This window comes from Catharus ustulatus, chromosome 21, assembly GCF_009819885.2.
Source record: "Catharus ustulatus isolate bCatUst1 chromosome 21, bCatUst1.pri.v2, whole genome shotgun sequence".
NCBI classification, from domain to species: Eukaryota; Metazoa; Chordata; class Aves; order Passeriformes; family Turdidae; genus Catharus; species Catharus ustulatus.
Window position 1 is genome coordinate 4,751,346 of NC_046241.1, and position 272,610 is coordinate 5,023,955.

Below are 272,610 nucleotides of genomic sequence, written 5' to 3' on the forward strand. Positions count from 1 at the left end.
CGAGTTTCCTGGTGGCCAGACCCCTCATGGAGCCTCCAGCAGGACACAGGGAGGACATAATTTGGGCATTGCCCTAGTGATACCTTCTTGCTGTGACAAATAAAGAAGGAAACAGTGATATCAGCACGACTGGCTTTGCACCCAGTAATTATCACTGTCCTTGATAAAGGCATACCAAAAAAGGTGCTGTGGCTGTCCATGAATAATGTAGCAGCTATGGAATATAAGTTTTCTGTTTGAAGTTCATTAGAGAACCAAGGTCTGCACTGAGGTGCCAGTGTCTCCTTCAGTATCTCTGGAAATGCCATAAGACACCTTTGATGTGTCAGCAGAGTAGTTTGGGGTGATTCTGGGAAACAGAAGTCACAGCAGGGTGGATTCAGTCAGTCATGGCCTGGTTCTGTGCTCCACCACCACCAATAAAACCCTAAGATCATCTACTGATTAAAAAGAGAAAGTCAAATATCTGTGCAAGTGCAGGTCCAGGCCTTGAAAGCCCCACAAGGCATAAAACACTCCTGGTTTGTGTTTCTGTTTGACACACAGTTTAAAACATGGAAAAGCTTCCCAGCTGGGGGTGCTGCCCTAACTTAAACCAGTCATCCCATTTTGGAGCTTTTGCAGAATTTTTACAGCTTCAGAAAATGTAGAACTTTGCAGTGAAGCACAGTGAGGGTGGCACTGAGCAGTGTAGGGACAGGAGATGTGTCAGGGTCTGAGCAGGGGAGGCACCTCAGGCACCACAAAAGCATCACCCACATCCCCCAGGGGAGACCACCCTGCAGGGCAAAGCTGCTGCAGCCAGCAAGGTCAGGGCTGTGGGGCAAGGAGATGGCCAAAGCCCAATTCCCCTGTGCCAGCCTCACAGCAGACAGCTGGGTGTTGAAGCAGATCCAGGAGGGTAATAAATAAAACATCAAAAAGACATTACTCAGGTTGAGCCAAGTGAAACACACAGGTTTCTAAACAGCAAATTAAAGTGCTGCATTTCCCCTTCCCTTATTACAAAAACTAAGGTTTTCACCTGGAAATTTCTTAGTATGCAGAAGCTGCATCTTCCTATTAAAAAAAAAAAAAAAAAGGTAGAAATCCAGAAATCCAAACTCAAGCATTTCTAAAAGGAAATTTCAGTAAGTTGATAACAATTTAATTAACATGGATTGACCAGGACACCTACACAATTCAGTCAATGAGGAAACCAATGTCTTTTTGACAGTGCTATTTGCAGGAGGGCTGGGCACTGCAAACCAGTCCTTGGATTCTTAAGCAATCTTAAGGACAGCTGAATTTCATTATTTTTGTTTTTTTGGAGAGGAAGAAGGAAGACTTATTTGTTTCTCCTGTGCCAAATAAAGGACTCAGTAAACTGTGAAAGAGGAGGCCAAAGAGCAGTGAAGATCTGCTTTGACCACCACAGGCCTGAAATTTTCTGAGCAATGTTGGGAAAGCAGTATACTGAGAGGCCACTTGTCCACCTCCCCAGCAGCTTTGTTGGCTTTGTTGGCACCTATTCCTCTGGGTCAAGATGACAAAAAAAAAAAAAAAAAAAAAAAAAAGGAGGAAGCAAATAATAGGGTTGAGTTCACCTCTTCAGCTCCATCCCTTGATGATTGTTTATTTATCCCAAGTCCCTCTCTGTTATCGACCCTCATCTTCTGCTGGGTTTAAAACAAGCAGACAAGCACCCAGCATCACAATTAATTCTGAGGACAATTTATCAGCAATTGCAATGCAACTGTTGGTGTTTTGCAAAGCCATCACTGCTCCTGATGTGCATGGCCAGTCCTTCCTGCAGTGGAACTCAGCAGCAGGTAGCTGGTGTAGGTGTGGACTCTGCTCGTGTAAAGCAGCACCACTCCACCACAAATCCCTGTTTGCCCTGCTCATTGCTGGCTGCACATGATGAATTGTGCTCCTAACCCATCACTGGGGAGGTGGAGTGGAGGAAAGAGGGAGGAGGAAGGTTCAGAAGAAGGGCAGAGTTGTGAATTACAACACCAAGGTGATTTTTACCCTTTATTGTTCGGCGCATTTGCCATGGACACAGGTTATTATTATTTGGGTCTTTGTTTGCCTTCAAACCCAATCACAAATGACTGGGTGTTGTATCACAGTACCAAGTGTTCACACCTGATAAATCCTGCTTGGCTGGAGTACCTGGCTCAGCTGAAAGCCTTCCAGCACGCTGGGATTACTCAGAGTCCCTTCCCTGACCAACCATTTCTGCAGGACCAGAGGAAATACTGGGGACACAAGAAGTGGCTGATTTCCACTCCCATCAACACAGGCACAGAGAGAGCTCTGGATTCTCCAGCATTTTTTCCCAGCATTGTCAGTCTTCATGGAGAGAGGGAAGATGTTTTTCCCTCCACTGTACCACACTCATGTGTACACAATCAACACAGAAACACCCAGAGATGCCTGCAGACTGACCTGTATTCCCAGTACATCAAGTGCACACCAGCATGATAAACAGATTTTTGACTTTCAGTCTGTATCACACAGTGAGTATTGTAGAACAACACCACATTGCCCAGGAGGTGCAGGTTCTCAGTAGGAGATCACCATTAATATGATCACCATATGTTTCTGCCTTCCCCAAAGACCTGTGTCTTAAATCCCCCTGCATACTACAAAGAATTGAGTAATGCTCATAGGTGTGGTGCTTATGTGCCCTGAAAAATCATCAGGATCCCAGGGGCAGATTCATACCTAAGTGCTGTAACACCTGAAAAGGCAAGTGCTTGAAAAAAACAGACTTAAGTGATAAAGTGATAAAGCTCTGTCCCTTCTGTGGTGCCACCTCCTCCCACACTCTGCTGTGGAGGGCTGAACATTACTTTTGCAGGTTTTGGGCAGGATCAATCTTTTGGGCTCATTCCTGAGCTTTCTCCAAAGTTGTCTTGTTTCCTATTTTACAAGACTGAGGCACAGTTTCCAAAAAGAAACAAGTTGTGCTTGTGTACACCCCACGTGCATGTTGGCTCTCAGCTCTTTCCTCATCCCTGCCAATAAACATGCAGCACAGAAACCCTGTACAGCTCCAGGCAGCACAGCAGATCCTCATCCCAGCCCTGCAAAAAGCAGAGGTTTGAAGGGTTTATAATCATTTTGTTGGGGCTGCAGGTGGCTGGGCATATACAGAGTTATAGACAATGTGGACAGTCCTTGCAATCATCCCAGCTCATGGCACAGAGCTTCTCATGGCATGCACAGATAAATCTTAAGCATTAATCACAATACTCCTGTGTGCAAGGGGAGTGGGGATAAAACCTCTGTGCACCTGCCTGTTCATGCTCTTCATGGTCTTCAGACAGAAACACAAAATAAACGCATGCAGACTCTAATGATAAATAAACACAGGAATATGGAACATTTCCCACATATTTGCAGCAGACAGCAGCTTATGTGTGTAATAAAGTCCACCACACGTAGGATCCTAATTGCTTTTGTGAAGCCAGGTGCCTGCAGACTCCACATTTACATAAAATATCCAGATCACACGAGCTCTTCCTGTCCATAACTCTCCTGATCCCCTTTGTGGAATGCTGGGCTGCATGAAGAGCTCTTATAGAGCAGAGCTGATATTGCCAAGCAAATTGAAGACATGGCTTTGCAAGATGTTTAAAATCTAGCAAATTTGTACATGACATGCAACTCTCCAGAGCACTGGTAGGGAAAAAGATCAGATTTTCTTCCAGACACAGAATTTTGGGATGGGTAGGCAGAGAGTTATTTCAAGAATAATCAGCTGCAAATGATCAGTTTAAGGTATTTTAAATCTCTGGGTCACAAGGAAGGTGAATACTTCCATGTGCCACAGGTGAGGAGCTTGGATTGGGATTCAGGTTGCAGAAGGGGTTTTTCAGACTGAACAGACAGGCACTGGGGAGAAAAGCTACTTCAGTCACCACTTTTATCAAGCTTAAAGGAAGGGTGGGCAGAGGGAAGAAGGAAGCCTCTGTGATCACAGCTTGTAAGACAGAAAGGGGAGAACCATCACATTAGGTGGTTTCTGGGACCAAAATGGAGAAAACCTGAACTTGCAGTGGTTGGTCCCCTCTGCCCCATGCTGAGGAAGAGCAGGGAGTGTGGACACCCCAATTCCTCTGCAATCCTGCCTCTGGCTGAGTGCCCTGCACAGGCAGCAGGAACCTTCCCCCAGCTCTCACTCACCCCAATCCCACTTCATCAATAGCATTACCTTGCAGCAGGGAACCCCTCATTTCCTCCTAAAAGCCCTGGTATCATGTTTTTGGCACTCTCACAAATGCTTTTTTGGCATGATAGCACCACTCCACAATATCCTTGTAGTAAGGGCTTATTCAAACAAACAGCGTGGAGAAAACCTACCCCTCTCTTATTTCCTTTTGTAGCTGCACATTGCTTTGTCCTTGCCCACTGTGGGCATACCCATGGATTGAGTTTTAATTTTCCCTTTATTTTCTTTAGGTTTTCATTTGTTTGACTCGTGTCAGATTGACCAAGGAGCGATTGAGTTCCCAGCATGGCGTGGAATACTCAGCAGTGTTTTATCCTTTCACTTAAGGATCAAATGCAATTGCTGGGGCACTGAAAAAGTGGGGAAGGATTTAATGGATACTAACAACACTTGCAGCTAGCAGTGGGTCCTGGTGGCAAAATAATCCAGATGCCAAAAATACAGAAACCCAAAGGGCGTTATGAGATGCCAGTGGGGTTTGCTGTACCTGTCTTAACCTGTGCCAGAGGAAAAGACATCAGAGTTTCAAGGCTTTCATGGATTCCCACGGGGATCAGAAAGTAATTTCTTTCAAAGCATTGCACAATTAGTCCAGTGAAAAATGGCTTGGGGGTGGAGGTCATTTTCCACTAACTCATCACAGACTGGGCACTGGGAAAGGCAGGCAGCAGTGAAAATGCACTGGGTGATCCCAGGAGAAAAGACAAATCCTCTGCTCCCACTTAATGCAGGGCAGAAGTTCTCCTTGTAGCTCCCCCAAGGAGAGGGGAACTCAGCACAAATTCCACATGTATTCACATTCTGTAATTGATGAGCTCACTGAGTTCCCAGCAAAGGAGCTCCTTCCAGCCATTTCCTTTCTTGACATGTAATTGTTTGTTTAAAACCATAAAATGCAAGCCCAGAGGGAGCCTGAGAGTTTGACCTGCTGTGGCCTGGGTAAGAGATCCAGGGTCAGAGTGGGCACATCCCTGCTCTGCAGTGCTGGCCCCTCCCAAAAGCTCTGCTGAGCTCCCCCTTGCTGGGGCAGCTCCTCACTAAATATCTCCTGCTCTGTGAGACACGTGGAGCATTTGGACTGAAATCAATCCTCAGGACACACAATCTGCACGCACAAAAACACATTTCTGGGCTCACTGCCTTAGGGATGAGAGTGATGCAGGAGAGAGCAGCTTCCCTCAGGAAAAGGCAAGAATATCTGACAGGTCCAGGAGGGTGAGATGTGCTGTTTGCTTTGGCCCTAATCCCACAAAGCCAGAGAGGTGTGTTAGCTTTCCTACAGCAAATACTGCCACCACAGCTTATCTTGCTCCTTATCCCTGCTCTGCAAAGCAGCTTGACCCTCTTTGCATTGGTGCTGAACCTCGCAGTGCTGCCTTAGGATTTCAGCTTTAAATTTTTGTATATCTGTAACCCTGCAATTCTTCAGTGTGTAACTCTAAACTCCACACACAGTGTGAGCTGCTGCTCTCCCATTTGGGGTGGACACAACAATTCCCTCCAGGCCCTGAAAGATGGAAACAAAAGTGAATTGGGGGGAGCAAACTTGAGGTAAATGACACTACCTGAAGCTGTAATTGGAAGATGAACCCCCAATATGCAAATGGACCAAACTTATAAAAGTGCAAAAAACCATGAACCATTGTCGATTTTTGGGTGTAGCCCCTGGGGGGCTTCATCTGCCTGAAATGGCCCTTCAATAAATAGAACTGCTTCATTTTTTCTGGCTCTTTTTGGGTAGCTGGAAGGCAGCAGCACACCTGGCTGCAGAATGCTGCACCTGAGGCAAAGCCCCGTGTGCTGTGTGCAGTGCTTAGAGCTGTGCTGTGTGTGTGGATAGCTGGGTATCAGCGAGGTGTATGGCTGTGTAATTATACTGCAATTAAATTTAATAGCTCTGCTAACAGCTCAAATGCAGGACAGTTTGTCTAAGAATTTTTCTACTGGGATTATTAACCTTTTGATGGCTTCACATATCTATTTACATTAATATGCTGTCCCTAAAATTATATTTACATTTCATCCAGAATCACAAAATCACAGAGTCATTTAGGCTGGAGAAGACCTCCAAGATCATCGAGCCCAACCTTTAACTCCTCACAACACTGCCCACCAGACCATGGCACTAAGAGCCATGTCCAGTTGTTTCCTGAGTACTTCCAAGGATGGTGACACCAATGTTCCCTGGGCAGCCCCTTCCAATCTTTAAGCACCTTTTCAGTGAAGAAATTCTCCCTGATGTCCAACCTGAACCTCCCCTGGTGCAGCTTGGGGCCATTTCCTCTTGTCCTGTTGCTCACTGCCTGGGAAAAGAGGAGAATTGAGAATTCCATCTCAAGGTCCAGGTTTGGGGTAAACCTGTGTGCTGAAAGAGCCACCAGCTGCAGGAGCATTAACAGGAACCCAGATTCCATGAAACAAGAAGTTCTCCTCTCCAGACCATTCATTAAATCTCCAGGTAGGTTCTCCAGGGACACAGAGGAAAACATCTCAAGTCCAAGGCTCAAACTTCCACAGAGCTTAGGGTACTGTGAATTTGCACTCTCTCCCTTGTGCAGTTTTCAGGACTCTATTGATTTCTTCATGTTAACCTTTTGAACTGTGGAAGGTCTATGCTTAGGCATTGTCATTTCTCTCTATTTATAGAGTGGAATTATTTCTGGTTTGCAGATTGGAATCTGTTTAAGCTTTCAGTGTGATTTATAAAGGCCTATCTCTCCTACCACACCAGGTTTTGTTTTTCTGCTTTAACTTGTTTCCAGCCTCATAATGATTTTTAATCAGACAACAATTAATGATGCAAATAAGAAGAATGGACACTGAGGAATTGCTGCATCTACTGCATTACAGTTATTTGGATTTCGATAACTCTGTTCTTTTTTTTTTCCTTATATCATTTGAAGGCATGTTACCACAGATATGTTTAACAGTCAGTGTGGAGAAGCACAGCCAGTGGACATGGGATGGTGCTGATGCCTCAGGATTTTAGCTTTTCTATTTTTCAAATCCTATACTCCATTAGTGCATAGCTCTAAACTCCATATAGAGTGAGTTCACTCTCTTCATATTTTGGTCAGACAAAACAATCCCTCTGGACCTGAAATTCAGGATACCCTCTACCTCAGGCCTTGAAAAGTGAAAACAAAAGTGAGCTGGAGAGGAGCAAACTGAGGGAATGTGACTTCATTACCTGAAGCTGTAATTGGAGGATTAACCCCTGATATGTAAATGGACCAAATTTATAATTATCTGAAAAACTCATGACTGTTGTTCATCTTGGGTGTAGCTCCTCTCAGAGAGCTTTGGCTGCCTAAGGTGCATCTATTGAAGGCCTTTAATAAATTCCCACTTTATTCTCTCAACTCTAGTCTCTGTTCTAGGGAGCTCCTCCAAGGCAGCAGTGCAGCAGCAGAGCTCTGTGCTAGAAGATAGAATGAAGCTTTTTATGAAAGTGTTTACTGGCAATGAAAGGTATTAACCTTGCCCCTGTCACTGCATGACAGGGGACAAGGGGACAAGGGGACAAGGGGACAAGGGGACACGGGGACAAGGGGACAAGGGGACAAGGGTCAGGCCTTTGGCTACAAGAAGCCTTCAAGCTGCTGACACCCTTTGTAATCAAATATGAAAAAACAATACAAGCTTTGGCACATTTATACTGAAAAAAAGAGGAATTAGAAATCATCTCTTCACCTTAAGCCAGATATTAGTTTCCCTTTCATGGTCCTTAGTGTGACAGTTTTTAGAGAACATCAGGATCTGCTGGATGCCTCCTTGTAGAGGGATTGCATCTTCCAAGCCATTCCTTAGCAAATGACTGTCCCAGTGTGTGGCAGGCTCTTTAGTCCTTTCATTAATGCAAACTGGGATGGGGAGCACCTGCAACACTGTAGGTTGTACAACCAGTCTGGTGATTTATGCTCTAAGTGCTTTAACAGTTCCCCAGTGAGCAGGGGGAACTGGAAGGTATTTTCAGTCTCTGTGTTTGAGGCAAACCAAAGAAATACCATGCTATTTCTCTTTGAGTGCTTTTTCTAATTGAAGTGGAGTTTTTGGAGGCTTTTCTCCCCACCACCATCTATAAAATGCAGTTTTCCATGAAACATGTAATGATGCGTCAATAAATCACTCAGCAAAATAAATATGCAGATCTTTTAGTCATGAATGTTGCCAGAAATAAACCTTTTGTAATTGATAATTAATGTCCCCAGGATCAATATCTGGCAGAAGAACCTATAGAGAGAGTCTAAATCATCTATGACTACTCAGGAATGACTGATGCTTTAAAAACAAGTCTGAGTACCTGCCAAGGGTATAAATTCCAGGGTTTGGAATGGGATCTGCTGGTGGCAGTCACCAGCCTGTTGGTGTTCCATGAGCACTGGCACATCCCTTGATGCTGTGGAGGCAGACACAGAGGGTAAAGTGCTCCTGCAGCTTGGGACTGCATCACACAAAATTCAGAGAGGCCATCAGCACTCCTGGAGGTGCCATAACTGAAATAATGAAGGCACAAAACCACTGGGAGAGGGTGCAGGGATGGGTGTTTGGGATCTATTCCTGCATGTGTGGGATTGATTGCATTCACCCAAGCAGTGCCTGCTGCAGAGAGAGCAGGCTCCTTGTTAAACTGTGAATCCAGGGGCAGGGGGCATGATGTACAGAGCAGGCAAAATAACCCAACCCTCCATTCAGGCTTTAAACCTTTAAACAAAGCCAGACCTCACTGCTGTGATGATCCTGCCCAGGATGGATTTCCATCCTGTGTGTGTGGACATAGATGTCCATGTCCATTATATGTCACCTCCACACTGATCCACATGCAGTAACCAAAAGGACAAATGTAAACACACAAAAAAATTCAGGCAGCTCAAGTCATGTGCTGAGAGACATGGTTATCATAAAAAGACCAATAAGAAAGTGTAGAAGGATGTTTGACTGCTGGAATGACTCTTGTTTCCCTTTCATTATTCTTAATAAAAGGAGATGGTTCCAAAAAATTGTGTTTCCTTGGTTATTTTTCCCAGGAGATGGTTTATAAAACACAGAATATATAACACACTGTGTTGCAAGAAAATACCTTATTAAATGAAGATAGTTAGAAAGAGAGAGTAATACAAATGAATGGTAATATTTTTCCCTTTTACACTTAGTAAAAAGTGCAATAGTTCTTTATATGGATTTAATATCAGTTGCCCTATGAGTGGTGAGAAAAATAATCTCACAGCCATGGTGTATTCAGGAATGTTTTAAATACTTGCACTGGATCATTAGCAACCAAAAAGATCCTGCAAGAACTTTGAGTAGGCAGCAGTAAGACATCAGTTGTGACACCTGGTAGTGAATAGAAGGAATTTCTTCTTCTAGTTGTCCAAAGATGCAAGTCTCCAGGAAATCATGTAAGGCCATGGCTAATGCTGGTATCTGTGCATGAGCCATTGATTTCTGGCATTTAAGGGCCAAGTTCAGCAAGGTGCTTCTACAGGAGTTTGTGTCTTACTGATTGCAAAGCACAGCCCCCTGAACAAGCCATCCCACCTCTGACCTGAGCCCCAAGACCAGGAGTGCTGCCCTTCCCTGCTGCTGCCTGGGGTGGAGGGTGGGATTCAAGAGAAGCCTGACCCAAAAGAACAACCTTTGCCTTGGCACCTTGGGCTGGGATCCAGCAGCAGCCTTACTGAAAAGTCTGACATGAAATATTATCCTAAATTTGTCCAAAGCCACACATTTTCCAGTGCAGCCAGCCCTTAGCTTCACTCATGGTGTGTAATGCAGGTGATGCCACCCTGAGCCATGGCCTGAAGCCCTGGGCAGAGCCAAGGCCAGTTGTGTCAGCCCTGGCCAGCATGAGAACCTCCACAGCTCTCCACATAACTCTATTTTCAAGCTTCCTAGTTGGAAATGCAAGTGCTCAAGATTTCTGCTGTAGCCAACAAAGACTCCTCAGGGCTCTGGCTCTTTTACTGAGCAAGCAAGAAAAACATGGAATTAGCCCCTTCATCCAGGCACAAGTGCCCCACATTAGCCAAGATGAGTGTTAAACTCTGGGCAACAAAGAAAATCCAAAACACATTTCTACCTGGGCCTGTGCTTGCCAAGTGCAATTTCCAGCAGAGGGGTCAGTGCCAGAGGTGCAGGTGCTGCCTGCTTGCAGCCAGGCCCTGAAAGGAAAACATCAGTTGGCACAAGGCTTATCAGCAGCAGGGACACGGCTGCTGGTGCTGCTGTGATCCACAGAAAAGGTTTCTGTGGCAGAGGGCAGGAGGAGGTTCTGGGGTGAGAAGCCCACAGAGCAGGACCCTTCCTGCTCACCCAGCCTCCTGCCCCCAGGACCAGCTCTGCCAGCCAGGAATAACCCTGAACAGCACTGATAAAGCTGTGTTGTTTCCACTGCAGCTATATGACTTTATTCTTCAATAGAAGTGATCCTACTCACTACATTATATTTTTCCCCCAGATTTGAGTCACCTTTGAAAGGAACCTTGCTCCTCCTTGCTGCTATCAAAGCATCATTCAGTCATGCCTGCAAAAAACAGCAACAAAACCTGTGGAGGAAAAGAATTTTACTTCTTTCTAAAGAAAAACAAAAACAAAAATACAGCCAAAAACAACCAGAACTTCTGTTTCTTGTTGAGTAACCATATTCCATGAGGCATGGCAAGCAGACCTTAAATTCTCACTCAACTCAAAGGCAAACCATTATTCTGTAATTTTGTATGTAAATAAGATGTATTAGGAAATCGCTCAAGCAATTAATTAAACAGCTGTTACAGAATAAGTGATAAAGGAAACAGGGGGATGAATATGTGGAATTTTCCTTGCACAGGCATCAGGATGCTTTTATTTATTTATTGCTCATGTAGAAGAGCAGTACAGGTCCTGCATACCTTGGTATCAGCTCTCAGGGCCCTCAGGGGGATGAATCCCAGGCTGTGGATCCTGACTTCTTTGGGGTGGGGAATGGGGAATGGGGAATGGAGCAGATTCAGAAGGAGATGGGGTCTGTGGTTGCTGCTGACCACCAGCCTGCAGTGTTCTCACTGAAGGAGGGACTTTATTAACTTACAGAAACAATCTTTTATCTTTGAGAGGAGCAGTGGCCTGGGAATGGTGAGCTGAGCCTAATCCAAAAGGGAACATCAGCTTTGCTGCCTTCACTTGCAGAGACACTTATTTTTAAGCCCCTTCTGTGTGTTCCACAGGAAGCAACCCTGGCAGGGTGAAGCTCACCAGCCCTAACCCCAAAGGATGTCCAGGCCTTGGCCACAGCTGGGATCCAGCAGAAAAAATGGAAAGCAGACAGCAAGGGACAGTCTGGGATTGAGGAGCAAGTGACAGAGATGGGAGGTTTAAGGAAAAACTGCACTGTGGAGATGGGATTTGACTAAAACCACACACAGGGCCATAAACTGATTAAAGGGGTGAAGTCTTCCAGATCCCTGCAGGATCTTTTCCTCCCAGGAAGCACTGGGATCAGTGGGGCAGGACCTGTCTCCCCCAGGTGTTCCCTAGAGCTGGTGCATTTCTGGAATGCATTTCTGAGGTGTAACAAGAAGAAATTGCAGTGCTTGGCCAGCAAAAGGGGAAACACAGAGAAATGAAGCTCAGTGCATTTTCACTCTGCTTGTTCTGCTCATCTCCCCATCTCTCAGTCCTTGCACAGCATTTGGTTTTACTCCTCATCTTGCAGACCTGGGAGGTCTGACCTGCAGGGTGCTGCTCATGGACCTCTGCTCCTGTACCAAACTCCTGCTGCTCCTCACGGAGGGGATGGCTTCAGACTCACCACATTCATCCCTTTAGGTACAAAATCACCATCTTGTTTTCAACTATTATTGATTCCAGCAGCTTGGCAATGTCTGCCCAGCTGCTTCCAGGGGCAGGGAGAGCAGCCTGAGCCGGTCCTGACTCAGGTCCGTGCTGATGTGACCCAGCTCCAGACCAAGCCCAAAGTGCACAGAGCCCACCCAGCTGTGAGGATGGGACACACCAATGCCTGGTGGCACTGCAAGGCAGGGGAAGGCTGGGACTGAGCAGCATGAAGGGATCCCCTCTCTGGGAGAGAATCTGGCAGGCTGAGCCTGTGTGGGGACACAGGAACCCAGAGCATCCCAAGCCATTTGTGCAGCCCTGGGACCATGATGTGAGTGTGCTCCCAGCCTCATTAACCAGAGCTCACTCTCTCTGCAGAGGGAAGGATCAGAGCCTTGAGGAGATGAAGGATTGTTCTGGCTAGCCAAGGAAGTAATTTTAATTTGCAACATTCAGCTTCCAACTGTTCAACAACAGCAAGAGGTTAACAATGTGGAACTGGGGCTGGCTCAGGAGGGACATTTCCCTCCATCACTGTGCACATGTCCCTGTCACTCCTTAGGCAGCTCTGCTCTCCTGCTGCCCCATCCCAAGCCAAAGGGAGCAGCAAAATAAACTGGATTTGTGCCTGAAGTGTGTAGCAGGGTTTTGTCACTCTGTTCTGACCTTGTATCTCATTCTGTTGGAAGAGCAGAGTTCTTTCTCCAGTCCCATGGGATTGCTCTTGGTTTCAACTCATCTCATCCTGGGTGAGTTTTAAGATCTTACCTTTCAGACTCTGTCACTAAGAGAAGGACACTGGATATTAAATCAACCAGCAGGAGGACATGGATAATTTTTTTTTCTGTCCACACTAGACAATTATTCCAATGGCTGTCCTAGACATGGCAGATTTAATAACTGCAAATGAAGGACATTCATCTCTGAAACAACTGATTTGATAAAAAATGGTAAAATCAATGAATTCATTACTACACAGAGACAGTAGGACTTGTAGGGGGAGGGGGGCACAAGCTTATGCTGTTATAAATTATTTCAGCCTGGTGGCATTTGGGTACTCAGGGATGTATTTCTGTGCAATGGGAACAGTCGTGGTCTTTGGAATTGCAGGGTCCCACATGCAGAGCTCATCACCCTTGAGCAAAAAGCTCCTGAACCACCTGCAGTCCCTGACCATCCCTGACAGGCAGAGCTTGTGGGAATCCCACCCAGGAACAAGTCACTCAGCACTTCTTGTCTGCTGAGACAAGGAACAGGCTGGGTAAAGATCTCTGAGCTCCTCTGCTCTGCCCAGCACCAAAGCCTGAACACACAAACCACCAGTGGGCACAGAAGTCAAAACACACTTCAGCAAGGAGACTGATTTGTCTGCTTCAGGAAGAGGGAGCCACAGCAGCAAGATATTCTTGCAGAATCTCACTTTCAGGATACTTGTCAGCATTTCATTTCATAATAGGTCCAGCTTCAAAAATTTTCTATGACCTCTTGAAAATTTGCATTTGAAGAAATGAAAAATACATTTGTTTCATTTGCAGAATGTTTTTAATTATTATTGGAAAAGTCCTGCACAATATCTTATTTCCACTTCTGCACCTGCCATCTGTCTGTATGGTTTTCTATCCTTTATCCCCTATTCTCTCTTTTTTACTTCCTGAACTTGCCACTCAAAAGAGAAGAAATGAAGGAGAAATAATTGCATTACGTCAGTGTATCATTTAACTTTTTGCACGGTAGTGAAGAAAGCAGGAATAAAATTACTTGTAGCAACAATTCAGCATTATTAAATAGGGTTTTTTGACAGAGCAGAAAAATCAGCCACCTCTTTTGGTGAATTTCTTGGATTACCTAAGATAGGGTAGATTCTAAAGACTTTGCGCTCCCATGAACATGAAAGGGTTTGCCCCAATTTAATTTACCATTATGTGAGGTTAGAAATATGTGCAGAAAGTGCCACATGATGTGATCTACCATCTTGAGGCCTTCCAGCTGTTGGGCTGTACAGAAATTACTCAAAACATTCAGCACAATAAATTCACTGGGTGTTCAGTGCAAACAAACCCTGGTGGGATTTATGGACATTCCTCCCAACTCTTTTATTTTTCCAAAAAGCCGAGGTGGAAACCCCTTTGCATGTATTAGCAAAAGCCATTTATCCCTTTGCTCATCACAGCCAGGACACTGAACTCCAGCTTGGCAGCTTCTCCCACCTCGTTTTGCCTTTGATCCTGATATGTCTGGATGGGGATTGGCAGGAGAAGCCAGCCCAGGGTGGGAGAGCTCCCAGAGTGACACCCATGGGCTGTGGCCACCAGCTGAGGTCCAACCACCCTGGCCAGAGAACCAGCAGTGCCCAGCTCCAGGCTCTGCACTGAGGAACACAGAACTCAGATAAATCTGAATAAATCCACGCTGCACTCACCACTCATTTGCCCTAGAAATAACAGCCTCAGCAGAGCATGGGCTACTGGCAAGAACAGCAAAGCACCCGACATGATAAATAATGTTTACATCCAGAATCCAGATGTCATTTTCCATCCTGTAGCTTTGGAAATAATGGCCTGTTACTTCTTATTAAATCAAGGGTAATCCATTCACCTAGAGGCCCAACGATAGCTGTCTGTGCTAATCTCCACTCAGGGAGCTGGATTCATCAATGGGAGAGGCCTGTGATTCAGGCACCAACTGGAAGCCAAATGGTCTTCAGCAGTGGAATTTCAGATATCAATTAGCAGTTCAAACATATGGATCTGTCAGCACAATCCTGCCTGACACAAACCCCAGTTTTCCACCAGCAGTATGCCCAGGCACACACACCCCAATACTATTCATTTCCTTTGCAAACCTTTTCTATTTACCAGCAATAAACAGCTCAGGGACCCTCTCCAGTGATGATTCACCCCGTGTCTGCAGCACTTCAGCCAGTTTAATCCTCCTGTGGACAGAAGTTATTTCAAAATTGGCCCTGCTTTGAGCTGGCTGGATGATATGACCCAAACATCCGTTTCAACCCAATTTTTTCTAGGCTTCTATGAGGGAGTGGTGATAACAGCTGTGATTAAAATGCCATGACCTTGAAAAGCAATGGGAAGTTCTCTCTGAACGACCTTTATGATGTTTGGTTTATGTCCTGAGTGGGTTGAACCACTGACACCCTTGGTTTGCCCTGGCCATTAAGGCACCTGCCTTCCCTTTTCTTTCTGCCCAACTGTGAAAAAAAGGTTGTTTTCCTGTAAAAAAAAATAAAAGTAAAAGGAAATTTAGAAAACTGAGATTAAATACACAAGTGTGCAACCAATTTATTTTGAGATATTTGCACACAGCAAGATCTGCTCACATCTACTTTCAGATTCTAGTCCTTTGCTTTGGGGCTTTTGGACTGTAATTGTGTTCAGTCTTCTATTTATACAGTGAATCTATAATGTAATTTCATGAGGTACTGAGATGCACTGAAAAACATATGAGCACTAAGTTGCTCTGCCTAATCCATATGAAACAGTGTTGGAAATCAGCCTGGTAAACGTGGCAAGAGAATGAGCGAGGATTTCATCTGGGGCTCTGACACTAATCTAAAAAGGATTATCAAGGAGATAGCCTGGGATACAGAGCCCTCAAACAGAGAGGACAAGGAATCCTATTGGAATGAATGCTCTGGGTCATGGGGAGCTTGTAAACAATTAGCACATGGCCTTCCCACTGACCACAGCAGCAGGAGCTCATCCCCCCCAGCCACTGCCCAAACCACATTTACTGCTCCAGCCACCAGATTCAAAGAGAGCTTAAGAGAAACAGATGATTTTCCAACATTAGCTTTTAATAGGGACAGCATGTCTGGCAGGATGAAGTGAATGAAAAGCCCTTGCTGTTCACAGTTGGATTCCACCCCCTGTGTCTCGCTGTCATTTCTCCAAGCTTCACCACTTGTTGCTTTGGGCAGCTCACGTGGAGACAAATCCACATCAGGGCACCCAATGCTCGGTGCAGTCCCAGCAGGAGGGTCCTGCTGAAGTCCCTGCTGGGTGCCAGAGGTAGTGGGGCTTGTGGCCATCCTCCTCTGACCTCCCTGTTTTGTTTACACTGTGTTTTTTCCTCTCAATATTGTGTTTTGCCTGAAAACAGATCTGTGAGCACCTGTCTGCTTGGGGTGATGGAAAGCAAAGATCAGGCCAATGAATTATTTAGTTGCAGGTTTAATTTAAAACAGGAGAATTGCTCTTTCTGAAGCAAAAGAAATAACTAGTTCTCTCCATTTGTGGCAGGAATCTAAGAACCTGCTGATTGCCTCAGTCTCATCCTCTTCTCTTCCCCTGACAAATTGAAGGTTTTGTGTATTTTGGCCTCTTGAACTGTAGGATTTAGTTTCCAAATACCAGAAAATGTTTTATGGATTGCAGCACGCGTAGTGCAGTGTTCCCATGTCCCATGTGCCTGAAGCCAAGTGTTTAGCTGAGATGAAGGCTGCATGGGATGCTTCAGGAACAACTGAACAAATCCATGCTAATGCCCTGAAAGAACTCTCATCCTTCTTCCTACTGCTCCCTTTGGGGTTTGGCTACCAATGAATTATGCATGCCTAAACTATTCCTAGGTTAGTTGGGTATCATTTAATGCATGAACAACATCAATAAAGCCTGGCAGTGCTTCACATGTTCCCAAAAATCCTGAGCATCACTGCACGTGCATGCAGCTGGAGCACAGCTGCCCACATGGAAGGGGAGATCCCAGCTGTGCACAGAGGGATGAAGAACAGGAAGCCCATCCTTGTTAGGCCATTCCATTCCCACTTCATTTCTGGTTTTCCTTCCCATTAAAGCTAATAAACTCACGGGCAGAGCAGTGCATTAACTGGAGCAAAACTTTTCCACCTTCCACGAGCCCAGTCCAATCCCTTTGCTGATTTTGTTGAGCAGTCCTGTTGCCACACAAACACTCCCAAATAATTGTTTTGTCAGCATGGTCCAGTGCATGGTTGAGTTAGAAATTTGTGCTGGATGATGCAGAGCATTTCTTGCTTGAAGTGAAGTTGTCACAAAGATATCAAAAGCACCTTTTCCCTTTTTGTGCATGCTGTACAACAGAAGCTGCTATGTACTCTGCAAGCATTTATCCATTATAAAGTCATATTTGATTCAGTGAGACTGGAATGGGTTCCAGTAGGTTAAATATCTCCAAAGCCAAAGTTCCCCCTTTCTGGAGTTCATGCATTTAGTTCACTTAGCTTTGCAAACATAAAAGTAATCCTGACATAATAACACACCCAGGGGATCTGCAAACCCCACTGGGTTGTATTGAGCCATCTCCCATGCCTTTCATCCACTGGAAGATTTGTGCAAAATAGAGAATATTGTGATAAAAGAGGACAGACCATAAAATAGAGGGCCAAGCCCTCAAGTTGTGTATCATAATAAAGGCAGAAACATCATTGAGATTTGTGCCAGCAGAGAATCTGGATCTTTGTACTTCAAATATACGTAAATATTTCAGAGCAATAAAAGTGAAATATGCCCTGGCTGTACTTTAAGGAGAAATTTCAGCAAACTTTATGTTTAAATTTCTTGGTTGATTAGCCCACAATGACTTCTAATCGCTTGGGAGAGTTTTTAAAAATCAAACTTGAATATACTCAAGAAACTGAGAAAGTTGTCTGCAGGTCATGGGGACTAACTTTTATTTTTTTAAGGAGAAAAAAAATCCTTCAGCTCACTTGCAAGCAGCTATTACATCCAATATTGAGGATCTGAAATGAGCAAAGCCAGTTGTTTGAATGAAAGCTCAACACCTCATTTTCCACTCATCTTGCAAAGGACATGCAGCCCTGCAGAAAATGATAGAGCAACATTATTATAAAAATGGGAGTGATAGATAAAAGGGATCTTTTGTGTTTATTTTTTTTTTTTTTGAGCTGGCCCTTGCAGGTGGGTGCTTTCTGTGTGTGTTTGAAGATGGGATATGGATGGATTCTATCAGCCCACAGGGGACAGAGCTCAGTCAAACTCAGCTCGCTGCTGGGTGTCACCAAAACACTTCTTTTTCCCCATGATATTCCAATTCCATCCCTCACCCTGAGTTTCCCCGCAGCTGAAGTCCCTCATTTCTCCAAAGACCCAACTATTCACCAGGCAGGTCAGGTTTTCAGAGGAGGAGAGATAATGCAGCCATTGCTGGGAAAGCTGCCTGCACCCCTGACCACCCAGCTGGAAAATGTAACTAATTTTATTCACTGGGGAGTGCTGGGAGGATTAATTGGATTTACTGGCCACAATGTACTTTACATTGGTTGGGTGGAAGGAGACTGATAAGACTTGAGGTGCAAATTTCTCAGAGGTGCAAGGAAAAAAGTGGCCAAGGAGGAGGGCAATTATTTAAAGAGTCAGTGAAGCAAGGAAAAGACAATTAGCATTGGTATCACCCTAATTCACAACAATTTGCAACAATGAGTCTGAGCCACTCTTCCCATCAAAGCCAGAATACATAATTTCTTGACCTTATTATGAAAAATAATTAAAAAAAACATGAGCAAAACCACTGCATGTCCACATGGGTAAAACAGGAAAACTGAAGGACACACAAAGGAGCTGAAGGACAATGGTTTTTTGGGAGTCCTGGACCTGAACAAAAATTACAGCAGGTCTATCAAGGCCAAGGTTTTTCAATGGAGCCAAATAGGTTACAGAAAATTTGAACCACACAGCCTTGACTTTATTTTCTGTCCTTTCATCTGGACTTTGCCTGAAGCAAATCCTGGCCTGTTCTGCATTGCACAGGGACAGGATTCTTTTTTCTCATGTTGTTGTAGGTTATCTGAGATGTTAACCTCAATTCTCTCCAGCACTGCAGCATGGAACAAACATGAGAGAAGCAGATGGAAGATCAGGAGCAGCAGCATCAACACCTTCTGAGTAGATCAGAAGCTGGAGTCCAGCTGCCACTTTGCTGATCTTTCATCAGCACATGAAATTATTAATCACAGAGTTAAAGGAAAGATGCTCTGAAAGGGACAAGAGAACAGGTTCCTAATGGAATTGTGACAGGTTGATACCATGGCTTTTCTGCTGTCTTCTCTCTTTTTTTTTATATTGAGACTATTTTATATAGAAGAATTTTGTAAGCAGTATGTGGAGCAGGGGACTCAGGCCAGGTCAGTTTGCAGCACAACAGGCAGACCTTGCTGACTGTACCCACTTGAAAAGGCTCCTCTAGGATTTCTTTTTTTTGTTTTTGTTTTTGTTTTGTTTTGTTTTTTGTTTTGTTTTTTGTTTATGGTGTTTGTGTTCAAGAGTCTCCCATGTCCAGGGAGCAGTGGACAGATGAGTAGATCTCCTTAACTGTGTAACTGTGGCTGCTTTCCTCTCCTCAATTGGAAAAAAAACCCCACAGCCTGTTCCAATGAATTCCTCAAGTCTGTTATAAATTACAGTTCTCTCTTTATCTGTGAAATGTTCTGTTCTGAAATAAAGGATTTCCTATTAATGCTGAGGAAGAAGATGTTCATCAGTGTTAAAGGGAAGAGAACTTGGATAACACCAGCTTTACTCAGTTCCTTTCACAGATGGATCTCAAAGTCCTTTATAAGTATTGTAAGTATTATTTTCAAAATTTATCCCAAAGGCTATTTTGAGTTACCCTACCAGCCATAGCCTAAAAACCTGGGAAAAGGCACCCCAGCCAATCAAATTATGTACAAATCAAATTTGTAATTTGGTGTATCTGCAAAATGCATATGGGCTGAGCAGCAAGCTGCTTGCTTTTTACAGTTGTGTGCAAAACACCCAGTGCACAGTAGGTGTTATTTATAAAACTATTGATTTTTATTATTTATCTCCATGCCTGTCTTGTTCTCTGCCTGCCAGCTGATCACTGTCAGATGTACTAGATTGTGCACATGGATTGGACTGGAGTTGATGGCATTAATTGATTTGATTACATTGAGTGAAATCAGTGGATTTCACATCAAATAGAATCAATAATCTGAATTACATTAGACAGATGAGCAAACACTGGACAGGATCATTGCTCTGGCTTTCCTGGGATGTTAAAATGGTTGAGAGCAGTGGATTGGACTCATCTGTGCACGACACAGGGACTGGTTCCATTTGAGTCGCACTGGTGGCCTCAATAACTACAATTTCTTTTTAACTTGAGTTTGTACTGATCTTTATTATAATAATTATACCTAGCGGCAATCACCCTCTCTGGTACACACAAAAAAGTTCATTATATGACACAGAGATGAAGTGGCTCATTTTCCCCCTATTCTAATTTGGTAAATGGTGATTACAGAGGTAGGAGCTTAGCGAAACCCAATGAGCCTTGATACGTTAGTTAGATTTTTAACAAGTCATCTTTGCTGAGACCTAACTGCATGGAGCCGAGGCAGATGACAAGTCCAGAGCTCCTGCCTGCTGCTACTGTTGTTATTCTCTTGATTATCCTCCAGCATGTTGAACACTCCTGTGTGAGAAGGGCAGCAGAGGCACAAGGCCACCTTTCTCTTGTCCTTAATCAGAAATGTTGAACTGTTCTCTAACCCCTGAGAGGGAAAAGAATTCATTAGATTTCATCTTTTTTTTTCGCTCCTGAATGCTAAGTGCCTCTTCCTTTTTCTCTCTCTTCCTGGGGGAACTGTGTGAGGAATTAATGTTTAGAAAAAAATATTAACTTTCCCAATTCCCACACGAGGCTGAATCCCATCATCGGCACAGAGCTGCAGTCAAAGGTCGCTGTAACAGAGGGCTGGGGTGTGAGCGACATTTCCTCTTGGCTCAGCGATCAAAAATAGAAGATTAGCCACCTCTTTCCCAGTTTAGTGACACAAAAACCACAGAATTAGCCTGTGAAAGGAAAAGGCAGACTGTGTTGACAAAGAGAAGACAGTTCAGTGGATCATGAACGAGCTGTCATTTAAAAAAAAAATAAAAGTTCATTCATATTTTCCCATAAATAACATTCCCAGATTAGGGTGCAGAAAGCACAAGTTTTGGCAGGAAATTAAGGAGGGTTAGAAGAAAGGATCAGAGCCAGAGGCTGACTACACCTGTGAATCCCTTCAAGGTCAGCTCAAATCTTCTGTATTTACCCCACATTTGTGTCCAGCAAGAATTTCTTGTCAAACTGATTGAAGTTTGCACTGAAAAAATCTACATTTTTGCTAGAAGAAGGCACCCCAGACTCTTGGTCCTTTTTCTTATCTTCTGCTCTCTAGATTTTCTTTCTGCCTAAGAATTGAGAGCCTGAATCCACACTGGCATCCCTGGAACAAAGCAGATTTCCCCCAGGGATGGTGGGTGGATATGAAAGTCCTCCCTCCAGGACACCTGCCTTGCTCTGCTTCCTCCTCCTGACTAGCTGGGTTATTTCTCCATGCTCTCATTGCTCAAACACACTTGTAACACAGGACACTGTGGCAAAGGATGGAAGATAAAAGCAAAATAAATTTATTAGGGAATACAGATTAATACAAGTGTCTGCCCTCACATCTTTATTTAAACTGTGAACATTTTATTTACAGCTGTGGTTTGCAGCTGTAACTTCTTGAGTTTTTTACAGAATATTGGACTTCATTTTAACTTGGGGAATCTGAAATTTTATTATGGGTGGTGGTTGCCTGTTGTATTTATGCACAACTGGACAAGGACACTTCTGGTCTCCAGAAAGGAGGCTGGGTTGGGCTGTTAGAGGACAGGGAAATATGTCTGGTTCAGAATATGAAACCCACAGCAGAATTCCACAATCTAGCTGCTGACACAATGCTCTCCAGCCTTGCTGGTGCTGAGGGATTGGCTGGGTTTACAAACACCCAATGCAGAAAGGCTCACACAGTGCACAAAGAACAGAAAAGCTGCAGCTTTTGGCTCAAAAGCCCAGCCTGGAACCCATCAACGCTGCCAGTTCTCTGCTGAGCCCTGTGCCTCTCATCCCCTTCCTCCAGCTCCCTTCCCTCTCCCCCTCCCTCCTCCCCAGGAAGGCTGACTCTCATCTGTCTGCAGTTAGCAGAAACCAAAGTAACTGGACTTGCTGCTGGAACAGGAGAAATATGTGCTGTTAACAGTTCATTGAGCTGTGAGATGAACAAGCTGGGTGTTGAAAAGGAAATCCAAGCTAAGAGTACATTTCCAGTGTTAATAAAGCTTTTTCCTTTTGTTGTATATTTCTGAATGCTGATTCTAGAACGGCTGTCATCGTTTCTTTTTTCAGAATTAGACAACAGGGCAAATTTAAGGTATCATGGAGTCATTTATCCTTGCTAAATGACAGCTCCCCGTGCTGCATTTGGAGATTTGTTTTGTCCTCCATCTTTTGTTAAAAATTCTGTCATGTCTACAGCTGTCACTGCCTTTTGCAACAAAGACCCCTGCAACATTTCTGAGTCTGTCTCACTGGTGTTCCCCTTTGAGCACAAAGGAATAGGCTGCACAGCAAGGTGGGAGCTTGTAGGAGCAGAGCAAGGCTGCTTTGTAGTGAGAAGATGGAGCAGTACTTCTTCTGACTCTTGGAGGTACTGTGGTCTCTTAAAAGACGGCAGAGGTTTGGGGACCCAGACTGGCTGCTCATGATGGAAAAGACGTGACACAAGAGCAGCCATGAAGACAGGGGAAGGCACAGGGGGCTGGGTGTGAGATGGGAACAGAGAAAAACCCTCACAGGTGAAGTTTCCCTTGTTTTTCCTCAGAAGGTGGTGCCTTAGTGGCAATCCTATTTCCAGGCCAGAGACATTCCTATAAAACCTGTGTTACCCCTCCTGTGCAGAGGATTATCCCAGTGAGGCAGTGGAGGTGTGAGCTCCTGCTCCCAGATGTTTTTGCTCTCTGTGAGCAGATGTGTGCAGGCTGCTCTCTGCTATTCTTGGCAGGAGGTAACTCCAATAAAATTTTGAGCTCCGTTTTTAGATGGAGGAGAGTTTGGGTTGGGTTTTTTAGGAGCATTATGTGCAGCAATTGCATGGCCTGCCATGATTTAGAGATCATCTCTGTTACACTCAAGCCCATTTGGCGTTTACTTTCATGAGCCACAATGGAGACCTCATGCTGCAGTGAGGTTTGTCTCGAATTTTGTTTCACTACCACAAAGCCATCATCATCTGGTTTTGCTTCTGAGTTTTATCTTTTGTTCAGGAGAGGAGAGCTATATATTATTCACATCACATTATGTTCACAACATTTGAGGTGCTGGACAAATGCATTATAAGAAAACAGTCCCTGCTGTGAAGAGTTTACAACCCAGGCAGAAAAACCAGATGAAATTTAGAGACAAAGAGATGTACTATGAAAAACCAAAATGAGATAAGGAGACATTCAAGGTGTCATGATTAACAGATGTGCTGTTAATTCTTTTTTTAATACTCCATTTTAATGGCAGAGACTGTTGAAAAATTTTAAAACTCCCCCTCCTTCTGCTGAAAGAAAAAAGTTTCCTGTGAAAACATGAAAATGGGCTTACTCTGTTGTTTGAATTGAATCTTGATTCTCAGAATTTCTTTTCATCTCTTGAAGACTCAGCTGCAGAAGTGTTTTATTAAACCCTGTTTTAAAAAAGATCACGTTTGATTTGTCTTTAAAAATACTATTTTCCCAGAATTATACACCCCATATAAAAAAATAAAAAATCTTTATTCTCTTGCAATAATTCCACTTTTGGTGCAGCACTGACACCCATCAAGTGTGTTCTCACTGCCTTGGGTTCATCCCCTGGTCTTCCTTCACAGCTTTGTCAAAGTCCTTCCTTTCACCAGAGGAGCTCTGTGCATCCTTTGGTCACACACAGCAAACTTCTTGTTCCTCTGTGCCCTCCAGTCCTGAGGGATTTGATGGCTCCTGTGCTGGCCCTGCTCCACCCACAGAAATGATTCTGGCTCTTGGAGGATCTCCTATAGACCACAAACCTCTTATCATAATCCTGCACGTTTATCACCAAAACTCCAGAGTGGGCTGGTGGCTTTGTAGGTGGCAAATTGTCCATTTAATTATGGGATTTTATCCTGCTTTTCCTAGCAGGTCTTTTTCCTAGCAGCTGACCTTCAGTGAGTCCTTGAATCATACAATTGCCTTTGTGAGACTACAGCAGTGAACATCCTTTATTTTTTTATTTTCCTCGCTGCCTTTCATTCCAGCAGCAGCATCCTTGAGGTGTCCTGTGAAATCCTGACACAGGCAAGCAGCAGCCTGTGCTTGCACCCAGGCAGGGATGGCAAGGCCAAGTGCACAGGCACTTTGATGTGATTCTTAGGAGCAGGGATTACCTTCCCAGAGCTAACATGCTCTTTCCAGGCTGCTCCTATTTCATTAAAGCCAAGCAGGCAGAGGTGGGGAGAGCCACTGCTCTGAGTCCTGTCCCAGCACTGGAACAGAAGGGGGAGCTGGGCAGGTGCTGAATGGATATTTTGCTAATGAGAAACTTCTCTAGAGGAAACACAGGCAGGGGGAGATGATGGTGTCATTCTTTTAGATCCCTCTAAATAAATGTTTTCAGTGGTCAGAATTTTTCATTATGACCAAGAAGGGATAACTTTTTCTGAGTTTAACACTAAATTTAATTCTTTCCCAAGGAAAGCTGTCCTGTCCAGTAGGGCACCAGGGTTTGCCATGTGTGAGAGGAGCCCAGGTGCTGCAGGGACACTGCTCAATAAACAACTGGAGCTGATAAAGCTCCTGACAATGAGTCTTAAGAAAGCCAATTTCCAACTTATTTTAAGCTCACTCCTACTCTAAAAATTCCAGCTTGGGTTCAAATAAAATGTGGTTTTGGTGTCTGAAAGTGCCTTTGGATTTACTGGTGTGCCCACACCAATGAAAATCAGTCCCTCGAGGGTCTGGATGTTTTCAGTCCCACCAGCCTGCTCTGCCCTCAGAGCTCCCACTGCGTGTTAGTGCTGCTTGTGTTTCTCAGGAGTTGGGGTTTGACAACAGATCCATCAGTGGAGCTGGAGTCTGGTTAAATCACTTCTGTGTTTTCTCCTCCCCAAAGCAGTGCAGCAGAGGAATTTTGCTTTTTCAGGTTTCTGAGCGTCAGGGCAGGATATTGTTCATGTGCCAGTCTCCTATTTGTTATCAACAGCTCCATTTTCTGCCTCAACTGCCCTATGCAGGCAGGGCACAAAGGCTGCTCTGTCTTTGCTTTGCTTTTTAACCACATCTCCAGATTCCCCTTCCTCACATCTCCACCAGCTCACTGAATTCCTGTCGATGTGGAACAGGCTTCACAAGACTTGTTTTTCTCTCTGAGCTTTTAAATGTCTCCACTGTCACCTCTTGTTTTGGTTCTCAGACTTACTTCTCCAGGCTATTTCCATGATTTATACTTGATTGCTGTTGCCACTTTTTTTTACTGTAACGTCTACTTGCAGATATAAAATCAGGTTTCACATCCACAAAAGATTTCTATTGGAGAAATGAAAACGCTATTGAAATGTAAAACCTGCTGAAATAAATCATGGAGGGGGGGAGGTGATGAAGATATACTGTTTCATTTATATAAATATACTTAACAGAACAGGTGACATTCCAGGGAACTATCAGCAGATGGCAACTCCACCAGCTCAGGGGAGCAAGCTCTGCTGCTTTAAGAATGAGGTCGCTATTTTTCTCCAGTGCATAAATCTATAGTTTATAGTTATTGCATGACAACCTGCCACTAATTAAATTATAAATGACATGACAAGGAAGAAACACCTTTAAAAAATCACTGAATAACTTTTTGGGACACTTTTAGTACATTCCATCTATGCTCCACTTTCTGAAGCACAGCGACATCTCCCAGTGTTTGTGTTTAAAGTAAATTGAAGCGGTGAGGGATCTGACACATCTCCCTTCATGACAAACTGGGGGAGCTGTGGGAGTCTCTGCCAGCAGCCTGGGCTCATCCCTCATTTCCCTGCTCAGGAGCTCTGCCCATAACACCTGCAGCTGGCTTAGCAGGCAGGGGGAACCTTTTGTGGGGAAGAGTTACTGCCCCTCGTCATCCTCGTGCTGGAGGAGAAACAACCCTGTGCCTATGAATGGATGCTCCAACAAGGGGTGACATTTTAATCACTACACGTGGTTAGTAATAACATTTGTGAATAATAACATTTGTGAATAACAATTTGTGCAATAACAAATAAAGCCTCCTGAAATTCCCCAGGCTAAGCCCAGAGAAGTTTCCTGTTCCCAGCCCTGATTGCCTGTGGCAGAGATGATCCCCACCAGCTCTGGAACCTTGCTGTGCTCAGCTCCCCAGTGCCCCTTTCAAGGAGCTCCTTGAGGTGCCACAGGTGGCCCAGGTTTGTTTTCCAGCTCCAGGAGTGGGGCTGCAGGCAAGAAAACCTCCTGGCTTTACCTGGCAGAGCCTCACTGGGACCCACGTGCCGTCCCTGGGTGCCCACAGAGCCATGTGTCACCCTGCAGATAATTAGCTGATCAAGCAGGTTTATTGCCTCCCTTTTTCCACCAGAAAATGACATAAATCATAGCAGATTTTTCCTTTGATAACTTAATGCTGCAGATGTGAAATGTTTGGGGATGAATAGGACTCAGTGTTTGTTAATGAGAGTTTAATGTCTTCATCTTCTGCATTAAACTCCAGTTAATTAATATTCATTCAATTAGAAAATGTAAAAAATAAATTATACAAAATTAAGCTTTACACAGGAAGCAAGTGACCTCATTTCTGCTGTTTTCAGGTGCTAATTAGATTAGCTCCTTTCCTGTGGAGGGGGAGGCACCGAGGGCTGCCAGCAGTGAGGGGAGCCTGGCAGCTGGGTGCAGACCTCATCTGGGAGTGCCTTGTTCTGCTCTGCCCTGAGCTGAGACCAGAAACTACAGCCAGATGAAATATGATCACAGCTTTTGAAAGCTTTCTGGTCAGGGGAAAGCCTCTCTGTGCTGGAATTTGGTGTTGTGTGGAGCTGGGTGTTGTTGGGAGAGAAGGATGTGCGCTGAGCTGGTGGCAAACTGGGAGCTGTACAAAGTCTTGATTCCAGCCTGGTCCTGCCTGCTGGCTTTGGCTGAGTCTTCCTCCCTTTGCTGATGCTTTTTTTTTTTTCCCCTACTCTGAACTCTCTAAATTTGAAGTCCTTTAGGAAATGTGTTCCTTTGAGAGTGTCTCAGCTTAGAGAGGAGAAGGAGCCCTCAGGGATGAAGAGGTGCTCTGACTCCAGCAAGGCTAAGGGCAGAATAAAACAAGCCAGCCTGAGCTGACTTTATGCAAACAGACCACAGGGGTCCTAAATAATCACTCTTGCCAGTTTATCTGATGTAACTTTGAAGCTGGCCTTGCTTTGAGGCAGGGGTGGTACCAGCTGACCCACAGAGGTCCTTCCAGCTTCAATTACTCCAGAATCTTGTGTTTCTTCTGCCTGCCCATATCCTGAGGCCATGCTTGTCTCCTGTTGCAGAAATACTGTAAAAGGCAGTGAGAGCCAGTAGAAAACCCACACTGCACAAAGACCTGCTGTGGATTGTTGCACACTGTGCTGGGCTGGGACCAGGGGAACAAAGATTTTATGCTGGAATGTGTTTTATAGTGCATCATCCATCACTGTCCCCTTCATCTAGCAGCCCTGAAGAGCAATTTGCTTTTAAAATGGGAGGGAGAGGCATCTGTGTGTGTAAAACTTGATTATATCTTATAGCAGAAGTTTGTGAAAAGGAGAAAACACCTTTGGGTGGGATGGTTCAGACAGTGAGGGTTTGGGGACCTGGTTTTGTGTGTGTGCTGTTGAGCTGGAAGCAGTGCAGGGTATCAGTGACACTGCTGGTGATGGTAGTTACCCCTGGCACAGGAGGAGGCACTGCCAAAGTGACAAACACTTAGAACAACTAGAAAAAGTTGTTCTGAACACTGCTGACACAGAGATGTGGGACCCAGCTGTGGTGCTTAGATCATCCCAGCTCCTTACCTGACTCAGGCCATTACAAAGACTCAATGATTTGCAAAGGAGACACAAATGAACTACAGTCAGAGGCACCTTGGCAAAAACGGGATATTTCAGGGAGGGGAGGTCAAGGATGCTGCAGAGGAGTTTCCCTCTGCTGCCTGCTCCTGCTGTGGCCCTTCACAATAGAACACAGGAACCACCACAGCTCGTCCTGCTGTGAATTCCTGCAAGGCTCACATCCCACTGCTTTTCTTCCATTCTACTGCTCCTCTATCTTTCTCTTGCTCTCTCTGCTACACCTCCTCATTAGCTAAAATGTCTTAATCTTCAGAACCTGTGCTTGGTTTCAAGCCAGATTCCTGCTTTCCTTGGCTCATTCCAGCTATCACAATAGTTGGCACCAACTGTTCGGGCTGTGCTTGCAGCCCCAGTTCAGGATGTTGCTTGTGAGAGATGTTGAGGAACTTATTTGAGTGCTGCAGGCAGTGCTGAGAGCCAGGGGCTGCTGTCCTGATTCACTGCAGTGCGTTTTTATTTTTTATTTTTATCCCCTGGTGTCACTCTGATTTCTTTATTTACCGAGTCCTGCAAGGGGAGGAGGGACCCAAGTGCCAGAATGACAGAGTTGGTTGGGTGAGATGATGTTCCCTGATCACAGTGCCCCTGTGTGACCAAGCACTTCTGCACATCCCCAACTTGTAACGTTTTGGATGGAAGAGATCTGGTTCTGTGTGCTCGAGTGCTTTGCTGGATTGACCTGCTGGTCTGGGGTCTGGGTGTTACTCATTTCTCTGCACCTGGTGCTCTTGGTAATCAGCCTTGGTCCTGCTTGGAGACGAGTTCCAGACAGTTGGTGGATTGGCAAAGCTATGACAACACCAATCCCATGAGAGGGTTAAAAAATAGAGCTTTTGTTGGAATCATGTGGGCAAAGGGCAGGATATTCCTAATCTCTTTTCCTCTGTAACCAAGAAAATACATTGTCCACACATATCCCCACAAAACCTCCTGGCTGAGGAGCCTTTGGGAGATCAGAGCTCTTACCCTGCATGTTCTGTTTTCCAGGAGAGTAATTCCTGTTTGAGTGGAGAGCTACCAAACACATTGTGCCTCTCTCCACCCCAGGACTGCAGGCTGTTTCTCCCTAGCATTACAGGTTTCCCTACATATCCTCCAGGCAGAGTTTATTTTCTTCTGTGATAATTGGGGGAAATGGCTTTTGTGGGGCTGTCAAAAAGGACACCAGGCTCAAATTCCCCATCCCAACCCACTTCAGAGTCAAGAGGTGTTTATAATTGACAAGATTAATCTCACCAGATATTTGAGGACTTTGCTGAAGTCTTTCATTTTGCTGCTCACTCAGGCTGCTCAGGAAGATTAGAGTGAGTGCTGATGGCTTTGGAAACTGCTCCAGTGGACACCGAGTAAATATTTTAGGAAGCACAGCTGCAAAACACTCCTAATCCAACCCTGACAAGCCTTACCTAACCAGCCTGGTCCGAAAGGAAACACCAAACCCTTGACCACAAATCCTCCTTGTTATCCTTTTAAGAAGGATTCAGTGCAGGCTCAGAATTCACAGCAACATACCTTGATCTGCTGCTGGGTTTTGTGTTGTGCTTCTGGGCAAAACTGGGCAAAATAAGGTCAGAAGTTGGGTAAGGACCTGGCCATCCACCTCCAGGCTTGGTGCCAGGCTGGAATTAATCCTGGCATGCTGAAGATGTCTACTCAATTCACTGAAAATGTTTGGAGATACCTATGCAGCAGAGCGACAAGTCTTGTTGTTAAAATAATGCATTTTTCCCCAAGAACCATGGATTTTTTTTGTTTGTTTGTTTTGGATTTTTTTTCTGGTTTTTTTGGGGTGTTTTTTTGTTTTTGGGGTTTTTTTGTTTGTTTGTTTGGGTTTGGTTTTTTTTTTGGGGGGGGCAAGGGAGGGTGTCAGCATCTGAGTTATAAATATAGAAGAGTTCCTGAGAGTGCCACAAAACATTTGGCTTAAAGTAAATAATAAGGGTGTTTTCCATATGAAACTTTGAGTGTGTTCAAAGTTTCTCAGACTCAAAACTTTATATAAGTTCCATATATTTTAAAGGGCTGTTCCATACTCCAGTTAAAGTGTCCCTCCAATTCTTTCCATCTCACAGGTGAAAAGATAAGAGTGTGTCTGAGGTCTGGATCTGAGAGCACTGCTGAGTAAAGTGAGAAGGATCCTGCTGTGCCAAGTCTCCCCAGGGCAGCTCTGCTCATTTCTTTCTACATCTATCACATCCCCAAGCACACATACATTAATGATACTGATAATAACTACAGGGGTTTTCCATTTTATATTCGTCTCTGTTTCCTTCTGTCCAGTCTGAAAGGTCCCACCAAAAAATCAAAATAAAAGCTGTTGTGTGTGGGCTGATTACAGCTATCAGAATTGATGTCCCTTTCAAATTGTGCCCAGCCTTCAGAGATGGGCAGGTCTGTTCTGCTGGCTGATGGGTCACTCATCCCCACAGGAGCAAACAGGGGGAGGACAGGCTCTGGAGCTTGCTTTTTTCCTTGGGTGATGGGGACATTTTCTAAATGGGATTTTATTACAGTGACAGTTCTGAGTGTGAATCACCCCATTTATGTGATATTTCCAGCAGCTCCACCAATTATGGCCACCTTTGCCACGAAGAACAAGGAAATTAAGAGCAGCTAATGGACTGACAGAGCTTTGGGTGCCAAGGCAGGAGTGTGTGACAAAGCAGATCAGTCCCCGCCTGCCTCTTTTCTTATTTTCCTCACTGTCAGATATTTATTGTAATAGTTGAAAGGCAGCATTTAGCTGGCATAGCACTTTCTATTTAAGGTGCTGTGCAGAACAGGCCATTCCACAGATAAAGGGAAAAGTATGTTTGAGGACAATATTGGGACTGAAATGGAAATTGCCTTAAATTGGGTTGGCAAGCATCCTTATTATTCATTGGGATGATTTAAGTACCTCTTTTAGAAAGGAGAAAAAAGTAAAGGAGTGTGCATGGGGGGGAATATTCTAAAACTGAAACTGTCCTCTGCTCAATCATTAAATAAATTCATGACCCAACAATGGCTCAGGGAGCTTTCCTTGCCCAGCCTCCAGGCCAGGCAGGCTGCAGGACCCTGGGGCTTTGCTGGGAGCAGGGATCAGTTCTGGGCTCTCCTTTGGGAGAGCATTTCTGGATTGGAGGGCTGGTAATGGCTCAGGAGGGGATGCTCTCCTTTGCCTCCTGTGTGCTCCAAGGGCAGGAGAGCTGCCTGGTGTAGGATTCCCGTGGGGCTGTCCCGTGTTTGTGGAGCACACAGCAGCCTTTCCCAGAACTTGCTATTGAGGATTCACTCTTGTGGAGTAATTTGTGAGCTGCACAGGAAGCTGCTAAAAGTATGAGCAGCCCAGGATGGAGGATCCTGGATTATTAATCCCCCAGCTCACTGCAGGGCTCCCAGGAGATGAACAGATCCTCTCCCTTTCCAGCACTGCTGCTGTTTGCATGCTGGTTACTTCAGGATTTTTGTAATCCCAGAATAAAACTATTACAGGGGGTACTGGTTTTTTCCATAATCTGGATTGCAGTGTTTACCCTGATGAGCCCACAAAAAGCCTTGGATAGTATTGGGCTCCTCAACACTGGCATTGGCTGCCTTAATTTCGCACCTAAATGTCCTAAAGCACTTTCTGGGGTGTACATGCCAGAATTACACATCATTCCTTTGAACTGCACCCAGTTTGGAGCTGCAGACTATTGCAGGTGCTGTGGGGTGTTGGTTCTGTCCCAGCATTCAGAGCAGAAAATGAGGAACCATGGCATGTAACTGCAAATGAGCAAGGACTGTGCTTATCAGAGTGTAATTACCCTGATCTGTGACCTTGAGGGAGCTGAGGCTCTGATAAGAAGCCCCTGGGAAGGGTACTCCTGTCAGGCTGAGAACATGCACAGAGATGAGCTGCTGCTCTTATCTCAGTTTCTCCTTTATTTCTTCCTCCGTTTTTTTCCTTCTTGCTTCTACAGAAAAAGCTTTGAGAGGTTTTTTTTTTGCCTTTTGAGCTTCCTAGGTGAAGAAAATCACAGTCACATTATTTTTGTGACAGAGCCTTGAATATTTCTGGGTTCCTCTGTGATGCCCCGAGGGCAGCCTTGGTGTCCCAGTGCCACCTGTGCTGGTTCTGCCCTGACAAAATGTTCTGGTTCAGCTCTCCTGTTCCCAGTGGCCATCAGCTCTGCAGCCCCAGCACATCTGCTGGGCTGGCAATGCTCAGGGCTCTGAGCACACACAGTACCAACAGCACTGAAGGCAAAACTGAGATCCTGGCTTCCCCTTGGGCATGTGGATCTTCACACTCTGCTGAAAGAAAGGCCTTTAATGGTTTAGCTCAGACAGGGTTTAACTCCAAAAACCAAATAAAGCACTTGCACTCCAGGCCATGAGACCCAAATTGCCCTGTCACTGCCCAGCTCCTCCACAGGCACCTCCAGCTGTACCCCACTTCTACATCATTCCACATTTCAGTATTCCCTTCCATCACAAGGCACACTTTCTGTCAGCCCCACGAGGAAAAACTGACTGATGCAGAGCTTGGCAAGTTGTGTGGTACCTGGAGAGCAAAACGTTTGTTGTAAAGGAGCAGTGTCCATGGTACAATCATTTAAAGGGAATTATTTTAGGCTGCCTCTGTTCTGGTCCCAAAGTCTGACTATTATCAATGAATTAGAAGTGTGTTTTATACAAAAGCAGGCAGCTCAGTTTCTGAGCATCAAGTGTGCTTTGCCATGTGAACTGAAGTGTAATAAAGAGGAACTTTTGATATTCAAAAAATGCACTCTTGGTCTTAAAATGCTGCAGTAGGTGCACACAAACAAAAGTAAAATTAAATTGCCTGAACCTGCAGAGCAAATTTTGTCAGGGCTCTGAAGAGGCCCAGGCAGCCTGGTCTGCCTCTGTTCTCTCTCACTGGGAGATAACACTCAGGGCACCCTCAGAATGGACAGAATTCATGGTTCTTGTGTGTTCCTTCCAATTGGGTCAAAAATAACTAAATATTTGCTGGGCCTAAATGAAATTAACTGCATAGTGTAGAGCCATGTGGAGAGCTAGAGAAGAGTTAGGAAAAGCAGTTGGGAGTTTCCTATAAATAAAAACATATGCACCATATCAAGAGGAAATAGAAAATCTTCTATTGCAGCTTTTGCTGGGGATGTTGTTTGTATGCATGTGTCAAGTGAGTACTTTTAAATTTGTGTCTGGAAATTGTTCATTATAAAAAAAAGGGTATGGAAAGTGTTGGACCTGTGACAGATCCAGATACCCCTGAAACTGAGGAAAAGTCGAGTCAGTAGTTTTGCTTCTCAAATGAGAGTATGTGGATGGGATCCTGGATCTTCCCATCATTGTAACATATGGTGTTGCCCAAAAAAAAAAGCTCAACCTACTGGAAAAAGAATTAGCAAGTATATCACAAGAAGCTGTGCAGAAGTGCTTTGTGTGTGTGTTTCTTTCGCCATCTCCGCCTATGTGGAAACCACTTGAGTACAATTCAGTTTCCAATAACCATGTCTGCTACCCATCTATAAAACCACAAAGCCTGGATACAGATGTCCCCTGCTCCCAGGGGCTGGCTGCAGTGCTGGGGAGCAGCTGTGCTCCTCCTGGGCTTCCTTGGTTATTTAAATATCCAAAGCAAACGTGTCTCTGCCCTGACACGGTTATTTCACTCCGTGCTGTTGCTTCTCTAAAATGCCAATAACAGTGCTGTGCCCTCCTCCATTGGGATCATTTCCAGCAGGAGAACAATTTAACATCCCACTGGAGCAGTTCAACAAGGGGTATTCAAAGAAAGGAGAGGATAGGATTTTCTTTTTTCCACCCTTTTCTACCTGCTTTCATTTACACTTGACTGTCTCTACTTCCCAAATGCTAACACTGATTAGTTCCAGAAATCCACCCAGTTATAGAAAACTCCTGAGGAGTTGAAATTAGACTTTTTCCTAGCAAATTGTGTTGTCTGTATCTGGGTCTCTTAGCTGAGGACCCTTCCTTTCTGTGGGCTCATTCCTGCAGGAACAAGCTCAGAGCTTTTTTGACCATTATTTACCAGTTTCAAGAGGTTTTCTTATTCTGTCCTTTCTCTGGGTCAGTGTGCAGAGCTTTGGGGATGGAGTCTGAGCAAGCCACCCCCACCCTGAGTGTGAGCTGAGAACATTCCTGAAGTGTTGTGCTGGCTGCTCCCATCTCCAGTGTCAGCAACACAGATTGACAGCGTCCTGGTAAACCTCAAACCAAAACTGCAACTTTCATTTTGCTGCTAATTGTTTGGAATTCTTTGAACTCACGTCTGGGGATGGCACTTAAAACTGCCTCTGCCTGGTACACCTCATAAACAGATGGAGTGTTTGTTGACGTTTCTGTGACAGCTTGAAAACTTGTTTCCTACCTCTGAGCTGAGCCCTTTCTGCCTTGTCCTCCATCTGCCATCTCATTTTAAAACTAGCAGAACAACTCGAGTGAAGCAATTCCGACTTTTTCCATCTGTGCACAGTTAATTAAGAGGGTAATGAGAGCTCCGAATGAACAAGCCCTGCATTAATTCAAGATATGATTAAGGGAAACATCCAAAAATGAAAAATATATATGTGCCTACATACATACATTTTTAAAAAGCCCTGAGTCCCTTTTGTCTGTCCATATACTTGCCAGCATTATGGTTAGGGATGATTAAAAAATAGGAAAGATGACTATGGAAAACGGAGTCTGTGTTCTGAACATGAAATCTGTGTACAAGCAGCTTGAAGGTGTGGGGATGGTTATAATTCAATATGTGTGAAGATGGGTCTTGGTAGTGGGACAAGCAAAGGCTGTTTGCTTTTTGGGGGGTTGGAAAGGTGAGTTACAGGACCAAAGCCATGGAGAGATTGCCAATCCAAGGGGTTGCCCCAGCTGAAATTAAAACATATGGTTCTCTGTGAGATTTGCTCCTGTGGCCATCCCTGCTCTCAGGCAGTGTGTGACCACAGGAATGTACCTTGGGAAATTCCACAACAAGCCAACACTGTCTCAGCAGTTACTGGAAAAAAAGGCTGGAAAAAGGGGGATATTTTCCAATTTTGATCTGATCAGACTAAGGAGCCAACAAGAAGCCTTGCTGGAGAATGAGTTGGACAGGGAGTGAGCCAAGGTTGGTCCTGCAGAGTTTAAACTGGGGAGGAGCTGGGCACCTGGGGAAGGGCAGAGCTGGGTAATGTGGGAGGGGATAAAGGACAAAAGAAAGGGGCATGAAGGGCTCAGAAAGAGGACGAGGAGGAAGGTGCAGAGCAAAGCAGCAGCTCCTCCCTCCTTACCTTGTGGCTCCCTCCAGGTTTACAGCTCACATTTTGCTTTACTGGGGCAGAAAAATGAGTGGCACTGAAGAGGCAGAGTGAATTCTTGTTTGGGTTTTTTTTCCCCCTTCTTGGTTTCTTGCAGCAGCAGGAAACACAGAAAATATTTCTAAACAAAGCTTGAAATTGGCTGTTTGCATTTTGCCTGTGAAATTTCCTGTGGCTCACAAATTGGACTCTCATCCCTGCCTGCCAGGGAAGGCAGACGCACTCGCAGAGCTCGGCAGAGCTCTTGGCTGCTGCCACCAGAAAGGGGCTGGGATTCACCTGCTGAAGGCTTTATTAATTAAATAAAAAGCCTTTTTTTTTGGCTCCTGGTGAGGCCTGTTTCCTGACAGATACCACTGAGAATAAGAACCCTTTTCAGGGCACCCCACGCCCAGGGAGGGGCGGCACAGCCTGGGGAAGTGGCAGAGTGGCAAAGCTCATGGCATTTCCAGGGATCCCAAGGACACAGCTGCACAGGTGTCCCACAGCTCATGATTGCACAGGCTGGGATGGAAGCTGTCAAAATATGTATCCTCTTATTTCTAAATGATTTCCAAACTACTGTAGGAAACGGGGCTGGAAAGGAAATCAAGATATAATCCCCTGCCCCAAAGGAACATCAAAACTGTCATTTCTGTCAAGCATTTGTCTAATCTGTACTCAGAACCTCCCTGGGTAGGGATTTCACACCTTCCCTGGGCTATCTTTTCTGGAGTTTAACTACCCTTGCTGTTAGAAAGTTTAGCTTAATATCTGGTCTGGATCTCCCTGACTGTGATTTAAGCCCATTATTCCTTGTTCTACCTGACATGGAGACCAAATTTATTCTCCTTTCTGCACAACTTCCTGAAGGCAGGTATCTCCCAGAAGATGTGTGTGGAGTTCTGTGGGAGCCCAGGACATCCCTCTGTCTGCCCTGGATGGTTTGAGACCCAGGCAGGGGCTCAGGAGCCTCAGCACAGAGCCCAAGACCCCTGTGCCTTTGATTTTAACCCCTGGGAAAAATTACCATCTTTGCATGAAGAGTTACAAGTCACAGAAAATAAGTAGAGTGTAAGTTAGTTTATCACAAGGTGAAAAAGTAGAATTTTAATATTTTTAGAATAGGGGTCTAGGGTCAAGATGGAGGAATTTGGGCGTGTTCTGTCCTTCTTCCTCCTTCTTCCTGCATCCATCTTCTGGGTGATGTTGGCACTTTTAGATTGGTTTAGAGTAGAACCAGGCTGCACAATATCAGTGATAGGTATTGGAAGATAATTGTAAATAATGTTTATGCAGTTTATAGCATAAAAAGATAATGCCATCCCAGGGGTGGGCAGTGTGCCTGGGGCTGAGCTGCTGAATGGACCTGGGCTGGGCAGGGGAAGAACTTTTAGATTAGATAAAATAAACAACTCTGCAAACAACAGAAGAGTCTCCTAACTCTTTCTCCAGTGCTGGGCTGGGACACAGAGACTCTAAAACAACACAGGTGGTCACCTCCAGCTCCTGAGACACCACCATCAGAGTTCAGCCTGCCAGGGGGAGCAGGGACACAAACACTCATTTGAAAGGCACTGTGACACATTTGGGACACTCCCCTTGTCCCTCCAGGTGCCCTCATTCCTGCCCCAACACTGGAGCTGGCTGGGACTGTGTAAACCTGAATGGAGAAGGGAATGGTCGTGGAGCTGGGGTATCATCAGCCTGGTGTCCAAACTGATAGTGGGTTAAACCCCTCATAGCATCTGAACAACAGAATGGACAAGAAGTTTATCCTAAAATCTGAAGAAAATTAAATTCTTCCCCAAGATGGCAATGTGTTAGCAGTTTCCATTAAAAATAATAAATAAATAGAATTCCCCACCTTTTTACCAGCTAAGTCTGAAACTCCTTGAAATAAGGGCTAGTAATGAAAGTGCTGACAGTATCTTAACTAAAGTAGCGTGAAAGGAGTGATATAATAGTTTATTTCAGGTAATGCCATGGTGATTTTTAATTTACATAATGTCAAAAATGCAATATGTGAACTTTCTGAAAGCAAAAAAGTGGTGATAAAAACATCTATTTATTCCTTCTGCCTCCTTGCAGAAATGAGAGAAAGAGCAAAGCCACAAGGAAAACCTCAAGGCCGTGGTATTTCCATGAGGCAAACTACACACAATGTACCCTGGGAGTGTTTGAAAGAGAAGCTGACCCCGTGTAGTTGCTCTTGTCTCAAATCATTTGCTAGTTTAATAGCTTACCATTTGCAAAATGATGTTTAGATTATTTTGCCTTCCTAGCATTCAATATCACTGGTGCCCAGTGGATGTGTGGAGCACTCCCAGGTGCCAAAGTCAGTGCTCCTGCCAGCTCAGCCTGGGGATGCACAAGGTGTGTCCCCAGTGGAGGGACCTATGGGGTGCTGCACTTTGGGGCTTTATAGATTTGGGGGGGTTTTAGGCAATTGTTCAGCTTTCTGGTGGGGTTTTTGAGAATAAGTGATCCTCATTGCTGGAACAATCTGAGGGGTGTCCTCACTGAGTGAGCCCAGGGTCAGAGCTGCCCTGGGGGGTCCTGAACAGGTTTCTCCTGCCCAGGGGAATTCAGGTTTAGCCCTGGGCTCTCAGCCAAGCCAGCTGGGACTCGATGGTGCTGATGGTCTTTTCTGATCCATAATTCTGTGTCACTGCTGCTGCATTTGTGTGGCTGGGGCCACTTGTTCTGCTCCCTTGAGCCAGGGGCTTTGGGAGGGCCCTGCCTACCCTGATCCCAGACTGAGATCATCCTGAGGATACCAATACTCTCTTGTCCTTCCCAAATTCTGAAATAACTCCACTGGAGTTATAGAGAGGTGGCTGTGGAGAGAGAAGGATCAACCTGTTCCTTCCCAAAGAAAATAAACAGCAGATCTGTAAAACAATTACTGTTCAAAGAGAGCCCAGTGTCCTCCAGAGGAGCTGTTTAACCAGCATTTCAGCAAATTTGCAGTTAGCTATAACCAGCTCACTAAAATTCCAGTTTGGAGTGATATTGAACCAGTCAGAGAATCTTCTGGGACTGGAGTTAACTTCTGTGGTCACTTCTTTCAGCAGAGCCCATCAGACACTGCTTGCTTGTAGATTGATTTAATTTTCTTTAGGAAATAAGGCTTAGAAAACATTGTGGCAAATGTCTTTACATGGCTAGAAAAACCCCAGAATGTGAGGAAATGCTGGTGATGTGGGGTGCTGGCAGCTCACAGGAGCAATGCAGAGACTTCAGCTGGTGCCAAGTTCTCCAAAGAGAATTTTAGAAGATTTTCAACATGTCCAGTCCTTGTCCTCTCCCTCCACACAAAGGGCAAACACCAGTCTGACTGATTAACACAGCCCAGTGTGGCACAACAGAGCTTGCAGCCACTAAAGCAGCCTAGTGTGACAAAAAATTCTGAGAGAAGTTAATAGAAATCCTGCATCATGGAACAATCCACAGAGGAAGAGAATCCCTTATGACAATATTATACTTTCAATACCATTCATAAAAATAAAACAAATAAAAGTCAATTGTAAGGTCCAGGATACCATAAAATATGAGTTTGGTTAGAGACACTTAGAAGGAAAATTTGTTTTAAATATGTGTAATCACCTTGAAGCCTCACACATTTGCAGTTTTAATCTAGCACATTAGTGAGATTAGTACATGGGGTTTTTGCAATTAAACTGCATATTTTATCACTTCTTCTACTTTCATGCTATATAAACTTCCAGGAAATTACAGGCCTATAAATATTGCCAGAGCCCTTTCTCTGTGGGAGACAGAACAGAGACAGAAGCAGTGTGGGTGGCTGGTGCCTCTTTTCCCCTAATTGTGCCCTTAGTCAATAAACCCACAGCCTTGTAGAGGCACTGTAGGATCAGGATACACAGCCAGGGAAGCTCAGAGATCCCGTGGAGAGCTCTGTGCCTGCAGCCTCCAGAGCTTTCCAAGCACTGCAGGAGGAGATTCCTGTGTGACTGGGGAGGAAAGGGAGGGGGCAGAAGGGGAATGGACATTTCCCAATGGAAAACTGGCTCAGTGCTCTCCTGTGCTGTCCAACTGCCTGAGGAAGGAGAACTTTCTGCTCCTCAGCCCTGCTATTTGCTGTGTGTAAAGATGTTCCTCCTCCTGTCTATGGCTGTTTCTCCCTCTCCCCCTGTTTATCCAGATGTATTCCCTGTCCCCACATTTTGAGCTTTCTGCCTTCCTCAGACATCTCATTCTGGTTTACATCTGAGGTGTGTCTTTGTGCTAGCAGCCATGCCTGCAGTTGGTTTTTGGTCTTTGGGAAAGCTTTGCCTTGGTCATATCAGCCACTGCTCAGCTCTTGCACCACTGAGCAGGGGAATCTTCCCCATTTTCCATCAAAACCAACGTTTCAGAGGAGGAAGGAGCCCAGGCACCTCCCAAAATATTCCTTTTCCTGGTCACTGGCTGTGAGGGCTGTGCTGGAGCACACCTGTCTGTGTGGCAGGGGGGAGCCCCCTGAGGCTGCTCCTCTGTGCTGATCTGTGCCTCCTGAGCTCCAGACACTGGCTCAGAGTCTCCTCTCTCCTCACCCAAAGTGCTTCAGGCATGTCAGGGGGCTGCAGCAGCTCTGCCAAGTCATGTGCTGGAAAAGGCAGATAATGCTCTCAGCAGAAAGGGATGCAGAGAAGGAAAGGGCAGATGCCAGTATTTCCAGAGATCAAGGTACCTCTCTTGTAGGAAAACAAACAAGGGCTGAGCTTGAGGCAAGGTTTGAGCAGCTTTAGAGCCAGCCTGGATCTGATCCACTCAATCCAGTGCTGTTGATGCCTCCAGCATCATAAACTCATCTCCTTAAATGTCACTTTGGAAGGTGAACAGATGGGAAGTGGAGCTAGAAATATATAATCATGTTAGATTTCTTTCATGAAAAATTTTCTTTCTTTGGGAGAAAAAGAAAGTTCTTCCTTTAAAGCCCCTATCAGCCTTGCATTCTCCTCTTCCTGTTCTTTTCAAACCAACAGAGTCCTGATCTGGTGCACATAAGCTGATTTTTGTCACTTGGCGCCAGCAGCTGAAACAAAGACCCAGCTCAGGGAGTGCTGGGCATTTCTCTGGGACACCAGGAATGTTTCACCAGGCTCAGGCAGCTGCAGCTCCAAGTCTTGTCCTGAGTGCAACCTTTGAGGCTGTACCCAGGCTCTGTGTGTGGCTGAATCAGCATCCTGGGGAGGGAGAAGGTACCAGGAATTAAAGCAGAGGATTCTTTCATGAACCAAGGAAGATTTGCTGCAGCATCTCCAGATCCTGTGCAGAAATCTCTCTGTGCATTCGTGTGAGTAGCCAGGATGTGGCTGCTTCAAAGCTCATGGCAAAGCCATTGCACATGGATGATGAGTCTGCAGATTTTAGGGGAAAATGGGCAAAACAGAGAGACTGCTGCTTCCACACAGAGCCAATGACCACATTCCTTCATCTTATCCACAACTGACAACTGCTAAAGCTCTGCAGTGACAACTGTGGTTAGTTATTTCCCCTCTACTTTGTGTCTCCCAACTGCTGGACATGCCAAAAAACAAATTTCCAGCTTTCTACTTAAATATGTAACACAAACCCTCCCAGCCCATCACAGCTTTACCTTCTTGTGATTCCAGATCCAACTCACGCCATTGAAGCTACAAGGGGAGGGAATTGGAGTGGGGAATAAATACAGCAATTTCACGATTATAAGCTGCACCATTTTGACTAAAATTTTGGTCCGAACCCAGAGTGCAGCTTATTATCAGGTGTGGCTTATATATGGACAAAGAATGAAAAGTTGCTGTTTTAGTTTGGAGGACAGGTGTCTGCTGAGAAAGGCAGGAACTTCTCTTTGAAATGGAGAATGTAAACCCCCTCCCTCCAAATTATTATAATTTTGAAATCAAGGGGCTTTCAGGCAAAGATATGGGAATTAGGAATAACAGTTCTTTACTAGGGAAATTAAAATAGAAATACAGCACTACAAAGGAACAAACTGCAAACCCTGACACAGTCAGAGTACAACCTGACACCCGTCAGGCAGGGTGTTGGCAGCAGTCCCATCCCATGGTGGCTGCATCCTCCTGCAGTGACAGATGTGGCTCAGTTGGAGCAGTGCTCCTGTACAAGGTGCAGTTTCCCTCCGGAGCTCCAGTGGTGATGTGGAGAAATCCGGTTTTCCTCTGGAGTGCAGTGGAGAAAGGGGCTCCCTTAGTGTCCCAAACCCTCTGTTTTTATCTTGGTAAGAAATGTTGGGCTCTTCCCCCTGGCTGGAGCAACTCCCAATGGGATGCAGTAATTTTATCAGTCCCACAGTGGGACTCAATGGCCATGAGCAGAAAATGACTGGCTGGAGGAAGGATGGGCTGTGAAAAGATAAAGAACAATGCCCTGCCTGGTTTCAATGGATGGCCCATTAGCAGAATATCTCCCTTGGAGATAAGGATCACTGTCCCCACCCTCAACAGATGGTGATAGAACAGATACCTTTTATCACACTCTGTATTGTAACCCAAGACAGCTGCCAACACCCTGACATGCAGCTTATAATCGTGAAATTACTGTAATTAACCTAATGTGTGAAGTCCAGTGTCACCTGCAGTTTGAACAGCACTCTCATGTCCCACAAACCTGCCTGTGCTCAGAAAACCTGGATAAAGCCTGGATTTGTGGAGGGATTGGTTGGGGTGGAAGGTTGGTGGCTTGTTTTTCTTTTTTCTACTCATGTGTCTCCAGAGAAATGAGTAAAACCTTACAGATGAACGTGTCATAGAAGAAAGAACATATGCTGCACATGCATTTAAATAGCATTTATCTTACTTTTCACTGACGCAGTGGTGAAATATGTTCTCTTTGCTTTCAAATTTTAGGGACAAACAGATGGTAGAAAGCTTAGTTTTGGGTATTATGTCCATCAAAATAACCTGTATTGCAAGCACCTCTTACTATAATTGGGATTTCAGCTGCAGCAGAATCTGGACTCCAGGAAAAGTCCTTTGCAGAAGTAGTAAGTAAAAAAAAGGGCTGAGTGCTGTCCTAAATATATTTTTTTTTTTTTCTGAAAGACACAGCTTTGCAATGCTGTAATTAGAAATACAATCACTTTTTTTTCTTGCTTTTGATAAGGATAAAGGCCAAAGAACACAGTTCCTACTTTGACTCCTACCTCTTCCCCTCCCAAAATTCTCCAGTGAACCCCCAAATGCATTCAGTCCCCACTGTAGGAACCCATGAAAAGAGAAGTTGACAAAGATGCTTCTTCAAAAAGAAAAGCTCCACAGGCCCAAGCATCTCTCACCTATTTTATCACTGTCTGGATACCCCCAAAAACTCTGAAATTCCTGGTGTAAAGTGAGGATGGAGGGAAGCTCCTGTTGTGCCAGAGCTGGGGGAGGGGAGGGATTGTGGCAGGCCATGGAAAACTGCACAGCAAAGCCAACCTCTGCCTGGGGCAAAAAGGGAGAGCTTGGCCCTGGGATTCAGTCAGCTTTGGAGGATGAAGATCCTGTAAAATGTGCATACCCAGCCCAGAGGGAGCCTTGTCTGACAGGGAGAGAATGATTGTGTACTGCAGGCATGTGAGTGTTCTCGTTATGGATTTATTATATATAGCCAGGCAAATGCTGAAACACTCCAAAGCTGTCTTACACAGTCTTAGAGGATTTTGTTTGGGGGTTTTATTTCCCTCTGGGCTTTTTTTTTTTTTTTTAATTTGGCTTTTGTTATATTTATTTTTTAGTGCAGTATTTTTTGCTGTGGGTTTTGTTTAGATTTTGGCTCTGATGTGCCTGTTCTGCTCCTCAGCACTTTTCCTGGTTCAGTGCCTCAGTTTCTAATCTCTAGGTCAGTGTGTGTTTTGCATGAATTTAATACCTGCTCAGCATTATCCTGTGTCCTGGAGGACTCTCTTACTTTGCCATTTCATTCTTGCAGAGCAGATCCAGGTTAGTTAATTGTGCACAGGGAAATCATCCAGCAATGTTCAGGGACTTCAAAAAAACCCAACAACTTGAGAGGAAAATGTATAATCCCTAGCACCTTGTTGGAAGGGAGCCCAACACAGCAACAACATTTTAAAAATCACTATTTTCCAGTAATAGATGCAGAGTGGCAACAGGAGTTTGGTCTCTCCTCTGTGTGCTTAGGAAAGGAAATATCTGCCTCAAGGATGCTGAAAAATTATTATGGGAAATATGTTTGGGACACAGCCCTCATTTTTAGAGATGTCAACCATTTTAGTCCCAAACTTACAATGTACAATCAATGTCCTTCCTTTTATTTTTCCTTCTAGATTGTTTACCTCAGAATTTAGAAAAAAAAAATCATTACAAACTAAGTGATGGAAAGAGTTGCCTGCACACAGAGAGGGAACCAAACCATATTTTTGTACCTACATAAATAATTCTTTCAAATAATGCAGAGTGTGTCTCCCATTTGTGCCCTGTCAGACTGAAAGCTATCGTTCTGATTTTATTTATCTCCACACACTGAAGTTTGTGTTTGTTTAAATTAAAGCTGGGATCTCCAAGACACATAAAATGTTTAAACATAAGCATGGTTACAAATTGTCTGGTGTGTATTTACCAGGGCTCCCTGCTGTGTGATACAGAGTCACTTAATTGTGCTTGTTTGCATCATCTCTTCTCAATGCTCCCAGCACTTTATCCATGGAGCAGGAGCCTATGGTTTGGCACAAGCAGGAGATGATTTATCTGTCTGTGCTGGAGTGGGTTAAAAACAGCTGGGTTCAATTTTTTTCCCCCATTTTTGTCAATTTTTTTTTGTCAATTTTTTTTTTTAATATAAATTAATACTGAATTTTTTTCTGGTAGGGATTTTCTTTTTTTTCTGAAACAAAATGGAGAATGGTCAGTTCTTATTACAAAGAGGGAAAAAGCATCACTTTTCATCAGTTTTCCCCACAGTGGTTCTGACATTAGCAGCTGTTCTAACCTGGATTGTAGTTCACAAGGGCCCAGTGTAAACCTGTCCTGTGCCACAGAAATTACACTCATTCCCATTTTTTTGAGAAAAGAACACTGGAAATGGGCATTTTCGCTGCCTGTAAGTGCAACTGTTGCTATGTTTTTATTTTCACTCCATCCAATCTTTGGGCTAAGCAGAATTTTGTCTGAATACTTTTGGACAGGTTTTGCAAGAAGCACAAATTATTTAGTTAGGTGTGAGTGAAGTGTGGAATGCAGTGGAGACACCCCTCCAAAAGTTCAGGGGTGAAATGTGTCTGTCTAAGAGCTGATACAAACATTTCCCTACTGGCAGAGCAGATTTTAAATATAAAAAAGTTACAGGGTTCCTTTAAAGCATTCTTATCGCTTTCCTAACTTAAAGCATCTCAAAAGCCCTTCCCCTTAACAATTCCAGCTGCATAACTTTGACATGTCAAGGTTATCTAGAATTTCTTCATTTCCTTCCAGAAGGGCTCCTACCTACACACTACATCATGCATCTTTTATTAGTACCTGAACGTATTTATAAAATATTGATTATTCCTTCTAAATAGCTTTGCAAATGAAGCCGTGTGATGTGGCACTCCCCTCAATTAGCAGCAGGCTCATTGTTTACTGAAGTGACCCCATGCTCACAGCTGGTTCTGAACCTGAAACTGAACCTTTTAAATAAGCCTCTGCCTATTTTCAGTTCTTATGTCAATTTTTGCCTCTAGCTTTATTCAGTGTTCACACTGAATTATTTTTTTTTTCCATTCTGTGAAGTTGCTCTCAAATTACTCTGCACTAACTGGGGACAGAATGGGGTTAGTGAATCCACTCTGTTTGTTTTTCTTGCAGCAGCAGAGTGCAAGGTGGGTTTACCTGAGACCTGCAGCACCTGTGAGCAGTGCAAAATAAAACAGAGCAAAGTTAGTGCCCAGTGACACCAAACAGAGCTGAGTTTTGCATCCAGCACCCACTGTGTGAATTAACACCTGGAATTAATTTAGCATGCCACTTGCTAATGGGAAAATAGAAATGGTGGTTTATAAAACAAAGAAACACAGAATTCAGGGTGAAGAATAATCGAGTGGGAGTGCTTGTTGAAAGGCTCAGCTGCAACCTCCTTCATAAGGCAAGTTTGTTGTTAAATTTAATGGGCTATAGGTGTTGATTGGTAGAGTCATAAAATGAACTGTTAATTTGCTATTCCAAGAGTGGAGAATCTATATTATGCAAATTGCTTTTAAAACGAGTGTGTTCCTGGCAGCAGTGTAGCAAGGTAGCCTGGCCCTCCTGACACCATCACTTCTCGGGCTCTCCCCACTGCAGCGATGTAAATCTGCTTTGAAGTGCCTGGGGCTTTGATTGCCTCTGATCTGCACTGGCAGCTCACAGAGAGGCTCCCTTTTGTCACCTGAGTGAGATTTCAGAGTGACAGCCCAGGGGAGGCAGCGATGCTGGGCAGAGCTGTGCTGGGAGAGCATTCATTCATTCCTTCCTTCATCCAATCCTCTGCTCCTCAAACACCTCGCTGGGGAGGGCTCAGCACCTACACTTCACGAAGAATGGAACAAATCCTGCCAGATCTGGTGTTTCCAGTGCAGAAACATTGGAAAACCTATGAAAAATGCCAGCCATGGCAAGCTCCAAAGGAGTTTCACCTGAGCAGGTGGAACACGGCCACTGGCATCAGTGAGGGTGGTGCTGGAGTGCTGTGATAAAAACTACAGGTGTGCTGTGGGTGTGTGAGGATATGTCTGCCAGGACAATGCTGAAGTGTATTGATCTGTTCTGTGAGTTGTTCTGTGCTTTTTGTGCCATGTAATGTTGGCACAAACCTCGGCACCACAAACCCTGAAGCTCTGTCCACTGTGGGACCAGATTTGCTCCCACTCAAAGCAGGGATCAGGGTCCACACTGCTGATTCTACAGCCAGAGCCCATCCTGAGGCCACCTCCTGCTCCATGGGAGAAGTAGCACCCAGGTAAACACCTTGGACTTCCTCAGCCCTGGGGATCAGTGTGGCTCCTCACTCCCTGGTGGCCAAGTCTGTACAAAAGTGCCCCTCATGCTCAGTCCCCAGCAGCTCCTGGGACACCCCTGGCTGGCTCAGCAGAGATGAGCTGTAGGAGCTGTAGGAGCACTCCCCTGTGGGACTGGAGGGGGGACAGAGGGCAGGGAACTTGGCATTCACCATCATCCCCAAAACCAGCCCAGAGCTCTCAAACCCTGCAGCCACCATCCCAAAACTCTGCAAATTCCCCTTTCACATTTCAGTGACCTCTCATGGAATGATGATGATTACAGCTTTAACTCTTTTCTTAAGAAATGTGAATATCTGGATTCTTCAGAGAGAAACTGGACACACCACACTGGCTGTAGACTGGCTGCTTTCTGAAAGTCTTTGGAGTTTGCTGCATAGATGAAGACTTGTTTCAATATCCATAAAAAATAACTTCCAAGTGAGCAATATTTCTACCAAAATGGCTAGTTATTTTTTATTTTTTTTTCAGTGAGTTAGAGCAATTTGGGCTGGTAGGTGAGAGAATTTTACCTTGAAAATATTGGCACTGAGGAGAGGTATAAAACCTTTTATACCTGGTGCCAATAGCCCCTCTCTTCTAATCAAAACAACATCAAATAAGAGAATAGGAAAGAAATAAGCCAGTTCTTCCCATCTCACCCCTCCCTAAAAACCAAGCAAGAAAATGCAGTGGCATGTCAGTTGTTTGGAGCCCTCAGCTCAGGTCTTGCAAAACCCTGTGGTGTTGTGGTGTGTTGTTTGTTTGGGTGTTTTTGTTATTGCTATTATCATACTCACAACTGTTAAGTGAATCACTGGGAAGGTTTTGGCTGCACATCGAGCAGAAACCTGCCTCAGGCAAGAACAAGGGTTTATTTATTTAACTTCAGAGACAAGGAAGGGGGGAGGGAATTCCTCCCATACATGTCCATCTTCAGCTGAGCTTTGTATATCTCTTAATTTAACCAACATCCATCCCCTCTGCACCTCTGGCTCACCTGCCCCCTCAAACCCCTGGTGCACCTGGGGGTCAGGAACCTCTCCTGCCATGCCTGAGGTGCTGCTAGGGGAGCAGCAGTGCCCAGGTGTGTCCCAGCACAGCCCAGGTGTGTCCCAGCAGTGTCCAGGTGTGTCCCAGCACAGCCCAGGTGTGCCCCAAGCATGGCCAGGTGTGCCCCAGCAGTGCCCAGGTGTGTCCCAGGCATGCCCAGGTGTGTCCCAGCAGTGCCCAGGTGTGTCCCAGCACAGCCCAGGTGTGTCCCAGCAGTGCCCAGGTGTGTCCCAGCACAGCCCAGGTGTGTCCCAGCAGTGTCCAGGTGTGTCCCAGCACAGCCCAGGTGTGCCCCAAGCATGGCCAGGTGTGCCCCAGCAGTGCCCAGGTGTGTCCCAGGCATGCCCAGGTGTGTCCCAGCAGTGCCCAGGTGTGCCCCAGCAGTGCCCAGGTGTGTCCAGCACAGCCCAGGTGTGTCCCAGCACAGCCCAGGTGTGTCCCAGCAGTGCCCAGGTGTGTCCAGCACAGCCCAGGTGTGCCCCAGCAGTGCCCAGGTGTGCCCCAGCAGTGCCCAGGTGTGCCCCAGCAGGGCCCAGGTGTGTCCCAGCACGGCCCAGGTGTGTCCCAGCACAGCCCAGGTGTGTCCAGCACAGCCCAGGTGTGTCCCAGAAGTGTCCAGGTGTGTCCCAGCACAGCCCAGGTGTGTCCCAGCAGTGCCCAGGTGTGTCCCAGCACAGCCCAGGTGTGCCCCAGCAGTGCCCAGGTGTGTCCCAGCAGTGCCCAGGTGTGCCCCAGCAGTGCCCAGGTGTGTCCAGCAGTGCCCAGGTGTGTCCCAGCAGTGCCCAGGTGTGCCCCAGCACAGCCCAGGTGTGTCCCAGCAGTGTCCAGGTGTGTCCCAGCACAGCCCAGGTGTGTCCAGCAGGGTCCAGGTGTGTCCCAGCACAGCCCAGGTGTGCCCCAGGCATGCCCAGGTGTGCCCCAGCAGTGCCCAGGTGTGTCCCAGCAGTGCCCAGGTGTGTCCAGCACAGCCCAGGTGTGTCCCAGCAGTGCCCAGCTGTGTCCCAGCACAGCCCAGGTGTGTCCCAGCAGTGCCCAGGTGTGTCCCAGCAGTGCCCAGGTGTGTCCCAGCACAGCCCAGGTGTGTCCCAGCAGTGCCCAGGTGTGTCCCAGCAGTGCCCAGGTGTGCCCCAGCACAGCCCAGGTGTGTCCCAGCAGTGTCCAGGTGTGTCCAGCACAGCCCAGGTGTGTCCCAGCAGTGTCCAGGTGTGTCCCAGCACAGCCCAGGTGTGTCCAGCAGGGTCCAGGTGTGTCCCAGCAGTGCCCAGATGTGCCCCAGCACAGCCCAGGTGTGTCCCAGCAGTGCCCAGGTGTGCCCCAGCAGTGCCCAGGTGTGTCCCAGCACAGCCCAGGTGTGTCCCAGCACAGCTCAGGTGTGTCCCAGCAGTGCCCAGGTGTGCCCCAGCAGTGCCCAGGTGTGTCCCAGCACAGCCCAGGTGTGTCCCAGCAGTGCCCAGGTGTGCCCCAGCAGTGCCCAGGTGTGTCCCAGCACAGCCCAGGTGTGCCCCAGCAGTGCCCAGGTGTGTCCCAGCAGTGCCCAGGTGTGTCCCAGGCATGCCCAGGTGTGTCCCAGCAGTGCCCAGGTGTGTCCCAGCAGTGCCCAGGTGTGCCCCAGCACAGCCCAGGTGTGTCCCAGCAGTGCCCAGGTGTGTCCCAGCAGTGTCCAGGTGTGTCCCAGCAGTGCCCAGGTGTGTCCCAGCAGTGCCCAGGTGTGTCCCAGCACAGCCCAGGTGTGTCCCAGCAGTGCCCAGGTGTGTCCCAGCAGTGTCCAGGTGTGTCCCAGCAGTGCCCAGGTGTGTCCCAGCAGTGCCCAGGTGTGTCCCAGCACAGCCCAGGTGTGTCCCAGCAGGGAGAGGAGCAGCTCAGGCTGGAGGGAGCAGCCCTGGCACTGTCCCAGCCCCTCAGCCCCCAGGCTGACCCCTCCCTTTCCAAGGAATCAGTGCCTTGGGAACCCTTTCCATGGCCAGGTGGAGGGGCTGATTCCCAGACAGATCTGCCATTCCTGCTTCTGTTGGAGGGACAATCATGTAGGGGAAGGGAGGAAGCTCAGGACAGTGCTTCCAAAATACTTGAAATCTGGCAGTCCTAAGCAATTTTTGTCTTTTATTTTCAAACTGCTGAGCTGGAGGGTGGCTGCAGTCACAGCCCAGCTCTGTGCTGGGCAGAGGCACAGGCAAACCTTGTCACCTTGTCCTTGTGCACGAGATGAGTGCTCAGACCAGGGAGGAGATGCTGGGCTGTGTTTTCCTTGAAGAGGGAGAGATGTGGCTGGAGGACACCAGAGCTCAGCCAGCAGCACTAGGTTGAACTGGAATACCCCAGACTTGCTGGAAAAATATGTTAGTTGACATTTCATTGGTTAGTAAATACAATTTTTTTTTTCTTCAAATAAGCATATCAATGCTCTGTTGTATTTTTATGTTGGTATATTACTATAGTAACAGTAGTATTATGTTTATTCTATTTTAAATTAATCTCTGTGTGAAATAGAGGAAGATAGCTGCTAGTTGGAGGATTTATTCACAACAACAAGAGAACTGGTTATCCTTTGCAAGGAAAGCAGTGATGTCATCCCTGGGACAGGCTGGGTGCTGCTGACTGCCCTGCTCCAGCACTGAGTGACCAGGGATGTGGTGCCTGGAGAAGTCCAAAGTGCTTTTTGTGGTCACTAAACCAGAATTATCCACGTGCCACAGCACAGCTCTGAGGATCTGTGAGCAGTTCAGGGTGTTTATTGCCCCAAGGTGGTGTCCTTTGCTGTAAAAGCAGAAAAATAACCACACTTACCTGTCTAAAGAGGAACCAAGAGTGTTCTATCCTGTCCTTGCTCTCTTGACCTCCCACCCTGTGCAGGTGCATGGGCAGGGACACAGGGACAGAAAGGCTCTTCCCTGTCCCTGTCCCCAGGATGGGCTGGGCTGACAGGGAGCCAAGGACAGCCTGGGAGCACACCCTGCTGAGAGCAAACCTCTCCCATCTCACCCACTCTGCAAACATTTGTGCCATGGGGACAAACCTGAGCACTGGGAGCCTCCATGGCAGCAGGGAAAAGGCATTAATTAATGAAAAGGCATTAATGAAGCTCTGCTCAGGTAAATAAGCACTATTTACCTGTTTAGCCTGGCCTCCTGCAGATAAACCAAACACACAAAGTGACATCTTGCTGCTCTGCTTGGCTTGGAGAGGAATTTTCCCTGCAGCCCGGGGTGTTTGCACATTTTTCTGTCCCTGGTTGAGTTCCATGGCACTGGAAATGTTCCTCACAGGGGTGGTGATGTGGATCTGTCTCACTGCCTGCCTGGCTCTGGGTGTCTCAGGGATATTTCCCCTTCCCTCACAGTGTCAGCTTGCTCTGGATGATCTTTGCACACACAGATTAAACTGTGAAGGAGCTGGAGAAAGCTGCCTGGTTTTTTTTTTAATCAAATCCTAGATTAGCCAGGACTAGAGATGGAAGATCAGCTCAAATGAACTCGATTAGCAGGTGCTCAGGAGATCTGAATTTCACATCCAGGGTTGTGCAGTCGCTGGGACCACAATCCCAGCCCAGTACTTAATGATATAAACAGTGCTAATAACTCTGGGTCACCTGTCTGGGAAAGACAGATAAGGAATAGAAAATTATGCACATAACCACAGGTAATCTACTACCGAATACTGTTGAGTTGAGACCTCAATTTTTATTTCATTCCACTTATGTTCTTGCCCTGATTGCACAGCAAATAAATTGCAAATTCAGAATTAAAGTGCCTGCTAATTCAAATTAATCAGCAGCATCCAGCACCCCACTCCCTACAGGTGTAAATGGATTCTGGTATCCACCTTGGGAAGGCAAATCTTTAGTCTTCCCTGCTGCATTGTCAAAAACAGGGGGGAAATGCCTGCTTTCAATGGCACCAGGAAAAAAAGCAAAGTTTGCAGAGGGAGGAGGTGATGATCTGCTTTGTTGTACCAGACAATTATTAGTTAGCAGTTAATATCCACAGTCCTATTTCTGTCCTTACAAACCAAACAGCAGCTTCAGCTTGAAAGTCATGCACAACTTTAAAAAAAATGAAATGTTCTGTCCTGGCCTTTGGAATGAGCTGAACCTGCAGCAAGTTCCACTGTGGGCAATGGGTAGGGCTGGGGGGAGCTCCAGGACTGCAAGGCAGCCAATTCCCCCAAATCCTTTTTGTGATTAAATATTGGCAGGAGAGCACAGCATGGTGGGGAATGGTTTATTTAAATTCTGACCTGGTAGGAAAATCAGTCCCAGCACCCAAGGGTGAACATCCATGGCCATAACTCTGTTTTGCCTCCTGTGGCAGGAATGAATAAATAAAGCAGAGGGAATAATGAAAATATTTCAGTGTCTATTTAAGTGTGTATTTAAGAACCACAACTGATGTGCTTTTGGGGACTCAGGGGCCAGTCCCTCCTGTTAACCACAAAATGCCCAAGGTCTCACATGGGACAGTAGTAACCAGCCTTGGCTCATGCAGATTTCCCTGCAGGGATGCTGCATTTTTAAATTATTTTTATTCCTGAAATGGATGTAAATTGCTTCAGTTCAGGTGGGGTGACCTGCAGCCCCTCAGTGAGCCTGGGTGCTGTGGGCTGAAGCTGGGCTGTGGGGGATTGGCTCTGGGTGTGACTTCTGAGCCCGTGTCACGGCTGCCACCCACCGTGCTGGGAGCTGCAGATGGAAAGTGCCCTCTGAGCCAAGTGAGAACAAAGAGAAAGCAGTGCTGTTCCTGTAGATTGCATTTCTCACTGCTGCTAGCCATGTGACAGACAGCCTGTGTTTCTCTATTTGTACCTGGAACGCTCCAATTTCTCCTGATAGTCTCAAAACCTTATTTTTACTCTCTCTTTTGACACTTACACACTGTGACTTGATTCAATAAATAAAACCTTCTGGTGCTGTTGTTCTGGTCTGAAATTAAACACTTGATAGTCTGCATAAGGAAATGCTTTTGATGGGTGAATTTAATAACAATTGGTTGTAGTAGGATAAAGTTACTTGCAAGTGGTTCAATTCACAGGTGAGTTTGGTACCACAGTCAGATCTGTGGGCACAAAGAGACCCCTTGCTATGGATTGTCTCTGCTGAACATCATGGTTCATGCTGGTTTGGATAATACGATGGCATTTTATTTGTAAGAACAGAACAGGCAAAGTTACTTTTCCAGTAACTCAGAAAAGACACAAACTAATTTTTAAAATTTATGGTGGAAGGTGTTTTTTATGGCTCTGGAGCAATGAGAGTCATATCTGAGTCATCCTTCTTGCTGATTATGTCTAGGTGGTGAATAATACTACAGTATACTGCACAAATTTTACATCTTGACTTCCCTAACGCTTGCATCTCAAAGTATTTAGGGCATGCTGGTTGGTGTGGTTATCTCCTTGTTGCAGATGTGACAGCTGAGGCATCTGCACAAGTGTGTACAGCATCACTCTGTGAGTCTGCAGCACACTAAGGGCAAAAATGCAGGATCAAACCCCTTCCCACTTCAGCTTTCTGCTTGAGTTCACCTTTATTCGTGCTCTGAACCATTGTTTGCATGGCAGTGGCCACGAGAGTCCCAAAAATGGACCCACCTCAAGGCATCCTTCAGGTGGTGCTGTCTGGGCACAGTCTGGGTCCCAAGAGGCTTCTGATGGTTCAGGAAAGGAGACAAGGAGAAGAGAAGTGAAGCACTCAGTGCTGAGAGCTGGGTGCATAGTCCTGTGTTCCCACAGCCCGCACCACCAACCGAGCCAGGTAATTCCAGCTTCTGGAATTCCTGTTTAATGTGAGAAGAGGGGATTTATGTCATTGTGTGACTCTAACATCACAGTTTTGATTGTTCATTTGCCAAATGTCTCTGCATCACAGCTCGTGCTGCTCTGTGTGCACTGGCTGCATTCTCTCGTGCAGGATCTGCCCTGTCCTTGGAGCCCCTTTGCAGAGGTGGGATTCATCCCTGGCCCAGCAGCCCAGGAGCAGGAGTGCACACCCCACTCACATTGGGGCTGAAGGTTAAATGCCATGCAGGCTGCATCACTGAGATAGAGGAAATTCCTCTGCAGGAGCAGGGGCTTTTCTGATTCCGCGAAAAATGTGTCAGCATCAAAAATGTGACACGTGAAGGTCAAGGCAACATTGATCCATCAGAGCTCTCTGCTACAGTCAGCTCTCTCCTTCTGTCAGCTTGGATGAAGCTTACAGCTTTTATATACATACACATGCATATTTAAAGAGCTATACAATTTTAAGGCTTGATTTGTTACACCGTGTAGCTGTTGCTTTTGGTGATTCAGATCTTCACACCCTTCATGTTTGGGACTAACTACTCCAGGTATTGAATGTCACCCTGTTTATGATCAGCCTGTGGTGGAGGTCATCTAATTGCTTAAATCAGCCTTGAAGTGGGATACCTGAGGGTAAGAGGAAAGAGAGGTGACCTGTCCCCTTCCACAGGAGGGAGGAATGGGTGATTGTGCAGCAGAGCCAAGGAGTCCCAGCTGGGGTTTGGATAATTCCGCCTTCCATCTTCTGTAAGTTCCACAATGAACTTGGAAGTTTCCTTTTCATATTGATTTTCTTGCACTCAGTCCCCTGATTTTAAAACTACTGGAGTGCTAAAACACCTCCAGGCACTAAGGACAAAAACCTCAGATGTTTCCATGGATGCCACTGATCAGGGATCACTCAAACCAGCAGCTCTGCACTGTGTCCCCCCTTTGCCTGAACTGCCCGGGTGCACCTGACCCCTCTGACTGCAGAGACAGGATCAAGATGCTATTTAGGGAAATTCCTGTGCTCTGAATGATGTGGGATGACTGTAACTGTATGGATCTTGGCGGAAGGCCTTGCTTAAGAAAGCTCAGACTCAAATTCCTGGAGGTTTTGGACACAAATAAGAACTCCCAGTGTGCAGTCGCCTCCTTGGCCTCCTGCCTGAGCCCTGCACGGGCTCTGTTCTGCTCCTGCACTTCTGCATTTATAAGCGTTTTCTGTCTCTAACCCTGAGAGTCCATCATGTTTTATTTACCCTTCTTTTAGCTCTACCTATGCATTTCCAGCCACACAAAGATCAATAGGTGCGTTGCTAATTTTATCTGGAAAAAAGGAAAATTTACTAGAGAATTAAATTGAGTAGGTCTTGAAGGCTGTTTTTAAGGGTTCCTTTTTTTTTAATGAGGGAAAAGTATTTAGATATCCAAACTAGCCTGCTTTGCTTTCTATTTTGACAATCAATGATTGGCATAAGCATGGATTTTAAACATCTATGGACTTAATTATGCTACAAAGCCAAAAAATTGCAGCTGCGTGATTAATACATTTTATAACCAATGCAAAATTAAAAGATAACTCAATTTTTAAAGTAATTTGGTAATAGAACTCTGGAAAAGGTTGATAATTCTGAGGCTGGCCACAGAGAATCTTCAGAGGCCACAGAGGAATTTTCACAGCTTCTAATGGGTGTGGAAAACAAGGTTTGGGACATCAGTCTGGAGTGGAGCCCCCTTGACTGCACCCTTAATGCTGCTCCAAATGCCCAGAGATGTTGGGGAGGTTGTGGCCTTGTTCTGTGCCTCATTTCTCCATAGGTAATGGAAGGTCTTCTGTACTCATCCCATTTTCCAAGCAGTGGAAAGATCCCAACATTGCTGGTTTTTATCTCAGCCTTTCCTTTCAGCATCCTCTCCACCTTCACATCATTCTTCTCTGGGTACATCTATGACATGGTATATTTCAAATAAGATCTTTATATATTTTTCTCATCTGTGTACGTAGAGAATAGTGAAGGAACACGCAGCATAAATTTAGAAAATAAGTAAATTAAATAAATATTCCAGAGCAATCAGTCTGCCACGGGAATCTTTCAAAAGCACAAGAAATATTCAAGGGAGAAATAACTCTCAGTCCATTTATTTGATTCACTTGTAATAAACAAAAAAAGAAAAAAAATAAGAAAAAAAAAATTCACTGCTGTTAATTCTGAATGTGCTTTGGAGCATATCCTGAGGAATGCTGAGCTCTGAGTGTTGGGCTTTGGTGCAAGAAGCACCTTCATCCCCCAGCAAATTTCACGGGGACTGGGGGTGCTCAGCACCTGGCAGGATTGTGCTTTTTATCAGGAGACTCCCAGCAGGGCCTGGGTGCTTGTTTGGGAAGAGATAACACTGCTGGCATGACAGTAACTAGATCTAGGAGTAGCCCCTGGAAGAAGGTACTTGCTTTAGATCTCACAGACATTGTCTTAATTGTACACTAAATTAGGCAGAGGTGGGAGCTCAGGCCCAGGCAGTGCAGCCTCTCTGGAGATGCTGTGCATTATCAGCCCCAACCAAATGCTTTCCAAATAAGCTTCATGTTTTGTGCCATAAACTCTGCTGGGTTGTTACTCAGAGTGATCTGTTAATGTATCTCTGAGCAGATATCCTTTATTTCCTTTCTTCCTTTTCTTTTTTCTTTTACTTTTTTTTTTTTTTTTTTTTTAGTGGATAATAATCGTCTTGGAGAGGGCTTTTAAAAGGAGAAAAGGTTATTTCGTTGACATCAATTTTTGCATTAAAAGTGCACTTGGCTAAAAGCCAAAATATTTAATATCATTGCCATCTGTCCCAGCTGAATACAATTTTAGATTTATTGATTTTCTTTATTCACTTTCTCTCTCTTTTTTTTTTTTTTTGGTTAATTTTGTCTTGAGACAAGGTTAAGACTAAAACAACAAAGCCTTTTTCCTCTGATGGCATCATAATCCTTAACTAAATCCAAGCTGCCTTTTGGTGTGTAGCTGGTGCCAGCTGTCAGGTTATAAATGTTTTTTTTGGAAGGGCTTTGTCTCTGGCCACCAATGGCCATGAACATCATGCACGTGTCAGGAGGAAAGGGGGGTGCAGGGTGGGGTTTTGGGGTGACTGGGAGTGCTCCCTGCAGTGGTTGATGAATACACCATGAAATAAAAGGGCCAGGAGACTTGTTCCCTTGAAAGGCCTTTATTAGAAAATCAGCTTGGGTGGGGAGCCTGCGTGCCACTGCTCCAGATGGAAAATCCAGAGAAGAAGAAAGTGCAGCTTTGCCTTCTCAGGCAGAGCTGTGGCTTCCATCCTCAATGAGAATCCCAAAAAAGCCAATTTTGGCTCGTAGTCCAGGGTGTCATGTTGGTAGGGTGCTGTTTAGGTCATGGTGCTGGGATCAAACCAGCTCAGGATGTTAAATTCGTGTTTTACACTGTTTTCCCAATCTGGGAACACTATCCTCAGTTTCAGATGTCATTTGGGCTCATTGTCTTAAGGGGTTTTAGCTCCAAATAGTGTCCCAGTGTCCTCTGCACCCCTTTCATTTGCATACGGATCAATGACATCACCCTCCTCACCAGCGCCATTTCAGGGCAGCAGCAGCAGCATTACCTGATGGAAGGGAAAGGGCACAGAGGTGAGACAAGTGGGGACTGAAACAGAATGGGGCCGATAATTTAACATTAACAATTAACATCAATTAGGAATCAGAACAGGGTAAAGCTTAGAATTTAACATTAACAATTAAACATGAAAACGGAAACTTAGGAACTTGTTCCTAGCACACCAGGGGTTGCAGCCTGGGCTGGTTCCATGTGGGGCTCCCAACCCCTCTCCTGCCCTGGGGTGAGCACAGCTGCAGGGGCAGCTCAGGACTGCTGGGGGATGCTCCCCTGACCAGCAGCTCCTGGGAGAAAGAAGTGACCTTTTCTGTGTGTGCACAAGCTTTTCCTGGGGGATGTGGATCTCTGGGAAGGAGCCCAACGGTGTCAGCAGCAAACCTTGAGCAGTGGCTTTAAGGATTCCTTCATGGGCTGGGGGGCAGGGAAAGGAGGAATTTCCGGAGGAGGAGGCAAGAGGTGTGCTGAGCCCTGCTGCTGGCAGCTCCACTGCTCCCTGTGGGACCTGGCACTGAGGGTCACACTGCTGCTTTCCTCCATCCTTTTCAGCAAATCTTCACCAAGGGGCTCAGAGAAAGAGACAAAAACCTTCCTACAGCACTGCAGAGAACTCCTTCAGCCAAGGGCTGTCCCTCTCATTTCAGCCAAGCTCCCTGCCTGTTTTAATGACCTCTGCAGCCTGAGTTCAGCCCCACAAATTAATGGGAGCATTCTGAAGAGGTTGATTAGCTCCAGTTTTATTCACATAACTCTGAGTATCAGCTAAGGAAAATGCTGGGTGTGTTTGGGAGCAGTTTGCACAGAATTCCTTCCTTGCCACCTCCACCACATCAGCTGCTTCCACGAGGACTCGTGTCACCCAGCTGCTCCAGGAGCCCAACAAGCCCTGCTCGGTGCTGTGCCATGTTCCTGCACTGCTCCATTGGTGGATTTTATGCCTAAAAACAAAGGCTTATTACCAAATTAGGGGAATAAAAAGCAGTTCTGTTTATTGAGAGACTTCAGGTACATTTTGGGCAGACAAAACCTCCCCCAGGGGCTACACCCAAAATGGACAATGGCTCACAGGATTTCACACTTTTATAAGTTTGGTCCATTTTTATATTGGGAGTTCACCTTCCAATTACAGTTTCAGGTAATGAAGTCATTTACCCCAAGTTTTCTCCCCAAAAACTCACTTTTGTTTCCATCTCTGGGGGCCTGAGGCAGTGAGGTGTCCTTGATTGCCAGCCTGGAGAGGAATTGTTGTGTGTGCCCAAAATGGGAGAGCAGCAGCTCACACTGGGTATGGAGTTTAGAGTTGTACACTAAAGAACTGCAGGGTTACAAATATTTGGAAAATATAAAAGCAAAAATCCTGAGGCATCAGTTTAACCTCATTACGTTTTGAGAGCCTTTGTGTGTTTTTGTGCACTGGGTAAGTGGTGCAGGTCACTTATCCACCTCTGATCTGGAAATAGCTAATTAATAATGACAGCTTCCCCAAATGATCCCACTTCCCTTCATGAACACTCCAAGTCACTTTATACCCTACTGCCAACCATCTGTTTAGATCTGAAAATCACAGAGCCATGGAATCACAGAATCATTTAGGTGGGAAAAGACTTCTGAGGTCAGTGAGTCCAGCCCTGTGAGTGATCACCCAGCCCAGAGCACTGAGTGCCACATCCAAGAGTTCCTTGGACACCTCCAGGGATGGGGACTGCACCATCAGCACGGTTGTGTACAGCACTAACAACTTCTCAGGCTGCCCATTCACAATCCCATCCCTGGGGCAGGAAACACATGGCACTGTTTTCATGGACAGAGCTGAACTGGGTTTGTTTTTAACCACTGCTGCAATAGGAGGATTTCTTTTTAAAGTGTTTATTTTCTATCTCCCCCCCACAAAACATTTCCCTTTAAACCTTGTCATCCTGGTCAGGACTCTCCTCCAGGTGCTGGGAGCCAGGGAGGCACCAGTGTGAGCTGGCATTCAGTGAGGGAAGAGTCCCCCCACACCAGTGACACCCAGCCTTTCATGCCCTCAAACTCACCCTCATTAATCAGCCTGGAAATGTCCCCTGCTCTGTTATCTGTGGTTCATCAAAGCTTTGGACAAGTGTCTCACAGGGATGTAGCAACGCTCAGAGCTCTCACTGCCCCTACTGCATTTACCCCATGGCTTTGGGGTGTGTATTTGTACAAACCCCACTGCCAGCTCTCATCTCCAGACCTGTGCCAGGTCCCACCTGCTCAGCTCAGCCCTGATCTAAGGTAAGACATGCTCTGCCCAGGGCTGAGTTTGGCCCTTTATTTACAAATAATTTCAAGCAATTCTGTAAATGTTTTTGTGCCCAGAGGTCTGGGGCTGATTTACAGCTCTCTCAAACTGTGTAGACCCTTGATCCAGCAGTGTCATTCACAGTAATGGGATATCTCAGCTGTCCAAACAGAGACATGTTTTAAATGTTAAAAATGTTCTGTGATCGATTTTCTCTGTTTATAGTAAATGCCTTGATTAGATTCCCTTGTAGGCACTTCAAAGGCAAACTCCCCCCTCACAGTCTTCCCATATGATGAAATCTAGCTCTTTCTTTGCTCCACTTTTTATTTTTCCCTCTCTCAAACTAATTTAGTGCTTGAGAAAGGTGATTGATTGATGGCCTGGAGGACTGAGACTTTCTGAAGCAGCACCCAGGAATGTTGTTCTTTGCCTGAGCTCCAGGGAAATGGGGGATCTGTGGAGGCAGAGGGGCACAGGTCAGAGATCCCCTTGGGATGTGGGGGGTACCCAAGCCTGCCATGGCCTGGTGACAACGTGGAGGTGCTGAGTTTTTACTACAGGCACTCAAATGTCACCTCTGTTTTACATCAAGAGAACTGAGATTATGAGGAACCAGGTGACTTCCCAGAGATAAGAGAAATTGCAAAGCAGAGGTAGGAACAGACTAAGAGATGCCCCAGATGGGCATTTTAAACATCTTTGGTTTTCCTTCCTTAAAATTCTACATTTCTACTTTAAAGGTGACCTTGAAAGGTGAGCAACTATTAACAGACCCCTGAGCCATCCAATCCCCTTTAAAGTCATGTCCTTTTTTTGTCTTCTTTTTACTTTTTTTGACATTTTTAATGGAAATCCCACTGCTTTAATCCACGTGTCTCTTGTTCAGGACCCCAAACCTGCTTGATCTGCTCTGTGCAAGAGAGGGTGACATTAAGAGCATGGTGTGACTTTGTATGAAACGGTCAGTCTAGCTGTCACTAGTTAACCTTCTTTTTTAATATTAGCTAATTTGCAACTTCCTCTTCTGAATCACACCTCTGTTAAGTCTGGATTATCACCCTTCCTTCCCCATCTCACAAACTCTTCTTTCTCCTGAGCTTTCTCCCTGGCACATGTGGCTATTCCATGTACAATGCCATGATGTCATGGACATTAAAACAGATACCACGAGCCTGGGAGTTCTCTGGAGCACATCAGAGCTATCTACAGCATGCAGTGGCAGAGCAGAGCCTCACAGACATAGAAAATAGAATCTCACAGAAATAGAATCTCACTCTATTTTTGTTCTCCAAAATTGGATGGTAAAGTGAGGATGAGATAAAATTTATCCCAGAACTATATTATATAGGAGAGGGATCTTTCTTGGGGGAAGATGCACTAATATCCATCTGACTGAGAGTCCAAGGGGTTAGAGGACCTGTGCTAGGCTCAGAGATTATTTCATGCCAGAGATCAGATCCCATGCAGAGCTCAGAGCACTGTGCCTGATTTTCCTGCCATGGGCACAAGGTTCCACACTGGTCTGCAAATCCCATATTGATGTAGAACCTCCATTAGAGGAGGGACAGGGTTTTCCACTGGCCAAGGCGTTAATATTGCATTTTTCATGATCACTTTAGTATTTTCTACAGCTTCTTTTCAGCAACTTTGGGCTCAGACAGTCCTGCAGAATTTCCAGTTTTCCCTGTTAAACAGATCTGCCATTTGAGCTCTGAGGGGTTCCTACCCCATCAGGGAATCTGGTTGTTTCTATCATGCTTCTGATTACAGAAACCTATCCATTTCTCTACTGCATCATGGCTGATGTCTTTCACATCCTTAAAAATAAATACAAGACATCACTGGTCCTCATTATTTAATTTTCAAGGGCTACACATTGATTGCTGAATAAAGTTGTCAGGGTGAATTAACAACTCATCTCCACTGTTGCAAACTTACAAATTAAGTTGAAAAGGACCTTAGTTTTAAAATATTGTTCCAGTATCAACTGTCTTCCAACTCAAACCTCTCTGCACTATCACCCCCAGTGATCCCTGCACACTTCTTCTTTGGTTTAGATCTGTTTAACCCCAATTTGTGCTGAAACAGAGCCACACAAGAGGCATCATGGATGTGGGCACAGTGATGGACAGATCCAGATGGTAATTCCAGGCATGGAGAAGGGTTAGGGAGCACACATTTACCCCTGTCAGCCAGGAGCAAATCTTTTAAAAGGATGGACTAGATAGGAAGAAGCGCACGGTTAATGCAGAAATTAATTTGGGGTCATGACAAAGCAGAAGGGAGCTGCTGCACGTTTGAGTGAGTTTGTGCATGTGCCTGGCAGCACTGCTTGTGTTCTGCAAGAGCTCTTTGCAATGTGTATTTTGGATTCTGCCTTTTAAACCCATTAAGTGTGAGAAGCAGTTATACTCTGCAGCTAAATCGAGAAATTAACTCCTACTGCACAGCTTCCTCACATTAATTTATGTGCTCAGCAAGTGTTGGGCTAAGGAGTGGGGACAAGAGTTGGCCATTCCTTATTTTAGGGAACTTTAGTCACACAAAGGTGTGGCACAGTTGCTCCTGTGATACTCACACGTGGGTTTGAGCTGTCCTAGCAATGCTACAGAAAAACTTTTGTTTGACAAATACAGCCCTTGGACACCCAGACAGTAGCAGTAACATCTGGAACCTTGTGTCTGGTAAGGAACAAAGGTAAGTGCCTTTATCAGAATTTTGTTAACTCGTTCTATGTTGTTTCTCTCAGTATTTCTCCCCAGATGCATCTTCTCTCCTTGTTTCTTTGCAGAGATATCATCCTGGCAATATCTCTGTTGTGGTTCACACACTGTGGCATGGACACATGCCAACATCACCAGCACCAGCTTTGCAGATGGGGAAAAACAGAGACAAAATGTGCTGGAGTTACACAGTGCCACTCAGCAAGGCCATGGGAGGTGGAGCAGTGGAAAGACATCTTTGATTTGCTATGACCAGGTGGGGGAGAGGTGAACTGAATCCATTTTGACCAGAATAAAACCAGAATGGGTGGATTTCCTGGTAGGAGGTTCATCAGTGTCTTTTCCCAGTGTTCAGGCACATTAAGCAGGAGTAGAGAGGCACAATGTGACTCGACTGCACTCCCTGGAACCTGCTGCTAATTTCTCTCAAGCCTGAGCACCACACATTTTGCTTACCTTGCTGCCAGTTCAGGAACATGAATGACCAGGGAAAGCACAGGAAGTGTGGCCAAATGGCAAATATCTTCTGAGCTGTAGAACACTGTCACTCAGAGTTGGGTCATGGCACTGCCTGGTGCCTGGGCACCCCCAGGATGTCACACCATGGATGCTGCCCAGGCAGGGAGAAGGTTGGAGTTCACAGACAGGAGAACAAGCTGACTTGTTGTAAGTGCAGAAAAAATGTTGCTTTAAAGGAAATTATGAAACAGTCAGGCTATCACAAGGCACTGTCTGGATGTGTTATCAGCTCCATAGCTGGGCACTGCCACTGGCACTGCCAAGGTCTGTGGGACTTTTGCAGGGACACAGAGTGCTCCTGCAGTCAGATATAGCAGCTCTTCTGAGAAGCTCTATAACAGGTTTTTAATTGTTCTCATTAAACCACTGGGGAAGGTCTGTCCATCCCCTAAGGGCAGAACTAGGGCACAGCAGCCCAGCCCAGCAGGGTCACAAGAGGACACTTGTGCCTTATCCTTCCACCCAGGGAGTTGGGTTGTGTGCACATTCCCTGAGCTGTAGGAGAGCTCAGTTTGACTGGAATTCTTGTGAGTGGTGGAGCAGCTCTCCCAGCCCTTTGCAGCATGTCTTTTTAAGCATGACATCCTCCAGTGCCAGGACAAGTGTGCTTCCAGGTGGCCTCCCAGCTGGGAAATGTCCATTCACAGGGGGTGTTACAAGCCAGGCATTCTCATCCAACGGGAGCTATGTGCCTGAAGTCATCCTGTCTGTGTGATGTACCTGTCCCACCCCAGCACAGAGTTACACACTGTTCCTCTCTGCTATCTCTTGTCTGTGACAGAATGTCTCACGTGTGGCTGGGCTGGAATTGGGGGTTTTGCTGATGACACGAAACCACAATGCTTTGTTCTAGCATTTGATGTCTCTGCCTGCCTCCATGCTGTGCTGTCCTTTGCTGCACATCCCACTCTGCTCCCTAAGGGTCACTGAGGCACGAGGAGCAGGCCAGGAATTTCAGGCAATTTAAAATGTCTTGTCAAAGTAAGGAATTCATCCTGGCCCAGAAACACAGGCTTGTTTATGCCTCCTTCCTGCTCATCTCTTAGGTGCAGGTCCCTGGTAGCATTCAGAAAGCTCCTTGGGGCCTGCCTGTGCCACTGACCTCCCCTGCAGCCAAGTCACTTCTTTCTTTAGGATTTCTGCTTCCCCTTCCCCCTTCCCTTCCTCTGCCTGAGCAGTGTGTGCTCAAGGCCAGGAGGATTTCCAAGCAAGTTTGTCTTGCCTGGAGCGACAGAGCCCTGATTTCACTGGGGCCTGAGCTACTGCAGCACAGAAGAAAGAGCTCATTCCCACCTGTGTGTCCCACAAAGTGATTTGGCAGCAGGATGAAGTTAATGAGCAAGTGACACTGTCTTGCTGTCACTGTCATGGGAGAATGAGGGATGAGATGTGTCTGCTTGCCAGGGATGCCTTTCAGTTCCTGTGCATCAACCTTGCAGTTTTGGAAACAAAGGAGGAAGAGTCTTGCTGGAGTCCCAAGGTGTCCATGCAGCAGCACAGCCACTGGACCTGTCTGAGCAGCTTGTGTAGCAATTGCAGCAAGAACAGGCATCAGAGGATGCTGGGGAAGCAGGATTAATAGAACCCAATGGGAGACAAGCTGCATCATAATGTGCTGATGACATGATCAGGGCTTTTCAACAGCAGAGGTGTGTTCTTGGGGGGCTGTTCCTCTGGCTTGAGCACTAGCCATCATTCAATCATAAAACTCTCAGGTGCTGACAGGTGGAAAATAGAAATTCTTTAAGGAAAGATTCCAAGCCAGTTTGAGCACTCTTCGAGGACAGTCGCTACAGAGGGAGGTCATGCTAATTGCTGAAATCAAGGTGATCTGGAGAAACATTGGCAGTCCCGTCCTGCAGTCACCTTCAGCACAGCAAGATCCCAAAATCCTGCTCCCAGAGCATTGGACCATGTGCCAGCTCCTGCAGCCCTCTCTGAAAAGGATGCTTCAAGAGCACACTGCATTATAAATTGATGCCCACGTGAACATGCATTCCCACTACCTGAGGTAATTATAAACCCTCTTCTGTTAAGAATTCCTGGCAAGACTCCTCTGTTTCCTTCCTTAAACCAAGTCCTCTAAGTCAGAGGACTTAGAGTAGAGCAAAAAAAAAGATATTATATTCAGCCTCATTTTAACAGCCTTTCCTGAATTCACACACTGTTTCCTCTAATGCTGAGAGGAAGATGATCCACATGTGATCAATGGTAGTTACACATTTTAATAGACAGTGAAATGTGAACAGGAATTGTGCAAAGACAAACCTATGTAATTACAAGGTTAAATATTGTGATAGCTGAAGCAAAACAGTCCTGACAAAACCCAGACTTCTGACTTGCAACCCGTGACTGAAGCAATTCAGCAGACTGGAACAAGTCTAGGGTTTGGGGTTTGATTTTATTTAGGTTTTTTTTATCATCTTGGAGCAGTACAATTTCTGAGTATGAGCCAGAGCAGTTGTCTGGAAGAGTGGCCACTCCTTTCCCTCCTTGGAAGCTAATGGCTCATCTACCAATTCAGCAGGAGTCAGGAGATAGTCATCTTACTGTAATATCTTTTGTCTTTCTCCACCGGCACCTCATTGATGGGCAATTTTTCTAAACAACAGCAAAATTGCAGTGCCTGCTTCTCTGTCAATAAATTCCATTATTTCACATGGAGCTTGGCTACCATAGCTAGAAAATGCTGAAGTGATTACATTGAGGAACTACAGATCTGTGGCCTGAGCACTCTATAAATCTATGGACAAAGTTTGATAAAGCACATTGATACTTTATCTGACAGGAGCCTGTCTAGATTTATGGGGCTTAAAGCTGCTTGCACTGTCATCCTTGATTCAATTAATGCAAAAGCAGCTCCCATCTTCACAGCTCTTACTTGTTGGGCAAAATGTGAACTTGACATTCTTCACCCACTTTAATAAGTAAAATATAAAGTGATGGGATCAGCCAGAGAATAATAGCATGGCTCTGGAGTGGGGATGGCAGTGCAATGGTGTGCTCCATGGAAACGTGCTGGGATCCATGGAGGATTTGCTCCAGTCTTGGGATGCCATCAGTTTTTCCCTTTGGTGTTTGTAGTCCTAATAATGAGCAGCAAAATCAGATGCAACTGGGGCATGTTTAAAAAATATTGTATTTGACTTTTTTATTGTTTCACCTGGCCAGGACTGAGTCATTGAGAGACAGGGAGAAAGAGCAAGGATGTGGCTTGTGGGAGAGGGTCCTTCATTACCAGAGGGGCTGGAATGGAGTCTCCAAGGTCCATTCTATTATTATGTGATTCTACAGAAGTCTCTCTCCTTCAAACACCTGCAACAGAGCACTCCTGGCTGTGTCTTGATTTGCTTTTTTGTGCAGAAAGAGTCTCTTAAACACTTGATGTTACGTTGATATGTCAGCCCTTCTACAGCCCTTCAAGGCCCAAAATCCTGCTGGTGTGAGAATGTGGGAGTGTTTCCTGTTGGAGGCAAAGGAGGCTTGGAGCAGTGTGTGCTGCCTAAGGGACCAAGCCCTGCTGCTGGTGTGCCCTGCAGTTCTGTGCAGGGAATGTTTAGCTGTGGAGAAACCCTGGAAAGGGATTAACCTGCTGTGATTTCTGCCCAAGAAGAGGGAGTGTGTCCCAGCCATGCCTTGCTGCAGTTTGAGGCTGGAAGGGACACTTGAACAGTGCCCAGGTTTCACAATGTCCCCTGGGCAGGGAGCAGCTCACCCCTGAGCATCACTGCCATCCTGGGGACCTTGCCTGCATCCCCTGACATGGTGCAACTCCTCTGTGCTCCCTGACAGGAAAGCAATTTACTGCAATTTACTATAAATCATCATAAAATCCCTTCTCTTGTGACACACTCAGTCAGAAACCCTAAAGATGACTGACAGGCTCTTCATAAATATTTATGACCTCTAAAAAAAGATTGAAAGGAAGAAAAGTTAAATTTTTCCCTCAGTAAAGTTTGACAGTGGAGACTTCTCTGCAGCAGCCAGGTCTGCCCTTGTGCTGGCACAGCAGAAGTGTCCTGACCCTGCCCAGTGGAGCTGCCCAGGGCCCCCCTCATCCCCAAAAGCTGCAGAGAGCCCAGCCCTGCCAGCTTGGTGACACAGGGGTGTCCCCATGCCCACCCCACTGCTGCTGCACTCAGGCATCAAATCCAGAGGAAGCCTGGAGAGACTGGGAATGCAAGAGGCATTTAAAGCCCTAAAACATTGCCCAAAGCAGGCAAAGCTGCTTTTCTGATGGCCTGTGCACAGGGCTGCTGCACTTCACAGTGTCCTTTTACCATGAGGAAGCAAATCATGGCCCAAACAGGGTCCTGCAAGGTCTCCCAAGAGAAACCAGCCCACAGGCATTTGAGCCCATTCATTAAAGCATCTAAGGCTGATTAGGATTTTATACCCATGTTATTTTGCTACTTTGACTTCTGCTCTTGCTCACTTTATAAATATTGTGACATTTACTGCTGCTAGTTTGGGAAAATAGGTTAGAACCGAAGTCTAGGTCTTTGTGTTGCAGAGTCAAGCCAGGAGAGGAAATTTGAATATGGAAAATTAAGTGAATATTCCTCAGATGAAACTGTCTCCCAATCATAAGTCATGTGATAATAAATTTCAGTTGAGTGACAACAATATTAACAAACTGAAAAAAAGATTGATGTGCATCACAGGTCCATGAATGCAAAATAAAAGAGAAAGGCTTGCTAGTCTGTGATAGGCAAAGTATAAATATGTATCACTTGGTTCTAAAGTGAGTTATGATTACATTTTCCTACTTGTACCTGAAATCTGTAGAGGTTATTCATCTTATCCCTGTATCAGCCATGACAGTTATGGCCAGGCGCTGCATACGGCACAGATACCTGCTCAGCAGATAAATCAGCAGCCATGAAGGGACCTGTTGTTATCAATTTGATCTCCAGAATAAATATACAAATATGTGTACGGCATTGTTGTCACCGAGAACACTTTCCTTCTCCTCGCCGATACATTTTAAGAGGTTGTTCCAAGAGCCACGTTCTGGCAATGCCAGAGGGAAACAGAGGGGAGCAATGATCAGGCAGGAGGACCAGATTTATGGACTGTTGTCGATTTTATTTAAAAAGGAAGAAAAAAAAACCCCACCTCTTCATTGTAGCATCCCTTGTGCTCAGAGTGCAGGGCTGGCTGTGCAGGAGCAGGGGAGGGAAGAGGCAGTGGGAGTCACGGTCAGTGCACATCTGTAAGAGGAAACCATTCCTGATGAGGCTCAGAGTGCTATTGCCTCTCCACTGGCGCTAAAGAGCTAAAGGTTTTATGATGCAGCAGAGACTGGAGTTTAATCCTGATTTAGCACGGCAGTTCAGGCAGGAGAGCTCAGCCAGGCAGCACAGGAGCCACTGGGAGCTGCCAGCCTCACCGCCAGAGCACGAGCTGGGGAGAGGCAGCCAGGGCAGATTCCTTCCCTTTGCTTGGAAATAAAGGACATGGGAACACTGGGACTGTGGCACTGCACCGCTGCCTGCAGAGTCTGAGCAGGGGATGTGGGGTCAGGGAGGGATCTGAGCACAGGACGGGAGGATGCTGTCCTGGAGGAGTCTGTGTTGGACAGGCACTCCTCCACATCAGTCCAGGGCCAGTCCAGGGGCTGCTGTGAGTGCCAGGCTCTCAGAGCCCAGCTGCTGTCCCTCCTTGCAGAATTACAGCAAACCGACACAGCCGACACCAGTGTCTCCCAACATCAGCTGCTGGAATATCCCAGCAAATTGGGAAGGAATTAAAACAACTTCAGTGCAATAAAAGGCACCTACCTGTGTGCACTGGCCTGGGCCCTGTGGTCTTTGGTCCCAGGGTGAGCAATAAAGGCTTGCCCAGCTAGAAATGCTGACAGGTACTGAAGTTAAGATGTTGAATTCGTGCTTTGCCTTCCTTGTTACAATCACTTTGTTAGGGACTGAAATGATCCATGCCTTAAACATTGTTATGAAGGAGTTCTGCCCTTCAGTACAGTTTTTACAGCAAAACCTGTGTCAAGAAGCTACAGCCACAGAAGCCCACCCCTCCTTGAAGAGGCCAGACTGGAACTTTGGGCTGTGAGTGCAGCCACCTGGATGAGATAAAGAAGACAAAACTGTTCAGTCCTCTTGGGCTGAGGGAGAAGAAAGCATCCCCGAGAAAGCCAGACCCAGCAGCTGTGCTGGGAGTCATCCCTGGCTGGGTTTGGGTGGGGACACAGCCCACAGAGGGCAGGTTTGCACAGACCCCAAACGAGGGCAGGGGAGGAGGTTTGGGGTGTGTGGTGTGGATAGGAACACCCATCCTCCCCTACACAAACCAGCCCAGCTGGGAAACCCCAAACCCCAGCAGCATCCAAGGGCCATTCCCATGGGAGGCAGCTGAGGGGTGCCAAAATCCATGAAAAACCCCCAGAGTGCTCTCCAGACTCATCCCTGAGCCTTGCACCATGGGACTGCATGTGACACAAAGTGATGTGACAGAACAAGAGTCTGCTGCAAGAGACTCTGTCCAACTGCCTCCCACCAAGGGACAACCTGGGCGTTCCCACCTGGCCTGAGGGACATTAATCCACTGGATTCCATGCTGAACTCACCTTCCTGGGGACCCTCACCACCAAGATCACCTGGAGAGGATCACTGGGACACCAGTGGGATCCACAGTGCTGATACTCTCTTTAGTCTCTGTCAGTGTCTTTCTGTCCACCCCACCTCCTTTCCATTTCTTTCTCTTGCTTTTTCTCTCTTTCTCCTATTTGCTCTCAAATAAAATCCATACTATTGACTTTGGCATATGGTCTCGTTTGCACCTTAATTTGGGCATTGCCAATCAGAAATTGGACTGTAACAGATGTGTTATAGGTGAGGGATGGACATTCACCCAAAAATCCCAGCAAGGGAAAAGGCAGCAGTGGCTGCACAGCCAGTGCCTTCCCTGAATTTCATACATGATTCCAAGTATCCAAGATGATGATGATCACAATATAAAAAGTTTCCATCCTTGACAGCTGCATTCTGCCCTTGTACTAAGTCTGGGGGGAAGGACAGTGGTTCTATATAATTTCAATTTCCAGGTAAGGCTGGAATGAAATCTCCTGATGACTCTGCCTCCGTAGCCCAGGGAAAAGACTTCTGCCTGAATTGTTTTGGGTCTCTAAATACCACCTCTTCTGGGAAGCCTTTTGTTTCTTAATTGGTACTATTCACACAGCTGCACCACCACTGTGCTGAAAGTCCCCAGCAAGGAGAGAGCCCCCGATTTGCCAAGAGATAAAAAACATCCTTTCCACATAAAGTACTACAGGGATAAGGGTTTGATAGTTACAAATCATAACCTTCAGGCTCCATCCTATCTCACAGGATTAATCACCTCCCATTCCTGTCAGGCAGTTCCTCAGGTACAAGGCTGTTCCTCAGGTACACTGTGACTCTGTGCACACCCAGGTTTTAAAGCTTTCTGACCTTTTCTCCTTGGTTTTCTCCAAGACTGTGCCTTCGTTTTAACCAGCTGTACATATTCCTTCAATAACAGCATGGCTTTGGTTTTTATTTCCCCAGGGAAGCCTCGGGCTTTACTCTGGGAAGTCAGAGGTTAATAAAGATGTGTTTGATTTGGAAATGAGAAGGCAGGAGGGAAGTGCTGGTGAGCCAGGAGAGCTGGGGGAGCATTGTGAAGATGGTGAGGATGTCACCTGCGAGGCACCTGAGCTGCTGCATGCTGAGTGTGTTTAATGACATCCAGGGAGAGGAGATGAACCAGGCTGGGTTTTTTCCCTAAACCACGATACTTTAATGAAAAACAACTTCTGTCCTTCTGTAAGAGCTATTCCTATTCCTGAACTGTGAAGGAGGAGGAGGGAGCAGGAAAATGCCATATGAAATTGTTTGAGCTAAATTCAGAGATGGCACATTCTGGCCAACAAGGAAGATGTAACCGTATATCACAGCATTCTGCTAATGAGGATTCATTTTTAGCCCAGCTCGTCTGTAATGAAAACCCCTAACATTTAATTTCCATAAAGCCAGAATTAAGGCTGTCTTTAACCTCAGTGTTCTCTACATATTTGATTTTGGCTGTGGTGTAAATCTTTGTGCTCCAATAGCAATGTAGGAGCCTCCTCCCACCATAAGAAGTGGATAATGCTGACTCATAACTCTCAGTGTAATTCCAGACCAAAAATGTGCAGCTCCCATTGTTGGGAATACTGTCACTAAAAAGGTATCACTGCTTTAGTTAAATATTTGCAAAAAGAGAGAATTTGTTACGCACTGAGACTTCTGTGTTTGCAGGAAAGCAGTGGAAAAAATAATATAAGTAGATACACTTGTACACATAAAAATTGGGAAAATTCTATTTTCCCTTTTATTTATTTTCAACTCTTAGTTTTTTATGTTGCCATGGTCATTTGGACACGTATTTTGTGTTTTCCAGCACCAAAATGTCATTGACAATTTGGACTTTAGGCATTACAGTGGTCATTTTGCCATTACAGCTGAAGAAATCCACCACCAAACAAGATATGAAGGACAAATCTCACGTCCCTGTGACACTCGAGCATACTCTAAATCACCACTTTCACTCACCTGCAGAGCTGTTCTGCATCAGTGTAAAAACTGCCCAAATTATCACAAACCACAGTGGCAGGGGCTGATGTGCACTTTGCTAGGAAGGAGTGGAAGATGAAAAACACCAAATTATTTGCTGTGTCCTCATTTCATCCCCTGCCAAATGAAGACATTTCCAAAGGAGGCTGGTGGGGTTTCTTCCTGAATGTCTGGAAGAGCTCAGAGGAGGTGGAAAATGCAAAGGAATCATAAAGTATCCTTACAGCAAGGCTTCCTGGAAAAATTAAGAATCTTAATGTTAATTAGGGCTGTGTGAATAATTCATAATGGATCGCTCATTAAAAGAATGCTGCTCCTTCTTTCTGTTTGCAAATTGTCCATGAGCAGATTTCTCTGGATTGTGTTTATTGTTCAAACCTATTTGCTAAATTATTTTAGGGGAGAATTTGCTCTGTGCCTCATTCAGGAGGAGCTAGCTGGGCATACTGAATGGTCAGAATTCACCATGATCACCTCAGTTTTCGTTGGAGATATTGATCACCTGGAGGGTTTCTGCTCCTGGCTGGATGTGTTAACGTTTGGAAGACGGACTCCAGCACGAACACTCGACACTATTACAGCTCCTTGTGCTCCCCCATCTGTATGTCACATCCACCCACTGTCTCTCTGCTCAGGACTTGCCTTCGCACAGAATTATTCAGAAATGTTTAAATCAGAATAATTATTCCTGAATAGCTCTCTCTGTGAGCACTTATCCTGTAATAAGAGTGCTGTGTACCCGTTTAGGTTAATCTGCCTGAAAGTGAGCTAAACTAAACAGGAATAAGGCATGCCAACTGCAAAAGAAAAGATGCCACAGAATTGAAATTCACAGCCCATCCCTTGCTTTTTAGCACAAATCCCTTTTCTGGGTCAGAGAGGCCCCTGAGCAGCAAGGGCTGGGGCAGTGGTGGGAGCACTCTGTAAATCCCCTGACCCACTGCTAGGGAGGAGATGCTCAAAGGGACTTTGGGTATGACCCCAACAGCTGCTCCTTGGTTATCCAAATGATTTCCCATGTGTACAGAGCCCCTCTGGCTGCAGCACTGCCCGGGGTGTGCAGCTCCCAGCCCCCAGGCACAGAGGGGTTAATGAGCCAGGCAGCCCCGCAGAGCAGGGCAGGGCAGGATCAGACACCAGAGCCAGCACTGCCACCTCCAAACCCCCACCTCCATCCTCGGAATGAAATTATTCCCGGGTGGAAGAAAAAGAAAGAAACAGAAAGACTATCAAAAGCTTGGTGGGTAAATATTCCTTCTGCACTACAAACCATTGCTTACAGCTAGTATTTTTTGGGTAATGATCTGCTTTTAGATTTTCTCTGAGATGTATATTCCATCTCTTTGGCACTGTCTCAGCCTTATCTCTGCTCATTTTTCTTCTGCTTTCCTAAATCTCTTTCTTTACCTTTAAAACGCTCTTTCCCCAAGCAGTTACAGATGTATTATTGCTGGTTTTGCTCTTAACGTGCAGCTGAGCAGCTCGGGAAGCAGAGGGAGGATGCTGGTGGCAAACTGCACATCCTGCATGCAGCTGCAGCTGAGCTGAGCCTCTGCCCTGAGCACCAGTGGTGCTGCACTGCCCAAGGGGGAGGTGGAACCAGAGCACAAGCCTGCAGAACACCACTTTATAAAGGATACTAAAATAAATAAATATTGGGCGTGAGTCTTCCAATTACAGCTGCAGGTAATGAAGTCATTCACCCCAAGTTTGCTCCCCAAAACTCACTTTTGTTTCCATCTCTGGGGCCCTGAGGCAGTGAGGTGTCCCTGATTGCCAGCCCAGAGAGGAATTGTTGTGTGTGCCCAAAATGGGAGAGCAGCAGCTCACACTGGGTGTGGAGTTTGGAGTTACACACTAAAGAACTGCAGGGTTACAAATAGATGGAAAATATAAAAGCTGAAATCCTAAGGGTCAAGGGAAGGCTGAGCCCACCACCCAGGCAGAGGAAATCTCCCACTTGGAGGCACTTTAAACCCTCCTGAGAGACCTTCCCTGATCAGGGCCATGGCTCTGCCTCTCCCCATCCCCAAACTGCAGCAGGGAGCTGGAGGATGAGGCTGTGCATCCACCTGCCAGCCGTCCCCAGCCCAGCCCATAAACCCCAGCAGCCACCAGCACCTCATCCCCGTGCTTCCCAGGAAGGGGATGTTAATGTACCCCATCTTTATTATCCTATCTGAAAAGATATTTCGTTTTACCAGTTTTTACTACACAATCTCAATAACTCGAACTTGTTTAAAGGCTCACTGCTCCAGGAAAATGCATTACATCTTGGCTTTTAAATCTGCCAGCTCCCATTTATTGGTATTAATAATAGATTGGGAAAGCTGTTCTTTTTATTTTGGCCCTCCGAACATTTTTTTTTTACTCAGTAGCTCTAAAATCAAATATTTTAAAAAGAAATTGTCTTCAAGCAGCATTTCTGTATCCTAAAGGTGGTCCCACTCTGTGTGCTGCTAAGGAGTCATTTGCAGTGCTTAGGAAAGGGGAGAAGCGATGGCAAAAATACAGCAAAACTGTTAAATAATCATTTACAGACCTAAAGTGTCCAGGGAAAAAGTTTTTAATAATAAATACCTAAATTAGTTTTCATTTAAAGTTTAGGCATCTTTAATTTATAAATGTTATTTAGGCAGAGAAGTGTTGATGAGAGCTGGAGTAATTACTTGCATAAGTGGAAATACAAAACTTTGGTGTTTCTACACAGTTTGTTCTCCTGCAACTCCACAGAGCTCTCTTTAAGCTGACCTCACCCAGGGAATTGCTGCCTGCATGTTTATGTATTTACTGTAAAGCTACTCTTTTTTTTCAACTTTGTTTTTTTGCCAAGCCAGCATTGGCTTTCTAATCTTTCACTCGTTTCAGCATTACTGTAGTGGAGGAGGATATTAATGGCCAGGCCCTTCTCTCAGGAATGCTGGTGTAAAATCAGAGTAAATGGGCTGAAGTCAGTGGAATTTCTCCGTGTTTTAAGCATCCCCACACAGCCCCTGGTGCTCAGGGGATGTGGGAACCTGGGATCACCTCGAGTTTACCTTCTCCTCTCTCCTGCTGTGCTAATAAAAATGGGAGAGAGGAAGTTTGGCCAATAATAATTCTTTTTCCTCTGCTGCCTGCTGTATAAATGCAATCCCTGTGTTATTATATTGAAGCTGGGAACCTCTAAGCAATTACTTCCCAGCACATTAGCGTCCATGTGCTAAATGCTAAAGGGTTTATTCAGTGCATTGCAGGATCAGGTTATTGCTGAGTCTGTCCATCATGCCCAGAAATTACTGCTATAAGTGCTTTAAGAGCATGGCCAGTACAATGGAGATGGAACCCAGCTGAAGGACTGCAGTGCTCCTATTTAGAGAAGGGGGGAAAAAAGCTGCAAAAGTGTTCAGATGAACAAAATCTCATCATCAAAAGCTCATCGCTGGAGGGACCAAAAAAAAAGGAAAAAAAAAAAAGGAGACACAAACAACTTTATACTGAAATTGAGTGGAAATTGGAATAGTGAAGGAAATATGCTTTCTTTTTCAATTCCAGATGCTCATGCAGCCTTTTGCCTGGGATTAAGAGGTCACTTATTGCAGCCTTAAAGGATAAGGACTGGGCTAGATAGGAGAATCAGCAGCTGTTTATTCTGTAAATGTTTGAATATGAATCAGGTCTTCCTTTTCAGAGATTTGCTTATTACTTTTATTTACCAGGATAATATCAGAAGCCTAATTAATTCTCCCTACCTCTTTCAATCTTCAGCCTCTCAGTGCTTCAGCAAAGCTTGAACTCTTTAGAGCTTTCTATCTATTGACTGAAATATCCTTGTTTATAAGGATGGCTGTGTCTTCATCTTTTCAGCTGAGATTGCCTTAAAATGTACTAGTGCAGAGCACAGAGATAATGCTGGGGAAATAATAATTTCTTTTTCTTTTTTTTTTTTCCTTTTTGCATTTGGTTATCAACTAGTGGTTTATTTCTGTAATTGTCTCTATCAGAGTCCTTGGTGCACAGTGGTTAATATTCAGGAATGGTTATTATCTCTTTCAAAATTTAGAAATATCAGCCTCACTGAGACGTCCTGAGGTCTGGGGCTATGAAGTGACTTCTCCAAAATCACCTCAGGAAGGATTCTAAGGCTGAGATTCAACAGAATCTAAATGTGATTCTCAAAAACCAGGCTAATCCTGGAGTACCTCTGCAGACCCTTTCTGGGACAGCTGCCACTCTCTGGAGGCATTTCTGGAGGTAAATGCAGCCCCAGAAGGGCTAAAGTTGAGTGTAGTAAGTCCCAGTCCACTTCTCAGGGTTCTGCTGCAGGGATTTGCTGGTTTGGGCTAAAGTGGCTCTGCCATGGCCCTGGGTCCAGCCAGCACAGAGCCAAGGTGGCACAGGGCAGCTCCTGGGGCAAATGGGACACCCAGCACTGCAGGGTGGGGGCTCCAGGCACAGGGGGCTCCTGGGATGATGCTGGGGGTGCTGTGCACCTCCCCAGGAGCACAACAGTGCCTCAGGATTCCAGCTTTTATATTTTCCAAATATTTGTAACCCTGCAGTTCTTTAGTGTCTAACTCTAAACTTCACACACAGTGTGAGCTGCTGCTCTCCCATTTGAGGCAGACACAACAATTCCTCTCTGGGCTGGCAATCAAGGACACCTCACTGCCTCAGGCCCCCAGAGATGGAAACAAAAGTGAGTTTGGGGAGCAAACTTGGGGTGAATAACTTCATTACCTGCAGCTGTAATTGGAAGATTCAGCCCCAATGTGCAAATGGACCAAACTTTTAAAAATGTGAAATTCTGTGAGTCATTGCCCCTGGGGGGCTTTGTCTGCCCTAAATAGGCTCTCAATAAATAGAGCTGCTTTTTATTACCTCAATTTTTTCTGGGCTCTGTTGTTAGGTAGCCCCAAAAGGCACCAGCAGGACGGTGTGGATTGTGTTTTGCTGGCTCAGGAGCAGAGTACCACTGTCACCCTGGGCTGAGGTGACAGTCCCTGGCTGGCTCTGAGCTCCTTTCTCTGGAGTCCCTCTCACATCCCACCCCAGAGGAGCAGCCCTTGTGCTGATGAGGGGCTCAGTGTGCTGCTCTGCCTTGGAACAGCAATATCCTTGGAGACTTTGCTCCCCTCGTCCAGCCCAAGGACAAACGAGCTCTCCCTCCGTGCTAATTCAACAAGGATTTTGTTTATTCTTGATTATTTCTGTGGGTGACACTTGCATTGCTGGAGTTTGCTGTTTGCTCACAGCACTCTCTCTGCTGCTAAAGCCTTTGTTTGTGCAGTTGACCCAAATGTTTCCAGGTTTTAGAAGTTTTCAATTAATTCCTATTGACTCTTCTTAGATTTTAAGAAAAATTTCCTTCTCCTTCTTGTGACTCTGGTGCTCCCAAAATAGTTGTTCAGTAAAAATAGCTCTTAACAACCCTGTGGCCCAAAGAGGGGCCCAGCCATTTCCTAAACACAGCACGAGGTGTTCTCTCTTGATTATGCATTCGTTATTGATAATTATTAATTATATGCCGGTTATTACACCACTCTCTTGTTCTCCTGGCATGCTGTGCATTTCAGAGAGGCACAAGCCATTCCAAGAGGAATGGGTGCTATCTGCTGAGCACAATAATTAACAGATTTATGGTAATGATGTACATCATAGCAAGACCTACCAAAGCTTGCTCTGTACATGAGCCACTTTGCCACTAAGGCTGGGACACTTCTAGGGCCAAAAGAGAGGTGGTAATTAGTTACCATTAATTAGAAGACGTTTCCTGGGTTTGGGTGTCTTGGATTTTTGCAGTGTGGTGTTACACTTGGATTTTTGAGTCTCCAAAGACTCCCTGGGCATTCACAGCCATCGTGAGCAGGCTTGGTGTGCAAGAGATGCAAAGCAGGAAAACCATGTCCCTTGGCTGGGGTCTGAAGTTGGATCATTACACAAAATTCCCTTTTGAAAAGCCTGATCCTCCCTCTCCTACATCTCTGAGCACTCCAGTGGTGGAACCAACACAGAAACAGAGCCTTGGCCATGGGGTTTTCTCCCTCTCCATCCATCCAGAGCACAGGGCCAAGGAAAAGATCCAAACCTTCACACTTCCCCAGCACCCAAACTCTCCTCCCAGCCCTGCCAGCCTTTATGTTTGGATTTGCAGCCTGGGTGTTATTTGAATGTGCAGTAAGTAGCCTCTTGCTGGCAAATATGAGATGCTGATAAGCTTCTGAAATCTATATTCCAGCCTTGAGATAACAAGACAACAAATTTTTTTACATCCTAGGGAAAGAAAAAAATGTGACAGGCTGTGAGGGGAAGAGATCAAGATATGTGCAAACACGAGTCCCTGTCCCTCCATTCCCGGCTCAGTCACTCCCAGGATGACATAATTGGGGTGAGGGGAGTGTCCCATTTCCCAGGGAGGGGACAGAAGGCATGGAAGCACCAGGCTGGAATTGATTTTCCTCTGCTGGAGCAATTACACTCCCAAAGTGGCAAAAAAATAAATAAAAACAAATGAGTCATAAACACCCCATTTGAATCTTTAAATGAATATCGGATTTTAATTATAGAGGTTTAATTTTTAGAATGGAAAAGCTACTTTTGCACAATTACTGCGTGGAACTTTTAATTAACTTTCAAGAACTTTCTCTTACTTAAAAAAAAATCTAATTAATAATACTTAGGGAACTATTAGCATAAAATAAGTCATGGAGGGTGTAGAGAGCTATAAAGCATATATTGTACAAGAAAGACTTGTTAATTCTAAAAACAAAGGCAACATTTCCAGTTTTCCTAGTTGTGGCCTATAAAGAGCCTTTTTTGCTGAATGAAAGCATGAGAAGGACATGGAAATCACAGGGTTTAGAACAGAAAATGCTGTTATGTTAATCAGCTGCTGCAGGGACCTGGAAGATTGGAAGAGGGGGGGCTCTCACTCAGCAGAGGTTTCTTTATTTGGGGGAAATACTGCCCCAAGGGTGGGATGGTCCTAGGGAGATAGGGAGTGAAGGGGTAAGGAATGGGGCTGGATTGCTCCCCAAAGAGCCAAAACCCAGCTGTGAAGAGAGGAGAGCTGGGCAGGACCAGCAGCAGAAGAGGCTGTGAGCTTTTTATGCCACCCACGAGCTGGGAGGGTGAGGATGGAAGGGAGCTGCCAAATCAGGGGCACAAGAAACCTTCCCACAGCCCTCCAAAGGGTCTGTGCATGCAAAACACACGAGCAGGAGCAGGCTCAGAGCAGGAGGGGGACAGTGCTGTGACATTCTGGTGCACAAGGATATTACTGCAGGAGCCAAGAGGGAAATTAAGTCAGGGTACAAGGACACAGGGAGGGCAGCCTGTGGTAGAACTTGTTGCTTCAGTAATGGAACAACAGCGAATGAGAGTCACTTCACAATAATATTTTGCCCAGGTCTTGTTCCAGCTGAGTTTTAAATTAACCAGTGGATACAGCTGTCAGCATTTCCTTTATGAGATTGCTGCTACACAAGAAATCCTCCACAGTGGAAGCAGCGTGTTTGGAAATCTGTGTGTTTGAGTGTGTCAAGGAGGCTGAGCCTGATCATCTCGTGCTCTGCCAGCATTGCTTTGACTCAGCTAAATGCACACGGAATTAAACTGGGACCTGAACATCCTGGACACAGTGTCCTCTATGGCCAGCTCAGCCAGGACAGCTTCCACCTCAACATCCCTCCAGGGAAGGAAGGGAGGATGCAAACCCGAAGATTTGAGTCATTCCTTTGCCTGGGGGAATCAGGAATTGAGGTTTGCAGCCCCTTCTCCTAATGAGCTCTCTGGCCAGTACAGCTGAAAGGTAAATCAATGAGCAGGAATAAAGCACCTGGAACAGAAACATAAAACTTTGGATTGGGGACCTGCCTGAAGACCCCAAGGGCAGAAACATCCTGCTCTTTGCACTCTGCCTTCACAGCAAACCCACAGGCTGTGCCCAGGCAGCCTCTGAGAGCAGAGAAGGAAAAATCTTCCACCTTCCTCCTCCTCAGTGCTGGGCAGCAGGCAGACACATCTCTGAGCCTGGTCCCTGGCACCTGCCTGGCCATCACTGGGATTTCCTGAAGCAGGACTGGCCCAGCTGGCTGAGCTGGACCCCATCAATCCTGTTTTGGAGCAGGCTGTGTTTGGGGACCCTGCAGCCTTTGGCCAAGGGCTCATTTCTCTGTGATGTGTCCCCCTCCCTCCTGTGACACAGCCCACATGCACAGACCAGTCACACAAAACTTCTCTTGTGCTTCCAGCACTCGGATTTCCCTCCCTTGTTCTTCTTTTCTCTCTTGTTTTAGCGGCTCTGCCTGTGATGTCTGGTCCTGCAGGGCTGGGGGTTTGGGATTTTGGCTGCACACCCACAATGTCCAGAATTCCGTGCTCATGTCAGAGGAGCAGCGTGTTCCCCAGGCATGCAGCAAGGCTGGGGGCTCAGCCACAACTCCAATATCCTGTCTGAAACAACTTAGAACCACTTGGCCCAGGTTTAGCTGGCTGCTTTTTGGGGTTTTTTCACTCACCTCCTCCACAGGGGATGATTTGGAGCTCGCTCAGGTGGATCTGCACAGCTGGGAGGGGTGAGGGTGATGTGTGAATGCCCTACAGCAGAAAAGGGGATGAAGATCAGGAAGGCAAAGAGAGGAAAGCATCAACTCGAGCAAGTTCACACTTAAATCCTAAAAAAAAAAGTGATCCAGAGTCCCTGAGTGCACAGGACACATGCTGGACTGCACCTACCTCACTCCTCTCAGGCTGGGAACTCAAAGATGTGTTTTTCTCTGGAGCTCCAAAAACAAAATCTTCTGCTTTCACATCCCAAGTAATTTCACTTTTACAAGGAAAAAAATCACCCTGAGCTCTTGACAAACACCTGCCACAATAACAAGAAAGGGAAAAAAACCCCACCAACACCCAAACGAGTTGCGATTCTCACATCCCTGCTAGGATGTTCCAAATATAACCACGAAACACGGTTCTTAAGCCTGTATTTATTACTACACAAATCTAGTTTAAAAACAGCTCTACAGGGGTTTGTGCTCAGCTGTAGCACACGAGCAGAGTGAAAAGGACAATTGTGCCAGCAGAACTGTAGGGCTGCACTGACCTCCAGTGGAATTGGGAGAAATACTCCAGTGGCAGAGGCTTTTTCACAGCCCTCTGAAGCCAAAACTTGCCTTGTTTCGAGCTTTATAGAGGCACCAAATTCATATAAGGATCAGGGAATTTATTACAGATTACTGTATACTTAGGATTAATACGTTAAAATACTGTAAGGGGATTTGTTTGGAATAGCGCTTCCAGTCTAAGTCTAGCCTCATCAAATTTAAACTTAAATATGCAGGTATTAAATAGAGCTTTCCAAAATCAATCAGCCTGAGGGGTTTTTTAATTGATTGAGGAGGAATTTTAACTCCCCTTTTCCATTGCAGGAAATTGTTGAAGACGGTTCATTTCAGTTTTCCCATCCGAAAACCCTTTTCCTTTTGATTTGGTCACCTAACCACGGAACTCTAATGACAGCAGCTCCGTGACATTTCCTCTCAGCACTTAGGAGGAGTTTTCCAAGGTCAGACAAAGGGGATGAAACAAGAGAGTGGCACTTCTCAATGTGCGTGGGGATGATTGATCGCCCCATCAGATATTAGAGAGACACGCTGTCCTTTCATGTCCTGATCAAAGGAGAACATCCTGTGCCCCAGATATTCTCCAGAGTGCCTTCATTTAACAGTTCCAAGGTCAGCTGAAGGAAAATGTGGCATCTTTTCCTCTGGCAGTCTCCAGCCCTGGTGCTCCACGTGGAATGCTTTAGGAGATGCACATCCTCGGGATGAAAAGGCTGACACTGACACCAGCAGCTCAGAGAAACAACAGCTCGGTGTAAAAGACAACCTTTGCTGAAAACAGTCCCTGGAACAGCCAGAGGGCCCTTCCAAGTTGTTCACGAATTTTCTCTGAAGAGCAATTAGAGAGCTATTGTTCAAAGTGTGCTCAACAAGGAGGCAATGAAGACCTCAAAGGGAAGAGGCAGAGCCTCTTGCCTTGATAGAGGCACTCCAGAAACGAGCAGGGGGGAGGCAGGCACAGAGAGCAGGAAAACAAGAGAAGCTGAGACACTGCTCTGGGCTTGGGGGCTTTTTGAGTGGGTATTTTTGGGGGGAGGATTAAAATATTTCCATCCAGAAATGCAGTGGAACAAAATGTTTTGGCTTTGCATTATTTATCCTTATTTATCCTGCTCCCAAGCACTTCATTCTAGCCACCCTTCAAACACAGGCCAAATTTTAAATTCGAGCTGCAGCCACATGTAGAAGGGTTTGATTTCCTGAAGAGCCTCCCAGATCCTTCATGGCATTTGCTCTGCACCCACCTCCATCCCCCCAGCAGCAGCAGGAGGCACAAAGGTGGGGTGTCCCTCCCCACCTCACACCCCTCCATGCTCAGTCTGGACTCAGAATCTCATCACTCAGCACTGGTTTCCCCTGAACAGAAGCATTTTTTAAATCCCCTTATTTTGCATGCCCTGCTTAAGCCAGGTGCTCCCTGGGATCCTTCTCCATGGGCTCCTGGTTCCTGCTCTGCCACTGACACATCCCTGGGATGGTCACAGACATCATCAATGCCATCCCAGTATCCTGTGGCAGGAGCAGAAGTGCATTTGCCTGGGTTCTAGTTCAGAAGTGTATTTTCTGGTATTTTACAGCAAAAGGAGCAGATGCAAACCTGCCTCAGGAAAACTGGCGGCACAGAAAATTCCAGCCCAAGGTTTGGCAAAATTAAAACCAACTGCCAGAAGTGCTTTTCTAATGAGAGGTGTCAGGTGATTTCAATAAGTACAAGTGCCATTCCTCTGTATAATTGACTGTGAATATGAATTAAGATATATGCCAAACTATTTAAATGCCTAGTGACTTTGGTTTTATGAAATACTCTGATCCACCTCTAGCAGAGTCTTCAAGGGAATTTTTTTATCCCACTCACAAGCAATAAAAAAATTCAGATGAGATTTCTTTATATTAGTGCTATCACAGAGCAAGAGAGTAACACCCAGCAGGTGGAGGGACACTGAGCATGTAACACCCTGTGTGCTCACTGGGATTGTTTGTTCAGCAGGCAGGATTTGCTGTTGCTGTAGAATGAGTCCAGCTGTGACTTTTCACAGAAATCCTGCCCACATGGGCAGAGCAGCCTGAAACACCTTCTGTCCTTCTGGGTACAAACCCAGCTGCACTGGCCCATGGCTCCCTCAAGCCCCATGGGATCCTGTGAGAGGGAGATGCTCCTCACTGGCTCTGCCAAGTTTTAATGCCTGTGGTGTGTTACTTCCTTGGGAATGCATGAGAAATATCACTTAGTGAGGCAAAGAAAGAGGACCTTGAAAAATTAAAGACAAAAATAAAAAGGTGAAGAAAAAGAACTAATTTACCTGCTAAGGATGGTTCTCTGTGAAGCTCTGGGGATCCAGGTGCTGCCTCTCCCACCTGGGGCACACGGACACACCAGGGATCCCTTCCCAGGCATCACCCAAATTCCACTCACTTCTGAGAAACATTCCTGCTTTTAATCCATTGCACATTTCTCCTTGCACTCTTATTGTAATGCAGCTGGTGCAGGGGGTTATATAATCTATCATATCTTAATTAAAAGGTCGGCAGCTTTCCCTTGGACTTTGTTCATTTTGGTTTAGCAGCACCAAACTAAAGCGATTGGACATTATTGAAAAAACATGTCTTGATGGCACTGAACCAAGACTCCTGACAAATCAGTTGGCAGAGAACTTCACAAGTGTGACCATTCATCATGCTCTGCAAGAGTTATTTGTTTCAAAATGTCAGAATTTTCCACAGATCAGAAGTTCCCTTTCCTTTCTGTCTCCATTGCAAAGTCCCTCAGCTGAGACCCCCCCCACCCTGAGCCTTGCAGGAATGCACAGATCAGCAGGACGTGGCAAGTGCTACTGAAAGCATAAACAAAGCAATGGAAATTGTCCTTAGAAAGCAGAAAAATATGGATGTAATGCTAAAAAATTGTTTGCTGAGTGTTGAACAACAAGGTGAGCCCTCCAGTCCAAGTACAAAACATCTCAATTATACAAACCCCACAATTACACAAATTCCCATTTTGATGCTGTACTGCACACAAGTACAGTGCTGTGATTCTTTCTACCATGTGGCATTACTCCTTAGTTTGTTATGGAAAATTGCTTTTGGAGTAGAGCTTTGGCCCATCAATTAGTAGTTGTAAAAATGTGGGAGAAGAGTAAATAAGAAAAATATTTTCTCCCTTGAAGAAGTCTCATGACTTTTTTTAATTTGAATATTTCTTCATGGGATTTACCACTTTAGAACCCCAATTGTTTGTTTCCAGGGCCCCACTTATCAATGCCTCACTGGTGAGTAGAAATGTTCTCCACCAGTTCGTGGTCCTCAAACCTTTTTGGGCTTTTTTTAAGGAGTCTGTTGTTGAGGTTTCTGTGTTGATGTGGAGCTGGGGGATGCTATAGCCCAGTGACAATCCTGGACTCCCAGGACAATCCTTTGCCACCCTACTGAGCAGTTCTGGGAGCTGCCAGAAGTGTCCAGAGCTGCAATGACCTTTAGGCAAACAGCAAAGACTATTTATAGGCAACAAATTTCACTCACAGTCACATCAGAAGGGTTAGCTCACCCCATCAGAGAGCTAAAACAATATCCTGCCACGTATTCCCCACCAGGAGCAATCAGCACAGCTCTGAGTTTTGTGGCTGTTCATAACAAACTGCCCAGGCACAAGCTGCAGACCCAGGCAGGAGCTTGAGATAACAAATGAATTGGAGCAAATCTCAGCAACAGCTCCTGAACAACTCGTGGACGGGGAGGAAACGAAATTAATCAGATAAATTATTTGCTCAGCTCGGGTAGAAAATGTCAAACATTTCACAACGAAGCTTTTGGCAGCAGGATTGCTGTTCCCGGATCTATTTAAGATTTCTGCCTTTTGCATTTGTCAACAGGGCTGGGGAGTGAGTTGATTCAGGGGGGATGTGCCATGCTGGACACGTAGGCACAGCCCCTGGCTACCTGCAGCGAGGGTGCAAACCCCTGGAAAGCAAAATGCTGCTCCTGGGCTGAGGGAAAACACTTCCCAGCAGCTCAGAGCTAAGCCTCAGCACATATTTCTGTCTGAAATGATTTTTTCTACAAAAGGCTTTGACTGCTGATTTTCTAAGGGGTGTTTCAATGAGATTTATCTGCTTTATGGAAATATTAACTCTGTATTTGGAAATTCTGCACAAAATTAATTTTTCTCGCTGGAAGTTGGAGTATTTTTATTCTGGAGGGTTGTTGCAGGGCTGAGGAGAGGGACAGCCCTGCTGGCTTCTGTTCCTCCCCCTGTGGTCACAGGGCTCCCTGGGTGTGCCCCCATCCCTGCCACAGCCTGAGGGCCCTGTGGCACTGGGTGTCCATCCAGGAGTTTTTCTGTTGGTGATTTCTATTTACCTCCAGAGCCAAACCACATTTGCTATAAAGACAGCAATGCTTTCACCTGGAATGATTGTGGCTTTCAGCCAAAAAAAAACCCAAAACAACCACAAAAATCCACACCAAGAAAAAACCCTCCAGAAAATCTTACTATATTGACATGGATGCTACTAAAAAAAATAAAAAGTTTTTACAAAAGGAGGAAAAACATTTATTAGGGTTATATAGCTGCACTCCTTACCTCATTTCAAACCTAATCTCCAGGTGTAAAATGTTCCCTCTTGCAAAGGATCAGAGCAAGGCTCTGCAGCAGTCAGATCCCATCCTCCCTTGTGTCCAGGATGAGCAAAGGACAGGACTCTATCCAGGGATTTGCATTCAAAAATGTCAAAGAAATATGCAAAAAAATGATAAGTTTGGCAGGATCCTGATGTGTCTCCCCAGCTTGTGTCACTGAAGTTTCAGCTTTCAGCTGAGCCTTGGTAATATTTAGTTTAGAACACTGGTTTGAAGGAGACACATGATCCTGTACGGCTTTTATCTCCAAAGTAAAACCTGTGTTTGCTGATAATTTCTCCCAAGGCAGCAGCTGTGCAGGGGAGTGAGGAAACACCTGTCCACTTCCTCTTGCTTCAGGAAAATGGGCACTGCAAGGTTCCAGAACAAGCTGGGTCTTTTCTCAGAACTCCTTTCCCCACTCAGGGGTGTGTTAGGGCTGAGCTGTGCTGGATCAGAGTTTGATCCCAGCACTGCCAGCTCTCACCCACAGCCCCCAGGTGCTGGAGCTGTCTCTGCCCCGGTTGGAGAGTTCAGTGTTTATTGTGTTCTAACAAAGCCTGTTATCAGCGGCTCTGGAGTTTGTTGCTATCTTAGACTAATCACAGTAATGAAGGCATTGAGCAGAGCCCTTCTCAGGTGGCATTTACCATTGTTTGCTGCAGATAACATAAAGCTTTCTGATTACAGTCGGCTTTTATCACTTCAGAGCAAATCTACTCCACTGAAATGTGCTAATAAAACCCACGGAAGCAACAAACTGGAAAGAAGTGTTACAGCAATAAAGGAACACGAGGGAAAATGTACAGCTTTTGCCACTGTTATCATTTTCAATTTATTAAGATCTAACCATTTTTGTAATATGGTGCTATTGCTGGGGGTTAATTTAATCTCCTCTAATACCAGGCTCCAGTCAGTTTTCAGTGTCAATTTAGATGTAATGCATATTTCTGCATTGCAATCAGACAAACCCCCTCCGTGGCCCCATGACCATATGGTTTCAACAATCCAAGAGGAAATGTCCAGCACTTTACACATTCATTTATGAGATTAGCTCCAGCCTTTAAACACACAAATCCCAGACAGGATCTTGGGCACTGTGGCTCTGAGGACAGTGGCTGCCACAGGGAAGCACTGAGAGCCATCCTCCTGTGCTCCCCTTGGAAAACCACCCAAATTCTGCTGCCTCTCACTGGGTCAGGGTGGAGAACTGCTGGGTTAAATCCTGAGGTCTTCATTCAGTCCTTGCTGAAGGCAGCAGCTGATTTGCACGTGTAAGGGTAATGTAAAACCCAGCAAAGATTTAATGTTGCCACTGGAGTGGCTAAAGAGAGCAGCCAAGACAGCATAAAGAGGGGAAAGCTGAATCCAAATATTTGTGCCAGTGCAGGAGACAGACAATCTATGTCCTCCATATCTGCACACAGGAGACTTCATATCTATAATCACCCAAAATAAAATAAATAGTACCCAACTTTGTGTCTGCTTTACATGAGAGACATTGACCTGGCCAAGATTTCAACCCTTGTCTTTGCCTTCAAGTTCCCTCTGCACCTCCCTAACTGACACCTGGCTCTGTTCTGCCCTGCTCTCCCATCATCTGGAATTTTGTTTTCTTCTGAAATATCCAGCCCTTCCTTCTTCTCTTTGATGTGCTCCTGTGCAGTTAAAGCATTCATCTGACAGCAGGAGTGCAAAACCAACTTACTTGAACACACTTCCCTTCTTAGGAGCCTTCTGGATTGCACTGGACATTGTTCAGCCTCTGTGATCAGGTTCTTGGACCCATTTCCATCTCCATGACCATCCTGGGGAACAGGTTTCCTGATCCATGGCAGCCTCCTGCTGTTCTCCCAGCCCTCACTTTGTTCCCTTCGTGGGCATGCTTTTAAGAAGGGAGAAGAAGTGGGGATTACAGAAGAGACAGCAGATCTCACATCTCACATGCTCAGGCTGACATACCTGGCTCCCTCTGTCCTAACAGAGCAGATGGAATCTTCAAAAGATCCAGTGATTTAGCAAGGTCACTCAAGAGTGAAGGGGCAGAGATTGAATCTAAGCCTAAAACACTCCTGTTCCTCTCCTCTGCCTTGGTCTCTAATGAGAGCCCCAAGCGTGGAGCTGGGGATGTCAGAGGTACAAAGTGGAAAGGCAGCGTTCTGTCAAAACCCTTGCACAGAGATCACTCACAGTTCAGGCACCTCCAAGAGAGGCCATGCAAGATCTAGCAGGCAATTAATGAGCTTTCCAAGCAGTGGGTAAATTAGGTGCCAGCAGAGAGACTTCCAGCTCCCTGCAGGGCTTGGGGTGAGTGAGAGGGGTGGGTGCAGAATGCAGCACAGCAGGGAGGGACAGAAGGTGTGCACCCCCTCCCTCAGCCCACAGCTCCTGGCAGGAGCCTCTCCACAGGGGCTGTGCAATCCCAGGAAAGGCTGCAGGATGCTGCTTGTGGGGCTGCTGTGATAACGGGGGTACTGCCCTGAGTTACTGTGAATAAAGAGGAAAACAGGGGCTATCTCTGAATCCCAGTTATGGGGCTGGCAGGGAGCAGGGAATGGCAGAGCCTTTGGATGCTCTGCCTGCCAGGTGTGTCTGCTCAGGGCAGGCTGAAAGGCTTTGCTTCCTGCTGAATCGAGATTTCCTCTTGAACTCACTCCAGCATCTCTCCTGCATTGGCCTCAAGGCACCAGGCAGATCTCAGGGTCGTTCCCAACACAACATCTTCATCCTCCTGTCACGAGTGCTCAGGGCTGCAGGTGACACTGGGGGGGTGGGCAGGACAGCCCGGGGGGCTGAAAATCATCGAGGGAGCAGAAAGGCAGAGATGGAGCTGGTAAACCCAGGTCTGTGCTGCAGAGCCCAGGTGGGCACAGAGAGCAGAACAGGCAGGGTGTGTGTGTGTCCCCTGCTTTCAATTCCCCAGCTCAGCCTTGTGAGCAGCTAATGAGATTAATGCAAATGGGTACAGTGAGTTCTACAACATATAGATGCCCTTCACACAATGACGGACACCTTCTGCTACCGTTTATTTTTCTAGCAATCATCAGTAGCACTAATAATAATTAAATCTCAGAGGCTGTAATGAATAATACATAGCCGCATTCTGGTGGCAAAACAAAAAACACCTTTAAAGATTTTCCCCTAAGCTAACATCAGTGCTTGTTTCTTGCAGTGATTTATTTTTTGTGATGTATTAAGCGCCTTTAAATCTGCAGTATTGAAACATAGATAGTACTGAGTCACAAAATAAACCCTAGAAACAAAGAAAGGCAGGTGCCACTAAGCTGAGCAATTTGTGTGTAAGTGGCAGAGATGAGCAGTCACAGTGGAAGCTAGAGCCAAGAATGAAAGGGGCTGAGGGGACACTGAGCACAGCCAGGTTTCAATCCTGCTGTGTGACCTTGGGCACATCGATTAGGGAGGAAATCCATCTCTTCCCAAAGTCAGGCATTGAGCTGGGGCTAACCAAGCCAAGGAGAGGGCAGGACTGGGGAGATCTGTGCCTTCCAGGAGGGGTTCAGTGGCTTTTAGTGGCCCCAGCGACTTGGGCTGGTGTTACCTGTGCAGGTGTTACCTGTGCAGGTATCTCAAGGCTTCAGGCAGGTCCCAGTCACAGTCCATCTGTCAAGAGAGCATCACCCATTTACAAAAGAGCAAATCCACGTTTGCTCCAACCTCTGTGTTTGCAGAGCTGCAGGGGGAAAAGGGCCACGTCAAATGTCTCTGTTTGCTCCAGGATGGAACAATCTGGTCACTCAGAGAGGCTCCAAAGGGTCATCCCTTAGAAAATGGGATGGTAACACAGTGGTTACTCAAGGAGTAACCTTGAGTTACTGAAGAGAGACAGAGATGGTTCCAAAGAGCCCTGACAGCTCTGACACAACTCCACTGCCTGTGCAAACCCCAGACCCAAGTTCTCTTGTGGCCCCAGGCAGCCAGGAGGCTTTGTGGAAGGTCAACCAAAAGAAAACCTCAATGTGAACCTGGAGAGCAGAGAAGGAGCTCATTTCCCTCTCTGATACCAGATCAGACACCAGAATCGCCTACTAAAGGAGCAACTGGTTTAATCAGTTTAATCAGATATCACAGGATAAGCGTAAGATAAACACCCCCACACCAGAGCTACAAGCACGGCATGAATAACACAATGCCCCAGCAAGGAGCTCAACAGCAACAAGCCAGCCCCACAGCAGAGACTCAGTATGAATAATCCAATACCATGGTGATTATCTTAGCATGAGCACTGCGATACCACAGCAATTAGCCCGGCGTAAATAACCCCAAATCCCGGCAATCAGCATGGCATGAAAAATCACATCCTGTCCCAACAGCCAGAGCACAGCAAAGGCACAGAGGAGACGAGGAAGAGCATTGATGTGAGTTTATTGCTGCACAGGTTTGTGTAGGCAGCACAGGGAGCACCTGCAGCCCTCCAAAAAATCAGGTGATGGGCTGGGTCCAGTGTTCTGGAGGAGATCAGGGGGGTTTGGGGTGTTTTTAAGCAGGTGGGGTGAGCCCAGGCCTGCAGCATTCTCCAAAACACTCACTGCTTCTCTGATTCTGCTCCCAGCAAAGTCAGTGCAGTGACAGGACGAGGGTGAATGGCTTCAGACTGAGAGTAAGTTTAGATTACATATTTAAATTAGATAATTTGAAATATTTTTTCCCTGTGCTGAGGCCCTGGCACAGGGTGCCCAGAGCAGCACCTGGATCCCTGGCAGTGCCCAAGGCCAGGCTGGACATTGGGGCTGGAGCAGCCTGGGACAGTGGGAGGGGTCCCTGCCATGGCAGGGGTGGGATGAAGAAAATCTTTAAGGCACTTCCAACCCAAACCATTCTGGGATCCCATAAAGAGCAGCTCCCAAAGCCCCAGGGCAGCAGCTCCTGCAGGGGTGCAGGACTCAGGAATTCCTCCTGGGGGTCCCTCTGGCCATAAATCCTCCTGCAGAGATGGATCTGGCAGCGTTACCACCCTGACTCCACTTAACCCAGGAGCTCTGAATTTATATGTGAGTCACAAATACATCTTTTTATGCACTCTTAAAAACCAGAAGCATAATTACCAAGGTCAATATATAATGTTTATTTCCTTTATAATAGACATTATAATTTCACTTTAGGGAAAAGCAACTGTATGCATAAAAATAATGACAAATATTAAAGTCACCAAAATAATGGAACCAGATCACTCTACTAATCCTAAATTTAAATGCATTAACGATCTCTGTAACATTAAAGGTCTGATAAGCCAAATTAGGTTTCTTGTAAGCATAATTAATCTTCTTTTTCAATGAAGATATTACAAGGGAGTTAATTTGAATCCCAAAGGCATTTCTAAAATTGAATTATATAGATAAAGCAAATATTTGACCTTTTACTGATAATTGCTATAAAAAATCAACATGCAAATGAAGCTTATGAAAACCTCTCCTGAAAATGGTATTATTGGGGTAATAAAATCCTCTATAAGCAAAATGCCAATCATTTAATGCCTCAAAAGAGAGGTAACCCCTACCTTAACCTGTAGTTTGAGAGTATTAAATTACAACAGTGAGGTCTGTGTTTATTAACAAATAATTGGATGGCATCAAACATAAATGATTATGTCAAATGCAGGGATTATCTGGTTTTATTCATTGGTCATTAAATTTAAAAGACTCCTGGTGTTGGCTCACCTTCCCTTCTGAAATGACTTTTTAGTGTCATTAAATGATGGTGATATTTATTGATTTAAATTGCCCTCTGACTGGAAGGGGCTTTTTCATGGCACTGAATCAGGATATTTTTGAAGAAAATTTCAACGTGGAAACAGCATTCACTCCTCCATCACAAACTGCAAAATCTCATACATCTGGAGGCTCACTGGGTGAGTTTAGGGTTCAGTCTCTTCTGGCAAGCATGGAACCTCTGGATTTGGGTGAGGACTGAACCTCAGGTTATCAAACAAATAACAGGGGCAGCCAGAAAAAGCCTTTTCTGCCAAGGTTTTGAATTAAAATAACCAGGACATCATTTCCTTGTGTCTGCACAACACCAGCAGCCAGGAGTTGGTCTGTGCTTGTGGTCCATGGATAAATCTGGATAAATCTATCCAACAGGATAAATCTGGGTGAAATTAAACCTCAGTGTCACCATAAAACCAGCAAGTTTCCTGTTAGCCAAACTTTTGGCACATGGATAAGCCAGGAAGTGAAGGAAAATCCTTCTCATCTTTGAGCTGCTCCATCCAGCCCAAACTGGAGGCCAAACAAAGCACTAGAACTGAACCAAAGCTCATTTTGTAACCATTCTGCCCCTAATTCCCTACTAATGAGAGGATTTTGATCTCCAGAATGGGGAACCAAGAACCTCAGCATGCTCTGAATGTCCATCTCCAGACTTCTGGAGCTGCTCAAATTCAGAGCTGAGTTATCCAGCACAGCTTTGGTCTGGGTACAAGGTGCAGAACTCCCTTCTGACACAGCCAGCACCAAGCAGGGTCCCTTGGGTTGGCTCTCTGGCCATGCTGGGGAGGATTTCAGAGCCTGGAAGCAACAGGCTTTAGGATCTTTGGAAATATCTGCCCAGAAATGCACAATAACCTGATTTTTGTCCAGCTTTGGTTCTAACTTACAGCACTGATAGAAAATGCTCTCCAGGAGCAATTTGACTCTGCTCAAGGTCAGCAGGATCCTGCAGAGAAGCATCACTCCTGCATTGAGAGACTTTTCCCAGACAACATTAACCAGTCTATTCTATCTCAAGCCCCTGGTCTTTAGATATAATTGCTTTATTAAATGTCACAAATGTTCATTTGACTTAGATGGTGTCTGTCTCTCTCTCTCTCCAAAAGGGAGAATCTTAATTTAGACACTGAAAATGGCCCATTTGCTGTGGAATTCAAAGCAAATATCCCATCTCTGACTCTAAACTCAGTCTCTTTTGTTGGAATGTTTGCAGTAAGGGACATTTAAATGGCCTGAAACAAAGTCATTTTCTTTGTCATTATTACACTGAAGTTTTCTATCTCTCTGATTAGATTAGAATTGAATCTGGTTGAAAGAAATTGAATTTGTGCATTTCCCTAATCATAAGATCTTCAAACACTGAACTTTCTAGTAGCAATTAGTCTGCCCTGATCGGAAGGAGCCTTCAGAGATGTCCCTATTGATGGGAACAAGGAATGAAAAGCTGTTGATGAAAGTGATGATCGATGGATAAATTGCCACCTGCATAAACACTCTGCTGCTCTTTTCAGGTGATTGCATTTCTGGCATCTGCAGAGCTGGTGGCTACTGAAAAACTGTTGTGTGTTTGTGGAAAACTCACATCTTCATTCTGGTGGTCATGGCCACTTGTGGAATTGCTGGGACAGGGTATCCCTGACTTGGGTGAATTTTGGTGGTTTTGTCTGGCAGTAGGAAGTTGGTTTAGTGTGCTGGGGCTTGTAAATCCCCTCTGAGAGCAGCTGAGTGTCCCTGTGCCCAGTGTGCCCATAGAAACTCCATCCAGGGTTCCCTTGGACACTCCTATCTAAGCACTGAAACCACATTTGTTGTTAAACTTCATTTTCTGCCCATAGAACCCTCTTTCTATCCCTGTTCACAAACTGAAAAAAAAACCAAACCAACAACTTTGTACCCCCATGTGTGCCAATTGCCAGTCTTTTCTCAGCAGGAACCACTCCTAATTTCAGATTAGACAGCCCAGCTCAAGGTGGCAAAGGGCAGCTCGGTCACCTCTCCTCCTGCAGGAAACAAAGACGTGTGTGCATGTGTGAGGGTGTCAGCAGCACACAGGAGCAAAATAATCATCACAACATGGTCCAAAGGCTGAGTGCCAGCCTCAGCCATCACCCCTGTCAGCTGTGTGACCCCTCTTTGGTGGGACAGCCTGAGGAGGGCAGGGCAGGGCTGGTGCAGAGCACAGGGGGAAAGCACAGCACTCTTCCAACCTGGGGTTATCAATGAGAAGTTAATCACGAGCATTCAAGGCACAGAGATGGTTTCTGACAGCCACCCAGAGCCAGAGGATTGCTGAAGTGATGTGGAATGAAGCTGGGTTTGGCACAGATGGATTCACCCCCCTGTGAGCAGAGGATCTCCTCGCTGGGGCTGGGGTTTGTCTTCAAGCCAGGAGTGGAGACCTGGAGAGAGTTTTAGTGACTGCTCAAATGGAATGGGTTTTTATATTGAGAAGGGTTGTTTCAAGGAAACGTCTATCAAAAGGGAAAACGAAATTTCAGTGAGCAGAGGCACTGTTAGATCAGAACCCGAGAGACGAAGCGCAGGATCGCTGTTAGTGGGAGACTGGAAATAAAATAGGAGAGCTCCAACTTTGAAACATTTGGCTTCATTACTCTTCATTACTCCTCAAACAATCAGAGCTGCCTCAAGTCATCTTCACACAGGGTTTTTTCCCCCCTGTTTTGAACATTATTCCACAGGGACACACTCTGAACTAGCTCACGTTCGTGCTGCCTTTTAAACTGACATATTGTAGGAAAGCTGCTGCAGTCCCCAGAAACCAGGCACGGCCCTGTCTGGATGTTTGTCAGTGTGCAGTACAGCAGTAGCATTAAAAAAAAAAAATAAATAGCTGCTCCAAATAAAAAGAGCAGCTGGTGTTCATGTGTAATCAACAGAGAGAGGCAGAGGTGTTCCAAGGGGGTGACTCACCAGGAGATGTGTCTGAGATAAGGCTGCTCAATGGACTTGTCCTCATCTCAGGGGCTGTGGAGGGCCATGGATGAGTAGCATAGTGGTGGATGGCAGTAGTCAGATAAAATTAATCCATTCAAAGTGGCTAATCCCTTCCAGATGGCTTGGGGGATGAATAGAATTCCACAAAATTGGAGTCTGAGCGAGGAATCAGTGAGCAGCCTCGAGCTTTGGAGCTCATCAGGCACTGGGGCTCTTGGAGCAGAGCAAGGTGGCCCTGCAGAGCTCAGGGGACAGGACACATCTCTGTGTCCCCAGCACAGGCTGGCACAGCTCAGGGCACACAGCAAACACAGGCAGGGCCAGGAATTCCAGTGGCAAAGCTGCTGGTGCCATTTGCAGCTCCTGGCCCTCGTCTCTGGATCCTGCAGAGCAGCCAAGGCTGCAGGTTGTGCTCTGCCCCATGCAGGACCCAGAGTTTTGCAGGGAAATTCAGCCCTGCTTTCTTTGTGGTGGCCTCTTCCATGTGATCCCTCTTTGGAGGGAAGTGGAGGGTGGCTGGTCCCTCGTCATAGGCACAGAGACAGGTCCCAGATGATGTCCCCCTCAAGACAGCATTAGTGACACTCATTTTTAGCATCAGACAGTGCCTTTGCAGAGGCTCCAGCTCAGAACCTAATGAATGGTTGCTCAAGGAAGCTATTTTTGCCAGCTGTTGGCAGTAGTTATTTTGCTCTTAATTGTGCATTCACATGCCTGAGTCTGATAACAGGGGCTGTTGTGGAAAAATGCAGTTTCATGAATAATAAATGTTCCCTTGGAAAAAAAACCTCCACTGTTTTAGATACCAGGAACCTCCTGATCCACTGTTGTCAGCTCTGCAAAGTCTGGTATTCACCAACACATTCAGCATCCTCCTGAATAATGATAATTCATCTGTGTTCACTTCACTAAACTATCATATTTTATGGAAGGAGTTAATTAAATGGTGATTTGCACTTCCGCTGAACATTAAACATTTAATGCAGATGCTCCAGTCATTGCCTGAGCTCTAAAGTGGGAAATGCCTTCAAAACTTCATATTTCCTTAAGAGGTTTAATGATGCTAGATCAGGCTATTTGCATACATACATATCCAGGCATATTTTATACCAGCATTTACTGCAAACAAACCCAGCTTTCTTCTTGCCATGTTCTCAAGAATACGGGGCGGGACACACAGATTGCAACTGAAGGGTCCTCTCTGGATGATTTGCCCCTGCCACCATCAAATTAATGGGCTCATTAATGAGAGATTTTCTAGGAAGGCATTAGAAAGAAACAGTTATCTACAGCGGGTTGTCTCTCCTATAATTTAGAATAAATTAATTGGTAATAAATTAAGAATGCTAAAAATTAATTCTTGTACAGCAGGAGTGGGGCTTATATGCATTGCCTTCAGCTGAAGTGTCACAGTAAATGCTCTGTAAGTAAATCATTATTGGGATGGGGGAGGAAAAGAAATTCATATTAATGTGCATTGGAGGGGATGGCACAGAGGTGAAATGTAAGGCAGCCTTGGGTGTGTGAGGATGGCTTTGGCTTCCTGAAATATCAACCCACGACTGCACTCTGGGCTTTGTGGATAAATGGTGCAGAAATGAGCCCCCACCCTAACAAAACTTGGTGCTTTTTTCCCCATTACCCTCAAAATGAAACAAAATTGGAATCGTTTCTCGTTTGGGATGTAATGCAGAAATGAGATTTTTTTTTTTTAAGTCACATGTTTTCAACTGAGGCAGAGGTGGGGAGAGAGTGGAGATGTTTCAACACATCTTCAAAAGCAAAGAAGTTTCATTCCCTCAACTCCCAGCAATTTGAGAAGAAAAAGGCAAACTTTCTCTTTAGGTTGTTCCATTAATAACACTGCATCTCCCAAATGCCAAATTGCCTGGGTCTTTCCCTCCTCCCAAATTCACACAACTTCAGTTTCAAATATAAGAAGCTCTGATTTTTCATTCTACCCCAGGATTTTCACATCTAAACTTCTTTCAGCCCTTACACAATCATCTCCCTCAAAAAAAACCAAAAAAAACTTAAAGCCATTTTTGCTGCCTATTACAAATGCTCTTAGAGTACCAGTTATGCTTTAATGTACATTAGTTTTAGATCTCCTTGCCCTTTTCCAACTAAGCATGTGCCTAGAATTTTTTTAGGCTATGAAAAATTATTCACAGATATGTCAAGCATTAAGTTAGTAAATTAATATAGGTTTGAATTCAATTTGTTTTAGCAAACTACTGTTATAAAGAGCCTAGTGTAGCGTGAATTATTATCCAGATTTATGCCCAGCATCTGACAAAATGATAAGCTACTTTTTCAAGTATCCACTAATTCTAAATAAAGGCTGAACCATGCCATTCCCACGTGGCATCTCCCAGCTCCAGGTTCTCACTGCATCACATTTGTAACTTGGTGCAGCTCCTGCCACCGATGTGTCCCAGCTGCAGGTGCTTCAGCAGGGGCAGGAGGTGGGGACAGAGCTCTGGGACAGTGACACGGCTCCCACACTGCATCCCACCTGAGGAGCTGCCACAGGGAGTCCAAAGTGCTGAAACTGTGATGGCTGAGCTCCATCTCCTCTCCCAGTGTCCTGGTGTGGAGGACAGGTGTCTGCTGAGAAAGGCAGGAGCTTCTCTTTGAAATGGAGAATGTAAACCCCCTCCCTCCAAATTATTATAATTTTGAAATCAAGGGGCTCTCAGGCAAAGATACGGTAATTAGGAATAACAGTTCTTTACTAGGGAAATTAAAATAGAAATACAGCACTACAAAGAACAAACCCCAAACCCTGACACAGTCAGAGTACAACCTGACACCCATCAGGCAGGGTGTTGGCAGCAGTCCCATCCCATGGTGGCTGCATCCTCCTGCAGTGACAGATGTGGCTCAGTTGGAGCAGTGCTCCTGTACAAGGTGCAGTTTCCCTCCGGAGCTCCAGTGGTGATGTGGAGAAATCCGGTTTTCCTCTGGAGTCCAGTGGAGAAAGGGGCTCCCTTAGTGTCCCAAAACCTCTGTTTTTATCTTGGTCAGAAATGTTGGGCTCTTCCCCCTGGCTGGAGCAGCTCCCAATGGGATGCAGTAATTTTATCAGTGCCACAGTGGGACTCAATGGCCATGAGCAGAAAATGACTGGCTGGAGGAAGGATGGGTTGTGAAAAGATAAAGAACACTGCCCCAGCTGGTTTCAATGGATGGCCCATTAGCAGAATATCTCCTGTGGAGATCAGGATCACTGCCCCCACCCTCAACAGATGGTGATAGAACAGACACCTTTTATCACACCCTGTATTGTAACCCAAGACACCCAGATTACAGAAAAGCTGGTTTGCTCTCCTGCTAATCACAGCAGTTTAAGGGGTGGAAGACAATCCTCATGGCTGGCAGCTTCCATCCCTGCCTGGAAACACAAGGAGCAGAGCAGAGGATTCCCAGCACAGGGAATTCTGTGCACAGGACAGCTCTGATCTCCAGGAAGGAGCAGGCAGCACCACATAACCCACACACCAGGAACTGCTCCTCTGGTGGGCAAACCTCTGATGGACACTGCCCAGGAGCCACCAGCACTCTGCACCAGCAATGCAAGATTTACAAGGAGCAGATGAAACCGAGCCCTACAATAGTTCATTATAATTAACAAAGCTGGAATTGCACTGGGCTTTGAGCTCTATATCAATGCTAAATATCTCATTACCAGTGTAAAATATTTATGTCTCATGGTCTTTATCAGAAATGCAGGCTCACAGTCAGGGTGTCCTGGGCCAGAAGATGGATTCAAGGAGAAAATGAACAGCTTGGACTAAAAGGCTGGCAGCCCCACAGGATAAAATTCCTTACTGCACATGACCCCAGAGATGAGAGAGAAATGGATGCACAGCAAATGCACGGCCTGGGGCTGCACAGTTATGGTATCTGTAGGCAAATGCTCTCCCCTTTCCCCTGTGTCTCCCCAGGGCCAGATCAATCCTGGCTGTCTTGGCTTATGGTGGCTTGTTCTTCAGCCTCATCAGGGGCTGCCAGGTGCTCTGGCTCCAGCTCCAGGGGTGCTGGGATTTGCTGCTGCTCACCTGCCCATGGATCTGGAGACTTCCCTGCAGCCCAGCCTGCTCCACCTCCAGAGGGATTTGGGGATTTCCATGTGTTGAGAGTGGAAGATAGGGCTGATGGACTTTTCATGGGGTCTGATTGTCCAGGAGCTTTGGTAAGCTCTCCTAGGGTCTCCTTTTCTCTTCCCACTGGGAAGAATGCAGCTCTGCCGGCACAGCCTTCCTCTGGTGCCCCCAGCACCCCTGGGTGCTCATCCCCAGCCAGGGCAAGGCTCCAGAGCCACATGCAAAGGAGACAGAAAGGTGATTTTTTTGTTACTCATGTTAATCTTTCCTCTGGAGAACAAGAGTCAAGTCCTGGGTTAAAGCTGCAGCTCATTTTTGCTGGCTCAGCAGTGCTTCACTGAGAACTTGAATCATTTGAAGGTGTGAATCCTGTTCTGGAGCTTGGAAAGGCTGCATCCCTGCCTGCCATGGGCTGGCTGTGCCTCTGAGCAAGGCATGCAGGCTTGATTCCCTTCCCCTTCTGCAAAGGGAGCAAAGGAATGTCCTGGTCCTGGTCCTGGTCCTGGTCCTTGTCCTTGTCCTTGTCCTGGTCCTGGTCCTGGTCCTGGTCCTTGTCCTTGTCCTGGTCCTTGTCCTGGTCCTGGTCCTGGTCCTGGTCCTTGTCCTTGTCCTTGCCCTTGTCCTTGTCCTTGTCCTGGTCCTGGTCCTTGTCCTGGTCCTTGTCCTGGTCCTGGTCCTGGTCCTGGTCCTTGTCCTTGTCCTTGCCCTTGTCCTTGTCCTTGTCCTTGTCCTTGTCCCCTGCCCTTGCCTGGCCTGTTGGATTGGGGCACAGCAGACACCTCTCCCCCCACTGGGACCTCTGTGCTCCACTCTGCTAGGAATAAACAATTTTCCCCTCTACTGCCTCTCCCTCCAGATCTGTAAGCAGCTGCCAGGCTCAGTGCAGAGCTCAGGCACGAAGCTGGAGCCCCTCAGGTCCCAGCAGGGCACAGGAATCCAGCCCAGGAACACAGAGATCAGAGCCAGGTTATTGTCTCTGCTCCTGTCACCCTGCCCCAGCTCCTTGGGCTTGCAGGATGCTGGCTGGGAGAGGGCACACGCTGGGAAGGATGATCCAGGATTGGCAGCATTTTTCCTCCAGGAGCTCTGGTGTGATGGATCCCAGCCTGGCTGGAGCAGGGCAGGGTGGATGGATTGCTTTGCTCACACCAGCTCTCACAAGGAGGCGCTGAACGGTTCCACTTGGCCACATTTAGTTTCCAAAAGCTGCCAACATACTCCAAAAAAATGGGGCAATTTTTAAAATTCCAATTAGGGGGCGAACGGGTTTTGACAGAGAGAAGCTGAGAGCACAGAGGCACATTTTGTACACTTAGGACATTTATTTGGGAGATTAGCACCTCCTAGTAAACAGGTATTAACTAAAATCTGTCTGAATTATGCTTCTAATTACAATTTCATTTGTGGTGGTGTTGTATTTATTACAATAAGCTTCCTGTGTATTTACTGTATTATGTATTGGAGTGAGGCTCAGGCTGCTGAATGTATGTGCTGAATGTGAGGGCTTATAAACATTACAGTGATTGCAAAGCCCTTTATGAAGGGTGAGTCCTTTTATTCAAACTTTGGAACCTTTCTCCTGTAATAAATGCAAGAAATATTCCAGGTGTCCACCTTCATTCTGATCTTTAAAAGTTTTACTCTGTCATCTTTCCTTATTATTTTTCTCTCTCATTTTTAGCTGTTTCCCAAAAATGACAATTTTTTGCCTCGATAATCTCTTCCTCTTGGAGGTACAATTAGTATTTGGATCACCCTGTGCTTTTGCTGGATGACCTGAAGGTATTTTTCTTCATTGCTATTTTTTGAGGTGGGCATTCCCCTCCACTTTCTCAGGTGCATCAATGCACAGCTCTGGGCTTGGAAGCTGATTTTTTTTCAGTGATGGCAACCTCAAAGTGACCTAAGGAACAGCTGTGTGCTCCAAGGATCCCATTCCAGATTCCATACCCTGAGTCTTTACACAAACACCCCAGAGCCAGGACAGCAGTAAAGTGCAGGCAGACCATTGTGCATTTAGTGCTTCTCATAAACCCATAAAGTTTGTCTCCAGAAAGCCATAATGAAGGAAAGCAGATTGAAGCCAGGAAGTGTCTCGTTAGCATGTGATGGAAATGTTAATCAGAGTCTTTAAGGAGGATGTAATTAATTCCCCACACGGGGCTGTGTGAGGTTCCTGGGGGCAATCAGGCAGCAAAGGGCAGAGCAGTTGGAGGGGGAGGTGGGGAGAAGATTATTCAGCTGTGGGAGAAGAGCTCCTTGGTGCTCTCCTCCATTTAATGGTTATTGGGGCTGGCCTGGAGCTAGAACCTTCCTGAAACATGGCCTTGGTTTCTGGTACAGGTACAAGTTGTGGCATCATTTCTTCCTGCTTCCAGGGGCACAAAGCTGCCCAGCACTGACAAACCAGGAGCTCAGCTGGAAATCTCCTAAGGTCCTGCTGAGAACTGCTCCTCCATCTCCTCCCTGCCCTCCTCACCTCTGCATTTTGGGGTTTGTGTGTGTTCTGCCCCATTCTCTGGGTCAGAGGCTCTGCTGCAGTTTGAGGAGCACAAACCAAAGCCCAGGTGTGCACAAATGTCAGCAGTGATTGTGTGTGGCACTGACTCCTTCCCCATGGTGAGCTCCCTTCTCTCCCAGCTGAGCAATCCCAGCTCGCTGTGCCACAGGCAGTGCTGCCTCTGAGGGCTGTGTGTGCCTCTGCAGGGAGCTTCAGCTGCAGGTTGCTGTGTTTTCCTCCAAATTAGCTCCGTTTGTTTCCATTTCTAGTGCAATCAAAGCTCCAGCTCCTGTGCTGAAAACACACTCCCTGTGTTCCACACATCCCTCTGCGTGGAGCCTCTTGTATTTTTCCAGTGCAAAGGTCTTTCCATCTGAATGGAAACTAAAGTCTGACTTTATTTCCTTGGACTTGAGAACTTTAGTTAGCTGGGCTGAATCCAAATTTCCTCCCTGTTACTGTGCTTTCCACACTCTGCCTGAGGCCTCAGTGCTATCAGAAAAAACTCTCCTGGTCCCTGGGGATGTGTATTGGTGATGACTCCTCCAACATCTGGGACTTCCCCACCCCAACAGCTTTGCAAGCGCACAGAGACTTTATTTTACTGGCTAATTCTGCAGAAAATAATAAAGCATGCAAACCAGGGAGACTGTAAACCAACCCCATTAAACCTCATTATTGTCAATTTGTGCCTGGTACCTGCGGCTCGTTCAAGTTCTCGCCTGTGGTTAACCAGCAATTGTTGTTGTTTATGTGTTTATGAGCTCGAGCCCAGCATATGTTTAATGGCTCTTCTGCTCATCTCTGCCACTGTGCTTTCCCTCTCTGTTTTTGGAAGGCACCGTGGCCACAGCAGTCACAAACTGTCCCTGCCCAGCGAGGGCTGCTGACCTTCTGGCAAGAGGAGCCTTTGGGGGCAGGTTGTGAACTTTTGTCCTCCTCTCTAGCACTGCTTCTGGCTGGAGAACTGCAAGGAGCAATAAAATGGAGAAGAGAAAGAGGAAGAGAAGAGCTCTGACAGCAAGCCCTGGCTGGGAGGGGGATCAAGGTCAGACCCATCAGAGGGAGCTGATAGATCCAAACATGAGCTGAGCAACAGGAGAAAATATTCCAGCTGAAGGTTACTGCTCTCCCCACGGGAGGAGACAAATTTGAGGGTTTTCCCAATATTTCAGTGCCTGAAGTTGTTTGATTGATGATTGTGGATGTAGGGTTCAATGCAGGAACCCCTCCTTCAGGGATGGTTTGGGAGGACTGCAGATCCCACGTCCCTCAGATTATTTCCTGAAACCCCTGCTCAGCTCTCAGCTGCAGCCAGAGGTGTCTGAGCCCCCTGGCCTGAGCAGTTTATTTATTTAAGTCTGAGGAAGCTGGTGTTTGTACCATGGATAACAAGACTGGGAAAAACTGTGTTCCCACAATATCTCCTCTCTTCTTAACCAAAAACCCAGCTCATGTTTCAAACTGAATTAGTGAGAAATGCAAACTATTACTTCAGTGCCTGCCTTCCTCTTATGGGGCTGGAGGAGTGTTACCTTTCCTGAGCTGCTGAAATAGATATATTCCATAACTCTTCAGGGAATTAATATTCATGTTATTAAGTTTAACATATTGCTCTCAGTTCCACATCTTTTTGGTTTAACAAGCAATTGCAGACTCAAAATGATGAGCTTGGTTGCAAATGCTGCACCTCTCTTTGGGGTCTGGGGATGTGAGTTTTACCAATTAAAGTGGAAATATGTTTGAACTGTGCAGTGGAAAAATCAACAGCCAGATTTGCAGTGTGCAAGATTAAAGATGCTGTGGTGGGACCTCACCAGAGACCAGGGTAACCCTCAGCTCAAGAGGCTCCCTGGGAGAGCTGCTTTTGTCCCCTTTGCATAATTTTTGTCCTTGGGGAAGCTTATGGTGGGGTCAGAGCCTCATTCCTGGGCTGGGCTGCAGGCAGAACCCTTTCTCTGTGCCATGGGACTCCAGTGGGTCTCTGCAGAGCATCAGGTACAGGTGGAAAAAAATCCAAAATTTCCAGCATTTCTGGCCAACATCTGAAGCCAATTCTGGTTTTGGGAGGTTGGTTGAGTTTTTCTCTTTATTTTTTCCTATTATTTTTCCTTTCTTTTCAGCTCTTTTCCAAGCAAGAGATGTTCTGTATGTCTGGGAATCCCAAAGTTCCAGCTCCTCCCCATTACAGGATAGCTGAAGATTTCTGTCAGAGCCTCCCAAAAACCTCCCTCCTTTCTGACCTCCAGTTCAACAGAAACCTTCATCCCTCCCATCTGCAGCTGCAGTGCAATCTGTGGCACTCTGGGAATAGTTTTTACACCAGAGAAGTGGTGATTAGAAAAATCTCTCCCACACTTGTGGAAGACACCATGGTTCAGCTGCTCCCTTCCTGCCAGTGCAGCTCCTCCTTTGGAGGACAGAAAAACATCCCTCCATCACCTTCCTTCTATAAGGTTATTTTCCAGTGTGTTTTTGTCTTTTTCCAATGTGTTTTTGCCTTTTACATCCTTTTGTCCCTGTGTGTTTTCAGGAGTGCAGAACCAAGTTAAGCCCATCAGGGGAAGCTGCAGTAGCATCAGGTTATTTGTTAGAATGGGCAGCAATAATCAAGAATAAATGTCTTGGGTGAAGTTTAAAGGTTTTTAATGAGCAACTTATGAGGAACCAGTTTCTGGAACACATTTGTTGGGATTTTTTTTACCATAATCCCAAGCAGTGCCTGGGTATTTCCTGATCTCTAGAAAGTTCTCAGATTTGAGAGAACACTTGAGAGGCTGTTTTTATTTTATTTTTTTTTAAATCAAGCCTTTTCCTGAAGCTCCCTGTATCCTCTGTAGTAATGGTGCTTTTAGAGTGGTGCTGAATTCCACAGCCAAAGCCCACATTGCCTTTCCAAAATGTTTTCCCACCTGTGTGTTCCTGTGGCTCCCTCAGTGTCCAGGTGCCAGAGCTGCTGGGAGCTCTTCTGTGCCACTTCTGCCAACCTTGAACGACTTTGATGCTGGAGCTGAGCCCCTTCCATCTCCCCACCCATCTGTGTGCACTTCCACAGATAAAGAAATAATAAGCCTCCACACCATTAAATTCAGGCAACTGAAGCATTTCAAACGCAGAAAACAGAAGCAACGGAAAGTCTTGCTAATTTTTACACTAATTTACACCAGAGGGAATAAGAAGTCTCTTAAATCAGATGCTAATTTTGTTTACTTAACTTCCTAGTCAGTACAATGACCTTTCATCCACGAGTAGGAACAAATTAGTGCAGAAGTTCTTTGTGGGAGACAGGAGAACTTGCCTCAACCTGATACTGAATAATACCCAATTAAATGTACTTCTGAACAGCTCTGCCTTCCCTCCTAGAAGGAAGCTTCAGATAAAAGAACAAAATGATATGCCTTTTATTTGCCACTTTACAAAATCCCTCCACGTAATGCAAACAACCCTAACCCTAGTGTGCCTGATACAGGATTTGCAACGCTCTCGGTTTTTGGTAAGAGGATAAGAAGCTTATTACTGTTTATCAGGGGAGGATAAAAGATTCCCTGTTCCCCTTGCTAGGAGGGGAATGGATTTTTGTGTTTATCAACAATCGGGGAAATGTGGGTGGGAGGGAGGTATTTGGGTAACAAAGCTGTAAACACACACACAAAAAAAAAAATTTCTGGTAGGTGAAAAGAATGGAAGTTCTTCCTATTTGTCAATGGGATAAGAGAGTGAGCACACTCTTTGGTGAGATAATGAGCTTACATTGCAGTGGAGCTGCTTTTTGGTGTCAGTACAGGGATGCAGAGCCCTCCTGAGGATTAGGAGGCAGCTGGGGGCTGGGGAAGGAGCAGGGGGTGCAGAGGGAGCTGCAGTGCCTTGGGCTGGGACAGAGGCTTGTCCCAGTGGGGAGCTGGCCAGGGAGCCCCAGGGACAGGAAAGGAGGAGAGGGGCAGAGCACAGATGTGCCTTTGGTCACCAGGGTCTGGTGTGGGGCATGCAGGGGATGGTGCCTTGGATTTTGGGGCTGGCCAGGGGATGGTGCCTTGGATTTTGGGGCTGGCCAGGGGATGGTACCTTGGATTTTGGGGCTGGCCAGGGGATGGTGCCTTGGATTTTGGGGCTGGCCAGGGGATGGTGCCTTGGATTTTGGGGCTGGCCAGGGGATGGTGCCTTGGATTTTGGGGCTGGCCAGGGGATGGTGCCTTGGATTTTGGGGCTGGCCAGGGGATGGTGCCTTGGATTTTGGGGCATGCAGCCTTGAAAGGTAATTGAGAGAGAGAAAGAGGCAACCCCAGCACCATCTCTGCTGCACCCTCTGTCCAGACCTCAGGTGTACTCCAAGATAAACCAAACTGTGTGTGCTCAGCCTGGGGTGGTGAAGAGGAAAAGCAGAACCCACAGCCACACTGTGCATTCCAAGGGATGCCTGTGCTCTCCTCTCTCAGCATTTCATGTCCTCAGCTCTGCTCTCATTGTCAGGTTGATGTAAATTTAATATCCTTGGGTTATAATGACAGAAACCAACCAAGTGCCAGGCGTTTGTCAGAGGCAGTGAACCAGGCAGAGTGTTGGATCCACAGGGCTGTGAGAGCAGCTGCCCACAGCAGCACCTTCAAGGGCTGGTCAGGGAGAAATCTGAGTGAATAAAGTGGTGGGAGGAGGAAGAGGAGGAAGGCAGCCCCAACCCTCAGTGCAGGAGGTGCTGACATGGACATCAGGAAAGGTTAAAAGTTAAATCTATCAGAACTGTAAATCTGTGGCACAGATCTTGTTTAAAGCACACTGTCAGACAGATGGAGGTGCATTTTATACACACATTTAATGGATGTAAATGGCTCTGCTGCAGCTGGCAGGGTGCAGGGGTGACCCCCAGCCAGCCCTGCCCTGCCAGTGTCACCCTGAGTGTCACCCTGAGTGTCTCTGGCACCTGGGACAGCAGAACCCAGCTCCTCTCTGCTCTTTGGAAACCTCCCTGGAGTCAGAGCTGCTGTTCCATCCATCCCTGCCTCTGGAGCAGCAGAGCTCTGGGGCAGCACCAGGCCATGGAGCAGCAGAGGGGTTTCTGAGATGCCCAGGTGTGACCCTGGGGCCAGCTCCAGCTCGCCCTGCAGAGGGACACGGCTGCACCAGGGCAGTTCCTGCAGCTCTGGCTTGCCAAAACTCATGCAAGGGTGGGCAGGAAGATAATGGGAGGTTTTTATCTGTTAATGCCACTGGAAAGGAAAATAAGTTATCCAGCACACAGACCTTGCTCCAAACATGCAGTGCTGTGCAGATGTCCCACCTGTCCCCAAAACTTTCACATTTTCATGCTTTGTACCAATTTTACATCCTCACCAGTCTGTGCAGTGTGCCTGCCTCCAGCTAAAACATCCCAGGAAACTTCAGAGACAAAAATGTGGGGGAAAAGAGATCTTTTCTTAACTCTCCTTTTTTTTAATCAGTAGTATGGAGTTTGGTTTTGGTGGGGTTTTTTTTGTTTGTTTTTTGTTTTGTTTTGTTTTGTTTTGTTTTGTTTTGTTTTGTTTTTTTGCTTTGAGCAATGACTTTCAAGGTAGCAATGGCTCTTTCTGAAAGAAAGAAAAAAAATAGACAGACTGCTATAATTTTTTTTTAAGTCAGTTTTCACATGCTTGTTAGTTTTTGGCAGCTTCACAGTCTGTCACTTAAATTAATTTTTCAGAGGTAGCAACTAATTGTCTTTGTTTTCTGGGGCCCCTGGGGCTCAGAGCTGAGAGCTCTGCAACCTGGAGCAACTCCCTTCTCCAACAAATTATCTTTAGGCTGACTTGTGACTTAGGCAAAAAGAAACTGCAGACATTATCTCTGCAGTTAAATAAAACTGGGCTTAAAAGAGCCATGGTGAGGGGGAGTGAACTTAAGAAGAGAATTAGCAAAATGCAGGATTTTGTGCTGGTTCTGCTGTGTTTGGCTGTGGCTCCTTCCTGCTCCCAGCTGGTGAAATCCTGCTGCCAGCTGACCTGTCTGCCCCTCTGCAAGCTGCCTGTGCCCTTAGGGGGAGCTTGCAGGAGCTAATCCTGTTCTATTCCTGCCTCCTTGTCCTGGATGGAGAGCTCAGGAGCGTCTGTCAATCCCCAGGATCCTCCCCAAACCTTCCCAGGCCAAGAGCCCAGCCCAGGAGCCCCAGAGCAAAGGGACAAATCCTCATTGATGGCTCTGTCCCTGCCACCCTGGGGCTGCAGATGGCAAGGCCAGCAGGATGCTGCTCGGATCCAGACCCAGCTCTGTCCAGATCAGGATTTGGTTTTGGGCTTTTCTCCAGCTGGGTCCAGGCTCAGATTCCTGCCTGGCTGATCCTCCCCTTGACAAGCCAGCCCTGAGATGAGCTCCAACCTTATCCAAGTTATCAGGGGGGGCCAGCTGCCAGCACCAGGGCTGTGCTTTGGGCTCTCCAGGGTGTGGAGGGGCAGGGTGGGGGTGCTCTGGGGCTGGCAGCACAGCAGGGACACCCCCAGTGCCAGGGGACACCCACAGTGCCAGGGGACACCCTCAGTGCCAGGGGACACCCTCAGTGCCAGGGGACATCCACAGTGCCAGGGGACACACAGGAGCTGAGTGCCCTGTGGCTGCTGCCCTGGGTTTTTGGTGGGGCTGTTTGGGTTTTAGTGGGGTTGTTTGGTTTTTGGTGGTGGTGTTTGGTTTTTGGTGGGGTTGTTTGGTTTTTGGTGGGATTGGTGAGTTTTTGGTGGGGTGTTGGGTTTTTGGTGAGGTTGTTTGGTTTTTAGTGGGATTGTTTGGTTTTTGGTGGGGTTGTTGGTTTTTGGTGGGGTGTTGGGTTTTTGGTGGGGTTGTTTGGGTTTTAGTGGGGTTGTTGGGTTTTTGGTGGGGCTGTTTGGTTTTTGGTGGGATTGTTTGGTTTTTGGTGGGGTTGTTTGGTTTTTGGTAGGGTTGTTTGGTTTTTGGTAGGGTTGTTTGGTTTTTGGTGGGGTTGGTGGGTTTTTGGTGGGGTTGGTGGGTTTTTGGTGGGGTTGTTTGGTTTTTGGTGGGGTTGCTGGGTTTCTGGTGGGGTTGTTTGGTTTTTGGTGGGGTTGTTTTTGGTTTTTGGTGGGGTTGTTTGGTTTTTGGTGGGGTTGCTGGGTTTTTGGTGGGGTTGTTTGGTTTTTGGTGAGGTTGTTTGGTTTTTGGTGAGGTTGTTTGGTTTTTGGTGGGGTTGCTGGGTTTCTGGTGGGGTTGTTTGGTTTTTGGTGGGGTTGTTTGTGTTTTGGTGGCGTTGCTGGGTTTCTGGGCTCTGGAAGAGGTTCCTCAGATCGAGGGGAAAAGGGGGCACACATCTGCTCTGAGATCAGCCCCCTGCTGTTGCGTGACAGAGTTTTAAGATTAAATTCCCCAAATCTTTAGGGTTTTGTCCTAAAGAGCCTTTGCTGGGTGTGCCAGGGCTTGGTGAAGGTGGAGGGAGGTGAAGCTGCTGCCTGGGGTGAGACAAGGAGTGGGGGACACATCACATCATCTTTAATGGTAAATAAGAGCAATATTTAGTGGTTGATTTGTTTTCCCCATCCATACATCCTTGGTTCAGCTGAGCCCCTGTGCTTGGGGAGCAGCTTGGGTCAAACCTGCTGCCCAAAATAAAACCCCATGGCCCCCTTAGCCCACTGCTGCCAGAGAGGCTCCCCCCAGCACCAGGGACTTCCCTCAGCCCCTTTCCTGATGGATCTTTCCCTCTGGAGCTTAACTCCAGCAAAGGAATGATTTGCTCTTACAGCCTGTTAATGAATTTCTGAAATAAGGAATTAATTACCGTCTGTCTAAATTAGAGTTGTCCTATCCTTTGAGATCCATCTTTTTGATTCTAATTAATTTTAAAAATTACTTTTAGAGTCTTCAGTAGAGATTCTAATTTATTTTACTCTAATATTATTTCTCTGATAAGCAAGTTAATTTTTAGATCAGAATCCGCCTAATCTCAAATTTGTCACACAAACTCTGCTCTCTAAGATACTGTTTACAGCTTTTTGGAGATGACAGATCTTGATGCACAAATCATTCTTTCTTCTTTTTTTCCTTTTTAACCACCTGAATGTGTGTGTTCAAAGGAGATTAATTGAAACCCTTCACTGTGCTGTGCTTAGGAAAGATCCTTAATATTTTAGAACCAAAACCAAATATTAGTTATAAAGCTTCTCTAATTGCCCTTTTTCATGGAGGAAAATGCATGTCTAATTTGCTTTTTTAAAAGAACATTTGCTTTATGGGTATTTGCCTGAGTTTGACAGTTATTTAACTGGCTGTTTTTATTAACTCGTATTCTCAGCACCAAGTGCAGTGGCAGCTGGGGAAAATTCAAATATCAATTTTATGTTCTTATCAAAGCTGCCATCCCACAGGCTGCCATAAACCCTGCAGCAAACTTCATCGTGGCTCCTGGCTTTGTCCTCATGGAGATTTTTCCTTGTCCTCTGCTGGTGGCAGGGCTGGCACAGACCCTGTGGGGGATCTGTGAGGGTCAGAGATCAGGGATGGGCAGGGGGGACAGGGCTGGATCTGTCCCCAGGGATGGTGGGGACAGGAAAGGAGCCCCTGGAGCAAAGTGCTGGGGAGGTGCAGCAGCCCCTCCCTCACCAGCAGCATTCTTCTTTATTTTTGGGTGTTTTTTCTCTTTCCTGTGTTGCTTTTTTCCCTCATTCCTGTGTTTGTGCTTCCTCTCTTTCCACCTTACTGTTTTCTTTATATTCTGATGAAAGTTTAAAAACCTAGTAGCAAGGGACAGAGAAATTGAAGTCTTACAAAAATCTTGCAAGCAAAGCCCCAGAGAGTCCTGGAAGTTTTCCTGGAGGCCTCAGGGGAGTTTGGGCTGTCCCACTGTGTCTCATTTGTGGAGAAGGTCCCAAGTTGATCTCTGGGTCACTACAGAACATTTTTGGCCCTGGTCTGAGTTGAGGGGCACCAGTGGACAGAGTCCCTTGGCTGTGCATCTGCTCCTCATGTCCTGTAGGAACCAAGCTCCCCACATTTGTATTCAAGCCCTGAAAGATCCTCCCCAGTCATTTTGGACAATTTCATATTATAGTTTGTTTGGGGTTTTAAGCTCCTTCTATTTGTATTTTTTAATTCCCACCTGTGTGGGGGCTATGGATCTTGGATACTAAGAATCCCAGATGCTTAGCAGATGGTTAGCTTGAAAAAATAATCAAAGAGGCAGCAAAATTGTGTTCATGAGCTCCTATTTATTTCAATCTGGTGTTTTGCCTCACAACAAGACTAATAAGCAATTACTCTTGCATCTCAAATGCTTATGCAGTGTAAATGCATCTGTCAACCAGATTCAACATCATCAATAAAGCTGCCAAAGCTGTTCATAATTCAATGATATATGCTTTGAGCATCTTTTTTGAATATAATTTAAAGATTGCAGTCCTATGATTCTGACATTATTTCCTGTGTGTTTAAAATACCTCCAGCTGGAAGGATCCATGGCTGCACCACATAATCACCTCTGCCTGTGTGGACCATTGCAAGCAGTGGCTTTTGGCTCCTGTGAGGGTTTTCCTGTTTGGCTGGGCTCTGACAGGGCTCCCACTGGGGCTGAGGGAGCCTTTCTGGGATTTGGAGCATTTCTCCCTCCTTTGTCTCCTGGTGGGATTCAGCCTGTGCAGAATTCCCCTGAATTCCACAGCTGCACCACGGGGATTTGTTGGCAGGGAAGGTTTGCTCTGCAGGGCCTGGGGGATGCTCCTGTGCAGGGATCTTTTGCAGGCAAATGTTTTAGGAAACAGGTTTTTGTGATAAGTCTCCACCTGTAGGGACACACACCTGGATGGCTTTCCTGGATTTCATCCCAGTTTTCCAGGGATGTCCTAAACATATTTTCATTGATCACAGAGTAGTTTGGGTTGGAAGGACCTTAAAGCTCATCCCATTCCAGCCCCAGCCATGAGCAGGAACTTTCCCCTTTTTCCACCAGCCCTGTCCAGCCTTGGACACCTGCAGGGGCAGCCACAGCTGCTCTAGAAAATCAATGTATGTGAACAGCTCACCTGCACCCGTGCAAGCTGCTACCTTTGAAGGCTTAGCTTTAAAATGATTTAAAACTGGAATCCAGCACAGGCAGCTGCCAGGGCCAGTGTGGCTGGGATTTAGGGCAGAGCAGGGTTTGCTGGAAGGTTCCTGGGCTGTTCCTGCAATTCTTACCAGCTAGGGATGGACCTGGCTCCCTTTTCCTCCTGTGTCTGCCCACTGGAGGACAGAACCAAAGCCAGTCCCTGCAAACTGGATTTTGGTGACTGCCCAGCTCTGTCCAGGTGTGTGTACACGGTGCTGCTGTCAGGGTGCTCTCACCCAGAGTTTTCCAAGTGTGCTCTGTGCGTTCTCCAGCCTGGAGTGGAGCTGCTAATCAGCTGCAGGAAGGGGATGCTCACTGGAATTTGGCTCCCTCTTATCACTGCTACCAAATCCACGCAGAGGCTCTTGGCCACAGGCTCACACTGCTGCTACAAGGAGGGATTAGCTGTTCCTTCCATCAGGATCACTCTGTGTGTGCCCAAGCCCTCTGTTCCCTGCACACACACAGAATGCTAATGGGCTCTGCCTCTGCTTTCCAGCCACCCACTGGGGTGAATTTCTCTTGCTCTTGGTTTGCTTTGTGCCTTATGTCAGAGTTAATGGAATACAGATTTCTGAGCAAAGAGAGATCCCAGTGATTTTTTAAACATTTTTTTCCCCCTCTAAGTCTCTGCATGAATGAGAATCTGAGTCTATCAATGCAGGAAGCAACCCTGCACAGTTTAATTTCTCTGCTCTCTCAACTGTGTCAGCTCCTGAAGGGACAAAGAAAAAAAAAAGAAAAAGGAAAAAAAGAGTTAAAACAACACACTAGGAGTGGTAGTTCAAGGTTACAAAAAAGCAGTGTTTTAAAACTGAATCTTTGGAAAGGATGCACTGCCAGTCCTGTGCAGCTTCCCCTTTCCTGGAGATTTAGGAGTGACCAAATGTTAATCCTTTCCCACATCAACAGAAAACCATCCTGGCTGAGTCTGAGCTAAAGTGAACATATTTTGTCCTAATGTCAATTCATTCCTCATCCCTCAAGAACAAGCCAGATTGGCTCTGGCTGACCTTCTGCTGGGTTTTGGGCTCCTCATTTCCAGATTCTCCAACCATTAAGTGCCCTGAGGAAAGCTGTCAGCTGCACCCAGCCCCCAGCTCTGGGCTGGGTTTGGGGCTGTTTTGGTGTGATTCTCTGTTTGGAAAGCAGTTCTCATCATTGCTGGAGATGAGTCCTCCTCCTTCTGCCTGTCCTTGTGTTCAAATCTGTCCTTGGTGCCTTCAGTTAAAATAGACTGAAAATCTGAGTCTGCCAGAGCACTCTCTGCCTCATTCTGTGAAAACTTTCCAAAATACCAGCCCCAAACCCTGAGTCTTCATGTTTGCCATGGGGCTTAGGAGAAATTGCAGGGTCACTTTGGATGCCATATTCTACACACTGCATAATTTTATTCCATTTCATGCTTTCCCAGCTAAGAAAAAAAAATTTAAGACCATGGAACAAGTGAAAAGGTGAGGATGGCTTCCCCATCCCAGCCAGCTCTGCTCAGCTGAGCTCTGACTGTTAAACCTGGCCTGAGTTTATGGCCTAAAGGTACAAGGGGGGGAAAAGCAGAAAAATTTAAAGCTCTTTATGAAGTATTTTACAGAAGAGTGATGTGGCATCTCTAGAGCAGTGGGAGGTGTGAGGGGTTTGTTGGCTCTGCTGAGGGATGCAGTCACCACACAAGCCTGTGCTAATGAAACATTTAACTGACACCACATCTCTCCTGAGCCAAATTCTGCTGCCCTGAGCCAGGTGAGGGATCCCTGGGATGGGGCCAAGCCAGAGAGGCTCCCCAGCCATGTGCCCTGCAAGGCAGGGTTGTGGTGGGCTCAGCAGGCCCCCACCCTGTACTCAGTGCAGCTGCACAGCTTTGGGTTTGGGTTTAATTTCTGGGTGTGTGCTTTTGCCCTCACAAGGTGGAGGTTCTTTGCTTTGAGGAGAAAAGCCTGGCTTATGGGAAAATTCTATTTTCTAGGAATACCAAGCCAAGTGGGTTTGAAGGTTGGATCTTAGGGGGAGGAGCTGCAGCAGGGTGATGCCACACACCCCCAAGGGGTGGCCATTCAATGCCAGGAGTGGCCACTGCTGCAGCGTGGGGTGCCCAGCCCTTGGACAGGCACAGGGTGCATTTAGGGCAGGCAATATTTGCATGGGTTGGGTTGGAAGAGATCTTAAAGCCCATCCCATCCCACCCCACATGGCAGGGACCCCTCCCACTGCCCCAGGCTGCTCCAAGCCCAATGTCCAGCCTGGCCTTGGCACCCTGTGCCAGCCCTGCCCACCCTGAGAAGGTGCAGGGTGCTCCCATCATGCAGGAGATCATGGACAGCCCTGCTCTGACTCTGCTCTGGCTCTCCCTGCAGTTTGTCACTGCTGACAGACTCCAGCAGCAGCTGCAGAATCCTCCTGAGAAGGAGAAGCAGCCCAGAGACTGCAGGGCCCACGGGAGCAAATCATCAGAGAGCTGCTCTGGCTCCATCAGAGTTTCATGCTGTGCCTCAGTTTCCCTGTGCCACAGCTCAGGGTGAGTCCTGCAGTTGGAGTGGGTTTACCAGGCCAACACACTTCACATTGATTTTTCTCTCTGCATTATCATCAGCTGCAACTAAAAACAAACAAGGAGTGGGTGAGTGCAAGCCTCACTCAGGCAGACAGAAATACAAATATCCCTCCTGCTCTGCAGCCTGGGTTCCATCAGACAGGTTGGCTTTGGGGTGGAAGCTAGCCCTGATCTGCTTAAAGTCACATTTTTCCCACAGAAGAGGTAGAACAGTCAGGTTTTGGGCCCGTGTGTATCTGTGCCTTCCCATCAACACAAAGCAACGAGGCCCCATCAAGTGCTGGCCCCGTTATCCCAAAAGCTGCTGCTGGAGATGGAGCCAGACGGGGGTGGGAGATCAAACACAGACAATCTGTGCTGCATTTCCAAAATCTGTGCTGCATTTCCAACCACCTGAGGCTTCAAAGTGCCACTGTGGCATCTGCTGGGCTCAATAACTTGAGCAGTGCTTTAAAACACCTCTGCTGTCCGTGTTTGCCATTGTTAGAAATTAATAGCTTCCTCCAAGTTATTCTAACTTATCCTCCCACGTGTGCACTGTGTGTGTTGCTCTGTTAGGGACAGTGAAATTACAACAGCATGGTTCTGTTTTTCCTTAGCCACCACCACCTTGCTAGTTTTTTAATCTTTCCTGCCTGGAGGAGTTTTTGAACAAAGTAGCTTTTAAAATCACCATGTTTCTTTAATATAATGTCTGGAGATAAGTTTATTGTGCTTTTACAGGATGTAAGTAAACACATTCCTTAAATATATCCCCATCTACAAAAAGAAAAACATCCTGCCGTGGCTTTGGGCAAGCAGAGCACTGGAGGGGCTGTCAGGGCTGGGCTGGGGGAGTGGGACATGGGAGCTCTGTCTGCAGCTGCAGGAGGAAGAGGAGAAAGCTGTGGTGGCTCAGTTTGGCCAGCAAAACCTATATTGTTCTATATAAACCTGTATTGTTCTATATAAACCTATATTGTTCTATATAAACCTATATTGTTCTATATAAACCTATATATTCTATAGACCTATATTGTACTAAACCTATATAGATCTTATCCAAGCATGGATTCTTGTGATTTCCATCAGGTCCCCAAACATCCTTTCTCATGATTCTTGTTACCATTACATCATTTCTCATGACTCTTATTACGATTAAACAATAATATATTCAATTTACCAAACAATCATTACATTTAACAATATTATTTATCATATGATGATTACAGGTGCAGTTTCATGTGATCTGGTAGAGACAAAGCTCAACATTCGTTCCCAGGCCTGGTTCCCTTTCCCAGCCCTACCAGACCCAACCTTTCTTTCCACCCCTGAATCCATTGTATACAATTCCCATGATTTTAGGAACATTTTAACTATATGCTGTCACTGCACAGGGGTGGGTACAAAGGGAACAAAGGGAACAAAACCCTCCCAAAGCACTGCTCCATGTGGGAGGGAGGGATGGAGGGATGGGGCTGCTGAAGAAACCTCATCTCCTCAAACCTCAAAAGTTTCTCCATAGAGTGTGATAAAAAAAAATTAATAAAAGATTTGTGTTAATCACAGAAGTATTGGGGTTTGTATAAATACAAAGGTCTGAAGTGAAGCACAGACACTTAATAGAGGAAAAATGTGATTAAATCATTCTGGTTTAAATCCCCCTGTTATGAATATTATGTTTCTAAGTAAGTTGTATCTACTACCAGTTAGTAAAATCAGACTTTCCAATAGTCCAATAGATTTTGCAAAATCAGACTTCCTGTCTTTGTTTTATCAATGACTTCCTATCTACAAAGACCAGAACTTCCCAATTTCTGCTGGTTTTATCTACCAAGACCAGATATCTATGATATCTGACTCCCAAAGACTTCACACAGATTTTTATTCAACCACCACTGCTTGCCTGGCAAAATTATGACAGCAAAAAAACCCAAAAAATATTGATTACCACGAGGGACCCTGCTATAAGAAGAGTCTGCAAACCAAGGTTCTACAGAGCAGACAGTGACCCCTCACATTCCCCAGCACTGCTCTGCTCTGTCTGTATAAAATAAAGCAATCTAAATTGTGCTGAATATCGAGACTCTTTGTTTCTCATTTGTAACAAGAGGCAGCACCATGGAGGTGTTTGCTGCCAGCCAAGGCACATGCAGAGCTGTGCTGAGAGGTTCAATGGGTTCATTCCTGCAGCCCAAATCCCCCTGGAATCACAGCTGGAGCTCTCCCATCAAATTCCCTGGAATCACAGCTGGAGTTCTCCCATCCCAAATCCCCTGGAATCACAGCTGGATCTCTCCCATCCCATCCCAAATCTCCCTGGAATCACAGCTGGAGCTCTCCCATTCCATCCCAAATCCCCTGGAATCACAGCTGGAGCTCTCCCATCCCAAATCCCCCTGGAATCACAGCTGGAGCTCTCCCATCAAATTCCCTGGAATCACAGCTGGAGCTCTCCCATCCCATCCCATCCCATCCCAAATCTCCCTGGAATCACAGCTGGAGCTCTCCCATCCCCTGGAATCATAGCTGGAGTTCTCCCATCCCAAATCTCCCAAATCCCCTGGAATCACAGCTGGAGCTCTCCCATCCCAAATCCCCTGGAATCACAGCTGGAGCTCTCCCATCAAATCCCCCAGAATCACAGCTGGAGCTCTCCCATCCCTGCCTGCCTCGCCCTCAGTGGGACACACTGAGCTCTCTGGGAGCTCTTTGGGCTCCTTGGGCACCTCCAGCCCTGCCCTGGTGGCTCCAGCTGTGCCTGGGTGGGCACATCCCTGGTTCCAGCACGGGGGGAGCAGGATCTGGGGCTGAGCCCAGCCCAGGGTGCTGTGGGGTGGGAGCAAACCCTGCCCTGTGCTTTCCCTTCTGTCTCCACGTGGAGCTCCTGGCTCTGGAAAAGTGCCATATTTCTTTGTGCTGAGCAAAGAGGAGACTGTAAAGGGTGAGATGTGGCCTGGAGGCAGTTAAAATTTAAATTTTTCCACTTTTCTGAGCGCTAATACCGTGATCACACTGTCTAAATAATGTCCATGCTCTGGCTGCTGTATTACCTGTCCTAAGCATGATTTACTGCTGTAATAAATTAGCCCCTAAGCCAAAGAATCAAAAATAATTGGCTTTATATCTTGGTCCCCGTTTTACCCTGTTCCTTTTTCCTTTCCACCTGTCGTCTCTGTCCCTCTTACTCATTCTCTGACATTTTTTTCCCTTTTCAATTCCTTCTCAGGGGCCACTTTCTGATTCTTTTCCACTGCTGATGCTCTTGGAATTAACAGAGGTGGTTTCTTGTCCTCTGTTTTCTCCTGCAGATGTTTCCAGCTGTGGAGCAGCGTGGCTCTGTGCTGGCTGTGTCCCACGGCAGGTGACAGAGGTGCCTCAGCACAGCTCCAGAAGGACATCACTGTCACAGCTGGATTTTAAATGGACTTTAAAATGAGCCCCACATGTGATTGCTCTGAAGTACTCGATGGCCTCCAAGCATGAAATACTGCAGGGCAGAGTGCTGGGGGGGCTGATGGGCTGTGAATCTTCTGCATCTTTTTTTTTTTTATGGTGTGTGTGTCTGTGTTTCTACTTTATGTCTTTAACTGGAGGGTTTGACACCACACCTGGCAGCCTGTCACCTGCTGGTGTCACCACCTCCCACAGTGTCCCCAAATCATCTGCTGCCAGCCCAGCAGTCCCAGCCCTGCCAGGAGGAGGGGAAGGGGCAGTGGAGGTGTGGGGGATCAACAAGGGGCTCAAAGCTTTGCTGAATGGGGTCCTTTGGAGTTGGACCCAAAACGTTGGGCCCTGCTGTGTTCCAGAAGCTGCAGCAGCACAAGGCACACGAGCAGGAGTGGCTGAGGCAGGTTTTGGTTGTCCCCAGGAGCAGAAGTGTCCCTGTGTGGTGTGTGTGTCTGAGTGGACAGCAGGGACAGAGCAGAGATGTTCCCCTGAGCCCCAGGGCTGCAGGGGGGGTGATGCTGCCTTTGGGTCACACACAGTCCCAGAGCGATTTGGGGTGGAAAGGACCTTAAAGATCCTCTCCTTCCACCCTACCATGGGCAGGGACACCTTGCACCAGCCCAGGCTCTCCAAGCCCATCCAGAACTGCTGTCCCCCCCAGCAGCTCTGAGCCTGGCACTGCCAGCAGAGCTCACACAGGAGCAACCTGACTGCTCTGAGCCAGGGCAGCTTGGAAAAGTGCAGGCTGTTTTCTCATTTTCCTTAAATAAATGGGCATTTTCTGTTCTCTGCGTTTGGTTTTGTTGTTTTCCTTTTTGGTTTGTTGGGGGTTTTTTTGGTTTTTTGTTTTTTGGGATTTTTTTTTTGAGCTGTTAATGTTCATTTTGCGTGCGGGCACGATGCCATTCCTGTTTCAGAATGCACACAGTGGAGTGCAAAAATCAAGATTGCATCTCATGCATAATGCATGGCCCAGCAACCCGCTCAACAAATTACCCAAGTAGATTCCTCCGACAGGGCTGGGGGGAAGGAGGGGAGAAATATATTTGTAACAAGTATCTTTCTAAAGAAATGACAAGATAAACACATAAAAAATAGGCACGCAGAGATTTTTCTCCGGGGGGTCAATTCAGAAATTAAAGATAAGGATGATGTGGCTGGAGAGTGTGGAGCAGCAGGTTGGGGATGGGGCAGGGGCAGCTGCAGGTCCTGGAGCTCCTGGAGAACAGGGGGGAGCCCAAAGCTGCCTGTGGAGGGATCTGAGGGCTTGATTTGGTTTTGGGAACTTATTAGAGGAGTGACTTCCCGTGGAGAGAGGTAGGGAAAGGGATTGTTTGGTTTATTTATCGCTTTCAGTGTGCTGGGTTTGCAGGGATGTGTTGCAGCTCTGTGGACTTCGTGCCACTTCTCTGGAAACAGAAGCCATGAAAATACAGATTTTATGTGTGGGAGGTCATTTCAGGTGTGGAGGGAAAGATGGGAATGGTCACCAAAACCTTTCCTGTTTCTCTGGTGTTTTCTCACCATTCCAGGAGCAGCCTTGGCTTCCCCCAGGGACAGGACAAGGCTGAGGCTCTGCTCCCTGCAGGAGGAGCCAAAGGAAGGGAGCACATTGCTGTGCTGTGCCCCTGGATCATTCCCTGCAGGACAGGGAGCATCCACTGCCCCTTCTCTCGGCAGCCAGCACTGGGGTGAGCCTGGGAGCTGAACTGTGGCTCCAGGGACAAACTGTGGAGCAGGAAAATGCATTTCAGGAGCACACAGGGGTTGGTTTGCTCTTCCTTCACCTCCAAAAGTTCAGCAAGCACTGAACTCCCTCTTCATTTCACCCTGACAATAATGCCCAGGGCTGCTGGACCACTGTGATCTGTGCAGAGCACAGCTTGAGACTGGCTTGGTTGGGGAATTATTTTTCCTAATTTCAGTAATAACTCAGGCTCCAAATCTCATCTTATTCATGTCAGTCACCCTAATGAGCACAGACCCCATGGGCAGGGATGTCTGGGCACAGCTCAGGGTCCCACAGCCCTGCCAGAATAACAGGGAGGGGAAGGGAAAGGAAGGGAAGGGAAGGGAAGGGAAGGGAAGGGAAGGGAAGGGAAGGGAAGGGAAGGGAAGGGAAGGGAAGGGAAGGGAAGGGAAGGGAAGGGAAGGGAAGGGAAGGGAAGGGAAGGGAAGGGAAGGGAAGGGAAGGGAAGGGAAGGGAAGGGAAGGGAAGGGAAGGGAAGGGAAGGGAAGGGAAGGGAAGGGAAGGGAAGGGAAGGGAAGGGAAGGGAAGGGAAGGGAAGGGAAGGGAAGGGAAGGGAAGGGAAGGGAAGGGAAGGGAAGGAGGAAGAGAAGAGAAGAGAAGAGAAGAGAAGAGAAGAGAAGAGAAGAGAAGAGAAGAGAAGAGAAGAGAAGAGAAGAGAAGAGAAGAGAAGAGAAGAGAAGAGAAGAGAAGAGAAGAGAAGAGAAGAGAAGAGAAGAGAAGAGAAGAGAAGAGAAGAGAAGAGAAGAGAAGAGAAGAGAAGAGAAGAGAAGAGAAGAGAAGAGAAGAGAAGAGAAGAGAAGAGAAGAGAAGAGAAGAGAAGAGAAGAGAAGAGAAGAGAGAACACCAGGCTGGGGAGCCAAGGAGGGGCTCAGGAAGGGAAGGGGGTAAGGCAGCAGTGTGTGCAGTGGGTTTTGCACTCAGCAGGTTTTTCCCAGTTGTTACAGCCGTGAGCATGCTGTGCTATATCCCATCCTCAGTGTGCCATACACCATCCTCAGTGTGCCATGGCTGTGCTTGGCAAAATCCCTCTGGCAGCAGCAGAGCCCAGTGCTGGAGGTGCAAACCCCCTGCACCCACCTGAGAGTGGCTCTGGGGTTTAACAGCAGGAGCAGCTTGGGCTCGTTGGCACTGCAGGGGTTTGATGTCACCCCAGCACAGACCTGGCCTCCCTCCCTGCCCCAGCCCACCCTGCCTGTGCTGGGAAGGCTCTGGGCTCCAAGGAGGAGCTTCCACAAGGGACCAGGGTCAGGGTTGGGCTCTTTGCACCTCAGGAATTTGGTACCAATAGAGCTGAAAAGTGTTGCCACTTCCTTTTTTATATTTCTCTTCCCACATTGGCATTTCTGTGGAATTTGGGAGTGATGACAGGATTTGCTTTTTGTTTAGGTCAGGAGTGTTTGAAACAAGCCCAAAATGCCAAGAGGGAGCGTTTGCCTCTGCTGGAATGGGAAGTTGACCCAAATTACTTTGGGATTCCATATGGAAGGTGGGGAGGGCTCTGCCCTCTCCCCAAATCTCTCTGTGACCCCACAGCAGCCCCACCCCTCTCCACCCCAGCACCCTGCAAAGCCTCTCAAGAACAGAATGGGCAGCTTTGGTGGAGATTAAAATACTGCAAGATCTGCTGTGGTTTTGTTTTTAAAAACACCTGAATGCATTTGCATTGATTTATTTTCAATACAAGCAGCGACCTGTGAGCTTTGGGTGTTATTTCTGTTCATTCCCTTTGGCAGAGGTGGGTCCTCAGTGGTGGGCACAGGCTGTGCTCTGCCCCCAGGACATTGAATGTTGCTTCTTGTCAGTGCTCCTGCACAGCTTCACCTATCAGGGGGCTCAAAGAGCTGGGAAAACTTTGGTTTTTAAATTTTTTTCCTCCACTTTTTTTTTTTCCTTAATCTCAACTGGCCCTTAGCATCCTCCCTGAGAAAGACCTCAGTTCACTGCCTGTGAGCCTGGGGAAGGAGCAGGAGGTTCAAGGTCACAGCTGATGACAGCAGGCTCCCCTCTCCCACCAGTGCTCCTCCCTGAACCACTCTCTCAGCAATGTTTCCATTCACCTTGCCCACAGAACGAGAGCACAGGCAGCAACTCACTAAGCAAATGAGCCCCTCCTATAATTCCATTTGCTTATGCTGCTTATTTTTCTCCTGCATAATTATTTTTAAAGGAAAATTTAATTTTGTTTAATGGGAACAAAGTTTAACACTTGGTAAGCTTTGTCTTCCACAGCCACCATCTGGTGAGCTTTTTCCCTGGATTTTTTTTTTCCTAATTATTTTTAAACCAGCCCAGTAAATTGTGTGTGGTTAAGAGGCACTTCTCATTAAGATGAAATACTTTGATCTTGTAGGATCATCTGTTTTTAAAGAGGTAATGATATCCTGCTTTTTTTTTTTTTTTTTTTTTTTTTTTTTTTAACAATCTCAGTGGTGACACCTGCCCAGGTGTGAACTGGGTGCAGCAATTAGAGTCTATCAGAAGAAAAAAGGGGTCAGGAGGAGATCTCTGAGAGGGCACAACAGGGAGCATTAAGAAGTAAGTGGCAAATCATCTCAGGAAAGGGAAACGTTTAACCTGGTTATTTATTTATTTATTTTTAAGTGCAGATGGTGTGGGGGGAATAAAAGGCTGCAAGACCAGGAGTCATGGGAATGCTATATATAGCTGTACAGCTGTTTCCTTCAGGTGTGATAACTCAGAAACGCAGGATGATTAATTCTGAAAGTTGAAATGTATAGCAGATTCTGATTACATCTGAGTGTCTATAATTTAGCTACTTAGTAAAATTAACTTGACGTTTTTGGTGAGCTGCGAGGACAATAATGTGTGAAGAGACTGAAGAACAAGTTTGACTGCACGCTCTTCCCTTACCTCCCCCCCTTTTCCCCAATTCGTGGAGTTTATTTTTAACTTTTCCCGTTTTTCCCGAATCCAGAGGAATGGGTCTGGCTCCCCCTGCAGGCTCCGGGCTGAGCCTCTCCTGGGATGTGACACCGGGAATTCATTCCAGGAAAACTCAGGGACAGGGCTCTGCAGGGCACAGAGCATCTCCAGACCCAGGGAACTCATTCCAGGAAAATTCAGGGATAATTCCCAGACCCAGGGAATTCATTTCAGGAAAATTCAGGGACACCTCCCAGACCCAGGGAATTCATTCCAGGAAAATTCAGGGACATGGGTTCTGTAGAGCACAGAGCATCTCCCAGACCTAGGGAATTAATTCCAGGAAAATTCAGGGATAATTCCCAGACCCAGGGAATTCATTCCAGGAAAACTCAGGGACAGGGCTCTGCAGGGCACAGAGCATCTCCCAGACCTAGAGAATTCCAGGAAAACTCAGGGACACGACCCAGGGAATTAATTCCAGGAAAATTCAGGGACATGGGCTCTGCAGGGCACAGAGCATCTCCAGACCCAGGGAATTCCAGGAAAACTCAGGGACACCTCCCAGACCCAGGGAATTCCAGGAAAATTCAGGGATAATTCCCAGACCCAGGGAATTCCAGGAAAATTCAGGGACATGGGTTCTGCAGGGCACAGAGCATCTCCCAGAACATGACACCTCCAGGAAGGCTGTGGGACCCCCACTAAATCCATTTGTGTACTTGAGAAGGAAGTGGAGCAGCAGGAGCCAGCAGGGACATGGGAAGAGGCCCCCTGGATGTGCAAGGCTTTAGGGTGGCTTTCTCCAAAGGAAACCCATCTGCACAGTGCTGTGGGGAGGGCAGGAATGGGACAGACCATCCCCAGGAGGAGCAGATCATTTGGGACATCTCCTGTGAGGAAGGGCTGGGAGCTGCTCAGCCTGGAGAAGAGAAGGGTCTGGGGTGATCTTTGTTAGAACCACAAGGGACCAAACAGAAAAGATGGAGAGAAAGTGTTTACAAGGGCTTCAAGTGACAGGACAAGGGGGAATGGCTTTAAACTGAGACAAAGGAGGTTTGCACTCAGTGTTAGAAAATATTTCTTCCCTGTGAGGGTGGGCAGGGCTGGCACAGGGTGCCCAGAGCAGCTGTGGCTGCCCCTGGATCCCTGGCAGTGTCCCAGGCCAGGCTGGACATTGGGGCTGGAGCAGCCTGGGACAGTGGGAGGTGTGGGATGGGATGGGATGGGATGGGATGGGGATGGGGATGGGATTTAAGGTCTTTTCCAACCCTGCAGCCCCAAGTGCTGTGCAGGGCACAGGACACAGCACTCAGAGCACAAACTGAGAATTTTGTGGCAGCCCATCACAAAAGGGCAAAACCCAAGGACTAATATAACCCAAATCCTGTATTGGATCTCCCAGTCCTAGTGCTTGGATGCCAAGGGCAAATTTCCTTGTACATCAGCTTGAGGGGGAAAAACCATCGTGTTTTGTGTGAGATCAGTTCAATCAAGTCATGCTTGCACCACAAACTCTGCCTTTGTAACCAAAAATCACTTCAAATTATGGTCTTGTTAATGTTAAACTGAACTGTTTTCCCAGTTCACTTTGTGTCACTCAGGATATAAATGATCTGATGTGGCTGCTTTGGTCAGTAAGGGCTGAAGTCTGAGGTTTTAAACAAAATAACACAAACACATTTGTGAGGATTTTTCATTTTAATTGTCTGATTGTGAGTAACAGTTTCAGACACAGCATCAATCTAAGTACCTAACACAAAGCCCAGCATCAGGCAGCTTCCAGAAGAACCTTCCAGAGATGGTTAAAATGTTTTAAAATATTTAACATTTTTCACATTGCTAAAAAACAATGACAACTGGCAGAGTATTTTTTTTAACCTACATTCTTTTAGCAGGAGAGAAAGAATGGAAGGTGGATCACATTCTTGATTCTTTCAGGACCTGTTTGACTACGACAACAAATAGTTTTATAACATGACAAGTACAAATATAAAATTTCAAATGTGCCAACTTTAAAAAAATCTGGATTTTTCCTCAGTACCTGCAGTACCTTGCTTCTGTAATAAATATTAAAAACCATCTTTACATTACAGAAAATGTTAAATAAGTTATTTACCAAAAGGTGTCTTTTTATGTCCTCTTTTTTTTTTTTTTTGGTCAAAGGCTGATTCCATTAAAAGAGCTGAACAAACATTTTTTACATCAATAAATATTAAGGCAGCACAAAGCAAACAACACTCACAAAACCAGTCTCTGTTAGCAGAACTTTCTCCTTCAGAGAATCCTTTTTTTGCTGGTGTAGGAAGGTGATTTTTGATTCTCAGCTGGTGGAACCTGGTTAGAAAAGCTATTATTATTATTTATTTATTATTATCATTAGTACTTCAATGCCCACAATTTATCCCTACCCCATCCTGCTGCACAAGGATGTGCAAAGAGGAGCTCCTGTATTTGTCAGATCTCCAAATTAAAGTGGTAAGACTTCAATAAGCAGAAAGATTGTTTAATGTCATCACTTCCTAGCTCAGCTAGGGCTGAGAACAGCTCAGCAGCTGCAGGGGAAATGTTGATGCTGATGGGGATGAGGGAGAAGGGATGCATGGAAAAGGTGAGAGGAAAATTGGAATGGTACAATTATCAGAGTGCAGGGGTGTGAGGAGAAGGATGGGGTTTCAGAGTCAAGGAATGCACTGCATCCTTCTGGGAGTGCAGCCTGAACCTTTGGGAGAAATCAAATGTGAGCAGGGACTACTGCAACACTCCCAGAGACTGAACACCCTGCACAGCACAGAGCTGCTTCCAAAAGCCTCCCCTGTTGGGGCTGTGGTTAAAAAATAAAAGCACCACCAGTGACTAAAACAGCTCCAGCTTTTAACAAGGGTGTCTGTGTGAACTCCTGCTATCAGGCTGTGATCTCCTGGAAATGAACTGCTAGAAGATGATGACAGACATGAATATTAATCTGGGGAAAGCATCAGGAGGAAAGGGTTTAGGTGTTTATGTGGTCAGTCATAAAACTCTTAATTCAGCCATCAAACCCAGCAGGCTATTTATCACACTAAACTGCTGTCACCCAGGCTTGATTAGGTAGCAAACCTAAAGCAAATCAGACTAATTCTGCAAAATACTCCTGACACAGCACTGTGTATTTCTGACTAGCAGAGACCAAGGAATTCAATACAAGTAAAAATCTTACTTACTTCCAGGTTTCCTCTTGCCTTCTTCAAGACATCATGTGTTAAAACCACTGGAAAGAAAGAGGAGATTAAAAAGGATACTGCAAGTCTTTCTAAATGCTCAATATGAAACAATGTCTGAGCAGGATTCCCTCAGGACTGCAGGTCCAGAGCAGTGCCACCCTTGGAATGTCATTTCCTGCTGCTGGCCCGTGTTCCACAATCTGCTTTTCAAACCTAAGCATCCTGGAAGTGTTTCTGAAGCTTTTCTGCCACATGAAAAGGGTGAAGCTCTGCAGGAGCCACCCCAGATCTGCCATGCTCACCCCTCCTCCCAAGTCACACAGGAATATTTTCTGTTCACTGTAAGGGGAGATGGTGCATGGTCTAACTCCAGTTTGATCCTCCAAGTATCCTGCTTGGGCTGGGGAGGGGAATTAGGAGGGGGAGAAGAGGACAGATGGCAAAAGGAGTCAGTTCAAGGACAAAGCAACCTCTCTGTGCCACAGGGAAATCAAAATCCAGTGGCCTGCTCTGAAGGGTTCCAGGTTTTCTCCATTGATGCAGCCCTGTCTGTCCCTGTGGGGCCAGCAGGAGACCTGTGAATGGAGCAGGGGGTGTTTCCAAACACAAGTGGTATTTAGAAATGTCAGGTTAAATATGTGAGTCTCTAATCTGTGTCAGTTCTGTAACTGCTGAAATGCACCACTCACAAGCACCAATTTGATATTCCAGCCTCAAAAATAAACAATTTAGCCATAATAAAGATTTTTCATTACAACAATAAGAAGCCAACAACTCCAAGGGTAGAGCTGTCACAAGATAATTACACCCCTGGCAGATTACTGCAATTTGGCACTGCATTGTTCCATGCTCAGAGGTTCAGATGAGGTTTATAAGCAATGAGCTCTCTCACCAGAGAGAGCACACAGAAGACTCTGAGCCACAAGAATGTTCCAGTCTCTGCCTCTAAATATATTTAGGAATGTTCAGCTACATAACAGAGGGAACCTGAATATCCTCACTGGAGCAGGCAGGTACCAGGATGTGTGCAGAATGAGGGCAGGCAAGGTCACCTACTGCAGTGCTTTTCCTTCCTTGCTTGCAAAAGGACAAGGCAAGAATTTCAAAACTGAGTGTAAGCAACCTGATAAAATCCAGCAGCTTCAGGTGGTCCCCCAGTTTTGCTGCAGGCTTGGCCAGGAATTTGTGTGCAGATGCAAATTAAAAACATTTCTGAAATTGCTCTTTTAAGACAAAGGCAACTCGACATCCATAATTCCCATAATCAATGAAACTTGGAGGAAATCACATCCAGGTCTATTTGTGTGGCAGAGTGCTGTCTGCTCAGGAGAGCTCTGCTAGTAAACTCATTTCACCTGGCAAAGGAGATTTTTCTAAATCAAAACTATTAAATTCAGCCGGTGATGAGAATTTGGCAGCAGTGCCACTGCTGGCACAGCTGCTGCTCTCCAAGCAGGGATTTGCATCACAGAGATTTCACAAAATGCAGGTTTCAGTTTCTCAGCACCTCTTTCAGAGGAGGCTGAATGCCCTGGAAAAAGAAGTGAGCAAATTTAGGGCAACAGGCAGTGTTTGCTTTAGGGAGGTGTGGGTGGGTGGGGTGGCTCAGGCACATTTTGGCTCTAAGGGTAAAATCTCTGTTTATTTATACCTGGCCTAGCTCTGAAATTACCCAGTGTGTCTGAGGTGGAACTGGACAGACCAGACCAGTGAATTCACCTCAGGAATATCATCTGGAAAGACATAATAGAATAGCTCTGATTTTTACATCTGAGCTTTTTGGCTCTACAACCTGAACAAAACATAATTTATGATTTAATACAAGTCATTTGTACACATATAATATAGCAATTTTCAAAGAAGTGGCCAAACACCAGCCCATAAATGCTTGAAACAACAAAAATCTGCAGGCAGAAGATACATGGGCCTTAGATAAAAAAATTACAGGCTATGGAGCAAAATAACATTTATCACTGTACATTGCATTTAACTGACTTGAGTAACATATAATATTATGGATATTTTTATAACTTTGTATGGTGTGGAACATTTTCCAGTCTAGATTAATTACTGATAACACAAGTGCCACTCCAGCAAGGACTAATGAGCCATTCAGACCCACCACTTTCAGAGGAGGTAAGAATGGATCTTTTGAATTTTTGGGTTTTTTTACAGAAGAAAATGAACTCCTCCTCCCACAATACACATACTGCTGTAGCAGGAAGGTAGAGGAGAGTTCCATCTCTTCTGGTGAGTGATTAAAGTCTAAAGCAGCAGAGATGGATCTCTTCAAACAGACACCTGGCTTAACATAGCTGCAATACTCCCTGTGTCCCACTTGTTTTCATGTTTCCAGATAATTTTCTAGACATGGGCCACTAAAGGTAAAATATAATTCTACAGCATGCCCTAAATTTTCTTTAAAAAAATTACTCTTCGCAAGCTTTTGTTTCCCTTATTCTGAGCTTGTTCTCCTGCACTTCTAAGTTTGTGCAGAGCACTGACAGAGCTCCTTGCAGGGCAGTACCTCAGAAAATGTGAAAGCTTAATTCCACATTTATTAACACTGAGGCAAAATCAATAACAATGACAAAAACTTTGGCTGGAAACATTTACAGCAAACAGAAACTTTGCCTCTGTCCAGAAGTGCTGTAGAATAGAAACAAGAGCATCCCAAATGGAATAACCCAAGTAGGAATTAGTGGCAGCTGCATGGATTGATCCATTATCAGTGCTTTCTGTAAAACCCTGAACAGTTTCCCATGATATTCTCTACAGCCTTCTGTGCTTTGGGCAACCCCTGCCCACTGCAGTGAGGCTCCATCGTTCAGCACAGCCTGAGCCTGCTGCTCACAGCTGAAGCACATGAGGGGACACCAATTTTAAAGCTAATCAGACCACAGAAATAAAATCAGAAGCATCATTAAAGCACACACTCACACTGGTCAATGATGACTTTCTCCATGTTTTCCTTCAGCTGGTTGGTGGAGTGCAGGCGTTTCACTGTGCTGTGCAACTTCTTCTCTTGCTCACACAGTTTCTTACGTAACCTAAATATTTCTGCTTTCATTCCTTCATCCTAAATTGAGAGAAGAAAGATATTAAACTGCTAGCTAAAAGTACTTTCTACACTGGGAATTGCTCAATACTTTTCCTACAAGTACCCTCAAGGTTCCTTGGAGTACCAACAACTCAAAGGAGTGAAGGATCACCACTGAGTCCTGGCTTTCCTCCTTCACATCCCCCACAATGTGAGATTCAAACTACAACTACAATTTCTAGCTGGAATTTAGTGCAATAATTGTTCTATTAGACTGAGCAAAGTCTATTAGACTGGTGCCTACTTTTGTTCTAAACCAGAAAAGATAAGGAAGGCCAGTGCCAAGGGAGCAGTGCCCTGTCTGCCAGGTTCAGAATTCCAGATTCCTCCTTGTCTTCTGTTAATGGCTGATGCTGCCTCTATCTCAGAGCTAAAAGGCACTGGGACAGTTTAATTGCAACATTATCTGACAGTATCATCATTAAGGTTCAGTTTTCACCATCAATCCCAACAAAGCTCTGGTCAGTGTCTTGTAAAACAGGACTGTGAGAAGCCTTGGCATATCTGCCAGTGTCACTGATTTGGGTCCTTGTGCAGATTTAAGCTTGGACCTTTTTTCCTTGTTGTGCCACTTGTGAAGTCAGAAAACTCCTGGAATTCCCCCCCACTATTTATCTCTGCAGAAGAACTGATTACTCACAGCTCCTGTAGGGCTGCAGAGAAGGCACTGAATACTCAGAGTATTTCAGAATCCAAACTTCAAGAGAGAGAGAAATTCTTTCATATTCTGCATTTAAGGCACCAGGAGCAATCTGATATCCTTAAGATCAGGGGGTGTTGGATAAGAAACTCCAGAAAAGACTCTATAGGCTCTAATTAGGAGCATCCTGGGAATTCAGATCCCCACACACATTAAGATGAGCCTTTCAGAAGTGACTGATCCAAATCAAGGCTGAGATCAGTGACAGGAAAGCAGGAGATGCATCCCCCACATGCTGAGAGCCCTGTGTGGGTGAGGGATGCTCAGCCCTGCAATCCAGGCCAGCATGGAGCTGTCTGCATGGATTACACACAGGAGCATAAAAATGGAAGTACACACTCGTGCCAAGGCAACCCAAATCTGGAGCTGGAACACCACTGAATGTATCAGACAGCAAACTTCACTCCCACTGCTTCTGTGATTTTATATATTTAAGCATGCTAAAAAATATCACCAGAAATGTTATGAAATTATATAGAAAATGTCTGTTTTCCCAAAGTTTTTTGGGTTTTGTTTTTTTTTTCCCAGAAATATGCTGCTTCCCTTAATAAAATCATACAAAAACCTCAGTGAAATCACTTTAGATTTTAAAGCCAGGGTTTGAAACAGTTTCAATGCTGAGTGGTGGTATTCTGACAGCAGAGATATTTCATTGCTCAGTTAGTTTACTTTTATTCATTTGCATAGTGTAATCCTTTTTAGTTAAAGTGTTATAAAACTTGTCTTGGGGTTTTGTCACACTTTTACAAAAGCTTCTTCTTTTACAGCTTTGGCATCAACAACATAAAAGAAAATGTAGCTGAGATTACATCAAAGTTGCTGATGTTTCTTTTCTTACCAATACACACATAATCAAATTGAATTTTGTTCAACTAACAGGGAGCCCAAATCTTTCCTTGTTGAGGTGGAGCATTTGCCACCTCCCTGGATTTCCTGACTGTCACATAACAGGATTAGATATTCCATCTTTGTTACAAAGGAAGCTGGAAATGAACACCTGGCCATACAACATGATCAGGACATGCTCAGCCTTACCCTAAATCCACATGTGCAGAGACTGGGGTCATGATCCTCCAAAAATTTCCCCAAATGACTCATCTGAAACTGCTGCACCAAAGCCCAAAAACCAGCCCAAACCCCCAGCCAAAGCAAGCCCAGCAGTACCTGAATGCCCTGAGCAGTGCCATGAGCAGCTTTCAGGGGCAGAGAAACTCTCCAGAGAAGCTTCAGGGAACGTGCAGCCTCTTCTAAAATCTGCTGCACTGTGTGAGTGTTGGTGGAAAAGCCATGCAGGGATGCCTGGTCTGGTACCTGTATCACAGGATTAGAGACATTTTATATTTTATACTTTAACCATTATGAAAATGTAATCTTAATTAATGGGTTTAATCCAGCTGGTGCAATTCCATATTTAAGATAATGTACACAGCCATTGTGTGCCATAAAATCTAATTTGTTAGTTAACAAAGGCTGCTGAATTATGTATTATTTTATGTATTATCTGAGAATTTCAGTGAGGGAGGGGATTTATCCTAATCAATAACCATGATTAACAATAGATTATATTTACTAGATTTGCTATGCCACATGGTAACAGTTGGCAACTCTCTTCTTTCTTCATTTGCATTTTGTGTCATGTTATTTGAAAGTCAATGATTACTCACATCAATTTAAGCAATATAGATGTTTCTTCCTTAGCAGACCCTTTAAACTGTTCCATTTAATGCTAAAATAACTATCAGGGTACACATAAAATGTTTTCCTTTGCTGACAGATGAGAAAACCAAATGGAAGAAATTGCATAAATGTGAAATAAAGGAAGGAAAGAATGTGAGGGGAGCAAATGAATTACCAAAGCAATGGTGCTCCAGAAGGGGGAAGGGTAATGAAAGAAAAGCATTTGCAGTTCCTGCCCCATGCAGGAAACAATCTGAATATTTATTTAGCATTGTTATCAAGCCAGAATCCTCCTGTCACATAAAATACCCCATTTGCTAAGTAGTCTGAAACTTCAGTGATGTAAAGCTTGATAGGAAACTGCAAATTGTGAAACTTACTGCTTTTATCTTTACACCAACAAAACAAGTTAAAAACTTAGAGAGATTACTTTTTCAGTCATTATCAGTATGTTAACTAGGTCATTGGGAAATATATGATACTTCAGAGAGTCTTAAGTGTCATTCAGGCATCATTTGACTGTGTGAGCACACATGTGATACCACAAAAAGAATTTCAGAATTGTTGCAGACTGCACCTTCAACAGCTTCACTAATTATAACTGCAAAAATAAGTAGCACAAATTTATCCCTGCAGTTCAGACCTCCTGTTTCCTGAAGAGCAGCAAGCATGGTTTTTACAGCATTTATATTATCAGAAAATCATAGGGGTGAAAAGGACCTTCATTAGACACTTACTTTCCTTTCCCTCTCCAAGGCAGGAAAGCATTACATGGAATTTTTTAAACACTGGCACAATCTATCCTCAAGACTGCCTCCAGTCAGAGTCTCTGAGCACCCTTCATGCCAGGGGTTCATTATTTTTACCACTGGCTGCTGTTTTCCATGCCTGATCCAGGCCCTTCCTGCTGGGGTTTAAGTTTCTTAGTTCCTTATTAGATACCACAGATGTGCACAGATTGCTCCTTCCCTTTAATTGAAGCTTGTAGGCAAATTTGTCTTTTCAAACCACCCCAAATATGCCATCATTAACTGTGTCCAAAAATTAATATTACATAAGAGAAAATTAGCAGAGGTAAACACTAACTAGCTCTCCTATTCTAGACAAAATGACTGAGGTTATTCAAGAGAAAATAAACATTTTATTGGTTAAGCATCCTTAAGGCTGCAGCAAGAGCACCCTGAGTGGTTAACACTGTCAGAGAATGAAGGAAGGATGACACACTGAGTCCCAGAAGACATTGATTTGTATTTGATCATTAATGAAATATTCAAGTTTCTGGACTAGCTTATGATATTGTTAAATGTTCAACTAATAACCAGGAAGTGGAAAAATATAAAAAAACTTCCCTGAAATATGAATGTAATATGAAACAAGCCTCATCAGCATACATCAGTCTTTAATGTACAGTTATAACCTGGTGTTACTAAAAGGCTAAATTCAACTAAGGGGAGAACTTTATCAGCTCTGCATCACATTTCTTTTAATTGTCTCATATTTCCTGGGTTTCTCTCAAGCCTTCAGTATATGAAAATCTTAATTACTTCTATTCTTTGGTTACTTTTATACACCTCTAGTTTAAACCCTCTTTACAGCATTTTAGATTTTTTTTTTTTTAAACCTGGGGTTTTCTGCTGCTGCTTTTGTTTGGCTTTTTTATCATTTCCAGCACAACAAACACCGATTTCCATAGCAAACCCAGCAGTTTTACTTCATTTAAAGCCAAATCTGCAAGTGAGACTGCTTGGAGGCCTAGAATTAACTAACCCAGAATCACACTGAGTCCATCCAGATGCTGCCTGTGCCAAGCTCGAGCCATCCTGAGTTATTCAGTCAAATCTTCCTTTCGCGTCATTCTGCGCCTCTGGGTAAAATCCTCCCTCCAACAGATTTCAGAGCTCACCTTTACTCCAGGCTCCTGCAGCTTGGTGACCTCCCTGAGAGCCACCTCCATGTGTGCCAGCACGTGCTGTCCTTCTGAGATTTGCTTCCTCAGGGCATCGTAGTCCTCGATGAGGCCCAGGACGTGCCGGCCGTTCCTGTCCGCCCACATGCGATGGCCGGGCACCAGGCGGGGGGTGCACGTCCTGCTGGAGCCCGAGGTGCTGCTGCACAGGGAGCCACTGTCCACCTCATCCTTAGGGGCTGCCTGAGTACCTGGAGCAAGAAAAACGAGTCTTTTTTAATTTTTTTTTATCCTCGCGCAAAAATTTCACGATTTCACGATTATAAGCCGCACCTGATTACAAGCCGCACATTACAATCCAGAGTGTGATAAAAGGTATCTGTTCTATCACCATCTGTTGAGGGTGGGGGCAGTGATCCTTATCTCCATGGGAGATATTCTGCTAATGGGCCATCCATTGAAACCAGGCAGGGCATTGTTCTTTATCTTTTCACATCCTTCCTCCAGCCAGTCATTTTCTGCTCATGGCCATCGAGTCCCACTGTGGCACTGATAAAATTACTGCATCCCATTGGGAGTTGCTCCAGCCAGGGGGAAGAGCCCAACATTTCTTACCAAGATAAAAACAGAGGCTTTGGGACACTAAGGGAGCCCCTTTCTCCACTGGACTCCAGAGGAAAACCGGATTTCTCCACATCCCCACTGGAGCTCCGGAGGGAAACTGCACCTTGTACAGGAGCACTGCTCCAACTGAGCCACATCTGTCACTGCAGGAGGATGCAGCCACCATGGAATGGGACTGCTGCCAACACCCTGCCTGACGGGTGTCAGGTTGTACTCTGACTGTGTCAGGGTTTGGGGTTTGTTTCTTTGTAGTGCTGTATTTCTATTTTAATTTCCCTAGAAAAGAACTGTTATTCCTAATTCCCATATCTTTGCCTGAATGCCCCTTGATTTCAAAATTATAATAATTTGGAGGGAGGGGGTTTGCATTCTCCATTTCAAAGAGAGGCTCCTGCCTTTCTCAGCAGACACCTGTCCTCCAAACTAAAACAGCAACTTTTTGTTCTTTGTCCATATATAAGCCACACCTGATTATAAGCCGCACTTCCGGGTTCAGATCAAAATTTTAGTCAAAATGGTGCAGCTTATAATGGTGAAATTACTGTAAATTTGTGCTTGATTTCTCTTGGTCTGGGCGTACCTAGTTTCTCTGCTGAAATGCAGCGCCCGTTCTGCTGCTGCTGCAGCTCACAAATGGTTCTCCTGGCAGCAGGGCAGTTGCAGAGATTATCTACATACAAAAAGGGAAAAGGAAAGCTGTATTATTGGATGTTTACATGAATTTTATAAAAACTCTCCCAGCTCTTCAGTCTATTTATTGCTGATGCTACACTTGGACTCTGGAAGCAAGGAAAAGCAGCTAATATTTCTAGAAACATGCCATGGATCTTCCAGTATTTACCTACTTTTATACCTGAGCATCTATCCAAATTACAGGTATCTCCCAAAATCAAGCCATAATTAAAATTCTAAAATACATCCTGATGAAGATATTTTATTAACAAATACAAGCTTCCTATTAACTCCACAAGAAGTAGAACATTTTTCACAGCTGTACCAGACTAAAGATTGTCTCTATACTCCTCCTTCAGGACTTCCAAATTCCCTAAGCATATAGGAGAAAAGCACATCTCAAAAACTCAGCTGCTGGCATTCCAAGGAATCTTTCTGGTCCATGTGGTTTTATCTGGCTGTATGGAAAGTGTTACTGTGCTTTACTTTAAGGAGGAAGATTCTTGTGCCCTCTGTATCCCATGTACATCAATACTGGAACAATAACCTAACCCTGGGTGTAAACATTACACTTTCCTTCCTCTGCTAAAGCAGCATCACTTAACAGTGATTGAAATCAAGGTAAAACATTCCTCAAGGGCAAAGAGGGGACAACTGATTTATCCAGAGCCCATTTAGTGCACTTATTGATCATTCTTGAGTAATACACACTCAACCTTAGCAAACACTATGGAGCTCAGCAGTGAAAAAAGAACCCCCAGGTAAGCAAAATTAATGGCAATCTATTGCAGGCATCCTCCCATCCCAGAGACTCTGCAAATGCTTTGTTTGCATGCAAAGGCAGCAGCAGCTGGAGGCTCTAAGACAGTGCAGTGTGCACTTCCCACCCCAGCTCTAACAGCAGAGGGATTTGAGGAGAGCTGGGGCTGTTCAAGGCTGTAAGAGCATCTCTAAAGAATGAGGCACAGGTTCTGCAGTCCCCAAAAGCACACAGGGCACAGTACCATGCGCTCCTGCACAGGGCTGGGAGCCTGCCTTCAACACACAGTGCATGTTAACAGCTGACACTGGTCCCACTTCTTCTCTCTTCCCTTTGGAAAGCTGCTCCTCTAATTTTTCATGCAAGGACTTGTTGGTGTCTATGCTCCTCTCCAGCTGCACTCGCAGGCTCTGGATTTCAGCCAGCAGTTCATGTAAATCCAGTGGATTATTCTGATCTTTCCGGAATTCTTCTGAGGCATCACATCTGGGATCTGAGAGAATTTCAAAAGCAACACTCAAACATCTCTAACAATTAAAATAATATTACCCACTAGAACACTCAGCAAGTAAGTTATAGCCAGTGTTATCCCCAATATTAAGAATTAACTACAAACAGCATTAAGATAATGGTTTGACAAAAAAAGAATGTCTTAATTGCTTCTACTCTTGAAAGATTTAAAGAGTTGAAAATTGTTTTTTATTTTGTCCATAAAAGCAACTATGTCTCATGCCAAAAGCTAAAAAATTAGATAAAAGGAGAATGAAGAGGATTTACAGAATGTGAAGTGCATTAATGCACAGTCTGGAGAAAGGAAAAGGAATGGGGAACATGAGAGTGTGGAGGAGGGATGGAGTAGAACTGGGAGTTTAATTTTATACACTGAAGGAAAAAGAGAACAGAGATGACCTGGCAACCAGAGGAACAAATCTGAACCTGAGAAAAGCAAGGGCTGTGTTTGCCTTCTCACAGAAAGAGATCAGTACACAAACAATTCATGCATTCTTTCCTGCTGAAATCCAACTGCTCAGGGTGTTCTCCAGGCAGTGGGAAGGGCTCAGCTCCTGAGGAGGGGGCTGCCACTCTCTAATGACATCAAGAGTTCTGCAAGGAGAATCCCTTCACCCCTGAGCCAACTCTGCCCTAAAGCCTTGTGCCAACAAGGCTCTCCTGCTGCAGCCAGCCAGGAAAAACAGTGTCAGCAGAGCATAACACTTGGAGCAGCAGGGAGAAAAAATCAACTTTCTAAGAACTTCCAGTGGGAAGTTTGCTGGATGTGGTAAGGGCTTTTCAGCAATGAACAGCATCCCCCTCTTTAGCTCAGCACACCAACAGCTGCATGGTGGCACAGCTTCCTTCCAAGGGGAGGAAAAATTCAGGTGAGCTCCAATCCTTTACTGACAGCAAAGTAGACAAGAAATTATTTAACACCTCATTCAGAAAGCAGTGCCAGCACTTCTGCCAGCCCCAGGGAGAAGCCTCTCCCCTACCCTCAGCCAAGAGAAAGCTCCAAGGTACCTGGGTAAGCAGGACCTGGGAGGATGCAGCAGCAGGTTTGTAGGTGACAAGCACATATCTAAGATCCCCAGGAAACTCATCCAGCCTGAGCCACTAAGCCTTCAATTCTGGTTTTTAGCTTAGCTAAAAAGATAAAGGAAATTTGGGGGTGTCTAGTCAACACCTGGCACACCTCACAGTGCTGCTGCTCACAGTGACCCCGAGGAGAAACGTGAGCAGCAGGATGGCACACACAGGAACAGTGACCCAGCCCTCCTGGCCTTGGACAAGAGCATGTTCAGAGGGAAGAGGTGCAAGGGCAAAGTGCACAGAGACATTGTGCATTTATACCTGTCCCCTTCCTTCTTGCTTCTTCCAGCTTCTCATAAACCTTGATCTCAGTCCGCAGCGACTGCAGCAACTTCTCATTCTCAGAGAGCTGGTGCTGCTTTACATTAATTTCTGTTTGCAACCTGGTAAGTCCCAAAAGACAGGCAAGTTAGATTCTGATTATTTTTTTTCAAAATCTAAAATCCATTCCTCTTTCCCTCCATAATTCTTCCCTTGCCTTCTGAACATATCCATGCCCCTCATTAATGTAAATGGCTATGGCTAAGCACATGCCTGTCACACTGACAAGCTCTTCTCTAAATGACTGTTTAAATGTGGACACAATCAATACCTGTTCAGCTCGTTGCGACTGCTGTAAATTTGACATGTCAGGTATCTGATTTCATCTTCCTTTTGGCACATTTGCTTTTGCAACTTTTCATTTTCTTTCTTGACGCATTCATGGTCCTCCTGAAGATGCTCAATGATTGCATTCTTCTTAGAAAGAGATTCTCTTAACTTTTCATTTTCCTTTTGTTTATCTGAAAGAAGAAACACAAGGTATCTGCAATGCCCACAAGACACTAAGGCTATGATTTTTAACTAAATCAGCTTTTTCAGAGGCTATCCAAAAAAAACTCAGCTGCTACTCCATTATTGAATCCCAGCTTGAATGCTTATGCTTGAGCCTGGAATTTCAGGGGTGCAAAGAATGGTTAAGTCAATTTAATGAGTGGACTGTGAATATTTTATTGTTTTCTGATCTGGGATGAGTTGCAGGCTACTCCTGTAAAGAACAGTTTACATTTTTACCTCTAGATCCTTTTGCCAGCATTGCATTCAGAACTTGATTTTGCTTCCTCAGGAAATGTATTTCAGAAGTCAGGGAATTATGCTGCTCTGAGCCATGGATAAAAATGTTTGCAGAACCTATAAATATATACATAAAAGATGATATATGAGTCATCTCTAGGTCATTAAAGATTAAACTTTCCAGACAAGAACAATTTAAAAAATTGCAGAAAAACATGCTATAAAAGCTATTTCTCCCCTATATATTTTGAAGGTTATCACTGCAGGCTAAAAGGCAGCTCAGGTTAATGCCAAGTAATCCAAAGCCCTGTGCAGCACAAGTGCCTCTCATTGCTGGGCAACCATTACTAAAATTGCAAAATTATCCCTGGTAGTCTTTACCTATCAGTTAAAATCCCAACAGGACAAAATGCAGGAGTATTTTGTGACTTTGCTGTGATTTGAGAAGAAAACTGTAGGAGGGTTTACCATGCATTTTAGTCTTACTCTTCTCATACTCCATGGTATTTAGTGAGAGAACAATGGGATTCTACCAGCTAATCCACAGGGGTTAATGCAGGGAGGCTTGGAAATAGTCTGGTGCTAGATCTGTTACCACACAGGCAAGAGCACAAGGCTGGAGTCACTGTCTTGGCCTCAGATTACAAACTCAGAGCCCATTTATGATCACAGGGATGAAGACTTATCCCTCTTAAATCCATATTTATAAAATTTAGACAGCTGAGCCAGTCTTGATCAGCCATCAGCAGCCATGGGGAGGAACTGGCCCCCCCAGAGCTCAGCTCACCCTGTGTCTCCTCTCCTCACATCTCTGAGGATGAGATCCCCTGCCCCCCAAAAGCTGAATTTCCCTCCTGTGCCTCCACAAGCAGCTCTGGGTAACTGGCACCAATTAAATGTCTGACTTGAACAATAAGGGTGATGAATCCTGCTCTGAGGATCTGACTGCACTAGCCAAGTGAATCTAAGAGTTAAATCCTGTATGCAGCCAGCTAAATCCCAGCCCAGGCAATCCTCAATGCACTGCTCTGGTGCTGCTCATCCCCCAGGGATGTGCACTGTGCAGCACAGCCTGCAAAGTGCCACATCCCACTCTCAAGGTGCTGCCTCTGAAATGCAAGTCAAGTCATTGTTATTGCTCTTTGTAACCTTCTCACAGTCAGTAAAACACTTCAGGACCCACTGGAATTAAAAGCATTTTTCAGCTGATTGGTTATCCCAGTATCTCCCACACTATAAAGCCTGAGATAAGTACATGAGTGTCAACTATTTGGTTAATAGAGAAATAACCAGCTGGCAAAAAAAATTAGCTGAATGTATGAGGAGGATGCCTTTCAGCTCTGGCAGTTCAATTCAATTTGATGTGCTGCACTTCCTCTGAGTAATCTCATTTTATTGTAATCCCAATTGAAGCTTTTACCCACTACCTAACTGGGATGTAGTGTGCCATGATATGAACCTCTTGTCACTGCTGAAAGACTCAAAGGCTCTGGAAGCCTGGCACTAATGGCATTTTACTATCTATATGTTAAAGAGTTGAGGCAGCTATGTGAACTCAAAAGGCTTTCTCCTTTCAGACTCTAACAAAGCAATCCAAGTTGAAGTGGCAAGGCTTGATGGTCTCATCTTGATTCTAATTTAATTTATTGCCCATCACCCAGCTTTTCCTATTTGAGAAGTTATGCTATCACAGTTCTACTGAAAGGCTTCAGAATATAACTATTGGTTATCTTACATAATAAGGGATAATGCAGAGCCAGTGGTAATAGGGCCACAATCCCACCATTTGACCCACTATTGAGCCTGCTACTTCTGTGCAGAGCCCTGCTGACATCAATTACTCTCTCCACAGAGGCAAAGGTCCATCTAAGCAGAGGAAAGTGGAGCATCAGGGCCCACAATTGCAATACACTTGAGTTTTCATTCTGGTCTGTGCTGAAAAAGTGAGTGCTAAGGAAGCGTACCTTGAAGGTTTCAAAGGAAACTCCGACTGAAAGAAAGGCACTATTGAAAATCACAGCAATGAAGAAGGAAATATTCACTCCCAGGGAAAGCAAAATAAAGGCATTCAAAAGCTGAAGAGAAGTCTGAGTAGAAATATCAGCTAGTTGTGGGTTAAAAAAGGAAACAAACCCCCTTTTAATGTTAACTGCTGTTAAGAGCATTTGAAACGTGGAACACTCAAAATTAAACCTTTGATTTTATTTTGAAGCCTAATTTGAAATGATTGAAGCAATTATTTTAGTTCCACTTGCACTGCAAGCCTCAGCTCTACAGGAATGATGTAGTCATTACCAGCTTTTGAGTCATTTATAGGATACTGGAAGCCCAGAGGCATTTAAATACTTAAAGAATCTAAATATTAAAAATAACATGGCAAGAACAGTGGGCAGATGTGTGTATATACATCCATACAATATTTATCAGACAAGAATAAATCTATGCAATAACTTTTGTTGAACAAACAATTCAGTATCATGAATTTAGCAGGCTGCCATGGACAATTAAGTATGTTACAGCTTGGCCTCGTGTTTTAAAGGAAAACAAACTGAGGACATTTAGTTAAAAGCAAAAATGTTGAATGCAAGTCACAGAATGTTTTGGGTAGAAAAGCATCTTAGGGTTTAATTAGTTCCAATCCCCTGCCATGGCAGGGACACCTCCCACTGTCCCAGGCTGCTCCAGCCCCAGTGTCCAACCTGGCCTTGGACACTTCAGGGATCCAGGGGCAGCCACAGCTGCTCAGTGCCAGGGCCTGCCCACCCTGCCAGGAAACAATTCCTTCCTGATACCCAATCTTAACCTGCCCTCCTTCAGCTCAAGGCCATTCCCACATGCCCTTGGGAATCCTCTCAGCTTCACTTAAGGATTTCTTTTTACACTGGAAGTCAAAGAGAGCTCATCTATCAGGAAAAAGGAGCATCACCAGCAAGAGAGCAGGTGCATATCTGGTAGCATGAAAGAGATCTTTGATACAGAGAGAAACAAGAACTGAAAGAACACAGTGACAAAAAGGAGCTGTTCTAACAGGTAGTTGCTTTTTTCCTTTACTTTTCCAAATTTCTCCTGCACACAGTGGTAGATGTGCTAAGGCAACAAGAAGACAGATGGAAGACATAAGACAGTTTATAAAGAAAATATACTTTCACTGCATTAATGGATGCCCTTGCCAGAATCTTTATGAAGCTGTAAAAGAGTTGGAAGTGTTTCAGTGTGGTTATTTCACGAGCACAGAATGCCTTTCCAGCAGTGTAAATACTTCACGAATGAAATGGATGCTTTTTATCCACCTTTCCATCACTGTAAATTATCCCTGAAAGCAAACTGCCATGTGCAGGTTGCCTCCATTTAAACAACAACAGAAATGGATCATGGGGATGATGTAAAACATAATGAATCTAATGCCAATACCAGTGGAACTGAGGAAAAGGAAAGTATGTCTGTATTTATTACCTGCTTCCAGTCTGAGTAATATTGCATATTAATCAATTTTCCTATGGGGGAAAAGGTGGGAAGGAGAGTGAAGCAAAGTGTAGAAAAATACAGAGATGGGGTTCTTCAAAAGGTGCTCCAAAAGCATCTTTAGTGAAAGCTGGCTACTTGTGAAAAGCTTTAAATCCACCTCAGAGCTTGGCTCCCAGAGAGGCTGAACACCAGCAACAGAGAACAGTGGCCCCAAACCTCTTCAGTGGCATTTGATCCCTCAGGCTCTCAGCAGGAAAGATGGATTCAGTTTCTCATTAAATGAATTCTTACCTTGATCTAGTTCCTTGTCTGTTACTTGTCTCTCAAGCTGCTTCCTCAGTCTCTCATTAGTTTTTATGGAGTATTCTAAACGTTGTCTCAGGATTCTAATTTCTTGCAGATGCTCCATTAATAACTCTAAATAAAGCAAGAGACCACTTCTTATTTAGAGCAGATGATTGTATTCTTTTACACTAGATATTCTTGCCAAATCTAATGAGTGTTAATCCTAAAAGATGACACAGAGCTGTTAAAAATGGCAGATATTGAATACCTGACTCCACAACACTTCCTATACAGTGCTCAAACCATGCATTCAGTGACAACTCCTACTCTACATTCTAACTAAACAATAGGCCAGAGTTTTAAGGCTCTTCAGATTTCTTCTTTCTACAAAAGTGGAACAGATAACAATTTTATCTACTTAAACATTCCCTGTTCTGAGGAAAGAATCCAGAGATCTGCAATGCAGCTCCACGTTCCAGCTCGACACACCACCAGCACACATTTTTCCTTACAACAATAGGAAGCTCCCAGAGTAACTCAGAGAAATTTGACTTTGACTTACACAATGCACTCCACAATAAAGAAATCTGTTGTATCAAGTTTCATTACTGTACCTTTTCCTTCTTGCTTTACCATTCTACAATTTTTCTTCCATTGGCTGCAAGTTTCATCCTCACCCAGGAGCTGATCTGTTCTGCCTGTCAGTGTGTGATGTGTCAGTTTATCCATGTCACACACTCCTGCTTTACTCTGCACTATTTCTCCCAGAACAGGATGTGCCAGCTCAGCTATTAAATTTTCATCGCTGCCGATAAAGAACTGCGAGTATCACTTGTGTTCAGTGCAACTATCCAGGTCAAACATGACACCACTTATTAATTATGCAGCACTTAACAATTCTCAAGGAAACACAACACTGGCTTCTATAAAACTGGAAAATATCTCCTTTTCCACATAATAATCTCTTGACAATTGTCTATTTTCACCTTATAACTTGTCTATTTTGAAGAGTGTCTGGAGCAATGCAAAAGCTGGTAGCCTAAAAAAACAAGGACACAAACCAGCACACTTTCTGCTGCCTCAAACAGGGCAGATCAGATGGCTGCCATCTCTGTGTGCCTTATTACTGAAATTGCAATGATTATGCAAGGAACTGGAAAGCTGAGGCAAACAAACATTCTTCATTATTTCTTAATTAGTTCCCTTGTGTGTTGTTTATCAGCTTTTCCCAATATCCAGCAAATCTTCCATGGGAAAAACATTACCTGGAGGAAACTTGCTTGGCAGAAGTGGCAGTGTGCTGTGCTGGCCTTCCAGGTCATGCCTGTGCTCAGGTGAGCCAAGAGGAGACTTCTCTGACAAATCAAAGTCAGAGGAGCTGTGAAGAGCAGATGGCACAGGAGACTCATCCTGCAGGTGCTGGTATATGGAGGCATTCTTCTCATTATTCCTTTTGTACCAAACAAAATGGTTTAAAATGTAAAAGATATAAAAGTCATTCTATGGCTTTGGAAAGTGTGAACAGAGGGTGCCAAATTTACACCAATTTACAGGTAAATTTATGTGACAAGGCATGAAAAACCACATCAGAGGTTGTATCAAGACTGAAATTCAGAGCTCACTGCAGGAATAATCACTGACTCTCCAGCCTACTTTGTATTTTCCAGCACCAGGCAGTCACCTTTGTGTTCAGGGGACCTCTTGAACAGGATTCTGCAGCACAGAAGAATCCCAAGCTGGCAGAATACCAACAACAACAGCACAACAACACCTGCTCTCCTCACCTTCAGCATCAATGAACTTCAGCACTGAGTGACCCTGAGCCAGCCCCAAGGGCAAGGGGACACAGGGAGGGACTGTCCCCCCTGGCACCTGCACAGGACAGTGTCTCAGCATGTACTACAGTGGGTTATGGACATGTTTCATTTTGTTCATGAAAAGAACAATCCTGGTGGCACAATGCTTCTCTTTCAGTATCTCACCTGCTTGGTGAGAAGTGGGGAAAAGAGCTTTAGTCTGTTTTCAATGAGTGTTTTATTGACAAAATAGATATTAATAAGCAAAATCCTGCCAAACAGCTAAACATGCTACAAAACATGGAGCATCCTCATCAGCTTATGAAAAAAACACACTTTTGCCAAACATTCAGTTGGACTCTTACCTTTGAGCTAATTCATACAGTATAGTGACTTCTGTACCTATTGATTCTCCTGCAAAGCAGAAACAGCTGATCAAAACCATGCACTGAGAATTACAATTTTTTCCCCTCTAGCTTACTCTATTTAAATGCAGAGTGGTAAATTAATGAGAAATTAGAGGAGTCAACAGATAACTAACACACTTTGTATTAGTGTCAAATGCTGTACATGACCAAAAGCATTTATAGCCCAGCAACAAAGCAATGGTTTACTCTGGAACTCATAAAAAAAAATCATCAGGGACCACAGGTGCCAGATTTTACAGCCTTGGTTTTTAATCAGCATACCAATCTGAAATAACTGTGCTATATGGCAAAAGGACTATGGGCACATTTTGTTACTTCTTCAATAACATTTATATAAAAACCAATTCCATTGCACTTGGATTTTTGTGCTTGTTTTGGAGTCAGGCTAACCAGTCATCCTTAATGAAAGAGCACACACAGGATTCTGCCTGCAACAATCTCTGTGGAATTGTGTGTGAGCACAGGCACAATTCAGTGCAAGAGATCTGGACTCAGACACTAATTTGAATAAAGAAATAAGGGCTTGGTGGTGTCACCTTGGCTGCCCATATTTTAAAATTTTTGTGCAATTAAGCAAAAGTGGCAGGGAAGAGTTGCACAGCTGAAATTTCAGGGGAATGAACTGAAGGTCAGGATGGAAATGCAGAGACAGACAGCTGTTCATGCTTCTTCTTTACAGTCAATTCTTAGTACACTGGGTGTTCTTTACAACCCTACAAACATCATTTTACTTTAATGTGTGATTCAATGCAGCACTATTGTGTTAGATATATTGAATTGTCTCAGTTGTCAGTGACTTTTCATAGTATATAGGATACCATCTGTTGGTTTAAAGGCATTTAATGTTTATTCACTACAGCCTTCTCATTTGCAATGCAAGGAATCTCTGTAGCCACCGAAATCGTTGAATACACTCAATCTTTTATTACCCTGCTATGACACAAGGCTGTAATACCTTTTTCTCATATACAGCTGCTTTATATGAGCAATCAAAACTGCAACATCCTGCCACAATCTGTAATGAAAGGCAGAACACAGATCATGCTATGGCTGGGCCCCCAATGGGCTGAACAAAGGAGCTCCCAGAGCCAATCCCAGGAGGATGTGAGGGCCCTGTCCCTATCTCAGCACCTCAGGTGTTCTGCTGGAGATGTCACTCCTGCAGCTGCCACCTGTGAAGGATTGCTGGCTGTTTGGGTCAGCAAGAGCAGCACTTGTGATGCCAGGAAAAGGTCCTGCTTGTTCCTCACAACAGCATTCCTTCCCCATCATCTTCCTGCTAGCTCTCTTCAAACTACACACTGAAGGCAATGTGCAGGTTATACTCTTCCTTCAGGTGCCAAATGTCAATTGTGATGCTCATTCTCCAGAACATGGTTTATTTTAGCTCTCTTATGAAAGGCAGTGTACATTTCTCCACCAGCCAGAATAGCAGGCAGCAAGATGCAGATCCCTTAGGAAAATCATGGAATAATTGAGGTTGGAAAAGACATCTTAGATCATGGAGTTCAACTGTTGCCCCAGCACTAACTCATGTCCCCAGGCATCTTCAACAGTCAGCTGGGCTGAACCCTGAAGCTATGTGTAACAAAACTTTTATATAACCACTGTATTTTGGACAGTTAAAATGTTGAGATGTCCCAAATAGCAGGTGTAAAGTAAATTCCAGTCAAGGAGTAAATAAACTTAAAACACAGGAAATTCCACCTCAACATGAGGAAAAACTTCTTTACATTGAGGATGGAACAGGTGCCCAGGGAGGGTGTGGAGTCTCTCTGCAGATGTTCCAAACCCACCTGGACACATTCCTGTGGCACCTGCTCCAGGTGATCCTGCCAGGGCAGGGACCTGCACTGGACGATCTCCAGAGATCCCTTCCAATTCTGTGATTCTTGTTAGATCATAAAAAATTTATTTTCCATGACAGTCCTCCTCACAAACCATCTTAAAGCAAGGAAAGCTTCCTTTCACCAACAAGCAAATAAAATCCCTCCCATTCCAAGGGCATTAATCTATGTGACAACAAGCACACACCAGTGCTGCTCACCATAGAGGAATTTCATCTCCAGTTTCTCAAACAGCAGCACGCTCTGGTTCAGCTGCTCACGGAAGCCTTCAGCAACATCATCATCAACGTGACTGGCCTGCAGCAGCTCCTCAAAGGCCCCCAGCAGCCTGCTCAGGTGCTCATGGTAGGTGACACAGCCACAACGGATCTCCTTGATCTGCTGGCACTGGAAGGACAGCTCCCGCACTTGGGAATGAACTAAGGAATCGTACCTGAGAAAATGAAATGAGCTGTAAAGCTCGCTGGTCCTAAATGACATTTAAATATAAATAAAAAGGGAATTTGACTTATAGTCCTAAACTATTCTTTTATGGGGCTCAATTTGCTTTTAAAATGCTTTTAACAGCCACAATGAGAGATGTATTGTGTCTCTGATTGTTGAGTTTGGTATTTAGAGATTATTCTCCTTCACTTAACTGCATCATTTGTAAAATGGGCCAAAACTAATGGGGCTGACTTGATGGCCTGCTTGGAAAGAACATGGATGGCAGCAGAGATGCCAAATTAAACTCAATAAGAGTGAATACATGTAAAGTATTTTCAAGAATACACATATTTTCCTGATTTTTTTTTTGTTTGGTGTTTTGTAGTTTTCTTAACTCCCTATAGAAGCAGACATCTCTCTCTCTCCTCTGAAACTTTATATATTTCCTGCCAAAACCACAGTATTGGACTTTCTGAACTGATAGTCTCACCCAGTCTGAAAATTCTCCACATGCATGTGCATTGCAAGAAACAGTGACAACCACTGTGGTGCCCAAACTCCTGTACTCCACAAGCCAGGATATAAATTTCAACTCAGACCAACTGAATTTATTTATTGACTTTACAACTGTAGGCATCTCCTTTGAACTGCCACTGTCTGTACCACAGGTGAAGTTCTTTCTCCAGAATCATCCATTAGCAGGAAAAAAAGAAGATGTTAAAAGAGGCAGGAAATCAATCACAATCTATGGTGATGGTTACTGTCATTTGCATAGATACACAACTCACTTTGGGGTCTGTCACTTGTGACTCATGACACTGTCCTAGACAGTGGCCATAAAAACCTCACAGTGACCCACTGGGTCTCATTGCTTAATTTACAGTTAGATCTTTCTCTGTAAAATGGATGAGGTATGTTTTCAAGTGATGTAAATTTAGATTTCTGTGACTCTGTGCCACCACTGTGTTTTACAACAGTGAGACTCAGACACACACAACAGTCCATGCTGGTGGTTGTTCATTGTCTCCAAATATTTCTACTCAAGCATTTGGAAGAAAGGTACAAGGCTGAATTCCTCTCTTTGCTACAATTTCTGGTATTCCACAGGCCCTCAGGACAATAATTTAAAAGGGAGAAAAGGGGGGTGGATGTTAAAAAAAGCTCACTTTTGTGATCCTCCACTGCATGTTTGCAATTTGTACATATGCAGCCAAAATGCTGCCCCAAGTCTCACACTAAATCCAAGACTGATACTTTTCAACCTCCCATAAACGATTTTCCAGCTTATGAGCTTCTGCTATAAAATTTCATTCATTAGTTTCTATATTTATCTCCTCTCCCATCCTTCACAGGAAGGCACTACAGCCCTGGACTGCAAAGTACATCGGAACTAGAGCGTGAACATCCTGTGTTTGCACAGCAGCTCTGGGCACTCCAAAGGGCCAGCTCCAACCTGCCAGCCCACTGCCACAGAAACATTTCTGTCTCAAATGGGCTGCTCCATTCTCCTACACTTGGCACCTGAAAATGCCCTGAGTGATGCAGAGCTGGGGTGCTTTGATGACAGAGGTGAGCCTGTCTCACACGTAAGCTGAGGGCTGAGCTGGCTCAAGAGAGGATCCCTTACAGCAGAGAGAGGTGTGGGGAGAATAAATGTGTCTGGCACAGATGATGACACCAATTCATAGTTTTGTACTAACAAAACATTTCAGCTCCTTTATGCTAATGTTAGTGAAATTTAGCCTTTACTGTAACAACACTTGTGAGTAAAATTTCCCTCATCTCACCTTCCTGTGCTATTTGGGATTGCTGTTTACAAAAGGGAACCTCACACAGCAGCAGTTTTACTCACTTGGATGGTGATGCTGCTCTCAGGCTGTTCTGAAGAGGATACACTTCACCAAGATGCACATTCACAACTTGCTCTTTGTCAAGGTCTGCCTCATTGGCCAGCAGTAGCTCCTTAAGGTTTTGTGCTGCCCATGTATCAGGTGCTTCCACAGACTGAGGATCCCTGGTTTTGGTGTGGATCTCATAACCCAGCTGAGGGACACCAGAGGATGCCTGGACTCCTTCCAAGGCTGGATCTTGCACTTGTGTGCCAAACCTTTCCACAGGCAGGGCTGCATCACTCCCAGCTCCACTGGAAACAGCACTGAGCAAAAGCTGCTCAGAGCCCTGCAGCTGCAGCAGGAACATTTTGTACTTTCCAAGCTCAGCCTGCATGTTCTTAACTCTTTGTTTCAATTCCTCTATATCCTCTGTGCCTTCACAGCCATGGAGTGCAGCTGTTCTTGCTCCACTCCCCTGGTGAGCAGGCAGGCACTTGGAGCCTGCATGTGCAGGGGCTGAGTCCATGGAATGAAACTCTTCATCCACCTCTTTTAATGAACTCTGCAAATCCCCATTGCTAATGTTATCATCATTTTGTATTTCTGAAAAACAGGAGGCTTGTGTGTGAGTATCAGCATTGCTTTATCTGACATTGTTCTTACCAGTACTAGAATGAATTATTTCAATTCTGTAATAGCAGAAACAAAAAGTAGGTAATTACAAGCTATACATTATTAGTTTGGGACTTTTGACCTTTTTCTATGATTTGCCATTAATTCAATTTGCACATCAAGTATTTCAAACCCTTTGTTACCTTTCAAATAAACAATACTCAAAATACAACCAACTTTCTCTTCCCAAATGCTTGAAAATTCCTTTTGCCATATGCTCTCCTGAATCAGACACTGATCAAGCCCAGACCTTTCCAGCCACAAAGATGATAACCCCAAACATGAGGCAAAGGAGACTCTGACTTCACATGGTTCCTCCTAAAGCTTCTAATTAAATATTCTTCTCCCCACTTCAAAAATCTATACAAAACCAATTGGAGCATAAAGTCAGTGGAATTTTAAAAAGACTATCAACAAAACATTTGAAAAGGAAGCTATAATAACTTCTTTTTAAAAGGTGTTCTAAACAAATTCCACTAAAGTGTTTGGTGTTAAAGGTTTTACTGGCACACATTTGACATCAACATCACAACCCTCAGGTGACTTTGCCATCCCTAAGTAATGCAATCACCTCAGATCCAGCCCAATAAAAGCCATATATTCCTAGAGATAATCCATGTTTATAGTTCTGTGCATGTTGAGGGCTGTATGTGTAAGTAGCCAGCAAAATGATTATTTTCTAGTTACCAGTAAATTAAATTTTCCCCTTCTATTAGTTCTGCAAAAGATCACTATGAATTAGAACTTCCCTTTTGGGAGCCAATTCATTGATCTTTCAGACAGGTTGCAATACTTTCAGATTGGTTTCCAAGGAGAATTTGAATGTCCAGGTTCAAGCTGTAAATCAGTGCAAAAACTCAGGGGGAGCAGCTCTGTATGAAAGCCTAAGACCAAGACCAAGGAGAATAAAAATAAATATTATTTAAAAGCTGGAATAAAATGAAGCTGTGATTCTGGGATATCAACACTGCCCAGAGAAACTGTGGCTGCCTCAGCCCTGCAATGTCCAAGGCCAGGTTGGACACTGGGGTTTGGAGCAGCCTGGGACAGTGGGAGGTGTCCCTGGGATGGGGTTTAAGGTCCATTCCAACCCAAACCATTTTCTGATTTGAGATCAAGGCCAGAAGATTTGCTGCACTCATCCTGAGTGGCATTCCAGAGGAGGGAAGTGCTTCCCAGGATGTGCCTGGGTATGAATTCTGGAGGACACAAGAGGGGAACACAACACTTCATTCACTAACTTGTGCTGCAGTAACACAGATGGCAAAAATCCCCAACAGCAGATGAACCCAATCTCTGAAATCCTGATTCCATGCATCATTCCAGATAACAAACAGAGAAAATAAAAACAGATACTAATGAAGAATATTTCAGATCAAAGCACTGGCTGTGGTTTGCAATGCACAAGTGCCCTTTAATTAAAAAGGAGAACTAATGAGCTCCCTGTGCACACCCCAAAGGGCACATTGAGCAGGACCCTGCACACCAAAGGATTACAGCATTGGCCACATCCTCTGCACTCTCCAGTGCTGCTCAGGTTACCCAAGCCCTCCCAGAAAAGACTAATGGATGATGCAGAAACATGGAACACACAGCACTAAGCCTATTTACATTTTCATTAAATGATTCCATTAGGTTTCAGCCTACTTGAATGCCTTCAAATAATTCAGATAAGCAAAATTCTATCATTCAGTTGCTTCATTCCAATAGCTCAGAACTAGATGGAGAAACAGTAACAAACATTTAATTCAGAGAGGAGTTCAGAAGTGAGGACATTAGCAAGAGAGATCAGAGTCAGGCACACAACTCATTATTTTTACTGGAAACCAGACTCATAAATCCCTGTGGCCCTTCTGAAAGCACAACCCTGAAAGACCAACTTGGATTCCTGGAGCAATTAATCCACAGCAGCTAAGAAAACCAGATTTAAAATCCACAAATAACAGGAAGGGAGATGATTACCTGAACCAATTTACAATTTTGTACAACTCAGAAGAAACTGAAGTTCTTTAATTTCCTTTTTTTTAAAACTCTGTACCATAGAAATGCTCTACCTTGATAGTTTTGCTGATTTTTGTCCTTCACATTTTCATTCTTGTCCCCTGTACCTGGATCAACATCCTGCAACTCCATCTGGGTCTCAGTATTATCCAGTTTGAGCAAGGAGACAACTGGAAAACAGTAGGGAAAGGTAAAATAGAAATCAGTAAGAGACTTTAAAAAAATTAAGTGAGGATAGTTTAAAAAAAAACCAAACCAAAACCAACCAACCAAACCAGTAAATAAAACCAAAAAAGTGAAAAAAAACCCCCTCACCTCCCAAACACAAACCTGGTTCTCTGACAGTTTGGAACAGGAAAATTTTTATTTATGATATGAGTATCTTTAAATACTTCTACTAATTATAAGGGTAGCAACTCAGAATTGCAAAAGTTTCTATTAACAAATGAAGATTAACATAATGGAACAGTAAATCAATCTCTAGTGCATTTTTAAATGTTTTATGTGAAGTTGAGAGAAAAGGATTAAAAGTTTCTGCAGTGTGAGCACTGATCACAAACCAATCTCCTGCAATCACCACAGCAAGGCTCAGAATCATCAAATGTGCAGCACAACTGTTACCCAAGGGAAAAAATCAGAGTGGAAAGGAAATCACAGGACTGCAGCTTCTGATTCCTTTCAGGATCCAATTCAGAGGCCCTGCCCTTCTCAGGAGTCTCCATGGATTTTGCACCTTCTAGAATTAATTGCTCCAGTCCCATCACCCAAATATTTACAATAAATTGTACCATATCTATGCCTTATCACAACAATGTTATTTTTAACAACAGTTTCTGCAACCTCTGGGTCTGACAGTGGTTCAGCCACCACTTGACTGAGTCTTATTTTTGTATTTCCTCCCCCTTACCTGTCCTTCACACCCCTACTCAGTTTTTAATCTAACTGCTAAGTGCATTTTTACTTTTCTACCACCCCAAATCTTTATCTAATACCCACTGCTCTCTGTCTTACAATTTGTCATACTTTGCTGATCCCTGTACTTTGTCAACAAGTGAGTTTAAATTAACCCAGCCACAGTGGAACAGACACAGCTGACTGGACTGATCAGTGGACTATTGGAAAAGTTTAATTATGCAGCATAAACAAAACCAGGATTTTTATTCTCTCTTGTCTCCATTACAGACAATTTTCATTAAACTTGGCATCTTATTAAGGAAATTTTTTATTGACCTAAACATTGATATATGTGAGCACTCTATGATCTGCCATTTATTACAGACTTTACATGTGTACACAGCACTTTTGCTCCCACAAAAAGCTGGTTTGTATCTTAGAGGCAAACACAAAAAAGGTGTTTTTTAGGTGTACACATATTTGTCTGGTCAATAAACTCACAAGATTAGGCAGTATTGTAGATAAATGAAGATGATCTGCATTTCCTTTCTGTTCAAGACAAGTTACCACTATTCCAGGCAGCACCAGATTTGTTCTTTATTTACCTCTCCCTGATGTGTCTCCCTGTGCAGGCTCCCCTGGAAGGTTTCCAGCTCCATTCCCAGGCAGTGACTCTCCCTTAGGCTGTGCCTGAAATGGTTTGGTTTGTACTCCACAGGATCTCAGACCTTCACCAGGCACCCTGGAGCCCTGCTGTGGCTCTGATTTCTGCAGCCAGGAGGTCAAAGGCACATTTCCAAGAGGTCTGCAGGATCTAACACGCACAGGCAGACGTGACTTCTTGGGCAAGGAAGGAGAGAGAGCCTGAAAAAGGCATGGAGGAAAATGGGGAGCCAGTGACTGCTGTGTAACAGCCAAGTGTAGGCAGAATAAACAAACATTCCAGGAAAAATAAAAACGTTCCTGTAAAATCAGACAGCTGTCACGTTAGTTTTGAAAATAAAATTGCAATACCCTTGGCTAGATGAGAAGTAAACATTCAGAGAGGCAAACCAGCACTGGTACAGTTTTCTGTGAGTCCCAGCTGTTCATGCATCTCTAACCTTGCAGCTCCTGAAGCAGGACAGCAAATCCAGCAGTGCCCACCAAAGGCTTTTAAGCACCAGGTGAATTAATTAGCTCTGGATTTGTGGATGCCTTAGGAAAACAGTTTCTCACCCAAACTGACCTCTTCAACTGCTACTTCCCACTTCATTTATATCATAAATGTCTGCCAGCCCAGCAACTTTTTCCCTTAAAAGCTTTTTTATTTTTTTAAGTTGAGGATCCTCCTCATTTTTCAACAACTCCTAAGCTTATTTTCCTTCCTTTAGTCTCCACCCAACATGTCCTACTTCCACAGCTTTGAGAAAATCAGCATAACTTTGCATCAGCCACAGAGGATATTTATTCTGCCACACAGAAATCCTTTTGAACAAAACCAGTTTCTTCACCCATCCACTCTATAAATGGCTTCTGAAGGATTCCCATTTCCAGCTGTAAAACTTTCCCTCAGTGGAGTAGGGGGAAGCTACATTTCTTAAGTCACCACATTTTAGCCTCTCACCTTTGGAAGACTCTGCATAAAATAAATGTTCCTTGTTTAAACCACACAGCATAAACCAGGGCTGTCTCCAAATAGATAAAAGCATGCCATGTGTTGATGAGAGTTATGGAATAGTGTGTAATAATAACAAAAACCAATAATGGCATGTTCAGATAGATTTAGTTTATAATTCTGCTGTTCATTTGCTCCACCAGTGCTGTTAAGTCCCCTAATTTCTTTCACTACCCAATGTATTCTGAAATACCTTTCCATATTTACTTCTCAGCAATTACAGTCTTTACACAATTTAAAATCATAAAAAGCAAGTTCCATTTTCCTAATGCCATCCCCAATTCCTTTTGTACATATATGAGAACAGTATCCTTCACAGGCTGCAAAATAAATCCAGAACTTCCAGCTAACTAAACTGCTTTAATAACATGGAACCATTCCCAGCTGTCTCAGGGCTGTGGCACAGACACATTTGTCACCCAGATTACCCAAAGGCCACTTCAGCTGGCTACATCAAATTATTTATAAAAGCCATTCCAAAGCTAAAGATACAGTGCATTAGTCCAAACAAGAAAGCTTTTAAAGCAACTGATTCAAGGGCTGCATTGAGGTTGCCACTGATTAAAGCAGAGAGGAATCTGGAAAATGGTGAATCAGAACAGTAAACTGAAGCTTGGAGAAAAGAGGAACTTAAAAAAAAAGAAAATTGCAGAAATAATTAGTAAATTATGGAATGGTCTGGGCTGAAGGGACCTTAAAGTCCATCCCATCCCACCCCTGCCATGGCAGGGACACCTCCCCCTGTCCCAGGTGCTCCAGCCCCAATGTCCAGCCTGGGCTTGGGCACTTCAGGGATCCAGGGGCAGCCACCGCTGCTCTGGGCACCCTGTGCCAGGGCCTCACACCCTCACAGAGAACAATTTTTTTAATATCTCAGTATCTTGCCCTTCTTCATCTTCAGGCCATTCCCCCTTGCCCTGCCACTCTGTGCCCAGAACAAAGCCTTATCAACATCCCTTCATTTACAAGCCCCTTCCTTCAGAAAAACAAACCCAGGAGGAAGAAGGCAGAATAAAAATGAACTGCTCCTAATTGCTACGTCTCAGAAACCTCTTGATCACTGAAGTTACAGAAAGCACTCTTTGCAGAAGTGCTACAACATTCCCTCTTAGCTGTGCACAAAATCAAAAGCAACGCTCCCCTTTGTCTGCTCTGCAGGAGCCAAGATCTTCAAAGAGTTTTCAACTTCACTCCTATCACTGGTGCTGAAACAATACACAGAACTCTTTAGCAGACACTGTTTTCCCACCTCTGTGTTTGGGATCACAGCCTGCCTGCAGACAGAAGGCTTCACAACTCACCTGGCCCAAGCAGACCCAGAACACTCTGTGCACTCAGGGCCACACCAAACTGCCCCCACCTCCCAGGGCACCCCTGAACAACACTTCCAGGATCCAGGACACAGTGATGGGATGTTAATAAAAGCCTAAAATTAAGATCTGAGTTTGTGGAAGTCTCCTACTGACCCCTCCACAGCCTGCTCCCAGATGTGATGCAAATCTGGAATCTTCGAGAACACTTTTGCTATTTAGACTTCATCAGTTCTGAATGCTCTAGTTCTGTACATTATGAAGAAGAAACACAGACTCCCTTTTTCCAAAAGCTGTAATATTTATGAGTATGGAGTCCCAAGGAGGATTGAAATTCAACTAATTAACGTTCTAAAGCACGCTGAAGTAGGAGATGAAAAGCTCTGAACATTAAGAACAATTATCTAAAATATATTTGGCTTACATCTCTTTTCCTAATATTAAAAATCATACAAAAGCAAGATTTAATATTAGAAATGAAACATATTTTTTCCCTTTTATACATCTATTCCCTAAGTACAAAAAAGAGAATAAACTTACTTCATTTGTTCTAGTAAAAGAAAGTCTTTCATGCTGTTCGCCCTTCTTATACACATTTTCTTGCTGATGTTCTGCTTCTGCATTTAATCTTGAATATTTTGACTTTTCTTCTGAGGCTCCTTTTTTGCCTTCATGTTTGAATCTCCTGACATTACTCTCTAAAGTCATTGTTTGTGTAGCTGCATCTTTCAATTCCACTTTCAACAACTGAATCGCCTGATTAATCTGTGGCACTGCATCTGGATAAAGCTTCTCTTCCCCATCAAAAGTTGATTTCAATTCTACTCGCTGCTTTAAGAATTTAGTGACCTGCTTGAAATGTTTGAGTTCAGCTCTTAGCTGAATAATCATTTGCCTAAGATCTTTTTCATCCTTTTTCTCTATATCTTCACTTGAACATTCTTCCTCTGTCGTGTTCAGATGATCTAACAGTTCATTTACAATTTTCATTTGTTCTTGTCTGCTACACTCAGGAAAGAGGAGAGAAAAGACATGAATTTAGATTTTTATTTAAGCAAACAAAAATACCTTCCAAGAAACCCTTCTGCTGTGTTGTGACATATCTGAAACTCCCAGGAGGTTCTGTTTGACTCACTAACGAATTACTCACTAACAGAGTTTTTGGAACCTTTTCACAACGTGAATTATATCATAAATTGCCTCATCATGGCTTTTCTCCTATTTAACACAGAAATATAAATGGATTCCCAAAAAAGTTTACTCTCTACCTTAAAAGCTGATTTATACCAAAACCACACCAGACTCCAGACCATATAATCAGAGATTAGCCCAAGCTGGAAGGAAGCCACAAGGACCATCAAAGTGCAACTCCTGGCTCTGATGTTGGGTTTTTGTGCAAATCTACCCCTCCCTGTATTTCTAATGGAAGAGGGGAGATGAAAAGTGAGAAATCAGCCAAAAAGCCTGCAAAAGCAGCTCATTAAAGACCACCAAAGTGCCCTATGGATAACTAACAGTTCATGGACAGCAGTTTGGAAAGCAATGTTTTAAGAGAAACTGAAGCCAAATAAGAGGCATTTAAAGCAAAAGCAGGCTCTGAAATTCTAAAACAATTTCATGTGTCCAATAGAGAGCTGTTTGTGCCATTAAACATATAAAGCAGAGTTTTAAACAACTGCATTTGTATAGTTTAGCATTTGAAATGGTAGAAGCTAACTAGGCTTTTTATGGCTTCTTCTGGCATCTAATGGCATTAGTGAGAATTCAGTTATGCAAAGCACAGGCTCATCATCCATCAGCCTGGTCATTTATACTTGAACACAGGAAAAATTACACACTAGAGTGGTGAAGATGATGGTGCTAGAATTACTCATTAGCCAACTTTTAAGTAAAGATAACAAATAAACAATGTTTTCTCTTCATTTCTAAGGGAGTAGTATCTCCTCATTCACCACTAACTACTCTGTGACAACTAGGACAATTTATGCCTGTTGGGAGAGTTTCAAATAGTAATGTGAAAATACAGAATTGTATTTTGTTATTGTATTGCCTGAGTAAAGCCAAGTGCAGCATGGTGAACACAGAAACCAGGGTTTGACTGTGTAACTCCACTGGAGATTCTGCTCCCAGCAATGACAGGCACTGGAAAAGTCACAGAATTCTTGGTCCAGAGACCAAGAAAGCAACCAGAGGAGGAAAAGCAACTACAGAACAAGGAAAGGAACATGAGGATGATCTACAGCAAAGCTCCAACTCAGTTCTCAACCAGGAGATAAAGTGGTGTAAGCATGGGGTAAATCAGGGTGTGTGGTCTTCCTGTACAGGCTTTGCTTGCTTGACATTGTCCAGTTCTATGGAAATTTCAGCTGGGAATTGATCAAATCCCAGTGTAAAACACACAGACACTTGAATTCCAGTAAGGCTTGTATAGATTTAGGTCCACAAGTGTTTTCTCCTACATGAAAAGTGACCCAAGAGCTCAGAACACAGCTCAGGCAGTGCTGCAGGTGGTTACTCTGGAATAAACCATCAGCCAAGTGCAGGACATGGGCCCCAGCTCCCCAGAGTGAGAGGCTGCAAAGCCCTGCCCACACAGTCCAGGTGAAATGGTGAAGGACACTCAGTGTGCAGCACCATCCATTCCCAATTATTCCTGTAAAAAGTCACTGCAACTCAAATCCCTCCCTCCCTAAATTGTTTACATACTGTTTTTACAGCAGTAAAGTTTTGTCCCTTCCACCACATCACTTTCCACTGGCCTGTGCTCTCAGACATTTTGGTTTTTTCAAGAAAAATATCAGCTACTGTCAACTAAGCCCTTTGACTGTGTTAGAGTCAATCCTGGAAATAATCAGTCCCTGCAGTACAGTGGATCAGTAACTTTGGAGAGTTTCTTTCTTGCAATGGGTTTTTTTTAAGGATTTCTACTGATAGCATGTTTCCTAATTACTTAATTGCATGATAGACTAAAATGGCTCTGAAGGTGCCTTGCCAATCTCTCAGGTAAATTAGACAGTGCCATTATCTAAATTCACTTTAGCAAAATTACCTTATTCTCTTCTCAAATAGAAATACTGTCAAAAGCAGTGCCTATCCCTCATACTCACGTAGATTCCAGCACAGATGTTCTATTTTCTCTCACAAGAGATGTGAGCAAGTTCTCCTCTGTTTCATCTTCACTCATTCCTGTTCTGCCCAAGTGTTTGTCAGTTGTATCATGCTCAAATTGAGGCTTAATTGGACTCCTATAATGTCTGTCTTTGCAGAAACTCTCTGAATAGCCTGATGGAGTTATCTGCTAAAAAATTGCAAACATTGTCTTATTACACAGGTATGTAATGTTCTATTAAATTCAGGGCTGTAATCTTTCTGTAATCAGGTTCTGTAATTCCTGATGCTCTTTATCTACATTAAGAAGCACCCACAGACATTTTGCTGACTATTTATTAATAGAAAAACTAATTAACATCTATTTCATATGATTAATTCATAGGGATCAGTTGTTTAGTAAGGAGTAAGAAGATTTCCCTGAAGGTCTTTATCTAACAAGAGCTATGAAACTTCTGGAATGTTGCCTGCAGACTGCAGCTAACAATTTTATTAGCTCAGCTTTGAATCATCTGTATTTACAGTACAGATTCTGTCCTGGGATCTCCAGATTCAAGCCCTGATGGTTTGGACAGGACAAAACTTGGAAGCATTTACAAGCTGCCAACTTTCTGTGTAAAACATCATGGAGGTGACCAAGGGAATTTTTACCTGGGATCTCTACAGTCACTCAAACCCCAATTAAACAATCTAAATCTGCAGCAATCAGAGGAGAATTCAGTCTGGGCCCATTTGGATACAATTCCCATCAGCAACAAGAGCCAAGAGTTTTTACAATCCATCACTTACCTGTTTATCCACCTCACAAGGAAAATCCAGAGATACTTGAAGGCATACCTGATAAAGAGAGAAATGCAGATTGTAGAAATTACAGATCTCATAGAGCAAAATATCATCCTTCTTCAACATTACAAACCAATGTGCAAACTGAGTTATTTCATGATTCCATGATGCTTTATATTACATTGATTGGATTGAGAGGACAGCAGATTGCTGTTTGTATGAAAATGCAGTTTACAATTACCAAAGTATCAAGCATTTCAACCCTGAAGGATCTACAGGACTTTTTCCTCAGTCACAGCAGGTGAATCTCACACAATTTGTACTCCAGGCCTGCCTGCAATGAGGCAGGAGATGAAGCTGTGTGGATGTAAAGAAACACAATTCCCTGTGATCCCGTTCAGGGTGACTCTGAGAACTCAAACAACAGAAAACAAGGTCCACAATGAAAGCAATCTTGAAAGTAAAACCAGCTGAGAAATACAGGAAAAAGCTTCCAGCAGATCTTCAGGATAACAATCAGTTGAAAGCAAAACCAGATACCAAGAAAAGAATGTTTTGTTTGCAAAAGACTTTATGCAATGTGGAAATGAAGACATTTTAAAGACATGCAGAGAAGAGAGCACTGTACCAGAATGTTCCTACCTGACTGACCCTCTCACAAAACTGACTGCTCTGCACCTTCCTGTCCTTGTCACCATCTTCAGGCTGCATCACAGGCTTCTCTGGTGTTTCCAGACACTACACAAAGTATGGAATGATGTGAAAATGTAGCACAAAAAAAAATACTGTGATATGAAACGTGCATAAATAAGTCAGTGATATGTCTTAAAAGAAAAATAAAAAAGCCTGTAATACAAAGTAACAAACACTGAATTAGATTCCTTCAACAAGATCAAAGAAAATTAATATAAATCCCAGGAATTACTCATATTAAATGAAGTGAAACTTTACCTTATACATTCCTTCATTTTTATTTAACCCTTCCTCCTCAGAATTTACAGAACATACAAAAAGCATTTAACCTCTTGTGGCAAAGAAGCTCTGCATCCTCAGTTGTGTCCCCATTCTGCCTATTTTATTTTCCAATTTCCAGAATTTATTTTTATTTGCTGCACAATTTAGGCTCTTCTCCAGCATTCAAGAAATAGATGCTTTTAAAGTTAAGCACATGTGGCTTGCTGTACACTAAAGAGATTTACTGTGCCACTGAAGGTTACAATCTGCTGTGTCTATGCCTAAATTTGCCCAATTGTAGCAAATGGTGCCAAATCATCTTTTACTCCCTGTTTGCCACAGAACCCAAAATCCTTTTATTCCCTGTTTGCCACAGAACCCAAAATCACCTTTTACTCACTGTTTGCCACAGAACCCAAAATCCTTTTATTCCATTTGCCACAGAACCCAACTCATCTTTCATTGCCTGAGCAAAGAGGAGGAAGAATACTCAGCTTTTTTAGGAGCAGCACCCAAGTCCCTGACATCAGCATCCCTGAGAGCAGCAGCAGAATCCCTTTGGCTTGCTGGATGCTGTTGAGCATTTGCAGGGATCCAGGGGCACCCTGTGCCAGGGCCTGCCCACTATCACAATGAACAATTCCTTCCCAATATCCCAATAAACCTGCACTGCATCATTTAAAGGCCATTCCTTGTGTCCTGTCTCTCCATCCCCTGTCCCCAGACCCTCTCCTGGAGCCCCTTCCAGTGCCTGAAGCTCTCCCTGGAGCCTCCTCCCCTCCAGGTGAGCACCCCCAGCTCTCCAGCCTGGTCCAGAGGGGCTCCAGCCCTTGGAGCAGCTCTGTGGCCTCCCCTGAAACTCTCATTATGCCTCATCCATAGGTAGGATGCAGCCCTGACACACAGGATTCCAGCCTGCATGGGGTAGAGTTATTTCTGCTTCCTTTGAACACTGGGAATTGAATGTATGTGTGGGGTTTGATTTTGATTTTTTTTAATTGAGCATGCATTGAATGTATGCATATATATATTTATTTTTTTTTAATATATATATATAAAATTAATGAGAAAACCCCTTTTATCTCCCAACCCCTTGCAGTATAAGCAAGTCTAATGGTTTTAGGTATGAATTTTAAAAGGCAGATGGTGCAGAGTATTAATATATTTGCCTTTTACAATTAAACTTCTATATAGAAAACTGACTTCCAAGTCATGTTTCCGTTATCTTGGTATTTTCATTTAGACTTGGTTTTCTAGGACGACACTGAGTAAAGACAATTTGAAAGCTGGTGAAAAAAATTTTGTTGAAATCATGGGATGCCAAAAGTCCAATAAGGTTAACTATTATTGAAAAAAAAACTATTTAGATTGAATCTTCCACATGTAGGTTCAGGAAAAACCCTAAATTTGTGTATAAAAAATAATGTGACTTATCCATGCAATGCAACTACCTTGTATAGATCAGTATTATTTAGTATCTGCTTTTTCCAGGTTGGATTTGGTTTAGTAAGTGAGGATTCATTAACAAAATTACATCAGACCAACAGGTTATAAATACACTGTGACAATAAATCACTGCAGGCTGAGTCTGATCCTATGGTCCTGTATCTGAGGGGCTGACATGTCCTGCACTCCAAGGAATATGACCTAATGTGCAACAAAATATTAAACAAAAATAAGTGTCTTAAGGCCAGAAAGATAAGTCTAGCAAAAATAAGCTGCCTGTTTTAAAGTATTTCCGTGGAGACTGAAAAGCAGGAGAATGTTTTTTCCTAAATGAAGCACTGATGTGCTTGGTTTGCAAAGCTCCCCAGAGCCCTGAAGGCTGAAATCACTGAGGCTGCTCCTCTCTGAGAAGGCAGATGTTCAGAGGACAGCACAAAAACAACCTTCTCCTCTCTCCTCCTTCTCCTCCTTCTCCTCTCTCATTCTCCTCTCTCCTCCTTCTCCTCTCCTCCTTCTCCTCTCTCCTTCTCCTCCCAGCACAAACAGGAGCCAAGGGGCAGAGGACAAGGGGCTGTCAGACCCTGCACAGGCACCAATGTGCACATTCATCTGATTTGTGCTGTGATTTTGGGAAGGAAAAGCAGGATGGGAGCATTTTAAGAACCTGAGGAAGATCCCTCTTCCCATCTAGATCCAAATTCCTGTTAGAACACAGATGTCAGTGTCATCCCAGCTTCACCTGCCAACAAATTCTAGCTCAAAAAACACACCAAAAAAAAAGGGGGTTTTGAGAGTGGTTGTTAATATGCAAAACACATTGTTGTCACACCCATAACCCCATATCCAGGTTGTCATTTATTGCCACACCGGATAAAAAGCTAAAAAGCTTTTAACCAAAGATCTTTTCATTTTAGAGCTCCACAGTACTACAGTCATTCTGGCACTGATTAAAATCCACATATAACTTTCCTATTTCCTTTCCCAGAAGGTTGAGTTTATTTATATTTACAGAAAGCTTCACTCTTTGTCATTCTACATCTGATTCTGCAGCTTCTTCAGTGAGCAGCCCTGTGTGTAGCTGCCATGTGGAGAAAAGCAGGAGCACACAGCATCCTGTCACGATAATCCCGGCACAGGACAGGAATTCCTTCGGAATTCACTGTGGCATCCACGGGGATACAGAGCCCTCTGCAGGATGACCAGACAAATTGCTAAAAATGTTAATTATGGAGAGTGCAGGCACCTGGACAGAGCCCACCAGCTCTTCTCCCTCTTCAAACCTCTCAGTGACACCTACATTCACCATTTCAATAAAACCATGGCACACCTAAAGGTCTGTTTCCAATTTAAAATATACTTCAGTTAAAGACAGCATGACTATGTCTTAAAACTGAAGAATCCAAAATACAGTACACCTGCAGCACACCCAGGAAAATACAGAAGCTTTTGTCCTGAGTCCTGCAGAAAAATTCCACAGTCTCAGTTCTTGAATCAGCCATTTCTGCACTGATTCAAACCATTTCTAATCTTGTTCTTTTGAGTTTAATTCAGAAATTCAAGACACAAAGTACCAGCACCATCATCATTCCTTTCATATTTTTTCCTTCCTCTTCAATACATTCTGCACAACAGTGGAACTGAAAGCAAAAGCCACAAAGGCACATAAAGACAAGCACCACCAGCCACATTGCATTAATCCTTCCCAAGCTGGAAGGGTCACCCAGAACCTCCTGAACAACCTTCACCACTCACACACGTTGGGACCCAGCACCCAAAATGCTCTCAGTGAAAGTATTTTGCCAAGGCCTCTCCTACCCCACAGCTGAGAACAGTCCCAGCTTTGGGGAAAAAAAAAATCAAACCCCCATCAAGGATTATCTCCTTGCACCTCTCAGCAGCTCACTGCAGTGCTGGCCCCTTCTTCAAGTACTTCTCTATTCTACATGAAGAAACAGCCACATGTTCAGGTGAGCTGAAGTTCTTTGATTTTTGGCTACACTGAACCCTCCTATTTTGAAGATGCATCAGAGATCTGAAGGAAACTCTTAAATAATCAGACACAGCCTGTGACTGCAATAGCAAACAGACTTTCAGGAATAACTAAAATGGTTTCTAAGACATTGCTTTCTTTGTAAAATTAACTATTTCCCTCCCTTTCAATTGACAAAACAAATAGATCACAGACCCAATTAATATTTGAATGAGAATGTTGCTTCCCTAAAATCAACTTGACACATAACTGAACACTTGCATTATGCTGCTTCTCTGTCGTGCTAACATGTTAAAGTTGTTTACATCATTAATTTCAAAAGTTATTATAAGGAATTAGCAACCTCAGCCCCAAGGGCTTTACACTCCTTCTGCACAGATGTAAATGACTCCACAAGGCAGATTAGATTGAGAGTCAGACTCACTACTTTAAAACACAAAACCTACCTCTCTGTGGTTTAGTATTTTCAGTGCTTCCTTCCCTGGAGAGTCCTTGGTGCAACATCCAGACTGTCTTGCCTTCAGTTCTTGGTTAATTGACTGCAGCTCTTTGACCATCAGGAGCAGGTCACTAACCTAAAGAACCAAAGGAACAACAAGCAGAACTGGTAACACCCAAAGCAGTAGGAAAACTAATGATGACAGATAAACTGCAGAGTTGGGAGCCTGGTTTGTGTATCTGCTCCTGTGCTCATCTCCCTAGGTATGGAAACATGTTTCTGCATTGTGAATTAGGGTTCAGGGTACTTTCATTTGGAACCCTGTAGTTCAGGTCAGTTATTAAGTTTAGGTAAGAAGTTTCACAACTCAATAGCAAGAACAAACCTGAGGGCATCTCACAGGAACAGCTGATTTGAGAACATTTAATGCAAGAAAAAACAGCATTACTGGGAAGTAGCAGCATTCAGGAACAAGCTGAATCTCTCTCCAGCCCCCTTTAAAGCCTCTCTCATTCTCAGCAGTTTCACAGACACACAATGTGATTGGGCATGTGGGTTCCAAACTCTCATGGCCACAAAGCCATGAAGAGTATCAAGAAGGCAACACTTGAAGAAAAAAGTGAAATCTTTTTATCAGACCAATTAATAGACTTGGCAAACCAGGTCAGCTTTCAGTCACACCCTTTTTCCAGTAAGAAATGACTTATAAATATGTTTTGCTAATGAGTGTCCCTGACCCTTCTGAAGGGGACATGCTCAGAGATAAAAGTGGTGAAACCCCAGAATGGCACTGGGACACAATCTGGGACACAATTTTTAGGGACACCTGTTCCAAGTAAGACAAACTTCCTTCCTTCAGACTACCCACCTCCAGAGCACGAGCACCTGCCTACAATTCAGCTGTCCCTGAGAAACAGAAAACTTCACTTATGTTCACTCCCAACCAACCATATTCAAAATTATTCCTTGTCATGAACTGGTGCATGGATCAGATGTCACTGCACAGGATCAGGAGAAAGAGAAGTTTCTGAACTCCAATACTGATTTATTGTTTGGTCTGCACATTTCATCTCTGGGAAATTTCAGTTCTCCTTATGCAGAACAGAGAACTCACCTGAGGGTTACTTTAAGATTTGTCAGTCCTGGGATGGAATGTGCAATACAGAACATAGAGAACAGACACCACCACCCCCATGATTACTGAAGGTGCATGAAACACACACTGTGGGATGCTTGATGCAAAACCTTTCTTTGGAGTGGATGTAGATGACGTTTCAAACATGGTACTGAGTCAAAACCTTTAGTCCAACACCACAAATCACTCAGCTTTCAGCTGATTCTGAAGCCCATGCAGTGTAACAAAGTCTAAGTAGTTCATAAAGGTGAGGCACAAACCACAGAGATGGGAGCTTCAAATCCTTCCAGAACGACCAACTGTACCTAAATAAATGTTTCTGAGAGAGACACAAAACTATAAACAAAGCAGAAGCCATTAGGAACAGGAAATAATAAAAAAGATCAATACCTTTTTTTTAAGTTCTTCCAGAGACAGATGGTCTATCTGAAGGCTTAAATGGTCTTGTTCTCCTAAACAGATACTCATATAAGATGTTTGATCTCCACAGAAAGAGAGAGTTTCCTCTGCCAAAACAGCCAAGGACACACGTTATTTCAGCAACTCCATTTGCAGGAAAACACAGCACAGAATGCACAGGACTTTTCCAGCAAGAACCTTCCAGTAAGTCTGTGGGAGGCCAGTTAGAATGTTTCATTCCTAAAATAAGCTTTCTGTTTAATTGAAAAAAATTTTGTCCTCATATTTCTTTGTGCTTCTGTCACACAGACATGCTGCATTTTCTGGGGCTGTATTTTCTGTGGTTATCAGCATGAGTTGTGAATGTAATTCTGAATTATAATTTACATATTTAGCATTACAATTAGAAATAATTTTTAGGAAGGGTAAGTTAGGCATGAATAGTTATTCTATTTTAACTATAGTTTTATGAGTATGAACTTAAGGCAAAAAGCCAGGTTAGACAAAGTTAATGAACTTATTTTGCTTTTGGGTCAAAAGAATGCAGTAATTGGATTGAACATAGTTATTTATTCACTGCCTCTATAACTGCAGGAATTATTTATGTTTCAATAAACACCTGTTTATTTACAATATAAATGACAGTCAATTCTATAAATAAATCTCATTAGACAGGGAGAAAGCATAACTAAATTAGGACAAAGAAGAGACATGCAAATCCTGCCTGCTCTGACACTGATCCCATGGCTGCTGCAAGGACCCAAAAGTCACAAGTCATTACTAATTTTTCAGCTCTATTCCCACCAGCCTCACCCTCAACACAACAGCTCCTGAGGACCCTGGAGTATCCACAGGACCCTGTGGCCCACCCTGCTTGTTGATTATCTCTGGGCTTTTGAGGCTGGAAACTCTGAAACAGCTGAAGTTTACCTTTTGTCACTTATCAGAGCTGTCAAGTGATGCTAAAATTGAAAATCTAAGTTGAAAGGGGAAGTGAACAGGCTTTACTGTTATTTATATATCCCCTATGGGATAAAACAGAAACATCTTGTACATATGCAGTAAACTATTTAATGATACCCACTTATATTATTCTTTTCTATATCTAAGAATATACTAAAAACACCTCCCAAGACATACAGCAAAAAAGCCAGAAGCTAAGCTATATTTAAAAGCTCTACTTTTTCTGAATTACTAAGTATCAAAACTTCTGGGTATTTTTTCTTTCTCTGGAAATACTTCTGTTAGGAGGAGGTTACCAGTGCTCTTTGGGAAATAATTACCCCTCATGGTCAGAAAGTGATCCCATGGCCAGAGACTGATTCAGAGTCAGGAATCTGTGACTTTTGTGGGAAACAAATCTGTGACTTTTGTGGGAAACAGTAAATTGTGTGGGTACAAAGCTGCAGGCAGCATGAAATGATCCCTGCAGTAGAATTGCCATAGAATTTCAAACATTTGCTGCATGGAAAGAGAAACTGGCCCTCTGTATGTGCCCTGATTGCTCCAAGACATTCTGTTACAAATCCACCAAATCATCTACAGTAGAAAAAGTCAAAAAAGAAAAAATCTTTTCACACCTTTTTTACTTTCAAATATTTTTTCTCCATGCCAGCAAAGTGACTGTAATAAAACCACTTTTCTTTTGTGCAAGAGGAGGGTTGGACTGGGCATGGATACAAACCTTTGTGGTTTTTCATGTCCTTAATCTGATCTTGTAAGATCTTCTGGAGATTCCTGTTACCTACAACATCTTCTTCCAGTTGTTTTCTCAACATGAAAATGTTATTCAGTTCCACTTGCAAGCTATTTATACTGGGAAAAAAAGGGACAAATAAATCCCTGAGATCCAATTCAGAACATTTTGGTGTGCACTGGTGTTTTCTCCAGCCAGGCTTGCACCAAGAGCCCATTTCCCATTCCCCATGGCTGGGTTTCATCCCACACTTCCATCATTCTGATGCACAAACACAAGCAAATCCCTGCACAGAAAGAGATTAAATGTTTACATAGCCAGCATTTTCCTGCTTTTTTGGGCTGTGCTGCCCAAATCAGCTTCCCCATGACAGAGCTCTTCTACCAGCCTCTTTCAGCTCTTTTTAAGGAAAATCTAAATTACTAACTTCTAAAAAATATGCCAGAAAAATATTATCACATCATGCTGATGGCTTTGTGTATTCCATTGTGTGGTGACCATGGAAACTTTGTTCCCTTGCCACAGAGCTACACCAGATAATCTAATGCTCCACTCAGGAAAAATACCCAAAAAATCCTGTTTCATTGAAAATAGAACCCAGACACAACTAACTGTTTTATCTCTTCATTTATCTACAGTCTGTAAAAAGACCTCTTGAATTCTAAATTGTCTCAATTGTCTCAATTACCACAATGAGACATAAAAGTCCAAACTTAAAATTTATAATTTGTCAAGGTGAATTAATTTTTAAGCAACTTTTCTACTGAAGCTCTCCAGCATCAGCTGCCCCTTGCTACATCTTCCCCACACCCTTCAGCTACATCCACAAGGCAGTTTCTGATAAATCTGTAAAAAGATTTAAGTGCTGAAAACAAACCAACCTGAAACTGTAATAAAATGAAATAAATTTGATTTAATAAAAAATAAATAAGAGGGTGTTACTGGACTCTTTGTATTATTTATTTTCCCATTTACTTCACTTAGTGTTTTAAGATAAATTAAGCTGCTGCAGCATTTCCAAGCCACTGCACTAAATGACAGTGAATTCAGGGATCTTTAAAAAAATGTAAATCCACCTGATGAGAGGCTGTACAGGAACACAAAGCACATCATACTTGCATGAGAACAAGAGAGTACTGCAGATGCACATTAATTAAAAGGCTACATGTATGAAAAGCCTCTCAATCTGTCTGACAAGTGTGCTGTTGTCAGGGGTTCCTGCACAAGAAACCACTGCTTTAACCAATTCTTCCTCCTACAAGAGCTTCTTTGAAGAAAGAGCTCTCTTAAATGCTCAGCAAAAAAAGATTAAAACCAAACCAACACATGACTAGAAGCCAGGTAAGTACACTTTCTCCTTTTCATGAGTTCAAGGTTTTATAAGAGCAAGCACTGATTCCCCTGTTGGAGAGAGAAGGAATGTCTTGGTCCTGACATCCAGTAGCTCATTTTGAAAAATAACCACCCAGGTTGCTTAAAATAAATAATGCCTAAAAGAAGATGTCAGCAGGAAAACAGATGTTTGCCCCAAATCCATGTCAGTGCTGATGGCAATGAAACCCAGGCTCCTCATCTGTGCATCTGCAGGGCTCATTTACCCATTCCCCAGAGTTTGGGAATCAGGTCCTGATGAAGCTTCCAGCACATTTCAGCCCCCAAAAAGAGCAGCTCCGAGCCCTGCCTCACTGTGCATCCTCTGCTGTGGCACACAGGCACTGACTGCTCCATGCATTCCAAAATTCCCCATCAGGAAACAGGACTAATGATCCTCATCCTACAGAGCTTCACTGCAAACACCCAGTGATTATCCCTGCAGTTCTGAGTTTGTTTATTTGAAAGGCATCCTAAGAAAAGCCATTTTCAGAGCCACCTTCTTTGCTGTCGTTGCTGTACAGAATGTGGAGTCTCTCCTTGCCCTCAGAGCAGGAGGCACTGTCAGGCCCCATTCCTCATGAAACCAGAAATTATTTTTCATTAGTGTTTTTTCCAGCATTTAAAGCAGGTCCTGAGCTGTGGCCAAGCACAAGCTGGCATTGCTGCTGAGTGCTTAACTCACACACAGACCTCATCTACTCTAGTGCTACTTCTCTTTATGGTTTCCAAACTACAGTGGTCTATAAACCAATTGCAAAATATAAATACACTTTCCTCCAAAGCTGGCAGGTATAAGTCATTGCTTGCAGGAGCTGGCTCTCAAATGTTTTAAATACTTCATTAAGAAATTTGCAATTATAACAGTAAATTTTTAATAAAATATTAAAATTTCATTTGTCTACAGACTAAGAATTTTCTATATTTTATCATCAAGTCTCCTCCTTAACTGCCAAGCAACAACAGGATACAGAGTAGGCTACAGATTTCTTTCTAAATTGTTGTGTTCTTTGATTTTAAAAGGTTAAAAACCACTTGCTCCTGCCACCCTTTTCAATGCTTTACACTAAAAGTGTACTATGCAAACTTCAATTACTCTGTTTTGTTTAACCTTCTCCCAAATCTTACATATTTATATTCTCATCAAAATTCTCACAGTGTCACCTTTAAGATAAGCATTATCTCTATTTTAGGAGTAAACAATGGCAAATTGTCCAGTGCCCAAAAGTTCACTGTAATTTGGTTTTACTCATACATGCCAAAAGACAACACCTAAGTCTGGAAAATCCAGCTGCTCACTTTGGTACCTAAATGGCAACAGGGCTCATTTGATATTCCAATCTAAAAAGAAACATTTTCAGAAATTGCAGTAATTTAGATAATAGAAACTCACTTACATAAATATTTCTCTTTAGAGACTACTACAGAGAGCTGAAGTACAAACATCTGGCCAGAACAAACTAATCTCCAGTAAAGCTGCACATTTTTTTCACAACTTCTGACCTTTCCCCTTGGAGTTCAGGTTATGCCCCAAAACAGAAGCACTTACCTATCTGACTCCTTGAAGGTCTTCACTAGTGTAGAATAAATATTTTGTTCTTTCCTTAAAGCAAGGAGCAGCTTCTCATATTCAGCTTCTTTATTTTCCTAAATTAAAAGAACATACTGTGCTTACAAGGTAATTTTCATGTCTGTGACCATGTGTGTGCTTGTGTCCTGAAGCATTTGTGAAAGAAGTTGAAATCCCAGTTTTCTGAACAGGATCACCAATGCCCATCACGATCTGAGAAATATTCACTGTCCTTAAATGCAGCTGCTGTTGAAGGAGGCAAAGACTGTTTGACTGTGTGCCCACCATGAGTGAATCACACACCTGAACAGCTTCAGCATCTTTCCCCCATCCCCAACAAAAGCATCCTCGCTCCCAAAGTTCCAACAACCAGGAACAACCTGGCAGGCAGCTATTCCAGAGGGGAAGGGAGGGAAGGGAGAGCAAACAAGCCAAGCACACATTTTAGAACAAGTCCTCTTTGGCTTTTTGGGGTGAGGACATCCAGCAAATTCTGTTCCACCTCTGAACAAGAAGGATTCTGTTGAGCCCCAAATAAAGGATGAACATATCAGACACTCCAAGCTGCTGCTTCACTTGTGAGAAGGAAAGAAAAAGTTTATCTGCAGTCTTGCTCACAGAAAGGATATTATTATTATAAGAATAAACACCATCTCTTATGGTACATTCTCAGTAAGGATCCACTAATTTCCCCAGACTTTTTCACTCCAAAGCAAGTAGACAGTCACTTTTTCAGCAGGAAGCAAAAAATACAGCCATTTAATGGAGTATTTTCTTGCACTTACTATGTAAAATTATCTAAGATATCAGTCATTTCCAAAGAGAAAATAAGTGGAATATTACAGCAAATTTAGATGTATTAATATCAGGCACAAATTTGGCCTCTGCTAAAGAATTTTTGTTTCTCTCCGTTTACTATTTTGACTGCAAACTGGAAGGAGGAACAAAAAAGGTGCCACAGCTAAGGGGGAATTTCAGCTCAGGGAACTCTAGAGATACTAAATCATTAGTGAACAGATCATTAACAAGGAAGAAACCTACACCCAGGAGTTTTAAGCAGCTGTTATTATTCCAACTGTAATTCCTAAAGAGGAAATGGCAACCCAAAAAAAATTCAGCTACAACAGAATCTCGTTAATTCACACTAAAGATGCAAAGACTGCTAATTTGAACAATTCAGTGCTCTGCAAAGTAAACAGCACAAAAGCAAGGACAACCGGTGTTTACTTTTAATTATTTACACTCTTACTTCACAATATGCCAGCAAATATGTTAAATAATATTTTGCAAGTGTAATCAAGCTTGATCAGACTCCAGTTAAGGTAACCTGCCTGGCAGCTCCTGCTGCAGTGCTACCCCTGATGCTCCAGAGTCTTTGGAGAGTGACCTTGCCTTTGGACACATGCTCCATGTTCAGCTGCCATCTAAGAGACATTTCCAGGTTCTACTGCAATTTAGACATCAAATATTATTCTGTATCAGAGTGCAAAATCCTGAGCTTCACATTGAATTTATGATCTGGATGAGCAGTGGAGGAGCTCCCAGCAAAGCTGCTGACTGAGCACAGAGAAACACAAAAACAGATGGAGGTGGGTGATCCAGGGGCCAGTAATAAAATAATCTCATGGAAAAAAATGTTTAAAAGTACATCTTGCAGCCTGAATTAAGGAGTCTTATCAATGTGCTAGAATCTCAGCCTTTCAAGAACAGCCATTAAACATGAAATACATGGGTTGTAATTTAAGATGGAAAACTTGGATCACAAACGCTGACCAGTGACGTAGAAAGCAACAGGAAAAAAATAATCTTTGCACTTAATTTAATTGTTTCACACTCTGCTAAAAGTTCTGGTGAACTCCTCCATATGTCTGCTACAAACCTTGCAATTATTACTGAAGACACTAGAGAACTTTATCCTAATTAAAGCTCTTTCTGCAGCCCTGGCAGAACAATGTCATTGTGCAGAGCTAGAGAGCACAAATGAGGGAAGGAATGGCTGCTGCATGAACAAAGCAGTGCCACACACAAACCCTGTTCCACTTCCCTGTCCCTTTTAGGATTCACATGTTGAGTTCTCCATTTGTATCAAAATCTCAGTAAGCTCCTGAAATCCTCCCAGCTCTTTCTGCATAACAGGAGACATGAGCTGTTTCTTAATTCCAAATGTCACAGGCTATACACAAATTATTAAATTCTAAATTCAACTACCTAGGTAAAGGTTAGCAAAATCACGAGGAAGTGTTCCTGATTTTCTCAGAATCTTTCATGAATAATAAGGATGAGAAGATGCAGCATGAACATCCCTTTTTTTTTTGGTACATTATTACTGTCATTTCTAAATAACGCGTAGGAGTGAATTATTTCAATCAACTCCCCGACGGTACACAAAACATAAGGCAGCTCTGTAACTTAAATAGACTGTAATGCTGTGGGAGTTAATGAAACATTAAACCTCTTGACACATGGTGTGAGGGAAAATGTGTTAGAGGAGATAGCTGCAAGACATCCAGGACCATATTGCAGTGAAAGATTTATATTCCCATGAAAGGAGGCAATCTAATACATTAAAGTCTGTATTTGAGTCTGAAATACTATTGCAAAGCAGCAGTGGTGGAAAACATAACTTATTTTCATTAAAGGTTCCTTAGATTGTAAGCACTGAAAGTAAAAGGTTTATACCTCCACAATAAATAACTTATTGGCAATGTCACAAGAATATCTGGTTACCTCACTGAATGTCCTCGTGCTTCCAACAACCCCCAGGATCATTTCAAGATCTCTGAAGGTTAAAGGACAAATGACAGCAGGATATTAGCTATACCTCCTCACTGATCCAGCCATTCATCCATCACTAGAATTTGGTAATTTCTTCTAACATCCAAATTCCTTGTCTGTAAAACACATTTAACTCTGACACTTCAGAGATACCAGAGTCAGAAGTTGCCAGACTCCCCTAATTATCAATGCCCTCACTCAGTCTCTCTAGACAGTGGCTCAAAAATCCAAACTCCAAAATTAGAACCTGTAATTTATCTTTCCTGGCCTGGCCAAGGCACTCAGCAGAGCTTTGGGTGTTGGTTGCTTTAAAATTTATCATTACATTAAAATAAAGTACAAAGAGATGCTGAAAGGGAGAAAAGTTCTGTGTCTCTCCAATCAATTTCTTCAACTTGAACAGCTCAGTGAGGCTGAAGAGCCCGGTTTGTGTCCGCTCTGCTGGGGAGGATCCAGCTGTGGGTTTGTTGAGAGTGGTGCAGCACAGCAAAGCCATCCAAGAGTGCCAGGTGGCCAATGGGAGCAGAGCCCTGGATAATCTGTGTCCAAAAACCGGTGATTAACATGCCAGAGTGGGTCCTTACAGGAGATAGGTGTCACAGAGGTGCTGCTCAGAGGACAAAGGGCTGTGATTAGCTATTGTTCAGTCACTGAGTGCAGCGGCAGCTCAGAATGGGCTGTGATGAGAAGGTGGCTCTGGGTGATTACCTGCACTGCCTGCCACTGCTCCTGGCCCTGGTTATCCACCTGCACCGAGGGAGGGCTGCACAGGGGAGCCAGTGTTTGATTCCCATGAATCCCCTGTGATTTTCCATCCTAAACCCCTTTGTGACAGAAGTGATGTGCATGCACTGCAGTTTGTTGTGCAGAGGTGGAATTTCCCCCCAGCCTTTCCCAGACCATTTCCTCTGTCTGCACATTGACAGATGGGGGATAAACCCTCCCTGCTCCCGGGGCAAACAGGGCTGCAGCTCCTTTTCTCTGAGCTGCTCACACAACCAGGACTGCTCACGTTCTTGTTTCTGCCACAGTTAATTACAGTGCCCATCACACTCATCTCATCACCCCAGACTGCTCAGAAAGGGACCCAAAAACCCTGCACTTATGTTTCCTTTGCCATTAGCTCCCCTTATTTTGAACTTCCTGGAGAAAGTCTCATTAATGACTGACATATTATTAAAGAAATGAAAAAGCTTTCTCCACCATTACTGTGTACCAGTCTAATTATTTTTACTTTGCCTGATGCTTTTAGAAACCTTGACACACCAGGCTGCAAACAACACAAAAAGAGACAAGAAATGTACCTTCAACAGCAGCTTATTTGTTCAATAATCTGTACACCATGATGCACTGATGGAGTCACAGAGTGATATAAAAATTTAACAGTATCGGGTTTTTTTGCTAGAACAGAATGGAGGGTAAAGAGAAGTACTTCTAAAACTAAAATTTTGAATTTTGACCTCTCACTTCAGGTACAAGTCTTTTCAATTCATGGCATCAAATAAAATAACAGGCATATATTGCTCATCCTTTTTTAATATACATATATATATATTTCTGTACAAGTTCTTTGCTTTAAAGTAGATTTCTTCTTGCCCTGGGTATATTTTCACTCCTACCTGTATTTATCCTTGCCTTCTATTTATCTCCTGTGGTCACCAGCTCTGTGCACTCTTTCCCCTTATCTATCCAAAGTACACAAACTCCTCTCTGCACCTCTCTCCAGAAATCCAGATATCCTCCCACTCAGTGAATTATGTCTGCTCTAGCCACCAAAAAACCTCTAACTCTTTATGGCAGGCAAACATCTTACATGCTTTCTCAAAGTAGGGAATTCAGTGATTGATGCCATATAAATTCATCGGAGCACAACACATGGTGAATTACAACATTTATCAGTCCATAGCTTAGAACCAAAGTCAAAATTTTCTTCAGTTTGAAGTAAAGGTACTTATCTGCAAATGATCATGCAAAACTCACCTCCAGCTCTCTGACTATCTTAATAATTGACTGTTGAGTCTGTGCAGCACACTTCTCCTCTACCAAGCCCTCATTTTTCAGTTCAAGTTCTTCATTAGCTCTTAGAAGGTTCTTGCACTTATTCTGGAGTTCCTGCAGTTCTGCATCCTTTTCTTTAACTGTTCCATCAAGTCTCTAGCAAAAGAAAACAGGGATTTTTACAAAATTTGGTCTAATTTTAAACTGCAAAATACAAAACCTAACAAAATATCCAACAGAATATCCAACATATTATCTCAACACCTTGCAAAAAAGCTCAATTTAAGACACCAGAAGCAAAACCAAAAGATACACAGAAGCTTTCCCCACCTATGCAACCTTTTGAGTATTAAAAAATGAAGTCAAGGTACAGAGCAAGCTTAACTCTGACTCTGCACTGCTGGCTGAACACCATCACCACTTTTTTTACTCTGTGAAAGCTGAGCAGGGCCCTGTTACCATTCAGGCAGGAACCTTCTCATACAGGTCATTTGGGGCTCCCAGAAAAGAAGATAAAATATTTCACTATCTATACTATTCCTCAACTTCCACTTTCTGCACAATAAACTGAAAATCATGAGCACTTCAGAGCTTTTACAAAAGTGTCAATCCTACCTAAGTATTAGTAAAGCTTTCTTCCCCCTCTGTCCACACGCTTCACAAAACCCTAACAAGAAATCCTGGTGCATGCCACACACTCTGTAATTACAGCTCTGTTCTGCAAATACAGTATTATGAGAAGTGAAGGATTATCATCAAAATCAACAATAACTCCAAATACAAACGTGGTTTTGTAATAATGCCCCATACAAAATCAAATGATAACTTTCCATTTTTCATTTCAGAGTATGTCTACCTACCTCAAGCAGCAGATCCTTGTGATTGACACTGTCTGTCAGCTGCCTTATAACAAGTTCTTGGCTCTGCAGCTTCTGATTGCTTTCACTCAAAAGAATATTGTAATGGTGTTCAACTGCTTTTTCTTTCTCAGTCATTTCACCATGTAATTTCTCTAGTTGATTTCTAAGGTCCTACAAAAAAAAATGAAACTGAATATGCAGTAAATCAACTTTAAAGCAAGTTTAAGACTAACAACCCACACTATCACTGAAGAACGTACTGAAGGCACTTTCTCTTGGCATCAATGAATACAATTAAAGAAAGAACAACTTTCAGATGTCACTATTTTCTTCCAAAACTCTAAGTTGTTGTTTAAATGCTTTTCATACAGAATGGCTGGACTCCAAGGCAGTTTGGAATATTATGCACATAGATGTTGTCAGAATGAGCATTCACTTCTGAGTCAATTTACTCCCTGGCTAGAAATAGGAGAAAATTGCTTACAGGTGATTCAGTTTGTCATTTGCCTTTTTCTCATCATACCATGAAAATTGTTGCACACTGGTTACTTTGGCATGAAACAAAGGTCAGAAATGTTAAAACTTTTTTTCTTTTGACAAGAACACAAACTTCAAATGACCAACCAGGTCAGCCTCATGGTCAGAAGGGATGAACAGAACTTGATCCTGACTCTGGCTCTGTTAATTGCTTCCTGCAGCTCCAAGATCAGCTGCATTACCTCCACATCCTAGCTTCCCCTCAGGGAAATGTGTGCTCCTTGTCCATCCTGTTCCTAAACCATGGGAAGAATCTCTTTCAGCTTGTATGCAGCAGCAAGTCCAAGGATTCTGAGATCTGTTGGGATCAACATGGAATGCTGCAATGGAAGAGCAGCAGCTCCTGGGCTGCACCACCCACAAGCACAGCTCTGTAACCCTACAGATCCTGTCCCACTCAGCTGAAAATCCCCTCTGAAAACACAGCTCTCTCTGGGGTTTCAGAGTCTGGCCACCTGACAAAGCCTTGGCTTCCAAAAGTAACATCAAACAATTGTTATTCCCTCCATTCTGCTAAGAATCAGGACAATTCCTACATCTATGGGAATACAGAATATTAGCATGGAATTTATAGGCAGCTCACAGTTAGGGGAGAAAATATTTAAGAGCATAGGGCAGCAGAAAAGTTTCCAATGTGGCTTTTCTGTCCTTCCACCTTCTCTCCCACCACCATTTTGTGTCACTTCACATTTTTGCTGGTTTGTTGGGAAGTTTCAACACTCTCAGTTGAAGGAGGTAACGCTCACATATAAACTTTTCCTCTGCCTCTACTGCACAGATTGTGTGGAAAAGAGAGGTAGAAACCTGTAACACAGGAGCTGTTCCTAAAATCAAACAATTAAAACTTACAAGAAACTTTATACTATCTAAACTTCTGTTCAAACCCAAAGAACCAGGTAACACAATCTATACCTTCAAATAAATGCTTTCTATTTATTCCCTAAAAGGGCCCATTTGTGAAGTAGCATGAGCCTTTTAAATAGTTTGCACATATGGTAGTCACCTATAAACTTTACTTTTACCTCCACTGGGATTTAAAACTTAATAGTTGTTTCTTATTCTAAGTCCAAAGAAATAGCACTAGTGACATTTTAATTGCAGTCTCTTTAAAAACTGTTTTATGTCCTTTTCTTGACTTAATTACCTTGCTTCATGCAGGTTCACATCAAATCCTTAACATCACTTTATTACTTCAGTGTTTTATTTCTGTTTATTTTGCACATTAAATGCAAAGTGTCACTTACAAAGTCTTTTGGTTTACTTTCTTCATTTTAGTTTCGTGCCCAGGATTCAGCTAAGGAACACCTAACAGCTCCCAAAACCCCCTCAAATGTTATTCAAAGAATGATTACACCCTGGCTTTCAGTTCTACAAACTAATTTTTTTCAGGAGCAGAACTACTTGCTTGACTAAGAAAACTGAAGAACAGCAGAAATCAGGTCCAAGTTTTGTCTAGATACCCAAACTCTCCAATCTGTTCCTGTTTCTCCCTAACTGCTGCCTATAAATACAAACTGCAGTGGGAAGTAGTGCAAGCTCTGATAATTGCAAAGGCTTTTGGCTCCAAGTTGTGGAGCTCTTCAAGTGGGTCACTATTCCCACACAGCACTGGAATTGGAAGCAAAGGATCAGCAGCAGTGTTACCACATTCCCTGTGCTGCAAAGGTCACTCCTTGGCTTTTTTTAATGTTATTTTTACACTGTCACATTACTGAGCAGCTTTAACTGACACATTACCTGTAATGAAACTTCTGAGGGCTTTTCATCTGGCCTGTAACTTCAAGTGACCAACACTGTGACTCTTAATGAAAACCATTAGCAGCTTGAAGATGACAGACATGCAGAGTTAGAAAGATGTTGCTGCAACAACTGTGCTGCACCTGTTACCTCATCTCAGTCCTCCAGAAACCAAGTTTCTGCCTTAAAACTGTAATGGCCAGGCTTATGGAAAGAGCTGGACTGACAAGGGATGCAATTGTGGAAAAAGTAAAACAGCCTGTGTGAGATTTGCAATTTGCACATAACTCTTCTGCCCCCAGAACTCCCTAAATCCTTCCCAAGGCAAGCTAGAGGTGAGACTGAAAATTACCTTCTGTGCATGAGCTGGAATTCTGTAACACACCAAACTATCCATCACTGTAGCAGGTTGCTTGAACTCATTGACCACTCAAATTGTCTGGGAGAAAATCTATTGGTTTCTATACATTGACTTGCAAGGGTAATATAGTACCTACAGCTCTCAGAGCATAAACTTTGCAATTCTCTCTGCCAACCTTTTCCCCAAGAGACTTTTCTATGATTAATGATAGCTGAACTAAGAAAAATGAATGTGAAACACTGTAATATAGAAGAGTGGAGCAGATGCCTCCCCCTCCTTGTCAGATGAAAACCAGTTTGGTGAATAATTAAGTTGTGAAGCTCCAACACCTTCCTCTCAGGCTAAACTACAGGTAGGAAGACTAAATAATAAATTCTGCCTAATGAGTTATTCTGCATTTCCCCAACCAACTGATCAAATATGAATTATCTGGTAAATACACTTCAACTGTCTACATTTAGGCCCGGAGAGAGAATGGATATGTAAAGTGTTTAATCATGTAAATTTGAACAAACTTCTCCAGGAAGAAGCACTCTGTAACATCCCTGTTACAGGCACAGTAACATGATAGCCATGAACAACATCAAAGATGAGATTTTTATTCCTCCCCAATAGTGTATAAAAATAAAAGTCCAAATTTCTTGTTCCAAAGAGCTTTAAGTGATGTTTAACAGCCTCTTAGTAGTGATGCTTAATAACTTTTTGGAAAGTACAGAACTAAAAGAGCTTTTAAAAGCTCCTGCAGACACCTTTTGAGGTTACCCACCCTAAGGCAGGAACATGGTTCAACATCTAAACCCACTGCTCCAGCAAACTCCTAATATTGGACAAACTGGATGATCAGCTCACATGTAATAGTCTTATTGGATTTAGTTTCATTTTTTTCCCCACCAGGACAGTAATGCCCAATTCATGTCCAGACAGACTGGGCTTACAGCAGGCCAAGAAACACATTATAACATTATAGGGGAGGTTGTTTGTTGAGGTGTTTGGGTTTTTTTTCATGAATATATGCAAAAATTAGCATTATCCCAATTACAGCATATGGGAAGTCAATGTAAATTTTCCTGTGAATGAGTGAAGAGCTAGAGCAGCAGCTCATTACAGACATTGAGGGCATTTCCTACAGTTTATACACTTTTTAGCTAACTTTATTCTAACAAAATAGAAACACTGATAAATAGGCATCTTGGAGCATAAATAGAACTGAGTTTTTAAGGCTGTCTCATAAAAAGTTTCAGCAGATCACCGAGGCAGTTTCCTATTTGTCAAAGAGCAAAATCTCACAGCATATTGTTTAACTCCCACATATCTACTGCTTAATGGGCAACACTTCACAGGCAATGTGGTTCTATCCAATGCACTTGCAGCTCTGAAATTGAAGCAGCTGTTCTGCAAGGAGTAGGAAATAGGTTAGGGATATAATTTTTATAAGACTGCTCATCTTTTGGCAGGAATGCTTTTCCCCAAGGAGCTCATCATTTACATGAAAAACTTGGACATAATGGAGTCAAACAGGGCTCCTGTAATCCAGCTAACTTCGAATCCCCTGGCAACTCCCTACTCAGTCCTATTTTTCCTGCACACTTCTATTCTAGCTACCCTGAAAGATGAGAAAAAGTCTGAATAGAGAAGACAGTTAAATATAAAATACTTCAAATCAATAAATGTTCTTTGTGGTTGCTTTACTGACAGCAGCGATCTGTTCTCGCTCTCCTTAACCTCAGCGCCCCGAAGAAATCTCAAAGCATACCAAAGATAGAGATTTTGTGACAGCAGCCAAACCACAGTTGACAATCAAACAAAAATGCCTTAAATTGGGAGTAGGAGGGGGAGAGGAACTTAATTTATTTGTAGGTAAAGAGACCCCTCTGCTGGTTTTAAGGAATAGTGCAGGAGCAGCAATTTCCACGTCTCCCTGCTTTATTAAGGTCCTTATTTAATAATGGAACCAAAACATCCAGTGAATAAAGACAGGCTCATTAAATCTTTTATGTAATTTAATATAGCAGGAGACTAATCCCTAACTGAGGAGGATCAGACTCTGGATGCAAGCAGGACTCTGCTCATTATGCTAATGCTGCCCTTGTGGAAGCAATGGTGAGAAGACTTTAGCAAAATCCACATGACAAAGCATTCAGGTGAGAAGTGTTTTGTGTCAAAGCCTCACAGAAGGTGCATCCCTTTTTCAAATGAAGGGAAGAAGAAACCTCATCATTCACTTTGTTGCATCAGCTGTGAGTGCTGGGAGCAGGAGAGCTTATCTGAATGCCCACAGCAAGGTAAAACCCTCATGAGAATATGAAGCAGCAGAATTAATGAACAGCACCTCATCTTTTATGTTAAACTGTGATCAATTAATCCTGTGCTTTGGGTCTTTTACAAGCAGAAGTTATTTAATATACAGCCTTTACAGTGACCCTGCTAGCAGAGCAGAGAGCAGGCTGAGGTTTGGCTCCAGGTCACAATTAGAAGAATGTTTAAGTAGTGAAATTTAAGATAATCTATGGACATGCAAAAAGAAAAATATGACAGAAATTTAAACATATATCCTCATGCCTGTTCAGATTCTCCCATCAGAAAAAGTGGAATCAACAGTAACCATTTACTATTTTTAAAGGCTAATGGGTTTTTTCCTAGGACCTAATTATCAAAATTGTACTTAAAATATTATTCTGTGCAGATTATGTGCCAGAATTTTCCTCAATCTTCACACACAGCATTAGGCAGTGTAAGGCATTTCCTTCCCAAAAGTTATTTATATTAAAACCTTAATTTTGTTAGAAAAGGACCTGCCAAAGCACTGAATTATTTCTAGACTTTAGGAAATAAAGCAAAAACGTGATAATAACATTAATGGTTTTGTCACTTCTGCTCTTCTGCAGCTGTGCTTCATCCAGCTCCTTCTCCATTTTCTCTCTTTCCAAATTGAGATCACTCAGCTCTTGACCAGTGACTTTAATTATCCTCTGTAGCCTGCGATTCTCAGCGTCCTTTGTGAGGTTCTCTGAGCGCAGCTCTGCCAGCAGGGTCTCCTTTTCCATCAGCAGAGCCTGGTAATCTGCAGCACCCTGAAACACAGAACAGCATTCAGGCTCCAGAGGGGGTTTTGGGGAGCCTGGAGTCTCCACTCCTCCTGCATCCCACAACCCTGCCCCTCTTCCCAGTGTTTCAGAATTGGGCACAAAGAAACAGTGAAATGACAAAACAAGGAAAGTGTAACACTAAAAATCTCCTCCACTGATGTAACAAAACTTTCCATGACATCCAGAGCAGGCTAAGGAAGTCTGAAGTAACAAAGAACAAGACAAGGTCATGGCAGTGTTATTGATTCACAAAGCTTTAATTACATCAAACTCTACTTTTGGAGTAGAGTTCAGTTTCAAGCTGGACTGGGGCAGAAATTACTGAACCTTTCCTGGAATCACAGAATGAAGGGTGGAAAGGAGCTTTCAGTGGAGCCCAGCTGCCAACCCAGCACCAGCACCTCGTTCACCACCAACCCAGCTCCTCAAGTGCCACATTTCTGGAACATTCAGGGATGGTGAGTGCAGCCTTCCCCTGGCACAGCCCATGGTGTGTTCTCACACACTGCTGCAGCTGGCCCTGGGCTCAGAGCAGTGACAGGAGCAGCACCATGGGCTCTGCAGCACCACTTACTCACTGAGAACTGCCTTCTACTCAGGGTTGTAGCTAAAGAGCAGAGTACTGAGGAGAAGGACTTGCTCTGCAATGTGGACTCTGTGGACAGGAGGGATCATCACACACTGTTTAAACTTGGAGCTTTTAAAAAATCATCAGTCTCAGAAATCATTAAGTCCCTTTTTTTCCTTCACACACACATAAAAAGCATTACTAAATCACATTTTCACAAATAACCTTCCACTATTTTATAAATAGTGGTTTCACATTTATTATATAAATAAATTCAAGCAGGTGTCTCACATCCAGTTCAACTCTAATAGGAAACCTTTGCTGGCACCATGCTTTTGGGGAAAAAAAAGCTCAAGATAACCTCAGCTCCCCAGAAATTTGTGTCTTTATTTTTAAGTTATTCTGATACATTTTTCTCTCTTAAAGATTCTCAGTTGGTTTAGATACAAAAAAAACCAAAACAAAACCAAAACCACAAACAAACAAACAAAAAAAAGCCAAAAACAATACATCAAAAACAGTTATGTGACATTTTAATATTCTGTTGTTCAAAGAATTTGATTTCGGAAATTTTTTCAAAGTAAGGAAAATTAATAATTTTAAAACAACATTTTAAACTAATTTCCATCCCTCTGCTTTCAAAGGTAACAAACACTGCCTGCTGTGTGGAACTACAGAGAAAGGAGGAGCAGGAATGGAGGAAACCACAACAAATTGCTTGTTCTTACCTTGAATTTTTGGACATGTGCCTTGTGAGTTGCCTCTCTTGCCTTAGCCAACGAAGCATTTAACTCTTCAATTTCAGAACCCAGCTCCTCATTCTTTAAATAAAGTAAAATGAATACTGTGTAAGAAGAGTTATTTCCAAGGGATGGTGATGCTGTAATTTCCACCCCATCTCATTAACCATTCATCCAACTACACAAAACACTTTCAAGAACACCAAATGCATCGTAGTAAATCTTATATAAAGAAATTCTTACTCTTATCCACTCACTAGACTGCCTATCACTCAAGTGAAGTATTTCCCACTCTTGCACACAATCTGAATTTCAGCTGATGCTGACCTCTCTCATTTTAGCTGCCTTTGACAGCTCCACTTACTCAACAACATAAAACACCCCTCGTATCTTCTAAGTGGTGCTCAGAGCTGATAAAAATCAGTATGCAACTGAGAACATTCTTCTTTCAAGTTCTTAAGGGAGGAAGATACTTAACTGATACTTTCTCCTCTCTCCTGCAGTCCAAGAGCCCAAACTGCAGACAAGCAGAATTGCTTAGAGAGGTGACAGCAGTGACAGGGACCCACTCAGAGCCTCCTCATGCTCACAGTGAGATCAGAGCCTGCCACACACACAACCCCTCCATGGTACTTCAACAAACCAGCAAGATCACAATCACCCTTACCTCTTTCTCCTTTGCTTTTATGGCAACAGTTAGTCCTTGGATTGTTTTATCCCTTTTCAAACCATTCTTCTTTTCAACAGCAAGCTCATTTTCTCTCTCTTGCAGCTCTTCTTGGAGTGACTAAATTAGATTATGTGAAAGTTGCATTAACTTCCCACTAAGAGATACTGTAACTGCACATTAATAAGTATATTCCCTCAGAGTTCTTGGAGCTTATTACTCAGATTACCAACATAAAATACAGTCCCCAAAACCAGAGGCAGCAAGTTAAAGATGTGCCTGGAATACTGTATAAGAAGGTGGCAGGCCACAAGCATCAGCTTCAATATTTCATGAGTGTGTCTGTCAGCTTCACTGAAAATTGCTTCAAAACCAGGAGGGGGCTTCCTGTCATCCCATATAAAAGAGAATTTAACAGAGGACCTGCTCTGCTTCCCTTGGAGTCAAGGCCTCCTGTGCCTATGAAAGGATAACAGAGGGAGCCTAACACACACTGAAAGGGGGCAAGGAAACAGGAGCAAAGCTGGAACTCACCTGAATTTTTTTTTCAAAGGAATTTCTCTCATTTTTAAGCTCCATTCTGAGAGCCTATAAGAACAAAACAGTTGTTATGGTCACTTTAACTCATTCTCAACACAAATACACTCTTTAAGCATTAAACTGAAGCTAAATGAGCTTAAAGACCCTGGGCACAAAGTAAGCCAGTCCAAATAAAGAAGAAAAAAAAAAGAAAATAGAACAAAAACCCTCAAAACACATTATTCTATGAGATAGAACTGCACTTGCTGAGTTAATAGAGGTGCATTTCTGCGACATTTATCTTTGTCAGCTTTTATCATGAGAGATTTTAATTAGCTCTTTTCCCTGGGGAGGTTACAGAATTATTTGTTTTAAAAAAGTAATCACATAAAACCAGAACTGTGCAAAGGTATTAATCAGATTTTTTTCTCCAAATGATCATATGCACTCTGTCCCCCTCCTGTGAAATGATTAAAGATGATGCTGTTTTCACCTTGACACACAAGTACTCCTGTGAAACCAGGGTGGTTTTTCCTGGCACACACTGGTTTAATTGCAAGACCACCCAGAACTGAAAACTTTTACTACCTCTAATCAATCCAATCATAAAAGATTCTTGACACACAAAAAAAAGTCTGTATGCACTGAGCTGAGCAATATTAACTTCCAAAACAAATGGGAAGAAAAATTCTCAGATGCCTGACAGCCTCCATAATTAACTTCCTTAATTCTGCCAGTTTTAATTTTGTCTTTGAATAACCAATAGAGAAAAAAAAAAAAACACTCAAGCCTCAGGACCTGTTTCTACATTCCAGCTTTCAGGATGTCTGTCTTCCTATTTAGGAGCCAAGTGAAATAAAAGACTGATTCTTGCACCTTTTGTAAGCTAAAGGGGAAACCTGCACTTTATTTCATGAGATGTTTTTATACCTCCCTTACCACAGCTTTTTGTTCAGACCATAACAGCAGAGACACTTCCCAAGAATGAATTCTCAAGTCACATTCTTAACTTTTATAGCAGTTATGTCATCCAGTGAGGGATATATTACCATCTAGGATTTCTCTAATATATACTTCTGTAAAGCAATTGCACTGTATCTGTTTCACAGGCATCAAGTCAGTGGGAAGCACAACCTCTCACTGAAGGAATGGATAAATAAGGATTAATATTGCCCACCAAGCCACAGCATAACCCATAAATGGTAAGGAACTGGAAAATGGAGGAGGAAATAATATTTTAAAAAACTGGATGATGTCACTCACAGAGTGTCATGCACAAAACCTTTAAATTCCTCCCCCCATGAGATTTATAACATGTAATTCATCAGGCAGTTTCCTCACCTCTAGCTCACTATCCTTTTCAAGCCTCAAAGCAATGGTAAGTTCTCTGATTTTTTCTGCTGGCAAGTTCCCATCAGAAGATCCACTCTGAGACTTTTCCCTTTCGAGGTGTTGAATTAGAGCTTCTTTACTTTTCAGTGACAGATTCAGTTGCTCTATAAGTCTAAAATCACAAGATTTTAAGTGTTAATCTTGCACCATCTACCACCAATTCTCCAGTCATTGCAGTAAATCTTGCAGACATCTCACCTAAGTGAAGACTCAAGACAATACTTGTAGAACTTAAGAAAGGACTTTCATAACCCTGGAAAACTTACAAAAGTGCTGTAAATTTAACATAAGCAAACAGGGTTGAGCTATCTGCAAAGTGCTCATTCTTATTTTCCTCCAATACCACTTCAAATATCAACAGTTAAGTTTCAATATTTTACTTACATTGTCCTTTACAGCACACAAAAACCTTATTAATCTATTTTCTTTCTTAGCCCACACAGCACATCCTTATGTGCCTTCAGCAAGCATCTCTTGAGTACTGAGTTTCATCTAAATGTGTATCTAAGTGGTTCTCATTTCACATAAACACCAAAAATCCCCATACTAAAAACAAGTCAGGTCAGTGCTGTTGTGTTCTGTCAATACACACCTTCACACTTCCAGTGTTCCAAGAACAATAAAGATATTTTCTGACAGACCTGAGTGTTACAATGAAAACTTTGCAGCATGAGATGCCATCCCTGACTCCCCATGTTTTGTAACCTGGATTGCAGAAGTATTTCCAGCAGGGTTTCTCTTCCCATTAAATCTAGCAGCCTGACCCATGAGTTTGTGTTTCACAGCTCCTGATCCTGTCAGGCTCTCAGAGAACTTTTAAAGATGACTTTGCACCACAAAGCACCAAACTGCTTGCTGTGTTGCCATTCACTCCATGGATGGCCAGTAACTCTGCAGTACCCAAGGGTAGGACCCAACTAATCAAGCCCAAACCTTGCTGACTCTTCACACTTTAACAATAAAGAATTCCAGCAGGTAGAAACATTGCTGGCAACAGTTCTGACCTGTCTTTCTCAGCTTCTGTAACCTTGTCCACATCCTTGGCAGGGGCATTCATAATTGAAGCAAGTTTTTGCTCAGCAGCAATTCTCAGAGCTTTCTCCTTCTCTGTCATTGCAAGGGCTTTTTCCACCTCTTCTTGGGCAGCTTTAAGATTCTGAAATTAAAACACACAATCCTGATGCCTCTAAGAACTAAATGCTCATGAATTTTTTCACATACTGAAGTTTCTTCTACCCAACATATGTCAGGATGTTTAATTTAGGAACTTTTACCAAGTATTTCAAGCTCTTTGTAAATGCTTCTGAACTCTGTGTCTGCATTTTCAAGATTAATCCACTTTGTGTGGTACAGAAAAAAGGGAAATTTGTTTCAAAGAAATAAAAAATACCCTAACTGATAGCAGAACTGAAAACAAAAGTGCCCCTATGCTATGGTTTTAGATTTAGCAATTATAACATGGTTTTGTCCCACTGTCCTCCCACTATCATAATAAATAGCTAATTTAAATTAAAGAGGTTAAAGAAGGGCTTTTTTGTTCAATAAAATTAATATTCCCAAGCTCACTGTAGCTAATTGGAACTCTTTCCAACATCATTTATAATATTGTGCAGGAATTGATAAAGTATGAAGCAGACATTTTTCTCTTGAACAGCAAAAGAAGTGGAGATAACAGCCAGAGATTTCAGTCAACTTCCGCTGGGTGACCCAACTCACAGAGATGAAGAACACCAAAAGAAAGACACACAAACCAACTTGCCATATATTAAATTTGATTCAGAACTTCATTTTTACACTGCAAGCTTCCCTGCTGTGCTCACCCAATTTAGTTTCCTATAAAATAAAAGCTTCCTTGTAGCCTAACAAGCCATTCCCTCCTGCCCTCACATCTAAACTCAAAGCATCTCTTTGGGGGAGGGAGAGCAAAATCTCCTTCACCACTGAACTTCCCCACTCAACCTCTCTCTGAAAAGCTGTTTTGCCAACATTCCCTTGTCAATCAAGAACTCTGAAGGAAATTAATCTTTGTTAGCACTCCCTGGATCTATATAATTACATGCTGCTGTGTAAACCTGTGACTAAAACCACACTGGAGTGCTAGAATTCATAAGCTGAATAAAATTAATGTCAGAGGCCAACACTATCTTTGGGCTACAGAAAATACCTGATCTCCATGAGATCAGAAAATCTGCTCTTCAACCTATCAGATCTGGAAAACACCAGCCTGACTGCCTGATTTGGGCCAGAGGAAGCAATTTAAGAACTTCTCTGCCAGTTCAACAGCACAAAGAACGCTTTCAGAAATCCCAGTTCCACTAAAATGAATAAGAGGTCATGCAAATCCCCCTTTCCTCCTCCCTGAAGGAACTCACTTTAAATGGACTTCAATCATCCTTGTGGGTCCCTTCCCTTACACTACAATAAACACTACTTTACTTCCCTTTAAAGTAACCAGAACCCAACAATAAACACAGGAATAAACTGTGTCAAGCACAGAGAGGCAGGAAAGAAAAAAGACATTATGAAAATACAGATTGAGCACAGTTATCAAATCTCAGGTAACTGTACAAAGACAGCAGTGATTCCTTATTACTCCATCAGCTGTGGTCACTCACCTCCTCCAGAAGGTTTATTCTGCCAGTCAGCCTTGCCTCCATCTCTTGCATCTTCTTCTGTGCCTCTTTCCCGTGCTGCACCTCAGCATCACCACCCTGGGCCAAGCTTTCAACTGCCTTACTGAGAGACAAAAACACAGACATAAATCCCAGGGCATATCAACATGGAAAACATTTCAGGTACCAGTGGACTATGCATCCTTCTCTGGACCTGCTTATCACTTTAAGGTTAAATACCAACACCCACAGGCTGTGCAGCAATTTGGGTGCTGTCTGTGGGTTCTACATACAAGCCTTGGCACAGTGCATAAAGAAGCATTTCAGATGTATGATGAAAAAGTGAAATATTTCCTTTATATTTCTAAAGCTTCCAAATACACTTTAAAACCTTCAGCACATTTGTGTTTTCTACAGGAGGCAGCACTGGAATAAAGTGAACACATGGAGCTGCTGAGATCTCTTCATTTGCCTTTTCAGTATTTGTTAAAACCTTATGAGAAAAGAACAGGCAGTGTCTCCTTACTCAACACCAGATGTTGTTCATGATTGCCACCTAAATTTTGTTTTTAGCATGACCTTGTGCAAGGTTCCCTTCAAAGCACAGCAATACCCTTTGAGCAACCTGAAGAGATCAAACAAAATTCATCTGGTCCTCAGCAAAACAAAGAAAATTCCATTGCAACTGAGGCCTGGGGGCAATCAACAGCTGCCAGCCTGGATTACTTTCGAACCAGACATTTCTAAATAAGTGCCCTTTAGATCCTCCAATTCCTAAAGCATTAGGGAAAAACCACACAGAAACAAATCCTAGAGTAATGGACAGCAAGAAATAAAAGTGGTGCTTACTAGGCCTTGATGAGCAGCTTCTCCCTCTCCTGCAGTTCACGCTTCAGACTTTCTATCTCAACTTTCAGCTCAATGTTCTGTGACAAAAGAATGAAAATGTCTGGGAAGAACTGGAAGATCACCCATCCCAAAAGTTATTGGCAGTGGGTACATTACTTTTTGCTTGGAGCAGCAAATATAAAGCATCACTGGGATAAGAACAGACATTTAGCTGTTAAAAAACATATTTTGCAAGGTTCAAACCTTCCAGAAATATCAATAACATTAAGGACCATTGCACTCAAGCAATAAAAATCCCCTGCACACACACTTAACTGCTCTAACAGGGAGTAGTTTGGGAATTTCTAGGGTTTCCAAGCAGATTTTTTCTTTAAGCTACAAGATATTTTATTTTCTTTTCAAAACCTGATTTTATCAACTACAGAAGATTTTGGTAATTTTAGAATTATTTTGTTATAGCCTGAGGAAACTCTCATGATGTAATTGCACAAAGAACTCCTTGGCCAGGAAGCCGACAAACACCATTTCAACACATGAGCAATTACAAAAAAAATCACCAGTGGAGAAGACCAGGCAGCAATATTCAGCTGCAGCTGTCATCTACTCAAACATCAATTTATGTTCTTAACTACTGAAACATCCACCAAGAGAGACTCAAGTTTCCATCCCATTATGGAAAAGAGACCTGAGCAAAGCACCTGGTTAGGTCACTTTAATTTAGTTATTACTGAAAAGGATGAGGTCAGAATACAATAATCACACCAAAATTTCCAATTAAAAAAAAAAAGCTTAAAAATAAGTAAAACAGGCAACCTTCCCACAAAACAAACTCTTCAAAAAGAGACAGTTCCAGGAAATTATTCTAAATGCCTACAAATTTGTAGACTTCTTCAGTGGGACCATCAAACTTCTGCTGCATTCGCTCCTCCAGAAAATAAATACGAAGTTTCAGGTTGAAGTTTTCTTTTTTCAGATCAGTGATTTGCTGTGAAAGAAACAAGATAATGAGAAAAACGGGGGGAAAAAAAGGGAAAAATCCAAACCTCCAACAGTTTTGCTTTCACCAGTGCAAGACCAGAATTTCACCCACTTGACAAAGTAAAACTCGTACATGTGGGTGACACACACGGGTCCAACTGTGAATTAAATATAATTTAATTAAATATAATTAAATATAGAAGACACAGTCTTGTGCCCTTTGAGCTATTTGCTAAAGTATCAAAATACTGACTGACTTGACACAATAAGAACTGAGGAGAGATTTTTCAATCTAACACTAAGTAATTCTTCGAAATGATAGAACTTGAACAAAATACAATGTTGAAAGAGAAATATTTCCTAAGCAAAAGCCTGGAAAGGCAGTTTCATTAATAGGAGCCAGGTAATTTTATTCATAGCAAGAAAAGCCACAAGCACACAAGTGAGCCCAATTGAACACCAATAAAACCTTTATCCCATCCCATAATTCATAGTGCAATTCTTTGGGGAAAAATTGCTTATCACTTTTAACCCTCCTTGTAGAAGCAGTAACTTGGTTGATGGTTTCATTAAAGAAAGGAGTCTCTTTCTAAATTTTTTTAAGAGACTAAGCATAAAACATTCATTCAAATAAGACTCATGTCTCCTGCCAGATGCTTTCAGCAAATGGAAATCTAATATGTTACAGAGCTACTAATAAAATATTTATGTAGGCTTTTCCAGAACACTACAGTGCTATTTGTAAAAATTATTAGCAGTACAATTTCCAAAATATTTGGTTTGTGAAACTCAAGATTACCTTCTGTAACTGCACTTAGAACCTGCATCTGCAAACAATTCTTCAGTTTAATACTCCCTGCCCAGCAAGCTGCCTTGTCATTATTCACAAAAGTGAAAAACTGAAAATCCTCCATAAACTTTGTGGCTCATTCCCACACCTTGAAGCAACCTGCAAATCATTGCCAGCAGTTCCTGCTCATTCAGAAAAAGTCAAAGTGAAAAAAACACTCTGAAGTTGTACCAGTTGAACTTCTAATTAGTCTTCAGACATTCAATATATTTCTGAGTCAAAAGGAAAAAATAATTTCAAAAGGATTCAGCATTTCACAACTCTTGTACATGTATTTCAGTGACAACAGAGATAAACCAAAGTGCTTAAGGGTAATATTTTCAAAAGGCAAATGAAACAGACTATGCAATCTTAAACCAAGGAGTGAAACAAATGTCATCTCTGATGTTCAGTTTCTTGGATGAAAGTTAGAGTAGGCAGACAATTAAAGAGTTATTGCTTAATGAAAGAAGACATGTAAAATCTGAGAAAGTTCACACTGCAAGAAGTGGCAACCCTCAGAACTTATACATGTGAAGACTCAGTCTTAATTCCTTCATGCATTTTGGTTTCTGTATTTAAATAAAAGGAATGAAAACCATGACAATGATATACATACAGCACAGAATATTCCACAGCATGAACAGCACAGCAGCAAATCCTAGCTCAGATTAACTCCTTTCCAAGTCTGCATGGAGCCAGTTTTGTTCAAAAGGCATCTGTCAGCAGTGGCTGTGGTTTCACAGCACAACAGTTTTCAACTACAAAGAATGTTTTAGATTTACAGCAAAACTCTTAAGCGGGTTTGGAGAGACAAGAAAGAAACCCACAAATATTATTACTCAGCTCCCTTACTTGATACCCATCATCCTTTCTGTCCAGGAATACCTCATTATCCATAACAAGGTCCCCCTTAGAGATGCCTTTTGCTGTGCCCATGTAATCATGTTTTCTATAACAGAATGTTTTTTACTTCTAGATGGCAACAAAGTTGGACACCATAAATAATTCAAAAATCTGCACCTCCAACATTACCAGCTCAGCACCTTCTCCAGGTATAAACATTAAAGGACCTTTCCTACATGGATTCACCTTTTAGCCCATTTAAAGATTATTACTTCCATCCCCTCTCTTAGCTGTGAGGCCAGAGCCCATTCTTTTCATTACAACATTCCTATAGCCTGTATGAATAACAGAGGTACAGAAAAAAGTTTAATGGTGTTTAATGTCTCTTCTTCTTCCTTCATGTCAATGGATCTTTGAGCTTCATTACACTGCTGGCATCCATAAAAGTTCCCATCCCAAGGGAAGTTTTACAGCTCAGTTTAATGTGAGTGGTCTGAGCATACCTGGATGCCAGACCCATAGGGAGGCCCCTGCTCTGCATCACACAGGACAAACAGCAACAGACTTTTCCTCTCTTCTGCAACTTTTTTTCCTGTGCCCAGGAACCCTGCAGATACTAAACCACTAGCAATGTATATTCTGGACTGAGGTCTTTGTCAGACATCACAGTAAGAGATTTTAAGCACAGACCAATGTGAAGGCAGTGTCTGTTTACCCCCAAGACAAGAAACAAGAGAGAAAGATACAGACTCCAAAAAACATCCTCCAGCAAAGGCTTTCCAAAACAGCCTTTCAATTCTGAGCAAAGAGCAGAGCTTTCTCCTCGGGGGGGTTATAAGGCCACAAGAAGCTGAAAGAGTTTGTAAGAAACATTCATTTCAAACACAGCATTGCCACAAAAGGTAACAGCAGCAGTGCACTGAAACTGCAGACTCTCAGCACAGCCCAAAGGCAGCAGCCACAGCCTTTATCTGTAGCAGTCATCTCAGATTTTAGATTGCTTTCCTGTCTACAGACTCTTCACACAACAATAAAGATCTTTAAAGTTTTTCACTCTAGTCCTTAACGGGGAAGTTGTCCTGCAAGACACCCTAACCAAATCATCATACAGCAGACATAAACAACTGCCTTATTCAATTTAAAAAGCCAATACAGTTAACATATTTTTAAAATCTAACGTTTTCCTTTATATTCTAGTAAGTACCAAAATACTTTTATCTACCAAGCTGTCACAATGACACCAGATTTCTCAACACAAGCATTCCAAGCACACTCATACTACAAAGTTAAAAGGCATTATACTGCAGTCAATGAATTAAAAAGCCAAATCCCACACTAGCCTAAATGAAAATAAACTTGATGTTTCCCTGAAATAAATCAACAGCAGATGTGCAAACCAAGTTCTGATGTTTCTGGTGAGCTGCAGGAACTTTTGAGCAGAGGGTGCCAATTTTGTTTCACAACTTGAGCACAGCAGTCGGCTGCTCTGAGCAACAAATTCCTGCCTCGGTTTTTGAAAGCAACACTAAAGCAATGGAGTTTCAAAGCATGGACAGGGACATTCACCTGGCCACACCTCCAAAAGATGTGTGCCAACTGACTTCAGCCAGCACGCTGGAAATATCTTGGTAATTAATCTGTGTCTGAGTCTTGCATTAAAAGTTCTGCTTACGTTTTCATAGTCCTTCATGGTCCGAGCTCGGGTTGGTGAGACTGTGTCTTCTGCCACATCTGGTACCACTAAACATTTAAGACGACAGAACAAGTTCAGACAGCAGAATCTAAATAGGGTTTCAATTTGGCAAAGGTCTACACTAATCTAAACATGACAAAATCTTTCGGGAAGTGAGAGAGGCACTGCTAGGCCCCCTGTTTACATTACAGGCTAGCATCTACATTCCATTCTGATCACAGTAAGCTATCACAAACTCCCAGATCCCATCACCCGTTTAAATAATAATGTACACTGCAATTAGGCTGTGCGAGCCGCGCTGTCAAGAACAAACCCTCAGAGCAAGAACTGGCTGACGCACAGCATGCACTGCCCTAACCCAGGGCAGCATGCGAGCAGGCAGCACGGCCTCACTGCAAATCCCGAGTATTTTAAGTGCAGGCTGCACAAACCCGCTGATCACCTTATGTAAGGCTGAGAGCCCGAATGGCCACAGGCAGGCACGCTCAGCACTCACGGCAGCAGCTGCGTGGTCTTAAAAACTCCTAAATAACCTACAAAAGCGTATCACTTAAAGGACTTTTTTTTTTAATTATTTATTTCTTTTTGCCTTTATCCCGCAAGTTTGATGTTTATCCCGCAGGTTTGCAGGGCAGCGCGAAGCACCGAGGCGGGGCAGGGATGGATGGATGTGCGGGCGATGCAGCCTTACCTTGTCCGGAGGGCGGGCCGGGCCGGGGGTCCCCGCGGGAGATGTCCGGCAGCTGGAGCCCGCTGACGCTGGGGAAGGAGCAGGAGAGCGCTGAGGGCACAACACCCGGGGCTCATCCCCCCGAGCCCGCCCGCGGCCGGCGGGCCCGGCCCCGCACACGCACCCGAGCTGCCTGAGCGCATCCCCGGCCCACAGCTGCCCCGTACCTGCCCTCGAACGCCAGCGGCAGCGTCAGGTCCTCCCCCGGCAGCGAATCCATGGATCGGCCGCGCGGCTCCCGCGGCTCCCGCCGCCTTTGTGCGCGGATTTGGCGGCTTCCCTGGAATTCAAACGCCCGCAATCGTTTCCGCCATCTTTGCGTGGGGCGGGGCTGAAGCCGCTGAAGCCGCCGCGAAGCGCGCAGGGGGCGGGCACAGTGGAAAGTGAATGGGAGCCGCCCTGTTTGATAAGGGCAGCGGGCTGAGGTGGGCGGGCAGCGCCATGTTGGCTGAGGGCAGAGCGGGGCGGGTGCCGGCCGGGCAGCGCCATGTTGGCTGAGGGCAGAGCGGGGCTGGTGAGGGACGGGCAGCGCCATGTTGGCTGAGGGCAGAGCGGGGCGGTGCCGGCCGGGCGCCATCTCGAGTGAGGGAAGGAGCCCGGGCTGGCCGCCTGAGGGGACGCGGTGATCCCCGCCGCTCCATGGGCCCCGCTCCAAAACTGCCCATTTGGAAGAGGGTTTGAAGGTCCCCGGCTCCTGCCGAGCCTGGCAGAGCCGCGGGAGCTGATGTTCCCCGCAGAGCAGAGCCGTCATTGGGCTCTGCGGAAGAAATAAAAGCGTTAGTTTGACATTCTGGGCGCTGCTCATCGTAACGGGCAGGGCTGAAGGCAGCTGCGGTCATCATCCGCGCAAGCGGGTTTTGAATGATCTGGGAGTTTTTTTGTACAGCGAAGTTGTAAGCCTGTCGGCTCTCCCACTGTTTTGTGGGGGGAAATGTAACGGCATTGGACATTTCAAATGGTCCCCAGCGGGAAAAGCTGCACGGGTTAAATGCTGCTGGTGTGGCCCCTCCTCGGGACACGGCCAGGGTGACAGCGCTGGTCACAGTGCAGCTCCACACCTTGCTGAGCGTCCTCGCCTTCCTGTAATTCATTTAGAGCCTGGGTGCAGGACTGAAATACCTCCTTGCATTTACATCATCACAGAGTTATTTAGGCTGGAAAAGACCTCTGAGATACAGAACCCAACCTTTGACCAGTCCCTGCCTTGTCACCCGCCCAGCGCACTGCGTACCATGTCCAGTCACACCTCCAAGGACAGGGACTCTGTCACCTCCCTGGGCAGCCCTTCCCTAATGTCCAATCACCCATTTTGAGAAAAAATTTCTCCTGATGTCCAACCTGAACCTCCCTGGTACAGCTCGAGGCCATTCCCTGTTGTCCTTTTTCTTGTTCCCTGGGAGCAGAGCCCAACACCCGCAGCTGTCCCCTCGTGTCCGGGAGTTGTGCAGAGCTGTAACAGGAGGAAGCTCCATCCCAGCAGGACACTCACCTGGCTCGCCTGCAGGACTGACCCTGTGCATTAGATTTGGTTTCCTCTTTTGGATTTGGTTTCCTCTTTGCTACCAATTCAGGTCAGGTTTCACTCACTTTCCTCTAGGCTGTCTCAGGGCATCTCTTACCCAGCCAGGAATTAGGCCACGGATAAGGGCTGACCACAGGCCATGAATTCTGTGAGCTTAATTATTCCCAGTTCTCTGAGTTTATTATTCCTAGTTGGCCTAGTGCCCTGTGAACTCTATTTCTTCCATGTACGTGCAGCAGCTCACTGTTTAGATTGATACCCACCTGTCAAATGCCCCAGACTGGTGGGAGCAGCCTCTGCAGCTCAGGGTGTGTGTGGCCATGGTGGGAGCAGCCTCTGCAGCTCAGGGTGTGTGTGGCCATGGTGGGAGCAGCCTCTGCAGCTCAGGATGTCTATGGTCACTGTGGGAGCAGCCTCTGCAGCTCAGGGTGTGTATGGCCATGGTGGGAGCAGCCTCCGCAGCTCAGGGTGTGTATGGTCACTGTGGGAGCAGCCTCTGCAGCTCAGGGTGTGTATGGCCATGGTGGGAGCAGCCTCTGCAGCTCAGGGTGTGTATGGTCACTGTGGGAGCAGCCTCTGCAGCTCAGGATGTGCATGGTCACTGTGGGAGCAGCCTCTGCAGCTCAGGATGTGTATGGCCATGGTGGGAGCAGCCTCTGCAGCTCAGGATGTGCATGGTCACTGTGGGAGCAGCCTCTGCAGCTCAGGGTGTGCATGGCCATGGTGGGAGCAGCCTCTGCAGCTCAGGGTGTGTATGGCCTTGGTGGGAGCAGCCTCTGCAGCTCAGGGTGTGTATGGCCTTGGTGGGAGCAGCCTCTGCAGCTCAGGATGTCTATGGTCATGGTGGGAGCAGCCTCTGCAGCTCAGGGGGTGTGTGGTCACTGTGGGAGCAGCCTCTGCAGCTCAGGATGTGTATGGCCATGGGGGGAGCAGCCTCTGCAGCTCAGGATGTGTGTGGTCACTATGAGAGCAGCCTCTGCAGCTCAGGATGTGTGTGGCCATGGTGGGAGCAGCCTCTGCAGCTCAGGATGTGTGTGGCCATGGTGGGAGCAGCCTCTGCAGCTCAGGGTGTGTATGGTCACTGTGGGAGCAGCCTCTGCAGCTCAGGGTGTGTATGGTCACTGTGGGAGCAGCCTCTGCAGCTCAGGGTGTGTATGGCCATGGTGAGAGCAGCCTCTGCAGCCCAGGATGTGTGTGGTTGTGGTGGGCTTTCCATCCCTGCTCAATTCTTTCAGCTTTCTGGGTACAAGTGTATGATGGAGCTGCAGCAGAGTCCCAAACTGCCAGGAAGTGGCAGGCACTGCTTAGCACAACTAAGCCCTTAAGCCCATCTCCTGTCCAACTGGACATGCCTCATGCTTTGCATTTGGGGTCTGATGATCCTAAGGGATGTTCAGTTCCTGCAACTCCCCCATGAGAGACCTCAAGAGACACTGGTCACCTTATGTGACTGAAACGCTTCTGCAGTAGCCTCTGCCAAGCTGAAATTAAGTTCACAAAATCAGGTCTGCCATATGGCACCAGGATCTGATCAGCCAGGCTGAATTGTGAGTTTTCCTCATTTACAGAGCAGATCTTCATAAAATGAATAAGTCCACTCACTTGAAAGGATAATACCAATTTGCTCTGGTTTAAGGTTTCAGCGAGGTGTTACATATTTGATGTAGGTCTTTAAATCAGCATCCATCAGCCACAAGTGCAGAGTAAATCACTCTGCACACACAGCACAGAGTCTGCAGAGTCACAGCCTCTGTCCAACACACTGTAGTCAAAAGGAAATCCGCAGGGTCCTCCTTGTGAAGTTTATTACTTCCTGAATTGGCTGTGTGATGGACAAAGGTGGGGATATATAGAGATACATCCCTGTCTATCTTCCCTGGAAACCAAGCTGGCTTGGAGCAACCTGGTCCAGTGGAAGGTGAAATGAGATGATCTTTTAGGTCCTTTCCAACCCAAACCATTCTGTGCTTCTATGTTTCTACACACAGCCAGGATGGAAAATTTCCCTGGGAAATTTTACTGCACTGCCCCATGTTTTACAACTTGCAGTAGCACCAGGAAGCTGCAAGGGGCAGAAGGAACTGAGAAATGTGTTGTTTAGAAGCAGTTAACAATTTGCCTTTGGATAATCTGCTTAATGTTGTTTAACCTTAAGTTCATTAGTAGCACATTTGGGGAGATTACACTAAACCCTCATGCCAGGAAGCCGTATTGGAACTTTCCTTCTTCTCAAGGCAGCCTGAGATCCTTCCCACCTCAGGTAAAGAGTCCTAAAAGGAGTCTGGGGAAGTGCAGTGCAGTGGTAGGGCTGAGCTGAGGACAGGGGCCAGCTGCTCGCTGTGCTGGGCTGGCACAAGGAGAGCAGATGTCACCATCAGCTGAACACGGCTCCCCCTCACCCTCCTGTTCTCACTCCCTGCTCTGGGGACCTGCTTCACACTCAGCTCTGCCTCCTCCTCACACAGTTCACAGCAAGATTCTTCCTAAGTTAAGTCATGCACAATCCAACTGCTCTGCTAATGCAAATCAGGTCTCAATAAACTGCCTTGAATTTCAGCAGTGTGGCCTTTACACAGCTCTGGCTCAGTCTGACATCTCAATGAACACTTCAAACCACGTGCTTGCTCAGTGTATGAAGCCTTACCTCTCCAAGTTCTCTGCTTAATTAGGGCTGAAAAGTCAGACACAGCTTTCACCAAAAAAGCGCCTTTAACAGTTGTGTTTGCAAAACAAAAATCAATTTCCTAACTCTGCCAAGTGAGAAGGAAATGCAAGTTTTCCACAGGCCCCTCTGCAAACACTCCCAGAACTGATGCTACAGATGTGGATTACAGAATATCTATAACAAAAATGGCCTTTGAAAGACATTTGTGGTCATGAAAAAAATATCTGATACAATATCCCATTTCCAGCTTTGCTCTGAGGGTTTCATTGTTAGTGATTCACATCTCTGACAAAGTGTGTCCATTAAAACAGTGGGAAAACAGCCAGTGCCTGTGGAGCTCCCAACCTTCACTGAGGGCTGGGACGGTTCATAGCACACACAAGAGATCAGAGGACTCATTTTTTAGCTGGATTTTCCGACACAGGATGTCAACTGTGCTTATGAATATCTATGATAGAAAACATTTTTGTGCCTTGGTTCTCATCTCGCATACAGGGGCATAATGAAGGAATAATTCTCTTGGAACAAATGTTATTACTGGAATGAGATTGGATTCAATCCTTTCTGTCACTGGGAGGACTCTTGCTGAAATTCAATGAACAGAAACACAAATGCAAAAATCCAAGTGGCATAGATACAAACTATATACATTTATTTTTATTCATTTTAAATAACATTCTTCTGTATAAATTCTGACATATATTCAAATCATACACTTTTTTTTTCTTTTTAGAAATGCATTTGTAAGCATGGCATATGCTTGGGAGACACTGTATTTGGATGTAGAGTGAGACTGATGGGTTTCAGATGGGAGCAAGTACAACTTTTAAGGCCCACATTTTTCTTATTTTAATCCATTCCTCTGACACATGAAGAGCAGAGTCCTGTGGGAGCTCACTCTAAAACTTCACTTAAAAGAGAAAACTATTTTTATATCCTTTATTTAAAGGAGACTGTGCAAACTTTCTGCCACATTTACATTGCCTGTCACATTGAAGAGGATGATGCAGTGCAGCACTGGTTAACTGGCCCAGGATACCTGAAGGATGCTGGATATATTCCCTCCTCTTTCAGAAATGCTTGCTAAGTTTGCTCAGCCTGGTCCAAGGGAATCATCATTCCAGTGGCTGACACCTCCTGACAGCTCCCCAGGGCTAGTGCTCCTCGTAGCTATTTCCAGCCACAGTGGTCCACGAGATTGCAGATCATGTCTCCTCATTAGCCCAAGCACTTTCCTGCCACGTGTTGCATTCTGCTCACCAAGTGCTGCCCTGAGCCTGCCCACCCCAGCTCTGTCCCTTCACCTGCTCCTTCTGTCCCCCTGCCTTCACTGCCCAGCTGGACTGGCCCCAGGCAGAGCAGCTGTGCCCTCACACTGCCCAGGATGCCTGGAGCTGCTTTCCCACATCCCCCTGCCCTGTCACACCTCCTCTCTGCTCTGCAGCTGCTGTCCCGTGGTGTGAGTGCCCTTCCCTGAGACAGCCCCAGCACTGTCCCAGGCACCAGGTGCTGTACCTGGATTGCCACCTCAGCCCCACAGATCACCAAGATGCCCTAGCCTGGCCTTGCTGGCTGCTCAGCTGGGCCTCAAAACAGCCCTGGGAGTCCAATTCTGCTTTACCTGCCCTTCCCCCAGGGTCAGGACAAACCTCAGCACCTGGGAAGCCTCGTGACAAGCGATGGCACACATCATGGTGCTGGTGGCCTCAGGACCCTGGCACAAGTGTTTGAGCTCTGCTACCCCTCCACATGCAACCCAACCCAAGGGCACTGGAGACAGAACCAGCTCAGCTTCTTCCTCCCCTCCTGTGGTGCCAGGGAACTGATAAGAGCGCAGACAAGCTGATCTCACAGCACCAAAGTCAAACATGAGGCTGTTTATTCTTTCCCTGCTGAGGCATTTATCTCTTTTTATTACTGTTGCTCCTGTGTGCCAAGGCCTGGGTGGCAGGAGGTGGCTGCTGTGTCCCTGCTGACTCATCCTGCCATTTGACAAGCAGGGTGCCAGTGCCACATCCTCACTGTGCTCCCTGTTCAGGAACATCCTGTGCCATCCAAGTCTGGGCAGCCAGGTCCCCCCTGCCCAACCAAGCTTCCCATCACATCTTCCAGGCAGTCTCCATCCCTTCATCCAGCTGTGCAATCCACAGACAGCAGCTGGCCCACCCTGCAGGGCATCCTGCCTCCTCCTCTTCCCAGACACAAAGCCTTTGCATTACTTTGGAGGTCAGAAGCAGCCCAGGTGCCAACACCTCCTGTGCTGTGGCAGGCAGGGACCAGGAGGGCTGAGCACCTGAGCCCACGCTCTGCTTGAGCAGATGGTCCCTATTTCTGCAGTGAAATTTCTACAAAACCCAAGCCTGTTCCTGTTACAAAGCAGCCCACAGTCACAGCAAAATTTAAGGAAGAGGTGTTTTGTGGCAGAGATGAAAAAATCTGCTAAAGTATTTTAGAAACATTAAAGTGAACAACCTGTCCTTCAATTTGCTTGCTAGCATCAGTCCCAGAAGCCAACACTTCCTAAATTACCCTTCCCCACCCCATTAAGTGACCAAGTGCAAGTGTATCCCTAGATCAGCACCTCTAAATAATTACAACTTCTAGGAAATTTTCTGTTTTGTCACCACCCTGCTCTTTAAAAGTCTGATGAGTAACTCAAGGATTAGCAATATCCAGATTTTCTCCTCCAGTCCTCCCCCGTTTTAGAACTAAAAGTAACATTGCTCTGAATGACATGAGCCAGTTTTATCACCTGAAGTATGGGACTTCACCCAGGCCCACCACAGGCAAAGGGAGCTTCTCCATCAGCCTTTTCCCATCAGCTTGGATCTATATGCAATTCCACATTCTGCCCTCACCATATCCCTTGGTCATCCTCAACAATTTTCATTCTGACTTGCCATGCCTCATCTTTAAATCAGACAGCAAGTTTTTGAGGCAGAAATGGCATCTTTGAGCATGTGTTTGAATCACCTACTTCCCCCCTCCCACATTTCCAAAGAGAAACCTCGTCACAGCACCAAAAAGCAAATAAATAACCAATATGTTCTCTCTACCATTTCTCATCTGGAGAAATATTCACTTTTTCCTGGCTCAGAGGATGCATGCACCAGCTCCTGTATCACCACTGCCCCACCACACACAGCAAAATGCAGCTGCAGCTCTGAGGCTGGGCAAGAGTGAGGGGAAATATTTGTTCCTTGCCCTGTTTCCATGCAGCAGTTTGGTTTCCAGGGGTGTGACAGGTGGCACAGGGAGCACAGGGAGGCACTCACATGCAGGTACCAACCCAGGAGCTCCCTGGTGTACCCCTGGTGCAGTGCTGCCTGTTAATTGTTCTCTCTGCTAACAGCCCACCAGCTTCCCACCAACACCAGGGAATCTGTAAAAGCTGTTCCCTGTAGTGCTTTTTGGACAGCTGATTCCCCACCACCACCTTGTGCTGCTTTAAATTCTGCAAGCATCTGTGCCCTTTTACCTTCTGAGCCTCAAAGTGCAGATCAGGTCCTGTGAGCTCTTCATCCCAAAGCTGTTTGCACCCAAATCCAGCAGACCTTTGCTCCTGGCCCTCAGAGGCCAGGGGCTGAGCTCAGCCCTCCAGCACATCCCCCTGCCGTGTCAGCTCAGCAGGGATGGCAGTGGGATCCCTCCACACCATGAGCACCCACCTGGGAGAGCCTCAGCCGTTGAGCCCAGGCTCTCTGTGTTTGTGACAGTGTATTTGCATTTTGTATAGAGACTTGAAAACAAGGAATACATTGGTGCATCCAATTTTTGGACACCTACTCAGCCCTAGTCATGGCAACACTGGTATTCATTCTGTATTTGAAGGAATGGCAAAATTTGACAGATACAAGAAGGGAACACTCACATTTTTTTCTAAAAAAGAAGTTATTCAATGACAGTGGAAGAAAAGCTTTAAGCAGTTGGTGTTTGCCAGAGGCCCAGCTCCAACAATATTGCCATCTCATTTACAGTATTTTAAACAATCCTCATGTTTTTGTTTTTTTAAACAACACCACTAACCGCTGTACAATTAAAACCTAGAGGATAAAACAGGACCTGGGGGAGGTTGGGGAGGGGGTCATGGTTTTGTTGTTGGGGATTTTTTGGTTGGTCAGTTGGTTGCTTGTCTTTTTTACAAATAATTACAAATACAATTCCAAGAAGATATATTACATACTATATACAGAACACACCATTTCTATCAGGGTAGGGTATTAAGCCTGGCTTTTATTTTTACATGGCAACCCTGAGATGTCTTGTCGTCTTCCCTTGCACAGAAACTATACAAGTTCATTAACTCCTTCTAGAAAAAAATGGATTGCTATGTCTTAATAGCATCATCACCCTGTATAAATACTCAGAAAGGGAAAAGCTTAGTCTCTTCCCTAACTCAAATGTTCTTGAGATTTTTTCCCACTTCCCTGCTTAGTGGGAACACATATTGGTGACTTTTTAAAGTGTGCAACTCACTCCTCCTACTTGCCTTTTGGTAGTACAGTGAACAATTACTTCCCTTTTTTTTTGTTCTCCTTTGCAAATAAGTTTCTGTCAGGAATGAAGATGATGCCTTTCCAAAGATCTGTTTCCTGGAATTCCACTGTTAATTCATGAGCTACTTCTCAAACTAAAGGATGAAGACACAAGTGTTGGGTTGGCTGGAAAACAAGTAGCTTCTGACTCCTCCTGGGGTTCTGCTCTCTCCACCCCACCACCTCTTCATAAATACATGTTCCAATTCAGCATAATCCAGTTTATAACAACAGTGAATTCTATGGATCTTTATGGAGAACAGGACACTGAATGCATCTCAGCACACTACCTGAAATTCAGATGTACTACACTGTCTTCTGTTCACCTGCAAGCTACAGCACGCCGGGCACCAGAGAGTATCTGAAGAGCAAATCCCTCTGCGTGAAGCCTCGGCACGGATCCTGACACCCCCTCCACAAGCCCTGTAACTTTTTGAGAAGCAAACTTTGGAATAGCTGGATGACTTCTAAGCTTTATAATTATGCATGGGAGTCGTCAGCGTGAGCTGTCCATTCGGGGCCACCTCATTGCCATCATCTTCCAGCAGCCCCGACACGTCAGCGTTGGGAATGCTGTCGTGGTAGCTGCTGAAGCTGATGTTGTCCTCTTTGAGCTCAATGGTCCAAAAGGGAGCGTTCAGTTTTCGGTTCTGATACTCACGGTACATGTAGACAGCACCCACAAAGCCCATCAGCAGGACCACAACAATGATGATCACTGTCAAAATAATGATGTTAAACTGAGTCCACGAAACGTCTGCGAAAGCAGAGGTGCTGTTGTCAGAGGAGCTGATAGGAAATATTGTCTGTAGAGTTGTGGGTGACAAAGTACTGTTTAGCACTGCTGTGGAAAAGGATGTGGCCTTGGTGGTATTTGGAGCAGAAGTTGGAAACTCTGTTGGTTCTGGGCCAAGAGTGGCTTCTACAAAACAAAAAAAGATCAATAAAAAAATCTGCTAAGGTGAAAATCAAACACAAACAAGATCAAAACTGAAAAAATGAACCACAAGTACTCAGCCATCCCAGCATTTTGCAGCAGGCTCAGAGTTTGCACCACTTCAGGCAAAGTCAGTTCTGCTTTCAAATGAAGTAATATACAAGCCACACAGAAACCCCCAGCCTACACAGCCAGAAGCAGGACACCAAATCACAACAACAAAAAGACTCTGTGTGTTCTTCAGAAGCTTTTGAACACAGCAGAGGCCAGTTGGGATCCTGGTTTGGTTTAGGCTGCTGGCATAGGTGCACACAGGAAGGATCAGAACATGGGAAGTACCAGACTGTGCTCTGTCTTTTCCCTGGCACTACATAGCCAAGAAGCTGCCTTGCTTCCAGCAGCCATGGGATAACTCCCTTCTCAGTTCAGGAGTCACATTAACCTTGAGATCTCAGAGAGGGATGGGAATTCATTGCACCTGCATCAAACCTGTTGAGCTGCAGGCTCAGCACCATAAATCTGTAGTATTAAGCTCACAAATGTAGCTAATAAAGCATTTCCTCACATGAATAACCTGATTTATTTTAGATTCTCAAGTCCAGGCAACAGGAACACTCCACAAGCTGAAGCCTCAATCAGCCAGAATTTTCTCTGCACCTATTGCTCCACAGGACTCTCTGCATCCTCTTTCCCACTCTCTTCCTGCCAAGAGAAAAGCAACTTCATTTTAAATCCACATACAGCTGCAGCAATTACAGCTGATGGTGCCATGCTGTATGGATCCAGCTTCCAGCTCTCCTGAACATCTACTAATTATGATTGAGGAGGAGAGTCACTTCCGAAGGACTAATTTTGCACTAAGTTGCATCTCCAATGGCAACAGGAGCTGGAAATATTCAGCACATGTCCTGCCACAGGCCCTCAGGGGAACTCCCACAAGTTAACTTTGGGCTGTCACGTTCCCAGTTCAGGCAACAGAGGAAGAAATTGCTCTGCAAGGGGCATCACACACCTAAACTGAGGTTCCTGCCCACAGTCCCCTCCTCTGTTCTCTCCAGCGCCTGCCTTGGGTTGATAAGGACACTCAGGATGCTGAGTGCCAGAAGGCATTTCTCTACGACATGACAGGCAAAATTTTGCAATAGGAAGCGACATGACAGGAGCAAAGGGTTCCTGGAAAACTTTTGGCTTTGGGAAAAGGGCATGAGGAATTCAGTCATCCTTTCCGAATTCCTTCTCCAACACTCAATCCCTGGCAAACCCTGCCAGTAGCTATAAGTAGGGAAAAAACAGAACCGAGACAATGGCTGATTCACCAGCAAGGAAGCAGCACTTTTCTGGGCTTTATTTGTGAGTCAGCACCAGCTCAGGGCTGGCACAGAGGCCTGGGGTGAAGCCATTTCCTGGAACGTCAGGGTGAAGTGCGGGGCTCTGGCCGTGCCGCTGCTTCCGGGCCGTGACACGGCGCTGCCTGCTCCGCTCCCAGCCCTGCCAGCTCTCCAGATGTCCCAGAGCAGCTCCTGGAGAGCAGCAGCTGCTCCCTCCACTGCTGCTTTGGCAGCTTGGACGGCAGCCTCAGCTCCAGCTGCTTGATTGAAGCAGCTCTGCAGAGCTGCTCTGCCTCCTGCACTGGAGGCTCTGGCACGAGGCCGTGCCCGGTCCCGGCGAGGCTGCGGTGCCTGGCTGGGTGGCACAGAGCCACACCGCACCAGCACCGAGTCCCTGCTGTGCCTCCCAGGACAGCAGGAGCACCACCTGCTCTTGGGCTGGAAACACTCCCTTTGGTCCTTTGAATATCCTCTCTATCTGCCCTGAAAGAACCAGAATCCTGGTCAGGCTTACAACTCTGGATGGCCCTTGTGGATACGTGAGCTCTGCCCAGGCTGTGCTGAACCTGCTGTATCATTTCACCTGCAGCCACTGAAACAGAGCCTGGGTGATGATTTCACTCCAGAAGCCACTCAAATGCACTGGTGATTCATGAAAATCTTAACCTAAAACAAGCTAATGCTCAGTAATCTCAGCATGTCAGTTTTTAGGCAATTTTTTGTTCAAGGAACTGGAAAGAAGCTGGACATGTTTTTAATTGCTTAATAAAAAAACATAAGTGTCAGGGAGAGAGGAAAGCTCAAGGAGCATGTCCCAGCCCCCTTGAAAGGGGACAGGCTTTTCCCACATCAGGAACTGGCTATAACAATGCCATTAAAACAAAACTGAGAGGTGAAAACTGCAAATACCCAAGCAAAGCCATACATACAGGTTTTAATGGAGCAAGGTCATGTGGATCCCTGCACAAAGCCAGAGCTGTGCAGGGGGAGGTAATGGATGAGCTGATGTAAAAGTGCCATTTCCAGCCCTGTTACAGCTAATGAGCATCCAACTTTGTTGTACTGATCATCTCCCTGAGCAGGGCAGGACTCTGATTACACACCCAGAGAGCAGCACAGGAGTGAAAACCACATTAGCTCCTCATGAAAGATCTGAATTGAATCTCTGTCCAGGACAAGGACAAATTTGTGCCCAAATACTTCCCTGAACTCTGGGTTCTTTAATTTAATACATCACACTGGCAATATTCCCATGCATGGTGTTGGACATCCACCATGATAACCACTGAAGGAACACCTTCAGAACCCTTTTCTCTCATTCTACATTAAATACACTACAAACAGATTGGGTTTTTTCCAGCTTGTTCACTAGCATTGCCTGCCAGGGCCTGGCATCAGGTCTAGAGCTAACTCTAAACCACCCTTCAAGGGCAGTAGACACCAATAAGTGCATGCTGGAATTGTCTGCCTGAGGAGGTGGTGGAGTCACCATCCCTGATGTGTTTACAAAAACACTGGATGTGGCACTCAGTGCCATGGTTTAGTTGATGAGGAGGTGTTAAAGTCACAGGTGATCTCAAAGGTCTTTTCCAACTTAGTTCATCCTGTGACTCTGTTACAAAGATCTGGTTTTCTTCTCTGCACCAGAGCCCAGACGAATCTAAACCAATATGAACAACTAACAGCATTCCCTCCCCACCTTTGGGCAGCTGCACAGTGAGCCTTGCCAGTGACCTGAGCAGCATTTTTTACCTTTCCTGGTGCAGTTGGTGCCCTCGGAGTCCCTGGTGTAGCCCTCCTGGCAGAGCTCACAGTGGAAGCCCGTGGTGTGGTACAGACAGCCGATGCACTCGCCGCTGTCCGGCCGGCACACGCTGGGGGACAGCGCCGGCTCCACGTTCCCGTTGCAGTTACACCTCACACAGATGCTGTCTGAGTTGTAGTAGCCCTTGTCACACTGGTTGCAGTGGAGGCCAGTGTACCCTTGTTTGCACTTGTCACACCTCGGGATGCTCTCGCCAGGCTCTGGAGAACACAGAAAGCAAAGCAGGGATGTGGCACAGCTGCTTGCAGAGACCCTGTGCTGTGGGCTTTGATCTGTGGGATTTGTTCTATGGGACCCTGACAAAAATCAGCAGCCACCAAGTATTGAGCGGTCTCAAATTTTGAGCTGAAAAGACAGCTTTTGAACTGCAGCACTTTCTCTGCTAGGAGGGGAAAAACAGCTTTGGGGAGTTCTGATGCTTTTACCAACCTCACAGAGCAAACTCGGCACGTTGCTAAGGAAATAGATAATTATTCCTGAACATTTCCATCTCAAACAGGCAATTTCAGAGAACAGCTGGAACTATATCAGAGATGCTTGCAATCCAAAAGAACTTTTAGGCCTATAGAAAGCCAGAAACAGCTTGCTTGCAAAACTGATTAGGGAAATATGAAAAACAGTCTTACATATGACTATTACAGCCCTGACTGCTCTCAGTTGCATTAGGGAATCTCTGCATGGAGTCCCATGGAGATGTTCAGAGGCAGACTCAGAAGTGTGGAGGGCTACATGGCACTTCTGAGCATCTCCTGCCCTCCTCCTGGCTGCCACAAGCTCAGCAGCTTCTCTGCAAAAACTTTGCAGGTTCTTCAGAGCAGACTGCAGCAACACACTGAGAGCTGGAACTAGACTTTAAGATCCCTTCCAAGCCAAACCATTTTGTGATTGTGATCCCTCAAGAGGCAACACAAGCACCAGGGACCCATCACAGCAGGTGCTGCTTCCAGTGCCCACAAGCAGGAGCTGCACAGGCTGTAAAACACCTTGTTGGGCTGACACTGAGGGGTGATTTAACTGAGGAGAGCATTCCTCCATGCTGAGGAATTAGACCAAAACAAGAGCCTCACGTATGTGGCAGGTGCCGCTGGACACCACAGTGGAGCAGGGGCAGTGCTGGCAGCCGTGGGTGCTCTGATAGAAACCCTCCTTGCAGAGCTCACAGTGCTTCCCCTCCGTGTTCTCCTGGCAGTCCAGGCAGGTGCCTGTGGAACAGAGAGAACAAGCAAACATTCAGCAGCAGGAACTGGAGCAGAACATTTGGAGCAAGAATCCACGTGGAACACACTCAATTATCAGAGCTCACAGGTGGTTTTGGATGCCCTCTGGCCAAAACATGAGCCTGGCCTCTTGTGACCTGATGCTCATCCCCTTGCTCCACACACACAGATAATGTGAAAGAGCAGGTGGCCCCAGCAGAGAGGCCCCACAGCTCACCACTGAAAGGTCACTGCAGGTAAACACGAGTTATCAGTGTTAAAATTCTCCTCTAGGAAAGCAGTTTTAGTTTGCATTTGTACCAGTGACATGGAACACTCATGTTTCAAGTCTCCCACTCTCATGAGGGGTCCCTCAGGTTTATACCTTTTTTTTTTCATATGCAGCCTCTGCCTGTGGTCAGGGTGAGGACATGCTCTGTCCTGCTCTGGGGACAGGCAGCTCCATCCCAGTGTAGCTCCAGCTCCTCCACCCCAGGAAAGGCAGCAGCAGCAGCCACTGACCTTCCCAGAGAACCAGAGGAGAAGTGGGGGCTCACAGGAGCCACCTGCCCTTCCTGGGGAAGCCCCTGAATCAGAAACTCGACGTGCCGTGTCTTCACACACACCGTGTCCTAACGGCTCCAAATTGCATTTTGACACTACTCTGAGCAAGAAGAAAAATCTCCTTAGTTACAAAAGCACAGCCTCTATATAAAGCCCATCCATCACCAGGAACATGCTGTAATTCAGCTGGCTCCTTGGTGAGGTGGCAGGGAGCTGAGGGAAGATTTGATTAAACCCCATGTACCAGATTCTGCAAAGCAACAGCCCCTTCTATAAACCAGGGTGGCCCAGAGCAGTGAGAGCACAGACAGATCCACTGAGCTGATCCAGCAGAGCTGCTGGGGATGGGGAAGTCTCATATCAACATCAACCACAGGAAAAAATCCTGATTGAGGTTTCTGCTGACTGTTATATAGACCACAGCAGATTTTTTTATTAATATCAGAACAGTTTGGCTCCCTCACAAGCCTGACACGGCTGCTGCTCCTCAATTCCCACAGTGATGACTCCACAGCCAAGCATCCCCAGGCAGCCTGGCGTGTCCTGGCAGCCAACCCTGATGCCAAGGGCAGGAAGCAAACCCGGGAAGTGGCTGATTCACCCACCCAGCAGGGCCCTGCCAGCGCTCCTTGCTCAGCATCACCTCCCACACTCTGTTTGCTATTCCCTCAGCAGCCTGTCAGGCACGAGCCAGTGGTTTTTGTGGGAGAGATGTCAGGTTTAGAGGGGAGAATCATTTGCTATGCTTGGTTTCTCCAGCTGCAAACCTGGATCAACTGTTTCAGTGGTCTTGGACAGGGAAGTTCATCTGCCTGATCACAGCAAGGCTGCCTTGGACCATGCTCCCCAGGCACTGACAGGGGCATAAATCTGGAATCACACCTGTGTTGCCTCGGTCATTTGAGGACCAATGTCTTTCCCATCAGCAGAAATCACCCACATCCATCTGCAGCAGCCCTGTGAAATGCTGTGTTTCCCTGAGCCAGCACGTTGCTCAGCCAGGCACAGGCAGAGCACGCACGGGCATGCAATCAGGTATTGCTGTGGAGAGCCTTAATAATTAATAGCACTTCTCATGCTGATAATGCCCTCAGGAAGGATCAGACCTCACAGGACCCCAGCTGGGAGGCAGCAGCCCACCTCAGTGCACAGACACACCACGGGGTACAAGGGTCGTGCCAGAGGAAGTGCTGTCAGCTGGGGAGCTCCTGCTGCCCAAGTTATTTATTTATGCCCAGTAATTTTAAATATTCCTCCTGGACAGGAGGAAGCAGGAGCTGGCTGCAGAGCCAGCAGAGGGAGCCCAAAGTATAGCATTAATAGGAAAAAACTTTGAAAATTGGACAAAGGCTGCACAGAATTGATGTAAAGCTGGGGAGGTCACACAGAGTGCAGTCTCTAGAGCAGGCATTCGATCTAATTTTTAATCAACTTCGTTCTCTGTTCTGGTTTTGTTTGGTTCCCTCAGCCACAGCAGCAAATAGAGCAGATGGAGGAAAATTTTAAAAGAAAATTTAAAAAAATATTTTTTTGTCAAATCAAGAATAGGTCATTAAGCAAAATGAAGGGTTTTCATTGCAATGCTATAGGCAGCACTGGGCAATCCCAACAGAAAGAGCAGCCCCATCCCAGGAGCAAGGTCTGTGCTGGGTTTTCTTTGATAAATCAAGAGCAGGAGGAACACTGAGGGGAAAAAAAAATAGAAAAGCAGATTATCCTCCTCCTTCACAAAACCCACACACCCAGCTCCCAATCAGGAATACAGCTGATGTGCACACAGCTTCAGTGGCAGCCTTGTATCCTTCAATACTGTAGAACATAAGCACACAAGGCTCAGTATTGGAGTGAATGCAGTAATTCATCCTCAAGGGAACGCAGGAATTCCCCCTCAGGGAGCACAGACCCAGTGCCCACGGACCAGGGCATTCCTCTGCTCAAACACACAGTCCATGAGGGAACACACAGGCACAAACCACCCAGAAATATTCATGATTTCATGAGCTCTGCCTCTCTGCCAACAAATTCTGCAGCATTACTTTTAATTACTACCCCTTTCTAAGCCCCTGGATGAATATTACAGAATTGCCTTTCAGCCTGGAAGTTTGGAGGAGAATTTGGAATTCGAGGTGAGTGCTGTGGCTGAAGTGGGGCTGTACAGGCAGTGCCACAAGAGTGCCCCTCCAGCATCTCTCCTTCCAGCTGAGATGGCAAATTAGGCTCCCCCTGCCCTCCCATAAACTGTTCAAGCACAGGTGCCTCAACATTTGCCCTCCATCAACATCTGCCTGAGTGAGAGTCAAAGCAATAATCAAGGAAAATGAACAAGACCCATTTTTAAAAGGTGGGCAGTATTAATTAGATGCTGCCAGTTTTTAGCAGCTCCAATCCTGTTATCTGTGGCAGCAAGTCCCCTTACGTCAGTGCCAGCACAGCATATGTTTCCAGGTAAACAGCAGGCAAACAAAAGGTCTTTAAAAGCCCATGTTGTGTGTTTGTGTAAGTGCAGAGAACAATAGAGCCCCAGCTTCTGATACAGGCTGCTGAACTGGGGCTCTGCACTGCAGCCTGGGCTAAACCACACAGCTTTCACTGCCCTCCTTCAGAGCCCAACCTTGCATTTCCATTTCAGCTTTAAGGCAAAGATTCTGGGTACACAAGGCAAAAAGATGCAGATGAAGGGGATAAGAGCAGAGTGTGCTGAAGGAGAACAGAGAAGGCAGAGACAGAGGGGGCAGGTGAAGCCTGCAGCCCCATGGGCACTCGAGGACAGGCTCACCTGTGGAGCTGTCGCAGGTTTGGGAGCGGTTGTTGCACTGGCAGGGCTCACACGTGCTCTCGTTGAACCTGTAGTAGCCCTCACTGCACCGGTCACACTTCAGGCCCGTGACACCAACTTTGCACTGGCACTTCCCAGAGCTGCAGAGAGAAAAACAAACAGTGAGATCTGGCTGTGCTGGGAGGCATCCAAGGTACAAACCTGCAGACAGGTTTCCCTTTCTTCCTTCCTGCTGGAAGCAGGACATGAAACCCAGGGGCAACCATTTCCAAAAAGTGATGGGGAGTTCAAGAAAGGACGAGTGTCTGCCAAGCCAGTTGCCCTGACAGCAATTTCCAGCTGGGCACCAGAAATCATTGCTCATTCTAGAATGCCTTGGCCCAGAGCCATCCCCTTGCCTCATCCCCAGCAGATGTTCCCCCAGCCCCTCTGGAGTTCCTGCTCCACTGGGCACCTGCAGCACCCTGTGTCCTGCAGGACATTGGCACACCCGTGGTCGCTGTGCCTGAGCAATCCCACAGCACACACGTGGGTCATCCTCTCCTCCCCACACCACTGCTGAGCAGCACCTCCCAGATTTCCATGTGAGCAGACAATTCCCTGCTCACCACCTGCTCTCTTGGCTCCCCTGGGAGCTGGGGCAGCAGCTCATGTGTCCTGCTTGGCTCCAGCCAGGGCAGGTGTCAGCCACCTGCACTCCCTCCTCTTCTCCATGATCCCATTTACCCCTTCCATGGACACTTGGGCAAGGCCCCTCTCTCCAGCTGAATTCACCCAGTAAAGCCAGGGAGAGACAAGAGAGGGTTCTCCCTTCCACTGCAGCTGACCCAGACAGGAGCAGTTTACTCGGGCACAGAGTGACTGCAGGGAGGGTGGAGCACTGTGCTGTGAACACAGAGGGCATTGCTGGTGGCTGCCATGAGCAAACAAATACCAGGAGCTATAAAAAGCAAAGGTTACCCTCACTCCTTTGGCTTTCTGTGCTGCTCTCTCCACACAGAGGCTTCCAAAGCTTTGCTTTCATAACAGATTTATACACAGGCAGCATTTAGCTCAACTCTCAGAGGAATCACAGGAATGGATAAATGCTCCTTCCCATCCAGCCCTGGGAATGGCCAAGCCAAGGGACAGAGAGCACCCAGTGCCTCTGCACATCCCTGACAGCTCTGGGGGAACCTGCAGGAACCCCCAGCCCTGCCTGCTGCAGGGAACCAGGACAGCAACCCAAACAAACAGCACTTGGTCCCCACAGGTGATGGATTTATCTGCAGGGAGGTGACAGCATCCACAGACAGCCCTGACACCCTCTGAGCTCTCCCCTGTATAACCTCCACCCGTTCAAACACCTTTTAAACACCTCTGAAATACCTTTAAAGTCAGTATGTCAGGGCTCACTGTGCCTGCACACAGCTCAGCCATTGTTCCCCATTGTTCAGAGTGAGCAAGGCACGGTTTGCTCCTAAAATCCTCCAGAAAAATCTGCTGATTAAAACTAATAGATGTTTGGTGCACTGTTGATGAGTTGTTTTTAACTAAAGTGCAGTAGATTGTGATGTTTTGGGCAAGACATTGCTTCTCTTAGAAATCAGCACCATTCAGTATTTCTGTTGTTTGTTTGCTTGCCAAAGGAAGAGGAACTACTCACCAAAATAGGGACCTCAGCCCAAGGGGCCACACAATTAAATAGTTGCAGAATTTGAAATCTCAAGCATATTTAATGGCCTGATTACAAGAAGAAGAAAGAAATATGATGTTCCCTTGCTCTCCAGGCCATTATCTGGAAGTGCAGCAGGCAGATGCAAAATTCAAAGGCATGCTGGTAAGCAGCTCAGTATGTTTGGCTGGTAAGCAGCTCAGTATGTTTGACTTTTAAAGAGCTTTGCACAAGACCCAACATTAATCCAAACGTTGTCACAGTGTTTAAAATAAGCGCAAACAAAAAGCAGCTTTTTATTATTTGCTCCTGACTGCTACTGCTATTCCTGTAAGAGGGCAGAGGCAGGGAAAAGCACGTGCTCTGGGGGGGAACTCTGATGCTTAGCCTCAAAACACATCTTTTGGGATGCACTATATGAGCAGGGTTTTGTAGGATCAGGCATTTGAGCTGTATCATCTTCACCCTCCCTGGCTTCTTCCTGGAGTTCAGAGAGCTCTGTTTGACTCCTCCTGTCCTCATCCAGCCTTTTTCTCCTCTTCCTCCCTGCTTCCACCCAGACTTCATTTAATTTCTTTCAAGGAGGTTTATTTCCCCAATGACCCTGCTAGAGTTCAATTCAGCATTTTGGGGCACAGTCCCTTGATTCTACTCGTTAGCTTAGAAATAACAGGAAAGAAAGCTTTAAAAAAGAAAAAAAAAGACTGTTTGGAAAGTTTGGTTTGAATGCCTCTTGAGCAGACCTTTTCTCAACATGTTACACATGGCACAGAGCCAAGTCCTGCATGTGCAAGAATTAAATAACTCAGCAAATATAAAGCTTTGCCTGTGGTCATTGCTTCCACAGAATAAAGCCCCCTTACAACACTCCTTTTTATAGCTCCAGCCCAGCAAAGTCTGTCAGACACTTTTTAAAGCAAAGGTCAATGATATAAATGCATTGAAACCACAAAAAAAAAATCCTGTTAACAGACCAATTGTGCCCATAAAAATCCAGAAATTTGAAAGAAAAGACCCACAGTTTAATACTTGCACAGTGAGAACTGAGCTGGATTTTGAGTATCAGCCAGGAATTTCTTTTTGGGGGGAAGTGGGGGGAACGAGGGGGATGGGGAGAGGGAAACGTTTTGATGCAGCAACATCAATTACTCAACTCCACTTCAGATGATGATTAACCCCTCTAAAGCCAGCCAATGTTCAGCTCTCACAAAGAATTGATACAAATGTGTGTTGGGATAAAACCAGACTTCCAGTAACCAAAGTCTCCTGCCAGCATTGGTTTCTACCAGATTTTTATGAATAAACTCCCTCTGGAGACATGTAGGTGGTGTGTATCACCATCACATCATCCATCAACTTCACAGATGTTTCCTACTGATTAAAACCATCACCAGCACACGAGGCACTGGCAAAAGGAGCAGGCAGTGGCTGCTGCTCAGGGCACAGCCACATCCAAGGCTTGGATCCAGCATGGAATGATCTGACCCTTGGGGACAAGGGCCACATGCCAGGTTTGGGATCCCCCAAGGCAGGAGCTCCTTCACCTGATCACCCTCATCCTCAGGCTCTGTGCTCTGCCTCAGGGAGCCTGGGGCTGGATCAGGACACAGCCACCCCAGGCAGCAGCATTCCCACAGACATGGGGCAGGGCAGTGTCAATAAAAGCAGAATATTGGGGCAGGGGACAGCTACACCCCAAAGTACGTCTGCAAAAGCCAGCTTGGTATCATTTCCAGTCCCCACAGCTCCCTTCCACTCCTCTCAAGGGGAAAGAGCCACAAGTTCCCAAATGATTTGTGCCAGTGGTGGCAACCAAATGTTCCCTGAGGTGGAGTTTTACACAGGTACAGAAGTCAAGGGCACACACCAGAGACACCCCAGCCCTCCCTGGACACTGGGGAAGAGCAGGACTGCAGAGTTTTGACCCCACTCAAAGTGTCTCAGGGCACAGAGAACAAAGAACACCCCCTGAAGCCACAGAGCATCCTGCAGGTGATTTTCTGCCAGGTCTGGGGGCTGGGGAAGGACATGGTGAGGGGGTGGCCTTGGAGCTTGGGCAGTGCCCCCACTCTGCACTGCTCAGCACAGACTGCACAGAACTCAAGGCCTCATCACAAGGGGAAAAAAGCATTAAAGCATCTGTGATCTGAGACAAACCACAGTGTGCACCTGCAAGGGGTCTCCACTCCTCCTCCACAGAAACATCTTGATTTTAGCAGCGACATGACAGGCACAAGATGGATGGGAGGATGAAGGACCATGGCTCTAGGGGCTGTTGGGAGACAAGCTGTGCACAGTTAATGGTTTAACAGAAAACCCCCAACAAGCTCCAATCATTCCTTTTCTTCCTTTTCTTTTTTTTTTTCTCCCCAAGGAGGAAGAAGGGAGAAATTAATTTTGAATATATTCCCAGACACCAGAAAAGCCTGGATGCCAAATCAGAGCCCAGGGACTCCCTGGCCATGTCAGACCCAGCCAAAACAGCACAGCACCAAGCTCTTGTGCCTTTATTTTTAAAATATAGGAGATTGGTAAGATTTTGGGGCAGAGTCAGAGAAAGAGGGAGCTCCCATGGGTCTCAAACCAGGGCATGCCCTGCAGATGAGCCATGTAAAACCCATAACAAGAGTTTTGCTAAATCCATTTATTGTCTTCACCTTGAAGCACAGAGCCCACACCCTGCACAGCTCAGCACCTCCCCAGAGCAGCCAGGAGAGCTGGGCAGGGCTGCCCTAAGAAAGAGCAAAGTGGGGGCTACACCAGCCCTTCCCTGGGCACCTCAGCTTGACCTGTGCCCTTGGGAAGCCCCAGTGACAGCAAAGCCCATCAGTCATGCCAGCAGAGCCCGGGGGTGTCCCTGGAACAGACACAATTAGCAATTACCAGCAGCCACAGGGCTCTGTGTGAATGAAGGAAAGCATGAGCATCCCTAAAACAAACCCCATGAAAAGGCTTTGTCACACTTTGATGGGATAAGACAAAAGGATTCTGCACAAGATTAGGAGGATTCAGAAGAGATGTCTCCAAAAATGGTGAGTTCCTCCAGCAAGCCAGGCTCCTTCAGTGCTGATTTTCTGTGATGTCTGACAGCAGCCAGGGGATAAATCTCTCTTACACTTTCCTGGGCAACGTGGAAAAGTTCACATTTGAGAGCTACATGCTCCAAGATGCTTTGGTGGGAAATCAGCACTGCTAACACTCAGAACCACAGAATCCTTCAGGTGGAAAAGGCCTCCAAGATCCCTGAGTCCAACCTTTCACTGATCATCACCAGAGCACTGAGTGCCATGTCCAGTTTGCTGAGCACCTTCAGGGATGGGGACCTCCCTGGGCAGCCCCTTCCAATGCTTCACAACCCTTTCCATGAAAATATTCTTCCTGATGTCCAACCTGACCTCCCCTGGTGCAGCTTCAGGCTGTGTCCTCTCACCCTGAGGATACCAAGAACCCTCACAACCCACGTGCTGACTTTTCTGTCAGTCAGCTACTGGAATATCAGCACGTGGGGAAGGGGAGAGCAGGAAAAGCCCCACTCTGGGCTCCTCCTCCCCACTCCCTGAACCCAAAGCTGCTGGCAGCCGAGGTGGCTCGGTGGGAGGGTCAGTGGGGCCAGGGCCAAGCCCTGCCTGCTCTGAGCCCCTTTGTGGAGGGCACAAGAAGCAGAGCTTTATGGGGGCCAACACTGGCCCATTGTGTGCCACATTCCTCTCTCCGTGCTGGGGCACGGCAGCTGTTTTGTAGGGCAGCCCTCGATGGAGCAGGGACACTTCACAGCTCTGAAAGGCCACTCTGTGAATGTCAAAGGGCCACCTTGTCTGGCCACCACCGCCTCCACAGCCCCAGCTCCCCCGCCAGGGAAAGCCAGGAATCTCCAGCCAGGACTGTGGAAAGTCAAGAATCTCCAGCCAGGACTGTGCAAAGCTGGGAATCTCCAGCCAGGGCTCTGGAACATCAGGAATCTCCAGCCAGGGCTGTGGAAAGCTGAGAATCTCCAGCCTGGGCTGTGGAAAGCTGGGAATCTCCAACCAGGGCTGTGGAAAGTCAGGAATCTCCAGCCAGAGCTCTGGAACACCAGGAATCTCCAGCCAGGGCTCTGGAACACCAGGAATCTCCAGCCAGGGCTGTGGAAAGCTGGGAATCTCCAGCCAGGGCTATGGAAAACCGGGATTCTCCAGCCTGTGCTGTCTCCTCCAGGTGCCCTTGGAGGCAGGGGAGGGAGGCAATGGAAAGCCCACACTGAGGTTGGATGGGGTCCTGCACAGTTCCAGCCTCACTCACAGCAAAACCTCAAGCTCAGCTGGTGGGTGCTGGTTTCCCAGAGTGCAGGGATGGGCCAGGGAAGCTCAGTGCAGAGAAGGACACATCAGTGGGGATGCCAGGGAGGTGGGGCTGGTCTCCACTGAACTCACCTGTTCTGCCCAGAGTGGTTCCTCCATCCCCCAGACCTGTCCTCTGCTCAGACAGCAGCAGAAGCCTCAGGGTACAAGCAGGGCCTGAAGTACACACTGGGCACCATCCCCCAACCAGAATTTAGCCACAAAAGCTTAAACAGTTAAGCCCATAATTCTTTTTGAGGGCAGTCAGTGTTTGCCAGAGCAGCAAAGTTTGCAATGGACAACACAGGAGTGGCAAAGCCTGCTGGAAAACCCACAAAATAACAGGATTTCTGAGAAGGCATAATTACCATAGGGGAGATGATAACAATCCACCTTTCCCTGCTGCTGTGTCCAGTCACTCATCATTTCCCATTCCTGTCTGCAACTGAATAAAAATGGGTTCAGGTATCTTTACCTTCTTGTGGGGAGAGAGGAAGAAAGCTAATCAGATGTAAAGGATGTGAGAGGCTGAATAGGGGAGAGATTTAGATAATTAAAGCAAGTAGAAAAATAGGCTTTAACAGGGTATTCTTCTGCTTTTCTGACGTCCACATGTAATAATTTCCGCTACAAAACAAGATCTGTTCTCTGCAGAGTGATGCTGACAAGGCATTACTGGGAGATAATGAGCCACCAGTTGTGCTCATCCGATCTATAAAAGGGAGAGCAGTCTTTTAAAGAGAAAAAGGGGGTTTGTCTGATTTTGGGGGGTTTTAAAGCACAAGTCCTTGAGGATTTCATCTCCCAAGGTCACATCTCCAAAGGGGAGCAGTGCCTGATGTGGTTTACTGGGCTGCTAAAATACAGCAGAATGGAAAGACAGAGCCCACGCAAAGGGAGAGACATTTCAGAAGTGTGATGACACTCTGCAGACAGAAAATGAAGATTTTATCTATGCAAAACAAGAACTCCATCACTTCCCCCAAATAACCCCCAGGGTCTGGGATGGCCGGCAGCCCTGCAGGCTGGGGAAGCTCCACAAAAACCTTGAATTTCAATAGATCTGCATTTCCTGACCACTAAAGAAACCAAAACCCTGCCTCACACGAGGTTCAAGGTGTGTCCACACCAGGCTGCCCCCCAGAGTGTCTTTGCATCTTCCCACATCCCACCAGCCCCACAATCCCGTGTGTGGCTGTCCCTGCTCCCCAAGCTCCCCCAGAACCCCCAGCCCTTATTCAAAGGCTGAACAAAGCACTTTGTCAGTGCTGCTGACCTCACCCTCAGCAGCCAGGCTCCTGCAAATCCCCACGAGCTGGGGTCACAAGATCAGCCTCTCCACACAGAATCCCCCCACAAAGGCAGCACACAGGATGGCCCCTGCCCTCCCTGCATCCCTGCTCCAGAGGACAGCCACACTCCCAGGGACACTCTGCCTTCACTCCTTTGAACATGAACACAAAGCCTGAGGTCCCCTTGAGGGGGCAAAGCACCCCTGAATTAACATTTGGGCATTTATATGTGTGCATTATCTTGTTTTTTCCTGGAAATGAGCGACAGGAGCTCTCTCTCACATGACTTATGCCAAGCCTGCAGCACAAGCCATGCAGGAATTGGGATCACAGGGCTGCCTCTGCAGCCAGCAGTAAGGAAAGGCTGCTGGATCAGCAAAGAAACAGCACTGCACCCTTGGGCATGGGGGTTCAGCCTCAACCACCTTCAAGCTGTCTGCTGGAGCTTCTGCTTCCCACTGCCCTTCTGCTGAGGGGAAACTGAGGCACAGGCAGAAGGAGCAACTTAAATTGATCCACAGAGCCCAGCTGAACAGGCATCTGTTTGCACTAGGGACAATGGCAGCATATGTGTATGATTAGTTTAGAGCTCTTTAAATGAACTGGGAAAGTCTAACCCAGTTTAGATGTTAACCTGGGTTTAGGGAAACCATGTGCCAAAGCTGTCAGGGGAGGTTTAGGCTGGATACCAGGAAAAGGTCTCTCCCCCAGAGGGTGCTGAGCACTAGAAAAGGCTCCCCAGGGAATGGGCACAGAGCTCCAGGAATGTTTGGGGTGTCTGTGCAGGGTCAAGAGTTGGACCAGATGATCCTGGAGGGTCCCTTCCAGCTCAGAATATTCTGTGATCCCAAAACAGCCACAGCTCTCCTCTTGTTCACTGGCACAGGTACTGGTGCATCCCTTTTCTTCCCTAGAACCAGGACAAGCTTAAAAAAGAAAACCTCCCAGGGAAACAGGGAATTGAGGGCTGAACCCTTCTGCCAGGCAGCAGCAGCATCTCACAGCAGCATCTCTGCTGCACAGCTCCACTCCCCCATTGCCATCCCGAGCCCACAGCAGCACCCACACACGACAGCTGCTTGTGGGCTGAACAAACATGCTGCCCCCACAGCCTGGGGAAAGGAAAAGCCACAGACACCCAAGTGCTGGGCTAGGAAAACTTGGGATAAACAGCTCCCAGGAGGTAAAGCCAGGCCAGCCCTGCTGCAGATGGGCTGGGTCACACTGGGCTGCCCCAAGCCAGTGTCTGCAGTCCCACTGGGGATGGGCAGTGCTGCCAGCAAGGTAAAAATAAACAAACCAAGAACTGCAGAGTCATCTGCCATCTCCTGCTCCCCAGGAGGGGATGCTGCCTCATCCAGGCTGGCCTCGTGCTGCTTGCAGTGCTGCTCCTTCAAACCCCCCAGACAGAGGACAAGATTATGTGGAGAATTATCTCAGAGCATGTCTAAAGAGCTGTGCCTGCAGAGCTCCTCACACCAGGGCCTGAGGGCTGCAGAACCAAAGGTTCCTCAGACCAAACCTCCTTCTCTTCCCCCTGCTCATCCCAGGTCTGCAGTGCTGCTCACGCTGCCATGACTCAGCTGGGGACACAGGAGGCACTTTGGGCAAAGCTGCCCCGGTGCAGAGGGCCAGAAACACCTGAGGAGGGCCAGGAACACCCTGAGGAGGGACAGAAACACCCTGAGGAGCCCCAGAGCTCCCACTGCTGCCCTGGCTACTGGGACTGAGAGCACTGAGCCCAGCCCTGCTGCCTCTGCCTTGGCTCCCTGCCCGGCCGTAGGGAGCCAGAGATGAGAGCTCAGGCACAGGACTCTGCTCACACGAAGGGAAAAAGGAGAAATGATCACACAGGGATGCAAGGCTGGAGATGTGGGCTGGCCAGCCTGGCATGGTGACCTTCTCCAGCAGCACTGATCCCCTTCACTCCTCCAGGCTGGGAGGGTCTGGCTCCCTCAGAGCACACACAGCACAGCCTTCACCTCCAGGGGCCCAAAAGATGCTGAGAGATGCTGCAGGTGGGGGCAGCTCCTGGCTGGGGCTGCATCACTGTGAGCTGAGGGCACTACCAGGCCCCCTCCCCACGTGTCACTGTCCCCAGAGCTCCCAGCAGGCACACAGCCCTTCCAGCTCAGCCCCTGCACCCACATGAGTCACCGTCCCCATTCTCCACCACTCTGACCTTGACCATGGCCCTTGAAACTTCAGCTTCTTTCCCCACCCTTCCTCTATGGACTGTGAACACTTCCAGGCCACAGCTATCTTTAGCAAGCATCTGCACAGCATCCAACCCAAAGAAATGTGCTTTTTTTCTGAGGTTTCTAGGCGTTAACCGCAGCAAGGACAATTCACTCCCCCTCTCCAAGATGTGTCAGCCCTCTCTGAGCAGCCCAAGATTCCTTCCAGCCCCACAGCAAGCTCCAGCTTGAGCCACACACAGCTCTTCATCTAACAAAAAACCCATCCAAACCAGAGCACAGAAATGCTCTGCCATCCCACAGGGGGATCTGTGTGGATCTTCCTAGATAATCAAATTTAAACCACCACCAAAACAGACCTTTGATTAGCAGCCATGGAGCCCATTCATAGCGACAGCATGTCAGGTCAATGTTCACTCCCAAAATCAACCCTGTGCCTCAGGAAAGGGATTTTTTAAATTTTTGTTTGATGGTCTGCATTTGAGGTCTAGTTAACAAACAGAGGACTTGGGTTGCCATCTGGCCAGCCCGAGAGCGTGCTGAGAAATAATACCAACAATCATCATATGGTGGTGCTTTAAAAGGCACTTTTACAAAAGCCTGGGCGAGCTGAAACCTAAGAGGCATCTCTGTGCACCCTGAGGGCTCGGCCTTTGGGCACTCTGCCCCTCCAATCAGCCTTTCAAAGGGTCAGAGTCCAAAATCTCTGCTGCTGTTTCACCCATTGGAACAGCCATGGCTCTGCTTTGGAGCCTCACACAGGAATTCACTTGTGCAAGGCGGGCTGGGCTGGTGCTTTATTAAATAAATAAATTGTACAACTTACAGGATTGTTTTCCATGTCAACAAAACAGTAGCTGGTTGCTGGTGTTGGGCAATGGCTGCTGTCTCATCCCAGCACAGATTGCCCGAGGGGCACGTCCTGCTCCTCCAGGGACTCCTCAGCAGCCACCCAGCATGAGGCAGAGATCCCTCCCTGCACACACAGCACATTTCCCTGCAGAGCACAAGAGGCTCTGCCACCCAGCAGGAGATGCCAGGGATGCACCACACCCCGGTGCCAGCCCCACCCGTGCCAGCTGCAGGGGAGCTGTGCCCAGCCCTGCTGCCCACCTGAACACAGCAGGGGCACGGGGAGCACCTGCCCTGCTGGGAGCTGTGTCCCACTCCATTCTCACACACACATCACACCACTCACCCATCTCACTGCCCTGCTGACGCCCCCAGCCCTGCAACACAGACAACTGACCTAATTTTCCTCTTTTTAAACACCCAGAGGTCATCTCTGTCTGCACAAACCCCTCTGAGGCAGGAAGGGAAACAGAGAGATCTCTGTTTGCAGCATCCCCCCTCCCCAAATCTCCCTCCACATCTTGCCCTCTGCTGTCTCTCCTAAATGGCAGAGAATGAGCGTCTCCCACGTCCCTCATGGCTGTGAAATGGTGCTGAGCAGAGGCTGGGGAGCTCCCTGCTGTTCCTGGCTCCATGCAGATGGCTCCAACTCCACCTCATTCTCCTTCACGACTCAGAGCATCTCACCTGAAGCTCCCAAGGGCGTTCCTTGGCTCGCCCCAAGCAGTGAGACATGGGGAGACACCAGACATGCCCATGCTTCACCCACTGCCCAGAACTCAGAGCTGGGGCAAGAATGCTCCCTTGCAGTTAACCCAGTTGCTCCAGCAGCACTTTCCCTCTTCTCCCAGTTCCCAAAGATAAGATTTGCCACATTTGCCTTTCTCAATTTGCTTTTTCAGTAGATCTGACCAGAATCACATTTTCAATTTTGTGGCAAACCCTGATTCTTTCAGGCTACCTACAATAGCCACCAAAAAAAAAAGTGGAAAAACTTCATTCTTTCCACCCCCAAGAATCACCTCTTTTAGTAAGAAGGTCACTCTCCTCAGCTGGAGTGCTACTTTTAAGTTCTGAATTGTCAGAGCTTATGCAAGCAGAAAAATGCAGCATAGAAACAAAAAGGAAGGACATCAACAGAGGGTTTGGGTGTTTGGGAAAAGATAATGCATAAAATAATTACAGGCAGCATGTCCCTGCAGAGCATTTTGACTCTGACTCAGCCCCTGCCCTGGCAGGGAGCTGCAGGTGTTCAACACACGCTGAGCCCAGACCCAGCCCTAGAAGACAATAAGGCAGCAGGAGCCTGGGAAGGCTGGAAGCTGCTGCAGGGTGGTTGTTGAGGTCTCCTCCAAGGAGAGACTTTGAGACTTGCCCATGGAGACCCAGTGGGCCAGGCTGCTGCTCAGGCTGATCTCAGGAGTTGGGATCCCTCAGCCCAGGCACAGATCCCTAATGGCTGACAGATCACTGCTTGGGAAATAATTGCGTGCCAGCTTTTACAAGGCAAGATGTGAGGGTGGGTGAGGTGAAATGAAGAGGAACACATTCATTATACAAGAGCTCCAAGCATCAGCTCTGGTGGCTGTAAACACCAGGCAAGGCAGGAGCCGACTCTGCTGTCGGGCCACAGCTTCCACACCAGTGCTCAGCAAGGGCAGAGCACAAAGCTTTGCCTGCCTCTGGCATAAAACCTCTCCCTTTGGAAAATGAACCTCTGCAAAGCCCCCTGCTCCACCCCAGCCTCCTCTGCCCTCCCAGCTGAGGTGGTGAAGGCAGCCCTGCCCAACAGGGACTAACAGATGCACCAGGCATTAGAGAGGTTCTGCTTCCACGCCACTCCAAAACACAAGTCAGCTCCCCTGGGGACTGCCAGGGCTTTTGCCACAGCCACAGATATTTTTATAATTCAGCTCTTGAAAGAGGAAGAATCATCTTCATGAATTTTTATAACACCAACTTCCCTCCTGCTTATCTTTTTCCTTTAAAACACCAGCACAGACGACAAGACCCGCTCCTCCCAAAACCAAATCACACCAAACCCCCGGCATTACTCACTGGTCACACTGGTCACTGGTGGCTCCTGCAGGGCTGCAGGCACAGGGCAGGCACTGCTGGCCCCCCTGCTCGGGGAAGAAGCCCTGGGCACAGCTGTGGCAGCCTGGCCCCTCGTAGCCAGCCAGGCACAGGCACTGCCCCGTCGTGCGGTTGCATCCAGCGCTGCCCACCGAGCTGCAGTTGCACAGGGCTCCTGCAAGGAAACAGAAACACAGAAATCTCACAACTGCTGACTGGTTTGGGGTGGAAGGGGGTATAAAGCCCATCTCACTCCAACCTCCCTGCTGTGGGCTGGGACAGCTCCCAGGGTGCTCCAAGCCCCGTCCAGCCTTTGGACACTTCCAGGGATGGGGCAGCCACAGCTGCTCTGGGCACCCTGTGTGAGTGCAGGGTCTCACCACTCCCTTTGCATACCCCCATCACCACTGCAAGGATGATTTCTGCTTTGCAATTTTGAGATGATACCACACTGGGAGCATCCTGGGCTTTTAAACACTACAGTTCATGCTTGAAATCTCTCCAAAGAAGAGCTGCAAGATTATGGATATAACTACCTAAAATACATCTATATGCAACTGTATGTCTTTATGTACATACACACACCTGTACACCCTCATGGTTGTCTGGCTGCTGGAGCTGACAAGCAATAACTGTGTAACATCAGGATAAAATCAGCAACAGGTTGCAAAATCACTAATTCTAAGAGCCTGCATTCCACGCCACTGGAAGAGCCCTGATTTACCACAGAACATACACTGACATGACAAACTCCTGAAGAAGAAACACCCAATTCCCTGAAAATCTGCTCTCAGGAGAGCACCAAGTGCATGAAAATTACTTTAAAAGCTGTGGTAGAACTGGAGGCAGGACAGAGACCTGCCACCTAAACCAGACCTCCCTCAGTCCTGTGGGGAGAGGGGATGGCTCTGGGGACCCAAGCATGGTCTTTGGGGACACTATATCTGCAGGGGTGCTGGAAAGCATGCACTGAACAGCTGCTTTTTTAACAGAGAAGCAAATCTTCTGATCAAGTGCTGAATTCCCAGTCCCCCACACGTTATTTCTTGTAATACTTTAAACCCCAAACGCGCTGAAGAGAACAACTTCTCCCTGGCAATTTGTTTCTGCCAAGAGCTTTATCTCTGTTCTTTCATTGCAAAATATTTAGTGCCTTAATAATTTAAAGTCTTTTTCTGCCAAGACTGAATTATAAACAAGGATTATTTGCAGAAATAGTGCATAAAGCATCAGGGGCTTTACACAACTGCTGGTGTTTGTTATTGCCTGAGAAGAGCCAGAACTCAGGGCACTTCAGGGAGAGGGGAGAGGCCAAGTCCCCATCCCAAGAAAACATGACTTAAAGCTCTTTCCCTTGTCACCTGTGTTCTTCTAACACACAAAGAAATGTGAGTAATTTAGCTTTATTACTCCACCATAGGATTCCCACAGAAGCCATGTTGTCCCTATACACCTGTGAAATTACACCTAAATTTTCTTCAATCCAAACTATCAAATAGGACAAACACCTCAAGATCTGCAATTATCCACTTCAGCAGCCACTTCACATAACAAACTGAATTCCCAGCTCAATTATCCAAGCAGAACCATATTGATTTGGGCACTTGGGCTTCTCCCTGCCACCAGAACAGAAACCACGAAAACTGGTTGAGCAAAAGCACTTTGGAGCTTGTCAAAAATGCATCAAAACAGATTTCTCTTTCAGAATTCAAGATGTGGTGCCTTTAGATCTGCCAGGCTTGATTAAGGAAAGAAAACGAGCATTGTGTCCATTCTAAGGGCATGGGAGGACTGACAGGGCAGGTCCCACACTGGGGGATGAGCTGCTCCATGGGGAGACCATCCCCTGTGCTCCAGGAGCATCAAAGCCACCACCTGAGACCATGGATGGAGAGGGCAGAGTGGGGCAGGGCCTGAGCATGGTCCCATGGGCACGGTGGAGCTCTGACTTTGTGGCACCCACTGCTTTCCATCCAACACTCCAGCCCATCAAAATTGCCCCAGTTCAGGTCAGGCTCTGCCTTAGCTGCCAAATTCAACAGCAACACAGACACCACTGCAATGCCAGCTCCCCAAGAGAGTGAGAAATGCTGCAATAATCCAAAATAACACTGGCAGAAGCACTTTTTGCCTGGGAAGCTGGAGGAGCCTGGTTCTGCCAGTGATGGGGGCAGGAGCTGAGCCTGTGTGCTACAAAATCACCCCAAGAGTGTGGAAGGCACAACACAACAGACCCAGGAGTTGTCTCTCAAAAGGAGATTCCTCCCCCAAGCACCAGAGATCTTTGGGAAGGGATGGTGCTCCCAGGTGGGGTCCCCACCCACCCCAAATGCACCCAGCCCAGCTCACAGGTGGATGTGGCCCCAAAACACCCCAGAGCTGTGTGGGCTGGGCAGGGCAGGAGACCCAGAAACAGCACTGAAATCTGAACTCCATTGTCTGGCACAGCATCGAGGTCAAGGCTCACACAAGGATGTACCAGGCTGTGAAAACCTGAGGGTTGATTTAAAGGACACTTCATTGTCCCCATGGCAGCCGGGTGGCAGAAGGTGTGAACAGTCCTCAGCCAGAACAGGAACTGAGAACCAACACCTGCCCTGGAGCGGGGAACACAGCACAGAGATGAGCACTGCAGGAAAAAATCAGGGAACACAGCAAAGAGAATGAGCACTGCAGGAAAAAATCAGGGAACACAGCAAAGAGGATGAGTGCTACTGAAAAAAATTAGGGAACACAGCAAAGAGAATGAGCACTACTGAAAAAAAATCAGGGAACACAGCAAAGAGGATGAGCACTACAGAAGAAAATCAGGGAACACTGTCCTGGCTTCTGGCCACAGCCTGGGTTTTACAAGCCTTTATTCAGTTTTCTCGAGCCAGTGTTTTGCTTTTGAAGATAACCTTCAAGAACACCTGACTGAGAGCTCAAAGGAATGAGGAGGGTGGATGAGCCCAGGGCTGTCCCACTCCAGACTGCACAGTCATGGCTGGAGGGTTGTGTTGAGGTTGGGATAACACCATCAGCAAAGGAGCCAAGGGCAAACACCCCTCAGGGACGAGGCACTGGTCCAGGCTCTGACTCTTCTCCATTTGCCATCCTGACTCACCCCTGCTCTGCCTCAGTTTCCCCATCTCAGGGTGCTCCCTGCCCCCCAAGGCCTCCAAGCCCTGCTGGTCTCTGCCTGTTCCCAATGCTAAACCATCAAGGTTCCCTTTCCTTCCCCTCTAAGCACATGGTTATCACAGATAAAACCCACCACCTTTCTTGGGAGGGGACTGACAGGCTTTAATTAATTAACAGCCTAATGATGTTTTTAGGTCCAAAAACAGAGGCACCATAAAAGTGTGTGTCACTGCCATGTTACCCTTCAAATAAAAAAACCCAAACCTCTCCATTCAGAAGCAATATTTCACCTTCACTGGTTGCTATTTAGAGGAAGGTCGAGAGGAATGAAAGTTCCTCATTTAGGAAGCCAGGGGCACTCTGCTGTGTGGAGATATAATTAATTTCAGTTATCTCCAAACTAAAATTGATTAATTTTTAGTATGCAAAAGCCATAGGTTACCAATAAACTGAAAAACAGATGTTTTATATTGCATTGGATCCACACCATGGCTGTAAATAGCACTGACACCACCAAGAACCTCCAGGTCTGAGGGTGCCCTGTGACCCATCACTGTGGCCACCTCAAACTCCATGCCAGCTCCCCCTAATAAAGATCTCAGCCTCCAAACCCCATCCCATTGCAAACCCCAACTCTGTAAATCCCAGCAACATCCCAGCCTGTGCCAGCTCCATCAAGAACCCACATCCCTTCATCTCCCATCCTCTCCTAGTGCTTAAACAGGGCTTGTTCTGATGTAAAAATCCTCAAATTATTTTTTTCCACATCCTTTCAGCTTTGCAGTGTTTTAAATCTTCACACATATTATAAGCATGATTCCTCCTCCTTTCCAGGCCACTTAATGAATGAATAATTTAGAAAACAGGTGAAATATTTACAAAGGGTAAAGAAGCCAACACTGTGAAAGGCACGAAGGTCTCTGTGAAACCACATTAGCTGGGGACATCCTGAACCAGTGCAAGTCCTGAATGAACTCACCTGCTCCCTGGGAGCCAGCCTGGCAAACCCAAGATGCACATTTTTGGTTACAAGAAGCTGTGGAGGCCCACAGATGCCATTTACTGTCCTGCTGTGAAAGCATCCCCAAGGAGACAGACATTTTCTGTTCTCCAGACTAGGTGAAGGGGAAAAAACCAAAATATTTCTAACCTGGAGGTACTGTTGGGTTTTTGGGAGCCAGAGGGCAGCCCCAGTGTGGCACCTGCAGCTCAGTAAGAACCTCACCTCCCAAAGTACTCCCCAGATACCCCACTGGATTTAAACCACTGCACACAACAGCATCCCATCCCTGGAAAGGCTTTCTTTTCACATTAATTTAGCAGTTTTCCCTCTTCCCCAGGCTTCATTCCCAAATTCAAGCCCTACCTTCTCTCCCATTTCCCCTTTTCAATCCCTCTCCAGGCACCACTCCTGACAAGACAGGAATAAAGGGATCAGGCAGCAGGTTTAAAAATCTATTCAAGGTCATTTCCTTTCCCCTTGTAATTAAATTGTGGAACTCATTGTCAGGGGATGTTCTGGCTGCCAGAAATACCTGTGGCTTCAAAGCAGGACTGGAAAAGCTCACAGAGGACAGGTCCAGTGGTGGCTGTTAAATACAGGGATCTGCAGGAAGCATTCTGATGGGAAAGGTCCTGAAACTCTGTCCAGAAAAGTCAGGATCATGCCCTGTCCTCTTGGCATCTTCTACCTTTTCTTGGGTGGGTGAAGCTTTGCTCTGACCAGCCTGGCAGCTCTGTTTTCTCCTGTTTGCACTGCCCAGGGATGGTGGCAGCTCCAGTTCTTCCCCCAAACACACAAATCCCCCTTAAAGAGTTAGACACTGCTCTTTCCACTGGGAATTTCTCCTCATTACAGCACAGCTGTGCTGCACCACTGCTCTGCCTTTCCCCTTGCCTCTCATCAGGCCCTTTCCCTTCCCCCTGAGAAGACATTTCATCCCCTGATTACAATCCAGTGATGTGCCAAACCTCCCCCAGCAGTGGGGTGAGGGTCAGGACAGTGCTGTTCCAGGCATGAGCCAGCTGTTAAAAGGAAATGCCCCATCCTACCCAGCCCTTGTGAAACAATTTCCTGAGCTCCAGCCCATCTCTTCCACATCTCTGATGCACCATGGCAGTGTGGTCCAGTCTAGCCCTGGACTGGAATTTGGGTTCAGCTCCATCACTCCTCACTTGGGTGCAACTCTCCTGATGCTCTGAGTGAGGAGTTATCCCAGTGCAAGGAGGCTTTGGCCTGCTGCTTCCCCCACGGCTGCAGCTGATCTGAGAGGGCACAGCCTGGCTGAGCTCCCTCCCAGGGAGCTGGGGAACATCTCCATGGGCCAAGAGATCCTGCAAGAACAGGCCAGAGAGGAGCTGATGCACTGTAGCTTCCCAGAGAGAGGAGTTCTGCCAAGTCCCAGGACTCATTCCCATCCAGACAGCACTCAGCACAAAATAAGAGTCAACTCTTGCGTCATGAAGGTGCACTAAAGTGCTCAGACTTGTAATTTATTCTCACTTGAGGCTACAATGCAAAGCCCAAGTGGTAGCAAGAGTATCTCTGCCTACCCCAAAAAAAATTTATTTACATATAGGAGTGTCTTCTGTTCTTTTGCATTCCCTTTATTACTGAGTGCACCACACTGTGGGCACTTAGAGCCTCCATCAGGCTTCAGGCTCTGCAGAGTCAGTGCTGATGGTGAAGAGAATTTCCTTCACATTAATGCTGTTAAGAGTGTTACAGAGTTACTTGTGTTGTTCCATAAAAAGCTTTTACAGGTCAACAAGGGGGAAAAGACAATGCATATACATCACTTGTAATGTCATTAGACGATTAAACACATCTGTTGAGGAATGTTGTATCAGATTAAATCTCTCACTTATCGCTTGGAAAGACGCACAAAGCCAAGGTCCCACTTGTTGGGGTCACCAGCAGCTGCACAAGCACTCTTCATCAGCCTGAAGCAGACAGGTTTGGGGCTTCAGCCAAACTCCAGCTCAGCCTCAGCTCTGTCAGTCCCCTGCCCTTCCAAAGGGATGGAGAATCATTCCCAGCAGAGCTCACAGCCCTCCTGCCTCCCCAGCCCCTCAGACCCTCCCCAAAGGCAAAGGCTGCCCCTCCCTGGCACTGCTCATTTCTATTCCTTCCCCACACCTGCAATGGACCCTGCAGGCATGTGGTTTCTGAGGAGTTCCTGCAATCTCCTCCACACAGAGCGATTTTGTTGCTTTTTCCTCCTTTTTGATGCTAAACAAGTCAGCAACTTGTGCAGAGAGCTTTGAACCTGCTCGTTCCCCAGTAAACCTGCATCAAAAGTCAGGCTCACAGGTGCAAAGCTGTCTTGGGAGACTAAAGGATAAAGCCCTGTAAACATCAGGGGAAAAAGAGAGAAAAATATGGATTCTTATTAACTGAGTATTCCTCCTGCACTGGGAGATCCCCAGCTCACAGCTCTGCTGGAGCACAGCACCTGAGCAGCTCCCACGGATGGGACAAGGAGATGTCAGGAGAAGCAGGAGGGCTCCTGGAGTCATTAAAATCCAGGTTATAAGGCAGAAAAGCTGTGCAGGGGGGATTACACAGCTGCAGCTGAGGAATTATTCATTCCTATATAACAATAAGTTTCCACAGGCAGACAAACCCTCCGGGGTCTCTTACGAAGCAGACTGTGCACAAAGAGGAATGTGGCCCTAAAATGTTTATGATTTAAGAAGCTACAGTAACTTCAAATAGACCAAATACATACTTGAGGATTAAAACCTCCACAGTTAAAAAAGAAAAAAAAAATGAATCCAAGCCTTTTAATTAATTTAAAAATAGTTTTGTTGGCATTCTACTTTAGTTGATTAGATTATCCCACTAATATTTCCACAAATGTCTGCAACCACATAAATATTCCGTGTTTCTGTTTGAAAATCTCTGTATTTTTTACCACCCAGTGTGTGACACAGCCAGCCCAACTCTGGGTTTAGAGATAAACAGGGTGAAAACTAACTTTGGCAAACACCTCCCCAGCACACACAGAACCCTGGCACTCAGACCCTCCTGACACACACACTTTGTGGCACCTCTCAGGAAACTCAATTGTTTTGTCAGCAAAATGCTTTCACTGGAAGATCAAGACACCTCACTCGGGATGGGGCTGGGAATTTATGAGCAGATTCCAATTTTAGTCTCTATCGACCATGGCCCAGCAGAGAAAGGGATTATGAAGAGCTGCATGAATAATATGAACTATAATCATCTGCTGAAGGCTCTGCGTGCTCCGACTCCTGCAAAAAGTAATTAAACTCACAAACTTTGCTCGGTGCTTCGGGGAGTTGCAACTAATGAATGAACACGTTAATTTATGGGAGATTTAAGGCTCTTCAGAGAAAATTCTGAGCAGGAAACATCCTTCCCAACTGTTTTGTGTTTGGGCTGTAAAGTTGTGCTGTGTGAACAACCAGCAAGGAAACAGAGAAGAGCTGGGGGATGAGCTGGGGTAACACCCCTTGGTCACATCCTACCCTTCCCAGCAGGGCTCCAGGGATTCCTCTGGGCTACACCAGGGAGAACAGGGTCAAACCTTTTGTTTAACAGTGTCTGCTCATTGCTGAGCAGCTAAACTTCCAGTTGCTGCTGCTCCCAGAGATGCCAGGCAGGAGCAGGTGCAGCAGCACAGCCCTGCCTTCCCCTCCTGCCAGCCCAGGTGCAGCAGAGCAGGGGCTTTGTCCAGCCTGCCAGGAGCTGATCTGCCCAGCCACAGGAGCTGCCTCCTGCCTCCACATTTGTCTGGCACAATTAAGTTACTTCCAACCAAAATCCACTGCTGCAAGGCATGCAGCCTTCCAGAGCCTTCTCCCCTCCAGAGCTTGCCTGCAGAAACAGCAGATCCTCCTCTCCCGAGTCACTGCAATTAGCTCCTCATGCTCCCAGGGCCAGCTGCAGCTTTGGCAGGAATGGCTGTGACCTCCAACCTCCTCCTTCCAGAGCTTGTGCTGGGCACCCACTGCATACCCAACCTGAGAGCTCCGTGGGTGCAGCTGAGCAGGATTTGCCAACCCAAACCAGGGCTCTCACTGCCTGGGAGAACAAAAGGGAATGGCCAAGCCCAGGCTGCTGGAAAGCCATTTTCTGTTCAGTACAGGAATCACAGAGTGGGATGAACACATCAGTGCCATCAGCTGCTGAAAGCTGCAGGAGGGAGAGGAGCTGGTGAGGATGGGACAGCCTCCCTCCCTCCCTCCATGCAGGTACATCAGGTACAAGCTGCAGGGCTTGGATCTCTTGGGAAGTTTCCCACGGAAGTGTCAAACACACATGGCCAACGCCACTGCAAATGCAGAGCTTTTCTTGTTGTTGTCATAACCCACTTTATTCACACCAGGTCCTTCACTGGTGTATGGAGGGAGCTGGTTTGCCTCACTGAGCTCGGGCAGAGCTACCAAAGCTCAGCCCAACCTGGGTTTCATGTTGTAAGAAGTTATCCTTCCTTTCTCCCTCATTTACAGCACTCTTACACCAGGAGGAAAGACAGAACAAAAGCAAGGAGATGCTAACAGCAATGGTGCAGCCAGTCCATAATTCAGTATAAAAATGCTTGGAAGTGCATCCTCCCCCAGCAGAGTGCTCTGCATCTCCTGGGAGCAGCAGCCACAGCGCCCAGCCCTGCTCTGGGGCACACACAGCCTCTGGGGATGGCCTTCCCCTTCAGGGCAGCACAAGCATCAGGCCCAGGTCTCTCTCCAAGCATGCAGGAGTGATTTTTAAAGTGCTCCAATCACTCCCCAGGCCGAGAGGTGCACTCAGAGGGAGACTCTGGGCACCCACAAGAGGCAGAAGACAGAGCAAGGAGGGGCTCAGACTGCTGTGAGATGAAATGCTCTCCTCTCCACACAGGAAAGGGGCCCGTCGTTCATGGCTCAGCACACAGGCAGCAAGAGGCATTTTTACAACTTTTTTTACCTTTTTTTTAATGAGAAAGAGAAGGAAGACTTGCTTTGGAGGGTTTCAGGCTATTTTATGTCTAAGCCTGTGGTGAAAATCTGGAATGAAAACTTTCATCAGTAACTCCAGCAGGTGCCCAGGGCAGTTCCTTTCAAGATTCAGCTCCTCCAGCCGCGGAGCAAAGGGACAGACCCGTTAACAAAGGCGCCTTTTATCCACGGTGTTAATAAACACTAACTGAAAGTGTTAATAAAAAGAAGCTTTCCAGAGCCTGAGCTGTGACCCCAGCTCCTCTCAGCTCTTTGCATTTTCAAGCTTGGAGATGAAGCAAAGCCCCAACGAATCCCAGGATTCATTCCCAATACACACTCCTAATTCTTCTCCTACTCTAAACAAACACATTTAAATGCAGACTTTTATTCAACACAAACAGCAAAGTATCTTTGTTCCTCTCTCACTCACTTGAAAGGCCATGCAGAGGAAGGCAGACAAGAGAAGAAAACTCTTTGACAGCCTGCAGCCAGCAAGTCCTGCTCCTCTCATTGCTCCCGAGCTTGGTTCCAAGTTTAATAAAGGTGTTTTGTCTCCTTGCTTAATAAGTGGAATTACCATAGCAGAAAGCCCAGCGGGGGAAAGGGATAGCACGGAGCATGAGTAATCACAACTGGTTTCAGGCAGGTTTTGCCATTTGGGTCCTGTTTCAAGGTTATGATGACATAGTGCTATGGGCTGGTTTGGAGTTACCATAACTGCTGCCAGACAAGGAGCTGTAAGCTACAACGTGCTGCAAGCAGGGAGAGAGCTGGGACAGAGCAGGGAAAATGTCACCCGAGCTGGGAAGGGAAGTTTCCTGTTCCTTACGTTTTATTCCCTCATTTTATAACGCAGCCTTGCATTGCCCTGCTGTACTTTGCACAGGACACAGTAATGCCTTTACCTCCAGCTCACAGAAGTGGCTTAACTTCCCACATTCAGGACTTGTTTGACACCTTTGCTCTCACCCAGCACCTGCCAAACCAGGTCACAGATGCTGCAGCCAGACAAAATTTGCTGGCAAATCCATGGAGGAGAAGCCAAGCTTTCAAAGAGGGAACTGATATGGGTCAGGACACGTCACGGAAAAAGGCACCTGGATGGAGAAAGTCATCACTTATCACTGGAAACAGGGGACTGCAGCAGATCCAGTATCATCTGCTGAGGGGGAGCAGCCCAGCTGTACTCCAAAACTTCCTCCAGCAAGCAGCCATGCCATGAATTTAAAGAGCATAAACCCCCCTGCACAGAGAGCAGGGCAGAGCCCACCTGCAGGGCTCTGGGGACAGCTGCCAGCCCCTGCCTCCCCCATCTCTGCTTTGAGCCCCAAGCCCTGCAGCAGATGAATGACTCCAATCAGGGCTGAACATCAGCTTTTCATTCCTCTCTCCTGAGTCACTGTGCATGGACACTGCAGCTCCATCCAGTCCCAGCTCCTGCCTCAGCCACGAGGTATTTACCTGTATTTATTTCCAGCAATAGCTCTCCTACCAAGGGAAAATGTTTCCATTAAACAGCACAAGTTCAGCAACCACAAACAAAGAGTAACTTAAAGCCTAAGCCAATTGTCTGAGACATTCACAATAAATACCAGATCATGCAGGGAAGTACAACAGGCAACAGCCTTATCCCACAGAACACCCAAATCCTCTGTAAATAGGAAAAACCCCTAAAAGCGTGGTGGGAAGGATGGAGATAGCCAGGCACAAGGGTGTCAGGTTCTCTGTGCCACACTCCCCATCTCACCCACAGCTCAGGCACTAGGCTGACACCAAGTCTGAGCCAAGATGCTGAAACCAAAGCAGTGATGTGCAGAGTCAGAGCTGGACCTCCAGCATCACCAAAGGGGAATTACCCTCAGCAACAGCAGCACACTCAGTCTGGGGCTGGCAAAAACCAAACCTGATCCCAAGCCAAAGAAATGCTCAAAACCACAGAGCTTCCTCTGCAGCCAATGGGTCAGCTGGGAGAGGTTTGTCAACATTTCTATCTTGACCATTTCCTCATTTTTGAGGGCTTCATAATGACTGTTTTGGTATTGCAGGAGGAGGAACAGTGCCTCCTCTTCCACCAGCTCTTCTGTCAAAACAAAACACAACACAGTGAAAGGAGGATCTGAGCCCCACCTGCAAAGAGGCATCCAAAACCCTACCGAACCCAGGGAGCTGCTGTACCTGACACAGCCCTGGGACTCCACTTTGACAGGGCCAGTATTGCACCCACTGAAAATATAAATACATCACCTGGAATTACAGATATTCAGGTGAGAGATGTCAGTTCAAAGGTGATGTCCATGTATAAAGTTCATGTACATCCTGACAGTGGACACAGGGGATCCTCTCAGAGGGAGCACAAAACGATGGGTGGTGAAGCAGAGAGAGCAGAGTCAACTCTCCAGTCCATAAACCTGAACTCACCACCCACACACCTCCTGGAAAGCTTTTAAGGGGTTTGTAAACCAAAAATCAGGGATAGCCACTGCTCCAGGCACCCCTGACACCAAACTGAGGTGCTGGGGGGAAGGCTCTCTCCTGTCATTCCATCCATCCCAGAGCTCACTGCCTTCCACAGAGAAGTCAGCTACACCCTTGTAACTGTCCCTTCAGAGACTGGTCCATTTGTTATTTATCTTTCATTTTAAATGGATTAGACATGTACAAAAGCCTACCTCAAAAAGGAACAACTAAGATGTGAAAAGGATGGGAAGATTCAACTGCCAGGCGTCAGCACTAATCCACGTCAAAGGGCACGCTGTCAACAACTCACTGTAAACTTCCAGGAGGAAAAAAACCACTCAGAATAAAATAGTTAAGACCAGATAAATGTTTGTCATTCATTATCCAGAGTCAAACTTGGATTGCTCAAGAACACAGCCAAGCCAAAGCAAGCACATTAATAAGAGAACATCTTTTCCAGGGAGTGACATGCCAGGCGTGCAGCCTGCCCTTGAAGGGAGAGAGGCTGGAGGCAGGTGAAGGCTCTGTTTGTCTTTCTCCGATAACAGGTATTTAGTTTTCTACGTCACTTCACTTTATCATAGCCTGAAACCTGGCTGAGCACCCAGCTCCACCTCCCCATCTGCTCCCTGTGCCAGCTGGCCCTGTGGCCCAGGGGACACTGAGCCAGCCACAGTCATGCCACACAGCCCAGCAGCTCCCCAGACCCAAACTGGGACACCCCCAGCCCTGCCTGGGAACTGGGGGCATTGCTGGGAAACCCCACAGGGCAGATCTTAATGTGACATGGATGCTCACAGGGAGAGCAGTGCTGGGAGTGTTTATGTCCAAGTCAGGTGGATAACATGGCAAATCCCCCCCAGATCCGTCCTCAAGTACTGAGACTGGGAAAAAAACACTGGTCTTAGCAAGGAAGGGCAAAGCACAACTGGGGAGGCTCCAGCAAAGACACTGCCTGTGTTGGCAGCAGGTGAGCAAACCCAGCCCAGGCAGGAGACAACAGGCTCCACTTCAACCCCAATCACCTTCCAGCTTGGACAAACCACTGCAGCACATCCTCCTTGGGCTCCTAATTGCTCCCCAGCGAGCAGGCTGCAGTTTGGGGTGGGAAGGGGGCATGGCAATAGCTGCTCCCACCCCACAGGCACTGCCAGCTGGGCATTGTGCAAGCTCTGTGTCCTTTCCCCAGCCAGGAACGCTCCAAAGCTGCGGCACTGCCCCATTAGTCACACACCTGCCATCGAGATGTGTTTTGAGGAGGCAGCTGCCTTTGTAGGGGCCTTATCCCAAAACCCTGCTGCTCCCCCAGAGCCCAACATGGTGCATTCATCCTGGGTTTTCCTCCAAATAACTGCTCGAGTGAGTGTGTCTATTTTGGGGCAGAGAAAGAACAGCCTAAACCCCAGTCTATAATGTTTGCTTTGTGATAAAAGGTAAGAGTTTTAGCTAGCAGAAAATAAAAATATAATATATACATATACCTGTACTTTTTTGTTTTAAATAGAGGGAAGGAAAATGGAATCATTGAAGTTTTCATAGCCCAAGGAACTTTGAAAAATTTGGAGGGAAGGAACAGAACATCAACTTTAAACTGTTTTCAATGGAAAAGCCCATTAAAGGAAAAGGGATCTTTTGCAGAAAGATTTTTTTGCTGATTTTGACAAAAAGGGCTGTTCAGAGGAGGGGAAGAAAAGCTTTCATTTGAAGGTTTTGAACATTGTTTTTGCAGTTTTACAGCACTGCTCATGAAAGCATCTCCTCACAGACCTGGTATTGCTGGAACTCAGCATGCCCAGGGAACAGGTAGATCTGACCACGTGCAGGGCTGTGGAGACAACCCTTGCCTGTGCTATGAAAATAAGCAGTTATTACAAAAGGCAGGAGAGAAAAACATATATTAAAAAGAAAAAATCATCAACTTCCTTCCCTTCCACTAGGCCCCTGGGAAGGGGAAATGCTGATCCTCTAGCTCACAGATGGTTGTGCTGGAACAGCCTCCTGGTTTCCACCCCATCAGCTACATCTAGAGCTGGGGGTGGATTTTAGAGGAGGGATGAAGGACACCAGCCTCCCTCCTCCACGTCAGCACTGCACATGCCATGGGATGCAGTGGGTATTTCCTGGGATGAAACACCAGCTTTGCCCACAGATCCCTCCCCAGCCTCACCACCTCTCACACCAGGAGAGGAAGCTGTGGGTGCAGCACACACATCCCTGACAATTAAAGTCATCTTAATATCAACCAGTCCCAGCCATCCTGTGACAGGCCACAGAAAATATGAATTACACCCTTGCCAATTCAGACTGGTTTTCTTCTCATTCAGGTGTTGCTGGACCTGAGTGCCATTTGGTGACAGTCACAGTCTCATTCAACAGCTGCACAGAAGGAAGGATTGAGCATCACCTAAAAGGTTGTTGCTCCACCTTGTATCTTCTGAAAATTTCCCACAACTACACACACAGGGATGAATTTAGAGTAATGTCACCAACAAAGTGCTCCAATTAATAGCAATAAAGTGTAAAGTGCTCCACGTGGCAGGCAGAGCCCTGCTGGGGAAAACGACCTGTGAAAGCTGAAAAGGCAGCCCACGATGAGACCACTGGGAGAAAAAAAAAAAGGGCAACAAAACAAACAGTCCATTTCAATCTCCTTTTCGCAAAGAGCCAAAATGAACCCAGGAACACATCAGAGAATAATCATTTAGCACAGATCAAACAGGAGAACTAGCATATTAAAAATACATGCAGCATTAATCAGCTACACAGAGTTATGTGCCATCATTTCCATAAATAATACGGGATCAAAGCAGCCCAAGCAGCACTATCAGTTAATATAGTCAGCCAGTCAGTCAAAATAGAGTGAAGCTGCCTGAAAACTGTGGCTGTATAAATTGCCAGGAATAAAGCAGATTCATCTGAGAAGTGGCACGACCAGTTAAACGGGTAAAGGTTACCAGCAGCCTCATCATTAGAGGGAGCTGATGCCAAAAAGGAGAGGGAAAAAAAAAATAAAGGAATGAAAGGTTAATGCGGCCTCAATAAATTATTAAAAAAACTATCAGAACAACTTGGGGAATATCAATATATCTTGTCTAGTGGTAACCCCAAGGTGTGGGGGACAGGTAGGAGGACTGACCCTGCTGGGAGCATCCCCAGAGGCTGGAGCAGGGGTGACCCACAGGGTGTAGCCCAACCAGAGCCCCTTCTCCAGGGTTGGGGCAGTGCCAAGGGGTCCCCTTTGTCCAGGAAAAACCTCCCTGCTGCAGAAGCCATCCTGCCTGCTCAGGGTGAAGGCTCAGCACCAACAGCCTTTAAACATCCACCCATCCATGCACAGAAAATGCCTGTGTCATTAGGCCTCTAGCTGAAAGGCTGCAGAGCCATTTAGCTGCCCGATTTTTAAAACAGGCATGTGGAGCAGAGCTATATATAGCAGGGATGCTTGCCTCGTCATGTTTTTGGGGGCTTATTTATAAGGATAGGGGGCAACTGAAATAAAAATTGTTAAAAAAAGAAGTGTCTCAGGCTTCTCTGCTTTAAAGCCAAGTTGCCAGATGAGAAAAAACAAACCTTCAAGGTTTTGGCTTTTTTCTTTTTCCAGGCAAAAAGCAAACGCCCATCGCTCATGCTCAGACTCTGAATCGGTTACATTTAAAAGGCAAATTTTAATTCATACAGCAGGTGTTCAGAAATGAAAAAAAAAAAATCATCCTTTAAGCAGCACAAGACCGAACTAAAGCTTTGCATTAGTTCATGCAGCTCAGGGAAGCTCCTCATTCACTGAAACAGGACCTGTGTGTGTGAATGAGGAGCACAGACCTCAAAAATCTCTTCCAGAGTCGGGATAAGGGGGAGAAAAGCCCTGAAGGGCTGGAGCAGAGCTGCTGCCAAAGCTGGGGGCTGGCAGCCTACGTGGCATCCCAAGCCTGCTGCAGCTTGGGTGACAGAGGACGAGAGGAATTCTGCATGGGAAGGTCCAGAAGAATTCAGCTCCAACAAAAGAGCCGCTCTGGGCAGCTCCATCAGTGCCCAGGCAACGACAGCCCCGGCACTGTTTGCAGGGGCTGTTCTTTCCAGGCAAAATCCTGGGAAACCACAGGGATCCAGCAGCCCCCTCCCTGCTCCCTGCCTTCAGTAAATGCCCAGAGAAAACCAGAGGAGACAGCCAAGCTGCTGCAGCCCCCAGCGCCAGGACAGCAGCCAGCTGGGATGCAGGAGCTGGACCATTCTCCCTGCATCCCTCCGTGCAGGGATGGAGCTGTCGGGGAGTGAGTGACCCTGGCAGGAGAGGTGACAGCCTGCCCTGCTCCTCCAGGAATGGCAGCTGCCAGCACCAGCACTATCGGGAAGTTTCCTATTGAATAAGGGGGAAATGTTCTGCCAGACAAATGAGGTTCAATTATTCCAAGTCTAGAATGCCTTGTTGGAAATGCTTCCAGACTGACAAGCTTTAATCCAATAAAAGACCCTTCCAGACAAGCCCTGCTGTGATTTTGGGAGCATTTCCCCCTGGCAGGGACCCAGCAGCCCCCAGCCCCTCGCTGGGGATGGATTTAGCCCCAGGCACAACAACCTTACAGAGCAGCCTCAAGGCACAGGACACTCAGCTCACTGGAAGCTTAAGCAGAAGCAAAGCAAGAACAACCATTTCAGTCTGACACAACCCAAAAGTCAAAATGTTAAAAAAAAAAAAGCAAATAATTTCCTGTGAAGCAGAAATCTGGGTTTTAGCCAGTTTAATGAGACTGAAGTGCAACTGGTTCTGTTCTCCTGGGGTGCTGGAGACACACGACTCCCCAAGGCAGGGCAGATGGCTGGATTGCAATCTAGCCTTTAGCTCATAAAATACATTAATATCCCCAACCAATTATAAAGTGCCAGACTCTGTCCCTCCAGGCCCACTCCCACCCAGTGGTGCACAAGGCAGCCCTGTTGAGCTCAGACACGAAGCACCTGCCAGGGCAACCCAGCCTGTGGCTTTCCAGGACTTTCAAAGCAAGTCCAAGCCTTTGCTCCATCCTCATCCAAGAGCTCAGTGAAGTCTCAGGTGCAGTCAAGGTGCTTTACAAAAATCCAGCTCCTCAACATCATTTCTTTGCTTTATTCTTTTTAAGTTCTTGTCAGAGGTAAAGCAGAAGGAGCCTTCCCTTCCAGGCAGACGGCTGTAAAAGGATTCCTGCCTTCAGCACCCGGCCTTGGCACAGCTTTATTCCCAAAGCTGGCAGATGCTTCACACCACCACGAAGAGCTGGGCTGCTTCTTGGAAGCACCAGCGAGCACCTCAGATCTGCAGCAGCGCTCCCTGACAGTCAGCTGGCATCAGCTCCACAAATGTCACCAGCACACAGAGCCTCAGCCCTGTGCGTTTATAGGGCTGTCGTCAAAAAACCTCCAGACTCTTTCCCCTGACTTCAGAACTTCACATCCAGGACCTCAGCTCCTCAGGAGCAGCCTGTTCTGTGCTCCTGTGCCCACAGCCACAGGGCATGGCATGTCCTGGATGTCCCTGTCCTCATGCTGTCACCCGCAGCAGTGAGGACAGACCTGGGGACAGGCTCGATGCCCACCATCACCAGGAGGGCAGAGCCCAGGATGCTGCAGCCACCTGCAGGGCCATACTGGAGAGGGACAAGGACCACAGTCCCCTGGGGATGGGGTCACTCCTCGGTGTAGCCCAAGACACAGAGGTCCTGTCCCCTCTGGCACAGCTGGGCATCTCAGGGGGAACAGGCAGCACCAAGAAGGTGCTCCAAGGGCAGAACCAGTCACGGTCCCATCCCACTCTTGGCCACACATTCCCCAGCTGTCTGTTCAGGCACAACCTTTGCACCCTGTGCAAACCCGTCTGCGTCACAAGAGTCCCTTTGGTGACACTCCAGCACTGTCCCACTCTGACAGGGCCTGGAGGGACTCTGGAATCAGCAGAGGGACTGGGACACCTGCCACCACTCAGCCCCAGACAATCCACCTTTTCAGTGCTCCAGGACCTTTGCCTCCCCCCACAGGCTGGTGTTTGTGTGACCAACAGCAGCCAGGTAACATCACCTCACAGTGGTGGTGCCATTTTAGAGGTGGCATTTTCCAAGTGGCAGCTCAGATGATATGGCTGAATCTCAGCTATCATTTAAAATAAAAACAAAATGCAAAATCCCAGCAGAGAGAAGTTAACAAACAAGACTCTCAATGCTCTACAGATCCTCCTGGAAATATCCTGATTTTCATGAACATTGCTAAGTCCCAGAATCTCAATCTTGAGTCAGGACAGTTGGATGCAGCTGATTCAAGAATGATTCAGATGGGAGTGTGGAGGCAGGGAAGAAGGCAAAGGAGTGACATTTTCTGCTCTGGGCAACATGTCTCTATTTAAAGCTCAAAGATACAAACTTATTATTTGGTTGAAACAGGCACTCTGTCTGCACTGGCTGCTCCCGTGCTGATCCTGAGGAACAAGACCATCCTCCTTATCCTCAGCTTTCACATCCATGCCTTCATTTCCATTTCTTTAAATACATTTAAATCCTGCTAGCACCTTGAACACAAGTTATCTCTGTAACCACATGGAACACAATCCTGAGCCCTCAAACAAGGGAGGCTTAAGCTGCCTTCCCAAGTGATGAGGAGGAGGAAAGCTCCAGCTCACCCTCCCTGGCTCCTCCTGCTTGTCCCCCACTGGGTCAGAAGCAGAGCAGAGGTGTTCAGGCAGGTGAACCCACACACAGGTGAGAAGACTTCTTCCAAAGGATCTAATGGTTGGATGAGAGGAGGAACAGGCAGCACCAGGAAGGTGCTCCAAGGACAGAACCAGTCATGGTCCCATCCCACTCTTGGCCACAGGGATGATGGCACAAGGTCCTGATGATGGCACAAGATCCTGATGATGGCACAAGGTCCTGAAACTACCTTTAACAACTCAGCTGTTTCTGTCCCACCAGGATTTGAGAGCTCCCAGCCCCTCGAGGGGCACAGCCCCAGCGAGGCAGGGTCTGGTTGCTGATGGCTCCATGGCTTGGACCAGTCTTTGCTGTACAACAACACTGTAAGTGCTGTGAGGACCCCCCCAAACCTGCCTTCACCACACCTCCTGCATGATCAGGATGCACAGACCTTCCTCCACATGCCCTGCACAAAGGCAAACCCCCCCAGCCCTCCAGCTGGATGAAGCCAGCCCTCACCGGTCCCCTCCTCAACCTGTCCCTGCCCTGTGCCCAGCCAATTAACCCAGGTCATCCCAACGCCCCCAGGGATTTGCCAGGCTCCTCTCCAAAGCTAAACCCATCAGCTAATCCCACACAAAGCTGCAGCCCCCACCCATGGAGGGGCTCTGGCTGCACCTCCTCCACCTGAGCAGCAGCACCCAGCCCGAGGTGGCCCCATCAGCCGTCCCTGACTCAGCTTCCCCACATTTCCGCGGCAGCGTGCGACACCTCCCGTGGTTAGTGCTCCCAGCCACCTGCATTTCCGGCCCTGTGGCTGCAGCAGAAATTGTTCTCTGTCCCCTCCTGTGTGGTGCAGAGGTGAGGAGTCAGACCCAATGTCACCCAGGGAGGCAGGTGAGGCATTGAACACCGGGGAGGAGAGAAGGTAACAACTGTCAGGATCTAAAACACTTTGTACGGTCTGAAGACACCAACACCCAGAGTTTGGGTGCAGCTCTCCTGCTGACCCAGCACAGCAAGGCTGGGAAAGGACATTTGGGATTTTCAGCCCACCTACCTGCTGTGCATGGGGGTGGAAGAGAGTCAGAACAAAATGTCCTTCAGAGAGACCCATGTTACTCAACACTGCCCTAAGAACCATGTGGAATTGAGGATTTTTGCTCCCCAGGCAGGGAAAGTCCAACCAGGACCATGCTGGCCACAGCAGCTGCATCTCTGCTCCAACACAAGCATCCACTCGAGCAGAAGCTGTTCCCAAGCCAGACTCCCCAGCAAAGCTCCAGCTCCTGCTTAAAATGAGACTGCTGGGGATAAAAGGAGGAGGCAGAGCCTCCACAGTGGGTGCTAGAGGCTTTGGTGATAAGGCGGGGGATACTTCTAAGCTTGTCTCCACAAACACAAGGATTAGCAATTTACTTCCCTTAAAAACAAAATCCAGGATTTTAACATGATCACAGGATTGGAAAGAAAAATAAACATCATGAAACTGGGAAAAGGAGGAGGACAAGAACAGAGCAAGCAGGCAGTTCGAGGAAAAATGAAGCTTCTTAAATCAGAAAGAAAAATGCACCAAAGTCAGAATTCAAATTTTATAGCTCTGAACAACTGACCCTGAGGCCTCTCACACCAACCTCTTATCAGTGATAATGCTGTGAACATTAAGGGAAGCCTTTCTAATAATGTGCATGAGAAAAGGCCCATTTGTTTAATGCAACAGAGCACATAATGCATTAATTACCTACTGAGTTGGAAAAGTGATGTTGAAAACATGCTTGAGTTAAAGCAAACGGAGGGTTTCAGCTAAGCCCATTATGTCCACTGGCTTTGGTGCAAAGCTCTGCACAATTCACAGCAGATGGGGCAGCACAGAAAACCCCACAAAACCCACGGAGAGCAGCTCCCACACAGACCACGGCTGTACCATCCACCCATAACACCAGCCCAGGCTCCTCCAGCACACAGGGGATGCTGCCAAGCCCTGCAGCTCCTCCTGATGCTGTCTCACCCACCCTCAGGGACCCTAAAACCCACCCAGCCCTGGAGCACAGCAGTGATCCCCCCTCAGCCAGGGCTAATCTCAACCTGTCACGCTCAGGATAACAAACTGGCCTCCTGGAGAAGACATAATCTGCCCATGTGCTCCTGCCCTGGCCATCACCACAGTGTGAAGGCACCAGAGAGCAATTCTGTGATTCAGTGGCTGTAGCCATTAATAATTAGCACGTTAAAACTTCAAAGGGTGATGCTGGCCTCCACAATACAGACTCAGCACAGCCAGGGTGGTGGTGGGGAGTGCTCATCCTCGATGCTCCCTTTTCCCAAGTGAGAACTGAAGCACAGGGGTGAGGGCAGCCTGTGGGAGCACAGGGATTAGGCACTAAATTCTCCAGACTGCCATCTCTGACAGCTCCAACAGCAGAAGACATAGAGGATGTTATGTAAGCATCCTACATGGAATCTGGGAGCATCCCAAAGCTAAACCAGCCACCTCATGCACTTGTCACTCTGCCTGCAGAAGCCTGGGGAGACCCAGTGCCAATGGATACTAATGGATACCAATGGAAACAAACACAACACAAGTGTCAGAGAGGGAAATGTGCTGGAGGAAGTTTGGGATGTGTACGTGGATCCCCTGGTTGGCACCCAGAGGGTTGCATTGTGCTGCACTGAGTTGCTCAGTCCATTCTGTCTGATCATGCCACAAGAGAAGAAATTGTTTTTGCTTTAAGAATACTCAGCTCATCCTACCTTTATCAGCAATTCGCAATCCTAAGCCATTCTGTTTCTTCCAGAAAAAGCAAAGAGAGAAACTTCAACAGAAAAAAGCAAATTAAAGTCTGAAAAACAAGCAACTCCAGATCTTTGGTTGATTTTATTTCTAACCAAATGAAAAAAGTTGATTAATCCCCTTGTTCAAACTGCTAACACTACCAGAACAACAGACTGCCCCTTTCACATCAGAGGAAGCCCAACATACTTAAGCCAAACATCTTCCATGCAAAGTGAAAAATAAATACAAAACGGGAAAGAATCTGTGCTGTAGTATTTGCATGTGTCTGAAGATAAAGCTTTGTAACTGCAGAGTGAAGCCAAGTTCTCCTGTAAAATAAGTGGACAAAGCTCCATCCTTGGACTCCTGCATAGTTTTGTCTATTTAATCTAGAGGTAAACTGAAGTCTCAGCTTTGAAGAGCATCAGTGTTCCAGCTCCCAGCGAGTGACCAGTGCTGTCAGTGCATGCTACACCCAGGAGCTTCACCTGAGAGCACAGCCCTCCCATCCACCATCACCTCTCTCCTCCTTACACCCTACACTGGTAATTCCATTTATTCCTGTTGCCATAGCACCTTCCTCAGCTCTGTGTAAGCCCCGACCACCACAGGGGCAGGATGAGGCCTCACACAGACACATCACTGCCAGCACAGATGGAGCTGGTGGCTCGTTTCTGCCCTTGCACACCCAGTAGATACCATGTGAGAACCCCGGCACCCACTGAGCTGCAAATACACCTCCTGCCACTGACCACGGGCTCTGGTGGCACCAAGTCATCACTAACCCCATCACCAACCCTGCTCTCTCTCTCTGCTGCCAGCACGGCGAGGTGGGCACGGGGGATGCTCGGTGCTTGTGCAGCAGCACGACATACAAAGTCCCATCGGGGAATGCCCGAGGAACATCCACCCTGTCGGACACTGTCTGGAGCAAGGCGATGGGAAGGACCTGTCTCCATCTCCCCCACCGGGAGCTCAGGCTATGCCAGGGACCACTGCCAGGACCAGCACTGCCCCGCTGCTCACCCAAAAGCGCCGGCAACAGCCCGGGCAAGGCACGGGATGGGCACGGGATGGGCACGGCTGCCCCTCCGCACGGCACCCCGGGGCCGGGCGATGCTCCGGGGGCCCCGAGCCGGGCGATGCTCCGGGGGCCCCGCGGGTCCCCCCGCCCGCCCCGCGCGGGGGTCGCCGCAGCCGGAGGGGCCCGGGAGCCGCCGCGTCCCCGGCCGCGCCTTTGTCCGCCCGGCGGAGGATGGAGCGCAGCCCCGTCCCGCTCCCCGCTGACGCCGCCTCGCCACGGACCCGCGCGGGCCGCTCACCTGCGGGGCCGCCGCCCGCAGCCTCCTCCTCCTCCTCCTGCTCCTCTTCCTCCTCCTCCTCCGCCACCGCCTCCTCCTCCGGTGGCGGCGGCGGCGCCGGGCTGCCCCGTGCGGGCGCGGCGGTGCCACGGGGCCGTGCGGGCGGCACCGTGCCCGGGCCGCTCTCAGCGGGGCCGCCGCTGCCGCTGCCGGGCTCGGCGGGCGGCGCGGCGCTGGCGGGCAGCGCGGCGGTGGCGGCGGCCAGGAGGGCGGCGAGGCACAGCAGGGCGAGCGCGGTGCTCGGCCGGCGCCTCATGGTGCGGCGCGGGGCTCCGCCATGCACTCGCTCATTGACGCGGGCGCTCGCACACGCACCGAGCGCGGCCGGGAGCGGCGCCGGGCGGCGGCGGCTCCTCCCGCCGCCTCAGCCAGCCATGCCGCGCCCGCGCCCTGCGCCCCTCCGGCGGCTCCCGCCGCGCCGCGCCCCGGCTGACAGCGCCGCGCCCGCCCCGCCCCGCGCCGCCGCCACCAATCAGCGCCGCGCCCGCCCCACCTGACGGCGCGGCGCAGCCAATGAGCGGCGGGCGGGGGCGGGCCCAGGGGCGGCGCGCGGCGGGGAGGGGGCGGCATTGTGCGGGCGTGAGGGGAGCGGGCCGGAGCTGCCGTGCCCCCGGCAGCGGCGGCGGGCGGATGCGCGCCTGCCTTTCTTAGGGGTGTGTATGTGCTCCATTTGTAAGGATACAGCATTTTAAAGGTTTTAACTTTCTGTTGTATTTTAAAATTTTATTAAAAAATCAGATTTCCCCCCATCCTCCCCGGCCTCAGTTTTGGGAAACAACGAGGAGGGCGCTGGGGAACGGCTCGGGGCACAAAGCGGTTCTGAGAAGGGAGCGATGCTCCGTGCCCGCCGCTGTTGGGGCGGGTCGGGGCGGTCAGAGCCCTCAGCAGCCACCTGCAGCCGTGTGCGCTGCCCGCTCCGGGCCGGGCCTGCAGAGCGCCGCTCCCTTTGTGCTGCTCCGCTCGGGCTGCGGCTCTGCCCCCCCGGCAGGGATGGGCCTCGGGGACAGGGACACCTGCGGGACACCGGGACACCGGCACTGACCTTGGCCGGCTCCCCCCGTCCCGCAGGAGCGATCGGCAGCGCCGCGGGGGGAGGAAGCACAGTGACACAGATATTAATTATTCACGGACCCGCGGTGAAGCAAGGCAGGAATGCGCTGCTGGGAAAACGCCGCTCTGATCAACACAAAGGCACGTGGAGGCAAGGCTGGGGTGTGCTGGGTGTGCCGGACAGGGCAGCAGCAGCAGCATCCCCGCACATCCCACTGCGGGAAGATGCCGAGCTCGGAGCCTCTCGGCTGCCCGGCCCTGCCCGCAGGTGTGTGGCACTGCCAGGTGAGGGTTTGCATCATTCTTGTTTCTTGCTGACAAGTCCCCTTTGAGATGGGACAGCCCCACCTTCACCCACCACATGGCCCAGGCTGCCAGTCCTCTAGCACAATATTTAGGAGCCCAGCATAGCTGCTGTGGGATAATTATTCTGCAATCACTCACTGCTCTTCCCCCATACCCATCCCCTTCTCAGAAATAAATGGGACTTTATTCCTGCATAATAATATAATTATTATTCCCCAGCAGCTCTGCTGCTCCATTTCCCCCACAGAGACAAACCCTTCTGAGGTTGCTTTCCATAATCACTGCCAGCCTGTCACTCCCCACAGGACCAGAGGGTCCCTCTGATCAGGGGAACACAGCTGGCAGGGAGGCAGGAGGGTTTGCTGAGCCACTGTCTCCTCCAGCAGTTCACACAGGGTTGGGAACAGGAAGAAGAAACTGAGCAAAGATTAAGAAAAGAGTTGCCTGGAACAAAGAAATTCCTTAGTTTGAAATAGAAGTTGCACAGCCTGAGGAGCCAAAGGACAGACCCTGTGCCCACCTCTCAGCTCAGGGTTTGCTCCCCACAGCACAGCTGCCAGGTCTGCTCATCTGGTTCCCAAAATATTACATTCTCACCTCTGCTTGGGAGGAGCAGGCTAAGCGTGTCAGTCCTTCATCTCTTTATCTTCAGGTGGCCCTCAGCTGTCACCCCAACAAAGGAGGGAGGCTGGAAGATCCTGGCAGTTCTGGGGCATCTTTCACACAACAGGACCCATGAAAAAAGGACTGGCTACCCCTTGGAGGTGGGATCACATGCAAAAACCATCATCCATCTGCCCAGCTGGCTGATCTCAGTGCTGAATTATTATGAGAATCAGTACAAAGAACCACAACAATAAAATTTACTGACTCTGCCACATTGTGGGTACACACAACCCAGAGCCTTCATGCTAATGCCACATCCCAGTGGCAGCAGGGATGGAAAACCTGAGGGATGAATTCCCACCTAGGTGAAAACCATTGCCAGCTGCCCAAGCTGCCAGGAGAAGGCTGGAGAAAGGCTGTGGGACATGCTGGGTGAAAGGGATGGAAAATGTTGGATAAAGGGGATAGAGGATGCTGGTGAAGAGGATGAAGGATGCTGGTGAAGGGGATGAAGGATGCTGATGAAGGGATGGAGGATGCTGGTGAAGGGATGGAGGATGCTGGTGAAGGGATGGAGGATGCTGGTGAAGCAATGGAGGATGCTGGTGAAGGGATGGAGGATGCTGGTGAAGGGATGGAGGATGCTGGTGAAGGGATGGAGGATGCTGGTGAAGGAAGGGATGGAGGATGTTGGTGAGGGGATGGAGGATGCTGAGTGGAAGGGATAGAGGATGTTGGTGAGGGGATGGAGGATGCTGACTGGAAGGGATGGAGGATGCTGGTGAGGGGGATGGAGGATGCTGGTGAAGGGGATGGAGGATGCTGGTGAAGGGATGGAGGATGCTGGTGAAGGGATGGAGGATGCTGGTGAGGGGGATGGAGGATGCTGGTGAAGGGATGGAGGATGCTGGTGAAGGGGATGGAGGATGCTGGTGAAGGGATGAAGGATGCTGGTGAAGGGATGGAGGATAGCACATCCCAGGCTCGGTGCAGGGACAGTTCCACAGGACCTGCCGCTCCCCCTGTTGATGTCACACAGAGTTGCAAGTGCTCCAGAGCACCGGACACAAACCATCCCGGGCTGAACCCAAAAACTCAAGTGCCCTAACAACCTCTGGCTGCTTTCAAGGGCGTTCAGCTGGAGGTGCCAAAGGCACAGAGCAGACCTGCGCTGGCACCACGCCACCAAAATGTTCACACTCCCTTTCTTTCTGTGTTTTCATTTTGCACTGAGAAGGGGAGTAATGCATATGCAGCAGGAGGGATCCCCAGGGAACAAGCCACAGAGCCCAGGTCTCATGCAGGCAGCCCAGCCTCCATGCCTGCTTTTTCCATAGGTTTTAAGGGAATAGACATCCTCCCAAGAATTATTCCTATTCCATCAAATCAGCAAGATTTTCTTCCCTGGTGGAAAGTTTCTATCAGATATTTAGCAACCAGCTCTTTCTCTGACCTATTTGCAAGCCCCAAGCCACTCTCCACCACCCACTACTTGAAAGCTTTGATAATTCAATGAGATGTTAATTCTGACATCCAGCATAACTCTCGATACAAAAACTTCTCTTTTTTTTCCCTTTAATTATCATTAATTGCAATCCAGGAGTAATGAATCCTCTGTGCAGACTTGGCATTCCAAGCACCCAGCAGCATTTTGCCACACAACTCCCATTAAGTCAATGTGTATTAAGTAGATTTTGACAGCTCTGTGTGCTCCAGGGTGGGCAAAGCCCAGAAAAGACAAGGCAGCACAACTCTGCTGTGGGGGCTGAGGCACAAGGCTGAGTCCAGCCTGGTCAACACATGGAGGTGGCAGCACACATGTGCCTAAAACACACTGCAAAAGGGCACCATCACTTCTGAGAACATCAGGATTGTCTTTTATGGCAAAATTCTGCTCTAAATGCACAGGGTTGTTAGTGAGATCCCATGTGCCTTATCAGGGCACACAGCCTGTGAGACTGAGCCACACACAGTGCTGGAAACTTTTCCACCTTCATTTAAGAGCCCAGCTCAGTGGGTTTTTGCAGGGCTTGGCCCTGAGCAAGGTGCCCTCCACTGTCTTTGCAGAGCCCTGTCAGGTATTGCCCTGATTCAGGGGAGATCAATACATCCCCTAGGCTGCACTTCTGCCATGAATATTTTCATTATTCCATATGCATATTTATCATTTATTTAAATCATCAAATAAAGAGTGATTGGAAGTTGAAATCCCCAGGAGCATCTCTGGTCATGAGACACAGGAACTGACTGAAAGCACGAGCAGAAGCCTTGGCTTTATTGTCCCTGCTGGAGCCAAGTAACAGCATATCTGTTGGAAAACAAATAATTTTTACAAAATCTTTCTGTTTTCATGACCAGGCCAAAATTAGCAACAAGAAGGTGATAGTTAGAGTGCAGAACTCCCTGTCTTCATCTCTTCCTTTATCTATTTTTAAAATAAAACACCTTCTCTGTGGTTGCTTTGGAGCAGCAGCCTTGCCTGAGCTGAGCGCACGAATTGCCTACATTTATCCTCTGATTTGAATATAAATGAAAGCAAGTGAGTTAAAAACGGAGCCTGGGGAGTTGTCTCTGCAGGCATACAGCTGCTGGTGGCAGGGCTGGGTGGGCAGGGGCCTGCAGCCTCACCTTGGTTGCAGGAGGAGCATCCCCAGCATCACCGAGCTCCCAAAGCTGACAAATTCCTCTTTCATCGGGTCCAGCTTGCTCACACACTGTGCTCAAGGGGAATTTGCCCTTGTCCACGTCTCTGAAACAATGATGTTGCTTTAAAGGTGACTCCAGGAGAGCCCTGTCACTGAGCCCTGAGCATCCCTCCCTCCAGCTCCCTGCAAATCCACCCAGGAGGAGCCTTGGATGCCGGGTGTGGGTGAGAAGGGACACGCCTTGGCCCTGGCCATGAGCCCCCTGCAGCCTCTGCAGCCTCACACACCTTTTTATCTGCACAAAGCACTGCAGGGAGGAATCAGGGAACAGTTGTTGTCCTTGCTGCAACTTCCCAGACAGCAGCAAGAGTCCCAGCCCTGGTGAACAGTGCTGCAAACGTTGTGTGCTGCAGCCACCACCACTCCTGCATGGCCATAAACAAACCTGGCACTGGCACAGCTCTGCTGCCACCTCACATCAGTGCAATCAGCTGCCAAGCCTCCCTCCCTTGCCAGGGGGACATCAGCAGGACACAGGAGGGGTGTGTGGACCACTAACAGATCCCAGTTCTACACAGACTTAAAGCTCAGCTTAACTTAAAGCACTCACACAAATTTCAAGCTAAGCTCCTTTTCACATCAAAAGTGTCCTACAAATGCAAACCACAGAATAAATTGGCTGATATATGTGTTTATTGCTGTTTTCTGAGAGGTTGGATCAGAAGGGAGGGCCAGGCTCTGCACTGCTGACTCAGAGTGCTTGGAAAGCACAATTTCTCTTCCACAGGAAACTGTGGTGCTTTCAGATGTGTTTTCATCTCCAAATCCTCTTGTCCATCCCAAATTTGCTGGAGAAGGCTTTCAGAGGTGTTGATGGGGAAGGATTCCTTTGCTGTGGATGCCACTGGAGCCCAGCACTGCCAGGGAACAGCCAGGAACCAGCAGCTCACACACGTGGAAGATTAAAATGGCATCAATTTGAGTGGTAATGTCAAAACTAAACTGAACAATTTGTTGAAATTAAATGCTTTGGAAGAAAAAATTATCCTCTGAAGGTCAAAATGAATGGCTCAGATTTTTTTTCCCATCAATAGTTTCCTACGTGTTCCCACAAAATGGGTTGATTTCAGCAAAGCTGCGCTTGCCAATAAAGATCATTTCCACTGAAACCCTTTCTATCCTTCCTGCTGCCAAAAGAGCTCTGCCTGCAGCTGAGCACCCCTCAGATCTACAAGTGGGGCATATTTCCTCTCCAGTGCAGCCCCCAGCATCACCTTGGAGCCCTCTCCCCAGTCTGGGGACACTGGGATTTGGAGGGTGCTTTCTGCTCCCCTTTTTATTCCTGATTATTTCTGCAAATGTGTGTCACAAAAAGGGACAACCCTGACACTCGGTAGGAAAGGAGCATCCCTTTAAAGAAGATTTAGAAAAGCGGTGAGGGAAGAGTTTCTGTAGTGCTCATCTACAGAAGAGAGCAGCAAATCCTCTCCTCTGATGGCAGATCTGAAGGCAATCCTTGAGTGTGAAACACTGAGCTACCAGCGATTATACAATTCCTTTGAAAAGGGGCTTTTCTTCCAGATCCTTTTCACAAATCTCCTGCTATTACCCACCCTAAAGCTCTGTTAACACTTTCAATCTCTTGCTTTCTGCCACAGAGAGACATTTCCCTTTCACTCACTTTCACTCAGGTTTTTTTTTTTTCCACTGAGAGCATGTTATTACCTGGGACATGAGGAGGGAGGGGATTAGGGATTGAGAGGCCTGTCCAAATGAGACAGGCTGTCACTGTTCCCACATTGCCTGGGGCAGGACTGACCACAGCGAGCCCAAGCTCCCTCCTAAAGCACTCAAGGTGTTTCATTCTTTCCATGCTTTTGTTTCAGGGATTCCCCAGGAGGCTCCAGCAAGGCTGGGGCTCATCCTGGCTCCTGGAGCATGACACAAGCAGCAGGGCTGGGGGACAAAGGAATTGGGGAATAAAGCCCAGCCAAGAACAGTGCTGGGGACAACACTCCAGTCAGTGTTTGACCTTTTCAGCTGCCAAACCCTGTAACCCCTGAATAATTTAGGGAAGTGTTGGTGTGAGGGCAGGACACAAGGTCCTTGATATTCCCAGGGGTGCAGGTGGGACATTGAGTCACTGACACTGGACAATCCACCAGCCAACAAAGCAAAACCTTTTATTTCTGCTTCTCCACCATGTGCTGGGGCCTGAGCTTCCCTGCTGCCATGAGAAGCCACAACCTGGCAGCAGCACATCCCAAAATCCAACTGCTCCCAGCTGCTGGAGGAGCTGAGAGGAGGCAGGGTGGGAACAGGGCCAGGAACGGCAGCACGGAGGAAGGATCCTTCCATTGTCCAGAACAAAGGAGCAGATGTGCACCAGGGTAGGGAAAATCCCACCCTGCCACAGCCAGATCTGGTGTTTGCACTCAGAAGGGCTCAAGGCTGGCACCAGGGCTGGGTTCTGCACCAGCACAGCTAAACCCCTCTGGAACTCGTGTCATTAATTCAGGACAGCAGCTCGTCCTCCCCCTCCCAGAGGGGGACTCTGACTGACTGTACCTGGCCAGCTGCTCCACACCTGCAGGTGTCTGGGTCAAGAGGGTTCCTCTTCCTTGTCTCTGATTTATTTTTTTCCTTAAAAGCCAGTAAGTAAAGTCAACCCCATGATGGATTTTTTTTTTTTTGTCTTTCTTTTCTTCACTTCATCCTTGCTCCTGAGTTAACATTCTTCATTAGACCTACTCAGGAACCTGGTGGATAAGCCCAAAAATATGTGCTGGTGCATCTTTTGGGATCCACACAATCATTTCACCCCAATAATCTCCACATTTAGCTCCAGCCATTCTGTGCTAACTTGTGCCTTTAGCTAACACAGGTCTTTGAGAAAAGCTCTCAGTCTTCATTTTCCAACACTGAGACTGAAGAAAGCCACTCTTTCCCTTTGAATTTGTTCCAAAATGTTAGACCTGTTGGGGTTTTTCTTAAACAATGAAGGTGATTAATTTCCAGTTTGATTTCATCTGGCTCTTGCTTCCAGCCATCCGTGGTTTTTCCCCTGCTAAATTGCAGATCCTGCAATGCCCACTCGTTTCTCCTCTGAAGGTATTTATACACTGTCATCAAGTCACCTCTCAACCTCTTTTTTTTAATAATGAAAACAGATGGAGGTCTTTAAGTTCTCTCCCCTGTAAAGCTGTTTCTCCAGTCTTTCAATCATTTTTGTAGTTCTTTTCAACACTCTCCAACACCCTCTCTTAAATGCAGACACCTGAACTGGATGCAAAATTCCTGAATCAGTCTCTCCAGCCCCACACAAAGGTAAAATCCTCTCCCAGCACCTACTCACTGTTTCCCCTCTCACACATTTAAGAATCTTATTCAGTCTTTTGCCTAAAACACCACACATTGCCAGGAAGCTTCCATTGAGCTGCTGCTCCACTGCAGCCCTGGCTTGACTCCTTGTACAGAACCAAACCAGCCAAAGCACCCCCTCTGCTGAGCCTGGATCTCCTTCTTCCTTCCTAAATTCCTCCCTGAGCTGCTCCAGGTTCTCATGCCACAACAGCATCTTTTGAACCTTTACTGTAAATGCCTGATTTGCTGAACTCTGGACACTGAACCTGGGAAAAGGGAGATCTTTCTTGCATCAGATGTTGTAATTTCCCTGTCTCCTCTTTTTCCTGTTCCCTGTCACCACCACTCCTGGTTTTGGTGCTGCAGGCTGGCAGACATCCACCCACAGCTGGGCTCAAGTCTGAGGACCCTTGCAGGGCAGAGGATGGGGCCAGCTGGCCACAGCTGGCTGACAGCCAGGTGCCACATGAGCTGACAGCGTGACCGTGTGACAGCTCTGGGAGCAGGGCTGGCAGCCAGGGCAGCCCCACCCTGTGCCATTTCCCTGGCCAGGCTTCAAAACACATCAGCACTGATAAAAGGGACAGATTTCAGCACAGGCACCCGGTGTGGCCAAACTCTTGTGAGCAGTGTAGCTGCCAACATCACACCCAGAGCTCCTGAGAGCTCAGACATCTGAAATTACCCTGCTCCAGCCTTTTCCTGCCCTGGTTCAGCATTGCAGCTACTTTTCCACCTGGGAGCAGCTGCCTGTCAGCACCCTCTGGGGTGCAGCGTGGGCACTTACAAGCAATGTTATGGGCCAGTTTTACAGGAATTTAAATAATGTGATGGGGGAAAAAAAGAAAAAAAGCTGTTGCTAGCAATTCTCCCTCTTTATCCAGCAGGTGATTTCTCTGTGGCAAACACCGCTTTTGTGGGAGCAAGATCAGCAGCCGGGATGGGGTTTTTCCCCGGGGAAGCAGCTAAATTTTTGGGAAGCAATGCGGGTCGTGTCCTGGGGCCATCCCTGTGAGGCTGAGCTGGGCTGGGCAGGGCAGGCAGAGATGCAGCTGCCGACCGCTGCATGTCAGTGTTGCACTGCACAGCCCGTCCAGCTGTGCAACATCTGCCGGCGGCTCTGCCGGCTCCCGGAGCACCGCGGCTCTGCAGGAACGGGCTCTGGGCACGAGTGACAGCACAGAGGGAGCCTGTGTGGCCCTCCTGTGTGGCACAGTGGGGCAATGGCTCCCAGCTGCTCCTCAGGGCTCGGGGTCAGAACTGCATCCTTGTGCCAGCAATACCTGCAGCAGGACCATTCCTCATCCCCTTCTGAGCCCCAAGCAACACACAGCACTCCCAAAATCCCAACACAGCACCTGGCTGGGGATTACAAAGGATTACCTAACGTTCCCACCCCTGTTTTTCACAGATTCAGAAGTCAAAGCCAGCAGAATGCTGTGCTCTGGGCATTGTCCTCGTTCCCTGGCTCTGTGCTGTGCTGGTATATCACTGGTGTCACCCATGGGATGGCAGTGCCAGGGCCTGTGGTGGATAATTTTTGCCAGGATCAGCGTTGTGGGGAGCTCAACCCTCCCCACCAGTCTCATGGAACTCCCTCTGAATTCAATAATCTGAATTGAACAATAATGAATTCAATAATAATTAATTCAATAATAATGCTCCTGACTCCTCCCCCATTCCCTCCAAGCCCTGCTGGAGAAGAAATCTGCAATATGGAGCCTGGATTTTCCATTGCCTTGATAACATGTTGTATTCAAAGAAATCTCTGCTGAAGGTGTGAGGGAAAAGGTGAAAAGTGCCGTGGCCACTGGAGGAAACACACTGTCCTGGGAACTCACAGACTTCCCACCTGCAGAATCAGGTCTGGGATTAACCACACAGGGGTGGACCTTTGGTTTCAAGAAAAAGGAAACAAAAGATAAGAATTTCACTCTGATTTAATGGAATAACAGTGCTGATGGTGCCCCATGCCAGGTTAGAAGGGGGGTTGGATTTATGAAGTGGAAATTCAGCTGTCCAGAGGTGAACAAGGCTCCTGTTGATTTGGGGGCAGAGGGAGGTGTGGAATTCAAAGGCTGCAGATTTTTTGGCTTCATGCCTGAGTCCTACAGTCAGCCAGCAGAGCTTGTCCAGGTGTTTCACCAGGAATGAAGTGAGGCACTTCCCTCTCCATTCAGAAGATCCAATGCTCTGGAAGAGAGGCCATCCTCCAGATCAGCAACATTTCTCTGTGCTTCATTTCCTGGCCTCCAAAAGAGACCTTCCAGCCTTACAGTGAGGTCCACAGGATTTATTTGTCAAAGCTCTCAGAGCTAGCATTTCCCTCACACCTTCCCCAGAGGGACACCACTGGGAATTGAGGGGAATGACCAGGAGCTACCAGCTCAATAGCACTGGGGGTTTTCCATGTGAAAGTTCAGTGCTAGCATTGGAGCTTGTTGCACAGCATCCTTTGTTGCAGAGAAGCCCAGCAGCTGGCATGGGCATTGCCTGAGAGTGTCCTGGTACCCATCACACTCTGGGTCACACAGACACTGCTGGAACAGGGTTAATCAGCACATTTTCATTTCAAAACCATTTGCTGGAGCAGTATCCACAAAACACTGCTGTGCTCCAGGGAGATGTCAGGCCAAAGCCTGGCTCCTGCAGCCTGAACCCAACAGGGAGCTGTGAAAGCAGCAGAAATTCGTGACCCTGTTCTGGTCAGCCCAAGAGGCTCCAAGACCCCCGAGGGAGGCTCTGGGGCAGATTACTCACACCACAAGAATGAGAGCAGGAAAGGACGAGCATGTAGGGCTGCACTGCATGGCCAGAGGCTGAGGCAGAGCCATGGACAGCCCATGGAAATGCTGGGAGAACCCCCCCAGCACAATTAGACCTTGTGTACCCAGGGTCTGCATCACCCCAGAGCCTCAGCAGCAGCTGCATGATGGGCAAGATGTCAGGAAATCAAATCCTGGGAGTGTCACCCTGCAAGGCTCCCTCACCCAGAGCTTCCACAGGCTTGAGCTGCTGAATCCTGCAGTCAGGAACGGCCTTGCAAACTGCCTGGTGGCTGCCAGAGAGCAAACAGGAGGTTCCCACCTGGCAGCACTGGACCACCAGAATGTTTTGGAAGCTCAGAACCATATTTTGGCTGCAGCTGAGCTGGGTCTGGCTTCCCCTCCCCAGCTTTGTGCTACAGGGATGCTTCTGTGCAGCCAAGAGATTTGCTCAGTGGCTGTAACAGGAACTTGGGAAATATTCACTCAGCCAGGGAGTTATATAAAGTGCATTCCCCACGATGCATGACTCCTCTCTGCAGGGAATATCCATGGTGATGGTGCCCACAGCTTCTCTCCTGTTCTGCCTGCAAACAGCAGAAATTCAGCTCTTGGTGCAGGTGCTTGGAAAAGCCACTTCCACTTGTTGGACAATGCAGGTGTGGCAAAATGAAAACAGCAAAATGTCATGGCCATTTCACATGTCAGGGACAGAAAGAGAAACACATTGCTCCCACAGAGTCACAACATCCTCTTCCCAAATTTGTGGAATGAGTTATCTTGAGTTTTTCCAGTTTAAAACAATTACTAAGATCTAATTTTGGAATATAAAATAAATCACCATGAAAACAAAAATGTTTTAAGTTATTAAAATGTTTGACCAAGAGAAAAAATATTTCTTCCGGCCTCTTCCAGAGAATTTTGAAAGTTTCCCATGTCTCTCCTGGCTGGAAGAAAAGTCCTCACCAGATCTCAGACCCAATTTTTCTGTCCACAGCAGGCAGAGAGAAGGTGAATGAGCAGAGCCAGCAGATTGTTGTACTGAAAATCTCTGGCTCTGCCACCAAGATTTCACCCCCAGACAACAGATATGATGAAATTCACCCTGGATATGGGAACCAGCACAGACCACCTGAGTTATTTTATTCTCCAGAGCTCATGAGGCACCAAGGCCTTGGATGGGGGGCAGCACTGTCACTGTCACCTCCCCAAGAACAGCAGCATCCTTCCCAAACTCTCAGGGCTGAGAGAAATCCCCCCTTTCTGCAGGAGCAGTCTCCTCTGAGCCCCTTGCAGCACATACATTCATTAATTCACCCAGAGCCACAGTCTAGCCATGCATTTCTGAGCAAATCCAACCTCCCCCGTTGGCAGTCAGTGTTTCCAGCATTCCCTTATACATTTTCCTCTGCCACAGACAGAATTTTTGTTTCCCAGCTCTTTGGAGCTGTCTCCCTGTGGTTACCTTCTCCTCCTTTGCCCTCCCAGCAGATCCCACATTGCTGTTCCCATCTCCATCCCCTGCAAAGAGCCCTGCAGGAGACAAGCACCAGCCAAACAGATTTTTCCTGAGCCTCAGAAGCAGGAAAAAAAAACTGAGTAAATAAATGCCATGGGAGGAAAAACCCTGCTTCAAGATCTAAGCAAAGTCAGGATTAATAACATGGAGAGTTCCTGTGCCCACAAGACCAGGGAAGGGAGAAAAGCAAGGGAAAACAAAGGGAAATGCTTCACTAACTCCTCCTGAGGTGATCTGCTCACTTTAAAAGCCAATGCCTCCTCCAAAAGGTTTCAATGCAGCAGCTTGCAGCCCAGCTCATTTCTGAGCTGTCCCTGCAGCCAGGGATGTTTCTGCCTGGGCACCTCTCAATGCTGGCTTTGAGCAGAGCCACCTGCCCTGGCAGAGCCCAGCCCAGCCCTGCCATCCCATCCCATCCCATCCCATCCCATCCCATCCCATCCCATCCCATCCCATCCCATCCCATCCCATCCCATCCCATCCCATCCCATCCCACCCTGCCATCCTGTCCATGTTCTCTGAAACACCCAGCTCTGAGATCCTGTGCCCTGTGCTCTAGGAACACATCTGAAACTAAGTGCCTGTGGTTCATGGGGGATGTTTTTCTCCTTGTGATTCCCTCAGCCCTGGAAGTTTTCAGCCAGGCTGAGCCATTTGGATGAGCACAGTGATGATTCTGGCATTGGAGACGAGCAGGTTTTGTGGGAATTGAGATTTCTAGGGAATCAAACCCCCTGGGCAATGCCCTGGGGCTCCTGGTGGCCCCACTCCTCGTCCAGGACGTGGCAGCAGAGCATCTCTTGGCTGCCCAGTGGGCACCAAACATCCTGGCACCCAGGCTTCTGTACAGCTCCAGCACTCGTTCCTGCATGGTCCTGTCTCAGAGCCCATCTCTTCCTCCTCTCTCAGACAGCTGTTTACATTTTTGTTTGTGTGAATAATCTCAAATATGAAGGCTTTGCTTTGCTTTTCACCCCATTAGATAATATTAATTACTGTAGGGAGCCAAGTAGCCTGGAGAAAGGGGGAAAAAAATCCCACTCTGGAAAAGCTGCAGGCTTTGCAAGTATTTAAAGGGCCATCTGCAACTCCTCCAAAACTGTACAGACAAATGAGAGCAGCAGTAGCACACATTTATTCAGTAGACATCATGGCAACATTCCCACTCCTGTCTCAGCCATGAACTAGCACCAAAAATGTGAGGCTTGCTGTTCCTCAAGGCCTCCTCTCTGCTGGGAATGCAGCAGAGATATTGGCAGGATTCCACCTGGGCAAGGAGCCCCCTGGAGTTTTGGGTGCAATGCCAGCCCTGCCACTCAGAGCTGCTGCACATCTTCTCCTAGCAGGTTTCCAACAATGTCATGGGCTGGCTGGCCATTGGAAAGATGCTCGACTCAAGCAAACAAACAGTAACCTCAGAGGGGCAGGGGTGCAAACACAAACCCAGATTTCCCACTGCCCCATATACACAAATTCCCTCTGGGCATCTCTCATCAGAATTTAGATACTGTGCCCATTTCACATCTGGACACAAATATTTGTTAGGCATAATAAGGAAAGAGTGAAATCCACTTTAACATGTGTACCGAGACAAGCTGCTTAAGAACAATAACAAATAACAATAAGTTTATTAATAATTCATCCATTTCAAGCAAACATCTCCAGGCAGGCATTCCTGCCTATTGTCTCTCTGATATTAAGCAGAGCTACAGAGGCCTGGCCCTGATTTTTCAGTTGGACACCAGCCAGCAAAGCTTCCAGGTGGATGATGCTGATTTACAGCCCATCTCCGCTTGCTGCTCTATTTACATTGCTTTGTTTAGGGGGTTTTGTGTGAATTACCTTCCAGGGCACTCATAGCTTTTGAAATATGGGAAGGAAGTAGCAGCAATTGGAGGAAACCTGAAGTGAAATTCAGTCACAAATCTTGTCAATTAATTCCTGTTCCTTTCTTCCCCCAGACTTGCCTTGGGAAGTCATGCCTATCCCTGGCACGCTTTCCACCAGGGATATTATACTGCTATAAATGTCAGACATTTGAAGAACAATCCTATCTATTAGCATGCAAAAGAGAATTATTGTCTTCAAGTTATTAGGTTCAAAGGCATCTTTGTGCTTGGCAAATTGATGTCTGCAGCTCCAGTCCCAGCACCAGCTACGGGGCACTCTGGAGAGACCAGGGTTCTCATCTAGCCCCAAACACAGGGCTCAGCAAAAGGAGAAAATTGGGCAGGAAAACGGTACAAATGTCTTCAATACACTTTTGGTACTCTTTTATGATGTTACTAACTTCTTCTTAGAAAGTTATCTCACCTTCTAGAAGTTTTCATCTACTCCTAGACTCAAGTGATACTTAAAACAAGAGACCCAGATGTGCTCTGGCTGACATGTGGAAGATTCTTTCCAGCTGCTTCTCCAGCAGTAAATTGCAGCTGGCTTCCCTCCCAGCCCTCAGAGCAGCTCAAGGTGGGGTAACTCAGAGCTGGGGTGGCACTGATGTGCCCAGAGTGTGTTGAACTGGGGTTGAAATGTCATCCCAACACACCCTGGAGTGCCAGGTACAAACAGGGCACCACTCCTCGGGCCCAGCTGCTACCCAGGGAGCTCAAAGCACTTCTTAGGGATGTGTGAGCCATGCTGTGTCTGGCAGAGAGGAGATTCCCTGGCCCAATAACTCCACAAGGTCTCAGCTCCACTCTTCTCCTGGCCCCCCTGACTGCTCCTGTCCTTTCCTGCAGCCCTGTTCCTCCCCACTTGCCATCTGCATCTTCTTACTCAGCTCACTAGGAGGAGTGTCTGTGGGTGTTGTGCCCACATTTTATACTTGAAATCTGACTGAAAGATGCATGAATTGAAGGTAAAATCCTTGCTGTGCAAAGAGTGCTGGAAAGCATCCTGCATCCAGTGTTGGCACTTGGATGTGTCAGGTGGGAAAGGATGGTCCAGGAGAAATCATAGAATCAGAAAGGACCTTAAAGATCACCCCTTTCCACCCCTGCCATGGCAGGGACCCCTGCCACTGTCCCAGGCTGCTCCAGCCCTGTCCAGCCTGGCCTTGGGCACTGCCAGGGATGGGACAGCCACAGCTGCTCTGGGCACCCTGTGCATCACCCCCCTCACAGGGAAGAATCTCTTCCCAATATCCTGTGTAAGCCTACTCTCTTTCAGTGTGAAGCCATTCCACCTTGTCCAGTCACTCCAGGCCCTCTCCCCATCTTTCTGTAGGATGCCCTCAGATCCTGGAAGGCCACAATAAGGTGAGTCTCTTTTCCAGGCTGAACAAACCCAATTCTCTCTCAATTTGTTTCCCTTGGTGGCTGCCAACTCTGGCCATGCTCCTTTTGGAAACAAATAATTGTTGGGAAGGTTACAAGGCTGGGTGTACAGATATATAGGCAATGCCTTTATGTAGTGATTTACAAAAAAAAAAAAATCTCGTTGCACAGATGCCATCACAGCAAAACACAAGGATCTGGGCAGAGCTCAGTTTCAGTGTGGGTGGCAGAGCTTGTGCCCATGAGCATCTGGAGCAGAAAAGAGCAACAACCCCAGCACCTCCCCAGCAATGGGCTTGATTTGGAGGGGCAGGACTTGGGGGAAGCCAACCCAGAGCAGGTGGTTCCAAACTGTGTTAACAGCCCCGTTAACAAGCACTGCAGATTAGACCAAACAACAGCTCATCAGCATTCAGCCCAAAGGCCACAGGCTGCACGGAGAGAATAGAGGAACAACGAGAAGGAGGGGAGATGAAAAGAAAGCAGAGATGGGAAGTGCTTTTAATAATATTGTTTCCTAATTACAGCACGGCACAGAGAGCAGATGCCGTCTGCTTTGACGTTCACAGCCCAGCAAAGGACGTGCCAAAAGCACAGCCAGGGAACTGCTCACACAGGGACACGGGGACAGCACCTGTGGCAGCAGCAGGGGGGCAGGGAGGGGGGACTGAGTGTCCCAGCATCTCACCTGGGGCTCCTCTCAGCCAGGTGAGCTATTGCTGCTGCCCAGCACCCTGCTGGTGTTCCTGTCAGGCTCCAGAATGCAGGGTAAGGGCCTCCCCTGAGCCTGCTCAGAGGTGCACCTTGCAGGGAAAGGGTGGCATCACCCTCAAAAAATCTGGTACATGGGGTGGGGGAGCTCCTGCATCTCCTGCTCTGCAGAGATAGTTTGTGCACTGGGAATTGAACAGCCCTTCAGCCCTGGAGCATCCTCCCAGCACAGTGTCAACCTGTTGCTTCCCTTGTTACTTCCTCAAACGTTTAGGATGCAGGTTCAGAATCATTATCCCACTCTGAGAAGCCACAATCAATCACTGCACAGCCCAGCAGCACAGCTGGCACTGTGGGGCAGATCCCTGGGCCAGGATGGGCACAGGTGGAGTCAGGAAGGACCTGCCCCAGGATGCCCTGGGCCTGTTTCTCTGAACGGTGTGTGCATGACAAGAAGATTTTTAACTCCTGAAAAACTTCCCTGGAGCCTGGCCTGGTGTCTGCAAGCCCCCCACGCCTGTCAGAGCTGCACACAGAAGTGCACAGGATGAGGCACACTAATGCATGTTTTGGTCCCAGGCCAAAATAAACGCTGGCTATAATAACCCTCCCGGGAAAGCCAAACAGAGGAGCCCTTTGTTAGGGACAAGTCGGCGTGTTACGCTTCATTTGGGCCAACAGCACTTCCAGCACGAGGCTCGGGCACCATCTGCTTGATGTGGGCAAGGTGGGCTGAGGCCAGAAACCAGGCAAAAAGGGAAATCTCGGGGCAAGGAAATTTGGATGATGCCTCTTGAGTCAACCTGGCCCATAAAGACTCTAAAAATCTGGCAACAAAAAAATCTGGGAGGAAGAAGTCTGGCAGGTATGTTGGGCCCGTTGTGGTCTCTGCTGGAGGTAAGGGTTTGTGATGGGGCAGGGAACAGCAGCATCTTCTGTCCCACTCACCTTCTGAACAGGTGTTATGGAAAAATCCAGCTTCAAGGTCTGCTGTCTCTGCCTAATTCCTGTTTAGTTTCCTTCAAAAACAGAGACAGAGGAACAACAGCATTGGATGAAAAGCCATGGCTCTCTGCTAAGCCCAGCACAAGCTTTAGTCATTTGTGGAAACTACTTTATTGATGTGCAAATATGATGAAGTGACTCAGGGAAAGGTCTGTCCTGACCTGAAGGGGACAGGACAAACTGGATCCCCCAGCCATGTCCCAGCACAGACTGGGATCCTCCCAGTGTGAAGTGGCAGCTGTGACCCAAAGCACTGAGCCTGAGGGCAGCAAGGAGTTGGGGTCAGTGAGATACTCCTGCAGGAAAAAGGGGTTGGACTGGCTGATTCTTATGGATCCCTTCCAGCTGGAGATCACACATGGTTCTGGGATGCTCTGATGACCTGCAAGCTCCTGCAACAGCATCAGCAAATCAACAAATCAATGGTGGCAGGTGGTGGCAGAGCCCTGAGCCTGCCCTGCCCAAGCACAGGTGCTGGTGCTTTAGGGCAGCCCCAGTGGGCATTACCTGCTCATGGGAACGGGGTGGGAGCAGTTTCACGAGGCAGGGAGGTGCCTTTGGCACAGGAGGGATTGCTCTCCTCTCTGGGGAGTGTGTGCTGGGTGCAGGATGCTCTTGCTGTCCCAGGTAAGGCTGTGAAATTGGGGTGAAACGGGCTCTGTAGGGGGTGGGTGTGTTTGGGGGGTGCAGAGGCTGTTGGGATGAGAGAGTTCCCACTCTTAGGGACAGATAACACATCTCTGGTGGTACCACTGAGTGTGGCGTGCTTGGGAGGTGACCAGTGGCATGTCAGGACAGGCTGGTCCAGAGGGAATTGTCCCAGCAGCGTGTGGGCTGAGGCAGAGATAGCCCTGAGTGCCCCAAGGCACTGCCTTAAAGCCAAAAGAGTGTTTGGGGTGTTTAATCTCTGTGAAAAGCCACAAACAGCTTCCTGGAGCAGGACCCCAACAGCTGCAGCTTCTGGATTTGTACAGAGTGGTCTCTGGGCTCTGCCTGTCCTGGGTGTGCTGGAGGAGGGGAGCTGCTCCTGGGGCCAGCACAGATCCATGTGGGCACACTGTGTACCTGTCTGTGTGGGGTGTGCTGGCCTCAGCTTTCCTAGGAAAGCCTTATCGACTTCTAAATAAATACAAGGAAGAGGCACAAAGCACAGAGGGATTGAGGGTGATGGGCCTGCAGCTCCAGTTCCTGCAAAGTTCATCTTGTTTCTCCCTGTATGGTGAGGTTTCTGGTGTTATCAAAGTGGAAATCCAGGTATGCTTCAGTCCTGTGGGGAAAAGCAGGGAGCAGTTTATTTTTCCTTTGACTGATCACTTATGATCTACAGCCATCTGGCAAAGCAATTCTTAACTTTTTCCTCTTGTTTATGAGGGCCGAGGGAGGGAGAGTTATTTGCAGCTGGGATGCCAATTGCTGCTGGTTTGGGGTCCTCCTTCTCCCCTCTGCAGCCCTGGGAGGGAAGAGAGGCTTCTGCAGCAGGCAGGGGGTTCTCATGTGCTCCTCAATGGTGTTTACACCCCTAAATGATGCTGTTCAACACCAGAGTGGTGGCTCAAAAATAATGTAATGCTTATGTTGGGTTAGGGGAAAAGAAAAAGGAGTGGGGAGAGGGGTCAGTGCTGCTCTGTGGTGGGTATGGCTGCCCATGGCTCTGTTGGATGGAAGTGGTGCACAGTGGGCACAGAGGAAAACTGTCTGTAGCTCAGGGATGTGAATGGTGCACGTGAGGATGGGGCTCATGCCCCAAAACTGCCCCAAAAGCAGCTGATGTGAGCAGCAGAGCAGCTTTTGGCATCCCTGAGTGTGCTGGGAAATGATGAGTTTTGGTTTCTTTATGCTCATAAAATGCTCTGCTAGCCTGGAAAGGAAGCATTAGGGATGCGCAAATAATTAATTGCTAATTAGCTGGCAGGTTGTTCAGAGGGTACAGCCAGGGAGTGAGCAGCTCCAGCACAGAGCAGAGTGCTGAGATCTGTGTGGGTCTGAGGGGTGGCTGCTGTGCCTGGAGGAGCAGGAGGTGCAGCCATGGGAAATACCCAGGAGACAAAAAGCAGCATTTTGGGAGTGTAAAGGGAGAGCAGATGGTGCTGGGGGGATGACAGCAAGGTGCCCTTCAGGAGGAGGACAGCAGTCAGAACTGGGCTCAAAGCCTCTGCCAGGGCATCCTGCCTCCTCCAGGGAGGGTGGGGACACTGAACAGAGACCCCCGGAATGCCGGGGCTGCTCGGGAGCCTGGGGGTGCTCAGAGGATAATTGCTCCGAGCTAAGATGAGGTTTTGGGTTTCACCAGGTGCTTTGAGTGCCCACAGCGAGCTGTGTCCCTGCAGCCCCACTCCAGCTCTTGCCCTGGGATTTCCTGGGCTGAGGGTGGTTTAGCTGTGGAAACTGGGGTGGGACTGCTGTGCCATGTACTGGTGCCAGTGTGTTCCCTCATCCAGAGGGGACAATGAAGGGTTCATGAAGGCCCTGGTGGGGAGAGGGGCAGAGGGGATGGAGCACCCTCCTGTCCACATAAGGGATTTGCTGCAGGGCTGTGGGGCATCCTCTGTGGGAATGTCCATCCCTGGGCCTCTGCCAGTGGTTCCTGGTGCCACTGAAGGTGGCTCTGGCTTCTCTGTCACCTTCCCTGCTCTGTACCTGTGCCTCTGCTCTCATTGACATGCAAAGCTTCTCTAGTTTGCTTTATTGATAAAAATCCCTGCTGCCAAAAGAGCTGTCAGACAATAAGTTAAATCATCACTAAATTGGTGATGAAAATGCAAACTTTAGTCATTCCCAAACTTCTTTCTCCCCTTGGCTGTGCTGGCACTGATGGCTGTGGTGTTGAGGGCTGAGCAAGGCTTTGCCAGCAGTTATTTTGAACCCTCCAGCACCTGTCCTGATTGTTGGTAATGGAGAATGAAGAGTCCCACACAGCAGCTAGCATTGCTCCAGCTTGGCATTAATCACCTTTCAGGTGGGATTTTGGCTCTGGTTACATTATGGCAGTTCTGGGAGTATGTACAAGTGAAACATGCCCAGCTGCTTCTCTGTGATGCTTGGCTCCTGAGGGATGTCCTCAGGGACAGCAGCAGAAGGTGCTGCAGGGATGCAGAAAGGGTTAATGCCCTTGGGCTGGGGCTCACCTCGACCTGAGCCAGCAGCCCCTGCAGTTGGGAGCGGAGTGATGCAGCCTCTGTGGTGTCAACGTGGGAAAGCGATCGGGGAGGGCTCTGCCCGTGCAGCTAATGATCTGCAGTAATGAGAACTTGGCCTCCATCTGCTCCCCCAGGCCGGGCAGCTCCTGAGGCTGGGTGGTCCTGCCGCAGCAGGGAGTGTGTGCCAGAGGCACCGAGCATCTCCTGGCTCCGTGGGAGTGTGGAGAGGGGGGAGTGGGGTTGGGGCTGCTCTGGGGTCCTGCTGGGTGAGCTCTGCACAGAGGGTGGCACATGGGGGGAGCTGGTGGCCACATGCAGCTCATGCCACCCCTCCTGGGGCTGGCAGGGCCCCAGCAGCCACACCTGGGCTTGGCTGGCTTGTTGTCCTTTGTGGAATGCCACTTCTCAGAGTTTTCCCAGTAGGACTCTGAATCTGTAGTGGGTGCAGATCCAGGGAAGGTCCTTGCAGAGCAGGGAGCCAGGGTGTCCCTGCAGCACCAACCCAGCCTGGAGGAGGTGCCCAAAAGCTGCCACATCCCTGGCAGGGGATGCAGGGAACCAATTAGTGCTGTTTGGTTGTGTCACTTGTTCCCAGTTGAGGCTGACAGCTCGGTGCCAGGGTGTAAGAGCCCTGCCCGCTGTCTCCTGCTCGGGTGAAAGAGCAGCGAGCCTGAGTGGTGCCTAGGGCACACTGGAGCCTTTAATGAGCTCAGCGAGGCTTGGAGAGCCAAGCTCCAGCCCAAATAAACAAGTGATGGTGTTTGTGCTCATTGATTGATGGTGTTTGGGTGATGCTCACAAAAGCACCACTTGTGTCCTGCTGGGATCTCTGCATCCCGGGTGGTTATGGCTCCTCACATCTCTTCAGGCCTCTCACCTCTCCTCCTGCTCAGAGGGGACAGTGCTCAAATCTGGGAGGCAGGAAATGCCCCAAGGGCATCAGGGAGATCATTTTAAGGACAGCTCATGTGAGCTGACCTTCACCTTTAGCAAATGGCCAGTGGGTTTCTCTAACTTGCAAAATGTGAGTAGCATCCAACAGAGCATGAGGCACAGGCAGGTTTTCTCTGTGCACTGGAGATGGCAGCAGAGCACTCCTGGCTCCTGTGCATCTCAGCGTTTAAATCTGCTTTTTCTCCCTTTGTGCCTTAGGCTGTTTGGAAGTTGGAGTGTTAATGGCTTTTTAAAGTGCTTGATGTGCTTGTGATGGGCTGGTCAAAATATGGATTGGCTCTTGCGCCTTAACCATTCAGAAAACTGCTTTTCCATCGATTTTCTTGGGGTTGTTTTTCTGAATTTCAGATTCTAAGAGCTGTTAAATCACCTGGCCTTGCCTGCACAGGACATGCAGCCCCATCCTCAGAGCAGGTTTCTCTGCCTGGGGGCTGTGTTGTTGTGGGGAATGATGCCTGCCCTTGTAGGGTTTGCTTGTCTAAGTGTCTTACACTGAGCTGTGAATCACAGAGCCCAGGAGTGGTTTGGTTGGAACCAAAGATCCTGTCCCAACCCCCTGCCACAGGGGTCCAGTGCCACCCGGCTGGGAACACCTCTGGGAATGGACTTGGATGAAATGTGTGACATCCTTCAGATTTAATCCAGTGTTTCTCGGTTGGAGCTCACAGCACATGCTTGAGTGAAAAATCTTGTGGATCCCAGTGGTGCCAGTGAAAGGTGTGAAGGAGGGGGTCAGGTGCAGGACATTTCTGAAGGTTGTCCAGCAATACCAAACACGTCCCTGTGCCATTGGGGCACCAGAGTGGTTGTAGGTTTCTGGGGGTAGTTGGAGGTGAGGCTGAGCTCAGGACACCCAACACTCCAAGGTCCCAGTGTCAAAGATCCTCTGCAGAGATGCATTTAACTCACTCCAGGCACTGCTGTGAATTTAACTACCTTCCTAAATGACAGGGGGAGTCTGACAGCCACCAGTGCTATTGATCTCCCACCCTCAGTGGAGAGGACAATATTTCTATTTAAAACCAAATTTTAATTTAAACCACGAGCTAGTTCAATAAAAGATGAAGTGTCTTTGTAATGGAAATGATAGAAGTGAAAACAAGTAATCTCTATTTATGGTACAGCTTTTGTTGTTGGTTTGAAAGGATCCAGTGTTCCACAGGACTTATTTATGGAGGGACAAGAATAACTTTCTGGTTCAGTTCTTGGCTAAAGCAGAGTTTGTTTTGATTTGTTTAAAGAAAACAAACAAACACAAACTTTCAAATGGCTTTTGGCTGGAGTTTTTACTGGAAATCCAATCCTCTTACGCATAGAATTTTTTTTGTTTTAATGCCTCTATGAAAACCAGCATTGAAGGATGCTGCTGGGAGCTGCAGAGATGGACAGCTCGGCACAGCTGGTGCTCTGGGGAGGTCTGGCAAGGTACCTCGGGAAACGTGCTGGTGTTTCCAGGTGTGAGTGGAGATCTGAGCATCCAACTGTGGGTGAATATTGAAATCTGCTGCCATGGCTGAGTCGAGCTGCACCACAAGAGGGCAACCGGAGGCCACAAATCCTCTGCTCATTCCTGGGAGAGGATGTGTGAGAGGGTGAGATGTGTGCCCTGGGGAGGGCAGGGACACCTGTGAGTTCTGTGGGCTGATTGCAGGTGGCTTTCTCAACAGGGAGAGGTTTGGTGGCGTTTGTTAAAGGCTGTTGTTAAATTAAATGTTGTGCTTCCAAAGAAGGGGAATGGATGGGTCAGGAGAACAAGTCTCGACAGAAGTGGCTGAAGCAGCTGGGTCTGTGTAGCTGCAAGGTCCCTGCTCAGCTCCTCTCCCAACCTTTCAGAAGGTGAGGAGAGCAAAGTGGAGACCAGTCCCTTCTCCATTTGAGCAATTAAAGCAATTAAAAATTGAATGTTCTGGCGTTATGCTGGGCAAGTTTGGATTGGGATATTAGGGGGAATGGTTTCACTGACAGGGTGGTCAGGCATTGAACAGGCTGCCCAGGGAAGGGGTGGAATTGCCATCTCTGGGAATATTCTGGCACTTAGGGATGTGATTTTACTGGTGGGCATGGTGCTGCTGGGCTCAGTTGGAACTGATGGACTGAAGGTCTTTGCCAATCTAAAGGAAATTTATGGAATTCCTGCTGGGTGCTTTTGTGGCTCAAGGCAGAGGTTGCTGCTCCCAGAGCAGGTCAGAGCTATGGGACTGTGCCCTGTTAATTGTCTGCAGCCCAAATCCCATCCCAGCAATGGAAAACACGGGGGTTTGCTCAATGCCCTCCTTGGGAAGGGTGGCAAAACACCACAGTGAGGTCTGGAGACTTGGCTGGAGCATCCCAATGCCACCCCTTGCTGTCCTGGTGCCACCTGCTGCTCCTTGGCCCCCTTGTCCCCCTGCTCTTGGAGGGCAGGGGATGCAGCAGAATGCTGAGCTGGAACTGAGCAGGGAAATAAAATAATTCCCAGCTCATCAGTGGCAATGTGAGTGGAAATGACCCTGTGGAACCAGACAATGGTTTTCAACTCTGACATCACTCTGGAAATGGGTGGAGTAGGCTGAAAAATGCCTTCCAACTGGTTTGAGATTGTTGGATTTTGGGGGGGTGTTGGAGAAAAGCGTGGAGGGAGGGATGAGCAATCCCTGTGCAAGAGCCACAGTCCTGCTGGGAAGGGGATTCCCTGCTGGGAGGTGATTGCTGCCCAGCAGCCCCTGCTCACACCATGACCTGGACAGCAAGGGCTTGTCTAAACAGTAGCAGGAGCTCGGTTAAAGCAGAGCACTCTCAATTTAGAAGTACGTAATGGCAGGAAAAACAACCCACGATGAGTTAAAGAACTGACTCAGGCCAGCAAAGGCCAGTCCTGAAATAGACCTCGAATGGGGCTGGTTGAAAATGCTTCCATCACAACAGTTTCCTGATGGAGAATTTGGCATTTCTGCTCAAAGAAATCTTTCAAGAAAAGCATCTGCTTCTGTGGAAAAATTCATCTTGTTGGGTTGGAAAAATGGAGCATGTGAAAAGTGAAATCCTTCAGTGCAGGGATGTGTTGTGCCAGTTTTCAGGCAGACTCCACCTCTGTGTTGAGCTTCATTTCTCATTCCTGTGGTTCCCACTCATCTTCACAGGAGGGAACCCCCCAGATTATTACCCCTGCCCCTTCCCATCTGCCTGCTTTTCTTAGCAATGATTAAAGCCTCCCCCTCTTTGTGGAAGGTCAGCTTTTGGAGCAGTGGGTGGCTGCTCCCCTGGGACACCAAACTTTCTCTGCTGCCTCCACTGCTGGTCCCTTCCTACATGGACTTCTGGGAAACTCATCTCCATCCCATTCTGATGTTTCATCCATCCTGGGAGGTGGCTGTGACTGCACAGCCAGGAAAGACAACTCATTCTGCTGGGATTATTGGTGACTTTGCTGAATTGTTTTGCAGCCAGGGGTTTATTTTCCAGGTGTTTATGTATCTCCTTGTCGTCTTCTTGCTCATTCTTGTGCCTTCCCTAAATTCTGATGGAAATGTAACATAGGAGATGGGCAAGCTGTCTGGCCAGCTCCATCCAACAGGGTCAGGGTTAGTCCCAGGACCTGTTTGAGTCAGAATGAGTCACCCTGTAAAGCACTGCTGGACTTTATTGTGCCTTCCTCCAGCAGTGAGAACTTGCCCTTCAAAAAATAGTGTAGAATAACCCAGGTCTGAAACATGAATCTGACACAGAAGTGCTTCTGCCCATTTTTTAATTTCATCTTTTAAACTTTGCCTTCCACACTTTAAGGCTGGAAAAACTACAGGACACTTGCAAAAACAGATATTCATATTCACACTTAGGTTCCCAGACTTGAAAATGGGGAGGGAAGGTGTCTTAAATTCGGTGTTTTCCCAAAAATGGGGAGGGAAGGTGTCTTAAATTCTGTGTTTTCCCAAAAATGGGGAGGGAAGGTGTCTCGAATTCTGTGTTTTCCCAAGACCACAGCAGCTGCAGGCAGAGGAGAGCCTCAGGTTGTGTCCATCACCTGGAGAGCTGTGGTGAGAGAGTTGCTGTAAGTCCTTGCAGCTCCATGGTTGCAAAAATCATCTCAAAAAGGGGTTTTGGGGCATGGATGTGGTTCTTCAAGGCCAGGACATTGTCATGAGATGGGCTCACTGCTGATGTGAGTGAGGGGCTGAGCTGAAATCCTGCTTGGACCCTGGGATGAATGTGTTTTCCTCAAGTGAACTTTATGAAAGGACTTCTCAGTCCATTTAAGAAAACAAAAAAGTGTTAGGAGCAGAGGCTTGGCCAAAGCTTGGGGTCCCGGTGTGGAGACTGGAGGGAACAGAAAAGCCTCAGTGGAGAACATTTTCTAAAAAAACAACCCAGGTACAGGCCAGGCTTGTGTTTCTGTGCTAGCATGGGCTCTATTTACCAACCTTCCCGTGCCCCAAGAGAAGCAGGGAGGCATTTAAAGAGAAAATAGGAAAGAGCCCTCTGTCCTGAGAGCTGTGTCGTGTTTTCTGGAGTGCTGGGCTGTGGGAGCCCAGGCTGCAGGCTGACAGCTGTGCTGTTCAACACCAAGGCTCTGTCAGAGGCAGCCTGGCCCCAGGGCAGGAGCAGAGGGATGGAGAGCCCTGTGTGCAGTCCCCTCTGGAGCTGGACACAGGGGGTTTCTTCTCCTCCCCCCTGTGTGACCCCAGGTCTGTATTATGACAAAGCCATTCAATCAGTTGTATTTATGTGCCAAATTTCCCTGCAGCTCTTGGGGAATAGGTGAACTCTGGGTAAAAGCATCCTGTTCTAATTCCAGGCATCCTCTAACACTGGGGAAATGCTGATTCCTCCTGCACTGCCAGGACTTCTGAGAAATGAAGCAGACACAGGTACTGGCTTAACAAACTGGTAATGTCCCAGTGGATTCCATCCACATCTGCTTCCTGCAGCCTCAGAACTCGATTCCCTCATCCCACACCCCGGGAAGGCAGCCCTGGGGTCAGGCTCTGTCATGCTGGGGGCCGTGCTCCCCTTGGCAGCCTGCAGCATACAAAGGGCTGATGAGAAAGGGATTCAGCACAGTGTGCTGGCATTCGTGTGTGGCAGCTGTGTTAAAAGTACTCACTGTCAGCCCAGCCATCATTTATAATTGGCTTCTATTTTTCCATGTGCCTCCTGGCAACAGCAGCTCTTCCCAGGCTCTTGGTGGGGTGCTGGGTCTGGGAAGGCTGCTCTGTGCAGGAGAGGTGTGTGAAAATGGGCAGGATTGGCTCAGGAAGGGAAATGTGGCCCCTCTGGGTTTGCCTGAGCATCCCTCCAGAAGCAGGTCCCTCTGCAGATTCGCTGTCAAGCACTGGCAAAGGCCATCTGTGGTGGCTGTGCATGCACTGGAGAAAGTGCATCAAATTGGGGTGGGCAAATCCCTTGGTTTTGGTGCAATAACCCAGTTATTGTGCAAGGGCCTGGCTGTTTTGGTGGAGAGAGGCTGGGTTTTGTTGTGGTGCTCATACAATGTGTCAATATAATGTGTTGGATCCTTTGGCTGTGGCTCCTCCATCCCAGCTACACAAAAAGCAAAATGACTGGAGAATACGTGAGCTCGGAGCACGTTTGTCATGGTGGTGCTGAACAATGCAGACAGGCTTGGAAGAGCTCTTGCAGCTGCAGCTCCAAATGCTGGAAGCACATGTGCTGTCTTCATGGAATCATGGAATATCCTGAGTGGGAAGGGACCTGCCAGGACCATCCAGCCCAGCCCTGTCCGTGCCCAGACCCTCAACAATCCCACCCTGTCCTTGTGAGCGCTGTCCAAGCACTCCTGGAGCTCTGGCAGCCTTGGGGCTGTGCCCATCCCTGGGGAGCCTGGGCAGTGCCAGCACCCTCTGGGGGAAGAACCTTTCCTGATATCCAACCTAAACCTTTCCTGGCACAGCTCCAGCTGTTCCCTGGCTCCTGTCACACACAGATCAGTGCCTGCCCCAAAACCTGTAAACACTTCAAAGTCATACCAAGATTTCCTTAAAATAATCCCCATAAGCTTTTGAGATGTCACAATAGTCTCATCAATGTATCCTAGATATTACCAGTTCCATCTGATTGAATTTTTATGTTTGCAAATAGAATAATCTAATGACCTAATTTCTGAAGGAGGCCTGTTATTTATTAACCATGATGTAAATTCTACCAGCATTAGAATAAAGAACATTAGGCTTTTGAATTTCTGCTATTTTTAAAGATCCAAATCTCTGGGGCAATTAATCATTTTCCTGACATATTGAATTCAGTCATGTGTTATAGCAACAAAACTTGCAGTTTATGATGCAACATTAACTTGTCAGCAAGAGGGACAATTCATGACTGTCTATGGGTAGCAAGTGGCAGGCAAATTTGGACAACTATCCTACAGTTTTTGCAAGCATCAGCAAATTTTGTTGGCACAGCCAATGTAGGCAGCACATAATATACGCTTTTGCTTGTGTATATATTAAAAAAAAAAAAATCCAAAGAATATAATCCCCTGCCAGGAGTTTCCACTTATTTTCCATAACGAGAGCTGGAGGGTCTGTAAAAGCTGGTCTCATAAAAAGAAATTGCAAAGGATGAATTTTTCCTTTGCGAGGGAGATGGAAGAAATAAATTGGAGTTTGTTTGGATGCACGAGCCCTCCTGCCAGGCAGTTTATCTGTGCTGCTGCTGGGGGAGGCTCCCAGGTGGGGACAGGGACAGGACAGAGCCACAGTGATGGACACAGCGAGCAGAGAGCAGGCTGTGGCTCTCAGGAGCAGCCTGGCTGTTGGGGGATGTTCTGTGGGATGTCAGAGAGGAAAAAGCTGGAAAAGCTCCGAGGGAGGAGAGGGGAGCACTTTGCTGTTTGTGCTGGGGCTCTGAAGGGTTCTTGAGAGTGTTTTGCTTTGAGTGCTGAAGAGGAAATCAAAATATCAAAGAAAAGGGAGAATTATTGGGAGGAAGCAAACAGATTTAAAACAAAATCATCCCAGTGCTGCTCCAGGCAGATAGGAGCTGAGGGAAACCTCAGCCAAGGCTGGAGCAGAGCAGATGCAGCCAGGGAGGATGAGCCAGCACCTGGGACCTGAGCAGGGCTTGGCAGGCTGGGGATGGGGATTTTGGCAGGGTGGGGAATGCAAGAGGCCACGTTCCTGAAGTGGCAAACCCCACACAGGTGCTGCACTTGGGTCGAGTCTGGGAGCAGGGAGAGCTGAAGCTGTGGCTGGGGCTGCAGGGTGGGAAGCTGGTGGTGCACAGCAATCAAGGACCTGTGGAGAGGCTTTATGGAGTGTGGGGAGAGAGGTGAAGAGTTTTAACTGGAATAGGGCATGACAGAAGACTCTGTGTTCTAGACAAGATAGATGAGAAATCAGCAGCAGGTGAAGAAACCTAAAATTGCTGGATGTGCTGCACAGTGTGATGAGATGGTAAAGATTAAATGCTGATGGAGGTGATTATGGGCTGCCATTCCCCTGGGAGAAGTGTGGCTGCAGTGCTGGCCTTCCCCCAGCACAGGGACCAGGCTCAGATCACTCAGGGATGCAAAAGCAGCGTGACACCAGCCTGCTGGGGCTGTCCTTGTGTTCCCAAAGCAGCAGTGTGACACCAGCCTGCTGGGGCTGTCCCTGGGCTCCCAAAGCAGCAGGAGGCTGCTCCTGCATGTGGGGCTGTGGTTTGAGCAGGACATGTGGGTGGTGGGATGGCATGTCCTGGCTGCTCACCACACCCTTTTTCCAGCTGAGGGATGCTGAGAGACTTCACCAAATGAGGTTTAAGCAGGATAAAAGAGGTTTCTATAGCAGTAAGTTGTGATGGAAAGCATGTTACATTCCATTTGGGGATGGGAACATATGGCCCCCAGTGTCTTCACAAGCCTCCCAGAACACAGTGGGTTTTGTCTTGCCTCTCTCAGATCAGTTGATTGCTGTAATGTGGGGAAGACTGACTTATGAGGGACATGAGTGCAAATTATCCTGATGAAAGGAAATGGGGAGTGTAAAAAAGATCAGCTCAGCTGAGCTGGGAGCTGCTCAGTGCCCTGAGAATCAGAAAGGAAGGACAAAGAGAAAAAGGTAGAAATTAGATGAAACCAACAGCATACATTCAAAAAAAACCCAAAAACCAATGCAGTAGAAGGAAGAATCACTGTGAATGAGACTGATCAGACAGCCATCCTCTGCCCAGCTGCATGGTAAAGGAGACCAGAACATTCCATGTTCTCAGAACATCCATCCAAACCTGTATGATTGCATTGCTTGATATTCCAGTTGCTGTTGTGCAGGCATTGATAGTGTGGGCTCACAC

At 46.3% G+C, this 272,610-nt stretch overlaps 2 protein-coding genes and 2 long non-coding RNA genes across 5 annotated transcripts; 1 reads left to right on the plus strand and 3 right to left on the minus strand.

Annotated features, from left to right (window-relative positions):
• The first annotated feature begins 71,656 nt into the window (after positions 1 to 71,656).
• On the plus strand, positions 71,657 to 80,913 carry LOC117005717. The gene is made up of 2 exons (XR_004419870.2): positions 71,657 to 71,977; positions 80,145 to 80,913. It is a non-coding gene; the product is annotated as an uncharacterized LOC117005717 (long non-coding RNA).
• On the minus strand, positions 77,331 to 80,138 carry LOC117005718. Its single transcript, XR_004419871.1, has 3 exons — positions 79,453 to 80,138; positions 79,236 to 79,314; positions 77,331 to 78,553 (listed from the first exon to the last, which is right to left on the minus strand). It is a non-coding gene; the product is annotated as an uncharacterized LOC117005718 (long non-coding RNA).
• Positions 80,914 to 122,085: 41,172 nt separating the features above from the next.
• CDK5RAP2 (CDK5 regulatory subunit associated protein 2) lies at positions 122,086 to 191,281 on the minus strand. Of its 2 annotated transcripts, none has more exons than XM_033077516.1 (39): positions 191,128 to 191,281; positions 190,922 to 190,989; positions 190,210 to 190,277; positions 186,759 to 186,869; positions 185,885 to 185,961; positions 185,039 to 185,159; positions 183,428 to 183,579; positions 182,373 to 182,535; positions 181,047 to 181,100; positions 180,513 to 180,632; positions 179,834 to 179,926; positions 178,304 to 178,522; positions 172,817 to 172,987; positions 171,939 to 172,112; positions 167,163 to 167,260; positions 164,231 to 164,361; positions 162,538 to 162,653; positions 161,020 to 161,148; positions 156,826 to 156,921; positions 156,190 to 156,237; positions 155,400 to 155,587; positions 152,833 to 153,295; positions 149,931 to 150,189; positions 148,485 to 148,601; positions 145,779 to 146,361; positions 143,701 to 143,933; positions 141,591 to 141,639; positions 140,695 to 140,879; positions 139,436 to 139,561; positions 135,680 to 135,796; positions 135,219 to 135,408; positions 134,888 to 135,009; positions 133,284 to 133,532; positions 132,188 to 132,277; positions 130,981 to 131,234; positions 128,565 to 128,711; positions 126,541 to 126,679; positions 123,601 to 123,647; positions 122,086 to 122,734 (listed from the first exon to the last, which is right to left on the minus strand). In XM_033077516.1, the coding sequence occupies exons 1-39, from the start codon at positions 191,178 to 191,180 to the stop codon at positions 122,675 to 122,677; spliced, it is 5,880 nt and encodes a 1,959-aa protein (XP_032933407.1). In that variant the 5' UTR covers positions 191,181 to 191,281; the 3' UTR covers positions 122,086 to 122,674. The 2 variants fall into 2 exon arrangements, with proteins under 2 accessions (XP_032933407.1, XP_032933406.1); XM_033077515.1 differs by having other exon boundaries at positions 155,400 to 155,590.
• Positions 191,282 to 195,773: 4,492 nt separating this feature from the next.
• MEGF9 (multiple EGF like domains 9) lies at positions 195,774 to 243,265 on the minus strand. Its single transcript, XM_033077838.2, has 6 exons — positions 242,971 to 243,265; positions 220,679 to 220,871; positions 208,309 to 208,448; positions 204,840 to 204,974; positions 203,700 to 203,972; positions 195,774 to 200,604 (listed from the first exon to the last, which is right to left on the minus strand). The coding sequence occupies exons 1-6, from the start codon at positions 243,263 to 243,265 to the stop codon at positions 200,150 to 200,152; spliced, it is 1,491 nt and encodes a 496-aa protein (XP_032933729.1). The 3' UTR covers positions 195,774 to 200,149.
• Between the last annotated feature and the right edge of the window lie 29,345 nt (positions 243,266 to 272,610).

What these genes read in the sequence shown, in the direction of transcription:
- CDK5RAP2 (XM_033077515.1), bottom strand. Translation starts at nt 191,180, where the DNA reads ATGGATTCGCTGCCGGGGGAGGACCTGACGCTGCCGCTGGCGTTCGAG. An exon ending in GAAGTGACAAAACCATTAAT is followed by an intron (nt 172,988 to 178,303) that starts GTTATTATCACG and finishes TTTTTTTTGTAG; the next exon opens with GACCTTAGAAATCAACTAGA. An exon ending in TGCAGGAGCCTGGAGTAAAG is followed by an intron (nt 128,712 to 130,980) that starts GTGAGCTCTGAA and finishes CCTGTGATACAG; the next exon opens with GTACCAGACCAGGCATCCCT.
- MEGF9 (XM_033077838.2), bottom strand. Translation starts at nt 243,265, where the DNA reads ATGAGGCGCCGGCCGAGCACCGCGCTCGCCCTGCTGTGCCTCGCCGCC. An exon ending in TGCGGGCGGCGGCCCCGCAG is followed by an intron (nt 220,872 to 242,970) that starts GTGAGCGGCCCG and finishes GTTTCCTTGCAG; the next exon opens with GAGCCCTGTGCAACTGCAGC. An exon ending in CACCAACTGCACCAGGAAAG is followed by an intron (nt 200,605 to 203,699) that starts GTAAAAAATGCT and finishes TTTGTTTTGTAG; the next exon opens with AAGCCACTCTTGGCCCAGAA.